A 288,358-nucleotide genomic window follows, 5' to 3' on the forward strand; every position below is an offset into this window, starting at 1 on the left:
TCCTCAAAGAGAACACTGCTGCTAGTCAAGGTCCAGCTGTAAGGGTGTCTGACTGGAGGTGTATCAAGTGCGGAGACTGGACACTTTAAAATCAACTGCACTAGACCCCAAAAACACACGGACTCTACGCTTAACTAAACTGGGCCTGTCTTTCTAAGTTGCTGTTTCCAGTGTTTCACAGCCAGTGGACCCACTTTAATTAAAGTGAATGTGTGGGAGAACAACAAGGTTGTCCAGGCAGTCCTGGACTCTGGAAGTGAACTTATACTGGTCTCCAGCTCTGTCCTGGATGGAGCCAAGGTCTTATAGTTGCCCAGAGTTAAAGTGCACTTCCCACATGTAAAAACCAAGAGTTGGTAAAGGCACCTTTTTGACCATTAGACTCAAAGGTCAAACCATAAATGTAGTAGCTGCCATAGCATCTAAGCTGCTGTATTTGCTTATTCTGAGATGAGACTTCCTTTATTTAAAGAGGTCCTCTGTGAGCAAGCCCGACCGGACATATCGGCAACTGATTCAATGGTCGGAAGCCAGTTCTTAAAGGACCTGCCAGAAAAATCAGTGCCTGAACCTTGATCTTTGTCAACCCAGAATGCTGTCCTTGGGGTCCCAGCAGGACTTCCGTTAAAGTGGCACCATTCATGGAAGCCTGAACAGTCTAAATCAGCATTGGATGGTAATGGATTAGCCCTCCCAGCCTATTGTTGAGGCTATAGACTGGCCTGATTATCCAGAACTGTTGCATGTGCCAAACTTTGTCCATGACCAGAGAAATTATGTGACTTTACAGCATGTCCTTAATTTGCCTAGTAATGTTGGAGAATTTGCGAGAACTGTCAACTCGGCAGGCCCAGAGTCTACTTAGCTGTAAAAAGGTTCTGTAGGGCTTGTTCTTTATGCCAGAAAACCTATGCCACTGTCACAGAACAGCCACAATTAGAAAGGGCTCATAAGCGTCTTTTTACATAAATAAGTGGGTTTGAGTAGAGAGAGAGGAGATGCTTTTTCAGAACAGTGTTCTCAAGTTGCAAAAAAAACAAAATTCCCATTCATACGCTGTTACGCGAGGTTGAGAGGACACTTAGGTGGTAATAGAAGTGGCTAAATATTTGAGATATGTCGTTGGTTTGGTCAAACCTCATTCGAATAGAATGGAACGGGGGATTTTGCACAAAAATGCAGACGCATTGTCATGGACAGTTGCGCTCCTTGCAAAGTCCATGTCATCCTACTTGGTGACACAAGGGAGAGGGACATGTGACAAAGGGAGTGGTTTAAAATAGGCCTGTAAGAGAGGAATAGGTTTTCAGCAGACAGTCTGCAGGTGAAGGCTGCATACAAGGTTAAGTCCTTGCACAGTAAAACTTCTGGAACACACACAGGTGGTCTACTGAGGTAATAAGATCAAAGAGAGGGTTTTTTTGTGTGTATAAACCTGTATTATACATATGCGTAGTGTGACCAAGCCAAGCCAGAGAGTTGGTCTCTGTCTATATAGCATTAGGGTGTGTGGAGCTTTATGATATTAATTACCTTGCCATCCTGGCAATAAAGTAAAGTAATATAAGCAAGAAATTGTTCATGTGTGCATTACCAGAAGGGTGTCTGTGTCACCGAAGGTATTGGCACCGGTAAGACAGCTTGTAGCATGCAATAAGAATTACAGAGCTGCTATCACTGGTTGAACAGCACATGGTGTGTAATGAGGTACACAAATGTGTTGCCACTGTTTGAACAGTGTGTAGTGTGCGATAAGGTACATCGATGTGTTGGAACTGTTGAACAGCGTGTAGCATGCAATAAGGTACATGGAGGTGCTGGCACTGTTTGAACAGCGCGTATCGTGCAATAAGGTACACGGATGTGTTGGCACTGTTTGAACAGTACATAGTGTGCAATAAGTTATACAGATGTGTTGGCACTGTTAAGGCAGTAAACAAATAGACACAACAAAGCATATCGCAGTGACCCTGAAGAACAGAGATAGACAGCAAGTGTAGCGGACTATACACACACAGATGACGATTTCTAGCAGGCAGCATTAGCACAACCAAATACACTGGCACAGAGTTTAAACCCCCCACCAGGCTTCACCAGGGATCCCTGCAATAGGATATGGACTTTGTTCAGTGAGGACCCAGGTCGCGACCCAGTGTAGTTGGTTCCCTCTGTGAAAGCAGTAGAGTACTTAGCTGGTAGGACAACTCTGCCAAAAACACTGCAGATAGAAATGCGGGTATGGATGTGCCGCTCTCGGGTAGACTGGACACAGGAGTTGAAGAAACACGAAGAGCGGCTATACGTCAAAGTTTAGTCCTGGAGGGGGAGTATCAATGTTAGACATAATAATGGAGGTCAGTGATAACACCTGAGAGAGGTGTTATGTCATCTCTAGCCTGAGGCTCAGGCTGAGTCCAGCTGGGTTATCTTAAGTATTCTAGTTGGGAAGGCCAGCAATCAGTGGAGTGCTGAGTTTTGGAGACAGGCCAGTGATGTCTAAGACTAAGGGTACTGACAATACTAAACAGACTACTGCATGTTTCTCACAAATTCCATATACTACTCACAAAATCCCATATAACCTCATATGCTCATATCTATAAATAACATCACAAGTCTCCATATATCCTGATATATTCAGTAAGGGTATTAGGATGTTATGAATGTCTACACTACATAAAATGCATTTTTAAAGTTGCGCCTGATTGCAAACACATGTTCTAACTAGGGATGAGCGCACTCGGATTTCTGAAATCCGAGCCCACCCGAACGTTGCGGATCCGAGTCGGATCCGAGACAGATCCGGGTATTGGCGCCAAATTCAAAAGTGAAACTGAGGCTCTGACTCATAATCCCGTTGTCGGATCTCGCGATACTCGGATCCTATAAATTCCCCGCTAGTCGCCGCCATCTTCACTCGGGCATTGATCAGGGTAGAGGGAGGGTGTGTTAGGTGGTCCTCTGTGCTGTTTAGTTCTGTGCTGTTTAGTTCTGTGCTGTTTAGTTCTGTGCTGTTTAGTTCTGTGCTGTTTAGTGCTGTGCTGTGCTGTGCTGTGCTGTGCTGTGCTGTGCTGTGCTGTGCTGTGTTCTGCAGTATCAGTCCAGTGGTGCTGTGTGCTGTGCTCTGTCCTTCTGAGGTCAGTGGTGCTGCTGGGTCCTGTGCTGTGTCCTGTTCAGTCCAGTGGTGCTGTGTCCTGTGCTCTGTGCTTCTAAGGGCATAGTTATTTCCCCAATATTCCCCTGTGTTTAAAAAAATAAAAAAAAGTTTTTTTAAAAAATACCAAAAACTACTTTAATATTTTTTAATTACCACAAAATTTTCACAACCAATCCTGCAGTATAAGCCCATTGGTACTGCAATATTACCAAGTTCACACATTCAGCAGTAAAAGTCCAGTGGTACTGCAATATTACAAAGTTTACACATTCTGCAGTATCAGTCCAGTGGTGCTGTGTCCTGTGCTCTGTCCTGCTGAGTTCCGTAGTGCTGCTGGGTCCTGTGCCGTGTCCTGTTCAGTCCAGTGGTGCTGTGTCCTGTGCTCTGTGCTTCTAAGGGCATAGTTATTTCCCCATTATTCCCAAGTTTTTAAAAAATAAAAAAAAAGTAAAAAATAATAAAAAATTTAAAAAAAAAAAAATATATAATAATTATAACCAAATTTGCAAAACCAATCCAGCATTATAAGTCCATTGGTACTGCAATATTACCAAGTTCACACATTCTGCAGTATCAGTCCAGTGGTGCTGTGTCCTGTGCTCTGTCCTGCTGAGTTCCGTAGTGCTGCTGGGTCCTGTGCCGTGTCCTGTTCAGTCCAGTGGTGCTGTGTCCTGTGCTCTGTGCTTCTAAGGGCATAGTTATTTCCCCACTATTCCCAAGTTTTTTAAAAATAAAAAAAAAGTAAAAAAAAATAAAAATTTAAAAAAAAAAAAAATATATAATAATTATAACCAAATTTGCAAAACCAATCCAGCAGTATAAGTCCATTGGTACTGCAATATTACCAAGTTCACACATTCTGCAGTATCTTGTGCTACATATAATGGAGACCAAAAATTTGGAGGATAAAGTAGGGAAAGATCAAGACCCACTTCCTCCTAATGCTGAAGCTGCTGCCACTAGTCATGACATAGACGATGAAATGCCATCAACGTCGTCTTCCAAGCCCGATGCCCAATCTCGTAGTACCGGGCATGTAAAATCCAAAAAGCCCAAGTTAAGAAAAAGTAGCAAAAAGAGAAACTTAAAATCATCTGAGGAGAAACGTAAAGTTGCCAATATGCCATTTACGACACGGAGTGGCAAGGAACGGCTTAGGCCCTGGCCCGTGTTCATGACTAGTGGTTCAGCTTCACCCACGGATCTTAGCCCTCCTCCTCCTCCCCCCCCCTACAAAAAATTGAAGAGAGTTATGCTGTCAGCAACAAAACAGCAAACAACTCTGCCTTCTAAAGAGAAATTATCACAAATCCCCAAGGCGAGTCCAAGGGTGTTGGTGGTTGTCAAGCCTGACCTTCCCATCACTGTACGGGAAGAGGTGGCTCGGGAGGAGGCTATTGATGATGTAGCTGGCGCTGTGGAGGAACTTGATGATGAGGATGGTGATGTGGTTATTGTAAATGAGGCACCAGGGGGGGAAACAGCTGATGTCCATGGGATGAAAAAGCCCATCGTCATGCCTGGTCAGAAGACCAAAAAATGCACCTCTTCGGTCTGGAGTTATTTTTATCCAAATCCAGACAACCAATGTATGGCAATATGTAGCTTATGTAAAGCTCAAATAAGCAGGGGTAAGGATCTTGCCCACCTAGGAACATCCTCCCTTATACGTCACCTGAATAACCTTCATAGTTCAGTGGTTAGTTCAGGAACTGGGGCTAGGACCCTCATCGGTACAGGGACACCTAAATCCCGTGGTCCAGTTGGATACACACCAGCAACACCCTCCTCGTCAACTTCCTCCACAATCTCCATCAGATTCAGTCCTGCAGCCCAAGTCAGCAGCCAGACTGAGTCCTCCTCAATACGGGATTCATCCGAGGAATCCTGCAGCGGTACGCCTACTACTGCCACTGCTGCTGTTGCTGCTGTTAGTCGGTCATCTTCCCAGAGGGGAAGTCGTAAGACCGCTAAGTCTTTCACCAAACAATTGACCGTCCAACAGTCGTTTGCCATGACCACCAAATACGATAGTAGTCACCCTATTGCAAAGCGTATAACTGCGGCTGTAACTGCAATGTTGGTGTTAGACGTGCGCCCGGTGTCCGCCATCAGTGGAGTGGGATTTAGAGGGTTGATGGAGGTATTGTGGCCCCGGTATCAAATTGGGTACCGGGGCCACCCCACTATGCAGTCTAGATACTTGTTTGGTGGAATTCCGACACGTGGAGGGTTTTTAAATTATATTGTGGCCTCGGTACCAAATTGTGTACCGGGGCCACCACACTACGCAGTCAAGATACTTGTTTGGTGGAATTCAGACCAGTTGAGGGTTTTATTATTATATTGTGTGGACCACTCTATCTATACCACACTACAACTCTATACCACTCTATTTCCTACTTTAATTCTATTTAATTCTATTTCCTACTTTAATTCTATTACTAATTAATTACCATAAAGAGGAACAAAAAAAACCAATTTTACCAAAAGTATAATATGACTTAGACTTACAAACACTACACTTTAAAGATCGTGCCTTTAAATGAAAAAGTCAGTCTTCATTGCACGACTATGTGCAACAGGGACATTTTTTTGGGTTTACAAAGTCAAACAATAACACTACGACCCTGTCTGTCTGGGGTCTGTCAATGACGAATTGTCTGGAGCATGTTTGGAGGAGGTATTGTGGCCCCGATATCAAATTGGGTACCGGGGCCACCCCACTATGCAGTCCAGATACTTGTTTGGTGGAATTCCGACACGTGGAGGGTTTTTAAATTATATTGTGGCCTCGGTACCAAATTGTGTACCGGGGCCACCACACTACGCAGTCAAGATAGATAGATGCGTATTGCGTATCATAGATAAAGTACATTCAGTGGTGTGGGGCAAATTGAAAAATATTCCAAATGCACTGACATTATCAAAAACAAGAGGTTGTCACACGCTAAAACTCCAACATGTATATGATGGAGAGGATGGAGGAGCAGCCGTATGTGTAGTGTAATGCAGATCTGTTGAAGGTTTTTTATATATTTTATTGTGGTGCCCAGTGCCCACTCCTCTACGCAGTCCAGATACATTTATTGGTGCGAATCATAAAAGTTCAGGGTTTTTAATATATATTGTGGTGACCCACTCCTCTACGCAGTCCAGGTACATTTATTGGTGCGAATCATAAAAGTTCAGGGTTTTTAATATATATTGTGGTGACCCACTCCTCTACGCAGTCCAGGTACATTTATTGGTGCGAATCATAAAAGTTCAGGGTTTTTAATAGATATTGTGGTGACCCACTCCTCTACGCAGTCCAGATACATTTATTGGTGCGAATCATAAAAGTTCAGGGTTTTTAATATATATTGTGGTGACCCACTCCTCTACGCAGTCCAGGTACATTTATTGGTGCGAATCATAAAAGTTCAGGGTTTTTAATATATATTGTGGTGACCCACTCCTCTACGCAGTCCAGGTACATTTATTGGTGCGAATCATAAAAGTTCAGGGTTTTTAATAGATATTGTGGTGACCCACTCCTCTACGCAGTCCAGGTACATTTATTGGTGCGAATCATAAAAGTTCAGGGTTTTTAATATATATTGTGGTGACCCACTCCTCTACGCAGTCCAGGTACATTTATTGGTGCGATTCATAAAAGTTCAGGGTTTTTAATATATATTGTGGTGACCCACTCCTCTACGCAGTCCAGGTACATTTATTGGTGCGAATCATAAAAGTTCAGGGTTTTTAATAGATATTGTGGTGACCCACTCCTCTACGCAGTCCAGGTACAATTATTGGTGCGAATCATAAAAGTTCAGGGTTTTTAAGATATTGTGGTGACCCACTCCTCTACGCAGTCCAGGTACAATTATTGGTGCGAATCATAAAAGTTCAGGGTTTTTAATATATATTGTGGTGACCCACTCCTCTACGCAGTCCAGAAAGATACCTTGTTGCAACGTTTTGGACTAATAACTATATTGTGAGGTGTTCACAATACACTGTAAATTAGTGGAAATGCTTGTTATTGAATGTTATTGAGGTTAATAATAGCCTAGGAGTGAAAATAAGCCCAAAAACTTGATTTTTAAACTTTTTATGTTTTTTTCAAAAAAAATCCGAATCCAATACCTTAAATCCGAACTGAGACCTTTCGTCAAGTGTTTTGCGAGACAAATCCGAACCTCAAAAATAACGAAAATCCGGATCCAAAACACAAAACACGAGACCTCAAAAGTCGCCGGTGCACATCCCTAGTTCTAACTTGCATACTCGACCGTCATCACTATCACTCGGCACTTACACCAGACCTGTAGCTGGTGCAAGTGATACAACAGAAAAACTTGTTCTCTTGAGATGACTAAAGGACATTCATGCATTATGGCCTTCTGACATTCTCAATATGAGTGTATGTTTATGTTAGAATTAGAGGCACTCATAATTGGATGTCAATGATACATATATTTTATTGTGTTTTGTTTGTACCTCATTTGTATAAGCAACATTGTGGTTTATATCCATATGTTCAACTTATCATGCATCAATGTCAGAAGGTGTCAATAGATTGCCAGCAATATTAAATCCGCTATGATTAATGCCAATTCTGCCTATCAACCACAGCTATATAAATGTACTGCTAAAGACCTATGACTATTCTCCCCTGAGGAAATTCGCTAAGCAAATGAAACTCGTTGGGACACACGCCCCTTCATTCTGATGTCATTCCGGAAGTGACGTGCGTTCCACAGTGGAACGCACACCGTCTCTCTCCCGCTGGTCGGCATCACACCACCACTGAGGACTTGCTCCGTGAGCGCGGATAGCGCTGTTCACCTAAACGGGGATACCCGCATCTTGTCACTCTATAGGACTCATTGGACTCCTTCTGCATTGCTGAATACCGTATGAGGTTGGTCAAAGACTGTTTCTATTTGGACCTTATTGCCCCTAACCTTGTTGTCTCAACCTGGTTTGGACTTTATTAAGGAATATCCTTTATTCTCCCAGGGCTCTTATTTAGAAGCCTCTACTATTCCTCTCATTTTGGACATTCGTCTTCTGACATTCTCAATATGAGTGTATCAGATTACCATTTCTATGTATCGACTGTGTATAACAATCTGTATTTTATTGCATTGAAGATGTGTTAAATGTTTGTTTGGTTTTATATTCATTGGTTCATTTTAACATTACTACCCCTCCTCTCTCCTTACCCTTATCCAATTACATTGTATTTAATTATTCAATCATAGGACAATTTGAGCGCTAATACTATACCATAATACTCCAGTTGTCTTAAAGGGACAGGATATTCCCTTTAGTAAAAGCTGCTCTTGTCTTATATAGAGTAGAGCGCTACCTGTATCCATTCCAGGCCCTGACACACCTAATCACCATCATCATCATTTATTTATACAGCGACAACATATTCTTTAGCGCTTTACAATTTGGGATAAACACAGTAAACTAATAAACAAACTGGGTAAAACAGACAAAGAGGTGAGAAGGCCCTGCTCATAAGCTTACAATCTATGGGAGTGAACCAGTGTTTGGGTCCTGTGTCCCAATATTTCCACAATGGAGATAAACATGCCACATATGGGGCTAAAAAGTAACTATTTGTGTCACAGTGTGGGCAGCAAGTGCTCTGTTCCACAGCTTCAGCGTCACAGCTTCAGTGTCAGTCGCGGTGAATTGCATCATTAAGGCTCTCATCCTGCCTACTTCATTAGGAAGTGGGCAAAATACGGGAGAATTGCCTGCTCACCCGGAAGTCAGGGAGACCTACCCGGATTTCGGGAGTCTCCTGGACATTCCAAGAGAGTTGGCAAGTATGAGTAATAATTAGAAAAAAAGTCATCCTAGGTTCCTGAAGAAGAACGTAAGTATCTTGATTTAATAATATAGTAGTAGATTCTAAAGTGTTGTTTCTGTAGAAAAGTATAGGCCTGACCAATATTTTATTTGCTGATTCCAAATGTGCCTAGGCCTAGACAAATGCTGCTGTTATACATGTGTATTAATTAATGATATCTGTTTGCCCTTAGCAACCCCCCCACAACTACAAACTGCAGTCTTCTGACTAGTACTTTGGTAACAATAAGCTGAATTTTAATCGTAAAGTAGCTCCTCCCTACTATGTAGATCTTGAGAAATGTGGGACCAAACTGCACTAATACAGAAACACTGTAATGCAGGGTTTCCTAAACCCAGTCCTCAGGGCTCCCTAACAGTGCAGGTTTTCCATATCTCTTTGCTGGAGCACAGGTGTATTCATTACTGACTGACACATTGTAACAGATCCACAGGTGGTCCTAATTATGTCACATGTGATCCAGAAAACCTGCACTGTTAGGGAGCCCTGAGGACTGGGTTTGGGAAACCCTGCTGTAATGTAAGAGTGGTGTCCACAGCATACACCGGCGAACATCACCTACAGAGCAATTTATATTTCTAACAAGTCAAAATGTTGTGATGTAGTGCTGTTTAAATACAGTATTTCATTTTTTTTCCAACGGAACTACATTAAAAGAGTCAGAGGAAAGCATCCGCCTGCCTTTAATTTTACAAAAAAAATTGAGCAAATCGATAAAAATCTTGAACAACTGAAGAAATATATTAATGATATAGAAAAAATGCTGTTTGATTTGTTTTGCATCATTATGCTCTTGCTATTTTTGTGTTAAGTTTGTCGTAGCTGTTATATTTAAATTCAATTTAATGATCAAAAATTGTGGGTCTGTTTTGTTCATGAAATGCAAATTTGTCGTAGTGAGACATATTTGATAGTATAGGATGTGATAAAGGGGTAATTGTTTGAACAGCGCAGGTGACAGTTGGTAATACAGTGAATGGATTAATATTACTAAATTGTCAGAAAGCAGCATTGTTTTATGACTTATAACTGTAATTAAGTAAATGCACATAGATGCATCCTGATGTGAATTAATTGTAAATATAAATGTGGTTAAAAAAAAAGTGTAATTGCTCAAAAGAACACAACCCTGTAAGCATAACTACGCTTACAGCGGACTTTTGTAAAGTAATTTATTTACTACCATATTTACATCATGACATATCTTAAGAAATGTGCGGAAATATGCACAAGTTCTGTGCTCATTTTAAACAAATAGACTATGGGCAAGTTGAGTTCTGATTTGAATCAGGCCCACACTCCTCATCTTAAGCTGGTACACACAATGGAACTTGTGCATTCGCCATATCACATGGGGAGGAGAAAAAGTGGGACAATGAGAAGGACGGGGAGGATGGGGGAGCTGTCTACCCCTTCACACAGAGAGAAAGGGACGTTTAAAGTACAAAAGGAAAATAAATCTATAAAGAGTTGTGGTCAGTGCAAGAGTGTGGTGCTGGGTCTACTAGGAATGTACCACGACTATGAAAGAGAACACTCAGATGTACCAAGTTCTGCATGAAAGATTATTGTGATATTTGAAGGAAATACAAATGCTTCAAAAAAGAAATGTGTGGTTTTAAATAAAAGATTGTTGAAGAGAAAACAGTAAAAGAACAAACTATTGATACATTACAAAGCGAACAGACTTTCTTAAAAATGTCACATGGACAAAAGAGAGAATTGAGAGAGATTGAAATATATACATTAAAAGACTGTCTCTAGAACAAAGAGACTGTGAAAGTAAAGCCCTTAAAAAGTTAGTTCTGCACCACCCTGCATTTATGACATGCCGATATTAATGTTCATGAAATAGACAGGGGCGCTTCCATGTGCATTACCTATTATCAAATTTATTCAATAAAAACAGAGATATACACATAGCAAAAATCATAAAAATATAAGCATGTCTTAGTCACTTGGCCAATCACTCCTGTAGTGTCCATGAATGGAGCAGACCTCACAAGCAATAGTCCTCTTCCAGTCCCTCATCGCTCTATTAACGTGTGTATAGAAAAAGGTTGAAGGTAAGGCATTGGCTCATGGGATCATTTTATAGCCAATATATTGAGTATGGTCCTGCCAGTATGCGGGCTGTTAATGCTCTCATCTATTTTCATCAAAATGGCAAAAGTAAACATATGTTCAATTATTTGTCGGGATATCTCTTGAAGGCAGATGTAATTTGGCCTTCGCAAATCTTTTTTGCTTTAATACATAGTGCCTCATGCACTTCTAGACGATGCTGGTGTGGGAACAAGCACTGTAGTCTGACAGCCCAAATTAGCTTCCAAGTCGATCCTGGGCCATCCTCCTGTACAAGTTACAGCCCTAATTCTAGCTGGAGGAAGCCTGTCCTGGAGAAAGCATAGCATACTGGGTAAAATTTCTTCCCAGTGAACTGGATTCCAGGGTAGCCCCATTTTATATTGCTATATAGTGCACAAGTAATTAAGTGTCAGGTTTGCTTTAAGGATTAACTGCTTTTTTGAACGTTGCAAAATATAGCTATAAACTCCTATGAAAGCCTTTCCAAGTGTGCCCCCAAAGTTTTAGAAGTTTTGTTACAACCTAAGGAAAAATGAGTGTAGTAAAATCTACCATGTGTATTACAATTAGGTTTAGAACTTTGATATGTATATGGTTGTATAGAAAAATGTGCTAGAAGACAGTATAACTTTCATTCCACACTTAAACCCTATTAAATAATATAACATGTCTGTAAGACAGGCTGGATAGGGAATCTAGGAGCGCATAGTACTGGCCTCATTAAAAGTCAAAGCAGAGGCCAAGGGCAGCAATTCAAGAGGGAGTTGTCCACTTGTGGTTTTAAAACCACCAGTTTAGAATTCTGCTTTATCCCATAACCAGCACCCTTTATAGACTGAGGTATATTCGTGAATTATTTAGACTGGTGAAACCTTGTTGGCTGACTGTTTTTGTATTTGAGACCTATTTTGCACTCTCAGGATTAATATTACATAGTATTAAGATGTCTCTTGGTAACTCCTTTTGTTGTTAATGGAAATTACTGTGCAGAGCAGATAATTCATGTTTCTCAATGCAATATTTTAATAAAAGCATGCATAACCACAAGATCAGTGTATTCTTTGATATGATTATTATTTTAAAAGAATTAGACCATCAAATATACACTATTTTTCCTTTCAGATGTTGACTGGCACTGAGTGTCAGACTAATAAGTAGCATGAATGGGGAGTGATTATCTGGCTTTTTTTGGAAATACATTTGTAACTGACTTACATCAGCATTATATTGATCTTGGGAGCTCTGCACTGCTAAACAGCTACTCATGTTATAAGACGGGGCTTGATCACAAGGCAGAGACACCTCTCACACTATACAGGACGGTTTCTCTTTGTTTCTCCTTTGTGTGCCATATATTTTAACCTGCCTCTTGTGATGACCTCTCCCTCCCACATGCTTGATTTACTATAAATTATTGCCAAAGGCAGTAAAGACAAGTTAGTGCTGTGTGAGTGATAGCAACAGGGCAAAAGAAGCTCTGAGAATACATATTTAGCAAATGAGCGCAAATACAGAACACCCACAGCATTTCCATGCAGCAATCTGATAATAATAGATTTTAGTTTTTGCCCTTATAATCATTAAAAGAATATTTATTTTAGGATAACATGCATTTAACAAAAACATATGGCTACAACCAAAGCTAAAACCCAATTGATAATTAATTTATTTTAATGATCGACTTGAGGACCAGGTACTTACAAGTGTTGACATTCTAATAATGGGAGGTAAGTATTTGCATACAGTGCAAACTGGCTGCTTTATGACCTTTCTGTTGTATTAATAAGCCATGTCTGTGCACACAATATTTCTTTTCTTATCAGAGTGTATAGAAATAATTCCACAGATGAGTCTTTCCATTAAAGCTTTAAGTTCCAGTGCAAGCCAACGGTTTTAAAAGACCTACCCTGTATATTATGTTACCATATGGTCTCAGAGAAAAACTGGCAGTGTAAAATTAACACCCTGCATTTTTTGTGGTTCTCTATGCTCACTAAAAATGTCAATAACCAATCAATCCCTCTTGATATAAGGTACACACGTTTTTACAATGTATAAAAAAAATGCAACACAGAGGCTGAATTCAATTTAGTCACACATCGCTAGCACGACACATTCCCAGCATCATTTTTTTTGACAAATCCTTTTCAATAATCAAGCAGAGAAAAAAGCACTAATTAGCAAATGCATCAGCATCTCTATAAATCAAAACCACTGTGACCAGACAGGATTTTCTGACTGCCTATTGTGTTCGGAACTGGCAACATCCTATCTAATTCCCAGATGGGTTCTGCTTTAGTAATCCATTTACATACTTGTTCATTGCCTCTCTTTGGTTACTGAATACACATTTTCAGCACTAATTTGACATTCAGTTATCCTTAGAAACCAAACCTTAGGCTTTACAGCACATTCATGTATCTAGAAATAATGCATAAGGACAAAGAATTGGAGGACAAACTATGTTGGAGTTGTGCAATCTCATGTTAAACTATAACTCCCATTATAATCAAACGTTTATTTAATGTAGATTGGCTTATAGACCAACAGCAGCTTGAAGAGTAACACAAATAGTTAGCTATGATTTACAATAAAACATGCACAGATCTGTGAAAAGACCACAAAGGCCCACACGTAGGGCGGCAGATTGCAGAGGCAACAGGCTGTCCTTTCTTTCATAATCCTACCACATTTTTATCTAATGTATGTTTTCCAGTATAAATACAGTATAAACAAATATACACCGTCAAATCTTAATTATTTGTGCAATTCAATTTTTCATTATATATAGATGGGATGGGGTGGAAATTTCACACATAGGGCCCGAGTCATTAAGGAATGTAAGGCAAAAAAAAGGAGAAAATCTTCTTCAGGATAAACCAAGTTACAATGAGTTTATTATTTTGCACATAAGTTAAATGCTGGCTGTTTTTTCATCTAGCACACAAATACATGATAGCTTTATTTTTACACTGAAACTCAAAGTTGATCTAGGATATGCCCTATCCCTACTATTAATCTGTCCCAACATTTTATATTTATCTCCCCCTCCAATGCAACATGGTTTTGCCCAGGTGCAAAGTTACTCCTTTTTTATGCTTTGCTCTCCTTAATGACTCAGGCCCATGGAGCTCTATGGAGGAGGGGGAGAAGGGATAAAGAAAAAGTGACCTCGTGGCTAGGGAGTGTTTAGTCATCCAGAAATAAAGCCCTCCTTATCCCTCATAGGGAAAAGAAGGACTGGCTACTACCAATATTTCTATATGAGTACATTTAGCATTGCAAAATATGCACTGCCTACAATACGTCCAAACACCCCTCCCCCCAACAAACACCTAATTTGGGGTGGAACTCCTCCCACTTTAGTGTAAGCCCTGTCCCTTCTGAGGTCCAGAGTGGGTGGGACTGTCACACCAAAATTGGAACAGTTGTGAGGTATGCTTCACTTGAGTGTAATATTGCAATTTTTAAGGATTATGTGATCTACCAAGTTAAAGACCACTCATTTAGACTCCTGCACCAAGAGAAATTAGCAAACATTTATTTTTACCGATCTTTCCAACCTAAAGCTGGTGAATCACAGTTCCAGAGCATAAAGATGCAATACCGAGACTATACTGTTTTAGAAATGTGTTTAGTGTACATAACAATTCAATATGACACATTGGTGATTACACAAACATAAACAGGTTGATTATTATTGATGGTCAAACAATATTAAACAGTATTGATGTGAGTGTTCAACCAAACAGTTAATGGTCAGCTGATCAATTTTTAAAACACTTCTAATCATAGATTTATACCATTACCAAAATATGAGGAGCATGGCACCTATTTCCATTTACCATTTTCATTTCAACACAATTTCTTTGTATTTGAATCAAACGGAGAACTGAACAGTCACCTCCCTGACTACATTGCTGCTATACATCACATTGACACTCACTGACCTTGTACATTGTAATAACTTGGAGGTCATTTACAAAGTTCAAAACAACCTCTCTACAGTACAAGAGCACAATTGGACCTGCCATAAACCTCAATTGGTGTAAGAGTACTTACATTTCCACCAGGATGCATAGGTTTCCAAAGTGAGAATAGCAGTAGAGCATCAGTTTGCATAGACAAGGCCGCCAGCAGAAATCGTGGGGCCCAGTACAAATGAAGCAGACAGGGACCCCTAATGACCCCCCCCCCTCCTGATGAACCAGGGCCGTCTTTCCGACTAGGCACGATGGGCAGGTGCCCGGGAGTCCAGAGGGAAAGGGGGCCCAAGGCAATGAGAAAAAAATCATGTAGAAAAAAAACGACAGAACAACAAACAAACAAGAACTTACCTTTTGTGGTCACGATCCGGCTACCTCCCTGGTCCCCTCTTCCGCGAGGGGGATCGGACTTAGACGATTGAAAGGTAAGTTAAGGGGGCCCCTAATTTTATATATATATATATATATATATATATATAAATATTGGCATTGGCATTGTCCTTACTAGAATCCCAACATTTCCCAGACTCTCCTGCTCTCTCCTACCTGTTCTTCTCACTTTCACCACCTGTGGCTGCAGGTTTCTTTAGGTGCGGCTTCTCTGGATCCTGGAATGTTGGGGGTCCTATTTGGGAAAAAAAATGGGTACATTTAGAAAATTACAGTCAGCCCCGGCGTTAAATCAATAGCACCCACGATTAATAATTAGGCCTTCCTCCAACCCCAACATTAAAATAATAGTATTCACATTTAATAATCCTATTTCGCTCCCTACAAACAGCCCCAGCAATAAATTAAGAGTATTTACATTTCAGAAATATACCTATCACTGACATTAAATAATTCATAGTAGCATTTAATAAAAGAGACCTCATTCTCCCCCACATTCAGTAGCCCCAAACCACCCCATCTTAAATTAATAGTCCGCACTATAAAATTGCCCAACCATTACCCCACAAACAAACTTGCACCCATTAATTAGCCACCACCTACCTCACATTACATTGCCACAAGCCCCCTGTACCATCACACACACACATTACTGTGCCCTTTCATCACCATGTTGTGCCCCCTTATGATCACACTGTGCCCTCCATGCTGATTTTCCCCCATCACCTGGCCCCCCGTTATCACACTGTACCATCCTGTGCCCCCCCTCTCTATTACTGTGCCATCCTGCCCCCCCCACTCCATCATTCGGTGACTTTCTGCTGCCCCCCTTTTTCCTCATTCTGTGCTTCTCTCCCCAATTTTTTCTCACAGTGTGCCTCTCCCCTCCTTTTTCCTCATACCGTGCCTCTCTCTCCACCCTTTTTCCTCATACTGTGCCTCTCCCCCCTTTTTCTTCATACTGTCTGTGCCTCTCACCCCCTATTTCTTCATACTGTCTGTGCCTCTCCCCCCCTTTTTCCTCATACTGTCTGTGCCTCTCCCCCCTTTTTCCTCATACTGTCTGTGCCTCTCCCCCCCTTTTTCCTCATACTGTCTGTGCCTCTCCCCCCCCTTTTTCCTCATACTGTCTGTGCCTCTCCACCCCCTTTTTTCTCATACTGTCTGTGCCTCTCCCCCCCCTTTTTCCTCATACTGTCTGTGCCTCTTCCCCCCCTTTTTTCTCATACTGTCTGTGCCTCCCCCCCCCTGTTTCTTCATACTGTCTGTGCCTCTCCCCCCCCCCTATTTCTTCATACTGTCTGTGCCTCTCCCCCCCCCTATTTCTTCATACTGTCTGTGCCTCTCCCCCCCTTTTTCCTCATACTGTCTGTGCCTCTCCCCCCCCCCTTTTTCCTCATACTGTCTGTGCCTCTCCCCCCTACTTTTTCCTCATGGTGTGCCTTTCTCCCTCTTTTTTACTTACCTTTGTATTAACTTTTTTCCTCTCTTCTCTTCTCTTTTCTGAGCAGTGAGGGCCCGTGGGCAGTGAGGGCCCTGGCCTGGTTAATTAGTACCCACCCCCCCCCCCTTACCAGGGGGCCTTGCTGTCGGGCCCCCTGGTGAGCCCGGGCCCGGTACAAGAGTACCCCCTGTATCCCCATGATGGCGGCCATGTGCATAGACACAGAAGAGGAGTAAGATGTAGTTGAGTAGGAGTGAAGTGCGGCCTAGGCACATCAGTGCACCTCATTTTGTGGAGCAGTGTAGAAATGAGCTTTCAGTTTACAGAGTAAGATTATTAAAATGAGATAATGGGAAGAAGAGGGCACAGTTTCATGGACATTTCTTGAAGAACAGAAGGGTGAGCAGCTATGTCCCTGCAAAACAAGTTGAATTTTGCACCATTTCAGAGCTAGTGGAGAAAGGGACTAAACCTATACATTTTATTGGATCCACTGTGCTTCTCCATGTTGCATTTCATTGGAGAAACACGACAAGAAGCATTCCTGCAATGTGAAAAAGAGCTCCATACACAAAATTGCCACCTGTAATAAAAAATAATAATAAAGTCCCCATGTTCCCATACTTTCATGATTAATGTAAGCCATATATGATGTTAAATTGAGCATTATTTTAGGAGAAAAAGTGTTAAGTTTATCTTATTGAAACAAGATGTGGTAAAAAGGTATGAGGTGGAACTTTGAAGGTAGGTTTGGCCTAGTTTCCCACTGTAGTTCAAATGTCATGTCTGACTTGCATTTTTAACATAAATGCAATGCATGCAAACATATGTAAAAATGAAACTCATTCTATTTTATGTGTCCATACCCACCTGCATTCTAAAATATCTGCATGGTTGTGCATTGCAGTGCGGTTACAATAAGCAGTTTCTTCTATTTCAGAGCATTCAAAGCATGTCAATGCACTCAAAAAAGTCTATTCATCTCTATGTGAGCATATTGTATACATACAAACTAGGGATTAACATAAACAATGTATCCAGCATTGTGATATATTGTTACCATTGATTTCTAAGGTCCAATTATTTCAAAATGCATCATAGGTTTTTTTTCTATATTAGAAACGCCATTGTAATAATAGAGTATTGAAATGAATGGGCAATAGACATGAAGGGAACACAGCATCAATAACAATTTTTCCTCATTTTAAATAGACATGAGTAGTTTTGAGGTCTTGTTCACCACATATTGTCAATACTGAACCTTGTTGTCATCTTCTGGATTCCTTTCTGTACATATTTTATATATCTGACTCGTAACACCTGCCAGGATCATAAATAAACCGCTAACCGGTATTGACGCTACTGAACAAGGAGGTGCAGAGTCTAACACAGCCCTGGTATCTACCAGGGACCTCCGCAAGGAGGTATGGATTTGGCTGCAGTGGGTGTGCAGGTCGCGGTCCTCCAGGACAGTTACCAGTGTAGTGTTGGAGAAGAGTAGTCAGGACGGTCTGGGTCCAGCCAAATCGAGTGATAATCCAAGGAGCAGTCAGACTAGCAGAGGTCACAACAGGTAATCAATATGCAGACACTATCCAGAAGAGCAGTCAAGGAGAAAGCCAGGTCAAACCAAAATAGCAACAAGGAACAAATAATAAGAGCGCTGGAGACAGGAGACCTGATACTTTGGCGCCCTATTAGTACCAGAGATTAATTAAAATAAAGGAAGTTTGGCTCCGAAAGGCTGGAGCACCAAGGGGCGGTCAGAATTATCACTGACCGCCAAATACAAGAAGAGTGTCCCGTTTCCTAGCAACGGGATGTGCTGCTGTGCATGCCCCTAACGGCGCAAAGACGGCCGGGTATGCAGCATCCGTGTTGCCTAGCAACAAGACGCACATGGCCGGAGCTGACAGACGGCTGTCCCCGCTTCACGGAAGTAATGTGTGGACGGCGCCTGACAACATGTCATTAGAAAATCGCTATGTATATTTTTTTTATTTATTATTGTCACTTCAAGGTATACTTTGGAATACTTGAATCTTAGGTCATCACATGTCATTCGGTATACATTGTAACAATTCTGTTACTGTCCTTACAACTATGACTAAAGATTCTCCAAAGGCTTTACCTGCTTATCCAGGAGTTTCATATGTCCAAAAAGCTTCTTTGTATGAATGTAGGTATTATAGCCTAAAATTCCAACTGCTTGGTGCATTCTGATAAATTGTGGCACTCTTCTTTTGTGCCTATGGTCCTTTTATCAAACATTCCTCACGTGCGCCATGGAATGCTGCACATTCACTGCAAGCACAGCGCAGAGGAGGGGACCAGGGAGGGAGCCGGATTGTCACCTGACGTGACCGCGTGACCGCACAGTAAGATTTGGGGGGGGGGGATTTTTCAGGATTTATTTTTGTTCATTAAGAGCCTTGCCCGCTGGGCCCCTGGGCACCTGCCCATCGTGCCCAGTCGAAAAGATGGCCCTAGCCCATTGTTCTGCTAACTTTTTTTTCTATTCCAGAAATGCCACATATTGCCCATAACTTATTTTTCTGTATATTGGAAGTGTCCGCAATCAGAACAGGAATCTTGCAAAATAGAATAGATTTGGATTTTTCCTCACTAGAAAGAACAATATTTGTGCAATTGGTAAAGAATGCTGTAGTTATATTCACTTTTTAAGAAATATTTGATCATGTCAAAAATATTGGATACAAAGATAACGTAAACCTGAGTGAATCATGGAGTTTTACTGGTTGAGAGCAGTGGGAATTCAATTATTCTATGGGGTATTTATATTTATTTGTGTTTTATATATGTGTTTGTAGTATTTGTCAATTGTTTTATGACCTGACGGCAGAAGATATAACTGCACTTAAACCATATCAGCAACAGCCAGTTACATTTATACCACCCCTTTATAACTCCACCCTTTGATATTGCACATTTCTAGGCACACTTTGCTACTCTGCAGGTACATCTAAACATGTCAGAAACAATAAGATCTAGACAGATTTTAATACACTAATACCCCATTATAGGTCCACTAACTGATTAGAATACCATTGTTAGTATTGTAAATATAAATGCCAGGGAATAAGAAAAGATCATGGACATATCAGTTTATATCCAGAAAAAGAAATTATATTCTGTATTTGGTCATTCTTGAAAAAAAAATATTTTCAGTGACAGCAATTTATAGGGAAAGTCCTGAAAACCTGGGACTGTCCCTGTAAATTAGGGACAGTTGACTACTATACCCTCAGTTATCACTCAGTTATTTTCAGCAAAGTACATTTAAGTACATTACTTCCATTATCTGTCACCCTCACTATAATACCAACTTAGGCCTTTTATCTAAACTGCTATTACAAAGAGAGCACAAAAGTTTTATCATTATCTAAAAAAAATAATATAAGCATCATTAGTCAACTGCTTGATTAATTTAGATCATTTAGGCATCCAAACTGGAATCCAATCTGCAGCTTGAAATCTGAATCCATTACCTTTTCTGTTTTTATTGAGAAAATAAAACATATAACTGAAAAATCTATTTTAACAAAATGCTTAGGAGTACGCATGGTTCTGCAATGTATCCATGTATTGTTTTATTCTGTGTTATTTGATATTTACATATTATGGCGTGTCCAATGTTCTATTACTTAAAGAGAGGGTGTGGTAAAAAAAATAAGCTTACCATATTTGATGCCATATGCACACCAGTCTTTCTGTGAATTAGTGTGAATTATTGTGGACTATGTCAAGCTCCAATTCTGACTATAACTGTTTCTTAAGTTTGGTTTGGTTAATTATTAATGTCATTGTGAAAACCAAATTTGAGAAAGAAATGATTAATACATTTCCCATGGCGTAATCATTGATTTGCACTACCACAGATAGGCTTTCCACCATATGAGATTAATAAACTACCAGAAGAGTATTATATTAGATACAATAATAAATGCATCACTACATTATAATCAGCAGAATGTAACATTATAAATTGAGACCCACAAAACATTAGTAGAGTTCATGCAAGCATTTTATAATTGCATTAGATTATGAATAGAATACAAGGAGCTAAGAACTAATTTTAAACTTCTAAAAGTTGTTTAAAAAGTACAAACATTGTAAATCACATAGTGAACAATGTAATGGGAATTTATGAATTTATGCTGTCTAATTCATTGAAACAAATTAACACACTTAGGGGTATATTTACTAAACTGCGTGTTTGAAAAAGTGGAGATGTTGCCTATAGCAGCCAGTCAGAATCTAGCTGTCATTTTGTAGAATGCACTAAGTAAATGAAAGCTAGAATGTGATTGGTTGCTATATACCCCTTAATCTAGAGCAACAATGGTATGGACATGCCTAGCTTTAGGTTGCCTTGGGACATTCATGTGGAAATAGAGAGACAGTTGGTTACATGCGATAGTAGAGAAAGGAGGTGTTCAGAGAGGAAAAGTAGATGTTAATAGTATAGAGCTGGTACTGGACACCAAATAACATGGTGCTCGGGCACTGAGTAGCAACAGAAACTGGCATCTGCCTGTTTTAGCTCCTGATTAAATATAAAATACATCAGCAGTTGTGTGCTCGAATTCACACTCCACATCATGAAATGCCCCCAGTCTTGTGCTACCAGAAAAGGAGCTAAAATCCACATGGACCGAGGGACACATAAAAGCTGCCAGGTGCGGATGAGAATAATGCTAATCTGAAGAGACACAGCCCAGTTGCTGCACATTGCTGAAGTTTGCAACTCATTGTTAAGGTGGGTAGACATCTTTGAGCAACTTCCATGTCTGTATTGTATTTTTCAATCAATTTATAGATTCACAGCAGGTGCTTGAAAGGGTGGGGCTATCCAGAAAGGGAAAAATACAGAGCAAAATCCCACAGCAACACTGCCGCAAGACAATAAACGTGCTGCCTTTCTAGTTGTACATAGAGATGCAGAAGTCTCAGTTACACATATTTGCAAATGCATGATAAGCCACCCACCACTTCATGGCGCTTCTGCTACTAGGGTGGTCCTAACTCTAAACAATGCACGTCCCTATATACTGGGTCATACATTCATGTGTTTTTGAATTGAGAGCTAATTTGCCAAGCGATACCCCAGAAGCCTCCAAATCGCAACACTCCCTTTGGCATCTTCCATTTCTGTTTGGATTTTCTCTGAGGACACTGGTTGCTCAAAATTACCTTCATATGTCTGTCCTGATGAACCTATGCAGGTGGGTTCAACCAGCTTGTCTTTGAAAAATGAAGATGTTGTTCCTTGGAACTTTGTCTGAACTGTAGTGGGAATTGTGATCTGGTCTAAAACAGTTCTAAGAAAGTATGAAAATTTCAGCATCTGAGTAAGATCAGAGATACTTTCTCGCTCAGACTTACTCATTTTATTATTTTTTTTCTTCATCAGTGTTTTTTATTTACTTTTGTCGCTAAATTAATCTTTCAATCAATGGATTTTATGGCTAAGTTTAGGAAAAAATGAAAGAGACATTCTGGACCAGGTAAATGTCTCCCTGATGAAATGGATCATATTGGCATGTCTGCATACAATAGAATTGCTAGTGTGAAAGTAGGTCTTAACCACTAATAATTGCAGAGTTTTGTGTGGGGAGTCACACTTTATCAACCACTGAGCACACCAGTCTGCCCAAATCTTTTTGCCCGCAAACCTGCTTTGGTTAGCTACCACCATCTTTAGCTGCTCTTGCTGCCTTTTCCACAGTCCCTGGAGATCCTGTACATGTTTGTCTGCCAAAGGAACCCCAGAAGTTGGCATGTGAAGACGAAATGACCATCGGATGGAACCCGTGGTTGACAAAGAAGGGGGTTACCCTATGGAGTCATGCACCAAGCTGTTGCATGTATGCAATTGGAACCAGTCATACTGGGAACCGAGACATAGCACCGCAAGAACTGTTCAGGGGATTGGTTGCCATGCTCTGTCTGGCCGTTTGACTGAGAGTGGTACGTGGATAAGAAGCAGAGAAAAAACCCTAGCCCTTTGCAGAAGCTGGGAATGTCAGTGATGAAATCCATGAACACTTGGGTCTATCGCATCTGTGGTATGGACAGGGGCATCAAGAACCCAGGAGATAGTGTTGATGGTTCCTTGGTGCATTCCCTAGTAGTACACAATTGGATGTAGGAGGTGACACATTTCCTTACAGAGGGCCACCAGAATTCTCAGAGGACCAAATCATTAGTCTTACTAATACCAGGATGCCTTGCCACTTGTGAGTCATGACCCCATTGCAGTAACTGCAGCTTGCTGAAACATACATCTTTCCTTCCAGTTCCTCTGGCACCTTGGAGAGCACTGCTGTTGTGGACTGGATCCTGTAAAGCAGCTCCAATGAAGTCCTCTAGAACTTCACTAGAAGGTGCCTCCACTCGGTAAGAGCCAGGATAATGGCCAGCAGTTCACAGGTTCCCACATCATAGTTGAACTCAGCACAGGTGAACCTTAAGAAAAGAAAGTGCAGTGGTGTAAATTGTCCTTGTGTCCTTGTCCCCGCTCTTGGAGATCATGGCTCCACTCTCTGACGTATTCACTTCAACAGTATAGGCCCAACTATTGGATACTACTGTAGGATGTGTGCTGAGATGAAGAGGTTTTTTTCAGGTGTCAAAAAACTGTTGTGCCTGGGGAGTCCATGTGTCCTTGGGAGTCCCTTGTTTAGTCAAGGCTGTTATTAAGCTAACTACTCTTGATAAGTTTCCAATGAAATGTCTTTTTATAGTTGTTAAACCCCACCAACCCCACCAACCTCTGGATGGCCTTGATCCCTCAGGGCACGGACCAACTGAGCACAGCAGAGAGCTTCTTCAGTTCTATTCTTATGCCCTCTACTGAGATAATGTGTCCCACGAAGTTCAGACTGGACTGGCTAAAGGAACACTTCTCTGTTTTGGCAAGTAATTGATTGTCCAGGAGCCTTTGCAGTAACTCTCTCACAAGGTTGCGATGTTCCTAGAGTATGCTAGAGAAGATAAGTATATCATCCAGATCGATGAAGACTATTGTCTCCATTCAGTCCCTAAAGAGGGAATTTACATAGGCTTGTTAGTCGGCTGAGTCATTATACAAGACAAAATACAACACACAGTATTTGTAGTGCCCAACCTTAGTGTTAATTGCCATCTTCCATTCGACTCCCTCTTGGACAAGGATCAGGTTGTCGGCTCTTTGCAGGTCCAGTTTGGTGAAGACCATGGCCTGAAGGAGCCTCTCTAAAAGTTCAAAGATCAGTGGGAGGGGGTAACAATTTTTGTTTGTGATTTCATTGAGCCCCCTATAATCGATGCAGTCTCTTATGGAACCATCCTCCTTTACTACAAAAAAGAAGCCTGCACTGGCAGGAGATCTGTATTCCCATGATAAGTACTCGTTCTAAGTTATGCTGTGTACAGGAGGTCATTGCCCTTGTTTCACATTCAGACAGGTGCCAGGCAGCAGGACGATCAGACAGTCCTATTCTCTGTGGAGTGGAAGTGCCTCTGCCTGCTCCTCGTTGAAGATCCTGATGAGTCCTTGGTACTCCTGAGGCAGTACCTTTGTTCCAGACTTAGTCCCCTCATCTTGGGTAGGTATACATACCATTGTCATTCTTGCTGCTTGTAGGCAAGTGTTCTGGTATGAGTCACACACCCTTGTATCTGTTTAGTCTTACATTTGATCACTGAATTGTGAAAGTAGAACCAGGGATAACCCAGGATAATTGGGCTCATGGGGGTGTGGATGGCTCTGAACAAGATCAGTTTCCGGTGACTGGAACCAATACACATAAGCACCAAATGGTCTCATGAGTTATTGAATCTAGGGTTATCAATCATTCATCCACAGCTTCAACAGCCATTGGCCTGATTTTAAGAGCCAAAGGCACTTCCATTTTTTGTGTGAAGTCTATTTATCCATTGCACCAGTATCCAAGAAGGCCTCAGTGTCAACCAAGCAGACCCACCCAGGAGAGGGCATTTGATAGCTGTAATTGTAAAAAATTGTAAAATGGAAAGTGGAGGGAAAATGGCACTAATGCTCACTGGACTTGTCTGCTCTTCCAGTGAGCAACTCCATTTCCCAACGGCGCAAATCTTCTTCATTTTGGATACATTTTCCTCCAATGACCTTGGTGCCCACAAGAAAGACATCTGTCCCTCGCTAGGTGGAATTTTCTCATGTCCATGTGCAACGAAGCCCTCCTGAGCTTCATGGGCTCCTCAAAGCTCTCATATGGCACAGCACTGATTATCAGTGTCTGGTGAGTTGACAGGATTTAGTGAGTAGCTATCTTTCCTCTGAAGCTGATGCTTCTGAATGCAGGTGAAGCAGAATGCACATGATGATGAGTCACTCCAGGGAGTTGGAAAGGTCCCAGAAAATGCGCTCATCTTTAAATGGGTCTGCCAATCCTTTCTTGAAGGAGACTAGCAGTGCTGCATCCCTCCATATAGTCTCTGCTGTGATGGTTCAGAATTCAATTGCATACAGGGCAACTGAGCCAACATGTTGCTCAGTCCGGGCATGTCTTGCAAAAGCATTGGCGATACCACCAAGAGAGCCAATGATCAGTCTCAATGTGGCCAAAAAGTCTTTACTGTTACCAATAAACAGTACCTTTGGAGTGGTGTGGCTCAGGCCAAAGCCTGGCCAGTCAGCAGGGAGATGATATATTCTACTTGGATCCACCCTGTTGGGAACAAGGCTGTTTGTAGTTCACACTCTTATTCAAATCTGGGTCAGGAATCCCCAACACTCTTTAAGGTTGCCATCAATTCAAGGGGTGTGACAAACTGTGACCAGATACTTGAGTTGGTGGACAAACCTTTTATAATTGGAATCAGCTGTGTGGACTGCTTGCTTCAGATTGCCAATCTTCTTTTCATGTATCTGTGAGTGGTCACAATGCAATTCTACCCCAGTGTGGTCCATGTTTGACAGGAGTAAAATTTCACAGTGCAGGCAGCTCCCAGGAAAGAACCACTTAGTTTTGGTAGCAATCAGAGAAACACTACCTCCAGCCAAACCACTTAACCCTGAGAGGACTGATAGTGAGGTACAAGCTGAAGTCAAAGAATTTTAGCAGATAAAATAGTGATGGATGAAGCCAAAGTCAAGGAACTGAGACTGCAGAATAGTGGGGGTCAATGCGAGGTTGAAGGATTGGCGAAGGTAGAACTTTAAGGAATTTTTAATGGCTGCAAACTGGTGAGATAAAGCTTTCTGATTGCCTTGACCTTTTCATTGAAAGGCTGATTGCAGAGTAAGATGAGAAGACTAACTAGATTACTGTTCTTAGTGCTGATTACAGGAATTGAGAGAAGGTGTTTGTATCTGTCATTGTGAACTGTTTTATGACAGCTGTCATCTGTAGCTAGTGTTAAATCATCACAAGAAAGAACTAAATGACATTATTTTTCCAGCAGGTTCATTCTTGTCTAGAATTTAAATGATTTGTTGATTTGCCGTTAGCCTCACAATCTTTGGAAACTTGGAAAACTGTTTCTATGCATTTACTTTCCTGTCTTGCTCAGCAGGACCACAAGATTTCTAGAAGAAAACTTCACCTCTGTTTACCTAAAATGCACTATTTAAAGCATGACATTTCAGCAGGGGTCAGCCATTCTCAAGATCCCAAGACCTACCACTGCCTCTAAAATGAGAACATTTATAGGCTGCTCCACCAATTGTCACCTGTGGATTCTGGGTTATACTCAATTTTTAATGGCAAACATGGTATTTTGTTAAGTAAATAATGATAAAGTAACATCTGTTATGTGCAATTTGTCACAAGATTATAGTTATCACATTATAGGACTTGTTATGGACTAGATGATTATGTCCTTATATATAAAAACACAGGGGGTTTCCTTTTCACCTAACTGTAGTAGTCTAAGACATTAATCTTAGATACCTTCGGCCTGATTTAAAATGTTATGCGTGTTTTTTTTGAAAAAAATACATACATACAACACATACATTGAATATACACACCCCATATTCAACAAGGAGCGGATCTGAAGATACGTCTGTTGATGATTACGGGTTTACGGATTTATGTCTGCTCTGTTCTAAGAGACAGTACACTGCAGAATACATCCAATACATATGTGGAATATAAAGTCACAAAAGAACATACAGAAATTTTTTTATAATTTCAATTAATGTTACCTATTAATAATATAGGTATTAATGACAAAAAATGTTAAAAAAAAGTTCATCTCCTGATATGAGAGGAATGTGTACTTATAAGAAAATTGATTGATTGCTCAGCTAAATCTTTGTCACAATAGCAAAACTGGAGCGGCCGCTGGCTGGTATTAGCGCAACTAAACAGGGAGGCGTGGAATCTATCGCACCTCCGGTGTTCACCAGGGACCCCCACAAGGAGGTTTGGACTTCACTGCGTGAGTTGCGCAGATCGTGATTCTCCCATTTAGTCACCAGCGCAGTGGTGTAATGAACAGGAATAGTCAAACAGTCCGGGTCAAAGCCAAGCAGTAGCGCAGTACACAGGGATGATCAGAAGGACAAATCAGGAACAAGCCAAAGGACCAGATCCAAAATAGACTCGACAGTAACAAGACGAGATCCAGAAGAGAAGTCCAAAGAACAAGTCAAAAGTCAGGAGCTAAATACAGGTAACAGGATAACATAAACAGAAATGCTTGAAAACGTGTGAACCAATATTCTGGCACCCTATGGTGCCAGAGTGGTCCTTATATGAGAGGAAGTGATTGGGGAAGACCGATTCAGCACAACGCATACAGCAGAGAAAGACAGGCGGCTGTCCCCTGTACCTAGGGGAAGGCGGAGACAGTGCTTGACAATCCTACTGAGTACTGTGCATGTACCATATGTAAAACAGTTTTTCTCATTCTTTCAAACATGTGTCATTCCAAAGGAGGGAGAGAGTAATTTGCAAAGTGAATTAATGCTAATTTGAATGTTAAGTACCCAATCTCTAAATAAATTGTCACTTTATAGAACCCACAAGATCTTGATTTCTTCATTGCTACTAATTCCTCTTAAAGAGAATAAATATATGTTAAAATGCCTCCCTTCCCTAGACTAATACTTTGATAGGGGTTCCTGACCTGTGACCTGCACCATTTGTTCCCCTAAGCAGGTTCCGACATTTACATATAGACAGAACTTCAGACACACAATGTCGGCACCCATTGGGTGCATTTGGAGCAGAAGAGACTGTAAATGAAAGCTGACTGCTGAATAGGCATTTCTTCATTATCAACAAATGGTGAAAGTCCCAGGGAAAGGGAAAAGTTAGAAACCCCTTTAAAAACGAATAAAATTATAGTTCCATTTCTGCAGATTAATTTGTTGAATTATTTCATTTGATTTTGTTCTGACCATATATTATATAAACTTTTTTTCAAATAAACTCTAGTTTTTTCTTTTTGAAAAAAATAAAATGAATCAAATAATTGAATAGATTAACATAGTTTCGGTATCACAAAATATTTGTTACCTTATAATGGCAAAATATGTTGGCATTTTATAAACAAAGTAAATAACAATGAAGAAATAACTGTATTTAAATTTTAACTTAATCATTAAATATGTCTCAGAATTTAAAACAATTGCATATTTAACCCCAGTGAAGTGAGCACCTGCAGGAGTTATAATGGGTTTATTTTATCTTGACAAAGCTCTGGTTTCAGATGAACAAATCAATGTATGCTGCTGGAAAACCCTTTAATTAAGTACACACTTACAAAGGTCTTTACCAGACTGTACTTTTTCTGCTTCGTGCTTCTAAAGAAATGAAAATCAATACACTGCCAATTCCATGTATCTCCAAACAAACAATGACAAGATTTAGTAACTTAAATACAAAAGAAAGAAAATGACCCTCCCACATTAATAGTGTTTGTGTGTGTTAATTGCATGGAGTGCTTTTATTACTTGTTCAGCCATCTATTTATCCCTCTTTTTTTGGTAAATGGACTCACTTTTGATGCCCATTATTGAAATGTTATTATTTACAAATTGTATTTGTCAACTTCTGACACCTTTTGGCATGTGTTCTGCAGTGAGTGTTACACTAATTTCTAGGTCCTTTGAAAGAGCGTTGAACAATTAAGAATGCGCAACGTAATTTCCTGTGCTCATTATCTAGATCCAGGCTGATAACACAAGTTAATGAGTTGGAATAGTCATACTTTATATAACCTCCATGCTGTTAGTTTTGTCAGGTAAAAAGATTTATGGAACTGAATGTAAGGTCAAAAGGTTTTATTGTATAATGGGTCTGCAGTGCACAGTTACATTTGCAAATGTTAGTTTCTCATACCTTAGCAAACAGCATAACCCATACATAGAAGACCTAGTCAGCATATTATATTAAACTGGCAAAACCATTATTTAATAATCCATTTGTATTACCATGAAAAGTGTACATTTTTGGATTTATATAATAATTTTAATCTGGTTTGAATTGAGTGGGAATTGAGTAATTGAAAAAAATCTTGGTGGGGTTCACTATATAAAGATAAGTACAGAATTTTATCTGTACAACGTAAACTCAATTTAAATGTGAATTTTAAATTTGGTGTGGAGTTTTTCACATACTATGGGAAAATTATGGATATTGATATACATTTTAAAGGGTTATTTTTTTTATATTGATATTATTATTATTATTATTATTATTATTATTATTATTATTATTTGTTTTATAAATATAGTGGCTATTAAAATTTATTTTCTGTAAAAAGATTTGGTAATTGATATCACTGATCAACACAAAATACTCTAATGTTAAATAAAAACAACTCTAAGAAGTTTTTCTTAATGGCAAATAAAAAAGACTATTGAATAAATATCCACCGACTTGTTTTAAAACTTTGTGAAGTTTATAGCTGCAATTATAGCTGTGAGCAAATTTGAGTCACAAATACTTTGAACATCTGAAGATTGGGGGCCGGATTCATTAAAAAGCACATAATTCAGACATACGCGCGTTCAATTGCATGCGGATCTGAGGAAAAGTCTCTTGTAGAAAACGGCTCTAGGTGTGCTCTGTTGTGACAGACACAATACGCTGCAGGAAAAGTCCAATATATATGTGAAATATAAAGGGTCATCTATTTTGACAACTTTCCAGTCACTGAAACAAAGAACAATCCACATAGCATTATGCCTCCACCACCACAATTCACAGAAGGAATAGTGTTCTTGTGTCTTTAGATGCTATTTACAAGCACTTTACTAGCTTTTATACACTAGTAAAATACATGTAAATTGTTTAGACCCCAGAAATCATTGTTTTTAGCCTCTCCATACTCTCTACTGCCGTTACTAGCAGCAGATCTACGTTTGTGTTTCATTCTTCACAACACATCTTGTTCTATCAACATGCATTTACCACAAGTAAACACATTTTGGAATCCTAAAGTGAGCTCCAAATGCTAGTAAAAACGCTTGTAACAAATTCATGTTGAACATAGCGCCTTATATTGATGTCAAAAGGTGCACTCTTGGTGGGTAAATGTATTAAACTGCAGTTTCGTTTTCTCCCAAATTTTAATGGCCATATTGAAAACAGCAATTTTATTAAAGGCAAAACCCAGCGATGTCCAGCGGCACCTCGCGGCTAATTGAAATGATCCTTTGAGGGTTTATTTATTTAACATAACAGAATGGTTTGAGCTGATATTTGAAAATAATGAATATACATGTCGTAATAGATACTGTCAATGGGGCAATAAACTTGGTCCAACGAGCCATGACTTTACTACTCAATGGGGAAGATTAAATTAGCCGCAAAGTGTCTCCCAGAGACACTTCGCGGCACAAATTTTTACAGAAATATCCGCTCAAAACAAGCAGATATTGTTACCGTAGTAACGGTAAAAATGTGCAGCCACAATATTCTCAAGAACATCAGGGCTAATTGAATCTCTCCCATCGACTCAATAAAACATGAGCAAGCACACAACGGAGAAGATAGCCAGTGCCTTTTCCATGTATACTATTTAAAACTATATAACCTTGACCGCCATTCACAACTGGTAAACTAATCTATCAATAGTTCACATAGAAAGGACCTTAACCTAATTGAATTCCCTAAATTATCACTAAAGACCACTCTTGCATTAGTTCAACCCTTCACCCTCCATGAATTAGAATTAGCTTTATCCTCCACACCAAATGGTAAACCGATTCTCTATCACATATTATAGGACATATAAAAAGAAACTAGCCTTCTTCCTCTTACAGGCCTTCAATGATATTTCGGACATCTCTTTCTTTTCTGCACAATCCCTTGAGGCTCAAGAGATCAGGCAAAGGAGGATAAAGGCTGAGGCGAAGAAGGATAAAGACTGCTAAATGTTGGAAACTTTTCACTAAACTCATTGCAAACCGTATTAAAGACATACTCCCGGACATTATCCACTCTGACAATCAATTTATAGGATCACAGCAGGTGTATGAAACGGTGAAGTTATCCAAAAAGTCACAGAGAAAAAAAATCCCCTAACACTGCTGTTAGCCAGTAAAAGAGTTGTTATTCTACTCATAGGCAAATGCAGAAGCTTCAGTTACACACATTTGAAAATGTATGATAAGCTACCAGCCCTGTCAAGGCACTTCTACTAATAGGGTGATCCAAACCCTAAACAATGAGATTCCCTATATTGGGTCATACATTCATGTGTTTTTAAATTTGAGACCTAACTTACCAAGAGGTACCCCAGGAACCTCCTAATGGCAATAGAGGATTAGCACTCCCCATCAGCTACAGATACCAAACATGCCTCTCGAACAACACTACAGAAAGGGAAGTTGATCAGTCAACTTATAGGTTCACAGAAAATGCTTGAACAGGTGGGGTTACCCAAAAAGGCACAAATACAGAAGACATACCCCAGCACACTGCTGTGAACCAGTAAAAGAGCTGCTTCTTCTTGTACGCAAAATGCAGAAACCTCAGTTACACACATTTGCAAATGTATGATAAGCTACCCACTCTGTCAAGGCGCTTCTTGTTATATGCATGGAGGTGCTTGCTAGGGCCATACAAGGGAGCCCAGACATCAATGGCATAGTTGCTGAAGACACTGAGTATAAAGTTAGCTTTATTTGCGGACAACCTCCTAGCACTAGTATCAAACAAACTTATTTCTTTCCCAACCTAATAAAAAAATTAGAATTTGGCAAATTAACAAATTTTAAAATTAAATACTCAAAATATATTTTCCTAAATATCATGGCGTCTGACCCCAAGATAGATGGGTTGAAACAAGCCCTTCCATTTTCATGACAGCTATCCCATATAAAGTACCCGGGAAACACCCTAACCAAAATCAATTCAAGCTTGTATAAGTCAAACTTAACCCTTATATCTATTCAAGATCAAACTGGACCTTAAGAGTTGGTTGACCCAAAAATGTTCCTGGCTAAGTGGCATCAATATTATAAAGATATCCTTCCTAGAGTACTTTACGTGCTCCAACTATACCCACCCTAATACCGAATCCAATTTTTTTATAGAACTTCAGAAAACTGTCAGAGAGATTGTTTGGGTGGAAGAGAGCATGTTTCAAAAACGACCTTTTGCACAGATGTAGGACCCAAAGGGCCCTGGTTCTCAGGTTTCTAGGTACTAGCATTCAACTATTTTAAACAGAGTCATGGAATGAACCATAAATACTAATCCCAAATAGTGCGCAGATGTTGAAAATTGCCTATTTACCACACCAATAACTGTAGCACCTTGGAAACAAAACATCCCACTTAAACCACCCCCGACTATTGAACCAACCATGCAGATTTGGAAAAAGCTCAGAGACACTCACATTGATATCCTCCATTGTTTATCCACTAACTTTCAAGCAGTCTGAAGTGCTTAAAGCCTGGTGTTCTGGGGATTCTCTCAGGGTCAGTCAGCTAGAAATGCAATTCTGCCATTGGCACCCATTACATATATGGTGGGAGTGCCCCTCATATAGCAACATTTTGGCAAAAGATCTTTTGGCTTTCTACGCTAATACTTGTCGCCAATATTCCATTAGACCTAGGCTTGTGGTTTCTTCTACACACCACATTCCCCATTTTCATCTATAAAAAAAAATGACTGTTGAAGCATTTAAATAATGCAGCAAAAGCTATAATTCCGGTACAATAGAAATTTGACAGATTCCATCTCGGAGTTGTTCAGCAGAATAGACTTTTATATGGACATAGAGGACTTGATCTCCTCAACTCAGGACAAGTTTATTGAATTTGGGTAAGCTGTCGGATGTTTAAAGAAATTGGTCCCTACCACTCTCATCTAGGCTCTGCCTCAATCAAAACCCCATTCATTCTCAACAATAGAGAGTTAATAAAAATTGTATTAATGTTTAATACAGTCTCCTTCTAGGGACATGTCTCTATTTAAATATCCTTCCCTCTACCCTCACCTTCTTTTATACCATATCTCTCCTCCCTGTATATATAGTTATTAAATACTTTTCTTTGCTATATTATGTATGCAGTTGTTAATTCACAGATATGCACATATAAGTCTTTGTGGAATTGTAAGTGCATAATTAATATAAGACAAGCAATAAATAAAGAATACATAAAAAAAAAAAAGAATAATGAATATATCCATTTTGATTTCATGACGTAAGAAAATAAACTGAAAAATGCCATAGGGGCAAATCATTTTAGCAGCCAATGTAAGTACAAAGAACCCTTGTAGTGGACAAAATAAATCTATATTACTACATTTTTTATGTGAGTATTATTTATCATTTCTACAATTTGAAACAAACTTCAATTAAAAAGGTAAAAAAAAAATAGTAATAATAGAACATGTAATTTTTCTCCCTGGATAGAACGTAATCACCCATTTTTCCTGTTATTTTCTAACCACAGTAACCTGGGCTGAATTAAGTAATCAACATTACAAAATAAAAATTAATAACCCACAAGGGAGGTTTAAACAAATACATTTTTTACTGAATACATTAACTTTATCTTTTTGGATTTCTTCTCTGTCCTTCACCAATGCATTTTTATCAGTTATGCAAAGTTTATTTACATTGCCTATGGCACAAAACACACAGAGTATAGCTGTTCTGTGCCAAATCCAAGGGCAACAGAGATACACAACAATGCATGGATGATATAACATTTTATTTTTTTGTTGTTTTTATTAAATGGGGAAAAAAGCAAGAAAGATAAAGTAGTATGGGATAATTACTCACAATGCTGGAAAACACAAATCTGCACTAAAGTTACAGCAACCAATCAGACATTTGCATAGCTGATTGTTGATGTCTTGCTTTGATTGTACTGCAGATTTCACCAATGTAGTAAATATCACCATAGAGCCCTAGTAAAAGAGGTTATGTTCAAAACAGGTAATTCGAATTTGAAGGTGAAAATACCCTCTAACACCACTTCCATGACAACCACCCCCACCCTCATCCTAACCAACACCCTAATCTTTGCTTTATTTCAGTTCCTTCCTATATCATTTGTTTAAATGCTGTTAATTGACCAAAATGTGGGTCTTGTGGACCTACTTTATTTTGTCTGTACCTTGATTGTATTTCTCACCAGTGTCTGCTTAAAATAAAAAGTCTAAAAAAATGTTTTTAAAAAAAACTCTAACAAATTTTAATATAGCATTGGTCACTGAAAATTAAAAGCACTGGATGGTTTTACTGAGGCTTAACACAAAACTCCCAAATGAACTATGGTAAATAAAGGATTCATTTTAAATTCTTCAAATACACTTTGTTTATGTAACAAACAAAGACAAGTACAAGACGAGTATAATTTATTACCTATGACATGAATAAAGTAATACTGCAACTCATTGTGTTGCTTCATTTAATGTTAGTTTTTATGTTTCCCCTTATAATGTACTGGAAGACTTTTGGCCCCTAGTTCTGTGTGTATGTACATCATACTAGCAGTGTCGGACTGGGACATGAAGGGCCCACCGGGGGAAATGCAGCGGTAGGGGCCCACTACAATGGGGTGTGGCCAACTGTAAGAGGGGTTGTGGTCAGTCATTAAAGGGGATGGGGTCAGGCCATGGAGGACAACGTATAGCACCTTAGTATGGTCCATAAAGAAAAAGAGGACATTTGCAGTGAGGAGCCGCGAAGGAAAAGACAGAAGAGAAGAAAGAAGTCAATAGGAAAGTAAGTGAAGGGGAGCAAATGCAGCATGGAGGGCACTGTGTGAAACAGGGGAGACAGGGAAAGGGGAGGGATGAATTGAATACAATCAATCATCATCAGCTATTTGTGTGCTGTCCATTCTTTGTGGTTAGTGTTCTCTCCCCTCATAGTGTACACAGAAAACAAATGCTATACTACAGTACTAGAGATCAACCATTCATCATATGAAAACCACAATATAAGGGTATAGACTAAAAATTAATATATCCATGAAGCACTATGGAGACCACAAAATTATTAGCATAAAAATATATGCACATTTAAAATATTACATAAATCTAATTACACTCTAGACACTGGCAAATAAAAACAGGACTCTAAAAAATGATCTACCCACAAAATGTACACTCAATAATAATCCAATGCCACTACAAAGGACAAAAGCAAAACATTAATATTAAAGCATATAGCAGATGCAATCCTATAAGGACCTAACTGTCTGAATGTGTTTTATTCTGATTAAGATATGCTTCTATAGGGAATAGAGTCCCACAATTGATTGAAAACAAATAAACATGGAACATGATATAAACAGTGAATTTGGTTACTAGTTTATTAGGAATCCATTCATTGGTCAGCTGCAATAGGATCCTTTTATAGAGGCACTGAAGACGTATATTGCAATGAAGCCATTCTAATTTATCTCCCTCCCTCCGAGGTCACACAGTGGAGAGCTCTAGAGAAGTTTGCACGATTTATTACTTACTGATTACACGGACTCACACTGCAGTTAGGATGGCAACTTTATGACTACAGGACGCCTGCAACTACAGCAGAAGGAGTAATCTGAGATCTGTGTCACTGTGAAGCATTTCTGCCTCTCTCTGTCTCAGGAGCAGGAAGTGTTCTCACGTGCTGGCTGTAGGCAGGGATTAGTTTGACAGTCTCCGTTTCATATGTAGACTGACCGCAACTCGGTAATTCTCTGCTCTGCCTCACCAACAAAGAGGGCGGGGTTATCAGGCAACAGGGCCTCCCGGGGGATACCCCGGCTCCCCGGCAGGCCAGTCCGACACTGCATACTAGCCATCTTCTGCAATTTGTCTTCCGGTAGATCCAGGGGGCAGCTGGACGTTTGTGGGTGGGGCTTGGTGAATCGTGTAATTTGGCCACTCCCTTAAACTGCCATCACCATTTTGCTGGCCTATTACAGGAGGGGGTGGGGCCACAAAGACGCATGAATTTCGGCCTAAGCCCCGCCCCCACCACTTAACTAACTAAGTGGAAAGGAGGAGTCCGGGAGGACTTCCAGAAATACGATAGTCTCCCGGACATTCCAGGAGAGTAGGCAAATATGATGTGCATGCGTGTGCGTGTGTTGGGAGGAAAAATTATACTTTTCACCTTCAACAAATAAGTCTACTAAGAACACATCTAACCTACCACTATATTGACACCATATTACATATGAATGATTATATATAGATTAAAGGATTTTACCACTTTAACCAACCACCCTGCCTTGCCTATAAGAATACTTTGCTGAGAATCTCTCTGAAAATGGACAATCATTGATCATGGCCTAGGGAAAGACTGAGACATCATTAGTACTCATACACATGGGCAATTCCCTGTCTAACGTCCATTCCCTTCATCTGGCAATGAACTGAAATGTATCCAGGATGCTCCTGAGATTCACATAACTAACTTTACTGTGTGCCTTTCACTTGTACTCTCAGCAGCAACGCTGCACAGTCCAAGGTCCAGCTGAGGTGCACTTTTGCCCTAACTCCAAATTATTGGAACAGTTCAAACAAAAGGGAAAGACAGTGGATCACTCATCTATGTTAGGGCACCAATGTGGTAGCCAAAATCATTATGTTAACACATGGATATTCTGGCAAATATCAGTCAAACAGACGGGTTACTATGCAAGTTATTGCATGCCAACCCAACGCTTCAATGAGAAATCATCTAACAGCAGCGCACATGTAAGCACCATTATTAGTTACCTCCCTCACACATTAGTATAGTAGGAATTTCTACAAAGCTAGAGAAATAATTTAACCTAGATGCATTCAAAGAGATTATTGTATATGTGTCCTGTGGTTACTGTGGACCAAGTACCACTACCATCATAAACATTAAAACTACAGACATGAAAGACATTTTACCGGGTTGCACTGAATTTGTTCCGACGGCTGCAATTGTTGTTATATAGAGATGCATAAGTGGCAAATGAGCTACCCTAGTACTAGGTTTTAGAAAGATACAGAATCCACACATAAAATAAATAATAAAAATAACTGCACTATAATTAAAAAGATTATATCTTGCTTTGTATAGTATGCAAATAAATTCTTCCTAAATAATATAGTTCACATAAGACTTCAGTTCCAATAAGGTATCTTATATCTTATTGAGCCGATAGTTAGTCAGTCAGTGTTAGAGATTACATAGAATTACTTTGTACACTATAGTGAGTCTCTATCACAGCGTGACATCTGCATCTTCGGGAGAATGGAGACGTGAATGGTAAAGGTAAAAGAGTGTGATCCTGTGTGACCCTGTGGTCTCTCACTTGGAGCCAAAATTAGTCACTCTTTAGGTCATTAGAGGTGAATTAGCTTAACCATACAGAACTGCAGTGGTTTTTTCACCGCAATATTCCATTATAAAATTGTTGTGCACCTCTCATAGGCATGGGCTACTAGTACTGAAATATTTATGGTTACTTAAGAAGCAATCATACACAGAGTTTCTACAAACGCCCCCAACTCCCTCCCCAGTTATTATCTTGTTCCTCCTGCAGGCTGGCTCTTTCTTAGATAACTAAATGTCCCTCCCTTCCCCCCCCCCAACACCTCCTATAGAGACACTCTTCCAAAAAAACGCCTTTCTACTAATTTCCCTCTATCAATTCACATGAGTTGTACTGCCCCTAACTACTAATAAACTACCTTAACTGTTATATAACTTGTGGTGTGTGCTCTTTTAGGTAAAATGTAATGAAATTCCTCTAGCAGTCTTTCAGTGGTTCTATTTGGTAGCTACAGGGTTATGGCAATGAATGTCTCTGAATAATATATGCTTAAGCCAGTCAGATATGTAACAAACAGCAGTATTAGGATTCAGCACATTAATTTACATTCTCTTCCTGTGGTTCATAGCCAAACACAGCACAAGTGCATTTACCGTCTCTTTCTGTAAATATACAAGTTGACAGCAAAGTCAGAATTACTTAGTACACTCCTTTAATTTATTCTATCGGCCATAAAATAGTTCTTGGTTTCAATACACTATTTAAAGAGATTATCGTATACATTATTTTTTTCTGTGCAGCTGGAGCCTTGTTTGTTGAAACTAGATATATGCTGTATATGCTATATATTTTGTATTGAGATGTGTTCTTTGGTTGGAACTCTCTGGATAATGGGGCTCATAAAGCTAACCCCAGGCCTGATTCTAGTTAAAGAAAAACTAACTTAAACACAACTTAACTGAGGGCAGGTCCCGGGCCGGTCCCATAGTGGCAGGGCCTCATCAAACATTAGACTGATCAGGCTGCAGCCTGGGGCGCTGAATCTGGGAGGGGGTGCGGTGACGCTGGAATATCATTTTTTGTTTGTTTACATCCCCATATATTTTTTTAATATAACTGCCGGATACTCCCGGGGCTGGTTGCGATCATCTGGACCACCCCTGGTCTAAAGGGGACAGCAAAGGCAGATAATATTACAGACAAGCAGCCTAATGCTGTCGGCTGCATGTCGGTGCGGCCGCGGTTCTTATTCTGGTCTCGCAAGGTTACCACATCTCACATGACTGGATTAAGAACTGTCCGCATTGAAAGACAACTGCCAGCTAGCAGCGGTCGGATTTGCTGCCTGTCCCTGAAGAAGATTTCTGCAGCATCGGAGCCCAGGAGAGAGGAGGGAGGATCAGAGACATTAAATTGCTGCTGCAGAGGAAGGTAAATTATATTTGCTCTTGGTAGGGGAGGTGTTAAAATGGTGTAAGGAGTGAAGACTGATGAAGGATGATGAATTGTCTGGGGCAGGGAGTAGGTGATGAATTGGCTGGGAGGAGGGGGTGATGAATTGTCTTTGGGGGTAGGTGATGAATTAGCTGGGGGAGTGGGTGATGAAATGACTGGAGGTATGGTGATGAAATGGTTGGTGGGGGGCATGATCTCTGTATTGTGTGGTGTTCATGAGGATGCGCTCTAACGAGCCTAATTATTCAGAGTTTGTTAACATTTTAAATTATAATTCAATTTTTCCACATTTTTAAAACAGGACCCCAACTTTCCAGAAGACAGCTAAATGACAACAAAGCTGCAAGAACGAGCAAGAAAGAACAGCAAGAACAGGTAAGAGAATCTATCTAAATTTGTTTAATCCTTATTTATGGGTACACTAACAGAATGCTCATGATTAGACATCCCACTGTTGGATGGACTCTCCACAGAGATTGGTGTCATTTGTGAATCAGAGCAAACATTATCCTCTAATGCCTTACTATTATCTTGCAGCTCGGCTTTGACGTGTAACAGTAGTTGTGCACCAATTGTAGGCTCGGTAACTTTTTAGGATCTGCCACTAATAGAGAAAGGTGAAGGCCTCATTCTCTCTTTGCCACTGTGTGTGTAGAATGGCATCTTGGCAATTTTTTTTTTATCGGCACTTAACTTTTCTTCAGTTACACTTCTTTTTCGCTTCAACACAGTAAAAAATTTTGGGTGTGTGTTTTTTGGACTGATTTCGAAACACTGTGTAGTTTGACATCGCCTTGCCCAGATGACATACTGGAAAGACTACCATCAGGACTGGTGACAGAACCTGGTTGCTCATTCTGCTCATATGTGGACTGCTTTGAATCCATTCTGAGCCCAAAGCACTTGTAGTGCTACAAATTGTTGTAGATACTGCTGACAAATATGACTTTGGACAGCCAGAAATATTTATGCACAATTATGAGGGACACCCCAAAAGCACTTGGGAGTGCTAAAAATTATTTGGTAGATACTGCTGACAAATATGACTTTTGACAGCCAGAAATATTTATGCACAATTATGGGGACACCCCAAAAGCACTTGGGAGTGCTAAAAATTATTTGGTAGATACTGCTGACAAATATGACTTTTGACAGCCAAAAATATTTATGCACAATTATGGGGGACACCCCAAAAGCACTTGGGAGTGCTAAAAATTATTTGGTAGATACTGCTGACAAATATGTCTTTTGACAGCCAGAAATATTTATGCACAATTATGGGGGACACCCCAAAAGCACTTGGGAGTGCTAAAAATTATTTGGTAGATGCTGCTGACAAATATGACTTTTGAGTTTTGACAGCCAGAAATATTTATGCACAATTATGGGGGACACCCCAAAAGCACTGGGGAGTGCTAAAAATTATTTGGTAAATCTGCTGACAGATAGTAATTTTGACAGCCAGAAATATTTAGGCAAAATAATGGGGGACACCCAAAAAGCACTTTGAGTGCCAAATATTGAAAAAAAAAAAACCCTCTATCCTCCTCTCTTCTCTAGCAATTTTGTTTTAGCACAATTGGAATCAGAATATTGTATTCTCTGTCCCTGCTCCAATCAGCCTGTGACTACACCCTGCTCTCTCCCTCTGTCAAATGGCGATGGATTGCTGTGGAGGCGTGTATTTATAATCTTCAAGTATCGCGAGAACCGAGCCCTGACATCCGACGACGTCACGGCTCGGTACTCGGATACCCAAAGTTTGGGTGGGTTCGGTTCTCGGGCAACCGAGCCCGCCCATCTCTAGGTAAGATCAACAGAGAAAAGTTCTTTTAGACAGTAGCTACAATGAGTGTTCTTGGGACAACCTATCCATGCAACCTTTCAAAAAAGAAAGCAAAAATAGAATGTGTTTTACAGCAAAGTCATCATTCTAACAGCATATGGTGAGAAGTAAGCCACCTCCTGTGAATGCCGTGGGCAGTTTGGGCTCAGAGGTATCAATGGAATTGACTTGCTTAATTGTTTTCTTACTATAATCAGTACAAAATTTACAATATATTTGATTTGTGACTTTATCTGTAGAGCTATGCAAAAAATTCATTAGTGATGCTATTTTTATACATAGTTATGATATTTATATTTTTACTTTATTCGCTTTATTTTCATATATTCACCCTTTTTTCACACTTTAATGTGTTACATTATGTAATGAAATTAGATTTATTCAGGAATTCTTAGCACTAAACAAGATGAAACACTCTGTAATGTCAATTAAAAAAGGTAACTCTTGTTCTTAATTAGTTACAATGTTGGGGAGGTGATGATAATAGTGGATCAGGTTAGCTTGAAATTTTGCAACGTTTTGTCCCCAGTTGTTATTAGGCTAATACACATCCTCCCCCATTCACCCAGAGCAGCATATAGTTGCTGGCACACCAAATCTGATCTCACTTTAACTGTTCATATACAACACTGAACATGTTACGTAAACCTCAGGCTTGGAAGAAATCAGCATTGCACAAGTAGAAACAGAGGTCTCCACCAAATGGAATAACACTTTTATTATGATTGTGCAGCTTGATGAGCAACAAAAAGCAATCGAAGATTATGTCACGATCGTGGACCATTCCAGGTCACTAGATGGAGCCTACTAACATCTGCAATGCAAATAAAGGGTAACCTATGTGAGCTGCTTGAATGATGGTGATCTCAGTCTTAAGCATAGTTGCCTACTCTCCCGAAATGTCCGGAAGACTCCTGAATTTCGGGGAGCCCCCCCAGACTCCCGGGAGAGCAGGCAAACTTCCCAGTTCCTGGCTGACCATTAGTTTACTGCTGTAATTGACTAAAACTGTGTGATGTAATTTAGGGGGTAGGGCCAATGATGCGATTCCCGGGCGCCCCCCACTCCCCACGTCCACCTCTCCCCCCCGCCCCCATCTCCTGGATGTCAGCTTGCCCAACTTGGTAAGTATGGACTTAAGAATGTGTTGTAGCTCTCAAGGCTACACAAACAGGGATGCCCAGGCTTGAGCAATCTCTGCTCAGGTCAAATAAACTCTAAGATTGCCAATTTAGTTCTGATTTGTCACCAAAGCTTTGACCTCCACAGAGACCTTTTTGTTTTTTGACTCCTGTTTGTATTTGCAAATTGATTCTCTTTCTGGAGAGGCCTCCTGTTCCATGCCCGCACCATCACTCTGTCTCAATAACAGGTATCAACATGTCAGATTACATAATTGTATCAGGCACATTTACCAGCATCACAGTAAATTCACCTATCCAAGTTTGCCTTGCCAGTTCCTCATTCTGCGTTGCTGTTATTTTCTCCAAAGCAGAGCAACTTCCAGATGCAGCATCTACTGCAAAAGGTGGAACTGCCCCAAAAGATCTTCTCTCAGCACGTCTCTTATTTTGGGGTGGTTCTCTCTCTAGACCTCTTCTCGCCGCTCCTTTTCCCACTTTTTCATTCTACATTTCACCCTCCTTTTAACTAACATTGTATCTGTGTCTGTTTCTGTCTGAATCCGCTGCCTACTCGCAGCAGCACTTAGCGTGACTAAGCCTTTTCTTACATGTGAATACGAAAAAAATGAAATACATAATGATAGAGGGAATTCCATGAATTCCAAAAAGAAACAGAATTTGCAGCCGATGAAAACAACTTAAATAGTTTTTTTTACGTATTGTAAATTCTACAAATCTGGAATGAGGTGAATATTACACAAATTACTTCTGAACATTTTGCTCATCTTTATTTTCAATCCTTTCATTAATCACTTTACAATCACATGATGGTTGAATCTTTATAAGTTTGTGTTATCCTTCACAAAATGTGCAAATGTATGGTGAGTGATGGGTAGTTTGGTGCACTGCATTTACATAACAACTTTACTGCACTAATTAATATGATTTAGTACTAATATTGCTAAAGGAAAGGCTTTGGTATGCGTGCAACATAAGTAAATGTGCTACATGTGTCTACTATATAAACTGTTTGCACAGTTCATCACAAGCAATGCACTTAAAATAACAAAATTCACAAATATACCATTTTATCTAAGGCACGCATCTATGCATATATACATATCTATATACATTATAAAGTATATAGTTTACATATGTAATGACAATTATACATTTGATACAACCAAACTTGTATATAGTACTATGAACAAAGACTGGAGACACAGGGGGAAGACAATATGAACTTTAAAGGCAACTGGTAACTTGAATAATATTGTGAAACTGTAACTTGGACTTGCACATTCCTTCCTATTCATTGACATTGCGTATACTCGCCATGGTAACGCCTCAATCACATGATACATTGGCCATTTATGCAGCACAAAGGACCTACTGAATAGACCATGATCCACCATGTCATGTGAACTTTTAAGTGTTTTACAATACTGAGCCCAACTTATCAATTGGATCAAGTAATCATTGTTGGGACAGAGAGCATAAAATTATGCTTCTGTACTTACTGTTTCAGGGAATTCATCATGGACATCTGTTTCTTTAATCCACTGTTGGGTTCAACCTCTTTAAAAATCACTTCACATATTATAATTTCTATTTTGGGCAGACTAACATAGAAAGCACCTGCCTTTGGTAAAAAAAAAAAAAAGGGGGTTAATATGATGTCTTCCTTAACATGTGCATAAAACCATAATTACAGTAGTAATCGTCAAGAATTGTTGGGTTTAAACTGTTATGAATAAGAAAAAAAATAGCTCATAAATGTCAACAGAAAACATTTTTTAAAATCTATGTGAATATCAAAAAAGATACAGAATTTGCAGCTGATGAAAACAACTTAAATAGATTTTTTTTTACGTAATGTAAATTCTAAAAACAATCTCAAGAACCTCCATTTGTTCTTGCAATTAAAAATTGCAACTAAAGTACAGCTCATTCTACTAGCAAGTAGAACCCTGGTTCAAATTGTATTGTTGACTGATTACAAAATAGGACAAGTTACCTTACATCACTTTCTCAGAACCAAGTATTAAATTGCAAGTTCTATAGTGAAGAAGCTGGACACAAGGGTGCATGCAGGTAGTGGGCACAAAAGGCCACAACACCTCCCCTAGATGAAAATAGAGTGGCCCATGATGGTTCTGCTACCCCTGTCAAAGTGCAAAAAGAACTGAAATATGCCACACACACACCAAAAATGAGTAGCATAAAAAAACAAGTAAAAAGTGAATAAATTACAAAAATTGGTGCCTAAAAGGAATTCAGTGCAGGACAGGAGCTTATCAGCTAATATTAGTAACAGATGACAGAAGCTCCGACGCTTCGCTCACCAAGAACAATTGTATTCAGTGCATCTGTGACCACTGGCTACATTCACCAGATTAATATCTGTATTTTGTACTAGCCACAAGATTGGGGCAGCTTTTAATACCAGACTGGGTGGAGCTTTGTACACTAGCAACCATATCGGTGCTTGGACTGCATACTAGCTAATAGACTCCACTGAATTTGTACACTAGCCATCTAGTATGGGCAGCACGGAAGGGTATGCTGGGAATTGTAGTTTCACAACACCTGGAGTGTCACAGGTTAGCCAACACTGCACTATATAGTCAGAAAAAAAAAAAGTTCATGGGCAGCATGGTGGCTTAGTGGTTAGCACTTCTGCCTCTCAGCACTGGGGTCATGAGTTCAATTCCCGACCATGGCCTTATCTGTGTGGTTTGTGTGGAGTTTGTATGCTCTCCCCGTGTTTGCGTGGGTTTCCTCCGGGTGCTCCGGTTTCCTCCCACACTCCAAAAAAACAAACTGGTAGGTTAATTGGCTGTTAACAAATTGACCCTAGTCCATCTGTCTGTGTTTGTGATAGGGAATTTAGACTGTAAGCTCCAATGGGGCAGGGACTGATGTTGGTGTGTTCTCTGTACAGTGCTGCGGAATTAGTAGCGCTATATAAATAAATGGTGATGATGATGATAGTCCCAAAATTCTAGCCAGGAGCTATGGGTCACTAATTAATACTGTTAATACTTCCCTACTGAGCCCTCTTACACTGTACTTGAAAAAACTCAACAAATACTCTATAAATAGGAAATGTAAGGATCATTGATCCCTATTTATAACAGTAGTGTAATACACAAATAATTATTATGAATGGAGGATGGATCATGGATGCAACATTCACTATTTTGTACATCCCAAATACATTATATGTTCACAGTATATGCTTGTGTATTTTGTGTGACTCTTTTCCACTGGGATAAATTATACCTCTCACATTCACTGTTAATGCAATGTTTGCTATGGCTGGAAGTAAGCCATCAATGCATCCTTACCCTTGCTATGACAAAATCCAGTATATTTTTTATGTGCAAATTGTTTAAAATAATTGCAAAAATAATTGGAAGACAAAAAAAACCCATAATCCACATTTTCTAATATTTCAATAACTGTTATTTTACTAGGTGGCAATAGGCTTTTCGTATAACCTGATAACAGTGAACTATTGTGCTGCTGCTTTTATTTCAAGCAAGAATTACATTAACCGCTTATCAGCTTGTGCAATAATTTGTATTAGGCTCAATAGGCAGCAGGTGAAAGTTGAAAGAAAAAGGAAAATATTGAAGCAGGGCAGCACTAACCGACTGCCAGCCACTCGGGGAGCGGAAATTAGAACCATTGTTGAGGAGTGCCTGTAGGAGTGGCTGAAATGGGACAGTTACATGCACAGGTAGTGATTGGTAGCACTGGTTAACTGCCTGACCCACTGCCTAATATTATTATCTTCAATCTTTCTTCGGTATCACACACTTCATCATGACATTTGACCTTGGCTCCCTTCACACTCTTAGATCTGCTTTTGAACTAATCTCTGATAACCATCTCTCAATCCTGCCCCCAAGACTTCTCCCATGCTGCTCCCACGTATGGAATTTCCTACACCATCTGACAAGACTCTTTATCAATCGTCACTATTTCAAGTGCAGTTTTAACACCCACCTCTTCACTATAGCCTATCCCAAACTGTGCGCCGCGGCTCCCAGGGGTGATGCGGTGCTGTCACCGGGTGCCGTGGCCAAGAAAAAAAGGAAAAAAAAAAAAAAAAAAACCTTAGCAATCCGGCGGCGCCCGGGACCCAGCAACCTCCTTCCTCCTCGCTTCTCACTGAATGTCGGGCGTGACATCATCTTGCCCAACATATTCAGTGAGAAGCAGAAGGAGAAGAGGATGCTGGGTCCCGGGCGCTGCCGGATTTGTAAGTTTTTCTTTTTTTTTTCTTTTTCTTTTTCTTCCTGTCCACGGCGGGATACAGAGGGGGCAGAGCGAGGGGGCACAGCGCGGATGCAGAGGGGGCATAAATGATACAGAGGGGGCAAAGCGAGGTGGCACAGCGCGGATGCAGAGGGGGCAGAAAGGATGCAGAGGGGGCAGAGCGAGGGGGCACAGCGCGGATGCAGAGGGGGCAGAAAGGATGCAGAGGGGGCAGAGCAAGCGGGCAGAGCGCGGATGCAGAGGGGGCAAAAAGGATGCAGAGGGGGCACAGCGAGGGGGCACAGCACAGATGCAGAGGGGGCAGAAAGGATGCAGAGGGGGCAGAGCGAGGGGGCAGAGCGCGGATGCAGAGGGGGCACAAAGGATGCAGAGGGGGAAGAGCGCGGATGTAGAGGGGGCTGAAAGGATGCAGAGGGGCACAGAGTGTGTGGATGCAGAGGGGCACATAGTGTGTTGATGTAGAGGGGCACAGAGTGTGTGGATGCAGGGAGCACAGAGTGTGTGGATGAAGGGGGCACAGTGTGTGTGGAGATGATGCAGAGGGGCACAGAGTGAGTTAGCTGTAAATTATTCTTTGACTGAAATATAATTGAAAAAAATATATATAAAAATATTCTTTTCCCTTGGATGTATGTATATTATTTTTGCATACAACTAAATAAGTATCTCTGTCCTGACCTAAATACTTATTACGTTTTTTTGACTACTTATAAAACGGGACTGCTCAATAATTATTTTGGAGGGGTGCCTTGAAAAAATTATGGAGATTCTAAGGGGGGTATTCAATTGTTCCTCCGGGCGCCGCCGGAACGAGCGCGTTAAAACTATTACAGTTTATACGGTAATATTGCGCGTAATTACCGTTCATACGGTAATTTACTCGCTCAATTTCAGCTCGTTCCAGCGGCGCCCGGAAGAACAATTGAATACCCCCCTAAGGGTGCTGCGAACTGCAAAAGTTTGGGAACCACAGGCCTATACCACTCCTACCTGATACTACTCAATCTGACTGTTAGTTAAAACCAATATTCATACTGAGTTCCACTAGTTCCTACTGTCTCAGCTTTGCCCTCTACCTCCAGACTGCAAGCTCCCATGAACATGGCCCTCTCTACTGTCTGCCTCAAGTACACACCTTTTATATACTTTTTATGTAGGATTTGTAATACCAACAGTCTGACTCTGCAGGGAAGCTATTTGCCCCTCTACCCCGAAGATTAACATAATAATGTTTATCCATAATAAATGACACAACAGCAAGCGGTGGAGAGGATATGGTCACAGCCTGTATTTAAATCTCCAACCTTTTAACCTTAAAGGAAGGAGTGTACCAGGCAACCAAGTGCCTCGAAGGGCCACAGATCCAGCGCCTGATAAACAAGTACCAAGGGTCACGCACACTGCGTCTATCCTGGCGTTCTGTCCCAGTGACACCCAATGACCTACTCGGTGGGACAGGAAACACTCCGGGAGTACTGTCCTATCCACTTCCCGCGGTTTCCCCTTAATATATGCGTACAGTCCCACAATTTTCCTGCAACAACCAATAAGCCCCCTCCCCTAAACTACAACACAGGCTGTAACATACATTAATTTCAACAACTTCAAATATCAATATCTCCAACATTTTCAATATATGAATATAGATATGCTTTCAGCCTGAACTGATTATTATTATTTGGAAGAGCAACACAAACACTGTCCTTGTCCCCTGGACATTCCCATATTTACAGAATTGTGCTTTTTTTACATTTCATGATCCAGATTGTACAAATCAGCAAGATTTTTATAACCATAAAACATTGGTTGAAAAAGCATCTGAAATGCCAAAATTCTGATTAATGGCTTGAATTTCCAAGGACTCATTTATCTCTAGTAAATATGTAAGGTCCAACATATATTTGAAGTATATTAAGTTCCGACAAGTTCCCTGAAAAAATGTAAAATGACAGAGAGAGACACAGCAAACGACCGTGAGATACAAACAGAGAGACACACTTACACTCACAGGCAAATCTAGGACTCTCAAACAGAGCAAATTTTATTTCATAAACACAGCTACAATTTATTCTAAACAGTTATTATCTAACAGAATCTGACAACCAAAGACAGAAGATGAGGTAATTAAAAAGAAATCCAGTATCTCAATGTACAATGTTTGCTATTAATTGCCAGAGAGCTTTCAATATCCATTAAAAAGAATGGTGAGCCTAACAGTTTTCAGTCATCAATCATAAAGATTGAAGTCATGAGAATTGTCATTTGTTTATTTTGTTGCATAAAGAAATGTTGCTGCACATTGTACTGTGTACAGTGTATCCCTGTGAAAGATCTGAACAAGATAGCAACGTCTCACAAGTTGTTGCTCAACTATAACGCCAGGTTTTGGCTGGCTGAGAATGCTTAAACCTCAATGCTGTAGGACCTCATCTGTGGCCAAACAAGTAGATCCCATGAGGCCTCATGCAGTGGCTGATGATTACTCACACTTAAGGTCATCACCCAATTTTCCAGGCAGACCAAAGCCTATCAAAATATCGCTAGGTTAGTTGGCTATTTTAGCCTCACAAATGTATTGGTCTCAGAAAAGTTTGGTCAAAAAAAGAATAAAAAGCTTTTATGACTTATCAGATCCAATCAAAAATGTAATTTCACAAATATTTTACAGTGTTTCAGTTTACTCAACCAAACATGTCAGAACTAGACAGGGGCAGAAGTATTGAAAACTTCACATAATTAGCGAGGGGCAGGCATCCATTTTGCTACTGTCTCTTGACATCTGTGGTGATAGCCTTTACTGAGAGTGAGAGCTGGCAATGGTTAGCATGGGTGCCTTGGAGAGTAAGTGCTTCCTGGGACATCATCATCATTATCATAATCATCATTTATTTATATAGCACCAGCAAATGCCGTAGTGCTTTATAATTGGTAGCAAACACAGTAATTAAACAATACTGGGTAATACAGACAAGAGGGCCCTGTTTGCAAGCTTACCAGCCATAGGACAATGGGAGTCTGATGCATGAGGTCAAGTTTCCCACATTGCATATTGGTCCAGCCAGAATGCAGAATTAAAGCATGCCTAGTGGGACATATGATCCAGTTACACAGCAATGTTGGTCAGGGACTCAGAGCATTGTAGCCTTGTGTGAACTGTGTAAAGGGTGGTGATAGGGTAACCTAGGGAGGTTAAGAGGATTGTTGAGGAATATTATAAGCTTGCCTAAAGAGGTGAGGTTTCATAGAACGCTTGAAGGTTTGAAGACTAGAGGAAAGTCTTATTGTACGAGGGAGAGAATTCCATAGAGTGGGTGCAGCCCGAAAAAAGTCCTGTAACCGGGAATGGGAGCATGTAATGAGAGTGTATGAAGGACACAGATCTTGTGCAGAACGGAGGTGTCAAGTTGGGAGATATTTTAAGAAAAGTGGGGAGATGCATGTAGGTGCAGTTTTGTTGATGGCCTTGTATGTTAGTAGAAGTATTTTATATTGGATTCGGTACATTGGTATATGTACCAATGTACCAATGTACCGGTATCACTCCTATAATACTTGTCTTTTTTGACACAAAAGTATTCAACATCACATAAATATTGGATTCGGTAAAAAGCAGGCAACAATGTAGAGACTGACAGAGTGACTTAGCAGAGGAAGAACGATTTGGAAGGAAAATCAATCTAGGCGCTATATGCAAAATAGATTCTAGGGATGAGAGTCTGACTCAGGGAAGACCAGTAAAGAGGGAATTGCAATAGTGAATGTGGGAGATGATGAGTACATGAATATAAGTTTTTGCAGTGTGACATATGTGCATATTCTGGAAATGTTTTTTTATATGTATGCAGCATGATTTAAATGTACAAAGGATAGTTTTGAGTCAAGGATCCCTCCTAGGCAGTGAGCTTGCAGGGCGGGATTATGATCATGTTGTCAAAAGAAATAGAAATGTCAGTTAGGTAACTTCGTCTGTCGGGTGGGAATATTATTAGCTCTGTTTTTGATAGATTGAGTTTGAGTTAGCGAGAGGACATCCAAAACGAAATGGCAGAAAGACAGTCAGTAACGTGGGACATCACAGATGGTGAGAGATCAGGAGAGGACAGATACATTTGTGTATCATCCACATAGAAATTATACTGAAATCCAAAGGAGCGTATTAGTTTTCCAAGATAAATGGTATAGCTCATGAACAGCAAACGACCTGGTACTGAACCTAGATTAAGGAAGCGGAGCAGAGGTGGATCCAGAGAAATTAACAATGAAAGAGCAGTTAGATCAGTAGGATAAGAACCAAGATAGGACAGTGTCTTGAAGACCTAGGGATTGTAGGATTTGTATAAGAAGAGAGTGGTCAACAGTGTCAAATGCAGCAGAGAGATTCAGAAGAATTAGAAGAAAGTAATGACCTTAGTAAATGCAGTCTCTGTGGAGTGTTACAAACAAAAGCCTGACTGAAGAGGATCATCATCATTTATATAGCGCCACTAATTCCACAGCGCTGTACAGAGAACACACACACATTAGTCCCTGCCCCAATAGAGCTTACAGTCTAAATTCCCTAACACACACACACACACACACACAGACTATGGTTAATTTGAAAGCAGACAATTAACCTACTAGCATGTTTTTGAACTGTGGGAGGAAGCCGGAGTGCCCGGAGGAAGTCCATCTGAACGCAGTGAGAACATACAAACTCCACACAGATAAAGCCGTGGTCGGGAATTGAAATCATAACCCCAGGGCTGTGAGGTAGAAGTGCTGACCACTAAGCCACCATGTTGCCCAGGATCCAAAAGGTTGTTTATAGAATTAAAGTGTGTGAGGCAATTCCCTCTAGAAGCTTGGAGGGGCAGGGGAGCTAAAAGGTAATTTGAGATAGAGTTTTGGTCAGAATTTTCTGATTTACGAGAATGTTTTTGAAGATTTCATGTTACTTTAGTGTGCCATGGCTGACATCGAAGTGGACGCGGAGTATGAAGAATCGATGGAGCCACTTGAACAAAGGCTGTGAGGTAAGATTTCTGCGGGTATGAGGAGGCTTGGTAGAGTTTGACAACAGAGAGGTTAAAGTACTGGGGGTTGAGCATGATAAGGTGATGTTCCAAAAGGGGGAAAGGAGTATTAATGAAATCAGAAACTGAGTATAGTCTAGAGAAAACAAGATCAAGGCAATGGTCATCCTGATGAGTACAGAATTCAACTTACTGAGAGAGGCAGAGGTAGCAAGTTAGACAGTGTCGTTTAGAAGCAGCATAGGAACGTGAATTAACAATGGAGATGTTGAAATCACCCATGATGATGGTGGGGATATCTAAAGATAAGAAGTTCAAGAAATTGTTGGTGTGGTCCAGGGGGGTGATAGACCACAGTAACATGCATAGAGAAAGGATTAAAAATCCGAATAGCATATACTTCAAAAGATGTGAACATGAGTGATGGGACATTTGGTATAACTGTGAATATGCATTGTGGGGAAAGAAGTAGTCCAACCCCTCCTCTTTGTCTGCCTCCAAATCTGGTGATGTGGGTGAAATGAAGGCCACCATGTGATAGGGCTGCAGGTGAGGCAGTACCTGATTGTGTGAACCATTTTTCTGTTATTGTCTGAAGGTTGAGGTTGTTTGAGAGAAAGAGGTAGTGCATATAGCTAAGTTTGTTACAAACAGAGCGTGCATTCCAAAGGGCACATTTAAAGTACTTTGGAAGAGAGGGGAGGCAGCTGATGTATTTGAGGTTTGCTGGATTCGGATAGTGTTTGGAAATGCATGTATGGGAGAAGTTAGGAGGACTTGTATTAGGCGATATATCACCAATTATTAGAAGCAGAGAGGCAAAAAGATAAGTAAGATGATTTTAAGATGTGTGACTTTTTAATTTCTGGTGATAGGATAAGGCTGTTCCAGTTAGTGAATATAAATAGGAAAAAAAATCATGAGTGTTAAATAGAGGTAAGTTGAGTGATGAAGGGGCAGTGTGAACAAAAGTATATGTTGCAGGAAGGGTGAAGGGATGATAGTAAGTAATACATTATTTCTGACAGGATCATCATTATCATTTATTTATATAGCGGCAGTAATTCCACAGCGCTGTACAGAGAACTCACATCAGTCCGTGCCCCAATAGAGATTAGAGTCTAAATTCCTTAACACACACATATAGACTAGGGTCAATTTAATAGCAGCCAATTAACCTACTAGAATGTAGGAGGAAACCGTAGCGCCTGGAGGAAATCCACGCAAACACAGGGAGAACATACAAACTCCACACAGATAAGTCCATGGTCGGGAATCAAACTCATTACCCGGTGCTGTGAGGCAGAAGTGCTAACCACTAAGCCACAGTGCTGCCCAAGGATGAAGGAAGAATACTATGAGTACTTGTTAATAGTGCTTGCATTCTTGCATGTATGTATGTTCTGGCAGTATTTTATTATCTGAACTTTTATTTCTCTACATACAGTATTTTTATAGAGATCGGGGAACGACGATGCCAATTGACGAATTAGTTAAAAAAATGTTCTATAACTATTTCCCTTTATTCTGCTGACAGACAGTACATTAGCTGTTATATAGACTAATGTTCTTATCAGCGCTGTGCCATGATAATGTTATGACTATGAGACCAGTGTGTTCTGTTACTACTTGAGTAGTAAATTACTGGAAGATAGATGTTGCTCATGGCCCTGTTATCATTGTAACATTTTCAGAGTAAAATAAATTACAAGGGAAGGCATAAGAACTGTCTCTGAAAGTTCAACTCAGTATTACTGTTAAAGACACCGTTTGCCAGTTACAGATAAAAAATAAAATACAAATACACAGCTGTTCTTCTGAATTTCTCACCCCCACATAAAAGCTTGTCTAATCTAATGGCTATTCACCTTTGGGGAAATAATGGATGATTTTTGGAACATTTTTTTCACAAAAGGATTATTAGAACTGGTTTTTTTTTTCAGTACTGTTATGTATATAGGATCTATCAGTATATTTTTAGTTTATGCTGAACCAATGCAATGAGATGCAATGAGACAAAAATTATCTGCAATCATTTTTAGCTTTCAAAAATTCATAGCTCAACATCCTCATACTTTTACCCAAATCGTTACCGCAAAATAATAATAATAAAAGAAAAGATTTTTGATGAGTGCAAATTGTTGAGCACTCCTTCCCCTTCTGTTTCTCACAGTGGCATAGGTAATTCGTCACTTATCTGTCTGTTTAACACTGGGTTAGGGAGGCCTTGATCCCTACTTCAGTCACAACTATTCTGAAAAGACTTATCAATACCATATGACAGTCATTTCTATTTATCAGAACAAGACTCCCCTGATTTGAAGACTTTACAGTGTGGTGCGTGAATCTAGGTATCATTTCCCTGTACTTTCACTGCCATGGGAGTCGTCAACAGGAGTTGATAAGGTCCCTTGTATCTGGGTTCAAAACTTCTCTTGACATGCTTTTTCTCGACCATCCAGTCCCCAGGTTGCAGTCTGTTGGTACCTGTATCAAAATTAGGGCCTGGAATGGAAGAGAATACTTGACCATGTATTTTAGTGCAGGGCCATAGGTAAACATGAGATCCATGGCAGGCCTGTTTCAGCCATTATTTTCTGCATTTTCAATTTCAGAGTACCATTAAGGCGCTCCACACATCCCAAACTTTGGGGTATGTAGGGGTGTGAAGGGCAGATATGATTCCCATGTCTTTTAATAGTTCCTGGAATCCTTGCCCCATAAAGTGTGTCCCTCTTTCATTTTCAATGACCTCTGGTACCCCATATCTGTAGACTACCTCACTCATAATTTTCTTGGCTACAGTTTTAGCATTTGCTTTCCTATACGTCCATGCCACCAGCCAGTGACTAAAGAGGTCAACACAGTCGAGCACATTCTCAAAGCCTGAGCATTTGGGAAGTTATATAAAGTCTATCTGTATCCTCTTATAGGGATACTGTGTCTGGGCTGTGCTTTTCCATGGAGTTGGATAGACTAACCGGGTTATTCTGCGCACAGATTATGCATCCTGCCACTAAAGCCTGTGCTGCTTGGGCAAACCCTGGTGCTATACATAGCCTGCTAGTGAGTACAACCATACCATCTTTCCCCATATGCACTTTCCTGTCTGCTATATTGGCCATAATGGGATAAAGTGCTTTTGGCAAACACAAACGCTGACCTATACACTACTCTCCTTGCACTTCTAGTGCTCCATGTTTAGCCCAAACCCTTTTCTCATTCTCTGTTGCTTGTCTCTGCATAATTTGGAGTGTGGTTCGGTCAAACTTGGGGTCAGGGGTTACCACGTAAATAGATAGACTCCCCTTGGGGTACTGGGGCTATGGCGACTTCTCGTGCGGCCTGGTCTACCAGTCTATTTCCCTTAGTTTCAGGGGGTAGTGTCTCTGTGTGTGACTTCACCTTCATCACTGACAGTTTGGAGGGCACCTGGAATGCGGGTGAACAGTGCCCTGGTATGTTCAGCATGTTGACTGGTTTGCTTGCTGAACCCATAAGTCTCTACTTTTCTATATGGGGCCATAATCCTGTGCAATTCCAAATGCATACCTTGAATCAGTGTAAATGATTACTCTTTATCCTTCTGCATATATGCATGCAAGTGTCAGGGCCTTTAGTTCAGCTTCTTGTGCTGACATGTGACTCGGTAGAGTCTGTTGAATTACTATTTCTGTATATATGGCTACAGCACATCCTGTATGAGGAAGACCATCTATTTAATAGTGTGAACCATCTACAAAAAGAGTGATGTCTGCATCTAAAAATGGTTTATCTTTAATATCAGATAAAACCAGAGAGTCTTGTCTCATTAGTTCTATGCAATCATGTTCACAAAATGTTCAGAAAAATTTTGCGTTTGTGTTTTTTCTTCTTGGTCAAAATGTGATTACCCCAAATCCCTTGGGGAACCCTGATGTATCCTCCCATCTTTTGATACATGCAAAAATAGTATAGTCGAATTCATCTTTGTGCACCGTTTAGGTGTAACATTACTGGGAGTTAGTAGTGCTACTTCATAAGGATAGGCTTCAGTAAGGAGCATGTGGAATTCAAGGAAAAGGTTTTTGGTTTCTGCACTGATCACAGTTGGCAGTAGTACTGAGGCTTCCTTTTTGTCTCCCAACTATGAATTTCATGGGTAAGGAAAAAAAAAAAAGGGAGGGAGAAAATATACAGTGCGCTCGGCAAGTGTTATATGACACTTATTTCGCAATAGGGGAGATTATCCATTGTGCTGTATATCTTCATATTTAGTAAGTTTGGCCAGTGACAAATGTTTTGTTTGTGCTTGATTTAAAATTTCTGTTACTGCATGTGGCACCATTAGGGTTACTAGGTGTCATCGCACTATACCTATACTCTTTTCAAGCACTACAGCAGCTGGAGCTACTGCTTTTATGCAGGTGGGTGCTGCTCATATAACTGGGTTTAACTGTGTAGAGTAATATGCAAGTGACCTCTGTTTGCGACCATGTATCTGTGTCAGTACCCCTTCTGCATGTGCATTGACTTCATGACAAAATAATGTGAAAGGCTTGTCATAATCTGGCAAAGATAGTACTGGCGCTAAAGTTACTTCAACTTTAAATTGTTAAACATTTGGTGCTGCTCAGAGGAGAGTGTATATGGCTTGATATCATCCAGAAGTGCTAATGCAGGAGCACAGATAATAGCTCATAAAGTCTGAAATCTTCTTTCATTTATGTACAAACATTGAATTCCCAATAATGCATTACCATACCCAAGATACAAAGAAGTATTTACAGTACATGACGATTACAGTACAGCAAATAAGGGCAGTGAATGTGTTTACAGCACTTGACTGACTCAAAACTATTATGAGGATAAAAACCTTTTGCTATCTACCACAGTTTGACATTACATTGCATTACTTTCTTTCAAAGCATCTAATATAAGATTTGGTTAAAAAAACAAAAAAAACAAACCAAAACACCATTTCATATTCAACTATGTTAGTCCTTTTCTCCTTTTCTTTTCAAAAACATACCTTACGACATACAGGAAAACCACCTAGTTCATGCATTTGCTATGCAAATAGCCCATAAAGGCTAATATCTCTTTCCAAAACACAGTAGTCATTACTCAGCAATGTCTACGTTATTTAATTCCTTCTTTAATGTCTACTAATTTTTGTTGTGGCTGTGGACCAAAACATATTGCAAACTTCTATTCATTGGGAGTTGGATAAATTCAATCTGGATTTCCTAAAGGGTTTTTCTCTGTAGCTGGAGACCTTCTGTGAAGAGAAAAAAACTTTTGCATAGTGATTAACATTTATTCACTAGGAATTACAGTAACTGTAATATGCTTGTCAGTATCAGTACACCATTATCACTTAACCAGCAAACATTTTTTGTGCAGTGAACAGCTGCTAATCAGACACTTGTTTAAATCTTTCTCTGTGTAGCTTAACTGTGACACAATGCGTTCCATGTTATAAAAATATGGTTTCCACAAAGGGGCAGTCCCCAATATCACAAACAGGGTATGTCAAAGTGAAGTGACCTGGGTGAGTTTTCAAAGCCACTCCTTTCTCCCCATCACCTAGTACAGCACCCTTGAATGACTCTGATGTGTTTTCTGGGTTTAATATTGAGTAACAAATAGTCCTCTCTAAAGGTTCCAGGCATTCAGCCATTTTGAAAGCAACACTGCTCACTCAGCATTTTCTCAACAGAATCTCCTGTCACGAAATATCCACACATATTTCCAGATTCTGTGATTTCCGTGTCGAAAGAACAAATATATTCACTTAAACAAGTCTCGCTCACAGACGGCATTTTATCTCGTAACATTTCTTATGGGCATAACAAACCCTCCTGATTTCTGAGAACATTCATCAGCACCATTTTCACACAGATTAAAACTGCTTGTAATATCTGCATGTAAAAGCTCACTTCCACAATTCTCAACTTCATTAAAGAGAAAGCTATTTTTCTCAACTTCAGAAGCAAAATTATTTTGTTCAAATATAGAAATGGCTTGTTGAAGGTCACTGTTTTTTTCTGACACTATCTGTACATTATTTACAGTTTTGTCCGTCCACTGATTCGTGCAGTGACTGACCAAATATTTCAAAACTTGTTTTGCATCTCTTCAAAAGCTTACAATTAAGCAATTCAGCCATTAAATTTACAAATGTACAACTTTTCAACCTTGAAACATGCCTCTTGTAAAAACAAACAAGACAGACAAACAGTGTGATTTAAACTAAATCACACCTCTTCCTTACAGAGCGCTAAGACAGAGAACAAACAGCATGAACTTATCACAGATCTCCCTCACACACAGTAAGACGGAGAACAAAAACTCACTTATAGAGGAAGAAAGTTAATTGTTATCTTCCAGCCTACATCTGTGGAACTACAAGTCCCAGCATTAAATTAAATACAAGTCAGCTTTAATATGCTATTACCACTCAGCACTCCGGACACATTTTAGTTACTCTTGAATTATTGAAGCATACTCGAAGAACCTTTTTATCAATTTTACATACATTGTCATATAACAAAAAACAGAGTCCTTCTTGAAGATTTCCTTCACACTGTACGGATAGGGGGAGAGAGATTTGTAGCTACTTGATTCATTATTTTAGTCATTATATCATTTCATTTGGATCAGTTTTTGAACAGTTGATTCATCATTCATCATTCAGCTTCTGATGCATCTAGCATATCCACATATATTGCGACTTTCCAGATCTCTTAACTTTCCTGTGCCACCTCAAACAATCTCTTGGTGTTTGGTCTCAATACCCCTTTTGTTCTTGTCACATTACCACTTGTAACACCCTCGTTTCTCCATCCACACATATCAATTCCTTCTTTGGCTATCCCTCCTTTCTTGAAAAATTCCCTGGAGACCTTCTACTCCCCCATTTCCTAAAATATTTGTGCATCATATCTATGGGGAAGCTACTGACATTTATCTGTTTACTATCTTTATTTCCTATATTGACAGTATTCTGTTGAGTCCAAATCAGGACTCTTATGTAGTTTATGTGGGTTGTCCTTGTAGTGGACTCCTTGCACTGGATCTCTGTGCAAAATAGCTTCTTTGACAGTATCTGTGGTGAAGGTCTTTGGAATTCTTCTAAACTTTGTGCAGATTACATAATCTCCCTTCTTTGATATATCTCTGGGGATGGTGTCCAAAATGTTCATCCAATGTTCAAAACTGTAACTCTCTTAATTCCCTCTATTCCACTATGTGCTTCTTTGATCAAGGTCTTATGTTACTTTTATCCTTTATACATAATATAATAGGCACAAACACATGCACTCAAAATTCACTCCTCTTTCAAAAATCTAATTAACAATACAATCACAGTAAACAAATTGGGTTAGTACTGTATTATTTTAATCAGATGATACTTGAGATTCACAAATTTGCGTGTCAGCTGCCTCAGACAGACATGAGGTGACCCAGAATAGGAAGACCAACAAGTAGAAAATCTACTGACCGCGGATGTTGGTGTTCAATGTCCTGGGAAACCTCTGTTGTCTATCTTGTAGTCTGCTGGACAGCAAATCTCGGTGGGACCTCCAAGTTGTTAGATCTGAGTTTGTCTTATGGTGTCAAGTATATCTGGAAGATCTTCAATCAGCTGGAGAGAATAGACACAGACCAAGTTCTGTGTACAAGGAATATTCTCTGTCTATTTATATCAAGATACAAGTCTCTATATAGCCTTCTGAATATATGAATCATAAGCATACAATAGTCTGTGGGATTCGCTGCGTATTAACTATCTCACGTATTAATGAGGTGGTTACCTTTCTCCCCCTTCTCAGTACAGATGTGCCAATTATTCTTATCCCAAGGGGAGCTGGAGGTTTATCTCCTGTCTGCCATATCCAAAGTCATAGGCACAACTCCCACACTACAAGCTGAAAATGAAAACACCTATTGTTCACAAATCTTGCTACATTCTTACAGGAGTTCTCTATGTCAGCTTAACCTCAAGGCCGTGGTCTTACATCTTGCAAAACTGCATTTCTGTAGAAAAATGAATAACCTCTTTTAGCAAATAATATATCTATGCGAGTTAAAATGGCTGAACAAAGGCCTTATGAGGCCTTAACAAAAAATCATATTTAACACACATTATATGAATGAAATGAGTAGTTCCCATTTATTGAAAAGTATCAGCCTCCGTTTTTAGGTGAATCTCTTATTTGTAATGTGCATGGATCAGTTCAGCAGTGCTCTGAGCTAAGTGTCTGTGCCCCTCTTATACTAACACCATGTCACGCAACACCAATCCTCTAATTTACTCTGCACAATAAATGTCTTCAGAGCATATCAGTAACCGAACAGCTCAGCCTACAACTAATGTCCAAAGCATAGAGGTTTTCCTCTAGGGTTGGACACAGTGGTTTAAACAAGAGACATTTCCAGATTGGATAAGAACCACAGCCAACCATTAACAATCCTTGTCTCACTTTAACCACTGTGTCACAGCTGGAGGCATTATGTAACCTCTCCTAGAGCAGTCTCATTGCAAGTAAGATTTGGGTGACAGCTGCACCACACAAAAGAAATATGGAACCTAACCAATGTGGTAGTCTGAGGGGAGTAGTAAGTGCAAAGTCTCCCTATATGTGAAAAAAATCCAGGTTGTAACCCAATTCCTCACTTAGGAAGGAATTTGTCATTCATCCTTAATAAAATTGGAAATGTTTTTAACGATTTTATTTGCATTGTTGTGAATCAACAAAATATGGATTAACAGTTCTACTACAAGGGCTTTATATACATTTCCAACCTAATAACTATGTAAAAATCAAAAGATGACTAGTTAAACTTAATTATATGTAAAATACATGTGGAGCATTTTTTAAATTTGGACCAGTCCCAGATTTATTCTATCACAATATTTTAGAATAATGCTAGGTGACGTCAGATTTACCCTCATTTTTATGGTAGAACCCCATTGAATGAAGTATCCCAGACAATTTAAGCTGAGCACATTACACATAATATATGCCAAACCAGCTAAGCCTTGGCTCTAACTTAAAAAAAAGAAACTTAATCATAAAATTAAGTGAACACATCAGTTTACTTTAGTCTAAAGATTACACATGTGGAGAACCATAGCCTGTTTCTCACTAATTACGTTCTGCCCACCCCATCATACGTGTAAAATCTCAGACACACAGAAGTTTCTTTGTGACTGACAATTTTTAGCAATGATAAATTTAAACACATCATTAGAAGCAATGGTTTTCAGTCATGCCTACATGATCTTGTGCAGTGTTTTGGGGTTGTTAGATGCACATCCGAATGACAATACATTTAGTAGAATGCATGCTTTTGTGATTTATGCTTCCCAATGCAGTTCAGATGTTTTATGTTTGAATGTCTGTGTGCATTCTAAGCCTTTCCCTGAAAGGCAACATGATCACATGACCATGATTTAAACTTGCTGAAAGGAGTCAATTTCTTCTCCAACTCAGTACACATTATCGCCAACAATGAGCGCAGGCAAAATTTTCACACAGCATAGGCAGACATTTTACCAATGGTTGCCTAGTGAGAAGTCATTAATCAAAGAGGAGTTACTCTGCATTTTGATGTCAGAATCATTAGGAAGAGGTCTGAAGGGGTACATTACTTTTGGTCAAGAGGACTACTAGTAAACTCGCTTTTGAACATATGTTTTCCCTATGTTGCCTACTGGCCAACACTGTAGATAGGTAGTAGGTGCTACTAAGCAATCACAATAATTACACAATAATTATTTGGAGGTGAGTACAATAGCTGTCTAATACAAACAGCCACTGTATCTACTAAAATTGGCAACACAGGACGACTTTCCAGCTCAACATGAAAATCATGCAATTTAATCTTAGCTAAATTTGGCAAAATATGTGTCACCAAATCAAATAGAAATTGACTGTTTTGGTCTCGCACTGATCGACCAGATTATTTCAGGTTTTATTGTGGTTTGCTGTGGTCGGAAGATGACCACACCCATACAGACAGAGTATAGTCATCTTCCAATCACATTTAACACCATGCCCAAGGATGATTCTCTCCATTTCTATAGGATGATTATATTGCATCCGGGTTGTTTTGGGACTCACACAAGATATGAAATTTAGCCAATTGATGATAACAGCTGCAAGTTTTGCTGCACTAGTGGCCATTTTTAGTGTACTTTTTTGGATTCATTATCTAGGTCCTTAAAGCCTATATACTGCTTGTTGCTTCCAAAAGTTTTGTATAGCTTACATGTTCAACGATAAGTATATTATAATCATATTCTCTTTATGTATCACTGTATGTTTCAGTGCTTCATGATATGCGTAACTATCAAATCACTGTGGAACCAATGACGAAGAGAGAAGCTAGTTCCACGCTTGTGCCTTTTATTGTCAGAAGTATAGAAACGCACAGCAGCATGAGGGGCACGACAATAGGCGCAAAATAAACACAGATACAGCAGCAAATACATTAATAGGCATCTGGCTGTTCAGGCTTAGCTAACAACTTTACAGAACTTCACAAAAACAGTTTCTCACAAATAGACCAATTCAGACTGGGCTATCATGCCTTATAGTATAACCTCACATAACATCTGTGAGGGAGCGGTGGTACCTACAGACTTAATGAGAACTTAACTATATACAGTGGTTGAAGTGGAATTTTAGAAGTGTCACTATGGAAAATGGGAGGAGTGATGATATGGAATACCACCGTATACCTGCCTACTTTGACCACTGTGTATATATATATATATATATATATATATATATATATATATATTGTAACAAAAGGAGGCATTTAGCTGGCAATATACAGAGAAAGCAGGGAAGTAGAGTAAAACATTTGTGCAGTAATGCACCTAGATTAAATGTAAAGACTTATGTATGAAAAGCAATAGTTTAAGTTTGGTTAAACTTACATGATTTGAAATCCTTCCTCTCAGCAAACAGACAGGGTGTGTCTGTTAGTGCAAACAGAGCCAGGGATGGGCGTTTCCTTTTAAAGAGAAGGTGGGTGTGTCACCTGTCCATCAAGCTAAGGCTGGGGGAGGAGTATCAGGTATAAAAGCTTGTTTATATCATTTGTGCACTGAGACCAATGCTGGAGAAGCTGGCTGGTCTTGAGAGAGCTGAGCTATGTCTAGCTAGCGATTAGGGTCTCAAAGAATTGCTGTGAAATCTGTACGGTGTCAAAACATTTACCATCCTGACAATAAAACTACATAAAAAGGAAGAAGTTGTTCGCGTGTGCTTCAGCAGTAGCGGGCTCTTGCCACAAGTGGTGTCAGTAGTGGGATACTCTGGGAAGCAAGATTCCGCTACCCAACCCGCGCAGACGTCAACATGGAGGAAGTACTGAGAACCCTCATGAATGTGGCCACTGCGCAGCAACAGCAGCAAGCTCAGATGCTACGAGTTGCCGAGGCACAGGTGGAAAACACAAGGCTCTTAAGGGAAGAGTTAAGCCAGGTGAGGCATGACAGAAATGAACCACCTGGTCCTGTTCTCCAGAAAATGTTGCCAGGTGATGACATAGAAGCATATCTGGTGTCCTTTGAGAGACTTGCAAAAAGGGCAAAATGGCCTCCTAAAGATTGGGCTGAGAGACTGGCGCCATATCTGACTGGTGAAGCTCAGCGAGCTTATATGGATCTAGATGAGGAACGGGCCTCTGATTATTTGTGCCTAAAGTCTGAGATATTGGCTCGCATTGGAGTTTCCGGGCCAGGCCGAGCCCAGCGCTATCACCAATGGCACTATGATAAAGAAAAACCGGTCAGAGCGCAAGTGGCTGAGCTTTCTAAAATTTTAAAGAAATGGCTGCAGGGTGAGGAGAATTCGCCTTCTCGGATTATTGAAGTTCTGGTGATAGATCACTGCATCCGGGGGCTGAACCGTGATTTGCAAAGGTGGGTTCTGCAATCAGACCCACAAACTTATGAAGAGATTGCCACCGTGGTAGAAAGGTTTTGTGCACTACAGCAAATGACTAAAGAACCTGCATTTGTGCCAAAGCTGCTGCCATGCCAAAAGCCAGGTTTGACAATCCTTGCTACAGGGCCCAATGGCAAAACTGCTACGGACAGAGGGCCAGGTGCAAAGCTGTCTAATCTGAAGTGTTTTAAATGTGGTGAGCCAGACCACTTTAAGGCAGAGTGTCCTAAACTACAGGAACCCATGGACTGTTCCCTGGCACATATTGGGCCTGCATTTCCAAGCTGTTTTACCATGAGTCCCACATCAGGAAGTCCTTGTTTGTTCCGGGTGACTGTGCTAATCAACCAAAACCTTGTTCTGGCCTTGGTTGACTCGGGGAGTGAACTCTCATTGGTTTCCAACTCTGCCTTACCCGAAACCATAACTTCTCGGTTGCCCAAGGTGAAGGTTCTTTGCGTACATGGCACAACAGAGGAGTATGAAAGAACAATATTACTAGTCACACTCAAAGACAAAACTGTTATGGTGGTAGCTGCCATAGCACCTAATATCCACTCATTTTGGGGCGAGACTTCCCACTGTTTAATGATGTCCTCGGTGAGCGGATCCGGCCGGACATGCCGGAAACTGATGCAACGGTCGGAAGCCCGGTCCTAAAGGAACCGCCTAAGAATCCACAACATCTGGACATCGATCTTTGGGAACCGCCAAACTGGAGTGCCATCCTGGGAGTCACAGCAGGAGTTCCACAAAAGCATCCACCTGCCGGGAAACATGGACAGTCCAAACTAGCATTGGTCGGTGATGTCGCAGATGAGCCCACCCCGCCCGTCAGTGAGGATACCAATTTTGTTCCCTCTGCAGGACTTTGCTCAAGACCAACTTAATGATGCCACTTTGGAACATGCCTTTAAAAGTGTGACTGAGGTAAATGGGGTAGCGAAAGCCGCCCAGCCTGCAGAAGGTATACCATATTTTATTGTTAAAAATAATTTCCTGTATAGAGTTGCTAATGTACAGGGGGAAAAAGTAGAACAATTAATGGTACCTCAGGTCCATGTATCCCTAGTGTTAAAAGCAGCACACACACATGTCTGTGGGGGACACCTAGGGGAGGATAAAACACGGGAACGAGTTCTGCTTAGGTTTTACTGGCCCGATGTACACATGGCAGTGAAAAAGTATTGCCGGTCCTGTCCCATTTGTCAGAGAACCTGTCCCAAACCTATGTACAGGGCACCTCTCATTCCAATATCAATAGTACAAGTTCCCTTTGAACGGATATTATTATTATTATTATTATTAATTTTTATTTATAGGGCGCCACTAGGTATCCGTAGCGCCGTACAGGGACAAACAAGATTACAATACAAAGGTGAGACAGCACGATACAGTAAACAAAACGCACAGTAACTCAGTGAGCTCAAAGCACAGCTAGAGGGGCAGGGGAGGGGAGAGGGGAAGGTCCCGCATACGACGGAGCCCAAGAGGGCATGGATGGCAGGGAAACCCCCAGAGTAGAGAGGAGGGAGCAAGAGGGACCGGGGAGAAGGTCCTAGAGGAGGAGGGCAAGGTAGCTGGAGAGCAGAGTTAAAAGTGGTGAAAACAGGAGGAGAGATGACCCTGCTCAAAGGAGCGAACAATCTAAGGGATAGCTATGGACCTTGTGGTGCTTGACCACGCAACCAGGTATCCAGAGGCAATTCCCCTACGAAACATAAAGTCCAGCACCATAACTTGTATTGATGTTTACACGCTTGGGAATACCCAAAGAAATTCTCACACATCAGGGTACTCCATTCATGTCTAAACTGATGAAGGACATGTGCCAGTTGCTAGGGGTTATGGCGCTTCACACCTCTGTATACCATCCACAAACAGATGGCTTGGTGGAACGCTTTAACCGCACATTAAAGCACATGCTCAGGAAAGCAGTGGCTCAAGAGAAAAAAGATTGGGACACTCTTATTCCCTATTTGATGTTTGCCATCCGTGAGGTACCTCAAGCTTCAACAGGGTTTAGTCCCTTTGAGTTATTGTTTGGGAGACAGCCCAGGGGTATCTTGGATATGTTAAAAGAAGGATGGGAGCAGCAAGGTCCCAGGGAGCCAAATCTGGTACAATTTGTGTCCCAAATGTATGAGAGGCTATGAAAGATAGGGCCCATTGTGCAGCAACATGTAAAAGAGGCTCAGGCATGATGAGGAAACCTCTCCTCAGATAGTGAGTACTGCCATTGAAAAGTCTGAAGTGCCCATAGAGCCGGCTTTGTCCATTCAGCAGAGGCAACAGACTGAAGAAATGATTTGCCGGAACAGGGATGTCTTCTCTTCCATTCCTGGGCGCACTACCTTAATCGAACACGACATTGTCACTGCGCCAGGAGTCATTGCAAAGCAGAAGCCGTATTGTATTCCAGAAGCCAGACGGGTGGACGTGAGAAAGGAGATCGAGAAGATGCTCCAGTTAGATGTGATTGAAGAGTCCACTAGCGAGTGGAATAGTCCCATTGTGCTTGTCCCGAAACCCAATGGGACAATTAGGTTCTGCAATGACTTTAGGCGCCTAAACAGTATGTTGCAGTTTGATGCCTATCCAATGCCACATTAGGATGAACTAGTGGAAAATCTTGCTGGTAGCAATTATTTGACAACCCTTGATCTAACAAAGGGTTATTGGCAAGTTCCCCTGACTTCCACGGCCAAGCCAAAGACTGCATTTTCCACCCCTGATGGTCTCTATCAATATAAAGTCCTACCCTTTGGGTTGCATGGAGCACCTGCCACCTTCCAAAGGGCCATGAATAAATTGCTACGACCTCACACAGCTTATGCAGCCGCTTACTTGGATGATATAGTGATTTATACCCCAGACTGGGGATCACATTTAGCCAAAGTTGAGGCGGTCTTAGCTTCATTAAGGTCAGCAGGGCTAACAGCTAACCCAGAGAAATGTGCCATAGCCATGAGAGAAGCCAAATATTTGGGGTACGTTGTTGGTCGAGGGCATGTAAAACCCCAGCTAGACAAAGTGGAGGCAGTCAAAACTTGGGCAAGACCAGAGAAAAAGTCGCAGTTAAGAACCTTTTTAGGCTTAGTAGGTTACTACAGGCGGTTTGTAAGCCACTTCGCCACTAGAGCTGCTCCACTTACGGACATGTTAAAAAAAAGTTGTCCAGATAGATTAACCTGGTCTGATTTTGCAGAAACCGCCTGGTCTGATCTTCACTTAGCTCTTTGTTCCTCCCCAGTTCTACAAGCACCGGATTTTACCCGGAGGTTCTTCCTCCAAACTGATGCTTCTGGTGTTGGCTTAGGTGCAGTCTTGTCCCAGGAGAAGAATGGAGTAGAAAATCCTGTCCTGTACCTAAGCCGTAAGTTGCTTCCAAGGGAACAAAAATATGCCACTGTGGAGAAAGAATGTCTCGCCATAAAATGGGCTACAGAAGCTCTGCGCTATTATCTCCAAGGCAGAGAGTTCACCTTAATAACAGACCATGCACCATTGAGATGGATGTAGAACAACCGGAGGTAAATGCCAAAGTAACCCGCTGGTTCTTGGCACTGCAACCTTTCAAGTTCTCAGTAGAACATAGACCTGGGATTCTACACAAAAATGCAGATGCATTGTCACGAAAATATGCGCTCCTCGCGAAGTCCGCTTCTCCCTGCTTGGAGACGCTAGGGGGAGGGATATGTAACAAAAGGAGGCATTTAGCTGGCAATATGCAGAGAAAGCAGGGAAGTAGAGTAAAACATTTGTGCAGTAATGCACCTAGATTGAATGCAAAGACTTATGTATGAAAAGCAATAGTTTAAATTTGGTTAAACTTACATGATTTGAAATCCTTCCTCTCAGCAAACAGACAGGGTGTGTCTGTTAGTGCAAACAGAGCCAGGGATGGGCGTTTCCTTTTAAAGAGAAGGTAGGTGTGTCACCTGTCCATCAAGCTAAGGCTGGGGAAGGAGTATCAGGTATAAAAGCTTGTTTATATCATTTGTGCACTGAGACCAACTCTGGGGAAGCTGGCTGGTTTTGAGAGAGCTGAGTTATGTCTAGCTAGCGTTTAGGGTCTCAAAGAATTGCTGTGAAATCTGTACGGTGTCAAAACATTTACCATCCTGACAATACAACTACATAAAAAGGAAGAAGTTGTTTGCGTGTGCTTCAGCAGTAGCGGACTCTTGCCACAATATATATATATATGTATATATATATATATATTTTATATATATATATATATATATATATATATTTGTGTGTGTAAAACTCAAAAATAGCTTTTACTGAGGAGCAAAGTAATAGGAAGTAAGTGCAAGTAAGAAAGTAAGAAACAGTAAGCCACTGCCTCATTTCTAAAACCCTGATTAAAAGTCTAGTGGCTAGGTCCGCAAAAGCCCATTGACTCAGCTCCCTCCTCATTTACTGTCTTTCCCTGTGTCTTAATTAGCAAAACTGATTGATCCCAGCTCTTTCAGAACAGACTGCCTGTCTGCAGCTGAAAATGTCGACCTCATTAATGTGTGAAGTAAAGTATAAGCGTTTTTGGCACTGTGCACCTTGATTGGCGCAGATGCAACAAGATTTCAGTGGCGTAAGGTGGAGGCACTGGCAGAGGTGCAGATGGTATCATAGGCCTGATGGGAGATACCTGGTGGAACAAGGATGCAGGTGCTCAGTTTTATGGAGCAGTGCAAAGAAAACATTTAGTTTTTTGGGAAGAGATGATTAAATTAGATAAATGGATGACAAAGGTACATTTTTAGGGGTGTTTCTTGATGTGTGAAAGGGTGCTCAGCCAAAGAATTTGGATTTCACACCAAGAGGTATATTTACTAAACTGAGGGTTTGAAAAAGTGGAGATGTTGCCTATAGCAACCAATCAGCTTCTAGTTATCATTTATTTAGTACATTCTACAAAATAACAGCTAAAATTTTATTGGTTGCTATAGGTAACATTTACATTTTTCAAACCCGCAGTTTAGCAAATATATACCCCCCCCCCCCCCAGGTCTGAGATTGGGGTTCGCTTTGTATTTTTGATGGGGTACATTTTCTAGCATTTCTAGGCACACATTGTCAAATGTAAAAACAGAAGAGCTTCAAACACACAAAAGTGCCCATGTAATTATGCCACTATTCATGTCCTCTCACCGAGCAGTATTTTAATAAACTAATGAGGCAAAACCGAGCAGTCTTTTAGGAGAAAAAGAACAAAGTTTAATTTAATGGAAAGAATGGTTGGACTTTTGACTTGACATTTACACTTTTGCACAGTGCACCATATTTCCTTAGTATTCTGTAAACGTAGTTGCAGTACTAGCCTATAGAGGTGTCTCTTGAGAGTGGAGAGTAAGAGTACATCTTGACATGTTCTGGGTGGACCATCTGGCAATAGCATGAGGTGTTAGACTGACACAACATAGCATTTGATTTAAGAATTTCACATATGTCAGTAGCTATCAGATAACAAATGTATACAACTAAGATACACTATAAAAATGTATGTATATGGGCATTGAAATATTCTTTATTTATGTAAGTAATATTAAAAAAAATGTTAAAAAAATATTTTAAACTTGAAAATAAATATTTATATAAATAGTTATACTGTTAACAGTTGTTATTTTAATTTTTGATAACATAAAATATTTATGTTTTCTGAAGTACACTTTTATTGTACATATGTACGCGCATATATGGCAGTGTGTTATGTGTGTCTACATAAAGCAAGTACTCTTTAGCAGAGCCGTAACTAGGGCTATGCGATAGGGGCGACCAGGGGGGGGGTGCAATTTATGAATATTTTAGGTTAATTTGAGGGCTAGGAGGGCGGCATTACTGAATCTCGCCCCAGGCGCTAAAATTTGAAGTTACGGCTCTGCTCTTTAGGCAGGGCCTACTTTCAACCAGATTCAAATCGAAACGTATCTTGGATTCGACCGGAACCATGTTCTAGTTGCATGCTCTTTTTAAAAAGCAACTTTCTTGTAAGTTGCGTTACAACATGAATCATCTATAATATAAATGTCTAGTGGCGTGTGTTAGTCTGTCTGTGTGTGGGAAAAAAAAAACCAAGCTGCAGCGCCACCTGCTGGGCAGAGTTATACACTGACCTATATATTTCTTGAAGGAGAAGTGACAGTTGGGAGTGGTTGCCAGGGGGTGACAGTGGGGAGTTTTTAACACCTTAAGTAGCTTGATTTGACTAGAATGCATGAGTATCATGCACGGGTTAACTGACCTACTAAATTCTTAGTGTGTGTGTGGAAAAAAACCCTCAAAAAGGGCTGAAATTTGGTATACTGACATTATTGACGAGTTGAGGGGTCAAACTCATTTTCGTGAGGTAATTTTACATTTCACATGTGTACAGTGGCAGATCCAGGGGGGTGCGATCAGGGCAATCGCCCCCCCCCTAGCAGGGGTTTGCTGCTGACGGCTGCACAGTATGTTTTGTGTTTTAAACACAATCAGAGCAGCCGGGCAGCACACTGTCCCTGCCTGTCACTGCCGAGCGGACCTGCACATACTGTGCAGCCCCCGGCAGCCTCAGAAGTCGGAAAGGGGCGGGGCCTAAATCGCCCCGCCCTAACATCCCCCGTGGAACAAACATTTTCTAGATCCGCCCCTGCATGTGTAGCGGCGTGTGTTAGTGTGTGTGTGTCTGTGGAAAAAACTATTTTCTCAGAAAGGGCTCATCCGAATGACCTGAAATTTGTTATACTGACATTATTTGACAAAAAAATGCATGAGTATCATGCACGGGTTAACTTGTATATATATATATATATATATATATATATATTTTTATATATATATATATATATATATATTTATATATTTAATTTTTTGTATTATTTTTAAGTAGATGTTTTGGTAGTTAAGTAAGCTGGCTTTAGTTTAGTTATTTAGCATACAGCAGTGCATCAAAAGCACAATTATTGGTACTGGGGTTACTTTGCACTGGAGTGTTATCCCTTTAAACAAGTTTATTCTAATACTGCCAAAGGATTAGTGGCTTAGGGTTGCTACTGTGATCTTCAAACTAGGAGCAGTCATGTGGTTAACCATTTACAGTCTAGGGGCTGGTAGCTCATTGCTCTGGATTGTAGTTAAGCCCATGGAGACCTCAGAGCCACTCTGTCCAACACTGGTGTATATACATAAAGGACGATGCACAAAGAGTGGTGCTGTTTTAAAGGTGAAACTAGTTCTGTATTTTTTTGCTTTACAAGCAATGTTTTGAAGCGTTTGCAGTTTAGTAAATGACCTTGGAAAAGTAGTCAAAATAATAGATATTTATCGCTTTGTAATAGACATGAATTTTCTGATGCCCACACTTTGACATTGTAACTTTACCTTCATGTCTACCCAACACAAAGTGAGTTTGCAAGTTCCCTGTTCTCCCTTTCACTCACTTTATGTTATATAGCTATTTAAATCTTACTAGCCAGACAGAACAGACTGCTTTATTTAGTTATCTGATACATAAATCTTGAGGCTTATAATAGACTAGATAGATAGATAGATAGATAGATGGCTATCATGATATTCAGCTAATTTATAATATACTGTTGAATCAGAAAATAGTAATGAGTCATGGTAAATGTCATCAGAATAATAGATATATAGGACACCCTAAGGGGCATATTCAATCAGGTTTCCGGTTCGCAGGAACGCGCCAGAACGGGTCGCGAAGTCAATCCACGGTACCACAATAACGTGGATTTTCGTGCGCACCCCATAGGGTTGCGTAGGAAAATCCGCGTTATTGTTATACCGTATTACTGTCAATAATGCGTAGGTTCCGCGCTAACTCTCGTTACCGCGGACCGGAAACCTAATTGCATATGTCCCTAAATGTATATAAAAATGGGATGTCAGTAGTACCATGCCTATTTTAGCATGCCAATATTAGTATATTACATGATTGCCATTATTTGATGTCTACTCTAATTGTAATGGTGGTGATCAAAACAATATGAAGATAATAGCTGCTCTTGCTAATGACATCGGGGGCAAATGCAGCGGTTGTAGAGGGGGGTTTCCACACCACGCCCCAGTGGGCATGAGGGCGTGGCTATAATTTTAGACAGTGCTTGGCTGCTCTTCAACTCTTCCTATCCCCATAATATACACGGGCAATGCTGCGTGCACTACTGTTAGGTGCACGCAGCTTTCCCTTTTCAAGCAGAGCCGCGTGAAGCAGGAGCAGGGTCCAGCCACCTGAATTATACAGTGCCCCAGGATTGGAGGGGGTTTCCAGGCACTAGGGAACCCCCTCTCGGTTTGCCGATGGACATAGAAGTACAACCAGGCTGGGACAGGCCATCAAATGTTACAGTGGAACTTCCATTGAGCCCCAATCCTATGTCTGCCCCAAGTCTAGTTGAGCCGCCATATATATATAAATTGCTATACACGTTTTGTCGCTATCCAATAACGATTGTCGAATCTCGATTTGTGTTTCCAACGCACAAATATTTATTCTCAAAAAGTAGTAGAATAATTCAAGCGAAATAATAATAAGTACAGCCGTTACTTATCGCAGGCGCTCTGGATCCAGCGAACAGTCATTCAATCCTGAAGTCTGTGGACAAGATATCTGGTCTCTGGATGAAAAGCTCATGCTTATATGCAAACAGAAATACAGTAAAACAATGCAGATGGTGTGGCTTGCTTCTATTGGTCCAAGTTTAAGGAAGGTCCAGGGGATTGTAGATCATAGGCTGGTTTAATCTAAGGAATCCAAAGGTGGGGGTCATCTCTCCAGGTGATGTGCTCTGTTCTTCCCGCCATAACTCCAATTACAACCAGTCCATTAGCATTTTACAATCAGCCTCATATTAAAGGTTTATTCCCTAACATAACTAGAGTATGCAATGTGCGATCTCTTCGCCGAATGCACCGGACAGCTGCTGATGTAAAGGGGATTAATATGATATCAGACATGACACATTTCCTTAAACCTGAACCATATGTATCACTAATATGCATATAACTTATAATATTACACATAAACACTACTATATTTTAACATAAATAACTATGTGGTGCAAATACGACTAATGTGTACTATTTACAAATGTGGGTGTTTGTGCAAATGTATACAAAAGTGTAAAAACTGTTATTGCCACGTGTTGCGGCTGGACACGCCCTTCCACGCCGTAGCGTGCGCTACACATAATTTCAGACAAAGACAATCAAGTTTGCTCTATATTAATTGAAATGACTATCCAATTTGCTGACTTCGACAATATATATATATATATATATATATATATATATATATATATATATAATATACACACAGTGTCTTTATTGCTTTCTGGTATCACAAAACATGCTCATATATTAGATCATTTTGTATTAAATATACTTGCCATATAAAATATATAATATATATTTTTTACTCTATCATACCTGAACTATTTGAACTTCCTGGGACAGACCCAGGATTTTTACATCAGTCCTGGGGCCACAGAGACCCAGGAAATAATCCAGCAGTTTGTTTTCTTTTTAACTTTCTTTACTGCTCTCTGTCTCTCTTCCAACTCACCAGAATGATGTGCAGGGAGAAAAAGAGAGAAGCACTCAGTGCTCAGTATCACAGCCACTTTATATGTCAGTGCTCCTCCTGCCTTCTGATTGACCCTTTAAAAATTGCCTGCATAAGTGTGATAGTGATACAAACGGTAAAGTCCACATTTACAAACATAGTCAGAAAGTTCTTATGTAATGCCCTCACAACCTAGGTCCACCTAAATTATTAGTTTTAGTATTTAAGTAAGCCATATTTAATGAATGATATCAATCCTTATATTATAAACCCCTCCCCTATGATTAAATAATTTATGTAAGTTCCAGTTCCATTTTGTTGTATTGGTCACTGTAGAATTTAAATTGCTGTAGAAATCTATACTGTGCTTGTCAAATCACAAAAGCCACAAAAATGACATCAGTAAAGGATAAGCTAGCTAGAACAGAACATAATAATAATAATACAAAGCATGACAGTCTGTGGAAGTGCATGTGTTAATCTTCCCAAGTGATTATGAAATGCTGTATTCTTCATGACTTGTTACAGGTCTATTGTGCTGTTTTCAGGCACAAAAGGTGTGGTGAGGATGCCTAAAGAAAGGCACTGAATAAATAACTTAAATAAATACTCATGTTTACTGTATGCAAGTGAGGAATATACTTCTCATACTTTAAATGGAGAATGCAGTTAGTAGAGAACACAATTGTTACAATTACATAAATAGTGATGAGTTATCACTTATACATGCAGATTAGCACTATACTTTCTCTAGCCCCAGATCAATAAGCCACTATTTTACTCTACTAGAGTACACCTCACTCTTTCTGATTTTAATTTTTTTCATAATTTTAGTTAATAAAAAAAATGCTTAACTAAGAAAATTGTCACTAAAACCCAAACTCTATAGATTATAAGCTTGCAAGCAGGACGCCCTAACCTCTCTGTCTGTCTGTATTAATGTAAAAGTCTTACTTCATGCTCACTCCAGCGATGTCCTCTACAAGCTGCGCACGGCACTTCCGGGTGGCGGGTCACATGACCACACTGTCTGGCGGTCTTTTTTTAAATGTCTTAACCTATATAACGCTGGTACTGACACTTGTACAGTGTCAGTGCAACTAGTTTGCCGAGTTACTGACTCCCTGTGCTACTCCTTGTGCATCTATCCTGTGGATCTCCTGTGTACCGAACCCTGCCTGTGTCTGACCAAGTATTACTGGATCTCCTGTGTACCGAACCCTGCCTGTGTCTGACCGAGTATTACTGGATCTCCTGTGTACCGAACCCTGCCCATGCCTGACCAAGTATTACTGATTGCTGGTGTACCAAACTCTGCCTGTGTCTGACCGAGTGTTACTGGATCTCCTGTGTACCGAACCCTGCCCATGCCTGACCAAGTATTACTGATTGCTGGTGTACCAAACTCTGCCCGTGTCTGACCTAGTATTGCTGATTGCCTGTGTACCGAACCTAGCCTGTTTTGGACCACGGCTGCTGATCTTCCGTGCACCAGTCCTTGTTTGAGTACATCTCAATGTACCTCTCTTTTTCTTATTTGTTACAACCTGAAGCAGTCCAGAGGGCCGCAACCTGCGGGTTTCCAGCAGCAAAGCCCATCCTGCCTTGTGGCGGTTCATGAAGAAAACCTGGAGACTAATTAGACTCCACACCTGGTCTGCTAGTGCCAACTGGGATTGACATAGTTCTTACTTGATTGTAACAATTAACCAGTATTGTCTATTGCTGTGTTTGTCCCCAATTGTAAAGCACTTGCAGGCACTATATATAAATAAATGTTGATGAAATGATGATGATGATGATTATCAGATGCTCTCCAATCCCAAGTCCTACTTTATGGGCCGCATTCAAAAACCTTGTGCCAGCCTAATTGTACTGTGATCAATGTGAAGTGGAGAATCCATTTGGGTCCACACATAAAGTGGTTTTAGGCCTATTGGTTAAGAAATTACAAAACTAGCTGCCATAAAGGCTCATCTTCACCTGCACAACATGATCAATTTAACAAACAAACAAACACACAATGCTTTATTTTTTCTTTTTCTGTTTCACAAAAATATCCTCTAATGTTATTTATGGGTATAAGCGGACATGGTACTTTTTAGACTTAGCTGGACCACGGTGCACTGCATCCCCGCCATAATATGTTTATAGAACCTGGTTATAATGTAAGGTTTTGCATTATAAAGTCTTATTCAATAAGTATCATCTTATTGTGTCCACAGGCTAGGAACAGATAGCATTTAATATATACAATGAGAAGTTGTACTGTGTAACTGGTCAATATTGAATACAGGGACATCTCCAGGAACAAATCTTTAAACCCAGTACTTAGGTAAAGTTGGGTCATCTTGTATCCCATGCCCATGGAGAGGGAAGAGTAGTTCAAGAACCATGAAATAGCTTTGCTGCTTTACTCATTAACCTTTGTGTCAATAGGTTTTGTCATTTCCAAATGGTTAGGCTTATTGCCTCCTTCAATCAAGAACATAATTATAGGCCTACAATCCATGCTGTGGTCTAGCAGTAAAGGAGAGCCAGGTTATATAGGACTTATAGTTATGGAAACTGTGTCAGACTGGTAAATATGCAATTTGTATGTTGCAATTGTGTGTTGTGTTTGGATGTTTATTGTGAATTATGGTGAAAGATGATACTTCACGAGAAGCTGTAGTATGCAGTAGTTTCGTAGATTTCCAATAAGACGTCTGGTCTCTTTTGTATGTAATACACAATCACCCCTGTACTGAGGATTCCCAGAACTACAGCTATTCAACTCCTTTGTGTGATAATAAGCACATGTACAGCAGGATTCAGCAACACATTCCTAGCAGAGAAAAGAGAAAGCTGGTCACAGACGCCAGGTCTACTGGGGTCGGGGAGATCTTAAAGATGATGTGAAGGTGATGTTTGTAATGTGGGAGAAAGAGCAAGGAGGTTATTGAACACATCAATTAACAAATTGTATTCCAACGGTACGCTTGTAATGCTCCCCATTATGCAGATTGCACCCCCTTTGCCAAAATGGCACTTTACACATGACTTTAGAGAAAAGCATTACTAATTCAGGAGTTGTCACTTTTGAGACTTCTGTGACTGCCCTTTGCATGATAGTATTTTGCTGACTGGTTGTCCTGTCTGAGCAATTGCCCATGTCATGTTTAGAATACCCAGTTGTTTAAGCACTGTCAAAAAAAGGCTCCTGTAATGGAGATAACCCTGTCAATAAAGTTATCATGACAGGTACTGTTTTGAAGATTTTCTTTGTGAGATAATTGCTGGAGTAATCAATGTAATTAGTTCACCTTATGTCCTCAAAACTCAGTTTTTGCTACCTAAAGAGAGTTGAGAAACCCCAACCCTAGTATCTAGTCTTTTTCAGACCCTTAAAAATCTATGGGGGGTATTCAATTGTTCGGCTTGACGGGCGAAAAACTCACGCTCTAAAACTATTACCGTTAATACGGTAAAATTGCGCTTAAAAACCGTTCATACGGTAATTTACTCGCTGAATTTCAGCTTGCAGCATTCAGCGAGTAATTACCGTATTAACGGTAATAGTTTTAGAGCGTGAGTTTTTCGTCCGTCAAGCCGAACAATTAAATACCCCCCTATGGGTCTGATGCAGAGCTGGCTGCTTGTGCTACAAATCACAACTGCAAATTGTGGTCCCTAAAAATGTCAGAAATTCCCGTCATATACAAAGTGGCAAGATAGGTGCAGAAGCAGATGTTAAAGCACATTCACATACGCAATTCTTACAGGCGAAATGATTGTAGATCAAAAACATTTCATTTTGTGTTTATACTATTGATTTACCAGTTATTAGGTAACAATGGGAATCTTGCCCCTTGCATTCGTAAGAAGCAGCCCCAAATACTGAATTCTCCAAGTGTTGATGCCTACAACATCCGTCATGAAGGCTCAAGAGAGCCTGACGGGACTGTACTCTATTGATTGTGCCAAGTCACCCGTCTTACCAGATAGTGATGAATCATTGACAATGGTGGGGATCCAGTGATGAATACTACAGCATTCTGTATTTCCAAAGAAAGGTGGAGAAAGAGTGGGTGCACTTCCCCTAAAACAGAAATACGTTCATTGTCCAATTCACCTGGAAGATCATGTACTTTGACTCTGGGTGACAGGTTCCAAGACCTCTCCTGCTAATACTACATCTGCTTCTGAACTACACTCTCTGTGATAGCTTCTTGGGTGTCATGGGAAATGTATTTCAGTAACATTTTGGGGATTTACGCACAATTAAGGAGAAAACACCTTTAACCCATAGTAACCAGTGCACTTGATTTGACATGTGTACTTTGAACTAGACTGTTGAAAGCTATTGTTGGTGGATTGGTGGACTGCTAAACTGTGCAAGTTTACACCTATTATAGTAAATAAAACCTTGGAGTTAAAATTGAGTTATGTGTCCCACAACCACCCCAACTCCAGATAAAAAAATAATAATTTGAATTATTTACTTAATTGATTATCTGTTATTGCTTTATGTTTAAATGGGACTGTCAACAAAAGATGTATTCACAAATTGGGCCGCCTCATTTGTAAAGCTCCCTAGTTAAATCCATCACTTAGAACAGTTAAGCTGGGTACACACTACACTGTTTTCATCCAATAATCGGCTCAAACAGCCGACATACGACCGCTCGTTCAAAAGTCGGGTCAGTGTGTGCAGAGACACCATGGTCGAAAGTCTGCCCAAATGGACGATTATCGCCTCATTTGGTTGGTCGTACCGTTTAATATTTTCGGTCCAATCTCATTTCCGCTGTGTAGTGTGTATAAACTTCCGACCAATCCACAACAGTGAGTACGAAATTACAGTCATTGCTCACGACAACATGGCTGTAAAAAGTCGCTAAAGGGACGTCCGCTCTTCCCTTTATCGTCCTAAACAAGGCTAGTGTGTATGCAGTCCATGGACCGAGCGATCGGATCATCGATCGCATGTAAAATCACTCTGCATAAAAAGTTGGTCGAAATTTCTGTAGTGTGTACCCTGCATTAGTTCATGACTAGCCAATAAACGTGCTTTAAGTGTACAGTATCATTGTTTTGAAGTTATTGTATTTTTTAAAGTCTTGCAGAGGTCATATTAAAGTGTATGTTTAAATTTAATTGGGGTTAATGTATCCGTATCCATCTCATAAATTATAAATTGTGAAGTGAACATATATTTGCTCTGTCACACGGCCTGTTTGCGCTGTACAGAGCTATTGAACATATTGACATTTTGTAAATAAAAGGTTATTCTTTTTACTAACTATTGTATATGCCTGCTGTAGTATTTATCATAACCGTGATGTTTGTTTATTAGTGACATTTAACATGCTTGCCAAATGTCCCTAATTTACAGGGACTGTGCAAGGTTTTAAGACTTGTGTCTGAAAATTTCTGTCCCTGGAAATGTCTATTGTATTTAATACTTTATTTAAATTTTCAGATTATTTTTTTTAGTGAGTGACAGTGCTTATACAACCATTTGTACATATTAAACAATAGAAAAATTAATAATATATCAGAGTTAACACATATAACACTATTCTAGGTGAAGACCATTACTTGGCTGTTTGTACTTGGGGCCTATTTATTATTGCATTTTGGCGTTAAATTCCCCTGAAAATGGGACCGACGCACATTTAAATAATGTGCACATTTATTAACAGTGCTTTTTTTAAAAAAAAAAAAACATAGCAGTCCCCATAGATGTCTATGGGAATTGCTATATGCCACAATTTAATAAGTTGCGAAAATGCAATTACACATACGGTAATGTTCGCCAGCTCCAGCTGGCGTACATTACCGTATAGGTCATATTTCAGGTCTGCTGTATGGGGAGAGCATTGCGGTAGAGGGATCTTCGGATCCCTCACCGCATCTTACTGCTCTCCCCTCTGGTCACTATTGGTCATTATGGCCACTTTACGATAGTGACCATAGAATAGATAGCATAATTGTATTTGCAGGAACAGCAGTTTTTCGTGACTGCTGTTCCTGTTGAAGTTTTTTTAATAAATACACAAAATTTTTCAATCCTTATCTTTGTGATAAGGATTGAAAGAGATTGTGTTAAAAATGCGGTCTTTAATAAATATGCCCCAATGTATGTAAATATGCTTTGCATAGATTATGAGTTTGCTAAATGAGTGGGAACTAGGGGGGATGGAATATAAGGGTGTGTAGGGGAAATATAGGGATTGAAATTTAGGCTGTATCTGGGGTCCCTGGTGGTCTACTGTCCCCAATTTTATATACTAAACATCTACATAGTACAATTCCTTATTTTCTGCATGTTAAATGTAATTCTTACAAAATAATCCTAGGGGCCTATTTAAGAAGCTCCTAGTCCCCGGATAAGGCGATAAGGAAGGAAAATGATAGTGCCAAAAAAAGTGGCTATTGTTAAATATACCCCTTAGTCTGCAGGCATTATATGTTGACATAGAAGAAGAGTATTTAAAATGTTAAAAAAATATATGTTAAAATCAAATTCAGTGGATTGACATGATGGGGATTGTAGTGCTCCAAGATCCATAGAGACAATCACTAATCATCCCCAACGCAGCATCAGAGTATCCCTGTAAATGATATTAAGTATGATCCTATAAATAAAATACTTGATTATAATACTTTTTATAAAATATTTACTCTCATGTATTTATGTATTTAATTTTAACTAATTAAATGTGTATTATTAGTGGTAGAGTTAATCCATCTATTATAGGTTGTTTATATACAGCAAACATATTTCAGCAAAATTATGTTGCCAACACAAAAGGATGCCTTGACTTGTGATTTTACAATTTACATGCATTATGTTGCTATTCTTTTGTAATTGCTGTCATTGCTAGCGCTGCTCTTATTCTATTATTAATTTATAAATAGTCTACAGTGAGCTGAACGTCTCATGATTCAACACCTAGGAAGGGGGGCTTGGCACAGCAGCCCCCTACTGAAAAAGCCGACTGTCCGTCACGTTCCCACACTAGGATCTAATTGTCAGGAATGAGCAGTGTAAGTGAACGCTTGTTTCCCCTTTAAGATTGAGTGACTCTAGATCTGTCTCCACCTCCCTTGGTGACACAGCAGTTGTAAATGTCCTATCAGTAATTTAAAGCCCAGAGACTCCTCCTTGAAGTGGGGAACTGTGGGCTGATGGAAATGTAGTGAGCAGTCTTAGACAGGCACTGGGTGAATCATTAGCCAACTGCTTCACTGGGATGCTTTTGTCTGGAGTCTAAAAGGGAAATATATACATTTACATATCCATACTGCAATACCTACTATTTTTTTCTGATTGAATATTTTTTTATTTTGGAGTTTTACCAATACACCAAAGTGGATGTAATATCTGGTGGATCTCGAGTCCAAAATGCTGCTGGTTTCCCAGCGCATAGAAGCACCACGTATGGAGCCCTATATACCAGTAAGTAACACAGTAGTGACATACAGAACCGTGCTGTACCTCTCCTTTATCTGAGGATCCCACATGAAAGCCTCAGGGTTTTTTGGGCTCTGAATCGGACCACAAAGTGTCAGCCCTGTTACTTGCAGTCCTGGGGGTGACAATGTGCTGTTGATCTGTGTGTGTGTTACAGTGTTGAATACATCAGCAATGTCATCCAGCATGTAAAAGTCTTATCGGTAAATACAAAGGCATAATGCGCATTTACTGTGTGGTTTGTCTGAATTCAATATATGGAAGAGGAGCGGTTCTATTGAAGTGACACAGATGCTGTATGTATAACCTTTATATAATCGCTATCAGAGAACAAGGACAGCTGCCCTTTGCCTATGGATCGCGGCGTGTTAGCAGCCAGTTTGTGTTTCGCTTCAATGTAAACGTTCTATTTTGCAGGTCCAGGGTTAGTAAAATGCTGTTTGATTTATCCTAGATTAATGGTGACTGCACAGGGGCTAATAGGATTAAAATCTGCCAATAAACTCTGTCTTGAAAGCTGTAATATCCCTGTGTAAACAGAGGCGGGCAGGAAAGGTCTGCGTTATGTCCTAATGATTGGGGAGCTCGTTTAGATTATAGCGAACCCATGCAGCGGGCAGTGCCAGGAGGCGTTGTTTTGCGCCCTGGCACTGGAGGGGTTAAGCTGCTGTGAATATGGGCTGCACTGTACAGCGGTACCGAGTCTCATTCAAAGTCACACACACACACACACACACACACACTTCCCGTGCTTGAATGGGTTGGGAGTGTTACATGCAGTTTATTAATCTCGCAGCTCCCATTACACAGTAATAACCAGAATTACTTAATTTGTTGCTATTCTGTACAGGTCAGAGGTCATTCGGGTGTCACTATGAATGAATAGATCAGCGGAGGCTTTTAACTGCAGTGCAGACCTGCCTGGTTTATCTTCTATTCTTCCTGACATTTTGCAATACTTTGTTTTTTTCTTCTTGGTGTTTATAAGATTCATTTCCTGTGTTTAAATTTTTGGGTTTGATTATTTGGGTTAATTAGGCACTTGCTAATGCATCAAGTAAAGACACTCCTCATCCAGTTATTGTTATCTTTTGTAAGCTAAAGACTTTGATAAATTCAGCCCCCCCTCCCATCCCTCCTTTCCCTTTGGTAAAATGACACCTGCCTTGCAGACTTGTATTGTCAATGAGTGGCAAAGCTGAAGCTGATGTGGTTTTTTGCGTTCACAGCTCAGCCCTCAGGAGCCCTGTCCAGCAGGGGGTGAATGTGTGTTTGTGTGCTGAGCTATCTGGGATTACTGGATGATCATTGTGTGTTTGCACAGAGCCTCCCATTTCCAGGGCTGCAGGTGTTAATTTCGCAACAGCTCCTTTCTTGTATTATTCCTTTCTTCCGCTACTGAACGGGTTAACAGTTGGTACTCCTGCACCGCATTGCACGGACAGAAGAGCTGCAAGGAAAACACCCTCAGAGCCTCCCCAGACACAGTGTGGGAGCTTGGAGCTGGCTCATGTTTTTAAAACTGGTTTATTTCCCCCCCACACCCACTCGCCGATTAACCCATTCACTGCTGCTCTGAGGAGGGGGGAATGATGTGGCCCAGTAAGGGTGTGCATCGGATTCTCCAGCACACAGAGAGTTAAAATAGCGATTCCCATGTCGACTGTCCTCTAGAAGTCAGTGGCAGTTCATGTCAATCTATTGTGTACATTATACCCTCACATGGCAGCAGGTTGTGATGCAGTATTAATAAGCGTTTTCCTTTCTCTGTACAAAGGACTGAGTAATATGTTCTGTTTAAGGAGCATCTTAATTCAATGCTGCAGAAAGCCGTCTTTCTTCATTGAAATGTAATAACAAGCTACATCAAGCAGCAATGGGAGAAAGTGGCTGTCCCCAGAAGCTTACAATCATTATTTTTAAATAAATAAAAAAAATGAAATCCATACTTTTTCTACCTGTTGAATTAAGAGAAGGTTAATAAACCAATGCAACATTTTAACCTTAACAATAATGTTTAACTATTTTTGTAATCACAATATAAAGTTAACATGTTGCCAAACATACCTGGAAATTTTATAAAAGTATGTATTATTATTATTATTATTATTATTATTATTATGATTAATAATAATTTATTTTTATCAACAGATTGTTTACGTCATGTTCATATCTGTAGGATAATTCAGTGATTTTCACTGATTCACACAATTTGTATAAATATAAATTAAATAAGATGATTTGCTGTGAATTCTCACTTCCATAAAATGATTAGTACGCTCCCTCACAATTACCCAGCATGACACCACTGATAGTAAGTCAACATCTTTCCATCTGTTTCTTAAGCTACATCACCCAGCATGTCATGGAATGGTAGCAGGTCCCATCTATGACTTGGGATGACCCCCATCGGACACATCTGGGTCCCCATACCCTTTATCCTTGTGTTGGCCTTATTTATGGCTAATCTTTTACAGTCTTCTAGATAAGACTTGTACAAGTCATCTTGATTAGCAGGTGGGTGTTTTAGGCAGAGGTGGACATGAGGGGGGGATTCAATTGGCCGCAATATTGTAAAAAGTAAAGCGGCCTGCGGTTTATTACTGTTATTACGGCAATAATGCGCTTAAATACCGTTATTACGGTAGTTTCAACGCCGGCTTTTTGCTGCGAGCAGAAAGCCGGGTTAAATTTACCACAGTAACGGTAATAGCATTAGCGTGGCGATACTCTGGGGGGGGGGGGGGGGCAATTGAATTCCCCCAAGGTGAGGGGTAGTAGTGAAATATTAGCAATGTCTACCCTACTGCTGCCCAGCGGTGTAAGCAGGCAGCTGGTTGGCTATTTAAGGAATGATGCTGGTCGTCGACCTCAGTATGCCTAGCACTGCCTAGTTTCTTTTTTAATTTAATGTAGGATGGAAGTATTTATCTTGGCCCTTAATTATGTAGTGTCGTCACCCATTTAATTGGGGGGTAATGATTTATGGCTTATTATTGCTGGGTAGTAGAATGATGTGTTATGCTTGAGTCTTTTGGTTGTTATTTAGTAAAGTTTGTTTATTTACAACTGAAAGTCATTATTTATGTTTTGTTCTACTGATTATTATTGATTTGAAAGCGAATAATAAAGTACCCTGGTCATTAATTGCCACAAAACTGTCGGTGTAAAGTTTATTACCTTTATTTACTGCAATTAATTCTACCTAGGCTTGTGCAGTGGCATAATGCATTGAGAATTGGGGGTGTGCCTTGTGTGAGGTCCCACAATGGTGGTTGTAATTGGAAGGTAACTAGAGAGTTTTAGATCTGCCAGATAATATGTGTAAGTTTTCGGAGATCTACAGACGTTTAAAAAGTTTTGTTAGGTTAGCGATTGAGGGAACTGATAATGTTTTTTTTTAACGTCACCGTTGCCAGCAAAGCAATTTAAGTGCTTTGTAAAATGACCTCTATAGTTTGTCGGGAAGAGCCAAGTAAGTTCTTTTTTGTGTGTGAGTTTAACAGCATACCCGCTGTCCCCTCCCATGTCCCAGCGGTGCCAGGCCCTTGGATCACAGGCTTGGCTTTTGTTAGTGTGGCATCCTGCAGCTAATTCCTCTTGTCTATATCTGGAAAGCAGAGCCAATTTTTATTTACACTCCCATGGAAAATAGGCTGACAGTCATGAAAATGAAATATATCAGTTTTTTCCTCTTTATTGCAGATAACCTCCTGACACCGTATCACAGAGTCTGTTATTGTTTTAATAAGCTATTATTGAAAAGTGCACAGAAAAGGAAGTTAATATGATTTAGCCAGTTTCATCTGTGACCGTTTTTATTGTTTCCATGGCTTTAACTTCAGCCCCACTGCCTTCCTGGGGTAATGTCATTTACTAACAATGTAGAAAAAAAGTGCTGTACAAAGTTTGTTATTGTTACTTTGTGTCTCAGTTACACCACCAGTCCATAGTGAATTGATAGACTGTAGTCTCCTAAATATTGCTTCAACTCACCCAATGACTGCTTCCATTATGTGTCATTGATGGGTTCACCTGTGACAGACTTCAGACTCTCTTATGCTGCAGAAGATCATTTTGTTATGTAAGCATTGGTGCAAAGTAAGACTTCAGGAAAAGTGATCAAAATAAACTCTACTTTGGCATAATACCTAGATATTGTGCTCAGGGCCGTCATCAGGGGGGTACAGGGAGTACCACAGTACTTGTTGCTCTTGATCTGTTGATGCCCAAGAGCAACAAGAGGTCCCAACAGCCCTGGGCCAAAACAGATTTATTAGGGGAAGGGGGGCTCCGCAGTGAATTACGGGATTTACCAGGCTCAACGTCTAGGCAGCAGCAGCTTCAGAGATGTGGGGGGAGGCCTCAGCACTGAATTAAGAGATGTGGCATCATGTCCGCCTCCATTCCCAAGGTGTGGGGGTCCCACGGTTGCTGCCATTTACTGTAGTCTTCACCCCCTAGGTTTGCATCTTCCTGAAAGAGAGGGGCCCGGCTCCTGGACAGAGAGCTGCGACATAGCAGAGAGGCTCTCTGCAGTGTCGCTGACGTGAAGTACTAAATGACGTCACAATGGTTTAAACGGAGAGGAACCGAAAGGAGACAGCAAGAAGAAGTAGATTGTAGAGTGGTAAGCTAACTACTACAGGGATTAGATGGAACTGGGGATGGCAGGGTGACTGTAGGGAATAGGGGGACATGCAAATGTTGGGTAGACAATAATTTTAAAATGGGGGTGGGGTGAGAGAAGGAATGAGGGGGGCTCTGCCTGTTACAATTGTACTGGGCCCTGCAATTTCTGGTGACAGCCCTGATTGTGCTAGATATATTAGTATCTGCCATGGAAATAAAGCTCAAAGCTGCAGTACTACCTACCAGATGTGCTCCTTCTCCTAGCCCGGGCCTGCTACATTTTTCATGGGTCCCTTCGTAATTTTCACAGCCATTGCCAAAAACTGGGATGAATGGGGGGTGTGGTGCGTGTGGGAGGACCACTTAGAAGAAGGATTGGTTCTATCACTCACACACCCCTTCTGGGGTTCAGTCAGGGGGAAGGGGGGGGGCACATTATAGAAAATTTACAGCATGTGGGAGTGCAGCTTAAAAGTTTAATATTTTCAACATATACAATAAAATAAAATCTACTTGCCTCCAAGGATCTCTGGTTATTCAGTTATGATTGTGGTTATGTTAGTAGTTTTGTGACTCAGTGTGCTGCAAATCTTCAGGCATTTACAAACTTCTACTATAAAGAACTAAGGGGGAGATTCAATTAGCAAAAAATATGCATGAAGTGTCTTTGGAACAGGCGCAAAAACACTTTGCACATATTTTTTTTTTTTTGTGAAATATCCGCTGTTTTTTGCTCACACCCCATAGAAGTGTGTGCAAAAATGAGCATACATTACCGTACTACCGGTAAAAATGCGCAGCCACAAAATTTCTCAGCAACATTGCGGCTAATTGAATCTCCCCCTAAATGTGGAAATTACAAGTTTGATATGAAGGATTTTACAACGATAGTAGACCATTCAACTGTTTTCGAGCCCAGTCCCAACACATATTCTGATTATTGACTATACAGATTTTCTAAAATAAATGATATAAAACTAATAAGATTTGTTTTGTTCGGTATGATCGTCATGGTAGTTTATTTGGTAATTTTCAAGCAAACTCAATGACCAGGTTAGCAAGTGTGTCACCAGTTTAAATGTCCACTTTTGTCAGCTCCTGATTGTGAATGTATTAATTGATTTTGGTAACTGTACCAGATTGGTATATATGACTGTGTTGCAGTTTTGGGTATTGTTTTAAAACGCAGTAGATCAAAAAAGGGTTAATGTAACTGACAGTGAAGCGGAACTGGGGATCGTCTTACATTAAAGACATCACTTTGATGTAAATTGGGATTTACCATGTAAATAAAAAAAAAATGTCATGAAACATGAGATCCTGGGGCCCAAAGGTCACTATTTGAATAATTATGGTTTACATAAAATTACATTTTTCTTTAACATAGATAGGGTTAAACTAAATCTCTAACTCAAAACAAAACTTTTTTTGTGCAGTACAAAAGCCATGAACCTGAGAATGTCAGTCTGTGTGAGCTAACCATTATATTTCTGGTACATAAATGGTCAAACCCTGTTAACGGTCAAAAGTTAAACCTTTGTCAGCTAATTTTCTGCATGTCATTGAATAAAACAGAAAGTGTGTTGGATCCTCCTTAAACCGTCTTACTACATGGCTGGGAGGAGCCATAGAGGACAAGTGCCCAAATTATACTCCTGTTTACAAAGTCCTATGACATGGTAAAGATTAGAGTAGACCTGTTTCACAATTCTAAACATCTGACCCTCTTAGGCGAGACATGATGACTGTGTGTTTGGTTTGATGTTACATTGTTAGGACTTGTCTTGCTCCGCAGTGCAGTTAACGGACCTTCAGCCATTAACCCTTCTTCCTTCCAGTCTAATGTCACTGAATGATCTCTAATAATGATCTCTAATGTTTGTCCATATTCTGATTTAAATGTAAACTGTGATCATCTTTGTTTCCATGACACTAGAGAAGTCTTTTGAGATTCCTTTCCCATAACTCTGCCCTCCTCCCTGTGTCTGCATCAGTCAAGCCACCAGCTAAGACTCTGGATTTGCATGAGAAATTGTGCAGGCAAAGAGGAGGGGGGAGTGGGGAGGTCTGGAAATGAGTGTGTGTCCCTGCCCTGCCGCTTGAACAAAGCACAGCAGAGAAGAATATTTCTCAGAAAGAAAAGTCCTAGAGCCCATTAGTTCTATAAAGTTGGGAGGTGCAATAAGAAAGTTAGCACTTTGTAGCACATACACAGATGAATGGAATGCTTTCCCAATGCACACATTTAGCATCAAAAGACGAAAACTGATTAGGATAGACAAGTTTATACAGGAAAAATATGCAATGAGTTGGACCAACTCCTGGCAACAAAAGTTAAAAGAATTTTACTAGGTTGGAGGTTGACAACATCACTTAACTGTGTTGTTTACTGTACACATGCTGGAACAAATCCTGATGAGATTTCGGTGGGTTACAATGTCTCAGAGGGAGAGGGGGTTAAACTGAAAGCTTATGACACATGATCAACTGCATAGGATAGGCTCTTGCCATAAATAGGCTTATTTCCCTACCAGTTTCCTGTTGCTGTGGTCATGTTGCCTTCGTGTGTCCTTTTCATGGCAAATCTCCATATCCGTTACATAAGACTTCTATTGAGAATGCAGGGAGTCACCACCGCAGCCTTGCTGGCTACTTATTAGTTTAGTTAAAATTAGTTGTAATAAATTGTTACCCACGCTATTGACCTTTTCAGCATTTAACAGTGTTCACGTCAGCTTTCCAGCAGCTAAAAATGAAAAAGAATCACAGATTTTCTGTAGAAACTACATGGGCTTCAGTAACGGTTTGCAGACCACTGGTATACTTTAAGGCAGTAATTGTGTACATTAGCCCATGTATAATGCATATAACATGTATAATACATGTATAACTTTAGAGTTCCATTATGCTGTAAAAGTAATTGTACATATAGGACCTCATTTAGAGTTGGACGCAAAGTCTGTCTAAGAAGTGTAGGAGTGGGAGTGTGCCGCAGTTTAGTAGGGTATTATGAGTGGCAAGCAACCCCAGTTGCGTCCCACTCTTAATACCCTATGGAGCTGCGAGCAGTTCCTGCAGCTAGCTAACGCTTGCGCCACCTAATTCCTGCCGCACAGCTTTAGCCCTGTTTTGACGTGTGTTGCGTCTGCGCCTCACTGCGACTAGGATGTATTTACATGGTCACGCCTTCACAATTCCGCGTTCCTCCCATTCTCTCGTAGTGAGTCACAAGCTGTCACAAGTGTTAATTGCGTCCAAGATGCAGGCGGATTTGGTGCTTTCTGCACATGTGTGGTAGTGTTTGTTTGCTGGATGCACCTAAAACAGACTTTGCGTCCGACTCTCAATGAGGTCCATAGTCTATGTGATCTGGAGTATCCTTACAATGTAGGGGGTACATTATCCCCCTATTTTTTAAATCCTGTTACTTGTCACAAAAAATAAAATGCAGAGCTTTAAATCTGTGTCAAGAATAGGTCTATTGTCACTCCAAGTACATGTTGCCAAACTCTCCCATAAAATCATCATGTAGAGGCATTGTAAAGCTTTTTATCAAATCATTGTGTATTTACTGCAACAAATCCATGCATGGTAAAGTAGGCTGCTTTTCTCACTGTAGTATTATTGTTGTTCCTATAAGTATAAGCAAGTGAGAAACAGTGTTTTCAGCTGTGGACTTGGACTCCCAAACATCCCTGACCCCAAAGCAGCTGCCTGTTCTGCCTACCCCCTAGTTCCAACCCTGCTTAGAATAATATTGAAAAGTTCAAATGTGTGGTAAGAATGTCAGGGGTATTCCCTAAATAAACGCCAGAGAATGCTTAGGTTCTTTAGCTGAACAGGGTTTTTTTTTGACTGTGTTATCAATGATGGTTTTAAAGTTTTCATGTACCTGTGACATAGAAAAATCTAATTGGCACATTGTCAACATTGCAATAGTTTTATCCAGTGTCTTACTCCCTTCCATGTTATAGCAGTAGTCACCCAAACATTGACTGTTCCTAACCCACCAAATAATGAAGTACTTCCTCTAACAGTCACCAATCCGCTGCGGCTTTAAACATAACATAAAAAGTTAGTTTGCATGTGTGTATTTTATCAGGATTTGTTAGGGCCGTAGATAAAAGAAAGTCTCTTGCATCTAACACACAGTTCAGATGAATAACGTAGGAGTATAATTGGTATAGTCATTGAAGGTTTGGTGACTAATAACCCTCAAAGTAAATGAAAAACCTTTTCATTAAAAACAATACGATAGTGCTACCATATGGCCTAATTGGTTAGGAATATCATTATACAGTTTGTTCTGTGATGGAAACTGAAGTGTTGGAGTTGAGAACACCTGATCTACATATAGAGATTAACGAAAGTACATGTATTTATGCAGACCCGAAGTTACAATCACCAGTTCCATTCACATCCTTCCGTTCACTACTTCTCTGAGTGAGATTATATAACACCAAAGCTGCTGATGTGCGATGTTTAACATATGGTGCCTCCATGAAAGGGGAGCCGTATTGGCCTTGAACTTGTCGGACTGCCCAGCTGCTTTTTGCCAGCAAGAACAGATAATCAGCTTTATGCTTCAAAAATGAGTCCTCTCCTCAGCAGAATTACTGATTTTTTTTTTCTCCAGACAATATATAATTTTCTGTGTTTTTGGTAGGAGGACATGAACTTGTCTGCAGGTGACTTTTTATGCAGTATGATAGAAAGATAAAAATACTGAGTACTGTGAGCTGTAGAAACCTCTATTGGGAACAATTAGAAACCATAGTCTGTCCGTTACTTACTATAAAGTCATAAAGTCCCAAGGTCAGTATTCTCAAGTATTCTCAAGTGCCACTTTTATATATATATATATATATATATATATATATATATATATATATATTTATATAGCTCGCTATTTCTCTCTTTCTCTCTGTCTTATGCCCAACGATCATTTTAGCATTCTACACTTGAAGAAAGAGTATATAAAGAAATTATATCTATTTTTGTCCCCTGGGACACTGCTGTTGGGCAGATCACCATGCACAGCACTATTAATGTTTAACAATCCCCATCATTATCTACTCAGAAAACTATTTATAATATGTGTTTGTGTATAACATATATTATCTGTAATTTATTTTTATTTTTTAAATACTGCTTGTAATATAATAAGACCTAGAACATAATGCTGGTTACACACGCAGTAATGTTGGGCATTTGGCCCAATATATCCCAAAAGGACAGTGATACCTGATAACTATCTAGTAGGTGCATTATCAGACATGTTGATAATTGGATTTGGGAGATGGTCACTATCGGTGTCTGTGTACCCTCCTCTCCCAGCCACACTAAGCCTTAGCGACACCAGAATATACCTGGTTGCTTGGCCATATAGTCTGGTCTTGGCTCCCCATGTGTGTATAATGGGATTAGACAGCTAACTGTTGTGGAAATGTGCCTCCCAGCATGCCTGACCAGCTTCTAGTTGGTAGGACATGGTGAGATTTGTAGTTCCACAAAAGCTAGAGAACCACATATTACCTAATTGTGTTACATAATGTGACCTAACATTTCTTCAGAGTTTTCTAATTTTCAGGTATAATCTATATCTTGATCCTTCTGTTCATCGATGTTTGCTCCCGTCACTTAACTTTCTAATATTTGGAGATGTCAATCACATCTTTTTATATTTTTGTTCTGTCAATCATGAGTTCCTTTTTAAGATTTAATTCTTTTGGAAAAGAAAGACAAATCTGCCTTTTTTCTGCCATTAAATTGCGATTGGGCTGCTCTTTCTTTTACTTGAAAGACATACTGTAGGCTCCTTAGCTTCTTTTTTTCCCTAGTATGTATTTGAGATAGGACTGTACTGTGCTAAGAGCTGTTGAGTGTGTTTCTGTACACTGTGACTATGGAACGTTAACCTTTTTCAGGTTGATGATGCGTTACAAAGCCAAATGCAGTTCTTGTGGAAAAACACTTATCTTTTTAAAGGGGCATTATTTGGAAAGGCCAGTTTCCAAGATTTCTTTTGTAGAGTTTGTTTTGCTTAATAAAATAAGAATGTTTTGATTCCCATGTCTAAGGGTTATGATTATATCCATTTCTGCTTACAAGTGAGGGGTGTAACTAGGTATTTGTCAGTCCAATAGCAGCATTTCTGCAAGGACCTCAATGTACATCTTGCTCCCTAGTGTGGCGCAGAGACTTTCGGAACCCCAACAGATAGTGGGAGTGGGGGGGGGATGGGGGAGGGTGTGCCAGAGGCTGAGACACTAAAGGAACAGTAGGATAGTTAGGAAGTGAACCAGAGGAGAACTGTTTCATGACTGCCAGTGGCGCAAAGGCTGTGCCGGCGAAAGATGGTTATCAATGTTGTCAAAAGCAGCAGATGAGTGTGGAGAGCTGACACTTAGGGGTAAACTTCACAAGCTGCGAGTTCGCCGAGGGTTTGAAAAGTGGAGATGTTGCCTATAGCAACCAATCAGATTCTAGCTATCATTTATTTAGTACATTGTACAAAATGTCAGATAGAATCTGATTGGTTGCTATAGGCAACATCTCCACTTTTCAAACCTGAGGAAAACTCGCACCTTGATAACATTTACCACTTAGAGTTTGCTGTAAGTAGATTATTGATTGATTTTGTGAGGACAATTATAATAAAATTTTGGGGGGCAGAAAACTGATTCCAGTAAGATGAGAGTGAAAGTTTCAAACAAGCTGTCAAAGTAGTTACTAGGCAAAAGGGAGGAAAGAAATAGGGTGATGGTTTCTTTAGGATTGGTGAGAGAGAAGTGTTTTCACTTTTTTTTTACCCTGGGATACTGCAAAATGTGTTGTAGAGTTGTGCAAACAAAATATTTTTTTTTTCTGATTATATAAATAGTTAAATACAGAATACATAAGTGAAAAGCCCAGAAGGCAGCTGTAAAGATAATGTGACATAATAAAATCTACAGGAAGTTATGTACAAACTGAAGGACAACTTTTCACTTGCTCTTATCAGGGCAAAGTTTATAATGACTCTTGTATCCTCAGGATGCTCTCTGGCTGTTGTCAAATGCACCATTACTATTGGCTACAAATGCACCATTACTATTGGCTACAAATGCACCATTACTATTGGCTACAAATGCACCATTACTATTGGCTACAAATGCTCCATTACTATTGGCTACAAATGCTCCATTACTATTGGCTACAAATGCACCATTACTATTGGCTACAAATGCACCATTACTATTGGCTACAAATGCACCATTACTATTGGCTACAAATACACCATTACTATTGGCTAGCTGGAGGCCTGTCAGTGACTTGTAAAGAATCTTAGAAAGTGTAGCTTAGCACAAGGGCCTGAGCTGTAGCAAACATTAAAGTCAGTAGATAAAAGGCAACACAAGCTGTATGTGTAACAAAGATACAATAGCTGTTCATAAGGAAACAATACCACCTCTTGAGCAATTGCTCACTGTAGTTTGCTTTGACATTGCACCTCTCTATAGCCAGTTACAAGTCATCTGTGTTGTAGATTAAACTCTAGGTCTAGGACAGCCTGCAGAACATGTGTCTCCATCTCCTGGGTCAGTGCAAGTGTTAATAAGTTCAGTGAAATAAGTACTAAAAAGGGCAAGGATATTCCAGACACAGCCGAAGCAGAGTCCTGTTTTCCTGCTGCTGACGTCGATCATGACAAAGATTTGCTGTGTGGGTTGAGACCAGAACGTCAGAGAGTTTTAGCTTAACCAGGAAATGGCCTGTTGCTGAGAGGTGGAAAACAAACAAGGCATCATAAAATACGCGTCTAGCAGCTTGGAGCTTTTCTCCAGCTTTGAGTATTAAATGCTGGTTTTATTCCACAGTATTTCTTCTGAAAAAAATATTGCTTTTTGACCATTTAACTGGGTTACTGAGTTTAATGTGGTAAACAGACTGTAAACATGAAAATACTTGTTTTAGCAACATAAAAGTTACCAGACGGCTGAATAAATAGGTAATTTAGACTGATTTGCATCTGTTCTGAAACCTCTGCTTTTTCTGCTATAATAATGACCCTTAAAGTGGGTAGTGTGGTGCGCTACACTCAGAGGAGAGAAGGTTTTATACTAATATATGGATTTGCTGACATACTGTCATGTGACAAAGACAGTACACCCCTTTTAAAACCTATGTTTACCTATCAGAACATAACTAACAATCCTCTAGTCTACTTAAGTGCAAAATAACACATAAAAGATTTTACTTTCATCATTATGTATTCAACAAAAAATAAGACAACATAAAGAGGCCAATTGTGACTAAGTTAATACATCCCACAATTGCTACTCTTCTATGCAGTTGGTAGAACTCCTGCTGGTCAAATACTGAGTGCAGTAGATTAGCAGCATAGGGTTTAAATTACCTGCTTTAATGATATGGAATCTGTAAGGGGGTACTTACTTTTACTTACGTGGACTTATTTTTTTATTGATTAATGGCAACGTAAAATCTGTTATGTGTTCTTTTTGTAAGAGATTAGACTTTCCAAAGTGTAGGACTTGGTGAGGACCGATTGATTTTTATTTCATAATGTGTAAAAAAATAAAAATAAACAAACCCACAGATTTAAACAATTGTCCACTTATTTTCACAGGACTGTCTGTTAGCAAAGCAGTATGAAAGTTGAACAGGGTTTATGTGTGTGTGTGTGTGTGTGTAATATGTACATATATTAGTGTGTGTTATATTTATTTTTGTGTATAATCTGTGAACAGGTAAGTCTTGGAGACTTACTGTAAAGAGATAATGACCTAGGGAATAAATTGGGTCTCCCAGAGCCTTGGTCGTTGGCTTTGTGTCGTCTTGGTGTAGTGGCAAAATACCAAATATTTATTCTTAGATTGTTTATATTTTACCCTGTAAGTCAATTCTGCTTACCTACTGAGAACAGAGCAATTTTGACATTCAGGGAAATCGAATGTTCCATTATAGTTAAAAAAAACAAAACAAAACATGATCTGTTCATTTTTAACAATTCTCAGTGACTCCTATATTTTGTTTATATTTTATATTTTTTCCAGGTGTTTTTAATTTCTAGTTTTAGGAAAGGGCTGATTTTGATATCACAGATTTGCCCCTGCTCCCCACTGCACTAGCTATTCTGTATGTGACAGACAGGACAGCAAATTGAAGCTGGAATCCATGTGAATTATGCACTAGTGTTAGGCTGTCCAACATACTATTCTCCTGGAAAAGTATGTACCTGGAAAACCTAACCCAATTGTACTAACTTTAATTAACCAGTGTTTGCTGTAATTCGAGGCAGCAAATAGTAAATAGATATTTTGCAGCATACATCTTGCGTTATTTTCTTGGAGGGTATTCAACTCAAACATTTAGTATTCCATAGACGACATAGAAATCTGGCTTCTCCCTAAAGCTCATGAGAGACTTCAGTCTGGCCAAAGGGAGCACATTTCATAATGTTTCTCTATTAATTTTGTTGTATGTTATTTATTTTTCAAGTGATAAGGGATATATATTGTTTTTCCAAGTCTTGCATTGATGAATTGTAATAAGAACAAAACAGATGTTTGCAGGCTGGAGAGTTGGCTCTACATATTTGTCTGTATCTGTGCCAGCCTTTGTAACCAGCCCTTCTGGATCCATATTTGGACATATAAGGAGATATTGACATGTCCCCCTCCCAACAATTTCTCAAAGGTTCATACTGGCGTCTTAAAATGCACTTTACTAATGTCTTAAACACTATTAAAACCTATGTAAACATGTTCGACACTAGAAGCTATTTTTTCTATGGTCCCCATACCCACTGACATTTTTACTCGCGTTGTGATTTTGGAACGCCACTTATATTTTTTTCTTTTGTGTGTGTTCTTACTGGTGGTGAACAAGCACAACAGCTTATCCTTACCAGAACAGATCTTTATATATTGGTACTTGTGTGTGTGCATATATATATATATATATATATATATATATATATATATATATATATTGGTTTCGCTAAAAAAAAACTTACACCAATGAGTGTGGAGCCTTGGTGAGGATTAATCTCTCATTTTAAGAGTGTGTTTTAAATAGGGTTTAAGCATTAATGTACGCAATCTTTATTTACTGCTTATGTGCAATGTCCACCATTTGTGGGTGGGAATAGAACATCCTGTAGCCAATCAGATCATCTACATGTTAATTGTGCTGATCTTGAGGGGCAGTGGCCTGTCCGCCTCTGTGATTGATGATGTTCTATGTAGTAGTGTTTGATAAAGCTTTTAATACAGATCATTGACAAATTCTGAGATTAGGGAGACTAGAGTATAATGATTTTCTCCAGTCTGATGTCTGCCACATAGGAACACAAATCCCTTTCCCCCTATTTAACAGGCAATAATTCTGAATTGTAATCTTGTTTGATATAATCTTGTACTGCATGGCTTGAGGGAGGCTAGGGAGTGCAGTTTATGTGACTCAAGTGTTTAAGTTGTATGTTCCTTCCTGTCTATAGAAAATGACTTAGTTATGGTTATCAAGGCTGTAGTGAGCTGGGTCAGAGGACTCTGCCTTCAGTAAGTGGGAACAAGGTCATAACTGCTGTCCTCAATGTCTCATTTAAAGGTGATGGCAGCAGGTTTATGTCTCCTGGGTATCGGTAACACGGTTAAATAACTTACAATAAGGCATCTCTTGTAAAACTGCTCACAGCAAGCTGGAGTTCATGCAGAACCAACATCATAACAAGGGAATTCCTTTGAGCCCTTTAAGCAAGTCCATCCCGTTACAAAATGATTCTAGTTGCTTTATATCAATATGTATCAGGAATGTATTGTCCTACATTACCTTTGTTCTGCTGTGTTTTGTAGCTTTAGCTAAACCAGAGCTGGGTTTCCAGAGTAATTCATATTAATATTGATTTTTCTTTTTTGAGGGGGCTTATGTTATAAAGAGGGAGCTTTTATTCCCCTGAGCTCTCGGGCAATTATCTTGCTGCCATAAATGTTGATACACACATAATGGATGTAACAAAAAAAATCTCCTTATCCAAGCAGAAAAAGGCAGAGTGTTTGTTGGAGCAGACAGAATGCTGAGAGTGTGAATAGACAGACCCATATGTCACTGGCTCGGGAGATAAATGATGGACACACAGAAGTTGGTTACTATGGATCAGCACAATAAACCAATTCCCATCATACACCTCTCTTAATAATGTACTAGATTTAATGCCATTGAAAGGTAACCTAGGTAGCACCAATCATCTGTAAGTTTCAAGTGTTTCTTTTTATCTGTAAGGCAGACGTTTTGTACTATATATTCAGTTGTAAAAAAATGAGCATGATTGGAAAGAAAAAAAAAATGAAAATGGTTTGTAGTGTATTAATGTGGAAAATATTTAAGTTTTTTTTTTTTTTCAAGCTAGTAGATTAACTATGTCACTATGGCTGGCACGTACAGCTTTAGCAGATGCCAATGCCTGCTTTTGGAATTCCTGTTCTGGCCATATTTCCCCAAAAGTGCAAAATAAAAAGGCAGTGGTCACAACGTATTGGTGTGTCTGCTGGTGCATTAATAACTTTTCGACCCATTGATGCCAAGAGTCACACATAATAAAATACAATGTGCACATGGGCGTGTGTATGTAAAGGGGCAGATATCCGCTTTTGTGAGGGGGGGGGGGTTCTTTTTTTTTTAATGTTTGGAAAAATGCATGTATCCTATGGGCCTGAGTCATTAAGGAGAGCAAAGCATCAAAAAGGAGTAACTTTGCAGCTGGGCAAAACCATGTTGCATTGGAGGAGGAGGTAAATTTAAAATGTTTATAAATACAAGTTTATAGTTGGGGTCGGGCATGTCCTAGATCAACTTTAAATTTCAGTGTAAAAATAAAGCTATCATGTATGTGTTTTCCAAATGACAAAACAGACAATATTTGACTTGTGTGCAAAGTAATAAACTAATTTGCACCACTTGCATTGTAACATGGTTTGTCCAGGAGCAAACTTATTCCTTTTGTTTTTTTATGTGTTTTTTTTTTGCTTTGCTCTCCTGAATGACTCAGGCCCTATATTCGATTAGGATTTGATGTGTCTATTTATTGGTGGGCTGCACGGTGGTTTAGTGGTTAGCACTTCTGCCTCTGGGTCATGAGTTCAATTCCCAAACATGGCCTTATCTGTGTGTGGTTTGTATGTTCTCCCTGTGTTTGCGTGGGTTTCCTCTGTGTGCTCCGGTTCTCTCCCACAATTAAAAAACATACTAGTAGATTAATTGACTGCTATCAAATTACTCCTAGGGGTGTATTTACTAAACTGCGGGTTTGAAATAGTAGAGATGTTGCCTATAGCAACCAGTCAGATTCTAGCTATCATTTTGTAGAATGTACTAAAGAAATGGCAGCTAGAATCTGATTGGTTGCTATAGGTAACATCTCCACTTTTTCAAACCCGCAGTTTAGTAAATATACCCCCTAGTGTGTGTGTGTGTGTGTGTTAGGGAATTTAGACTGTAAACTCCAATGGGGCAGAGACTGATGTGAATGAAAAATATCCTCTGTACAGCGCTGCGGAATTGCGCTATATAAATAAATGATGATTGGTATTTGTAGGTGTTTTTACTAGTGTTTGTATGCAGTGTCTTGAAATGCCTAGAAATGGAACAAGTACCACCTTGAAAAACCTCAACGAAACACAACGCAAGTAAAAATGCCTATGGTATAGAAACACTAAGAGCAATGATTTAGAGTGTCAGATATATGTGTGTTTTAAACATGTGCACTAACTGTGTTTGTTAATCAGGATTAGGGTGAAGAATCACTAGCAGTCTTACTTTTTTTGTTATAAATACTTTGTTAATGCACAGAGAATGTGAATACACGTGACCAATAAAAGTGCTATATAGGTTGCAGGGGGTGGCTGAAGCAGCCTGTTCTGTTTTTTTGTATGTTGCGTGAACAAAAAATGTGCATTACTTGTATAGTTTGAAGCATGTACACAAATGCTAGTGCCTCCTTACCCTTCTTGAATGGCATTGTTGCCAAAAAAGTATCTCCCTTTCCTACCATCATGGTGCTTATACTAATTTTGAACAGCGCTGTACGTGTTTGATTTTTAGTGTTGTGAGCTGACACACTGAATGTCAGCAGTGACACAATGGCTAGAAATGATTGAATGGTGTCAGTCATTATTTCCTGGAGCCTCTCTTTCTTTGTAACAGAGATCTGTGTTGATAACCCCAGCGGTCAGGTGTGTTTCTCTGGCTGATTGATCTGATGTCTGGAGAGAGACCGTTCGTTTAAATATAACGCAAAATGTAGGTTTCATAGCCTGAGGTAAAAAAATGTAATGGGAAAAAAATGGTGTGTGTGTGCGTGTGTAAAATAAATAAATGTATGTGTGTGTGTGTATATTTGTGTGTGTTATTATACATTTCTATATCGGCCTTACAGTACGAGAAAACCCTGAATAAATCTATAAATCAGAATGTGAAACATGTTGGGTATTTGATTTCCTCTTGGTGTATACTTTTTAAAAACATTTTTGAATCCCCAAAAATAATAATTTATTATTTAGGCTAAGTCTCCTGGAGAACCAAATCGAGTTTTGTTTTCTATGTTTGTGTTGTAGCGTTATGCTGATAACATGTTATTCTTTCACAAAGACAAATGCAGTGCTCTTTGTCCTTTTTTCTTCCAAACCAGTTAAACACACCTTTTTAAAACCACTTTTATTTTCTACCACGTAGAGTTTATTATATTTTGACATTATACATGCTTTCATGGAACATTTAATAAATACATTGCTACATTACCTTTCCTTTTTAGGCTTCCTACTATGTATTTTAGCAATGTAATTATGCCAGCAGGCAGAGTTGCTTATTTTCGTGCCCTTGGATATGATGTAAAGTTGATTTCTGGATACAAATGGTTAAATGGTTCCAACTTAGAGAGCACAGCAATGCTGTTGTCTTAGCACAGGGCAACAACAAGGCAATAAATTAAAGCAATATGTAGGTTGGCTTTAATTTTCCCCTAGTTTAAAAAAGGCTAATGTTTTCTTTTCCAATTATCGGCAAATTGCAAAATTGGAGCATAACCCCCATTAGTTTGAAAAGCAATACCCTGTCCTGTCCTATGATTGTTATTTTATTTTTTTAATGTTTTATTTAATACAGTAGGTATACACTGTGCTTTCAATATGCTTGTGGTCTCTTGCATAGAGGTACATTACTGTGCATGCTGTTGCTACAGTGTATCCTACCTAGGGATGTATGATAACTATATTAAGAAATAATATACACAGTGTACACACGTCTTCACTGCCAATGCATGATAGAGCAAGAATGTATAAAGTAGTGGTCATTGCCTTTATGGTTTCCCTTGCTATTAGCAATGAACAGTCTTGTCTCAATAATTCTGAGGCCTGTGCGATATTCAGAGCAGTTTACACACGTTGTGTTCTTTATAGTGATCATCAATCTTTATTTTTATCCATCTTGTTTGGTGGGAACCACCAGAAGGCAGCAAGCCATGGGCACATGCAAAGCAATGCTACCTGCATATCTTTATGATCCAAATATGGACACCATAGATACACTGCAGATTCTGGATAAAACGGTCTCAGTGGTTCCCTCGGTTAGTTAGTGACTCATAGCTTGTAGCTCATTAGCTATGCCAGTTCTCACGTTTTGTGTAGCAGAAGCTAAATTAATACCCCAGAGAATAGTACAGAGGGAAGGAGGTAGTAATTGTAACTCCACCACCTGAGAGGTTGTTTCTAGCAATACTGTATCTGAAGAACGACACTGTTGTAACTTATGGTGGCCATACGTATCCAGATGTCGTAGTTCAAACTGATAGAACAACTAGAACTGCCCGGATGAGGGGCCTGATTCATTAAGGATCTCAAATGAAGAGGATACTCATTTCAGTCTCCTGGACAAAACCATGTTACAATGGAAGGGGTGCAAATAAGTGTTCTGTTTTACACATAAGTTAAATACTGCCTGTTTTTTCATGTAGCACACAAATATTTGATAGCTTATTTGTACACTGAAATTTAAAGTTGATATTTGTGTGTTACATGAAAAAACAGTCAGTAGTTAACTTATGTGTAAAACAGAACACTTATTTACACCCCTTCCATTGTAACATGGTTTTGTCCAGGAGACTGAAATGAGAATCCTCTTCATTTAAGAACCTTAATGAATCAGGCCCGAGGTTATTACCAGTCAGGTCACATGACCGGATCATAGGGCACTCCCAAGAAGCATGGCAGGCTGTTAATGCCACACTTGTCAATATGGTCATCAGCCAATCAGATTGCCAAACAAGCAGAATAACAATACAATTACAATGTGATATTTTCTTTTTCTCCTTAGACAAAAAAATAAATAAAATATTTTGATCACATTGTTTGTCCACAGTCAAGAACAATCATATCAAATCTGCATGTCTGGCTAGCATTGGTTTTGTTTGTAAAGGTAAATATTTTTGTAGCATATAATGGTGTCTAAATATATAAAAGATCTTATGTGTATTTAGATTGTGATGCAGTTTTAAAAGGATGCTAAAGATTACATCTCTTTAAACATATCTTGCCAGAGGACAAATACATCAGAATTTAGACATTTGCAGACAGACAACGTGTTTTCCATTTGTTCTATAGAGCAGTTATGGATTATTGTAGCAGGGAGGCTGTTAGCTGCATTAGAAGTGGTTTTTTTTTTTCTATTCTTTTGTGTCAGTCTATTACACACAGTCTGCTGCAGAAAAAAAGATAGCATTCTATGATAGTCTTTCAGATTTCCTTATAGAACATCTAATTTTGTAGAAAGCTGTAGTTCACTTATTGGATAGTGTTTCATTATAAAGCCTGTAATTAAGTACATATATTAATTTGACCTTGGAAAAGAAAACTGCCTTTTCACTCTAATGGATATCTCTGCTTAGACAACATAATCACAATGACCAATATACTGATATCTGTGTAAATAGATCTATTCCACAGAGTAATCCGAAAAGTACCCGTTTCACAAAATAACCCTAATACAACAACATTTTATATTTTAACTGTAGAACTAATGTACAGATGAGCAAATCAAGTGAAATATCTCCTTTAACATGGCTGAGTATCAACAACAATTTTAATTAAGTAAAAAAAATATATATATTATTACGTATTTTGAGACGCAGATAGGCAGGCCAATTTGCAATAAAAATAATATCGCGTGAGTGAGACCTGTTGAATTGTGTACACAGACAGATAATTTGGGTAAGCAAACACAATTGATAGCTGATGATGTCAACACTTTTTTTTCCATATTTCAGTGCAATGCGTTAAATGCTGTCCAATAAACGGTTGATTGTTATCATAGAAATATCTTATAAAAAGGTTATAAACAAGACATTATATATTTGACTATATCTGTATATACGGTAGTATGCAAACTGATATGTGAATTGAATGTTCAATTACTTAATTGCATTGATTTATAAGCGCGACCTCTGCTCTTTGGTGCGTGCTCCAGTTTTCCACCATCCTTGTGCATATGGCTGTATATCTGATTTGCTTATTGTCATGTTTTGTTCAGAGGACACAGCTGGCCTGTCACCAAGGAATTGATTACCTTAACCTCTAATTAGCACACCTTTCTCTAGTTGCATGCTTATATCTGCTTTTTTTAGGCACCACGTGCAACACCTTTTTACGACCCAGCTTTTTGGGTTTGTTGAGACGAGCAGTTAATGAGCGTTTAGTAAGAATTGTGTCGCTGTGTTCTAGTTGGAACACAACGTGAGTAAACTGCTCTGAATATCGCTCAGGCCTCAGAATTATTGATTCCATTGCATGCATGCCCCTGCCATTGGAAACGTTAGGTCATATGAACAATATTCCAATGTTTGGGGATAACCAACAGATTCTACGCTGTTCATCTGTAGAGTAGAGGCGTTGGGGCACCAGGATAGATGATGATGATACTTCAGTGATTTTCAGAGCAGTTTGTGCTAGACATAGCCTGACATGAGCAATGTGGGTCTAATGCTGAGTTAGGAGCAAATCAAACATAAGGAGTAAATTTGGTCCTGGACAAACCAAGCTACAATGCAAGGGGTGCAAATTAATTTTATTTTTTTGCTTGCAAGGGAAATACTGGCTGCTTTTTCATGTAGCACACAAAGAGTTAATAGCTATATTTTGACACTGAAATTTAAAGTTGATCTAGGACATGCCCTATCCCAGTTATAAATCTGTCCCCACATTTACACTTGCTTCCCCCACCAGTGCAAGATGGTTTTGCCAAGGTGCAAATTTGCTCCTTTTTTGCTTTGCTCCTAGCTCAGCATCAATCCCTGTTTTAGCAAATTCGTACTAAACATTTGTTAACCACTCTATGAGCACTCGAGTACGAGCACTTCAAGTGCAAGATACATTGTGATAAAGTATGTTCAGTAATATCTCATGCTCACATAACACCTGCAAATTTCAGAGGACTGTGTTGATCTCAAAGAGCAATTTCAAGCAGCTCCTAAAAATTTCGCCTTACGATAGGCAAATGTCTTGATGTTCAACCAACGACAAATGCCAGGTTAACAGTGCTCGGTTTCATTCTTATTTATCAGATGCATGAACTAGGTTGTCCGGATTAATTAGTTGATTGTTTAATGTGTATTTAACCCCAATTAGTACAAGCACAATAATTTCAAATGTAACATAAGGTGGTCGAAAGGGAGCAGTCCATTGTATACCATGTTGAATGGGTCATCTTGGAAGATATGGTGTTGCAAGGATGGCTAGTAAAGACCAGACATGTGAAATACACCCGCTACATTTCAGATAGTGACCTGTAGGAGCGAATCGGAGAGGGTCTAAGCAGTAAAAATTACATTTGAATCCAAAGAACCCTGTATGGTAAAAAATAAAAAATCTGAATGTTGTCTTAGATCACATGCCGTATGAATGCTGTAGTTTTTACGATCTCTAACGGAACTTATTAAATTGTATCCATGCAATATGCATATTATATATGTGTCCTGTATTATATAGCTGACTTGACAACATCTGGTATTACATAATAAACACGTGATGAGTAGATCACTGCAAAATAATACAACTGTGTGTTTTATTTTACATTACACTGATCAGTTATAATGTGGCTATAATACACAAGTGATATTAACATGTATAAAGTCCTGTAAATAATATTTGTATAAACAGTGAGCCCTGATATCATTATTATAACTGGTGAGTATCACTTTAGTATTCATTTGGAAAGCTTGTGTAATTATAAGTAATACACCTCCTACTGTAAATTATTATTATTGGATATTATTCTGGATATTAGAAGTCACCTCTGATTTCTCTGACCTGTATAAATCAGCCTTGTGCAATTTATGTGGTCACATAACTTTTCTGTGACTTCCATTATCACTAACTTACTGTATGGAGTATATTATCTCATGTATATAACATAATCAGATGATCTCCTTTAACTAGTAACATCCTGGAAACCATATCAGACTCACCGAGCCACATCAATTGTTTTGTTAACCAAGCAGTAAATATCCAGATATTCCAGGCAACTGACAATGTGACGTGTGTAATGTTTAAGTAAAATTCAGGTGCACCAAATTAAAATTTGGAACACAGTGTCTCATGTTTCAAAGATGACTCTGGTTTCAATGACTTGATAAACTGCATTCTCTGTTTCTTCCCAAATAAAGTCCAACTTGGAGAAGCATAGTGGTGCAGTGGTTAGCATTGCTTACAGCACCGGGGTCATGAGCTCAATTCCTCCAGGTGCTCTTGTGTCTTCCCATAGTCAAAGGCAGAATGGTGGCTTAGTGGTTAGCACTTCTGCCTCTGGATCATGAGTTCAATTCCCAACCATCGCCTTATCTGTGTGGAGTTTGTTTGTTCTCCCCATGTTTGCGTGGGTTTCCTCCGAGTACTCCGGCTTCCTCCCACACTCCAGAAGCATACTGGTAGATTAATTGGCTGCCATCAAATTGACCGTAGTCTCTGTATCTGTGTGTATGTATGTTAGGGAATTTAGACTGTAAGCTCCAATGGGGCAGGGACTGATGTGAGTTCTCTGTACAGCGCTGCGGAATTAGTGGCGATATAAAAATAGCTGATAATGGTGATAGTCCAAAATATAATTTGAAGGGAGGTTGACTTTGCACGGTGCTTTGTAAATTGCTTCCAATGTGAATACATAACAGCGGCACTTTAAGTGGTGGAACTGGCTATTTTCTTTGTATGCTTCCTTTTGCTGTGTAATATAAATGTCATTTTGTGTCAAAGAGTGTTAGTCCTGGCCCTAATTGTCAAAGCCAGAGAAACATAGGTTTGGTCAATGTTTGTAGGTTCTAGAATACTCTGCATTATACTGGTATATACACAGATATAACTACAGCATACTCTTTCTAATAAGATGGATTTTTTGGGCATAACACACCTATATATGAATATCCCCTCATATAAACCACCTGTTTACTTGACCTGTGTGTCAAATCAAATAGCCATGCACATTACATATTGAACCCTGGAACTGTACTGATTCTAAAGCCGTATTTTTCTCCATTAAGCTGAATCTGTTATTCACCAGGTTTAGGTTGGGAAACCCAGTTTAGATCAATATTTTCCAAATGACAGCTAGTTTGCTAATGGTTTCTCAGCAACAAAGCTCTGGAGGCTGAAATACCCTATTGTTTCTTGGTACTTGGTAAAAGTCCAGAATTTGGATGCTTGTTCCCCGTATATGCTGCAACTATTTAGAAGCAGCTGTTCGTAAGGACTTTTTGGAAAGCTGGCTTGCTGAAGCAATTCCATAAAAAATGGTCAAGCTACACCCCTTCTGTTAGTACTGGCAGCCAGTATAAACAAAGCTGAACATTTGTAGGGTAAAAAAAGGAACATTTTCAGATTGCTTATTTTTGCTGCCTTTTCTGTAGTCGATACCTGAAAATAACTTGTGGCTCCCCAATTGCTGTCCAACTACAGTTCCTAGCATAACCTGTCAGTACTGGTAGTCGTATACAACAGATAATCAAGTCAATTTGATTCTCTTAAACACTATTACATAAATAAGGATTTGTTCATACAACGTCTGATGTTTGGGGTAAGCACTACTCAAAATACCCAAGCTGTCAAAACTAACAGACCATTCTTATCTGTGAGGAGTTTGTATGTTCTCCCTGTGTTTGCGTGGGTTTCCTCCGGGTGCTCCGGTTTCCTCCCACACTCCAAAAACATACTACCGTGTTTCCCCGATAATAAGACACTGTCTTATTTTTTTTTGTGGTCAAAAACACACCATAGGGCTTATTTTCAGGGTAGGGCTTATTAAAATTAACATTGACATTGCTTCTTTTATCCCCATCATGCCCCTCAGTGCTGCTTTAACCCCATCATGCCCCCTCAGTGCTGCTTTAACCCCATCATGCACCCTCAGTGCTGCTTTAACCCCATCATGCCCCCTCAGTGCTGCTTTAACCCCATCATGCCCCCTCAGTGCTCCTTTTATCCCCATCATGCCTCCTCAGTGCTCCTTTTATCCCCATCATGCCCCCCCCTCAGTGCTGCATACCTGTTTTTTTCTGTGTCCTGCCTCCTGCCTCGCGTCTCAGCTCTCCTCCGCGGCTCTCAACAATGGCGCTGGCACATCAGGGGGAAGGAAGAGGAGCATGCTCACTGCTGCAGCCTGTGATTGGATGCCGGCGCAAAATCGCGGCATCCATGTCAGGAAAGGTGGGCGAATAGGGTACCAGTGTGTACCGTATCGGAGCGTCGGGAAAATGGCGCTCGTGATAGGGCTTAATTTCGGGGTAGGGCTTGTTTTAGCTGTAGGAAGGGAATTTAGGGTAGGGCTTATAAAGTGACTAGGTCTTATTATCGGGGAAACACGGTAGTAGGTTAATTGGCTGCTATCAAAATTGACCCTAGTCTGTCTGTGTATGTATGTTAGGGAACTTAAACTGTAATCTCCAATGGGGCAGGGACTGATGTGAATGAGTTCTCTGTACAGCGCTGCGGAATCAGTGGTGCTATATAAATAAATGGTGATGATGATGATGATTCTCCTCGTGGTGATGGACCTTGAGGGAAGCAATGAGGCATGACTATTTCTGCACGCCAGGGGACGTTGGACCCCACTCTTATGTTAGCAAGTGTCTGGGGGATATACTATAAAAATAAATCTTGCTGAATGTAGTTCTTTTGTAAAGACTTGCAATCTGAAATCTACTCTGTAAGTAGTGTAATAATCTATCATGTTTTCTGTTTTTGAAAGTGGCGATGATGTAATTTATTATAATTTGTGAGTAGTGAGGTCACTCAGTTATGTACTAGTAAGAGCTTGATTCTTGATTTGTTAACGCACCAAAAACACAACACAAACTAGTAAAGTACACACAGGTTTATCTCTTCTTCTCCTTTGATACACACAAAAATGTCTTTTAATAAACAGCGCATGATGAAGCAAACATTTATTATTGTTGCAATTAAATATATAATCACTTATCTAGGAAATCCAAATAAAATTAAATAATTAAACTTAAAGCAGCAATGCCATGAGAAATGAGACGTGATTTGTTTGTATATTACATAAATCATTGTTGCAGGCTATAAGAATATGCTCGGTAATTACCATTTTTCTTGGATTGTTTCTTCCGTCTGCTATTATTGATATTATTATTCTGCAGTTTGTACAATATCCTGTGACTACCATAGCAACCACAGTCGCATGAACATGTAGGAGGACAGCTAAGAAAAATGATTAGTGGTTTAAAATGTACTTAACTTGCTATTTAAAGAAAAATAACTCTGGTCTTGCTGCTTTTTGGGTTTTCTTAACACAAAGTCATATACATTGACTGCCTTTTCACTAATCTGTACATTCATGAATTGGGGTATGTTGGGTAAATTAAGTGAAATGTAGTATATGTTATAGGGTTTCACAATATTGCCCTGAAAGTGCATTTAAGGACTTATCTATCTGATTCTCTGATAATCACCAGTATAATTGGAACATTTGGATAATTTGCACCTATGAACACCAGAACACATCATGAATCAATTAACTTGTTTTGGTATCACTCAGGGCATAAGGGATTAGAGTATTTGGGGAGCTCTTAGGCATTATCTGTGAAACTCAGCTGGTTTTGTTGTACATCTGGCTTGTATTTTGCTGTTAGTATGTAATGGATTTGCTGATTGGATTAATGTAGAGGTAGAAGGTAAATTGATGTAATTTATTACATTTCGGCTATAATCATAAATTGACAGCGAGTACAAATTGTTCTACGTTTTCAGATTGTGACAATTTAACCCATTAACTGTGGAAATGGATAGTTAAACTCCCAACATTTACTTTCAATACAATATTAGAAGAACCTATCCAGCCTTGATCCTTCCCTGATCATTATTTTGTTTGGTGCCAAAACCTATTATCTAGTAGTTGGCCTTCAAAGCAGTGGGCCTTGAAAATGACTGTGTGATCCGGTACTGCAGTTTGTAAGGTCACAAGATGTTCTTGGAAATTTAACCCTGAAAATGTCTGACGAAAAACAAATTAAGTCACATTACATCTTTAACTGCATAGGATTTATCTAAAACCAAACACCTTTTGTGTCATTGGTTTATAATGTACGGAAACAAGCCTTTGTATAATCTTGCCACTTTAATAGTAAATAAAGTGTAGTCATATAGCTATCATATAACCATCACTGCTGTACATAAATTGTTAATTTCCCTGTGGGTACTACTGTTCCGATGGGAATATGCCCTAGTGGAATATGTGTGAATAGGTGGCGTAATAAAGCAAAAGAAAATGTTTTGAGATTAGAATCCCCTTTAAATCTAATTGAACACTGCTGTTCCTTTCACTGTAAATATATGAATATTTTGGTATTATTTAATACACCACTTTTAAATTCTGTAATCTTACACAATATAAGGGGTTATTCAATTGGCCGTGTTACTGTTAAAAGTAACGTGGCCTGCGCATTATTACTGTTATTACGGTAATAGTGCACATAATTACAGTTATTATGGTAGTTCTAACGACGGCTTTTTGCTCGCTGCTCCCTGAACTGCGAGCAGAAAGCCGGGTTACAACTACCGAAATAACGGTAATAGTTTTAGTGCGGAAGTACTTCGGGGGGAATTTAATTCCCCCCTAAGTATTTTACGTCAGTGTATCTCTCAAGGTCCTGAAAACTATCACTTTCAGCAGGTACAACAATGTATATTCATAAACATAATATAATAACATTTGTTTAGATGACATATTTTATTAATTAGCATCCACTTCTTCGTAGTTATTTTATAATAAATACATAAAGTATGGCACATTTTATATACCATACTGAAGTTTAGTAATGTTCATATGCTCAGGTTCTGCTTTACATACAACCACCTCTGCAATAAAGTAACTTCACCATTTAGCAGAAAGCATTTGAGGGCTACAAAAACAACTACGCACTGTGCAGAGAAAATATGAACATAACAACATTTTAATTCCTGACTAATTGCAAAGTCTGACTATCCATATATAAATAAATGATGATGATGATGATCCAGATAGGAATTTGACCTGCCCATATTACAAGTGCCCGTTCTCTCTTCCATAACATCAGCAAAATGATCTAAGCTGCCTTATTAAGATCCTTTTTCCATGAGCTTAAACTGAAAAGTGCAAAATTGGTTGAAGAGTCTGGGAAGCACTGCTATGCGGGCCACACACACTGCGATATCCGGCAATTGTGTGTGGCCCCAAAACTACCTTAATTCCCGTTTTAACAAACCAACTGAAATCGTTTGGATCATTACTTTTACTTGTACATCTGGTTGGCCGAACATGCCTAAGTTACTCAGGAAATGTTCTGGCTGTTCACTGAAAGGTCTTGTCCAATTTGGCCACATACATATAGGATTGAATTAGACATGATTCTGCCACTTGCATCGTGTGGCTGTATCGACCAGTATTAAGCCATCTTTAACTGTACTAGATTTTCACTATGCTGCCATAAGTCATGGTCAATTAATACGCATTAAAATAACTGTAATCCCTACATGCTCATGCCTCACTTCCAATAACCCTGTGCTTAATACTGCGGGACCACTTACAGGAGCAGTTACAGTTTTTGGTGGGTTTAGATGCTTATGCTAAATACTGAATATAACAGTGAATACTGCCACTTACTTTGGGTCTGACGTTCCCCATGATTCACATAATAACACAAAGTGAGCCTTTTTGAAACCAGCAGCAGTGTCTATGCCCAGGTGGGTAAAATTAAGTATTACATACCTCCCAGCTGTACTAATTTTGGCAGGACAAAAAATATATATATATATATATCTGTGTGTGTGTGTGTGTGTGTGTATATATATATAATATGATATATCTTTGTACTGTCTCCGTGAGTGCTAATACCATAAACTATGACTATGTAGCAATTATAGTTCAGACTGTTAAGGTTGTGAAAAAACTGTAAGATTGTACATAATGATGTTTGTTCGTTGTGTCCCATTGCCCTTATTGGCTGTTTAGCTAAGTGAAGGGAAGGATCGCAGCAGACATTCCAGAGTCTCCACATTCTTGGCCTTGAATTATAAAATATAGCAAGTAAAACATGCAACCTATAGCAACCAAGTGGGTGTTAGCTTTCCTTAGTATGACTGATTGGTTGCTATAGTGCATCCTACATGGAAATTATGGGTAAATGTAAACATATACTGTATGTGTTTGGTTCTTCTGTCTGCTACTTTATGGTAATATTTGCTTTAAATAACTGTACTAAAATGATACATGATCATTACTCGGTAATTTGTGTGATGCTAATAAGAGATCGTTGATTGATTAGTTACCTGTCACTGAAGAAGAGATTAATCAGTTACAATATACTTCTAGTTTGTAATCGTGTTGGATCTGCCTCGACGGCCGTCCAGCTTGAGTATGGAGGATATGTGTTTGGATTGGTTGTATGTGTTGAAAGCTGTAATATTTGGCTGACTGTAATAGTCTGGTTTAAATTATCTGCAAATCAAAACCTGCAGCCAATTGGATTTCAAGTTATTGTAGTGAGTAGATCAGTGTGGTAGATTTCGTGAACCTGCTTGGTGTCAGGGGGGAGGGGGGATACACTTCTACTACTAATTTCATAAATTGATAGCTCCAGGTTGTTGATCTAGCATTGGTGCATAGTTCATTTCCACATAGCCTCTGTTACTGGATCAAGTGCATCCTGTGATGAGTAAACTGACACTGTCAACAGCTAAAATGTATTGGACACTGGATCCAATGAGGCAGATATAAGGCTTGGGTTTTTGTATACAATCTAGTAACTATATTGTCATAAAGCTGAGTGTTTTTGTGTGTGGTGATAGTGCTGGGTCAGTGCAATCTAGTGAAGAAGGACGTTAAGTGAAGCCCGTATTCTGTTATACAATAATGGACTGAATATGTCATGGTCCATATCCAACCATGAGTTTGATATGCTTTCTGTAATGAATTGGAACACGGCAGTTATTTAGTGCTTTTAGGGGCATATTCAATTGTCCGCGTTACTCGCAAAAGTAACACGGCTTGCGCACTATTACCGTTATTTCGGCAGTAGTGTGGGTAATTACCGTTGTTACGGCAGTAGTGCGCGTAATTACCGTTATTACGGTACCTTTAACGCCGGCTTTCAGGGAGCTGCGAGCAGAAATCCGGCTTAGAATTACCATAATACCGGTAATACTTTTAACGCTGTGTTACTTTTGCGAGTAACACAGACAATTGAATATGCCCCTTGCAATGCAGTTTTATGTGGTAAACCCGGACAATGCTGATAGCTGGCACATTAGTTATTGTACCATTTGTATCAAATGATTTCATGAGCTTGCTTTGTAGCAATAAAATGTATGTAAACTTCATAGGGGGATTTGAACCCAGAGAAAGTCACTACATAAAGAAGATAGTGGATGAATGCCTAGAGAGGGCCCCAGAGCTCGTCTTACACAGCCTGTCAGCTGCTGTGGAGTGATTTGATTACTCTGTAGTGTTAAACTAAGAGAATAAATCTCTGTGTCTTGGGAATGGGAAACCAATCCAGCAGTCAGAGGACAGAGCTGATAGACGTGACTTGCTGGTTGTCACCATTCTAAGACTGAAATACTATTACTACCCTTGGACAGTATTTCTAAAACCACTACTAGTGTTCAATGGGAATTCATTTTTACCTCTTTATATAGTTATTGCCAAGACATTTTTTATATATTGTTTGGGGATTTATTTTCCTACTGCTCATAGAATTCCAAAGTCTTTTTTAGTACCAGTTTATCAAATGCAGCATTGTTATGGCTTGTAGAGAATGTAGGAAAGTTACCAATTGTTTCTGGTTTCCAGAAATTGACACAATGTTTACATATTTGACACTGACTATGTCCTTGTTGTTGTTCAATATTGACAAACTGCACAGCACCAGTTCTCTTGTCTCGGATACCAATCGTAGCATCTGTTCATATTTATTCTGTAAATGAATATCTGATAAATGTACATATCTAGATTAAATTTGTCCATTATGGAATTTCATTTTAGGGTTAAGGAAAAAATATGTATAAAGTGGTTAGGGGCCATTATATACTTTGTCCTTACATATTAACTCTAGGATATACACCAATGTTCTGGTGAAGGCAGCGTGAACTGAGCTAAAATAGTCATTCGTGAATCCCTGTGGAGGAACAAGGCTGAGAATAGAAGAAGCAGCATAGGGATCTACATTTGCTATTTTTAGATCCAATGAAGTTGCACAATGCAATGGAACACAGGTGTTTATCAAGGATTCTGTGTGTAAGCCCACTAAAATACACCTCAAGATAGAGAGGAGGTGCTATAGGGTATTTGGCTACAGCATTAGATACACCACTCATAACTCAATACATGTCCATATGTAGACAAGCAGCCTTGCGATCTTGATATTTGTTGTTATCCCCAAATAAGTCAATTTATTGTATGTATACAATGTATGTAAGCATCAAGGACTGGCTTGGCTGGGGAGCAGGAGGGCATCCGCCCGCAGGCTGGTTTCATAGTGGGCTACCTTGAGTCAGTGGCTACCTGCATTTTTTTTTTTTCCTTCATCAGCTCCTAATGGGCTGATGAGTCGAGTCTTACCCACCCAGGCTAAAATTTGCCAGCCCTCCCCTGGTGAGCATAGTAACTTCAGGATAACTATTCATAGTTTTGCAACAGAAAAGTTTGGAACTTTGCCTATCCTTCTTACTTATGATGAATTATTATTTTGTTGAATGCCATATAGTTTATGTTGTTTTTGCTACTTAGGTATGCTTTCATGTCCAGAGATTTCTCTACCATATCTCCAATTGTAACGTGTTATTGATGATGACCATTCCTTACAGTTATGTGGGCTTGTGGCTGCACCAACAGTATTGCACCTATGTTTCACCAGTTATTCAACTTTCTACTGCTGTTTTCTCATTTTTTGTCCAGTTACAGCATCCTGGGCTAAGTTAAATAATTATGTGTGATTGGATCCAATGTTCCATTGTCCTACTCTTGTATATGCGTTTACTAGCATGTATTCTGACACCAGTGCGTAAGAGGACTTGGTCCTATATAGAGGGTTACATGAAAACTAGCGTAGCATAAAATGGCCTATATTTAAACACTGCACTTTTATTTTCTGTTTTTATAGAAATGTTCCCTAACTAGCACATTGTGCTTGTCCTATACCATGGGGTATATTTACTAAACTGCAGGTTTGAAAAAGTGGAGATGTTGCCTATAGCAACCAATCAGATTCTAGCTGTCATTTTGTAGAATGTACTAAATAAATGATAACTAGAATCTGATTGGTTGCTATAGGCAATAACTCCACTTTTTCAAACCTGCAGTTTAGTAAATATACCCCCCGTGTCTGACCTGGATTATTACAAGTGTCATGTTTTGACATGTGGGTAAGCTTGGCCCCTTCATGCACACCCTGTTTCATAGATGGTGAGGCTTTATTAAATTAAATTATTGTGAATTTAATCTATGCGCAAAATAGATCTATAAATTCCCAACGGATCAGTTTCCTGCAGTGAACCTGGCTAATAATATATATTATGGCATAGGTACAACAGAATGAAGGCGCAATGGTGATGTTAACAGATATTACTGAACAAGGTGGGTAAGTAAATAAGCATGTGGATTCAGTACAAATCTCTGGGTTGGTATTCAACAAGATATACAATTCATCCAGTCTTAATCCAAATGTAAGACAGAGTAACCAGTCATATCAAAACATGAATGTGCAGGATTCCACTCTAAAAACAGGGTGGAGTAGAAAAGTTCATGTGCAACTCGTACACACTTGCTAGGCTGCTGTATCACAGCTACAATTCATTGTCATCAGAGGACAGAAATGTGCAAAAGGTGTGTGAAAATTCAGTTCATCAGATAATACAAATCAATAGTTAAAGGCGTACCAGAGAGTAATATAAAACCAGCTTATCTGTAACAGGGTCTACAGGGGGGGATCCCAGCTCCACCTAGTAGATCAGGAACGGACAAACAGGAACCACGAGCGATATTTCTTAGATACGGCAGACGTTCCGAGTGTATACACTGCTCTCAGACTCCAATCAACCAGATAAATAGAGATAAAAGAGCTATATAGTGTAGTAATTTATGTATACCAGATAGATATAGAAAACCCAATAATTGGGAGCGTACCAGAAAATAGTATAAAACTGGCTTATCTGTATCAGGGTCTCCAAGGGGGAATCTCAGCTCCGCCTAATAAGTCAGGAACGGACAATACGGCGACCGCAATAGACGATATTTCTTAACCACGGACCGACGTCTCAATGGAAGTACCGCTCTCAAAAACTGTCCTCTTCTTCAGAAATACATTTCAAGACATAACACGCATAGATAAACCCAGCGAGATGGTCAGTGCCTTTTCCCCCACAGCAGGAGGGCCTGTCTGGAGAAAGACTAATCTTAGTCTTTCTCCAGACAGGCCCTCCTGCTGTGGGGGAAAAGGCACTGACCATCTCGCTGGGTTTATCTATGCGTGTTATGTCTTGAAATGTATTTCTGAAGAAGAGGACAGTTTTTGAGAGCGGTACTTCCATTGAGACGTCGGTCCGTGGTTAAGAAATATCGTCTATTGCGGTCGCCGTATTGTCCGTTCCTGACTTATTAGGCGGAGCTGAGATTCCCCCTTGGAGACCCTGATACAGATAAGCCAGTTTTATACTATTTTCTGGTACGCTCCCAATTATTGGGTTTTCTATATCTATCTGGTATACATAAATTACTACACTATATAGCTCTTTTATCTCTATTTATCTGGTTGATTGGAGTCTGAGAGCAGTGTATACACTCGGAACGTCTGCCGTATCTAAGAAATATCGCTCGTGGTTCCTGTTTGTCCGTTCCTGATCTACTAGGTGGAGCTGGGATCCCCCCCTGTAGACCCTGTTACAGATAAGCTGGTTTTATATTACTCTCTGGTACGCCTTTAACTATTGATTTGTATTATCTGATGAACTGAATTTTCACACACCTTTTGCACATTTCTGTCCTCTGATGACAATGAATTGTAGCTGTGATACAGCAGCCTAGCAAGTGTGTACGAGTTGCACATGAACTTTTCTACTCCACCCTGTTTTTAGAGTGGAATCCTGCACATTCATGTTTTGATATGACTGGTTACTCTGTCTTACATTTGGATTAAGACTGGATGAATTGTATATCTTGTTGAATACCAACCCAGAGATTTGTACTGAATCCACATGCTTATTTACTTACCCACCTTGTTCAGTAATATCTGTTAACATCACCATTGCGCCTTCATTCTGTTGTACCTATGCCATTTTATTTCGGCCTTACCAGCCAGTGTTTTGAAGGAAGGCTGCCTCCTTACATGGAAGAGGTGTATATGTGGGATTGAATTGATTTAGTTGTTTATACAATACTGTGTTGAGCGCCAGTGTTTACATCTTGTCTGCTACATCTAATAATATATATTAATTAAGAATAAAAAGACCTGTGTGTGAAGGTCTTTTCAATATTTTGGCTTTTGTGCATTCAAAAAAGATTATCTTGCAGCTAGAACAGCTGTTAAAATATTGAAATCATTTTCAGTGGAACAACTTCATTTCAAGTTTTTAAACTCATTGTAAATTACAAATGACTGCATAAATGAATTTAATTAGAGAAAGCTGTTACCAGAGTGGATAATCTTTATAGTAGTCTACAGATTTAATTTTTCACTTGTTTTGTTCTTTGCAACAAACGGCCTTTGATATGTAAAATTCTAAGCAAATGCACATTAGTTGTTCCACTGCATGGCAAACGTGAGGACACTGTATGCTGTCTAGGCCCAAGGAAATTCTGTGCATGATCCAATTGAGTTCAGTATAATACATGAATTGTTAATACCTCCATTGTGCTGGCGTTTCATCTTAAGTGCTGATTGCAGGTGACTTTTTGTTTTTCCAATTTATCTAGTTGCGTAAGGAACAATGCTGTTTTTGTGTTCAGTGTATACTGTACCATTGAGGACTCCTAGATCCATTTCTCTGTGTTTTAGAAGGATAATTTTGCTATGTTTTGGGGCAGGAAAACCTTCTTTTTTACCTGGCTATTACTATTCCTGGTAGACAGCCTGAGGTCTGTAACTGAGAGGTGTTCAATTACAAGAAAGGGGATGGGGAGGAGGGGAGCCTGCTTAATGGATTGCAGAACTATGCACTTAAGCTAATTTACAACAGTAGACAGGTTTCCCTAGCACTGAATCCTAGGGTAAAATTGTAAGTGTGAACACATCATTCTGACTTATCTCAGACAGCTTGTGAACATAAAACGGTTTTATATACAACCCTAGTTCTGTTTTAACTCTGAGATGTCTGCAATGTCTAGCATACTAAATACACTGAATTTGTTTTATATTTGTATTGAATTAATTATTTTTTAGTAACCTATGTAACATAGATTATATGTATAGGTTTCTGTTCTCCCAGAATTTTCAGTTTGGTAGAAATGAGCAAAACCAGGGGCAAACGCAGGATTTGTAGAGGGGGGTTTCCACTTCATGCCGCCAGTGGGCGTGACCAGCATGCTTCGGGGAGTGGCTATAATTTTAGCCAGTGCTTGGCTGCTCTCCAACTCTCCATCCCCATAATATACATGGGCAATGCTGTGTGCACTACTGTTAGGTGCACGCAGCTCTCCCTTTTCAAGCAGAGCCGTGTGAAGCAGGGCCAGGGTCCAGCCACCTCAATTATACAGTGCCCCAGGCTTGAAGGGGGGTTTCCAGGCACTAGAAAACCAGCCCGCCCCCCCTCCCCCTGGGTTTGCCTATGAAAACTTGTGAAATTTCAAGCAAAAAATAAAATATCTCCCCAGTATTCTTTTGCAGTCTACAATCTCACATTATGATGTAATCATATTTTTATTTGATACTTTCTGTCCCTTTTCTACCTTCTCTATTTCCAAGTCCATTTTTTTGTATTACTATGCTTTATTCATGTATTTCCAACATATTCCACAGCGCTGTACAAATAACTTCATTTAGGCACACGAGTCTCGGCCAGAAGTACAGCTTGCAGTCTATCTTCCAAGCCCATAACCATACACACAATTTAGTTAAAAGCAAATTAAACAATGACGGAAAAAACTGAATATTGCATAGGTCTCTATGAACATACCACTTGATTTTTGGATCTTAAATTCAGCATAATGACGTAAAGTGATATTTAGGGCCTGATTCATTAAGGATAGTTAAGCAAAAGTAAGGAAAAACCAATGTTGCATTGGAGGGAAGGTAAATTTAAAATGTAATGGCAGATTTATAATTGGGTTAGGGCATGTCCTAGATCAACTTTAAATTTCAGTGTACAAATAAGCTATCAAGTATTTGTGTGATACATGAAAAAACAGACAGTATTTTTCTTATGTGCAAAATAATAAACTCATTTACACCCCTTGTACTGCAACATGGTTCTGTCCAGAGAACTTAAAAGTAAGAAAACTTACTCAATTTTCCTTAATGTATCAGGCCCTTGGTGTTTAGTGATTTTGGCTTTGTAAATAACTTGTCTTATATTCATTGATGATCGTTTTCTGGGTGTGTGCATGAGCTTATGACACGAGCAATACTCAATTTTAATCATAATTGCTACTTGAAATGTTAGAAAAAGTAGTATAAGAAGAGATTTATGACCGTAGAAAATTTGAGGACACTGTTATATATGAAAGACGAAAATGTCATGACAGTCTATTTATTTCAGCACATTATATTAATCCCATTGCTATGGTCTGTACTACACTACAGTAAACTTTCCAATAAACTGTCTTCTAAATCCGTAAAAATAAAATTCCGTTTGGTCAAAGTCCATCAGGGGATTGGTTATAAAATAAATGGGAATCCACTTAAAAAAATTGAAAAATTGATGGAGCAGATCCAATCCTGTATACTAAACATTTATTTAAGCAACTATACATAAAATATTAAGTAAACCAATTTCATTTCCATTAGCCAATAAACTTGGAAGAAACTACACAGAGATGCCCAAATGTTCAGCTTTGGAAATGTTGTAGGTTTGCTCAAGCATATTAACGGCAAATAAGAAGATGTCAAAGTAATTAATTACAGTAAAACAGTGTGGAGAAGATTATTAACATAGTAATTTGTTATAGTTTTGTACACATAAGGATTTCTGCAATATCCTAGCATCCTGAACCCGCTGGCAAGTTGCCTCTCTAGTGTTCTGATATATGCTAATTGTATTGATTTTTTACAAAATCTGTATAAATCAATTTTATATATTGGTACTATGAAAGCCTAACTACTTTCAAGCTTGCACATTATTGTTTTGCTATTATATATGAGATAATAAACTCTCTAATGCACCATAGAAGGAGTTTAGAAGTTAGACTTCTAGTATTGTGTTATTTCAGCAGTGTGTATATTTTTGTATAATGCATAAACTTGAGTTTTGAATAGGAATTGCTGTAGTAGACCAGTAAGGCATATATTTGTATCTATATTGCTGTCCATAGTCTTGTGGTTATGCAAATCCCACTTTTCTGAGAGTATGGGATTTAATAAAGTGGGGAGCAGTTGGGGTGATTGTGGATGTTATCATCATCATCACCATTTATTTATATAGCGTCACTAATTCCGCAGCGCTGTACAGAGAACTCACTCGCATCAGTCCCTGCCCCAATGGAGTTCCCCAATCTGTGTGGAGTTTTTATGTTCTTCCTGTGTTTGTGTGAGTTTCATCAGGGTGCTCCGGTTTCCTCCCACACTCCAAAAACATACTGGTAGGTTAATTGGCTGCTATCAAATTGACCCTGATCTCTTTCCCTCTCTCTCTCTCTGTATGTGTTAAAGAATTTAGACTGTAAGCTCCAATGGGGCAGGGACTGATGTGAGTGAGTTCTCTTTACAGTGCTGCGGAATTAGTGGCGCTATATAAATAGACGATGATGGGATGGGGGAGGGCATGGGGGTCTGAGAACTAACCTGAGGTCCCTGATTGTCAGTGGGTATTAATAAAGGACTCCTCATATAAAGGTGCGGATCATATTAAAGGTGGTTTCTCTTGACTGTACATTAGACTCTAGAAGATTAGACACTAGCAGATTCCAATGTAGAAGATAAAAAAATGACAGTTTTGTAGGTTGTAGTATATTTAACAACTAGGCCAACTAGTCATCTGTCTAATGGTTTGGTTATTACCCAATTTACTGGTAAGTTCTGTGTTAGGCAGTGGCACTGCCTGTCCATTCTTGAGAATACTCCCATTTTTTAATGAGTAAGACTACATCTTGCTCTCAACTGAGAGGTTCCCATGAAAACTGCCAGGGTGTACAAAAAAAGTCAAAAGTCTCTACATTTGTTACAATTAAATAGCCTATTAACATGAAACAGTCCCTTCACACAAACACAGCACTATTTGTTTAAAGGGATAACAATCTGCTACCGTCAGCTAAATGGTTTCTCTGTGATAAATCTAGTGGTTTATTTTTTTTTTTAGACTGTGAGCCATTTGTAAATTGGTTGTAGTTTTATATCAACAATTTTGTATCCATCCTATGATTGCTCTCCTGCGTTGATTTGTACACTAACCAGTAGTTATTGGAGAAAGCTGTCAGATGCACTGAATTAGTCCATGAGAGCCTGTTTACTGTAATCATAGCTTGAGAAATCGGCACAATGTAGGTTAAACATTGTGTAATCTTTATTTTACAAACTCTGGTGTGGTTGGACTTGTCATAATAAATCTGTGTAACTTTCCCAAGAGCAAGGTTTCAGCTTATTAAATCTAGCACAAATCACCTACAGTTAAATAATTTAGTATTAGGAAGTAATATATGTAGTCTATTGTGATCATATTTTGGCATTTTCATCAGCTTAAAGTGCGTGACAAAGATTTGTTTATATATTAGTCCGTGTAACATTAAAAGAGATGTATCACCTGCCATTTTTGTGAGGTAAGGGTTTGTAAGGAAGCCCCCCTCCACTCTCTCCACTATCAGAATAATGGGGGATTGCAGTGGGGCAACACTGTGGTACAGAGATTAGCACTGAGTTTGATTCCCAAACAGGGCCAATCTGTGTTGAATTTGCATATTCTCCCATGTTTCCTCCCACATTCCAGAAGCAGACTGGCAAATTGATTGTCTGCTGACTAAAATGGACCCCAGCGTGTGTGCGCTTGTGTGTTAGGGGACAGGGACTGATGTAAATAACAAATATTCTCTGTACAGCACTGTGTAATATAATAGATGATGATAATAGCAATAATAAGATGAAAGCCTCTGGAATATGATTTTTAAAGGGCTGCTAGAATTCCTCAGTAAGTGGACGCTCGCATTAGACCGATCTTTTATGCTCACTACTCAATGTACAATCCTCTAAGCAGCAAGATAAGAAGAATTCATAGTTCAGTAGTCTGATTTTTGTTAATGATGGGGAATTTCACATGTTGGGTCTCAAACCATTCTTGTAGTTGGAGGATAATAATCAATTAAAAGATTAGTGCAATCAGTGGCGGATCCATGGTGGGGGGCGATCGGGGCAATCGTCCCCCCTAGCAGGGGCTTGCTGCTGGCGGGTGCACACTATGTGCAGGTCCGTTCGGCAGAGACAGGCAGGGAGAGTGTGCTGCCCGGCTGCTCTGATTGTTTTTAAAACGCAATCAGAGCTGCCGAGCAGCACACTCTCCCTGCCTGTCTGTGCAGGCAGCCTTAGGTGTCAAGAAGGAGGCGGGGACTAAACTGCCCCCCCTAAATCGCCCCTCGTAAAATAAAATTCTAGATCCACCCCTGGTGCAAATAGAATTTCAGTCCCATTTAATATAGTCTTGTGTGTGTGTAGTGTGTGTGTGTATGTATATATGTATATACATCATATATATATATATATATATATATATATATATATATATATATATATATATATATATATTATTATTATTTTACTTTTACAGCTAAAATTAATCTCTCTTGTAGTGATATTTTTGCTGTGTACTTTTTCTATATTCCCAAAAGTGCCAGTGACTATATTACTTGTAGTAAGAAACCAGCAATTCTAGAGCCTTGTGAGTAGGACCTGTTAGAGATTAATTGTACAGGATGCTTTGTTGTGGCAATAAACCCTTACCCTATTGAATAATGACAGATGTTCTCTGCCCCTGAGAGATTGCAGGAGGAGTTTTTCTTTCTTTGAGAGGCAAATGGTTATTATTAACCCATTCAAGGACTTGGATGGCTGTGATCATTATTTACACTGTATTAGCTCCTCACTTATTTCATGGAATCACATCCATCAAATCTATAAGGCCATTTGCAATTATATTTCAGTATTTAAAGTAGTCAAGTTATATTCGTCTTGCTTGTAATGTCTGTCAGGTACATGAAAGGAATAGTTTAATATGTTTGCTAAGAAATTCCATTATTCTGTGTCTTTGATTAGAAAGATCCCTTTTCTGTACAATGAATTATTTAGGAGACAATGTTATACTACATTACATTCTAATCCTATTATAACATTTATTTCACTGGGTGTAGTATAATCTCACTGCCTGAAGGAGTGCTGTTTACTATGGTCAATGACCAGCTTCGGCATCTTGTGGCTTCCCTGCTGAAGAGTCACGTCAAGTCCCAGCCTGGCTGCCTGAGAATGCTGGGACTTGTGGTTCTACACTGTGTTGGAACTACCGGTGGTCTTCATCTGGCGTATGCAGTAGCCATGCTCAGGCTACAAGTTTTATTAGTGGACTGCAACCTATATCAGCAAAACAGTCTGAAATATTCGCCATTATGTTTGACTATGTGTCTCCAAGTAACCGTTCTACTGTAAATTTACTGCTGCTTGAACAATGGGAGCTGTAGTTCAATAAATTGAATGTCAAGGGTTGCCATCTCTACCCATACCGGTGGCGCTTCTTGTTAGACGGCCATATGTCATAATGGCCGCTGATTGATACAGCTATAAGCTCATGGCAGCAGCCCAGCCCTGCCTGCGATGCTCAATGTCTAACAAAGAAACGATGTAGTATGTATAGATTGTGTCTCTGGAGTGTACAATACGGAGTGCCTACCTGGCATGACAGAAACAACAAACTGTTTTGCTGAAGTAAGCAGATAATATTGCTGGGTAAGGGCAATTGGTAGATTAGAGTGTGTTTTGCATGTCCTGTGGCTTTACATATTTTCAAGTACGCGCAAGGCCATCTTTTGATAGGATATCTGTCTAGATACGTTCTGTACAATGAATCGCAGTCTGGCAAAGCTATATGTGGGATCATTATAACACACAGAGGATAAATATACTGGTTTTGCTTGAGGCTGTCCTCGGGCTGTTTGTTATGTGCATCTTATACTGTCACTACATCACAGGCTAGCTATTGCCCTACAAGCCTGTCTAATGGGATCCTCCGCTGCTGATTTCAGCTTACCCTGACCTACTTCTTTTCTTGTGTCCCAGCAAGCTGTCACGAGCTATCAGAGCACTGGGAGCTGAAATAAACACTCGCAGAGGAGAAAAAAGCAAGCATGTCTACGGAACATAATTAGCTGTAACTAGCTTGTCTGCCTCCCTGAATTTGCACTATTTTACTACTGTTTTTAGCAGAGATGTTGCGGATGATACTCAATCATTTAAACAGTTTGGTGGTTGTGAAATACAGCATCACCGCTTCTGAAAAATCTTTTGTCTGATTCAAAAATTAATTATCATTATGTTCTCTAGCAATTGAAACATTACAATATTTTGAACATGTATCCATCAACCTCAAACATTCTGTTGTGAAAGGCAGTAGAAAAAAAATATTCCCCTACATCCAGTGGTCCAAGGGAAAATTAAGAAGTGGTGGTATGGAAAACGTAATGGGATGTAAGTGAATGGCATTTGGATAGTTTTACAATTGAAGCACTAGGAGAAGTGGCGGTATAGCACACCACCATATACACCCCTATTTCAACCACTGCCTACATCTATATTAAAGGATTTTGGAATGTAAAGTACATGTTCTCTATATAAAATGACTAGGATTACTATTCACATATAAATAGTACATTCCAGGACTAAATAAATTGGGATTGCTCATGGTATTGAAATTTTTACATATATTTGTAGGTGTTACTTAATATTGGATGAGCTTGTAATATATGGTTAGAGGTCCCCCTACAGAGTTGAGTGTCAGTGTGCAAGATCAATACCAAGGGGTAAATGTATCAATGTACGGATTCTTCAACTCCGGCGAGATCGGCGTCTTCAGCGCCTAAATTTAAAGCGGCGCTGCCTTGTAAAGGGAAACTTCCCTTTACAAGGCAGCGCCGCTTTAAATTTAAGCGCTGAAGACGCCGATCTCGCCGGAGTTGAAGAATCCGTACATTGATACATTTACCCCCAAGTCTATAAATTGATACATAAAACCAGCCTATAGGAAAATGGTAATATTGGCAAGTCAGCCCTACCCCAGCATCCTTTGCTGCACTCAGTTTTGGGAATGTTTTGCACATAATCCTAACTGTATTGTTTGTAGTTCCTCCCACTTTGCCAATAACTTCATCTTCCAGACGCATAATTACCTCCCAACATTGCAAAAGCAAAATCGGGACACAAATGAATCATGGCCTGATCCCCAAACCACACCTAGTTCCCCAGCACCCAAATCATTCCCACATTATTATGAAGCTATGACCATTTCTGTGTCCGTGAATCTCGTCAGTCCCGCCAAACTAGGGAATTTTGTGAGATATGTTTATAACGGACACCGTAAATGCCAGCAACATCTAGTACGTTAAGCTAAACATTGTAAGGCTGATTACTGCCTGGATTTAAAATACATACTTTTACTAGCGTTTTTTAAATAGGTAAGGGAATGGGACCCATGATTCCAGTAACTGCATATTGACTTGTGTCTGTGGTCTGAAGCGGCAACACAGCGTAGTCTTATAAGTGCTGCATGTTCCATTTACTTGCGTTTGTGTTACAAAGTGGACACACGAGATTAGTCTAGTGTCCAAGGGCCAGGGGCAGGCTGGGCCGGGTGGCAGGGGGGCATCGGCCCCCTGGGCCGCTCAGAATCACGGCTGTTAGGGCCGGCCGCCACCCGGAAGTAATATAAATGCGCGGCCGCATCACATGACACGTGATGCGGCCGTATCATTGATGACGCGGCCGCATCACGTGTCATGTGATGCGGCCGTCTGTGCGGCGTGTGCCCCCAGGGCTGACGTCCGTCAGCCTGTGCCTGCCAAGCGCACATACTGCTTGTGAAATGAAATCGCGTTTGGCGGTGTTACTGCATTTCTTAACACCAGTGAGTAACTGGCCTGAGGGTTATAGTTGTGTCACTGCAAAGTAAGGTTCACTTTTATTCCATATCATGTTGAGTTTTGTTAATTTTACTACTTTATTTTACTTTGCAACAATGTAAAGAATTCCAGCCAAAACTAGAAAACACAGAGACGGGATTCACTAAGATAAGCTAAAATAAAGACTTCTACTTACCTTTGACCTGGCATTAACCTGAATACTAGCTAATACATTCCTGCCTATAAACGTTATTAAATCATTGCATTATCTTTGATGTGCTTTTCATCCATGTCTTCATATCATCGGGCAGCTGTTTAATTTTTATGACTCTTCAAAAGTCACAAAGCTACTCTCCTGTAGGAGTGTTAAAGCGCTTCAAATGTGCCACAAATAACAGTGTTCTCTGGATGTTCCCTTAAAGAGGAGATGTCTCCTCCGTTATATTTGAGATTCAATGCTTGACCAGGAGCACCATCAGCTCTGCCTGATGTCTAAACAGCCTCCCGTCACTGTGCAAGTTACTGAGGCTGGTCATGTGATAAGAGTCAGGGCCCAATCATTTTATCTTGGGTAGTGGGGGGCGGGAGGTATTATTCTATACACATATTGTTTCTGTTGTTTGTTTAATGAGGTCTTACAATGCCCAGTTTCAATGTAATTTATTGGAAACGTATTTATAAATCTGTTACTTGGGTTGTATTAGGTTATCTCAGGCAACCTATGTGAACCAGTTTCCTCTACGCCTGCTTGCTATAAAATTAAACACATAACTGCTTAGGGAAGGGAATACCTTAATGCTCACTCACATGTATAAATATATAATAGAACAGAAAGCAATTGTATAATTGTCATACATTTTTCTCTTCATTGTCCGCCTCCAAAGACATCAGTCTTTTCTTGCATTAATATGCGTTCAGTCAAGTTTGCTGTAGATAAATATAGAATTTAAGATTGCACATATTTTCTTCTTTATTGCTACAATACATAATGTCAAATTAGCTTTACTTTGATTTACATTTTAAAGGTGTGTTCAGCATTTGTTACTTCTACGGTCTACTGTTATACCACCACAATTTGATTTGGTAGACAGAGTCTATGACAGGTCAGGCTGAGCTGCATTTATCCACTTGATGACCACAGCTCTTGCCTGATGAGAAATGGAGTAAATTGATACCTATTAGGAAGTACACACTGAACGCTGGGACTGGCAATGACTGCATTTGGTCAGATGCTGTGCTCCATGTGGACTTCCTTGTAGGGAACAATGAACCCAGGTCTGAACTGTAGTAGGCAGGTGGCTGTATGCCTCTTAACATTACCATACCGTAGGCAGTCACCATAGTCTTGTGCACCCAAATTTTTTGTAGCCTGTTTGGACATAAAGGGGGGAATTTAATTCCCCCGCAAGTACTGCCGCATTAACCGTATTACGGTAATATTAACCCGGCTTTCTGCTCGCAGCTAAAACTACCGTAATAATGGGCAGCACGGTGGCTAAGTGGTTAGCACTTCTGCCTTACAGCACTGGGGTCATGAGTTCAATTCCCGACCATGGCCGTATTTGTGTGGAGTTTGTATATTCTCCCCGTGTTTGCGTAGGTTTCCTCCAGGTGCTCCGGTTTCCTCCCACACTCCAAAAACATACCAGTAAGTTAATTGGCTGCTAACAAAAATTGACCCTAGTCTGTGTGTATGTGTGTGTTAGGAATTTAGACTGTAAGCCACAGTGGGGCAGGGACTGATGTGAGTGAGTTCTCTGTACAGCGCTGCGGAATTAGTGGCGCTATATAAATAAATGGTGATGATGATGATGATAATGATAATGGTAATTACGTGCACTATAGTATGCAGGTTGCGTTACTTTTTCAAGTAGCACGGCCAATTGAATTCCCCCCCACATCTTATGGTATGGAGCCACATATTATCTCATGCCTATTCTACACACCAATACAGATTGGTTCCATGAAAATGAAGACGGCCTTGAAGAGCCTTGGCCCCTTCTGGACACCATTAGTAATTGACCCGGTCTCTCCCAGTCGAACACTAGACAACAAGAATCAAACCAAATATGTACCGTATATTCTTGTGTTTGTGAGTGTCATCCTTTGTGAATATATTGGCTTCATATAATGAAATCATCACAATTTTTCCATTTTATTTCTACAGCTTTTAAATGATATTCTGGATTTCCTGGTGCAGCACAGTGTGATTAAAAAATCTGTGCATGAGTTGATTACATTAATTAGCCAATCAAACCTTACTAGAAAGAATTATTCAGCAAGAAATCTTGATTGCAAAAGTCAGAAGTATATTTGTTCTATATGTTAGGGCTCATTCAGACAAGCAGGGTAAAAGGTATTTCTAGCACACTCCTGCGTTCTGGGGAAAACGCAGAAAAGTTTAAACGACAACTTTGGAGGAGCTTTCCTTTATTAAGTATCCACCCCTTTCCAAGTATAGTAAATAGTGGGACACCCCATTTCCCAAAGCCAACTGTTGACTTTTAACATATATAATCAAGTCTGAAAATATATACCATTATTTATAATGACATACGCACACCCACCCATACCCACTCACCATTTTACTAGCATTCCGCTGCGTTTTTCTGAATGCATCTGGCTCTATTCCATTGGGGAAGGCTACGGTGACCTCCCAGTTGCCTCCCAATGCTGATAGCAAATGCATTTCAAATATGCTTCAGGTAATGAGGAGATTTCTGGAGGAGGGGCACCCCCTATTTCCTGTATGTAGGTGGCATATGTAATGTTTTTTATTGATCCCTTGCCTGTCACAAATTGATAGCATGTTAGACGCATCTACATTCTCTATGCAGAAAGGGACGTTTGCAAGTGCTTATAAAACATTTTTTAAATACCTCTCTGCTGAGTGAACCTTTAAACTGACAGCTTCTTTAGCTACATATTTGTGGCATGTATTTTAGTACACCACTTTTGTAGTGATCCATTGTGGTGGATATTATGCTGTTATAACTCCACAAATATTTATTCTGTATTGAATGTGCAATTTTCTACATCTATCTAATATCATATTTTAATGATCTTTCTAACCAGATTCTAATAATTAATCATGAACTGTATATCTCTGTGAACATGTTAATTTAATTTAACAAGGAAAATATGTAGTATTAAACTGTTTCTGTTGGCCCATATATTTATTTTGTGTCACATATATGCCATCTGTCTGCTTGCAGTGCAATTTGTCGCTCATTCTGGAGCTCGTTTGGTTAAAGTCTGCATCTGCATACTATTTACTGAAATATTTAAGGGCCCAATGAGTCATGCCTAATTGCACCAGTACTACATCTTGACTCAGATAGCAGCCAATAGGAGTCTCCCACTGTGCAATTCACAATGAGGACTGTTCAGCCTGCAAGGACATCTATTAACAGTAATGTTCCTATTCGGGATTTAATCAGATGAGATTTGACTTTCAACTTCTAGGTCAAGTGAGTTGATGCAGTGTTAGGCTGTGTCGAGCTTTATGGAGCATTGTTAAACAGCCATTGGCAATAGATAGCCAAATTTTACATAAGAAAAAGCCTAAATGAACTATGAGGTTATTATAGACATTTTTTTTCATTAATACATACTACTTATGACTTTAGAAATGTATAGGAAACATTACATTCGGTATTATAATATGGGGAATTGTAATATGGGAATAGTTTTACATGTATGTGTGTATGTCTTTGGTAATATCTAAATGTGGATATTTTTAATATTATCCATGCAGCCTTCATTAAAGTAGTTTCACCTTCCCCTTATAAGTTACAGCTTTGAAGGGATGGGCATTCAGTGCTGCTTCTAGCAACCAATTTGACACCACTATCTATGGCACAGAATGCCCCTACCCTCTTTTCTTCAGTTTTTTTCTGACTGATCACTGTAAACTAACAATCGTGAATTAATGTAAAGGGAGTATACAAGTTGGTGGGGTAAAACTATGGCTGGCTACACGCTACAGGAAAATTCTACCAACAACAGAGTTAACCAACGACGGGAAAGAAAAAGATCCCGACTAGCATGCCGATTGATGTGTACACACTGTACATGATTACCTTCAGATCTGTGCTCTTCATCTGTCATAACCATCGGCTGCAACTCCTCGGAGGATTCAGGAGTCCAGCAAGGAAAAGTGACAGCTGTCCCGGATATGTCCTCAACTACATTTGCTTAACCCCTTCCTATCTGCATTAGAATTGGTGCCATAAGGTCTGAAAATCATTACACCTCAGAGCTAGTTTACTTAATATTGAGGCATAACAATGCTAAAATACTTGTTTTCCTCAAACACGTTTAAATGACGTGTGGAAGAAGAGGAAGTAAGCACTCAATGTTAAGGCTCTATATATTTTTTTTTTTACCTATATGGAGGTAGGCAACCTACGGATCTCCAGCGTCTGTTCCCAGCAAGCCGTGTGAAGCAGAGATTGCCTGGACTCCAGATGTCGCACCTTTTCCCTGCCAGGACCTGCTTCTTGGTACTGCTGTCAGAGCTCCGGAATCATCCTCAAGCTGAATGAAGAAGGTGCACATTTCCACTGGTACGTGCACCAGCTGTCTCAATTGCCGTACTAGTTCTGCAGAGTGCATACACACAGCAGAATTGGAACAACATCATTCCATTGTTGAACAAGATTTTTAGTTCAGTTTAAAAATCTTGTTTAATGATATTATGTGCTTTGAAACGATAATCGTTCCTCGTTGCAGGCTACACACTACTGTGATATCGGGCCAATCAGTTGTTTATTGTTTGGCCGGACAATCTGCTGAAAACACTGTAGTGTGTACCCAGTGTTTGGAGGCAGTGACCTGTTCACTTTTGCGATTAGTTAGAACAGATTTGCATATGACAGAGACAATGTTTTGATGTGGGGAAAGGAATGGAGAAAAACATGAAGCCACAGTTAGACAGTAAAAAGAGCAAGGTCCCTAACAGCACAAAATAGTCATGTGAGACATCTGTCAAAGCAGGAAGATTGTAGTTTCAAAACACCCCTATATAAAATGTAATACATCTAACTTGTTATATTTTGTGTGCACAAGGAGTCTAAATTCTAGGAAGATTCTATGGTACAGATTTCCATTAGAAAAAATGGGACTGTCCTTGGAAAACGGGGACACATATAAACCCTAATCAAAACAATGAAAACACTGCATTGACAGGATTAGTTTTGTGAGTTATGTCAGCCCATCATTATTGTGGTTCACTTGTTATTTTATTGTATTGCACTTTGTACATTTAGAACCTTCTGGTGCATAAGTAGCAAAATATCCTAACATGATGTTTCCATACAGCTGGAAATGTGAGAATTTATTGGGGATGCTTTTTATTACAACAGGGCAAAGTAAAGCCAGTGTTCTGCATTAGGTTTCCAGCCCCTGCAGTTTAGAATTAGCACCCACACAACGTTAGGTGATCCCACAGCAGATTGTGGTGCACAGTTCCCGGCTCAATGACCCTATTATCCATCACACCACAAAGATAAGCAGATCCCTATTAAATTACATTCAGGTTAATACCTGTTTGGATTGTTTATGCTAAATGGCTCTTCCAAGAGAAAATGATTCCTGGAATCCTTTCAAATCTGTGAAGCGATTCTCTCATTCTCCTTTACAAACAGCTCTCTCATTGTTAGCAACTGTCAGACAGTACAAATACCTTGTAAATTAGATCTCTTACTGCAGCAATTGAGAGAGTAGGTTTAGGTCTAATCAGTAGCTACGAGGTGACTCCTCATTTTTCCTATCAATCCTATGCAAGCTTGGGTACAATTACTACTTTTTTGTTTTGTTTTTTATCAAAAAATGTTTTTTTTTATAAATGTATCCAAAATTTTGAAAGGCTAAAACGGGAGGCTCCTTTTTGGTCTTCTAAGGGAAATTTGATGGTTCCTTAAGGACCTCCACAAGATCTATTCTTTGGCATTGTTATGTGATATGGTACATGTACTACATATTTAGTATATATGTATCCAGAGAGATGCCTAGTAATTCAGCCACTGGAATGGCACCACTGTCTTTGTTTTATGCAGACTACTATAAACACCTAGTGCACGCTACTAAAAACATATGTCACTCTAATCCATTATTAGAAGTACAAGGTAGAAGCAACTAACATACTTTATGACAAGAAAGTTAATTGTTCCAAGCGAGGGGCCTGATTCATCAAGGATCTTAACTTGAGATACTTCTTATTTCAGTCTCCTGGACAAAACCATGTTACAATGCAAGGGGTGCAAATTAGTATTCTGTTTTGCACATAAGTTAAATACTGACTGTTTTTTCATGTAGCACACAAATATCAACTTTAAATTTCAGTGTACAAATAAACTATCAAGTATTTGTGTGCTACATGAAAAAATGGGCAGTATTTAACTTATGTGCAAAACAAAATACTAATTTGCACCCCTTGCATTGTAACATGGTTTTGTCCAGGAGACTGAAATAAGAAGTTTCTCAAGTTAAGATCCTTGATGAATCAGGCCCTAGCTGCCTACATTTTGAAGCCCCCCAATTTCTGCTCCCTGACAGAGCTGCCTCTGTTTACCTCATGATAGCCAAACCCATGTATGTGTCCCTAACAATGCAACTGCTATGGCTGATTTGCACTATACAAATAATGCAATTAATTTGCAAGTTACTAAATGACAGTATTCATATTTCCATGCTCCAAAAAATAGCATTGCTTCACAAAGCAAACAAAAAAAATGTTTTCAATGTTTACTTTAAAGGGGCAATTAAGTTAGTAGCGAGGTGCCGCGATGTGTCTCCGGAACAGTCCGGGTGAGACACACCGCTTTTATGGTCTTCCTCAAATCTCCGCTTATTTTCCCTCACATCCCATAGAGATGGGAGGAGGAAATGAGCAGAGATTCTGTACCGTATTGGCAATCAATGTGTGCACTTGGACATCGAGGCGATGTTCAACAGAACACTAGCAACTAATTGAATCCCCCCCTAAGAATGGAAATGTCCATTTTGACTTACTTTACATCCATAACTACCCTTTAGTAGCACAGATAGCCATTGTGCGGAAATGTATTTCACCATACCATGATTACATAAATCCCTTTATATGATTTAAGCAAAAAAGCAAATCTTAGGCCCACCAACCAGCAGAACAGTAAGGGTCAAGACTGGGCAGACCATCAGCTGTTAGACACTGACACACCTCTGTTGATTGGATTGCTGACATGACAAGAATCATTATAGCTCAGGCTAGGTTTTAGGTAAAGGCTTTGTTTTTAGGTGTAGTGGCCCTTTAAGACATAACCTGTTGGGGATACACAAGGACTAGAATTGAAAAACCCAGCACTAAACTGTCATACAACTTTTAACCACTTAATCACTTACATATATTTTCATTAACAAATCGTTAGGTTTTACAGTGTATTTGTTGGCCAGTACATTGACGTTGATTGCACTGTTCCCTTGGTATGAAGATCCTGTAATAACAGAGTCACAGTTTGGAATTCCATTCTCATATGTTGGCTTTGAACTTTGAACATTCTTGCTGTTTTCTCCTACTAGACACTTAAAGGGAGATTGAAAATAAATGTAACTTGCTAACATTTGCACATAGCCTATTCTAGGTTACGCAACCTTTGGATTTCTGGCTTTTATGGAACTAAAATCCCAGCATTCCCTGCCAGCTTCATGTTTATACCAGTATTTCTGGACCTTCTCCTACCAAGCACCACCTTGTTCCTATAAATGTTTATCAAGCACACCTGTTGTCTGTTAATGTGATCTAACTTCCTCTCTGAAATACAGCTGTAATCTGTCTGAGGGCGACTGTACAGGAGTGTGCCTATAATGAGGCAGCTGTCTAAGGCACTATATTTTGAAGGGCAGCAAAATAAAGGTAATTAAATAAATAAAAAAACAAAATAGTAAAATAGTTTTCTTATTGCAAAAGTCATATCTACTATGGCAGTATATGTAATGATGCTTAAATATGACAATATTTGTATTTAAAAGTGTATATCTGTTTATGAGCGTTTGTAAAAGGGGTGTGAAGGGTACCATTTCATTTGCCATATTACAGTGCCGAATGGCTAGACACACCCCAATACCCATAGGTGCAGATTGAGAACTACAGGTGTACAGTATTGAAAGTCTGTTGCTTTCAATGCATTCATCATCATCATCACCATTTATTTATATAGCGCCACTAATTCCGCAGCGCTGTACAGAGAACTCACTAACATCAGTCCCTGCCCTATTGGGGCTTACTGTCTGAATTCCCTAACACACATAGACTAGGGTTAATTTTTTAGCAGCCAATTAACCTGTTTCTTTTTGGAATGTGGGAGGAAACCGGAGAACCTGGAGAAAACCCACGCAAACACGGGGAGAACATACAAACTCCACAAAGATAAGGCATTGGTTGGGAAATGAACTCATGACCCCAGTGCTGTGAGGCAGAAGTGCTAACCACTACGCCACCGTGCTGCCCACATAATAATAATAATAATAATAAAAAAAATATTTGTAGTTTGAACATTCACTTACTGCCTTGTACACCTCAAACCTTGGTTCCTATGACAAAGTGTGCCCCTGGTAAAATTAGGGGGTATCCCAATGTGGTTGTGCTATATTTTTTGTGTGTGATTATTTTGAGGACCGGTGTATTATGACGTTCTGCTGTGATAGATTATGATGGCACTTACAGTCTAATGTTGAATGATTCTGCCCTTCACTGTAGGTCATTTTTACATTGATTCAGCAAAAGCACTGACCGCAAAACCTCACAGAATTGTGATGCTGGAGAGGACAAGAGCTAAATGAATAAGCAAGGGTTTCTGTCACGCCTGCTGTGATTTATATACTGCACAGAGCATAGGTACAATTCATATCTGGCCACATAATACATTACCTTTTAGCCATGGTGACACACAAGATACTTTCTTTCAGGAGGATGAAAATTGGAGGAGACCTGAATGAAAGAGATATTTATTATTTTACTTGCTGGCTCGCTGCTGTGACAACAGTGAAAGTGTCTTTTGTTTGGTGGTTTTAAAGCTAGTGACTTTTAGTAAACAAGACTTAATGCTTTGCTTCACCCCATTAACTTGGTGTTTTATCAGTGTTGCTTTGTTAATGTTTACTCCTAGTGTCTCTTTTAGGTCTTTCCAATAGTTACTTGGCTGTTGTACAGTTCCTTGCTCCTTCGTTCTTCCTATACAAAGCCAGCTCTTGTTTATACAAAACCCAATGGAGATGAGTGGAGCCTGGAATTTTAGCAAATGATGTTGTAAATGTTTCTACGTTTAAATGGACAAAGTAATGGAAAATGACATATTAAAGAAAAATTGTGTTGCAGAACCTGAGAGTTGCTTTGTTCATATGTTATTACATGGTCAATGGTCATTTGACCGCTTGGTGCTCTATTACATTGGAGTGTAGTTAGGCTGAGCTGTCTGTCTCCGACACCAGGTTTTGGAGGTCTGGAAATGAAATCTATGATTTTCACTGCAGCAGATGTAAGTTAATGGTTTCCACTGTGTTGGTCAATCTGTTAATGATCAAGTTAGCAATATTTTATGTTTATAGTGTATACTACAAATAAACAAATGTTTGTCAGTTTTTGTAAGGGATGAAAAGTGCGCCAGTTCAGATGTCTCTTCTGGAAGCGGAATGGTTAGTTTAAATTAAAATATAATAATTTTTCAGTCTTTTTGTTTTTTGTTTTTTTTAAGTGGTGTAGGAATTGCGTGTGTTTCTTTAATAGTATGTTGTTAGATCAGAAAAGCAGTGAATATTAGACAATGCTTATAGAGGAAGTTGGAGATTTCCTGAATGTTCGGTCATTTTAATAGCTCACGAGAGTTACTGTTTTCAGGAGACCATCTCGATTTTCAGTGGCCAAGGGTGGTGTAGCCTACCGGAAACAAGGAGGGGTGTTCCTGGAAATGGGTGTGGTTTGGTCAGATTGGGGTCATGAGGTATTAATTTACAGCACTAGACACATTCTTAATTTTAACAATAGTTGTGTTTTTACACTGAACTTGTTAGGAGGGGGAATTCAGGATTACCCTAAACAGCAGATTCTTACTATAGTGCTTGTGGGTGATGCTCTTATTAAGATTTTAACTGTTTAATTTCCATGCTACTACGTTTACATGGACTATTTTGAACTGGATTACAAGCCTTATAGATATGGTGTTGGGAATTATAATGGACATACTGTAATCTCACTAGTTTACTGGTGTGACCCTAATCACAATACAATATATTTTGCATTGATAATAATTTCCCTCATCAGCTTTAAATAAATGCATTTGCAGAGTAAGGGGGCTACCCTATGTTACTGCAGCTGGAAACCGAAGGCTATAAAAGACATTATTTGAAGGGACATCTATGATTGTTTATTGTTCTGCTGTTGCCTAATTTTCTCTTAATAGGAGACCCTCTATTAACACATTAAAAAAATCTAAAGTCTAATTTGTTTATTTTATTATCTTGTGGGACGGTTAAATATGAGTGTAGTTTAGTAACGCATCTCTCATCGCCCCTTTAATCTCTGTATATTGATGCCAGTGTCTGTCTTGTAAATCCCAGTATTGTTAGTGTTCTTTTACCATTTTGGTCATGCACCAGATTCATTAAGCTGCCCCACAGCTGTAAATAAGCATGTGACTAAACTTCCGGTCACAGACATGACCCCGGTGATTGCCGGAATACACTGATGCTTTCTGACTCAGAAACTCCATTGTGAGATTCTGGAACAAGAGACGTTTATGACACTTTTGCCCTAGCAACTGTTTTGTTAATCTTATCCTTGGTGTATTTCATTTCTTGACAGTTTTAGTTTCAGGATGGATTAAAGAAAACCTTTCATTAAAAAATATATATATATTTTTTTTTATGTCAGAAGGGCTTGTTACCACCAATCATCTGTAAAAGTTTGTGACTTAAAAAATACAAGGCAGGGGGCTGCTGAACACACTAATAATGCAAATCTTGCTTGCAGATGGAGTGGTTTTTGCATTTCTAAAACCATTTTAATTGTAAGCAGCCGATTAACACAAAACAAGCACTGTATTGTTCTTTGCTGACAGTATGAATAAAGCATTATGGCTCTCAGAAAACAAAACTAAACATTTGTCATCTATTTAAAAGATGTAAAAACATGCCTCTGCTAGGTCATATTAAGAGTGGACAAGGAATCTTGGAAACTTTTCTGGAGAGAAGCCTATCTTTCTGCATTTATTAAAGGCTACTCCCATAGATTTCCATAAATTATCCATAAATGCAAAAATATTGGTTACCTGGGGTCTGGCAATCCACCAAATCAATCTGGTTCTCAGATGCTTTCTACTTTCAGAGGAGGTTGTTCTTGTTCATGCTGTTTAGGAAAAGGCTCCCTCATCACCAACACACTCCCAGCCTCGCCTGTCTGCAGCAAATGTTGGGTACTTGCTGGATTGGGTGGAACACTGGACCCCAGGTGAATAGAGTTCTGCATTTAAATTTGATTTATGGAGTTAACCTTGAAGGTGCGAAAGGAAATTCATAGTTTCAATCAGAACATTGGGCAATTATTAATAAACAGCAGAACCATACATCCCAACATGACAACTTTTGAAGTTTGGACACTGCGAGTAGGGGCCGTAGTCCATAGTTGCCTAATCTTCCAGAATGTTGGGGAGACTCCCAAATTTCTAGGAGTCCTTCCGGACTCCCGGGAGAGCAGGCAATTTTCCCTAATCCTGGCCGGCTGTGTAAACTAAGGGGTGGGGCATAGGGATGTCAAGGGCGCAACTTCGTGGCCCTGCCCCCTATTTTTATTGGTCCAGAGTAGTGATGTCCATTTTGGGGCGGGGCTAATGACACATATCTTCAAGCCCCGCCCCCACACACACCCACCTGCACCCCAGACCTCCCAGGAATCATCTTGCCCATGTTGGCAAGTATGCCGTAGCCCCGTCGCAGTAGGGCGGGCCTGGCTGTGCAATGAGGGGTCTTGCCTCTCACTTCTGACTTAGGCATGACAACATGTTCTTCATTAGGTATGCGGAAAGCATGCTTAATGTCATAAAGTTGTATCTCTCACACTCTAGAGTACCAGCATTTTATTCAGAATGTACAATGTAATTTTGTGTTTTTTTTTAAATTGCCCCACAGCCCTGGGGTCATGAGTTCAATTCCCGGCCATGGCTATGTCTGTGGGGAGTTTGTATGTTCTCTGTGTTTCCTTCCACACTGCAAAAAAACATACTGGTAGATTAATTGGCTGCTATCAAATTGACCCTAGTCTGTGTCTCTCTCTCTCTCTCTCTCTCTCTGTCTGTATGTTAAAGTATTTACACTGTAAGCCCCAATGGGACAGGGACTGATATCATTGTGTTCTCTGTACCTCGCTGCGGAATTAGTGGCATTATAAAAATAGATGATGATGATGATAGGAACAGTGGCATCACTGGGTGCCTCATGATGTCACAAGTTTCTAGAGAATTGATGCGCTCATTATGCCACTAGGCATATCACTTCCTAGTGAATTGATAGGTTGAATATGATTTAGCCCCCGCTGCATGTAGATGTCCGTATTAAAGTCCATCTGCAATGATGCAGGGGCGCCCAAATGTGAGGCCTTTTCTCGGCATCTAAAGACAAGCTGGGAATAGAGGTGCTGTGAGCTGATCAATCACTGTCACTATTTAAACTGTTGTTACAAGGCACTACACCAAATTCATTGTGCGCATCTGGCAATAAATTGGTTATACAGCACTTCAATAATGTCAGTTGTTTGCTCAGTAGCATCTAAATGAAATGTGTTTTACAGAGCACAAAACTCAACAGGGATTGTCCCCTTAACATGAAGTGTGGCCACAATCCTTTTTGACTGGGAAAATTATGTTTGCAAATTGTGTTTTTCCATTCTCCTTCACCAGTGTAATCAGAGCTGTTTTACATCGCACTTTGCTGGAGAAAGAAGCAATTGCTCTTAAAGGTTATTGAATTGTCTGTGCCAGAAAATGATTTATTGTTTCTTAAGCCCGGATATCATTAAATAATTTTGAGAGGCTGATAGGTGCTACATTAATTTATGCTACACGCAGCTTATGATTGCAATAAAATGTGCTTTTTAAGCTCGGGCTGCTGGGATGTGTCTACCTGGTTTCAAGATTTGTTCATTATTTGGGCAATTTGCAGAGGCTAGTATAACATTAGGCTGTTAAATATGTGACTATATTGTGATCACTAGATTGTGACTTGAGACATTGGATCATTTTCATTGAAATAATGGTTGATTTTACAGTGTGTACCCAGTGTTTTGGAGGTCTTTCTTAGACTATATTTATCTTTTATTTCTCCATCCATCCATCTAAATATTAATATCAAACTGGACATCTCACAGGACAATTTTTTAGGTGAAATGTAAGGAAACAGAATGCAAGAAATTAAACTGAATTCCCAAATATCTCACAAAATACTTAAAAATAACTTAAAGGTAGACTGATTCTGTGTCGCTGAGAGCCAGATCTATTGCCAATCTTGCCCCAAAGCTGAATGGCCAAAATAGACAGATTCGTCGGTTATATCTTCAGGCCAACTGGACAGTTTGCCATCAGTAGATTACAGCACACAGGCTGGAAGGCGTCGGACATCACCACTTGTTCGCCCCAATTGACAAATGGATGGATTACTGGATGGACTGTTAGTGATATTGGCAGGTGACAGCATACACAGCCTGGCAGCAGTCATCCACTAACCAGATTTACATGTGTGCCCAAAAAATTATCCAATTGCTTTTTGTTCATTCTTGGGCATCAGGCAAGTTTTGAAAGCACAAACCATTGGCCAGTGTTGTAATGTGTATGATCAGTATTATTCAAGAATGAAGGTATGATAGTTTTATAAGTGGTAAATGTTTACCAGATAGTGGATAGTCTACACGTTTTATTGTAGTATTCTGGGTTTATACTTCACACAGAGCAAAAATTGTAATAATGGCTATATTTATTTATCAGGTATAGGCTAACTGTAACAAAAATATTGTGTGTCTGTATAGTATGTTTAATAATGGCTATACAGAGTTTATCGCTATGTGTATAATATACACGTCTATATGTATATTGGTCTCTGACACTTTTCATCCACTCCTGAAGTCTCTAAGTTCTCCTTTCCCTGTAGTGGTCAGACTGCATTACCTGGTGATTGGCTAATTTTGTTAGTCGTTCCAGTTGGTTGGGAAGTAATCTTTTTGACTTGAGATACTCACGTCATACGGTGAAGACTTGCGTAGGTAATGTAAAGCAGAAGGATTTTCAGGCCTTTACTCAACAAGGTCATGGAAGGTCAGTGACTTCTCCATATCTGTAGAATCTTTGATTTATATGTAGTTTCTAATTTGAAGTATCTCAAAGATCTCTTCCCTAATTAGCTATACTACAGCTCTACAACAAAGCACACCTCCTGCTTGATATCTATAATGTTGTGCTGTATATCGTTTGGAACCTAGCCTTAAAGGATCATTTCATCATAAATAATATTTGTAACCCAATATTTGCTTAAGAAACGTGACCCCAGTATATATACGTCTTGTAGACACTTCTGTGAATTCCAGTAGCAATGTTGTGGTTTTGTATGTTTTCAAACTGCAGTTCTAGTGGAGGAAGAGCAGTCTGCTAAGGTATCTCAGCACTGTATGTGGTGTTAAACTCATACTTGCCAACTCTCCCGGAACGTCCGGGAGACTCCCGCATTTCGCGTGAGTCTCCCGGACTCCCGAGAGAGTGTGGCAATCTCCCTGATCTGCCCACTTCCTAGTGAAGTGGGCAGAATACTGTTCAAACGCCGCGATTCACCGCCCCCACTGTAAAATGACATGATTTGCGTCATTACGTCACGGGGCGGGGCTAAAATGACGCGCTTTTCGGGGCCCCGCCCCCTACACGCCCACCTCCTACTTGCAGCTCCCGGATCAAAAATATGAAATGTTGGCAAGTATGGTTAAACTGCAATTCACACAATTCTTCGCAAATGTGCATCCAATAGCAGCACTGAACAATATCTGCCTCTCCTATGTGACATCATCACCATCATATGTGACATCATCACCAAGTTGGCTGCTGCATGGTGTTAAGTAGTGTTAGAATCCTGCGAGTTAACTCCTACAAAAAAGGTGTACATCCCAACTGTCCAGATTTGAGAGGACTGTCCTGACCTCCCGCAGTCGGCACATATGTCCCGAATCAAGGGAAGATGAGGGGTATGTGCGGCTATTCAAGGGTGTTTTGCTGGGGTTGAGGACAGCCCAGCAGTAGACATTCCCCTAATGTGACATGGTCACACCCTCCCTTTCTGTGAAGGCGTGGCTGTGTGCTGCATTAGAGATTTCAAATGTTGATTTGTATGGAGAATGGAAAGCAAAATGAGTTTGGCGTGGGATGGAGCAGGGCAGAGGAATTGCCAAAGCTGCACAGTAATGTCTGTAATCCCTAGCAACCACACAGTATTACTACACAGTCGGCCAGGATCTTCCAAGCTAATGCTCACAGAGATCTTGTTATATTAGCAAATGTGTGTGTTTGGGCCTAGTATATTTTAAGAAAGTCACTTGTTTGAAAGTAGAAATATTACTTTCAATATGTTTCAACATCATTTTAAACACTCTAGGTTTTTATTTTCACACGTTTCAGTTATGTTTTGATATGAATTACTAAAGTCTGGTACTTTATATTTTTCTTCCGTGGGTTCACCCATGAGAGCGTGCACTCTCTATGCTAAAAGAGTGATTCAGCTTTCTCATTTTAATAGCCCAATTTATAACTGATTTGAAAATGAACAAAAAGAGATTCACATTTTTACCTTGCAGGAATAATTCTCAGAGGTTGTGCCACTTTGGAATAGTATTAAATCCGCTAACACCAGAAAGTCTAAATGGCGTACTACAAGTAAATCAACATAAGAGATTACTGGGCTATATGACTATTATAATACTTAAGAGGCATTATGTATTTCATAAACAGAGTTTTATTGGGGGGAATTCAGGTATCCGCGTAGTGTCTCCGGAATGTCCGTGAGTCACTTCGCTGCGGACATTTCTGTGAAAGACATTTTTCGGTGCAAGGAAAAATGAGCGTAGATTTCTACCATTATTGCTGGCATTGTGCGCGGCGTGATGTCCATGTGCCTCGTCGCCAGCAATTGATTTCCCCCCATTATTTCTAAATGGGAAATTTCTTTCACTCTGTTCAAATTGTTGTATATCTTTTCTATGGCATTACAGTGGCAAACGCAGGATTTTCAGAGGGGGGTTTCCACACCACGCCACCAGTGGGTGTGACCAGCATGCATGGGGGAGTGGCTATAAATTTAGACAGTGCTTGGCTGCTCTCAAACTCTCCCTAGCCCCATAATATACATGGGCAATGCTGCGTGCACTACTGTTAGGTACATGCAGCTCTCCCTTATCGAGCAGAGCCGTGTGAAGCGGGGGCACGATCCAGCCACTTCAATGACACAGGGCCCCAGGCTTGGAGGGGGGTTTCCAGGCACTAGGAAACTCCCGTCAGTTTGCCTATGCATTACGTCTCACCTTAGCGGAATAATATAATTTAAAATAATATTGAAAACCTACTATATGCTTTTCTTCTTGTTCCATATATTATTGAAATGGTAGCTAGAGTGTTATATTTTCCATCTATCACCTGATGAAAGTAAGGTTAGGGAATCCCATAGCAGTCATCTTTTGTGACTAATGGAATTTGCAATGAGTTGATGCTGATTAAATGCAAAAATCTGTTGCTCATTAGGATTGCTAGAAATAAAACGATGTGTAGGACGAGGGTACCAACTGCATCACTGGCATTTTATTAAATTATAAAATGCATCAGTCAGCCCCTTGAGGCCACCAGCCTAGTAGGAAATGTCCCAGTAAGGTATATGGCCAATTGACCCCTGGTAACGCAAGCTGATTTCAATTGAGAGATCAGTTTGGTTATTGTAAGAGTAACTAATTTAGCACCATACTTGCCTACTGTCATGGAATGTTCTTGAGGTTCCCAGATTTGGGATGGTCCTCCCAAACTCCCAGAAAAGCAGGCTCTTTCCTGGACCCTGGGCGGTGATAAGCCCCACCACACAATGCAGATTACATCATCACGCCCCCTCCCACACTTGCCCCAGCTGAACTCCCCTCCGGGGGGAGCCCAAGAGACCACATAAGTTGGCATGTATGCTTAACACTATTTTTGGGATTTTGTTGTTGCTCTTGACGTTTTATCATCTTTAGATAAAAATGTTCACAGTTACAAAGCCATCTCTACTCTAAAAATAATTATGATTCAAGCATAACTCTTGTTAAATTCAATTAAAATAATTGAATCATTTTACTATCAACATTCATTCTTCTTTTACATAAATAAAAGAAAAGAAAAAAAAAAGAAGGTTTATCAGCAGTTTGTTAAATTATGTGTGCATGCCGAGATGATTATGGAGCACATTACTATACTAAACTCTGCTCTCCTTTCTGCTACTTGCACAAAAGCACACTTTAGTAAGGCATATATGGCCACGATGTGTACACAACGGGATGCCGAATGGATTTCTGTGGTACAGTTAATCTTTTCCAAAGAGCACTTTTTAATACATCCTCCAGATCTAGCACCACTTGGGGGGGGGCTTATTTACACATTTGTATTGCTTTTAGAAAAAATATTATGGTGTACTGTTTTTTGTTTTTATGTTGATTTTGTATTATTATTATTTAAATACTGTGTTGATGTTAGTAAATCCAAGTCAGGGAAACACATGGTAAAATTGAACATGTATTTTTTTTTTTTTTTACTTTTTGGTCTGGCCCCTTTTATAACCACTGTGCATGTAAGCTGCACTCGTGTGGCACATGAGTCTGTGTCAGCGTGGTTTTCCCACGTTTTGTTCCAGCCAGAAGGTGAATTGAGAAACTGTTCAGTAAGAGCTCCTCTAAATGACCCCTTATGTGTAAAATTACTCACAACTGTGACGGGTTCTGCAGTGCTCACCTTAACTATTGGTTGGCTGGGTATCATGGGTGATGTACATTAGCTCAGCAATTAGCTTGCACATATCTCCTGTAAGGTAACAGGCCCTGAAAGTCAAGTGAGCATAAGGGCATGGGTGACTGGTAGAATTCCCTGCTTTGCAAAGTTACCTAACTTGGAGTTATCGTTCTGATAAGTTGCAACCCAAGTGGCAATGCTTGTAAAAAACCAACATGATATTGTGCTCACTTGACTATTCATTGACTTGCCACAGGAATGTGGTGTCTGTGAATTGGAGAGCTTTGTGTTCCTGAGAATCAGCCCTTTGTCTACGGGAGAACAGTCATTTTGTCTGCATTCCACAGGAGGTTCATGAGAAGTTTTCTTGTTTGTGCTTGTGCTACCCGTAGTGTATGGTGCTAAGGATCTGTGTGTTTTGACATAAAACCATTTATACCTATTTTAAACACTATGCAGCTTGTGGGCCACATATATACATTTCCTTACTTACCCAATCTTAGATGTAAACCAGCAAACACTGGAGTAAAGTAACTTGCCTCTGGCTCTTTACTTTATCTGTTAGACGAGAGGCTGGTTCATGTTTTCAACTCCGTACAACACAGGATGTGTCAGAAGATTTGATATACTGTGGTAAAGGCCATTACCTTATTAAAGGTCATTGCGTATTTGTTATAGACTGTAGGGAATTTGTTCGACAAAAGGAAAAGATAATAGATTGAAGCAAAGCAACCTATTTGTAGCTGGCAGCTCAGCCAGTCTTTGTCTACTTAATGTAATTGTTACAGACTTGTTAAAGATTTTCATAAAGTAAACTGTAAATCTTACAGTCTAGACCAGGCGCAGGGAAGCTTTGGCAGCAACTCTTTCTCAACTGCACATTGCAGTATTTTCCGTTATATTGCACAGAATTATGGGAAGTTTAAGGTGACCATACGCGCAATGATATCTGGGGAAATTGGCAAATTGACTATAAAACTAGCATGATCCCCAATAATGATCTGATCTTTACTGAGTATGCTGGCAAAACCGGGAAGATGTACTGCACAATGTTAGTCACACAAAGTGCATCAATAAGCCCTGCTCTACTGTGCAATACAGGAAATAGCAAAAAGGGGTGGGGCAAAGGTGGCGCAACGGCACCACCACGCCCCCTCCCATATTTGCCACCTTACCTTCCCCCATGGGGGAAGTGTATGATGTTCTCTTACCCATATACAATAGTGGCTGATCCAGGGCGGGGGGGGGGGGGGGCTGTCTGGGGACACACACTGTGTGCAGATGATCCGTGACAGTGACGGCAGAGACAGGCAGACAGAGAATTCTGCCCAGACGCTCAGATTATGTTAAACACAATCATACTTAAGCATACTCTGGCTGCCTGTCTCTTCCAAACGGACCTCCACACAATGTGTGGCCGCAGGCAGCCTCACCTGTCGAAAAGGGGGGGGGCGAGACTAAGTCACCCCTCCTAAAATAACACTGCCGTTGGTTCAGATACATTTTGCATGCTGTCTTAATTACTTGAATAGGCATGTGTTAGACATGCTGACCCCTGTACAGGCTATGAGAACATCACTGGTAACACCATAGTTGCCTACTCTCCCGGAATGTCTGGGAGACTCCCGAATTTTTGGGAATCCTCCCAGACCCCCGGGAGAGCAGGGCAACCTCCCACATGCAGCAATCTTCCTTAGTTAACATGGTGGGGGCGGGGCTTAGTGACACAATTATCGTGTCATCTTGGCCCCCCAAATGACGCAATTAGGAGAGCCCCGCCCCCACGTGCCAACCTGCCCCATGGGATCTCCCAAAGCACACCAACCAAAAGGTGGTAAGTATGGGTAACACACCCAATGATGTTGTGCCACTCCCCAAGCTACAGTATTGTAATGTGATTTATCATATCTGAATAAGTCTGACATACGGGGGAGGGATATTGAAGTTCTAGGCAGAGAGCTGTAGTGCTGTAGATTATGGGAAGCTCTGCCAGCAGCTTTAGTAATACCTTTTTTAGTAGCTAGAAAAAAAAGTCCAGACATCAGCAGTTTGATATAGAAATTGCCAAATAGCTCAACAGTTTAAATTTATTGGGAGACCGTATGTCCATAAGAACTTTACAGGGACATGCACCATTGCAGTGTGGCTTTTTCTAAGTTAGTCTGGCTTTAAGAACCATACAGGTAATGAATAATAACAAGAGAAAAGGAATATTGACTTAAACATCAACCAGTTCCTCAAAATGCACTTTTTATCTACTGACTTCATTTTGATACACAAACAGCTCACAGCAAATCTCACTTTGATTCCATCATAGAACACAGTCATGAACTTGCAGCTAATTACAGGAACATAATTTGTAATATTAACACTTTCAGAACTCTATTTTCAAAATGATAACTGCTTATATATTGTTTTTCTAAAAGGAGATCACTCTCATGCCAGATAGACGTCCAAATGCTTCTGCTTTTCATCATATAGACCAGAGGTTGGTAACTTGTGGTTCTTTAGTAGGAAGTGCTTGCTGAGAGACTGCAGAGGCAATCTGGGATATATAGTTAAACAACAGCTAAAAAGACACAGATTGTCTATCACTGATATAGTTCCTAGTATCTGCATTGTCTGGAAAAAAATTGGTGTCACTTTCTAAAGCTGGGTACACACTACAGAAATTTCGACCAACTTTTTATGCCGAGTGATTTTACATGCGATCGATGTTCCGATCGCTCGGTCCATGGACTGCATACACACTAGCCTTGTTTAGGATGATAAAGGGAAGAGCGGACCTCCCGGTAGCGACTTTTTACAGCCATGTTGTCGTGAGCAATGACTGTAATTTCATACTCACTGTTGTGGATCGGTCGGAAGTTTATACACACTACACAGCGGAAACGGGATTGGAACGAAAATATTAAACGGTACGACCAACAAAATGAGGCGACAAACGTCCATTTGGGCAGGCTTTCGACCATCGTGTCACTGCACCCACTGACCCGACTTTTGAACGAGCGGTCGTATGTCGGCTGATTTAGCCGATTATTGGTTGAAAACTGTGTAGTGTGTACCCAGCTTAAGCCATACAATGTGAGGCATGGCCAATCCAAAAACAATATCATGGGGAGATACCGACCTCTCAAAACTTGTTTCCAAAATGTAAGTCAATATGATCCTGTATTATGCTTAAATTTGGAAAAGGTTGATTTCAATCTAGAACTATGAATCTAGTTTACTACCTCAGCTTAATCAATTGTAAATACATATCAGAAACTAAGTGAAGTATTATTATTGACATTTTGTATCTACCGCTCCCTTCAATTTCTTGTCTGGCTTGTCATTTTACTTTGTCCACTTATCCATGGTAGTACCATGGTAGGGGCAGATAGGACCAGTGTGATATGTAAAGCAGAGGTAAGGGGCACTTAAGTGTAAGGCAAGGTACATACTATTTTCTCCTGATGCGATTTCGTTAACGATGTTACCAACGACTGAACGTCCCGATCAGCATGTTGATTCATGTGTACACACTATACATGTTTTACACATACATATTGCCTACTTTTTTGTTTTGGGTTCCGGGAGGTCCAGGGGCAGGTGGGGGCGGGGCTCGGAAAATCGCGTTGCTAAGCCTCGTCCCCTAAGCGGTCATAGCCATTTTGCCCTATACCAGCAGGGGGCAGGGCGAGATGACGCATGATTCGCGTCACTAAGCCCCGCCCCTCCATGTAATTTACCAATCTATCCGGGAGGTTGCTCTGCTCTCCCAAGAGTCTGGGAGAATTCCCAGAAATTCGGGAGTCTCCTGGACATTCCGGGAGAGTAGGCAACTATGGTTTTACTAGATTTACCTTCAGATCTGTGCTCTTCATCTGTCATGCAGACTGAAAAGATCATGGGAGCGTACACACTAAGGCAATATCAGATCTAACAGTCGTTTATCGTGTGATTGGCACGATACTTGGGTGAAAAACCTGTTATGTGAGCACAGCGTTATGCAGTGTTTACTGTTCCTCGTTTGGAATGGAGCAGGTCACCAATAAAAGTTTTATAGACTCCAATTACAAATCAACTAAACGATTATTGTAACGGAAGTGCATCCTTGTTTGAGTTGTATTAATAGCTAGGGCAATTGTGCATTGTTGGCTTATACCATATGAACATTTTATGCAGAAAGGTGATATAGGACTCGGCAGTACAACACATTTTAGTTGTTTGGAAGTGGTTTTGTTGGTTCTGCAAAGAATAAATATTTTTTAAAAATTGTTCACAGCCGGACATGGTAATTGTTTCATGAGCTGGAAAACCAGTCCTGGCTGCGGATGTCCATATCTGTTCGGATAAGCTGGCAGTATTTCAAGGCTTTCCATGGAACTGTGTGTATATATGTTTGCCTCTCTGAATCCATCTCAACTCACCCAGAGGCAGCAATGAAAAGTCAACATATATTTATCTTTCTTGGGTATTTGGGACACGGCTCTAGCATTTAATTTCTTTTTCACTCTTTCTCTTTCTCTCTCTCTCTCTCTCTTTCCTCCTCTCAGGAACTGCTGGACATGGACTGAGGAAATATTTTTTTCATTCTGTCAGTGTTTTGAGGTTCACACAATACCACAGCCCACAGTCATATAGCAACAAATGCCTAAATATTTCATAGAAACATAAATGATTTATAGCCCTTTACAGCGCACTTGATGTACACAAAATAGTTATCATTCTACGTATACAACTGTTAGCAGCTAGGGAATCTAGTTATAGTATGGCTCAGCTTCCATAAGTAGCTTAAACACTGTGACAGGACCAATGCTTTAAGCACTAGTACACTTTAAGGGTTCATACACATGTGCTTTTATCTAGTGTCCTTGGTGTGTCAGGCCGGGTGAGCCTCTTGTATTTAGGGGTATGCCTCAAAGATTTGGGGTCATTCACCCCTTTTGGTGATTGTGCCCTCTATATACCCAGACATTCATAGTGAACATTGGGTGGGTGCGAGGCAGTGCTACACTTGGTTTGGTGCATTCACATGTCATACTTACCAACCTTTGGTAAGTTAATTCCGGGAGATTTTTTGTCACGGTGGGCGGGGCCAAAATGACACGACTCACCGCGAATCGCGTCATTTTGAGGAGCAAGATGCCATATGTGGGATATTTGCCTGCTCTCCCGGGAGCCGGGAGACCTACCCGAATTTCGGGAGTCTCCCGGACATTCCGGGAAACTTGGCAAGTATGACATATGTGCTTGAGCGCAGCCTGGTGCAATGCACCAACAATATCTGAAAAGCTCCTGTGTCTACGATGCTTTAGGCACATGGTGGTTTTCATGGAGAGGTAGCATATAAAGGTCTACTAATCTAACATTACATTCTGTTACTTTCTTTTACAGCCTAGAAAGTAAATGTTCACATACTTTGATCTTGACAGTGGACACTGTGCCACATTACCGGCTTCTCCTGGGTACAGTGCTGTCAGGACTTATTGTCCTAATAAAATTAATACCCTGGAGTTAAAATTTGTGGACTCCCCCCCCACCTATTCACGATCTGTATTTTTGGTGGGTCTGTTCTTCTTGGTATTTCTCAGCAGGTAAACTTCTAGCTAAATATCCCCACACACCTTTTTAAATCTCTACAAACCACAATTGAAAATCATGGTCAGGCAGTGACAGTCTGTACACAAATATGTTTGTCACTTTTTTTTTGCGCTACAACTCTTGATACAAATGGGGCCGGGAGATCAATATTAAATTCCTCTCCCCCAGCGGATTAAAGAAATATATATTTTTTTAAAAAAAATGTGGCATCAAGTCTTCTTAAGGGAGTACAAACCAGTATTTACCTCATGGATCCTTCAATGTTTTTATGGCTGCTACACGTAAATACTTTCCCTGTCTCCACGGTACATTTGGTCTGACCTGTGGTCACCTTGGCCACTTGGTGGATGCAGTTTTACTGGCACTGCAAATGGGGTTGTACGACCCTTATGTAAAAAGTGCTGACATTACACACAAGCATTCAGAGCGAATGATGAACGTATTTGAAACGCCTGTGTATCTTGTCACCACTTTCCTCAACGGGTTCAGTACACCCTATTTGCAGTGCCAGTCCAGCTGCGTCCACCAGTACTGCGAGAGGCAAGAGGTGGGACTCAAGACAAAAAACAGAACGTTGAAGTAAGTGGGGTTAAGGGCAGGAATATTTGTAATAACATGAGATTACAGCCCCATTTTAAATATGACACTGATCAAATTAGCACTGGAAAACTGGATGCATTTTTTTTGTGTGGCCCTCTAGCTCCCTTCATCATCCATAAATTTGCATTTTTATCTGGCACTTCCTATGGCATAGGCAAACAGAGGGGGGATTTACTAGTGCCTGGAAACCCCCCTCCAAGCCTGGGGCACAGTATAATTGAGGTGGCTGGACCCTGCTCCCGCTTCACACGGCTCTGCTTGAAAAGGGAGAGCTGCGTGCACCTAACAGTAGTGGATGCAGCATTGCCCATGTATATTATAGGGATAGGAAGAGTTGGAGAGCAGCCAAGCACTGTCTAATACTATAGCTACGCCCCCATGCATGCTGGCCACGCCCACTGGTGGCGTGGTGTTAAAACCCCCCTCTACAAATCCTGCGTTTTCCCCTGTATGGAATATGTAGATTGCACAGTATGAAGTAATCAGTACCCCAAATATTAAAGTAAAGAGCTATTAATACAATAAGAGAGTTATGTATCAGTTGCACACATGAAAACACATGTTTGATTGTTGTAGGCTTTTTTTGTTTTTTTTGCTTTTTCTAGTGTCCTTTTTGTTTGCTAGAGAGTACTGTAGCAAATGAATTACTTAAAATACAGCCACATTGCTTCTACTGAGAAGCAATACAGCAATTAGTACTTTAATCTCCATTTGCAAGGAAAACCTGGAGAAACATTTTTTTTAATAGTCTAAATAGAATTTCTAGTGCAACATTATCCCGCTGACAAGAGCCTAACATCATCAAATTTAGTATTCTGCTTTGTCTCTTATCATTTGTAACCTACATTGCTGAAAGGATTTTGATTGTAGAAACAGCAGTTTTATCAGGCAAATGTGTTCTATCCAATCTAAGAGCTTGTTAAGATTGTACTATCCTTATTAAATCCTTGGCATCTGCAGTGCTAGAGGGACCACTGAATTTTGATACAGATTATTAGATTAATCTGTACTATATTATTTTATTACATAGAATTTTTGTATCATCCATTTTCTTCTTCAAAACTGAAGAATTGAGGAATATTTTTTTTTTTGTTTGTGTTATCAATTGTTAGATGATTTTTAGCCACTTGACAATGGTCTCTATAATTTTATATCAAAACTAGTGGCAAAGTGGGTGGAATTTTTGCAGTGCTGGGCTCTTGTTTTGGGCCTCATTTGGACCAGGGTGCGATCTGCATTGACTTCAAATGTTTTGTCTGGAGTAACCCGGATGTTAAGGGCAACAAACCATATACCAATAATAGAGGCATTCCCCGATAATGGCACAACCACCGCATTATAAGGGCAACCCATGATCGAAGGACAAGGTGTTCTTTTTTTTTTTTTTTTTTTACAGCATTTATATTTTATTTAGTGTCTCTGAAACACATTAACAATGAATGGACAGCTCAATGGAACCCGAGCCTGTAATTGGCAGCCTGTTTAGAAGACTGGTGAAGTGCAGAGGAGAGTACAGCCAACATTTGGACAAGGCTTTTATCGATGGCATTTTAAACCACAGCACAGCAATCAGCATGTAGACTTATGCAGCAGGTGGCAATTAGTTAATCTATGCTTTCTAAATTGCTCTTCTCTGTTATTTGCATTACATATCATTGGCAGGGGTGAGGAATGGTGAACAAATTGGAAGAGTTGGATAAAAAGTAACTACTACTTTTATGATATGGGTTATACATTTTGAACAGTCTGTGTGCTAAATTATTATTATTTTCTGATATTTTTACAGTGCCTACATACTGTATTACACAGCACTTTATATAAAAATATTTAATCATCCACATCAGTCCCTGCACCAGTGGAGCTTGCAATCTATATTCCTTACCAACAACACACACACCAAACACACACACACTGGTTAAATTTGTCAGAAGCCAATTGACCTACCAATATGTCTCTGGGGTGTGGATGAAACTGGAGGAAGCCCATATATATATATACACAAGTTAACCCGTGCATGATACTCATGCATTCTAGTCAAATCAAGCTACTTAAGGTGTTAAAAAGGTTCTTGTCATGCATTTGGGCCATTGCCCAGGCCTCAACCACCAACCACTCCCCACTGTCACCCCCGGCAACCACCAACCACTCCCCACTGTCACCCCCGGCAACCACCAACCACTCCCCACTGTCACCCCCGGCAACCACCAACCACTCCCAACTGTCACTTCTCCTTCAAGAAATATATATATAATTTTTTTAAAATCTTTATAAAAACTTAACAATTTGAGATTAGAACATTCATAGAAAGCAGTAAGGTTTCAGATGCTGCATTCTAATCAAGAATATAGGGCCTGATTCATTAAGGATCTTAACTTAAGAAACTTCTTATTTCAGTCTCCTGGGCAAAACCATGTTACCATGCAAGGGGTGCAAATTAGTATTCTGTTTTGCACATAAGATAAATACTGATTGTTTTTAGACTGAATGAATCAGGCCCAGAGACTTCCTTGGTCCTGGAATGTGGCAGGAAAACTATATGATTAATTGCTTTCTATCCTTTGCTTTGGGATTTATTCAGAGGACAATAAGCTACAGGTGATTATAAAATCATTACATAAAATAAAGCAAATACTTGATGGCCTTTTTTGAAGCTATTATATTCGACCTAAAGACTTTATGAAACCCTAGCTTCATTACGAGTGCTTTTAAAGCTCATTAAACTGATGTTCAAATGCATAGGCCTGATGTTGTCTTTCACTTCTATTTCCACACACCTAAAAGATATGTTTCGCCATTACCTTTTTTTCCATTGAGTTTTGTCACTGTGTAATTAGTCATACAGGTACAATGGTGAATCCCCCAAGGACAACTGAGCTGCTGGCGAAGCAATTTCATTGTAGCTAGTAACAGATGGGCATGTCCCGGGGCCTCAGAATCAGAAACACTTCAAGCGTAAGGCAATAGAGCTCAACATTACACTGCTATATTCATGGGAACAATGTTTTTCGGCATTAAGACGTTCCAATGTGTTGTTTTATTCAAAGGTCTCCATTTGTTGAGGTTGTGATTAGATCGATCATCTAACTGTATGGTTTGCAATGTAAAATATAAAAAAGCTAATTTTATATAATTGTGTTTAATATATTTTTTGGCAATTTAATAGTGTTTTATAATAATAGGAGAAACGCTAAGCTTATATTCAAGGTCTCAGATAGATTTGGCAATAAGGCAAAGAAGTTTGCTCTTGGAGCAACCATATTGCAATGCAATGGGTGCAAATGCATTAATTTATTTACTTATGTTGCATGCAGGGACAATACTGGCTTCTTTTGCATGTAGCACATAAAAACTGAACAGCTTTATTTTACACTGCAATTTAGAGATGAACTAGGGCGTGGCCACTCCCAAACCTAAATCTGTCCACACATTTTACATTTGCTCTGGTGTCAGCTCTGACTGACTATATAATTACTGTTTTTGAACAGTTCAACATCATATTTTCTTTTAATTTGTTCCATTTCTTTGTCGCTGTCTTTTACAACATTGCACTAGCTGCTATTGTGGCCTAGTTACAAAGCTGTGTAAGGTGCTTACAATATGGTCTGTTACAATCACTTTACAGACCAACAGACTCTCTTTTTCATCGCTCACCAGCATTTCCTATAATGTATCTATTGAAGGCATTTTGTCGCTCCGTGTACCTTTTTGTATTGGTTGTAGTGTGTAATGTTACAAATTGCACAGCGCTACGCTTTGTTGGCAGTTTATAAATACTAATTAGTATACGGTACAGTTAGAAAACACTTTAAACTTCAGTTTACACAAACCTATCCTATCATCAACATCATCATCACCATTTATTTATATAGCGCCACTAATTCGCAGCGCTGTACCAGAGAACTCACATCAGTCCCTGCTCCATTGGAGATAACAGTCTAAATTTCCTAACACAAACTCAGAGACAGAGAGACACAAACTAGGGTCAATTTGTTAGCAGCCAATTAACCTACCAGTATATTTTTGGAGTGTGGGAGGAAAGCGGAGCACCCGGAGGAAACCCACGCAAACATGGGGAGAACATACAAACTCCTCCTAGATAAGGCCATGGTTGGGAATTGAACTCAGGAACTCATGACCCTAGTGCTGTAAGGCAGAAGTGCTAACCACTGAGCCACCGTGCTGCCAAGTGGCACCACAAGGATGAAGGGAAATGTTGTGAGATTGTAGCTTTGTAAACCAGACTCATTCAGTTGTATATCTATTTCTATGGCATACTGTGCAGTGTAGATGAGCATTGATTAGAACATAAATATAAAATGTATGTTATCATTGCCACTTTTCATAGGATATCTATGATTTAATAAACTATAGCACGATCCTTCTGCAAACATAGTAGAGTACTTTGTTGGCGATGGTTAGACATCCACCATTGTAAAATAACTATCCTTTCAATTTATTTGTTGAAGGTCTAAATTACTAGGATTAAATTACTAGTCACGTCGGAGTGCCTTCCTGGTATTACAGTAAATAAAACATTGCTGATTTTTGCTGTCACCTCTATGTTTTCACTGCCCCAACATCCCTCGGTGTCCACATCTGAGGCTACAATGAACCATCGGCTGTAATTGATTTCCCCCAATGTGTGGCTTTTGTTGATCACATTGGTCAATTAAACCAAATTGAGCATCCACACAACAGCGTCGGGCCTACCCATACTCTATCAAAATTCTATATGAATGTATTTAATTTAATCAGGTTTGGTGAAAGAAAAGACTGGGCAAGCATTGATCCCCATCTGGAAGTGTAGCTGATGTTTGCATTATAATCAGATTATTTAGCACAGCACCCAAACAATTGGAACTGTGCCATTCAAGCACACACACATACACGTTATTCACTCACCTTGCTGCCTGACAGACCAAATAGCCAGTTCCCTGTTTGTGGAAGCCTTAAAAGTTTCCTTTCTTGTTCAACATACAGTGATATACAGTTATGTCCGGCAGGGCTGCAAAGATCTGGTAGTTTGGTAGTTGTGCATGGTAAAGGATCCACTTATTATGCTCGGCTGGTGACTATAAGACTATAGAAGTGGTCATTGACTGATCAGAGTTTTAGTTCTTCCTGATCAGTCACAATTGGCCAACAATATTCTAGTTGGTCTTTGAGTGTCTCCAAGCTGTGACATAATATAGTCACTAATAAAAGGGTAGTTACTTGGATCTATGGTTCCTCCACATTTAGTTGGTAACTCCGCAAACAGAATGTAAGCACTATCTAATGATATTGAAACCTGATCTAGCCGGCATACGCTTCTTATGGTAATGGTAAGGCAGCTCACAGACTACATCACATACTTCAGAAATAAGTAAATTAGAGGCTTACCTTCCCTTCCCAGTTTAAGAGTCATGACCCATATTTATTATTGCACATGTAAAAGTCTGCATAGGATACCAGGAGTAAAAGAATTTCCCCACGTTAATGAACCCTATTGGAAATGCAACTTAATTTGCATTCACATAGAGGTGAACACAGCTCCTCTCTCCCTCCCCTCCGCGAACGAACGGGCGATAAACATTGCCCCTACACAGCAGCACTGTACTGTACAACAGCCGTGGCGCTGTCAAACAAGCGTCCGTGGCGATGCTGTATTATACTACAATACAGCACTGCAGCGGACGCTTTTTTGACAGCGCCGCGGCTGCTGTACAATTCAGCATCGCCGAAATGGAGCTGCTGCGCATGTGTGGCCGCATGCGCTGCAGCTCTCTCTCTATATATTTTTTTGGGGGGGGGAACCCCTCGCAAAAATCCTGCGTTTGCTCCTGCTTGGGAAGGTTAATCAACCGTTTCCAAGCTTGCCATTTTATTTTCCTTCCTCTGGATCAATACAGACCTTATGTTCCTGTGGTCTTCTCTGTGATGCCTATATCATTACAGACGTCTCAATAGAACTCTCTCTAAGCCTGCCTCATTTTCCCTGCAGTTTTCCAGCCTTGCGTTTTTAGAGCAACAAGGAAAACTCTCATGTAGATTAGCATAACTTGCCCCTTCTGGCCGCTTGAAATCCAATTGCAGTACTGTAGATCTGTACAACCTAGCCTTCCACAATCAGACTGAACATTCAGATCACATAATGTGTGACCACCTTTAAATATGATTTGTTGTTCCACTCTAAGTCCTATATGTAGGACTATTTGGAAGTGTTTAACTCTGAACCATTGACCTCTATCAATTTTTAAAATTATCTAAATGGTTTTGAGATTTGTTGAACTTCGACAAGGGAGTGAACATTTAAACTTGAAACAGGATCTACTATGTCTCTCTAAAGTTTAGAGGTACAGTTTTGTCGTTAACTAAAAATTTTTTGTTGTTGTTGGTGGGGTACTTTACTATATGTCACAATGGAATTTAGAAAGCTCTTCAAAAAGAAATGATTACACTTTTCTTGCAAACGTTTATTAAAACAAATCTGGTAATGTAGCTTGATAAATTAATATTACTAATAACATTTACACAGTGTTATCCCTGTTATTTCTTTTTATATAATATTGTTTTTTAAGTAGCACAGAACAAAGGGGCGAGGTGCACAAGGTCAGATGTGATCAAGGGAAATGAATGGATTGTTAATTACAATGGAAAAAAATCTGTCTTGGTGAAAATAAGAGGAAGCAGCAGAGTTATTCTTCACATAACATCAAATGCAGATTTTTTGCTGCAGGAAAAAAAGAGCTTTATTTCTGCCTTGGTAGATCAGTATGTATGGTAATATATCATTATTATTTTAGATCTTCTGGTCCTCATTTTGAACTAGTTCACTGTGGTCTTATTATTAAAAACTGAAAATAATTCAGGTCTCTGCTTATCCCAGGAGAGTAGAGTACTCCTAAAACTAATACTCCTGACTCGCCTGGATTACTATAGTTATTGGTCATTTTTTTTAATGTGAATAATATAGCCCCTACTATAAAATATAATGCTGACCACTACAAGGCCATCAACAAACCTGCACCAACATACATCTCCTCACTTGTCTCAAAATATCTCCCAACTCGACAACTCTGTTCTGCACAAGATCTGCGTCTCTCATCCACTCTCATTACATCCTCCCATTCCCGGTTACAGGACTTTTTCAAGCTGCACCCACTCTATGGAATTCCCTCCCTCACACAATAAGACTTTCTGCTGGTCTACAAACCTCCAAGCGTTCTCTGAAAACCCACCTCTTCAGGCAAGCTTATAATATTCCTCAACCACTCGCTTAACCTCTCTAGGTTACCCTATTACCACCGTTTACACAATTTACACAAGACAACAACACTCTTACCGCCTGACCAACAATGCTGTGTGACTGGATCATATAGCATACTAATCACTTTTTACCTTTGTAATCTGGATGGACTGAAATGCAGTATATAGACTTAACCACATGTGTCCGACTCCCATTGACCCATAGATTGTAAGCTTGTGAGCAGGGCCCTCTTACCTCTCTGTCTGTCTGTCTTAATCAGTATTGTCTATTACTATGTTTGTCCCCAATTGTAAAGCGCTACGGAATTTGCTAGTGCTATATAAATAAATGATGATATTGATGATGATATACCATGACTAATATTGACTACACTATTGCCTCAATACGGAGGCATATGTGATTTTATGCTAATCAATTGAAACAGATTGTATGTCTATTGAGAGTGATGATATAAAAACTGAATATACTTAATGCAATACAGCAACAAATGCAATTTGCTAATGTTCAGGTCCATTTAAAATAAAATAAAAAGTGTCCCGTTATTAATAGTATTAGCACGCCTGATGGACTCCCAGTATTTAATTGCAGTGTTATTATTATTGTTATCATTTATTTGTTAGGCGCCACAAGGTATCCGCAGCGCCGCACACAGTACTAACAGTAGACTATATAGGGTGAAACCATACAGAACAATGAACAAAAAGTACCAATACTTCAGAAACTCCAGCCAGTCATATGCAGTAAAGACGGAGCGGAAGAACAGGTATGGAGACAGGAGGAGAGGGGGCCCTGTCCATACGAGCTTACATCCTAAGGGAGGGTAAACAGACCAGGCACAAGAGGAGCCAGTTGAGGCAAGAGGAGAGAAGGGAGGAGATGGGGGTTAAGTAGATGGTTGGAAGGCTTTGAGGAGGAGGTGAGTTTTGAGTGCACGTTTGAAGGAGCACAGAGTAGGAGAGAGACGGATGGAACGAGGGAGGTCATTCCAGTGAAGGGGGGCTGCACAGGAGAAGTCTTGGATTCTGGAGTGGGAAGAGGTGATAAGAGTGGAGGAGAGGCGGCGGTCGTTGGCCGAGCGCAGTGTTATAACATATCATTGAGTGTCTTAAATTATGGAGTTGTAAAAAGGTAAATATTGAACACTAGTAGATTACTTTTTACAGAGGCGATAAAGTCCATTTGTACTAAGAAACTGTTTCATTTTCCTTTTTGTTCATGATTATTATTACTGTATTTATTATCTTTTATACTTTTAGCTTAAAAGCTTTTTGTCAGGTGTCTTAAAAATTGTACTAAATTGATTACAATCAAATAATCTGTGTGAGTTATGGCCAGAAAATGACAATAATTTGGACTAGCACTGAAGTTAACTTAGAGTTTAAATAATCTTTATATATGATCATTCAGTTCTTTATTTGTCGTCGTCCCCCGCCCCCTGCCAAAAAAAAAGACTTGTTTTCAAAAAGAGACAAACATAGAAGAAAGTAGAGCTGCTATAAAATTAAAAAAGCTGCACACACGACTTGTTCTCTTAGTAGACCAGATATATTTTGAAACACATGTATTTCCACAAAGATTATAAGATTTTATAGGGTCATGTACATGACCAACTTGCCACAAGTAGATTAATTCTCTTGTATTACCTAATGGAGAAGATTTATTTGCAAGAACTGTTCCTCTTTCTCGGACAAGTCTTGTAGAAAATATAAAATATACTAAATTAAGTTCATTTTAATGGTCAAGGCACAAGGACAAAAGGGCATGTATCGGTGTAGGAAGATCCTCCGGGGGGGGAATACTTTATCATGGCTCTGTATCTCAAATAGAAAAATGAAGATTTAATCACTGCTGACACCTGATGTCTAAGGCTCAAGCCACAAGCCAGGACAAGGCAAAGATTTTGCACAAAATCACAGTTTAGTCGATTGGAACCTCTGAGCATAAGTCCAGTTCTTAGATGGTGAGCTCCAATTAGTAGAACATTTGTCTCCTCAGGTTTCAAGCTCAGCCAATTGGCGACCATTGAGATAGTGGGTCCTTGATAAATGGTGCAAACAGGTAGCGTTGTGTATCATTTGTAGAACATTGATAACCAATAACATGTCGTCTGATTGTCACCCAGAGGTAGCATGTATATCACAAACAACATGGAATAAGATAGAGCCCTGTGGCACCCCCATAGGGTAGGGCAATTTTTGCAGGTAGGTGTACCACTGACGACACTTTGTGACATGCCAGGGAGAAAAGATTTTAACCATCTGAGGACCGTCACACTCGGTTTCCATAAATCCTTCATGCACTCTATTAGATTCCCATGTTCCACTGTATCACAATCTGTAGAGAGGTCAAAGAGGATTAAGACTGAGCATTCATTTCTGTCTCTTTCCACCAGAAGATCACTCAACACACAGACCAGATGAATTGTCGGTATCCCATCCCAGATAGCTGATAACTTCTAAGCAAAGATCACACCGTGATTAGAAGAAAGACAAACCTTTCTACAGTACAGAAGAGCTAATTTGGTCAGTCTGCTGCAATAATCTCACTTGTCAGGAACTCTAACATTGTCACAGTGGTTGTAGATTGGTATTCTGCCACAAGCTTGATTAGCTTTAGCTTGTCCTCTGTCGTACTTGTTCTTCTCCAGTACCAGTCAAGTCTATGGCTGCTCCTTTTTAACTCACTGCTAGTGTTGTCTAACCAAGATCCATGACAGTGGTAAAGGTAGCGTAATTATCAAATGGGGTGATAGTTTATAGTGCAGATTTTTTAAGAGACCCTGGATTTCTGTCGGGTCTGTGGACAATATCTGGTTATCTCCATGAGTGAAGATCTATTCGGGGGAGCTTGATTGAGAAAGTTATGGAATGAGGTCTGACCAAGTGACAGGAGTTATCAACAGGTCAAAGACTTTGGACCCAGTTTGTAAGACCAGATCCAGTGTGTGACCATTTTTAGTGGTAGCAGAGTAAGCTACTTGTGTGAGGTCCAGAATGTTCATTGGCCAAGAAAGTCTTGACAAAGTGAGATCGTTTGTCATCAGACCACAATTGATATCCCTCAAGATGAACTATCTTAGCTGCTCTAGATCTAGATCAGCTACAAAGTCTGCAATGTCTTGTAGAAATATCTTCCCATCTCCAGGGGGTGGTAGATGAGAATGACTGTGATAGATTGATCATTGAAATATCATTTTCACTTTCCCAAATCAATTTCTCCCTCTGTACCGTCATCATAATGCTGACTACGAATAAAATACAGCAGATTTTGCTAATTATTGGGGTATTGTTTTTTTGTTTTTTTTTTAAATTGTCTTAATTGTGTTTCTCTAATATGTATGTATGATGTTATGCTGAAGTCATCTAATTCTTCTGCATTTTACCACCCTTGCCTAATTTCCTGACTAGTTAGGCAATTTATTTGAAATCATTTACTGGCCTAATTACTGACCCAGAAGAGGGAAAAATGTACAAATTGTTGACAATGTTAACAAAAACAGAAAAATTTAGGTCCCGAAAAATTAAGAGCTAAGGGAGACTATTGTCACATTGCATTTTTATTAATCCTAGTTCAGTATCTTCTGCAGTCAACAGAACACATGAAATCATTCAATATTTTTTTAACAATGACACCACTCTAAGTATTGTAAGTCTGGGAGATAGGATGGGAATAGAGAGTCAATAAATCCATATGTATAACATTTACAACATGTTCTACTTAACAGTTATCACTCCATCTTCCATAGTCGTGCAGAAACCAGTCTCCTTAGCCATGCTGCCCGCAGGCCGTTTCTCCCCCTCTAATCACTATATCAAAATGGACCACTGGTGCCCAGAACAATTGATGTCACAGGGAGACATCTGAAATACTTAAGACAGAGCAGGTCATAAAGAGGTTTTTTTTTAATAATTAAAGGGAAGAATTGTTTTTAACTTACATTACTCAGCACATTTCATGCTGTATTATTGTATTATTGTTGAAAGCTCTTGAGGTAGAGGTTTGATTATACAGATGTGATCTATTTTATTTTATTTTGGTGTATTTATAATGCGTTGCTGTTTATAAATGAGACAGCAGAAGTATGATATTAATTCAGTCTATCAGGGTTATAATACCAATCCTAGCATGATTAGCAAAGTATACCTGTCCTTGGCCAAATTGAAAACTGTGGGAGCAGCCTTGTTTTTCTTCTTTTTAATATAACTATCAGGGAAGGAATTAGAGCATGACACTGGGTCAGACTCAGATCAACATCTGCCACCAGGGGGTAAATGTATGAACCTCCGGATTCTTCAGCTCCGGCGAGTTCAGCGTCTTCAGCGCTTAAATTTAAAGCGGCGCTGCCTTGTAAAAGGTGACTTCCCTTTACAAGGCAGCGCTGCTTTAAATTTAAGCGCTGAAGACGCTGAACTCGCCGGAGTTGAAGAATCCGGAGGTTCATACATTTACCCCCAGGTCTGGCAACTATTGCATTTGCTAGAAGAGCTGGTGTTTAAAATGGGTTAATCAATCTCATTTAGAGCTGAAATAAAAATAAATTTAGGCTGTATCTACTGCATTGCTCTGTACTCTGGCCATATCCTCAATATATAGAAAGAGTCGTCAGTGGATTAGGCTGAAAAAAGTTTATTTTGTTACTTTGGGCTCATTCATAATTATGTACTAGTGAGATTTGTACGCTACTGATTAGTCCCAGTGTAGCCTAGATTTTTTTTGTTAGGGTGGTTATTCATTTATAACACGACAACAAGAAGCAAATACCCCTCCAAGGGTCATCACACAGTAGATCAGACCCCCTTCTCTCTCCCAAAACAGCCAAGATACCTTTTAACCACACTTGCCAACTTCGGGGGGCAGGGGGTGGGGACCCGAAAAATGCAGCATTTTGCCCCTCCCCCCTGAAGTTGGCAAGTGTGGTTAAAAGGTATCTTGGCTGTTTTGGGAGGGAGAAGGGGGTCTGATCTACTGTGTGATGACCCTTGGAGGGGTATTTGCTTCTTGTTGTCGTGTTATAAATTAATGTAAAATGACGAGTTTGCATCATTACGTCACGGGGGGCAAATGCCGCGATTCCCGGAGAATTGCGGCATTTTGGACCTAATTCTGCCCACTTCACTAGGAAGTGGGCAGATGCGGGAGATTGCCATACACTCCCGGGAAACCCATCCAGAATCCGGGAGTCTCCTAGACATTTCGGGAGTCTCCTGGACATTCCGGGAGTCTCCTGGACATTCCGGGAGAGTTGGCAAGTATGCTTATAGCTCTCATCCTACTACAATATGAATCCAAATATGAAAGAAATGATATCATCCAGTAATGTGTACGGAACCATCAAGGGGTCACTGCTGCCCACTTGTTGAACAGCCCGGTGTTAGCACATGGTATATGTTGTAGTACAACAAAGATGGGCATGTTTTTTTCCCATCCAGCTGACTATCATGGAAGATATCATTCAGCAACACTGGCACTGCAGAAATGTATGGCGTTATTGACTGTGCCTTGTAGCCTACAAATAGTTTTCAGTTGTAAAATTGGGAAACAAGTCTAGAAGAGAAGGAACCAGCATTTAACATCACTAATACGGTTGTCTTAGTAAAAACTTTAATCTCTAGTGTATATATCCTTTCATATCCTGGGCTCTGCTAAATGTCGAAAAGCCGCAAATCTGTTTATCTTTGTGCTTAGACGTTTCTTTGAATGTCTCAGTGTAAGTGAACAGCCTGTTTCTAGTTTCTTCCTGTGGTTTCTTTTGTTGTATAGGGGAACCATTTGAACGTTGTGTGTTTTGGTGAAGTTGTTAAACCGAAGTATCTTTGTACCAAAAAGAGGGGGGGGGGGGAGTATATTTTGGACAGATATTCCTGCTATACAAATCAAGACTTATGCCAACTTCATACGCCAGACAATGCTAATAACAATTCCAAGCCATCCTCACAACCAGACCAACAAGAGCAATTATGCAATAATTGCAACTTCCTATGAACAAAGGATAAAAGAGTGTGGCACCTAATTGAGGCTTTCAGGTGCCCACCTTCAGATGACTTTAATATTCTGGCATACACATGCACTTCACATGCCTTTCTGTAACTTGTACAGTATGTCTGTATCTTTCTGGCTTCTGTGCATTTCAGTCATATATTTGTGTCATCAGGTAGAGTTGTTTGTTGTAGTTTGCCTGAGATCCAACAACAGTTGTGTTCTCTACAAGAGTATCCAGCGTTCAACTTCATCATACCTCAAGACAATGAAAATTAAACTGATTATTATTATTATTATTATTTATTTATAAGGCGCCACAAGGCGTCCGCAGCGCCGTACAGAGACAAACAAAATTACAATACAATGGGAGACAGCACAGTACAGTAAACACAGCAACTCAGTAAGCTCAATGCACAGCTAGAGAGGGCGGGGAAGGGGGAGGGAGGATCCGCAAACGACGGGGCCCAAGAAGGAGGGCGCGGAAGACAGGGAGACCCCCAGGGGGGAGGAGGGAGCGAGAGTGGACGTGGGGTGGAGGACCCTCGAGGAGGAGGGCTAAGTAGCTGGAGAGCAGAGTTAGAAGTGGTGGAAACAGGAGGAGAGATGGCCCTGCTCAGAGGAGCGTACAATCTAAGGATTATATAGATACATTGTTGAAATTCAGAAAGGGAAGCTACAAAGTGATGCATTTAGTTAAATCTGTAGAAAGGTAAGTAAAGCCAATCCGTTAAAGTCCGCCAGAGGTGAAAAAATGCCTTTTTATCAATTTGCCTCAAGGTAGGTTTGCAAACTGTCAATAAGGAGATACTGAAACCATTTGCATGTGATTTGTAATACAGCTTAATGTGCTGTTTAGGATTTGATCACACACATGCATCAACAGCTATTTATATAGCGCCACTAGTTCCGCAGAGAACTCATATCATATTAAAAATTATATTTTTGGTGTTGTCATTTTGGAACATCATGCTGCATTTCTGAATTTTTTTTAGTTTTTTTTTATTTTGTTGGGTTTTTTTTAAGTTCATATCTTTTAGTTTTGTTTTGTTTGGTCCATAAAGCAATATCTGTTTTAAAGCGATTTTTGGGTGGTGGGTAACATTTTGAGAGTTACCTGTTTTCACTGTTCAAATATTGTTTTTATATTTTAGAAACTTTCTCCATTGTTCAATAAGTGGAAGGCTTTGTTAAATAATGGTAAAGTGACGAGAGAGAGAGAGAGAGAGAACGAGTAATTTCCACCTAAATTTCCCATATCTTTCATAATTATTAGAATTTCCCCAAGTGTGAATCATGCCCCATTTCCTAAGCAAACCGGTTAACAATAATCTATTTTTTGATGAGATTAGAAGTGGACAACAAATAAGAGGACTGTTCAAATAGGTGTGTCTAATAACAAAATTTGTGCAGTTGTTGGAATTGAATTTATTTAGGTGTCATTAGTGTATATATTTTTGCTGTTAGGGTTGATTTTTTTTTCTTTTACAAAATGAGTCACTTGTCCTTCCACTTGGACAAATCCTCCCCCGATTTTATGAGGGTTTTTGGTTTTCTCCTAAATTAGGACGCCTCTTTACATTGCTATCATCCCTGGATCCTGCTTTCTATGAGGCAGCTGGGGACTTCCTATTAGCCGCTGGTGTGCCACAGCAGATGCTTATGAGGTATTCAGTGTTCCTAGAACCCTCTCTGGAGTGAATAGCTAGAGGGATGAAATGAGGAGGAGAACTGTGTATTTACAGTAATAGGAGTGAAAATTAGAGTACGCCAACAGAAATCTTAGTAAATCAGTTTGTCCTTTTTTTTTTTCTTATATAATGATTTAAGGTGAAAGATGCAATAAGCGTTTAAAATTCCCTTATTTCATCAATCCGTATGCTGCTGTGTTTGAACTTCTAATTGAAGCATACTGTTGGCACTTTTTTAATGTCTAGACTATGGCTATGTACCCAGCGACATCTTCAAAAAATGTAAGTTAACAGCATGTAAGCTGTTGTATTAAATGAGACTGTACATATTTGCGTTTTTACATGTGTGTGTGTGTGTGTGTGTGTGTATATGTATGTATATATATATAATATATATATATATCTATAATATAAAAGCCTAGCGGCGTGTGTTAGTCTGTGTGTGAAAAAAAAACAAACAAGCTGCAGCGCCACCTGCTGGGCGGAGGTATACACTGACCTACTAAATTCTTAGCATTATCTAATATATAACAGTAAAAGCCTAGCGGCGTTAGTGTGTGTGTATGTGGAATAGTGAAGTCAGTTAACGTCCATCTTCCCCCCCGTGGGAGGGGTAGTAAAGGCTAAATTTACGAGTTGAGGGCTCGAACTCATTTTCGTGAGGTAATTTTACCTCATGAACACACATGTGTAGCGGCGTGTGTTAGTGTGTGTGTGTGGAAAAAACTATTTTCTCAGAAAGGGCTCATCCAATTGACCTGAAATTTGGTATACTGACATTATTTGACAAAAAAATTAGAATAGTGAAGTCAGTTAACTTCCATCATCTCCCCTTCCCCCCGTGGGAGGGGTAGTAAAGGCTAAATTTACGAGTTGAGGGGTCAAACTCATTTTCGTGAGGTAATTTTACCTCATGAACACACATTAAAAAGGGCGCTTGCGTCGGGAAGTAACGCTCTTCCCCTAAGGAGGCCTGGGCTAGGCCCAAATGCATGACAAGAACCTTTTTAAGACCTTAAGTAGCTTGATTTGACTAGAATGCATGAGTATCATGCACGGGTTAACTTGTAATTTATATGTATCTATGTGTACATAGACAGTGCGGTTGATATAACTTGCGTTACACGCATTTTCAATGTCGTATGGACGTAATCTATTTTACACCGTCTCTTTTAACAAGTTAATGTGGTTATGGCTCAAACTTTCCAATGACCAACTGAAAATAACCGTTATGTAGAAAATTCAAATGAAGGGACACTTTCTTAATTAGCTGACCTGACTAGTGAAATGTTTCTGAAACAATCAAGCTACGGACATCAGAGTAAACCAGCCATTAACAAGCTCCCATTTCTCTTTAACATTCACAGCACATTAGATATTGTGAGCAGTGTAGAAGCTCGCTGCCCTCTAATATGTAAATAAGTGTCTAAAATAGAAACGCTATTAATTGCATTCTGTATTAAGAATCCATGTATGTGATCTGGGCCTGCTGGAGGTGGTGGATTTATATGCAAATTATCCTTGTCGTTTTGATTGGTCACTACCATAACATTCATATGTACCCTGATGAAAGTCAAAATATGCCATATTTCAATTACAGTAATAGTAGTAGTAGTTATTGACAGAAAACCATTGTGCCTCCTTTACATATTTACATGTTTAAAGGTGAAAGGCAGATGTTACTATTTTTTATATTGGTGATAAAAGGCACTGCTTATAGTTTAGCTATCACCTTTATGTAGCATGTTTGTGAAAGTGATATCCTATAGAGAACTACCTACATCATATATGGTGCTTCTGATTTGTAATATATGTGACCAACACTTGTTGCACTGACTTTGTTGCCCTATGCCTCTCATTACTTATTTAGATTGTAAGCAATTTGGGGCAGTGACCTAAATGTTTTTAAGGTGCATTTCATTAGGGTCAGAGCACCTTTGTATTCAATGTACCTGCTGCTTGTCTGGATATATACAGTTCTGAAGTTGACTTGGATACAACAACCTTCGCCCAATCATATCATCAGAACGTTCGCAGCAGCACATTATTTTAGGAGAAGAATGTCTTGTTCTTCTGGAAGCTATTCCCTTTTGTTGGTGAGTGCTGAATGGGAAGGAGGAGTATTAAGATGTAAGGAGGGTAAAAGAGGTAACAAGTGGAAGGAATAGGGTCCTCTAACAGCAGGGAGGTGATGTGAGACACCTGTTTAAACTGCTGCGGAAATACACACCTCAATATAGATAAGGTTGATATATCCAAGTTGTTTATGCTGGGATACAATGGGTGACATTGTTAGAGGGGATCCCAGGATTTATTACAAATTTACATAAATAAAAGTGGGCAGCATGCATAGGCAAACCGAGGGGGGGCGGGGTTCCTAGTACCTGGAAACCCCTCCTACCACTCGCACTTCTGCCTCACAGCACTGGGGTCATGAGTTTGATTCCCGACCAAGCCCTTATCTGTGAGGAGTTTGTATGTTCTCCCCATGATCGCGTGGGTTTCTTCCGGGTGCTCCGGTTTCCTCCCACCTTCCAGAAACATACTAGTAGGTTAATTGGCTGCTATTATATTGACCTTAGTCTCTCTCTGTCTGTGGCTCTTTTGGAGCAGGGACTGAGGTGAGTGTGTTCTCTGTACAGTGCTGTGAAATTAGTAGCGCTATTTAAATAAATGATGATGAAATATATTCCTAAATTCAGGAATAAGATGCTCAGCTACTTATGTGTGCTTGCTTTGTTATTTGTAATGATAAATCTATATGTTTCTATATTATAATTATGTTGTTGTAATTTCAAGTTGTATTCTCAGTCATTCACAGCGCCCGGGACTTGTAGGGAGCCAACCTTGAAATGATCTTGAGCTTCTTTAAATGTAATACAGTATATGTTTATTCTGCCATATGCAGAGCTGTTTTATTTTCATGCCCTGCTGTTAGCAAAGAAGGCTTACCAAGATTAATGCTCTCTACTGATATTAGCCACAAACAAAGGTCAGAAACTCGGCATGTTTCTGGAATAAATCACTGGAAATAAAACTCCTCTTTTTTTTTTACTCACTAGAAGAATATTTAGTTCAAAGGAGGGCGCATTAAATCCTCAGACGTGCAGCAATTAATGCTCTAAACACAATGCGACAACGCTCTGCAACTTGTCATATAATAGAGATCTGTCACAACAAAGTGCAGTAACGGAATTCCTTATATATTCTGGGACTCCAGCTTGTGTTGATCTCAGTGGCACAATAAGGGGTCATCCAGATGTGGTTTCTTGCTTGCGTTTGAATAAAGTAGTGGTGAAATGATGTAGGCTACAGATAAATTGGCCAGATGCTGTGCCAAGTATCGCTGTCCATATGTACAGACATTAAATACACGATAAGGGCAGAGATATGAGAAAGGGTGTATGTCATGTGTTTTGTGTTCTAGTCCATGTGGTTCAGGAACAGTTAGAGTGATGAACAATGTGTTAGATAGTGCTCCACACAGACCCGGGTCTGACAACTGACATTTGCCATAAGGGCTGCTGAGGCCCAGTCTATTATTGGACCAGTATTGGCTATAAAGCTTTGGTTAAAATGGTTACAGTCACAGGTTCACTTATATGCATGTCTGTTGTCAGCAAAAAAATGTGTACTCTACAAGCATGGCATCCTTCACCTAGTAAACCTCGAGGAACCAGGGGAGGGCAAGACTTGACTCAGCAGCCTTTTGTAAAGGAAAAAAATGCAGGTGGTCCAGTGACCCAGCCCAAGGTAGCCCACTATGGGACCGGCCCGGGGGGCAGATGCCCACCGGTCCTGCCTGCCCCTGTACTGAACCCACTAAGGAATCCACCACTCCTGCCTAGTGGACTTACCATTAACATTTTGCAACCTGTTTTTATGACTATAAATGACTATATAAATATAGTCACATGATTATTGATTACTATTTCATTGATATCACTCTTCACACTATGGGGCCTATTTATCAACCAGTGTAATCTCCCCAAAGGACACTTACCATGATTCAGCCGCAATTTGGAGGATCCTTCAAAGTTATGATTGTTGCATCTCAGCAGATATCGTGGATATCTGCTGCTTTGCATTCTATTTAGTTTTTCTGAGCAGTCACCGTAAAATAGTATGGTGACTGCTCCCTAACGCAATCTAACAAGTCCCGAAAAAGAGATCTTTTCGGAAACTTGTTATGGTAATGTATGCCACCTGAAGCTGGCGTACATCATCGTAAATGAAGTCGTCTTTTCACTTTTCATTTATGTGCAGCGCATGTTCGGAGGGATCTTGTGATCCCTCCCTGTCACAAACTAGTCTGCTGTGCTGTCCCGTCTCACTGACTACTGGAGGGTTCCTGTGCGCAGGCCCAAGAATTTCGATTGGCGCATGCGCACAGGCATTGTGAGAAGGAACGAAGAAGGGATGAAGAAATCCAGACACGAGCGCATTACGAAGACGACGGGGTAAGTATTTTTTTTTCCACAGAAACAGCAGTTTATCGGAACTGGTTTTTTTTTTTTCATAAATATGATATATAGTTCAATCCTGTGATAAGGATTGAAAACTCTATTTCATTTAATGCGGTGGTTGTTAAATGTGCCCCTTTATTTCACAACAACTATCACTGTTTGACTTATTGCAGAACTCCTTCATACCACTATTATTTCATTACTGTTTTATTCATTTTTAGTATTCATCTACATTTTTGTTCTATTTTATTTAATTATATCTCATTATATTTTTGTTGCATATTCATTTTAACTGTATACTTTAAAGTACTTTAAAGTATACAGTGTTAAATAATGAATTTTTTGGGGGTCCCACAACAATGGTACACAGGCAGTTGGGGTCCAAGCTAATACGTGTTGATTACCACTGCTGTAGGGCATTCTGGGGTTTAATGGTTGTTTTGCATAAAACACAGTATATGATCAGTTACCCTGTAGTATAAGGCTGAGTACACACTACAGGCTTTCACCCAAATATCATGTCAATCACATAATAAACAACCATTAGGTCCTATATCGCATTAGTGTGTACGCTCCAACGATCATGTTTTATCATTCCAAAGTACATTGTATTTTTTGATTTCATAAAAAGTCTAAAAATCTATATAAACGATGGATCGATGTTGTGCCTATTCTGCAGTGTGTATGCGCTCATGACAAGCAGTGTAGGCAGATCTCCATAGAGTTTACAGAGTTACAATCCTTTCAGCCGATGATTATGACAGATGAAGATCACAGATCTGAAAGCAAATCTTGTAAAACATGTATAGTGTGTACACATGAATAGGCAATGCATGCTGATCGGGACTTTCGATCATTGGTAAAATCGGTAACGATATCGCATCGGGGGAAATTTTCTTTAGTGTGTACCTAGCCTAATGTTATGCATAGATACAATACTTAATAGAGCCCCAAGCACAGTACTGTTTCCAGGTCCTAAATATTTGATTTTTTTCCTACCAGTCCTAATCCCAGTTTGTGTCACCTCTGCATTGCTGGCCTACATACATTACACTGTAGCCAATGCACACATCGATATAGCTAAGACGTTTCCAGCAATACAGTCTGCCTTTGGGCTTATTTTCAGTGTCAGGCCTCAAACTAGATTAATCACTGGAAACTGGCAGTGACCTGTGAAAATTGAGATTATGGGGGATGCTGTAGTGTGGATCCCCATGGCCCTTTCTTTGCCAATTAATTGCGTTCTAGTAGCTGTTTAACTATTGATTAGTTGATTTTGATATTATCTTGTACATATCTTTATTTTCTTGCTGATGTTGAATATGTAAACTACACTACACTAATGTAATTAAAGGAAGTTATGTAGCTTCATAAAACAAATTGAACAATAAGACACAATGTTGATTAACACAGATAATTTGGGTCCATTGGGAAAAAAGGTTTAGAACCTAGTGCCTTGCCCCTTAGTGTTCACAAGGCAGTCACAGTTTCTAGTGGCCAATTAGAGGGTGGCCTGCCTGGGAAGAGGCGTGGCCTCACAGGTAATGGGCATGTTATTGGAGGATTAGGCCATGATGTAGGTGGAGCCAGGGACATGGTCCAGTATATAGCCCAGTTGTTCTTCCTTTCAGGAATGTTGGGGTATATGGTAGTGGACAATATGGGCCTGATTTCAGTGGAAAGTAGAAGACTACATCAGGGCACTAAACATAATCAAGGGTGATATCCCTCCATCTAATGCCGTAACTTATCTCTGACAATAATAATATAGTTTTCATGCGATTATGACAGTATTAATGTTGCACTGTATGATCTAGTCTTTAAGTTATGAATTAAAAGGTTGTAATATTTTGTGTTTTGATATGGGATGTGTTGTTGCTGGTTCAGTTCAGCCATACAGCAGAAATAATAATAATCTGTGCTTAGAATGACTATGTTTGCTAATTAATTGCATATTAAACCCCACTGTTCCTTCTTTTACAATGCTTTTATCAAGGCCACAGTGTGTTATCCAGGCAATGTTCTCCGCACAAAAGCTCTGTTATGAATAAGTAATTCTGATGCCGGGGTGTTTCCTATGAAATTACTCTTTTATTTGTAGTGTTTTTGTTTCAGGCTGTTCCTTTTTTTAGACTCCACGGCATGAGTTCATGGTTTTATTTAGTAAAGAGCAAATAAACTCCGCTTTGTATTCTATATCGGTCTTTTAAAACCCCCTGAAGGAGCAGAGCTTCTGTCATGTGCTCTGCAGTCTCACCATCTGAGTGATTTGTAAAGTCACGAGTTGATGGATATGAACCTTACAGCCTTATAATGTTTCTGACTCATGGATGAAGTGAAATATGACGCTATAATGGTTTTATGGTTTAGAATCATTTAAATAATAAAAAAAAAAAAGTGTTACTGTTTATTGCAATATTTTAACACAGGTAATCACTCCCCGTTCTAGATCATCGTATAAAGCATACAGTACCAATATTTACCTTTTTATAACTGTGATCCTGTGCTGACAGCTAGTGCTGAACACTGAGCATTGCTCGAGCTGTTCTACCTACATCTCTTGATGTTCTGGAGTCCTGGCCTTCCCAGGCTCTTCTTCCACCGATACCATTATAATGGTGTATACTGTGATGTCTCAGATTATAATGTGCTATCATAGAACAACACATAAATCAGTCGTAGGGTGCAGGGGAGGTTGTGGAAGCTGAGGTCCAGGAATTCTGAACTTTACAGCCTGGACTCAGATGTGCAGTGGGTTCAATCTCAAAGGTAAGTTCAGTGTCTCCCACTACTATAAGCTACTCCAGGAAAGTTAGTAAGATAGGAAGAACTTAGAGATGAGTAAAGATGCTGTGAAAGTTCATGCAAATTGAATTTTTGTGGGGGAGCAGAGGTGCAAAGTTATGGTGATTCAGTCTTTGTCTCCTGCTTTAGCTTCGCCATTGCGTGGTTTTGCATTTTACACTGTGGGTGAGATTCAATTTAAAGCAATGTGTCCCCAGAGCAGTCCACGCGGAGACATCTCACCTTGATGTTCAGGATGGAATCTCTGCTCATTTTACCTCGTGTCCAATAGTCGTATGCAGTAAAATGAGCGGAGATTCTTTAGTGTAATATGTATACGCGCATCTGAACATCGAGCCGTTCTTCAGCGGCAGCTCACTTTGAATTGAATCTGCCTCTGCATTTGTAAAGTTGAATTTTATAGAACTTGTATATGTTGTGTGGATGGGGTAGGACTGGGGACACTTAAGGCCAAATTCCGCTGGTAAAACATGCCAAATGCGCCAATTTTCTACAGAAAAGTTTTAAGAATTTTGCTCATCTCTAGAATAACGCCATTATTGCAATTATTTCAATGATAGGTTTCCTAAACAAATTTAAGCACCCCTTGTCGCAAAATGGTTCTTTACATTTTCTGACAGATAATAGTCTTGTTTTTTATCCACACCATATACAGAGCCCTCATTTAGGTACGCTCCGCAAAAACAAATTGAAGCCGACCACAAAAATATCCCCTATTGAGGTCAAGATTTCTCTCTTTTCTTTTTTTCTTTTGCTTCTGAATTGAGGCATATGGGACACGTTGTAAAGGAGGCGATAAGCTATGTAATGCTAAAATAGAACGTCTGCTGAGAATAGACAAAAGAATAACGGTAGGGGGGCTATTAAAATGGATGAGGACCTCATCACTCCTAAGAATTGTAGTCTCTGTGACAGAGAGAGAGGGCTTAGGTATTACTGCGGCTTTGCTTAAAATCTCCTGCCATCGGCATATAGCATGTATATTTACTAAGGAATTGCTAGCTTTTGCCTTCAGAGTGTATACTTTGTAGAGCATCAGTACTTGTACAAAGCTATTGGGATTTACAGAGCCTCAGGGAATATTCTGATCATCTTAGAAACAAAATATGAAGATAACACAACATACTATTATGTAGCAGTGTGTATACAAATGTAGGTCCTGGCAATTCCTTGGTGAATACATTGCACTCTGTTGTGTCATGTTTTCTTTGTTGCTTCCCGAACAGTTCTGAAGGAAGTCAGAGGTGGACAACAGGTGGCCCTTAGGCTAACTTTCTGGTGGTTCTGGCATTGAACACAGGGATTTGCACAACCCGAGCACGGCAATTGATCATTAGATAATGTTCTTTTATGGCCAGCGACTAGAATGACCAGCAAATAATGTTGCTTCGGTAGTGTAACTTGTACTGATTGTGTGTTTTAGCTTCAGAAAGCACTGTGCAATGTTCTTCAGTGACCATGCATATAGAAAATGTCATGTACAGTAGGAAAAATGTATTTCATATAATAAAAAACTTATCTCAGATATCTTAAGATGTAATAGGCTCATGAAATGATTAATTACTTATTTTAGAATGTTGGGCCTGATTCATTAAGGAACTTAAATTAAGAAGTTTCTTAAATAAGTCTCCCGGACAAAACCATGTTACAATGCTAGGGGTGCAAATTAGTTTTCTGTTTTGCACATAAGTTAAATACTAACTGTTTTTTCATGTAGCACACAAATATCAACTTTGAATTTCAGTGTACAAATATGCTATCAAGTATTTGTGTGGTACATGAAAAAACAGTCAGTATTTAACTTATGTGCAAAACAGAAAACTAATTTGCACCCCTTGCATTGTAATATGGTTTTGTCCAGGAGACTTAAATAAGAAACTTCTTAATTTAAAATCCTTAATGAATCCGGCTCGATATCCGTAGCTCTTTCATATATATGCAGTTAGCAAGTCCATTAACTCCATGATATTTAAAACTTTGCACAGTCTCTACAATGTAGTTGCCTAGATCATTGACCTAGAGGGCCATATGTGAAACTCCTGAAAAATAGCATTACCTTCCGCTAGTTTAAATTGCAATGGCTTCTTTCAATCAGGATGGTTCACTTAATGGTGGGATGCAAGTATAGGGTCAGTTATAATAACCTATTCAGAAGAAATATGGGTGTCTGTTAACTCTTTAAACACGGACATGCTTGTTGCATGATTTTAAATATAGGTCACTATGTCATCATCCGTGTTACAGTGTTTTTCTCTCTGGTTTATGGTGTTTGGAAACAGTTTGCGCAGGCCCACCTTATTTCTACAAATAGAACAGAAACGTAACAAGCACCAAAGGACAAGATGTATAGGGTTAGAATAGCAGCCAGGAAGAGATCATCATCATCATCATCTTCTATGTATATAGCGCCACTAATTCCGCAGCGCTGCACAGAGAACGCACTCAGATAAGCCTACAACCTTAATTCTGTGGTTTATGTAGATTAGAAAAATCTTATTCCAGTCTGAAGAAGTAACTTACTTGAAGAAGCAGACAGGGGTCTGCGAAATGTGTCTTATTCGTTTATATGTTTTATATCTGAAATAATTTGATGAAGAATCTGTTGTATTTCTAACTTTTTAAATATATTAAACATTTGGATTTCAGACAATAAAATTAATTTGTATATCAAATTTAAATTTCATCTGTATTTTTCTCTGATAAGTTATTCCCTGTATACAAGTGGAATCACACATACCAAAGGACATCGGTATAATAAATGTCCAAAACCCTTTTTTTTTTTTGCACAAGTGAGTGCAATACCCCTTAGAATTCATATTTCCCTTAATTCTCGCGCATGGTACGGTATGGGTATGTTTTCTTTTTCTTTTGAAACACAAATGATATAACGAAAAGAGACAACCCAAGAGACACTGTGATCCTGGTACCTGACGAATGTCGCACAGAATTCACTGGTTGGACATTGGTGTAAGATTGTCCAAACCACCTCACTTCTACAGCAGCTAGTCTACGTTATGATATTTAGCCTGTCTCAGGCACCTTAGGCCTGATTCATTAAGGATCTTAACTTGAGAAACTTCTTATTTCAGAGTCTCCTGGACAAAACCATGTTACAATGCAAGGGGTGCAAATTAGTATTCTGTTTTGCACATAAGTTACATACTGACTGTTTTTTCATGTAGCACACAAATACTTGATAGCTTATTTGTATACTGAAATTTAAAGTTGATATTTGTGTGCTACATGAAAAAACAGTCAGTATGTAACTTATGTGCAAAACAGAATACTAATTTGCACCCCTTGCATTGTAACATGGTTTTGTCCAGGAGACTGAAATAAGAAGTTTCTCAAGTTAAGATCCTTAATGAATCAGGCCCCTTGTGCTATAGCCAACACAATCAGTTCATGGTGATCACAGTAATTAACTATTGTTTTGTAGAACTGTTGTGACTATAGATCCCATAAAAAAACAAAAATAAGACTTTTTCGTGCCATATTTTAGCCATGCAAAGTAGCTATTGGGTATATGCTTTTAAAGTTTATATCTCTTTAAAACATTAAAATGATATAGAATGGGGTATTTGTTATCTGGTTATCCTTTTTGTATTTAGGAGTTATTTTGCAATTGAATAGCACTTATCACCCACCCTTCTTCCTGTGTAGTCTGTATTACTTGTCAAATCTTGCACATCTTATTGTTTTAACTGCTTTTGTCCTGTTTGTATCTTGTTAACATCTTGATTATTTGGTTTCTTTGTTTGTTGTGCTTCTTGTGGGCTATAAAGATTTTTCCTCATTATGTGAGGCAGTGGTGTTAATGATAGATTAATCAAGTTGACACCTATGTCAGAGCTATTAAACCAGTGGCTGCACACGCTGTAATAACACTTAACATAGATTGGAATTCTATGTTGTGTTCAGTTATATTCCGCTTTGAGCAAACAGGTTTTCTTTTCTTCTTTTAAAACAAAAATGTTATTTGTTTGCTTAATAGAAGTATCGTTAAAGGGGAAGTATCACTCTTACTTTTTATGACAATTCAGATACTTTTTGTATCTTTACACTCTAGGGGATATATTTACTAAAGTGCTGGTTTGAAAAAGTGGAGATGTTGACTATAGCAACCAATCAGATTCTAGTTGTCATTTTGTAGAATGTACTAAATAAATGATAGCGAGATTCTTATTGGTTGCTGTAGGCAACATCTCCACTTTTTCAAACCCGCAGTTTAGTAAATATACCCCTAGGTGTTTTTTTAAATTATTTCCACAGGTCCAGGTGGATGGAAAATGAGACCATTCCCAATTTCCACAACCTGTAGTTGACATTTTCTAAAACAAAACGCTCTTGCATTTTAGCTGGGTTTTTTTAGGCTCCCATTTAAGTGACTGAAGAGGTGTTTTAGGACCATATCTGAAGCATCAAAGTGTCAGTCCGAAGCATAGGAGTTTATATATCATAGTAAATACATAGAACCAAATGAAAGCGGGATGAGCTTTCATTTAACACTGCTTTCCTTGTATGAAGTGATCATTTCAAGTTCAAAGGCTTAGAAGTAATATCAATACTCACAATATTACAATATCAGGGGGTTCAAAGCCTGTAGCAGACATGCAGAATACCAATAGCTGAGACCTCTGTCACTGCATCTTCTTGCAGTCCTGTAAAGAGATATACAGTTTTATAACAGACAGTGGGGCCATCACGGTGTCTTAGTGGTTTTGTTTCACAGCTCTGGGGTCATGAATTCGATTCCTGACCATGGCCTTATCTGTGTGGAGTTTGTATGTTCTTCCCGTGTTTGCGTGGGTTTCCTCCAGGTGCTCCTGTTTCCTCCCACACTCCAAAAACGTACTAGTAGGTTAAGTGGCTGTTGACAAAATTAACCCTAGTCTCTGTGTATGTTAGGGAATTTAGACTGTAATCTCCAATGGGTCAGGGACCTATGTGAATGACAAATATTCTCTGTACAGCGCTGCGGAATTGGTGGCGCTATATAAATGGTGATGATGATGACAGTCTCTTTCATATATTTTAGTGAGTAGGTAACCGTTCCAGTTTGTATATATCATTATGAGAATGACCTATTTTGTATAAATATTTACAATACCTTCCTTGTGTGCTATCTTTTTTTTTTTTAACTGATATTTTGTGTAATGACACTTGCATGTCTTGATTAAGAGATAATAATAGTGTCTATTCTTGTTTTTCAGCTGCAAGGATCCATAAAGAGAAAGGTGGAAGATGACCGTTCCCCTGTGTCTTCTGGCATTAATGACATCATATTTTCAAGTGACAACAAACGACTCTGTCTCGATGATGTTACACTTCCTATGGGCCAAACACAAAGCACGAGCTCCAGTGTATCATGTTCTGATTTGCAGCACTCCCCATTCACAACCAATCACAGCTCTTCATCCTTGGGGGTCGGTGGTCATCAAGTTCTTCTTGAAAATAATCATATGAATGGAAGAGGTATGGCTTCCCCGTTCTCTGTATCGCAGAGTACAGATATGGGTCAGAAGGTACCATATGAAGAAAAAAACAACAATTTACACTCTGTGGACCAAGAACTACAGGACCTCTTGGAAGAGTTAACCAAAATGCCCGATCCTTCTCCAAATGATTTGGATATCATCTTACCTGACATGAATCATTCGCAACCAACCCTAAGTACAACACCCAAACTTTCCCCACCACAATCATCTCACTTGGACAACCATATCTCTAACAAGGATTTCTCTGGTGGTTGCAGTTCTGCCAATGTTGGTTCCCCTCAAATTAGACCCTCGTCTGCTGGAACAAATTATTCTATTACTCCATCAAACAAGCCTGTTCAGTCACCCATTCCCACAGCTCAGAGTAAGAGTCAGTCACAGTCTATGTTACCTGTGTCAATGGCTAGCATGCCTGGTGCAAACTGGCATGCACAACAGCTGAAACAACTGGCTGCAAGCAAACAAGGATCTTCAGGCAAGCAGCAAGTGCCGACACCTAACTGGCCAACAATTTCGCCTACAGGTCTCTCTCCACCCTACAGACCTGGATCCTCTCCTCAGCAGCCTTTTAGTCCACAAAATATCATGGTATCTAATATGAGCACAGGCAGTTTACAGGGAAATACCATTCAAGGCTCACAGAACACTCTGTTATCAAGCATATCTTCTACCAGCAATCCAACCAACAGGCCTTCTCCACCTTATGTGTCAGAGAAGATTGCAAGTCCGGCTCTTAACCAGCAACCTTTCAGTCCTCAGAACTCCATGTTGCAGAATATGACCTCAAGCAACATTCCGGCAAACACCATAAAAAGCCCCCAAAATAACATGGTTCCAAACATGGCACCTGCCAATGCTGGCCCTTCTCCACCCTATCAGCCAGAGAAGCTTTCAAGCCCAGCCTTGCATCAGCAGCCATTTAGTCCCCAGAACACTCTGATGTCCAGCCTCGCTCCGACAGGCAGCCAGCCCAGTCTACAGAATTCACTCTTCAAGTCAATGACCACTAATCAGCCAAAAAACATGAACATGATAATGCAGCAGCCTTCCAATGGTTTGCAGACTGGGATAGTCGGCGACAACCCAGTAGGTCATGATCAGTTTTCTTTTAACAATACCAAGCCACTGTCTCATTTTGCACCTGATTCTTCTGGCCAGAAAATGAACTTGTCGCCTAACCCTGGGTCGTTAATTCATTATCTTCAGCAGCAGCAGCAACAGCAACAGCAACAACAACAACAGCAACAACATCAACCTCCAGCGGTGCAGCAGCCTCAGCAAGTCATCAAAAATCAATTTCTCCAGCAACAGATCAGGCAACTAATGCAACCTTCCCAGATGCAGAGACAAATGCAGTCCAGTGGTTTGCCTGCTCAGTCCAGACAGGTAAGAAAACTTGGTTACTATCTGCATAATGTGTCAATAAAATAAAATAAAATATCCACTGAAATACAGGGAGTGGCTTAAATAAAGCAAAATACTGCTCTTCTAGAGCACACATTGGGAGGCAGAGAGTGCAAAAAAAACGTCTCCTCCGGCTAGACAAAGCACAACTCACAAATGCGCCTTTGTGTTTCTGGGTCTGATAGAATTCTATGTAAGTTATCTTGAAGAATAATACCTAGAAGATGCTTCTCTTGTGTGGTTGTTCAGTTCTCAAAGGCCTCTCTACTCTTGTAAGTCTGCTTTCATAGCAGAGAAATCCCCCCCCACTAAATGAATAGTTTGCACTATGAAAAGCTATCACATTTTTCCAAGTACCTAGCTTATTCTGGATATAACAAAGGTCAGGAAGGAAGCGTATTTTACAGAGAGATAAGTACCAGAATAGCTCTGAAACGGGAGGATTATAGACAAGGAGGAACTGTGAGGAAATGCCATGCTAAAGAAACTGCAATAAAACACCAGACAAACAGATTTGAGAATAATTATGAGTTTTAATAAAATGCATACGCGTGTGTGTGTGTTTATGTATATTTGTGTGCATATAATATATGTGCATGTATATACACATCTAGCTATCTTATCAAGTTTGTAATTGATTGATTAACCTCTTTGCTTTAGGATGAATTACCTATCCCCACACCTATTAAGTTTAGGAATAGTATCTAAAACATAGGGCATTTTCAATGATTACTGGATCAATATTTTGCATACTTACCAAAATGATGCGATTTTTGAAGCCACGCCCACCTCCCATGGCAGGCTCCCGGAAGCCAACTTCAGAAAGTTGTTAAGTATGCAATATATTGACGTAATGCAGCAAAATCATTTTACACTGGGGGCGTGGCCAAATGCTGCGATTCCTGGAGAATTGCGGCATTTTGGACCTAATTCTGCCCACTTCATTAGGAAGTGGGGAGATCCGGGAGATTGCCATACTCTCCCGGGAGTCTGTGAGACTCACCCGAAATGCGGGAGTCTCCCAGACATTCCGGGAGAGTTGGCAAGTATGATATATTGCATATTGGCAAAAAGAGTTGAACGGTGACTTTGATTCAGATTAGAATACTAGCATGCAGGGTGCCAGACGTCTACAAATTATATTTTATTATTATTATTATTATTATTAATAATATTACACAAATACCTTAGTGATTTTTCATGTTTTGCCACAAGAAAGAAAGTATGCCCTGAAATATTTGTATAGCGTTAACATGTTCAGCACATTTGTACATAAGGAAGAAATTGTGATAAAATGACATTGCAAACAGTGACCATATTGATTAGATTGCTGTGGCAAATTCATAAAAAAAAAATACTGCCACAGTGCAGTTGGATTTTTTTATTAACCCTTTAATCTTACGTTTGTTTCTATTGTAATTAGAGGAGTACAGTAAATGCCACTTCACTGTTTTAAAGATGGTACCAAAACTTTGACTTTCAACGTATTTAGCAAGGGCACTAATGGTGGCATCAACAGCCAGATAGCCAGGTCCTCTTATTTTTGTGGTCATTCTATTTCTTACTTATTAAACTGCCCCGATTCTGCACTGTTGAACGGCACACTGTTTGTAATAAAAGGATCTGGTTCAATTTAAGACTGGAACTTAAGCTGCACACATTGTTTCCCCCCCTCCATATAATGGAAAGAGGTGCAGCTTGTGTACTGAAAAGGAATGTGGACGGCTGCCAGTTGGAGTGGGAACACAAAGACATGTAATTTGATCCTCGTAGCAAACAGCAGAGCAGAGAGAAAGACACAGCTGTTGTGACATAAACCAGTAAGAACAGCCTTTTAGGTACTTTATCCTATTGGAAGAAAAGTCTCCAAGAGGCATAAACTATCTATATTCTGTGTAACGCACAGTGGGGAACCTGCATGATAAAGTAGGCATAGGGAATTGGAGAATTTTGTTGGCTCTTTGGTACATTATATTACATCTACATTGGTAAATGGGAAAATCTAATGTTGACATAGGATAGTACTGTTCAAGTAGGCACATGAAGAGGCCGGTTTATGCTTGACTTATGCTCACAGATTGAAATGGACTCTGTTTACTTACATCATACTTGCCAACTCTCCCGGAATGTCCGGGCGACTCCCGCTTTTCGTGGGAGTCTTACGGAATACCGGGAGAGTTTGGCAATCTCCCGGATCTGCCCTAGGAAGTGGGCAGAATTAGGTCCAAAACGGCGCAATTCACCGCCAAAATGTTGCAATTTTTGCAGCCCCGCCCCCTGCACGCCCACCTTCCCCGGCAGGCTCCTGGATCATACTTGCCATAAGTTGGCAAGTATGACTTACATCATTTTATAAGGTTATCGGGGAAGTAGGGGATGAAAAATACATGAAGGTGTGCATTGGGCCAAGAACCTCCCTCACCTAGATCACTAGAATGTGTTAGTAGGACTCTGGTAGGACTTAGGAGCATACTTACCAACTTTCTAAAGTTGGCTTCCGGAAGCCTGCTGTGGGAGGTGGGCGGGGCTCCAAAATCGTGTGATTTTGGACCCGCCCCTGTGACGTAATGACACAAACACAACTTTTTACACTGGGGCCAAATGCCGTAATTCCTGCTGCGTTTTGGACCTAATTTTGCCCACTTCACTAGGAAGTGGGCAGATGCGGGTGATTGTCATACTCTATCGGGAGTCCGGGAGACTCCCGCATTTCGGGTGAGTCTCACGGACTCCCGAAATGCGGGAGTCTCCCGGACATTCTGGGAGAGTTGGCAGGTATGCTTAAGAGACAAGTGAATATCGCACAGTTGGTTTCATAAAAATATTTCTCATTTTTGGGGGAGGAAAAAATAGTTAATTCATCAGTGAATTAATTTTCTCTTTAAAACTATTTGTAAATGTTTTTTTGTTTTTTTTTATATGGTTAAAAAGAAAGTTGTTTTCAAAGTTGTCCAACAGCAAGAGGAGGCCTCATTGTAGACTGAAGTAATTGGCTATAGCCACATGATCAGTTCACTAAGAACTAGAGCTCGTAAGATCTGAGCCGTAACTTCAAATATTAGTACCTGGGGTGAGAAACTAAATTGCCACCATCCTAGCTCTCAATTTTAACCAAATGAACCTAAAATATTCATCAACTGCTCCCCACTTCAGTGTCGCGTCCTGGGCGGTCACCCCTATCGCACAACCCTAGTCATGGCTCTGGGCAAGATTATAAGTCAGACCTCATGAATATTAGTCAGGCAGAGCCCAAGTGATGTCACTGACTCCGAGCGCAATTGGTAGGCTGTATAATGATGCAGACCTCAACATGGAACCACCAACTGTGTTTAGGTGAATAGGTCAACTTGATTGTATTCATTCCATTTTGTTATTTGTTTATACAAATTATTGCTCAGAAACTTGGTTTTAACCGAAACATTTGGCAGTTCAACAGAAATCACCCACTATGAGCAAATGTGCCTCAGTTTGCTGGCAGAAATTGATTTGGAACCTGAACTGATAAAAATCTATGTCAACTTCAATTCATGTCAAATTGTTTTCTTGTTTTACGAATCACGATCATGGGCCATATTGGTTAAGCCAGGCAATGGGGTTTACACATTGCAGCAATGGATAGTACAGCTTTCTCAATTGAATGTGCTCAATAATATTTGTAGAGCCAATTTTTGATTGATTGCAACACTTTAAGGTAAACCACATAGATGGAATTCATAAGCAATTAACAGAATGTGGGACATTATGTCCCATATTCTGTTTTGTGAAAAATAATTAGTATTGCAAGAAACAAAAATCTTCCACGTCTACCATTGTACTTTATTAGAGTGAATCTGTCACATACACATTGCGGAGGCTGCCACTAGGCTGAACCAATATTACGTTTAAGTGTGGGCAGCACGGTGGCCTAGTGGTTAGCACTTCTGCCTCACAGCACAGGGGTCATGAGTTCAATTTCTGACCATGGCCTTATCTGTGTGGAATTTGTATGTTCTCCCTGTGTTTACGTGGGTTTCCTCCGGGTGCTCCAGTTTCCTCCCACACTCCAAAAACATACTGGTAGGTTAATTGGCTGCTATCAAAATTGACCCTAGTCTTTCTGTGTGTGTGTGTGTGTGTGTGTGTATATTGGGGAGTTTACACTGTAAGCTTCAATGGGGCAGGGACTGATGTGAGTGTGTGTACAGCGCTGCGGAATCAGTGGCGCTATTTAAATAAATGGCGATGATGATGAAGTTCACTATAAACAAATTACATTTCTTTGTGTCACATGCATCAGCATAGCTCTCAACCTTGTAGAGATCGGAATAAATTCAGCGTGCCAGAACCAGCATGGTCATGCCTCACTAAAGGTGTGCTAAATCCATAGCCAGTGCTCCCAAAGTGTTACGCAGCCCCTAGCAGTGGCAAACGCAGGAATCCGCGGCAGTGCTGTATTATACTACAATACAGCACTGCCGCGGATGCTTCTTTGACAGCGCCGCGGCTGCTGTACAGTTCCGTTGGTTCGCGGAGGGGAGGGGTTTCTGGAGAACCAGAAACCCCCCCTGCGTGCGCCACTGCCTAGTCCCCTCCCCCCCAATTAAAGACCGTACATATCTTCTAACTTCTCACAGGTCTGAACAAATGTGCTGACAGTGTCACAACAGGACAGTCCCCCACGTATTTCGACTGACCCGCCACAATCGGGACAGACAGGAGGTATGCCGCAGTGATGTCGCATTACTAGTGCATTATAATGAGCATTGGTATAGTTGGCAAAATGGCTGCTTCCACAAAGTGTAGACAACAGTGTAACTCCCTTTGCACCATCTGGTTTATCCTGTTGTCGCCAAGTTCTGAAACATGATCTTATAGCCACCTGCTACCTAAGGATCTATTTACCACTATGCTTAAACTGAGTAAACTAAATATCCAGGTGTAAAATTTAAATATATCACACAAAAAAATAAAATTACAGCAAATGAGCTACCGTTGGCCACAATTTTTATTACCCCTTTCAAAATGTTTTTAATCAAGTGCACAAAATGATTTAATTTCAGTCAATTATAAAAAGCAGCTGTTATGGGAACGAGCGTGACTAAAATTATGATGATTAAAAAAACATTGCTTGGTAAGGAGATGCTGCTATCAGCATCCTAGAAGCAAAAGTATTTTATACATATTAATTACCTATGAATGTCATGTTTTATTTTCATGTGCAACAGAAATCTGAAAACTGAACCAATATTCATGAGCTTACAAATACTGTGATGTGTGACTAGAATCTAGTTACATCTGCCTCCATTATCTGACACGCTGCTAGTGAGTTGATGGGTTATATTCTCAAGGATATAGGTTCAGGGCACACACACTGACTGCCTCCGCTGTGTCTAGGCTGATTGGAGACAATAAGATGGATGTGAAAGATAGAATTATGTGTTTGTGGGAGGGAACAAGCTAACGCAACAGATTCACATAGAAGCTTTATCTTTTCATTAAATAAAAAGTAAAAAGTACTCTTTAAGCATGAATCTGACATTTTTTCTTAGCTGTCCTATAAATCACTATCTCCTTTTTAAAATCTCTCTAGAGGTTGCAAAAAAATATGTCTGCCTGTTACTCAGACAGCTCTCAGCATGTCATGTGAAGGGAGGAAGAGGGGCGAGGAAGGGGAGGATTTTGAAGTGCACAGAGCTCAAAGGGGCATTCCAAAACCTGTCTGCTCAGCATGGAATTACTGCTTTAAGTAGATGGCAAACTCATGAAATAGTTTTTATTTAATGTGTGTATTTTAACTAATTTCCTCCTCTGATTTTATACTGACTTTTCTTTATTTACTGCTAATAGAATAAGCTTATATTTAGATTTAAATTTAGCAGGCCATAGTACCCTTTATATCTGTCTATAGTGGCCCTAGGGGAACATGTAAACAGAATGAGATACCTTGCTGTAGAGGAGGTTGAACTATGTCGCTTTGTCTTTTCATGTCTGCCAAAACAGCTCTATTATTCAGAAAGTAATTAGGTAGTGCTCACTGCATGCTGCCACATTTATGCAAAAGTGCTCCCACTTTTTTCATGTCTTAAGACTTTTTTTTACACAAGTTTTCTGGTAACCTATCCCACTTAGAACAGGACAGAGCAAAGCATTTCCATCTCCTTGTGAAACCTTTGGTAACAATGTTACCTTATCAGGCCCGGCGCTCCCATTAGGCAAGGTAAGGCACTTGCCTAGGGCGCCGGGCTCTGAAAGGCGCCTGGAGGGCGCCACAGAGTTCTAAAATACTTTAAAACTGTGCAGCGACCGCTGACCATACCTGTCACGGCCGCCGCACAGCATTCAGATGGACGGGGAGGGGGGGGGGAAGAGGCTATTTGGTCACCACCGCCGCCTCTCTGCTCCGTCTCCTCCCCTCCACTTACTAGTGTCAGTGAGTGGAGGGGAGGAGACGGAGCAGAGAGGCGGCGGTGGGGAGACAAGGTAAGGAGGGAGGAGGGCGGCGATTTTTGCAGGGGGGGGGGCGCCACTTTTTTAAAAATGCCTAGGGCGCCGTGGATCCTAGCACCAGCCCTGTACCTTATAGCAAGGGATACGTGTGCTAGACAGCCACTTGCACATTATCTCTCCTGACAGGGTTGAAATACCCGCACCTCTTCTGTCTGTCTGTTTTTTTATACCAGAAGGGGGCAGCAGGGATCACAACTGCTACACCTCTGTGATGGAGCCATGCAGTGTATAATGATTGACAGCTGCACACTGACAACTGTGCTTTGTGTATGGCGGTCATTGTACATTGCACAACTCAGTCCTACAGAAGAGTGAGTGTTTCATCCCGTTCCGCCAAAGAGGAACCTCCTGTTGCTAAGATGCAACAGTGTTATCCCATCATAGCTTCCACAGACGCCCTGCACAAAGATGGAGGTAGGTGGAAGAAAGTTATTATTCCTGGGCTTTTAAAGTGTTTGGGATACTTTGTAGTGATTATCAGAACATCTATTTGTACCATTAGGAATACTGTAATATGCATTAATACTTTCTATATGCTACTTTATTTTCATTGTCCCCAATGGCTTTTGATTACATGAAACCGAAATGTCAAAAAATATCTGACTGGAATGTGAAACTATATCCAAGAATATTCTACCTTCTCCTGCAGCTTTTAGATTATGATTATCAAACTTCAATGTTTCCCATCCAGTGCCAGATGCTAATGTATGGGACAATGGAAAAAAACATCTGCATTTAAAATTGCCACTTGTTCTGGAAAAAATAACTGTTCCTATTTCTGTTATGTTCCTGCTGCATTTCATAACATTGGAATCAATTCCCATTTTTACTGGCCAGGTGGCAACCTCATCTGTGTTACAGACCTTACGGATCAAGTAAGGTTTCCCACAATCCCCCCGGCATCATTCCCTGATGGATCTCTGTTGTAAAGTGGAGATGGATTTGGATTGCAGGCCTAATATCTGCCTTCATATCTTCGCATTAAATACACTTTATTTGGTCTGGAAAGCTATTCATAATCACTGCTACTGGCCACACTTTAGTAGTCGTGTATGTCAACACGTCCTTAGTGTGCCACTATAATGCAAGTTTTAGACAAATACATGACAATAAAGGCTATGGTTTGTATAATGTATTAGCTCTTCTGGTTATAGCAAATTCAGTTGCTCCTTTTACACATACTTGCCATTTCTCCCGGAATGTCCGGGAGACTCCCGCATTTCGCGTGAGTCTCACGGACTCCCGGGAGAGTGTGGCAATCTACCGCATCTGCCCACTTCCTAGTGAAGTGGGCAGAATTAGGTCCACCTTGAATCGCGGCGTTTGGCCCCGTCCCCTGCAGTGAAATGACGCGTTTGTGTCATTACGTCACGGGGGCGGGGGTCAAAATTACGCAAATTTTGGAGCCCCGCCCCCCATCACGCCCACCTCCCCCGGCAGGCTCCCGGAAGCCAACTTTAGAAAGTTGGCAAGTATGCTTTTACACAGAGGGAAAGATTATGTAATAATTAATCTCCATGATAGAAAAACACATATTGAACACTTAAAGCACGATTCCACTGGATAAATTCCAAAGTTACATGCAGAATTGCTCAATTTCTTGCATCATTGGTACATGGGTGTTTCAGAAAAGAATAGCTGCTTGTTCAAATGTAATATTGCTGTTTATCCTATGATAGTAAATACAATAGCTTAAATAAATGGGGAAACAAAGATTTTGAACATTTCCACATAATAAACAGTTGGCCAATGAAGATTATGATCAAAGCATTTCCACTCTTTTGTCTGGTTAACTGTTACATGTAATAAATATATCATGCAGCAACATCCTGTATTCACACAACTGTTGTAAGAATTTGCAGGAAGTGAATTTAGAATATCTTATGAAAATAGCCTTTTTATATGAAATAGGAAATGTCTGAACCTGGTCCTTTACTGCCAAACAAGTGTCTACAACCTGCTGCTCTACAGTTGAATTTAGCTGCCTTTGGCTGATTGAGACTTATTCATGACCTGTATGTGTGCGAATGTAACCTAGCAATTTACTACAGGCCAGGGACATTTATGAAAGCGGGCAAGGGGAAAAGATGGTGTGCTCATAGCAACATATACATTTCTATCTATGGGTAACTTTTCAAATGCTGCCCCATACCTTTGCATGGGGAAGCATATTTTGTAAGTACTTGTACTGCCACAAAACCTACTTTGTTATCGCCATCTCAGGATGGCAGGATTAAAATAATTTATTCTTTTGAATAAAGCATTATTAATGAGTGAAGGTTTATAACATTTTTTTTAAAAAAAATATTTTAATAAATTGATACTTTTGTTTAAAACTTTTTGAAAATGTTATTATTACTACATTCGTGGACCTGAAAGCCCAAATCAGGTGAATGCATCTGCAAAGACTGGTCCAGCGAAGCCGTAAGTTAACCCGCTCCAGGCCAGTATCGCCAAGGCAGCTGGATATCGCTATTGTTCTCTTCAGGATCGGGGGTGTATATTGCAGAAGTAAATTATTTTTATTGCCACAATAAAAAATCCTTATCACCAGATAAATAGGCCCCTGGGGGTATATTTACTAAACTGCGGGTTTGATAAAGTGGAGATGTTGCCTATAGCAACCAATCAGATTCTAGCTGTCATTTTGTACAATGTACTAAACAAATGATAACTAGAATCTGATTGGTTGGTATAGGCAACCTTTCCACTTTTTCAAACCCACATTTTAGTAAATATACCCCTTAATTTTAAGGTATTGGTCATATATTGAGTGGGACAAATCGAACATATGTAAGCAACAGCTGACATGACTTTTTCCTCTGTGCTGCACCTGTTGAAAGTGCAGAGCGACAAACAGATTTTTCAAACAACACTATTGGCCAGCAGAGGTGTTTGCGCTACTAATCCCGGCTACTCAAAAGAATGTACATCTGCATTTTTACCTTACATTGCCCATAATAAATTATTAATGGTTTACTTCTTGCACAAAGTTACTGCTGCTTGGTCCTATCTTTCACATATGTGCATCAGCTAAGTTTAGCCTTTTTCTTTTTTGAGCTTTGCAGTTGTTTAACAGACTGTAAAGAATCAATTCTATAATCTCTATAAAATGTAACTGCGCTTTTATTTGTACACAATTATTCAAATGTTGTTCTGCTAGAAAAGAGCAGAATGTTAAGTCTTATTTTATTTTTCAAGTGGGATGACCAAATGGTCAAGTCTCAAAACATTACAAGATAGTCGGCTGCATGGTAGACCTCTCTGGGAGTCAGTTGGTTAAATATTGTAAACTAAACTACATAATGTGTGTAAGAAAACTTAATTAGATTTCACCAGAAGATAAAAAAAAATCATGTTTCAGGATGCAACAACCTTGAGAGATCCCACAAATGTGCTGCAAACCAGCTAAAAGGTTTGCTCAGCAATTAGCATTCTCTGAAAGATATGCACTTCAAACCTCCTTAAGCTCCTTCTACTAAGAAAGCAGCTTTTCACGTTTTTAAACTGCATAATCAGAGATGTGTAGTTCTGCTTAAAGCCAGAGGAAGAATCTGCGGGAGATCCTTTACCCACTGAGCTTTTCTTACATTATTGTGCTTATGTAGTGGGTATTGGATGATGTTACTCATACTTGCCAACTCTCCCTGAATGTCAGGGGGACTCCCTGAAATAGGCGTGATCTCCCTCACTCCCTGAAAAGTCTGGCATTCTCCCTGATGCTGAGCCAGTACAGGACGTGGTTGGCTTCACCATCTGTTGCATGACACAGTTCAGAAATTGTGTCCTATGTCCATGTATTAATGCATATGGAGGTCTCCATTTTCATGGAGACCAAGATTAAATCAAAGACTGACCGGTAAGACAATATGACAGTGGCGCTATATAAATAAATGGTGATGATGATGATGACTTCAGTAATGGAGACAGAAATGTAAAAGACACTTCAGTCTCTAGAGATTCATTAGCTGCTTTTCTTTAACGCATAGTTGCCTACTCCCGCATTTCTGGGACAGCTCCCGGCAGAGCAGGGCAACCTCCCGGTTCTCGCCCCCTCAATAGATAAGTGGCGGGGCTTAATGGCGCAAATATTGTGTCATGTTAGCCCCCACCCCCTGCTGTAATTGGCCAAAATTGTGACAATCGTTTAGGGGGCGGGGCCAAAATTATGCGATTTGACAAACCCTGCCCCCGCACGCCCACCTCCCCCGGAATCTCCCTGAAGCCACTGAGGAAAAGTTGGCAAGTATGATGTTACTTTCCAGGGTCTTCAGAGTAAAGAACCTCTGGCATGTCCTCATGGTCATCCTTCCAATGATGACATTATGGAGTATATACGTGCATAGGCTTCACTGATTGGCATTGTTTAAAACAACCTCCACATTCTCTCCTCGTTTGTTTCTTTCTTTGGCATCACTGTTTCAAATCTGTGAGGTTATCACAATTTTGTTAATACAATCCTATTCACTTTCACAGTTTTTTTGCTTATTTTTTTCACTTTAGAGACACAAACCACTTCCTATTTCTATAGTCATAGGAGAGTACACAGAAAACTGTTACCATGTAAAGTGCAAAGCGGGAATGAGAGAGGTGGGGATTTTGGAGAAACTTTCAATGTGTGGGTGGGGAAACAGCCCAGCTGTAAACAGGAAGCAATGTGTGAGCTACTGACAGATAGAAGCTGGGTTTCATTGCAGCACTGCATACCTCACCCTGTGGAAAATCTGGGATGATTCAAAGTTAATGATTAATTCTATAATAAACAAAATACTGTAAATATATATACCCAGGGGGGTACCTGCTAAAATCTTGGACTACACCAGTTTCCAGGTTTATCATTTCTGTATTATTTTTTCAGGAGTCTCCCACATTTTGACCCCATATCTATTGGTGATTTTCGCGCTCCGTTAACAAGATTTCTTGAGACCGTAAGATCATTTCTTCCCATAGAAAGCTGACAAAACAGCAGCTGTATCGGGAAGCTGTTATAACCACTCTGATTGGTGGATAGTGCTGTTTACTAGAGTCCCGGGATCTGTCTAACAGGGGCAGACTGGCCTGGGGGGCACGGGGGGCATCTGCCCCCTGGGCCGGTCCCATAGTGGGCTACCTTGGGCTGGGTCACTGGGCCGCCTGTTTTCCTTTAACATAGGCTGCTGAGTTGGAGTCTTGCCCCCCGGGCTAAAATTTGCCAGCTCTCCCGTGCTGTCTAATGAGTATGACAGCGTCCCTGCAGTTAACCATACAGAAGAGGGAGCAGAAAGAAACTACAGAGGAGCAGGTAATATGTTGAAACGATGGGGATCTTCGATTTGCATTCTATCAAGCAGTCTGATTTCTGCATTGTATTGGCATCAGTGATTTGGGGCTCTGCATTGCAAACCCATTAGAGATTTAAGGGTTTAATATATGAGCTGTCCACTATATCAATCTCTTTCCTGCAATCAGGGCCGTAACTAGGGCTGTGCGACAGGGGAGACCGCTCAGGGTGCAACGCTGAAGGGGGGCGCAATTTAGGAATATTTTAGGTTAATTTGGTTAAAATTGAGGGCTAGGGGGGGCGGCATTTGTCTTTCTCGCCCAGGGCGCTAGAATTCTAAGTTACGGCTCTGCCTGCAATTTTCCTGTCTAAAGTGTTCTAAATAGCAACTAAAACAGAAAAAAGGAAGCACATATAGCATGTGCAGAAAAAGGTATATTTATTATTTTAAATAATAATTAAATTAATAATAATAATAATAGTTAATATTTATTATTACATTTTAATAATTCAATTTATTATTTTAAAACCTAAGAATAAACATACAAATGCAATAAATAATTGGCACTGATAAAACAAACACAGCATTATAAAACTGAATACCAATGCATGCAAGTATATAAAAACCTCTGAAGTAGGATGTCGGTGTAAATATATTAGCCACTCATACAATAAAAACAGTCTGTATAGTTAAAATGGAGCAATTATGAAGAAAGACTCCAGCTGAAAGGGAGCAGAGTAATTACCCACTAGAGGCTGAACGCAAAATAGTCTCCCGGTGTTAATAGTTGTCAGTTGTTTCCATAAATTTGTCCTTAAGGAACCTTTATATCATTCCTTGCTTGTTATGTAGCTGGAAGTCAATTGGAGCATAGTCACACCTGCACAAAATCCCTCACGTGCTAGTAACGACAGGCATATGACTGTAATACACACTGACCAACAAAAACTACAAGACTGAGCGGCAATTCAAACCTTTAGATCATGCGTATCTATCATTATCATCATCATCACCATTTATTTATATAGCGCCACTAATTCCGCAGCGCTGTACAGAGAACTCATTCACATCAGTCAATGCCCCATAGGAGCTTACAGTCTAAATTCCCTAACACACACACACACACAGACTAGGGTCAATTTTGATAGCAGCCAATTAACCTACTTGTATGTTTTTGGAGTGTGGGAGAAACCAGAGCACCCGGAGGAAACCCACATACAAACTCCACACAGATAAGGCCATGGTCGGGAATTGAACTCATGACCCCAGTGGTGTGAGGCAGAAGTGCTAAGCACTTAGCCACCGTGCTAGGTATCTAGGAAAATACCTCTAACCATTTCCTGCACACTGCTCCCCAAAACTTGGTGCTCCAGTGAACCTACTCCACCCAACTACTCCCATAGTTTGCTGCAATCTTCTGCTTCTCTACAAATACCTTCATGTGCTCTGGCAGAAAACTAGGAGCACGTGTGCAAATTGAGATGCACAGAACCACTAAAGAGGATTGTGTGCTTGGCCACTTTGTGTTCCAAAACTGAGGACTTCTTTGTCTACGGACTGGACACGCATAAATAACCTGTGGCTTTACAGCTATAGGTTATTTATTCATAGTTGAATAAAATGCTGAAGAGGATGCCTACTCTGTTATATTTGCATGATTATACAACAGAGTTTACAGAGAGTCTTTTGCATAAGCAACATTTATTATGTACAGCATAAAGGAAGAATCACTGTTCCAGTTATCAGGAACCCATTTTCTAAAATATAAGAGTGACAGATTTATTGTAAAGTAGTGCTTAAAAAAGCTGCTTATAGATTTATATTCTTTGTAATCAGCATTTTAAAAGCATCCAACAGTAGAGACAGCATGATGTTAAAGGCTAACTGTTCTCCTTTGTTAGGAAAGAGGGAAAAGCAGGAGTCCAATACTCTTATTTTGCCATTCCAGTGCCAGGTGGTACCTCCCATTCTCACACATCAGCGGCTGGACAGAGGAGGCACCTAATGTCATGTGCTGCTTTGACCTCTCCTGTCCTCCACTTATGTTGTGATATCCAAACTAGGGGCTGATTCATTAAGGATCTTAACTTGAGAAACTTCTTATTTCATTCTCTTGGACAAAATCATGTTACAATGCAAGGGGTGCAAATTAGTATTCTGTTTTGCACATAAGTTAAATACTGACTGTTCTTCCATGTAGCACACACATTTTTGATAGCTTATTTGTACACTGAAATTTAAAGTTGATATTTGTGTGCTACATGAAAAAACAGTTCGTATTTAACTTATGTGCAAAGCAGAATACTAATTTGCCCCCCTTGCATTGTAACATGTTTTTTTCCAGGAGACTGAAATAAGAAGTTTCTCAAGTTAAGATCCTTAATGAATCAGGCCCCAGGATAGGTCTCCTGATGTGGTCAGTCCTGCTGACCAATTTACATCTTGACAAGTTACTGACTACACAGGTATCATGATGACTTAATAATTTTCTGCGTTATGCACAGTAAACTACTTGCATCACACAATGGCTCACTGAATGAAGGTAGAAAGAGAGAACCCTGTCTAAAACTGTTGTAGGAAGCATCAGGAGTAATGTTAGAAAATATTATTTTACTGAAATAGCACATTGTTGGCCCAAACTTTGTAGTGGGAATACAAAAGCAAAAGAAATGTAAATGTGCTTCGGATAAATATGGGTCTGCCCTGAGACCAAACCATTGCTAATTGCTGGACAGACTAGGTGGACCATTTGGTCCGTATGTGTTGTCATTAGTATATTTGCAAGATGGCTTCATCCAATGTTTAGAATGTGACAGACACACTTTAAATGCAGCGTCTTACTAGTCACAGGACAGGGAAGAGAACAAAGCAGGAGACATTATTCTACTTTGTAAAGATAGCTCTTTAGCCCACTAGAAGTGTGACAGATCCTTATTCAGCAATGATTTACAGGAGCATACTTGGTCCACCTAAAGGTGGACATTTTATTCCACGGAATGAAGGTGCAGCCGTTTCTCTGAGGAATTGTGTACAAACGGTGCTGGATACATGGGATGGTAGATGTGTTGCAATGTTGCAGGTTACTGCAGTCAGGGAGGATAAAGGAAGATTAAAGGGCAACATATACTGGGCGTTATGCCAGGCAGGAAACAGACTGGCCAACTTGGCCAAATGGTTCATATCAGCAACCTACTTTATGTCTGCATGAAAAATAGACCTGGACAATTTAAAAATGACACTTGGAATGACAACATGCAAAGCAAGACTGGATTTTTGTTAAAGGAAAATGTTGTACTTGTATATCATGATATTCTGGCTCATGCAAATGACAAATGTTTTTATATTTAATTATTGCTATGAAAGCTATGGAAACATTGTAAAAAAAAAACATATTTGTGATGAGGAATGTTGCATTCATATAGTTTGCTAATTTAGCTTTTTCTCTACAATTAGGCTTTTGATATGTTCTTAGAAACTCATAAACAGCAATATGCCCAAATTATTTTAGTTAACATTAGCTAGGCCTAATTCTATAAAATTGTATTACTGTTTTGGAGACCTCACCTTGAGAAGATTAATGATAAAACTAAGAATATCCCAAAAATGTCTGCAAAAATAATATTGTGTCAATCTGCAAACATTACAATGAAATACTGAAAGTTAATATGCATGTTAAACAATGAAGTACATAAATATCTCCCAACATTCTGAACCGGCAATTTAGGTTATGCCACAGATACGTCTAGACCGCGCCAGATTCACCCACACCACACTTATTTATTGCAAGACTACGGTACATATTCTTGGAGGTAGGTCACACCCTTTTTGTCTTCAGAAAACGAGACTATCCAGCAAGATCTGGAGGTAAATTTATCAAGCTGCGGGTTTGAAAAAGTGGAGATGTTGCCTATAGCAACCAATCAGATTCTAGTTATCATTTATTTAGTACATTGTACAAAATGACTACTAGAATCTGATTGGTTGCTATAGGCAACATCTCCACCTTTTCAAACCCGCAGCCTGATAAAATTACCCCCGGACTGTTGCGCAGTTTGCATACTGGCTATCAACAAGCTTCAGGAGGAATAGAACATGTAGTGGGGGTTTTTATCTGCTGTTAAACTCTTCTATGTTTTTATGTTCCTACTTTTTCCCTGGACCTAAACACTTGTCAGAAAGAATTCCCTATGCATTTCTATGTCTGGAATTGCCAGTGGGGCAATTGCAATACAGTGTGTGTGTGTGTGTGGGGGGGGGGGGGGGGGGGGTTACCTTTACCTCCCACTACCACTAGCGATAATTTGCTTTGTATGCTTCACAAAGGATCGGCGATCCCTACTTTGCACGACAACGGACTTCACTTGAGCACTTACGCAGCATCCGCGCTTTTTTTTTTTTTTAATTCACTTTAGCGTCTCAAAACTCAAGTCCTTATCAAGGAGGCATTTGAAATAGGAATATAATTGTACTGCCAAACAGAGAAAATAAGATTGTCAGCTTTGTAGCTAGCAGCTTTATTCTGTATGTGGCCCTGTGGTTGGATCAAAAGAGGTGTAACAATTTATTTCTGCACAGGAACTCCTAGAAAGCACAACAAAACATTTTGACACCTCAATTATTACTGCAATGAATTAATGCTTCTGAATTGTGTCCACTGTTGAATTAGTATTCATAATATGCCTTGAAACATTTCCCAGTACTTAAGATAAAGAAAGAGCACACATATTACAATGTTATCAAACACTGTCGTATATTGTCGTATATTCACTAATTTACCGGCATGGTTACAGTGGCTCACTGAAAGTAGGCAGCTATTTCAGCTGGGGAGCTATGAAATATGTGACAGCCAGTGCAATATAAATTATTGTTGCCACTTTAGCAAATTTCCATTGTGTCCATTTTTTTAAACTATTTTGTTAATTCTGAGAGGTGCATATAACCTGGGAATAGTAGATTCATGAATGTTTGTTTTAATTAGTATTCATTGCGCTTAGACAATTATTAGGGCTCATACACACGATTGTTCATATTATGAACTAAACGGTTGTTCTTAAAACCTGATAAATGTAAGTGGATGGACCTGTGCACACATTTACTAAAAAGCCTTCACTTTGCATCAGTTCAGCATTACCTCTAAGTACAATATAATGAGTTATGCAGGAGTGCACATTGAGGACCTAGTGCATTGTGCTGCAGGGAGGCTTTGAGAACATGCTTCAAACACAGTATAGGGTTTTGTCTATTCTTTTACCATATGTTGTTTTTCAGTGCCCTTGTGCATGAGCCCTTCGTTAATTGCACAGGTTTGCGACCGTTTCATTTCTGAGTTTTGTTAGTGATTAATTTGTGTTAAGTAGTTGAAATTGATGCAAAATGAATGCTGTGTACATGTCCATTCGCTTATTATAGGGGGCAGCGCGGTGGCACAGATGTTAGCATTGCTGCCTCACAGCACTGAAGTAATGAGTTTGATTGCAACCAGGGCCCTATCTGCGTGGAGTTTGTATGTTCTCCGAATGTTTGTGTGGGTTTCCTCTCACACTCTAAAGACATATTGGTAGCTTACTTGGCTTCCGACTAAATTAACCCTAGTGCAGGCTTGGCTAACCTGTGGCACTCCAGGTGTTGTGAAACTACAAGCCCCAGCATGCTCTGCCAATATATAGCAGCTTATTGCTGGAAGGGTATGCTGGGACTTGTAGTTTCACAACACCTTGCGTGCCAAAGGTTAGCCAAGCCTGTCTAATGTATGTCTGTTCATGTTGTGGGAAATATATATTGTAAGCCATACTTGACAACTTTTCCTCATTGGCTTCAGGGAGATCCCGGGGGAGGTGGGTGTGCGGGGGTGGGGCTTGATGAATCGCATCATTTCGCCCCCGCCCCCTGAACAATTGTCACAATTTGGCCAATTACATCAGGGGGCGGGCCTAAGATGACACGATATTTGCGTCATTAAATCCCCCCCACACACACACACACAAACACTTATCTATTGCGTGGACGAGAACCGGGAGGTTGCCCTGCTCTCCTGGGAGCCTGGGAGGTCTCCCAAAAATGCAGGAATCTCCCGGACATTTCGGGAGAGTAGGCAACTATGCGTTAACAAAAAAGCAGCTAATGAATCTCTAGAGACTGAAGTGTCTTTTACATTTCTGTCTCCATTACTGAAGTCATGTTGTCTTACCTGTCAGTCTTTGATTAAATCTTGGTCGCCATGAAAATGGCCACCTCCATAGGCATCAATACATGGACATAGGACACAATTTCTAAACTGTGTCATCATGGCACAGATGGCGAAGCCAACCACGTCTTGTACTGGCTCAGCATCAGGGAGAATGCCAGACTCTTCAGGGAGTGAGGAGATCACCCCTATTTCAGGGAGTCTCCCTGACATTCAGGAAGAGTTGGCAAGTATGTTGTAAGCTCCATTGGGGCAGGGACTGATCTGTATGGTCAAATATTTTCTGTAAAACTTTGTTTAATTTGTAGGCGCTATATAAATAACTGTTAATAATAATTAACTGTTAATGATAGCAGGACGTGTATTGTTGTTACTAATATTAATGATAGTTTATGTGATTGAACCTTATCCCACCCTCTTAATACGTTGACCATGTCAGTGTGCGTTCCACAAGTGAAGCTCACAGAGCAATAACATGTAAATGTGTCCTTTTTATCTTGCTGAAACGAAAAGGTACCCTAAAATATCAAATACAAGTAGTAATGACTCATGATCCCTACGATCTGTGCTATATTGAAATTATTATGAAAAATGTACAGTTCTCCTAAAAATGATAATTCTAGCATGAAAGCATTAAATAGCCCCAAGTTTACTTGCCGCAGAACAACCAACTCTATTTGCTGATTGGCTTTTATGAGTTACAGCACAATGTAAGTTTGAATGTATGTTAGCAAATAACCCCAAGTGCATTACGAAAGTATTTCAGTATATTGACCCTATAATCATAAAACTCATTTATACTCTTGTAGTCAGTGAAAGCCTAATAAAGCATGTATTGGTTAGTTAAAACTGATTTAAATACACACTCCAAAAATGAATCACATTTACAGCAAACATTTAACCCTTTTATAGTCAAATGATAGAAGAGATGAAGATTAAAGAAATTATTCCAAGTGCTGTTCTTGTTCAGGCTCTGGTGCTTTGATCTGTAGCTACAGCCAAGTCCTCCTTCCCTTGGAAGCAGTGGCTGGGAAGGGCCTCTGGCTGCAAGGATGAACTGGGTAGACGGCTCCTTTCCTGAGTCCGGGGCAGACACCAGACGGCTGAAGGAAGAAAGGCACCAAGCTGATTTAGACTGACTGCTCAGGACACTGAGAGGGAGTCACATCTAATTGGATTGCAGCTGTTGTTATTGTTCTGTCCTTTTCCTTCTCCCAGTGTAGCGCCACCTACACCAGATCCAATATTGTTACAGCTACGCGAAACATTGTGCAACACCAGGATGCTAAAGGCTTCTTTGGCCAGTTGTTTGTGACTTTCCCAGTATTTACAATCACAAAAAGAAATGAAGTATGTCATATTCTACATTCAAGTTGTGCAGCTTTAATTCATTGGTGTACTGAATCCTCCCCAGGACAGCTCACAAAGGGAAAAACTGTTCTTTGTTTACTGTTCTCATTGAATAGACTAATTCTGTGTTCATTCTGCAGAATATTTTGCTTTCTTAACATAGTAAAATAGAAACATTTATTTTATAGCAGACATTTGCAAATTGGTTTATCCAGTATTCCTTTTGAATCCATTTCATCTTCAGACTGCCCTCCATATCTAACACATCTCCAGAAAGTCTTTTTCTTCTTCTTTTTTTTTTAAGAAATTAAATTTTTATTGAAATTTTGGGTATGAAAGCAAAATAAGAAACATACATAATAATAAGGGAAGTAGTGACAGGAAAGACTTTTTCTTTTTTTTAATTAATTTATTTTTTTTAAATAAAAAAAAATAGTTTTTTAAAAAAAAAATCGTTTTTGAGGTTTAGAATAGTCCTGGGAATGTTTTGGGGATAAAGGTGTGGCTACATGTAAAATGGGGATTCCGGATAGGGGGCGTGGTGGGAGGAAGGGGGGCAGGGTGCAGTCAATCGGGTCATTTTGGCCCCACCCCGTGACAAATTCAATATTTTGACGCTGGTGGCGGGACCAAAATGTTGCGATACACAGCAAAATGCGTCATTCTGGCTGCTAAATTGCAGGATGCAGGAGACTAGCCTGCTCTCCTGGGAGTCTGGGAGACCCGGAATTCGGGAGTCTCCCGGAATGTGGGCAAGTATGTGGTAAGGTGAATCAGGGAGCAGCCTGGTTAGATAAGGAGAGGGGTCTAAGTTTTGGGAGATGTGGCTGTATTTCTTTTGTGATTGACTTTTGTCTAACAGTGGAGATGCAGTGACAATGAGCACACAACAAAGACTGGAAATCCCATAGATTGTAAGCTTTCGAGCAGGGTTCTCTTACCTCTCTGTCTGTATGTATTACCCAGTATTGTCTTATCAATGTTTGTTCCCAATTGTAAAGCGCTACGGAATTTGCTGGCGCTATATAAATAAATGTTGATGATGATGTTGATGATGAATGTATAAAGTTGGTAGCACGTTATCCAACTGCAGTGTGAAAATCTGTCTTGTCTGATAAGAGATTGAACTGGTGTACACCTACACTAACAGGTGCTATAGCCTCATATTGGGCAGCAGAGTGGCCTAGTGGTTAGCACTTCTGCCTCACAGCACTGTGGGTCATGAGTTTGATTCCCGACCATGGCCTTACCTGTGTGGAGTTTGTATGTTCTCCCTGTGTTGGCGTGGGTTTCCTCCGGTTGCTCCGGTTTCCCACTCACACTCCAAAAACATACTGGTAGGTTAATTGGCTGCTATCAAAATTGACCCTAGTCTCTCCCTCTCTGTCTGTCTGTCTATGTTTGTGTGTGAATGTGTGTCTATATTAGGGAATTTAGACTGTAAGCTCCAATGGGGCAGGGACTGATGTGAATGAGTTCTCTGTACAGCACTGCGGAATTAGTGGCGCTATATAAATAGATGATGATGATGATCTGTCATCAAACTGAACATACATATGGTCATTTGGTTCTCATGACACACAAAAGGATCTGTATGTGTGCAGTCAACTCTAACCCTTGGTAAATAAAATAAAAAACCCACTAAATTATATTCTGCCTCAATCACAAAATATATCTCTATAAGCATGCAACATGTATGAAAAAGTACATTATTGTGTATTTAAGGCAGCTATTCTTATTCATATACTTTTTATACTGTGTCTGTCTTGCATTTAACACATAACCTTTTTCTATCATAAAGGAAGACACAGTGCCTTAGTGGTTAGCACTTCTGCCTTACAGCACTGGGGTCATGAGTTCAATTCCCGACCATGGCCTTATCTGTGTGGAGTTTGTATGTTCTCCCCATGTTTGCGTGGGTTTCCTCCGGGTGCTCCGGTTTCCTCCCACACTCCAAAAATATACTAGTAGGTTAATTGGCTGCTATCAAAATTGATCCTAGTCTCTCTCTGTCTGTGTGTGTATGTTAGGAATTTATACTGTAAGCTCCAATGGGGCAGGGATTGATGTGAATGAGTTCTCTGTACAGCGCTGCAGAATCAGTGGCCCTATATAAATAAATGGTGATGATGATGATCAATGTAGTTTTTAATAGGTGAAGTTTAAAGTACCATATTGCATGTACTGAAACACTAAGCACACTTCATCTGGGCAGTTGGCTATGTAATAAGAATATTTGTGTCTGGTATATATGTGCAAATAGGCTGGCAGTGAGGGGAATATCTTTGGAGATTAAAAGAAAGGGAACTGAAAGACTTAATGCTGTTTTCAAATTATTTAATAGCAATTTATTCGTCATTATGCAGTTCCCTGTAATTACAACAGAATAGCACGTTGACTGCACTTCAGGTCCAATAGTGCAATAGCAGAACCAAATCTACGGTCTTCAACCATGAATATTTTATACCGAAAAAGCAGAGTGTACAGTCTGGGCAATATGCAGAGATTAAGAGATTGGTACAGAACTGTGGGAGGTTCTTTAATGAATCATTCTTAACTTGGAAATGAAGTGAAAATCTCAGACAATGAGTCTGTTAACATATTTCGTGCTTTATTATGCAATTTTAATATTGATTTGGAAGGAAATGTATTTTTGGAAAAGAGATAATAGCAGTAATAGATAAAGTGGAGAGTGTTAGGCCTTGACGAGATAGGAATAGCACTATTTCATCAGGTTATGGGGCCACAGAATAATACAGGATTGGTAACTTTTATTCAGAATGCTTAGGATTTGGAATAATCCAGATCACTTTCGTTTTTGCTCCATTTTGAGTACCCCATACATTTCGAGGAGAGGTCATGTGCCATTCACGATGGGTTAGTGGTTAGCAATTCTGCCTCACAGCACTGGGGCCATGAGTTTGATTCCCAACCATGGTCTTATCTGTGTGAAGTTTGTATATTCTTCATGTGTTTGCGTGAATTTACTCTGGGTGCTCTGGTTTCCTCCCAGAATCCAAAATCATACTAGTAGGCTAATTGGCTGCTATCAAATTAACCCTAGTCTATTGAGGCAAGGACTGATGTGAGTGAGTTCTCTGTACAGCGCTGCAGAATAAGTGGTGCTATATAATTAAAGGATGATGATGATTCACCTAATGTGAGTACATAGGCATTGCTTTTTTTGAAATCGGATAACTTTAGAGCACCATCAAAACTCTTTTCATATATATATAATTTTTACTGATTTCTCCCATTGCCACTTCTATATCAGCTGGTGCCTTTTTATCTTCATTATTAATCTGGTGGGTTCCAGAGACACAATACACAATCTACCTCTTGTAAACTATATTGTAAGTAGAAGAGAGAGAGACACGTAGTGTATAGGTCGATCCTGGAACCTCGATATGAGCAGTTAACCGTTTTAGACTGATATTTTTAATCCTTTCAAAACATAAGGGCATTTGTCAAACATTTGAAATGTTCTACATTACAATGAATGGCTCCTGATGAGGGTATTATTCTGCCAGCACACACAGTTTTAGAGAACAGTGTGAAGTTATGTCTGTGAGACACATAGTTTCATTCACATTGTCTACTCTGTAAACATCTTCACTAAGCTAAAAGGACAAGCATAAGAAAAAGCCTAGTGCAGGAGAAACTTTTATTCTTGGATACTTTGCAAAAATGTGAATGTGGATAGATGATTTATATAAGCAATGATATACATATTCAATTAATACATATATGTATCCAATGAACTTAAAGCAAGTGAATGGATACCGATGATATACATATATAATATATATATATATATATATATATATATATATATATATATATATATATATATATATATGTGTGTGTGTGTGTATATGTATGTATATATATATATATATATATATATATATATATATATATATATATATATATATATATATATAATATTAGTGTGTGATTTCCAAATAAATATTATTTATTGTGAGATTATTACCACTGTCAATTATCTGTCATTGAAGATACTCTTGATACAAATCACAAGAAGCCAAATGAAAGTGACCTTTGGTACGGTGAAATGCGACAGGGCACCTTCATTGGCAGCTATTCTTATTGGGTAATATATTAAATTAGAGGTCTATGCTTGGATGTGTGTAGCACAAAAATACAACTTTCAAACCAACCTCTCTTGTGAAGGTCACACCTGTTGCTGCCTTCTTGGGGTTAATGGGCAGTGCAGAATCTGCATGTAATCCTAACAATGCGTGAATATCAGGCAGCATGTAAACTCATATATTTATTAAACAGGTAAAGTGCATCTAAAACTACCAAATAATTGAAAAATAAAAAACAATTATCATTAAAATGCAGTGTCCAGTAATGTCAATGTTCCTTTACAGCTTTGCAGGATCTACTATGCATATTTGCTATTGTTAGATATATATATCTGCTTAAAGGAAACTTCTCCTAGTAGTCCCAAATAACCTACATTACAGCCATGTAGAGCCACCAAGGGTCCTCAGGCGTTCTGCTAACCATAAGGAGAATCTTAAAAGTAAACAGTAGGTACTAGTAGTGTTATTGATGCAGCCAACGGATGTAGACAGAGCCAGATTTAGACCTCATGGGGCCCTAGGCAAGATACTGGTGTGGGGCCCCCTTCCTGAAAAAATCCATAGCACTATAGTTTTTAGCATAACATATACCTCTATTCAGGGGCTGGTTGGCAGACTTTAGCCTCAGGGGACAAGCATGTAGCACTGGCACATAAGTAAAGGGCCATTTTTAAAGGTTGGTCTCACCGCCGGTCCTGGGAGGGCCCTCTGGGGACCACTGGGCCCTAGGCAATTGCCTAGGTTGCCTAGTGGTAAATCCGGCCCTGTATGTAGATAGTGATGTCTGGAGTGAGGGAGGAGGGCTGCAGGCTTTTTATTGTATAAAATAAAATGTATAATCATTTCAGCATAATAAAGTTTTTTTTACATTAATCTTACAAAGTAAATAAATGGCCTATAAAGCTGGCCACACATGCTAGAATATTTGTTAATGTCAGGAAATTTGTCAATGCAGTGTGATTGGGGGCAGCACGGTGGCTTAGTGGTTAGCACTTCTGCCTCACAGCACTGGGGTCATGAGTTTGATTCCCACCTATGGCCTTGTATGTGTGGAGTTTGTATGTTCTCCCCGTATCTGCGTGGGTCTGCGCGGGTGCTCCGGTTTAATGCCACACTCCAAAAACATACTAGTAGGTTAATTGGTTGCTATTAAAATTGTCCTTAGTCTTTTTTGGTATGTCTGTGTGTGTTAGGGAATTTAGTTCCAGTGGGGCAGGGAGTGACTCACTCAGAGTTCTCTGTGCAGCGTTGCAGAATTAGTGGCGCTAATGATGTTGTGATCCATCCGATCAATATCGGACACACTGTTAAATGCGGTTTGACCACACAAACAGGCCACAGTGGATCCAGAAGAGAAATCCGGCTGTGCAACAAAAATTGACAGATCAAGTCATATTTGGCCACCTGTGTTTGTAGCCAAAATGGACGCTCATGCTGTCACTCACCACTTAAGCTTAGCAGCAGAACCGGACCTTATGTGCTTTACGTAACACTCAATGAAACTTCTGCTTTAATTCTTTTCAGATTGGCTTGAAATCAGAAAGGATTAGAGCAGACTGGATGGGCCACAGGCTGAGTGCTTTGTCTCTGTTATCAAATTCTATATTCAGCAGTCTGTCCCACTATGACTGAGATACAATAATGGTGATAAACCTTCACCGTTCTAATATGGTCTAGTGAATAGGAATATTAACCCTGCCTTATTTCATTGGTATATAACTATTATACTAGCTGTGCTGTTTCTCTGAATGTTTAATGCTAGTTTCACACATGAAATCTGTTATACTTACATGAACCTGAACGAGTTAATTACATTTTTCATGGGTTCCCAATAGTGAGGCAACTGTTTACAGGCAGAGGAATCTTCTTCCAAGATTTCCAGACATAAGCAGGATCAAATTCCTAAAATAGTTTCCAAGTCCACCCTGTGGAAGAGACTTGTACATTTTCTCGTAGCCTATGTCTATAGCTGTGTCTTCCCATAAATATGTGGCAGTGTTTTGCAAAGGATTACTGGTTTTCTCCAAACACCCTGCTGCTTTAGATGTGCTGGGGAGGAGTGTTTTTCAGAGGTTGCTGGGTGAGAACTTGGATCATAATAAACACTTTTTGTTCATAGGTGACATGGAGCTGGCTATAAAGGAAAAGTTGCCTGCAAGGTTTTATATATAAAAACAACACTGCCCTAGGCATGCGCCTCATATTACCCTAGGTACAACCGTGTGTGTTTACGTGTGTCTGTGTAATATATATATATATATATATATATATAGATAGATAGATATACCTAGATATATATATATATATATATATATATATATATATATATATATATATATATATATAAAATGTGTGTATATATAATGTGTGTATATATACTGTGTGTATATACAGTTATACCTAGGCTAATACAAGGCACATGCCTTGGGAAGTATTGTTTTGGGGCAGCAAATAAACTATTTCAGGTTTCATTTCCTTTTAAGGTTTGTTTTGCCAAAGTCAAAGATCACCTAATGTATTTCTCTATTCTGTCTGCCTACTAAATGTACATGAGAAGCAGATCCCTCCTCCTCCCTTAGTTACATTACTTATTGGAATGTAATTGTTTAATAGAAATCGTCAAGGCAACACAGGGCAACTTTCCCTTGCCTGGCCAAAGACATTCCTCTATTCATACTATGGAAAGGGAGAGGCCTCCATAAGGTGCATGTCATTGCCATCCAAATGAACAACTAGCACTTCTGGACGCCCAAAGTTGGCTTCGCTCAGGGACAGTGTACTTAACAATGAAGCCCAACCTAGACTCCTATACCATAACCAACGAATGCCTCTAGCTCCCGGCAAAATGCTCATGCTTCAAGGTGATCCACTCATACCGGGTATATGAAATGTGGAGGTAAAAATAATCCACAAGTATGATACTCACAGCAGTCTGCCAATTAGAAATTTCCAGTGGCAAGAGAGTTGTCAGGCACCGTCTCCGCACTGACATCTTCCAAGCAACCACGTCCTGTTGCATAGCTCACCTGTCTGCAGCCAGCATGTTTTACCGCCAAAATCTCCCTAACCCTATCTGGAGGCACCTTAGGGTATATAAGGCAGCCTCTGACACATGTCTAGTGCCAGAGTATTAGGTCTTCAGCCTTGCTCCAGCGTTTGTTCCTGTGTTGAACCCCCATTTGTCCCGTAGAAATGATATCAGCCTTATACTTGTATCTGTCCGTACCATCAGACACCGGATCACTTTATATCTGTGTTATAATTTAAGTGTATTTGAATTGGAGTGGATTCTTACGGCTGTTTAATATGCCCTACCGTTCAGTACTCACATGGCTTGGCCACACATTGTAATTGTCCTCAGAGGTGAGACAGCAGTAGACGGTCCAACGATAAGAATAAGATCACAGGTGGCCCCATGGTATCGCACTGTAGACTGACGCATTTCATCACTTAAGTTACTTTTGTATCTTAATAGGAACAGTTGTGAGGCATGTTCTAAACTAGTGCATTGCATAGAGCAAGTGCAAAGTTCTTCTTGGTTAATCCAATGTAAATGAAAACATGAAGTAAACACATATGACAGTGTACGACATAAAGACAGCATTACCCTTACCATGAGCCCAGAGAGGAGTGCATTTTGAAAAGTCCTGAAAAGTTCAAAATAAAGAGGTAACGTGCAACTAGGCAGAGCACATTGTGCAATGAGTGTACACAATTACCAGGACAAACCAGTAAATTTAAGACTCCTTACTGGTCTTCCCCAAAACAGACTCAAACCCCTACAATCTATTTTGCATGCTGCTGCAAGATTGATTTTCCTTGCAAATCGTTATTCCTCTGTTGAATCACTCTGTATGTCTCTACACTGGTTGTCTGTTTTTTACCAAATCCAATATAAAATACTTTTACTAACATACAAGGCCATCAACAAAGCTGCACCAACATACATCTCCTCTCTTGTCTCAAAATATCTCCCAACTCAGCAACTCCATTCTGCACAAGATCTGCGTCTCTCATCCACACTCATTACATCCTCCCATTCCCGGTTACAGGACTTTTTTCGGGCTGCACCCACTCTATGAAATTCACTCCCTAGCACAATAAGACTCTCCTCTGGTCTACAAACTTTCAAGCGTTCTCTGAAAACCCAACTCTTCAGACAAGCTTATAATATTCCTCAACCACCATCTTAACCTCACTACCTTACCCTATTACCGCCCGTTACACAATTTCACACAAGACAACTACCCCCTGACCAACATTGTTGTGTGACAGGATCATTTAGCTTATGAGTCACTTTTACCTTTACTGCCTGGCTGGGCCGAAATGTAAAATGTAGACTTGGCCTTAGCCTCATGTGTCAAACTCCCATTGTCCCATAGATTGTAAGCTTGCGAGCAGGGCCTTCTCACCTCTTTGTCTGTTTTACCCAGTTTGTTTATTAGTTTACTATGTTTGTCCCCAATTGTAAAGCGCTACGGAATATGTTGGCGCTACATAAATAAATTATGATGATGATGATGAAATGTATGATTTGTTGGGTATGACCAAGGAACCACATACACAGTTGTGCTAAATGCAATTGCACATTATTAAGGATGATAAAAGTCCTCCAGACTGACCAGCTCCAACTGGTTTTTGTTTTGCATACGGACGTATGTTGTTGTTTCTGTCACGTTGTATCTTTCTGTTACCGAGTATTTAGACTATTATAGGTACGGCATAACACCATCCAGTAATTATTTATGGAATTAATGACATTGTGTGTATGTAATTAGATTATTACAATTAGCATGCTTTAAATATTGAAAGTGTATAAATATCCATGATATATCAGGGTCGATAAATTGGGGTTCTTCATTCTAGTTATTTGTAATTATTGATTGTTGTATGTAATGAAGCTTCACCAGTTTAAATAGTTTATAATTAAATAATATACTATCCATAATTGATAAAGCGCCAACCTATTACACCGCACTGTACTATTAGGTAATATTATTCTGGCCACGTTCATTCCTGTCCCAATTCCTAACAACATGTATATTTACTTAATTACAATGTAACCAATTTACAGTTTGCAGAAATCTAAAATTTGCATTCGTTCTTTATAGGCACAGTTAGTGATTAGATGGAAAAAGTAGCCTAGAAGCTAAGACACTGTGACATTTAAAACAAAAGGGTAGAATTCATTTAATCCAACAAAGCTAGTAACACATGTGATTTTAGATTACCAATCTGCAGAAAGGAAAAAACAAACAACCCTTACCATTTAACTTTTGGCAAATCCTCAGCATTCCATGTCATACATGCCAAGTGTATCAGACCTTCCAGTCAAACAAGCGCTTACCTAATCATATGAGCACTTAGGAAATGTTACTTGTATTATTCTCAACTCCATTGCTTGTTTTATAAGCACATTATTTAGCACAGAGTTCAGACAGTAATTGCTGTCACATTAAATATTGCACTGTCTATATACAATGTTTTATAGGCTTGGAAATGAACCTTGGATTTTGTTGACCTCCTGTTTATTGATGTTTAGCGTATTGCAGATCTTATACATTCTGAACTCCAATTTTCAATTTACCAGACTGAAGTAATAGTTGAATTATTTATAAAACACACAGTGCGCACTGTATAGTGTAACACAATTTATGAACGTCACTAGTAACTTTGTATGTGTGTGTGGGAAGCCCCTTTGTGGGCTCGATAAATATTCGCAAGAATGCAGTTTATGAAGTCATTAGTACGTTGCCTGGTACCTCAGTGATGTCATTATGCCATAGAGACGTGATAGGCTGCTTTCTCTTGAATATTTGTTCAAAATGGCAATGTTGAAATGGTCTTCTCCAACTCTGATTTAATTAGCTAAAGTGTTGGAAATGTAAGCAAAATGAAATGCAAGGAGTGGAAACAAAGGTCATGGGATTATATATTACAAATACGGCTTTGTAGCTGTGACAAGTACAGACTGTGCCCTGGATACTATACTGTATATTAGGCAGTATGCATTGCTTTCTGCTAATACAGAGGGAACATGATGTAAATATTGGGCTAGTTCTACATTTTGCAGGCTACTGATTGGCTAATGATAATGGGTGCTGCCTCTTTTTGTTGCTGCCAAAGAACAAAAAGCCCAGCTCATCTAGAAAATTATTCTCAAATGTGTGCTTAATAATGCTATATAACACATTTGTTAGGTGATAAGCCTACGACAGAGGTTTAAGACGGACTAAGCTTGATGACCTAATTTATTTATTTTTTCTTCAGCTATCAAGCTTACTCATTCTCCTTCCCCTGGGGAAAACCTATTTAAATGCACAGTTCAGCTACCTTTTAAACTGGAAGATTAATTGGATTTTATGTTTCGCAGGGAATAAAATGGATTAGACCGGATGCCAGGCTCTGTATGACATACTGTATGTGCAGCCTTTATCATTTCTTTTTTAAATTTTTAGTTTTAAATTTATTTATTTTTTATTTTTGTTACATTGTAGAGCCATGCCACTGGATTCACAAGACACTGGTGATTTCACAGAGGCATTAAACATTAGTGACTTATATTTCAATGATGTCACTGGTTTCTAGTGAATTGATAGGCTTTGCGCTGTACAGGGAACACTGACAAGTCAATGAATTTGTGCTTCTTGTTCGCTATGCATAAGCTCCTTCTTATGTAAAGTTGAAGAAGTCTGCACATAAGCACATGAATTGTACAACAGAGAAGCATACTTGGCAACATTTCATAGCTCCCCACCGGGATCTCAGAGATCCTGGAGCGGGAGGGGGCTGGGGTAACTGTTCAAATTGAGTTATCACAACCCAGCCTCCCATTGCGTAATACGTCATCACGCAGAGTTGTTGGAGTTAGGGTGACATGATTCGCTGTGAATCATGTCATCAAGTCCCGTCCAACACCCACTTTACTAGTGAAGTGGGCAGGTGGGTGCACTCCTGGGAGTCCGGCAAAAATCCTAGAAATTACTTCGTTTCCTGGACATTCTGGGAAAGAAGGCAACTGTGGAACCAAGTGATTTAACTAATTTCCCTGCCTATTTCACATGTATTCTTATTAATACAATATTCCTATTGCTTATGAATTAAAATCAGTGTTGGAGTGATAGAGCACAGATAATCAAAAAAATAAGCTTAAAGTTCAACAGGAGATGCTGCTTGAGGTCGTTTGGTTAGTCCCTCGACTTGTTTGGTTATGAAAAACAATAGCCAGTAATCCACTTATGTCCTGACTGCTACGTCTGTGTGTGAAGCCTCAAGCTTATTTTGTTATGCAAGCTCTATAATTGAAATACTTATTTTAATTAATATATTGTTTACAATTTTTGAGTTACAAGTTGGCTTCTTGTACAGTGTTGGCAATTTCCCCCCACTTTATACTCAATGTGCAAAATTTAAAGCAGTTGCAGACCATGGGTCTCATTAAGAGATGAACGTCCATTTACAGGACATACAAATGTGACTTGCCACACTACGCATGCGTAAAAAAAGGCTGTATTTGTAGCTACGCATAGAAGCAGTTGTGTCCTATTTCTCCTATAGAGGAGGATCAAGGGTGTGCATGTATAAGTTTAGTACAGTAATGAAGATGCAGATGTACATATAGTATATCCCTTACAGATACATCATATTTGAACAGAATCTTAGGAAGTGTATCTATTAAGCTTTTCTAAGACTAATGTAAAGATAACAGTTGATGCTGCAAAATGACATTGTTTAAAATTGAATGAAAGGGTCAATACCTGCACAGTCAATAAACAAGTAGTTTCCCACACTACAATGGCCTCTTGTGATTGGCTGAACTGGTATTGACTCTCCCAGTTAATTGATAACAATGTCATATCCTGGCGAGGTTCCGTAAGGAGCAGTTATTGTCATCTGATAGGGATTTCTGTCTTTTGTTTTTTTTTACTTGGACAGCGTATTTGATGAATATTTTCTCTTATGGAAATATGTTGGTGTTAATGAATTGGTGAAAGATTGGATTTTTGGGGCGTGTTTCTTTCAAGAAAACATATTTTAAGATTTTAACACTTTTTATGCTTTTTTATGTATTTCAATGGCAGTTCACTTTAGTGGTACTCACACATTTGCCCCCCAACATTGTTGGGAGGCAAATGTGTTTTTTTACTGGCACCGCCAGCGACCGAATACAGTAGGAGTGTCCAGTTTCCATGACATTTACAACACCCAAGCCCTGGGATTGGGCTGCTTAAACAGAATGCTGTTAAGGCCACTTATGTGTAGTGGGTAACAATATATGCCCGAAGCAGTAATGAAAGGAAAGTGCACCTGCCTTGTACACACAGTGGACCTCATTTACATGGCTGGATCCAACAGTGCGCCATTAGCATGGTGGGATGATGGCTGCATACACAGTGGGAGGCGGTCATCCTCCTACCACATTTACCATCCATCAGGATTCAATACCGACACCTCATAAATCCTTATCAGATGTTAATTGGGATTTGCTGTGTTTTTTTTTAGTCTATAATCTCTGTGATATGTGTCCAATTACATGTAAAATGGCCATCAGCATGTATGGGCACCTTTAGTGTATACTGCTTTAATGATTTGTTGACTGCGGGGTTTCCTTGTGATGGAGTCTGTAACAGACAATATACTTACAGAATGATAACCTTGTTAATACTTGCTTGTGGGATCCCATTAATCAATGGAGGTCATTGTTGAACCTGGAAAGAATTACAAGTAGGCTTTGAAGGGTGCAGGATTTGATTAACAACATTCATCTTGTTAGGAAAAGCCATGATGTCACCGGGTGTAACTCATCGGCCTGCCACCAGCATATTCTCTGCTGATCTGTAGCTTGCAGCTCTAGAAACTAATACTTTTAACAACAACTTTCAAAAATACATTGGTGTACATTGGGTATATAAGCTTAGTTGTTAAAACAAACAAACATTACTCATTTGCATATGGGAGGAGTCTCCTGATGCATTTTTGAATTGTGTCAATGAAAGTTAACATTTTAAAAGGTGCACAATAAGTATTTGCACTTATGTTGACATATTGTTTATGATTATATACTGTATATAGGATCATAAACAATATGACCAGAACATGTCCTGGAATATTTTTATTGTAAGTATATTTAATATGTTTTTTTTATTATAGTTACATTTGCATTATTTGTTGGTGTTTTGGAATAGTGGAGAACACATTGACCAGGGCCCAAAGTGGAGTGACAATGCCCCAATGCCCTAATTCGCAGCAAGCCAATATTGTGAGGTTTTTGTGGAAGAGCATAACTTTGGACCAGCTGATGGGAGTGCTTGGATGGAGCGAGATCCTTATTTGCCAAGTACGGCATAGGTGCACCGGTGATCAAGTTGAGGAGCAGTGCAAAATGAAAGTTCATGTTCCTCAGCAGGATTACTGAGATGGTGGGGGGGATTGGCCACATATCTATAGGCGTTTCTTGCTGTGCAGAGGAGCACACAATCCTTTTCACTGAGAGAGCAAAAGGACTTTTTGTGGGATATGATTTGTACCTTCCGGTAGTACTTTTACGTTTTCTTGAAGCTTTGTTTTACATCATGCTTACAAACTTTTAGTTGGTGTGCACTATTAGATCCCGGGGGCAGGTGGGCATGTGTGGGCGGGGCTCGCCAAATTGTGTCACTTGGCCCCACCCCCTAAGCAGGCATCACAATTTTACCTTAGTCCAAAAGGGGCGGGGCCACAATGACACAAGAATTGCGTCACTAAGCCCCGCTCCCACCCTGTTAACTAACTAAGGATGCTGCTTGCGGCAGGTTGCCCTGCTCTCCTACGAGTGCGGGAGGACTCCCAGAAATTCATGAGTCTCCTGGACATTCCGGGAAAGTAGGCGACTATGTTTTACATTAGGCAAAGTTTCTGGTGGCAGTGGGAGTGCACCGTAAATGAGGTGCATTGTGTGCAAATTGGACTAATCTATTAGATCACTGTGCAGTCTGTAAACAATTGTCTGCTGTAGACACTTGGATAAGTGACACACCAGTGTCACACTTGGCATTGCATTCCTAAAGGGTGTTATCATGAAATCTCATGACTATATAACAGACTTGCTGAGGATCCTACTTTGAATCCCAGTGTCATCTCCCTGTGTCCCAAACACCAAAGAACTAAAACTAGATTGGTCAGGAAAAGTAGCTGGAAAATCCTGTGTGCTGGACAGTGAAACTGTATGCAGTATATTAGAGAGTAACTGCTTGCAGTCTCACATTATTTTCCTTTTTTTGAATGCAATAGCAATAGATTTATATTTCTTGTGGATTTATAGATTTATTCTTAAAGGATAAATATTTTGCCTGGTTGCAACAGTAATTCCTGTTTTTGCTCTGTGTATTTCATGCGACGAGTCTTCTGAAGGTCTTTTTATCTGGGCTTGCAAAAATCAATAGACAACCCAGATAGAAGGCAGCCAGGTCCTGCTGAAAATGAAGCTGAAACTCCCATTAACCACTATAAAGCGCAGACATTTGTGAACAACATTCTGGGCGCCTGGTTGCAATGCAGGATAGAATCAGTAAGCCTGCGATAGCCTCTCTAATCAGACCACCCACCGCTTAGTATTGTTACATATGTACATACATACTTCTATTAGAACCCGGTGTTCTGTGGGGGCAGAATCTTCAGCTGGTATTTTTGTGCACTGACTGCAGTTTTTGTTGTGCTTGATGGAATACAGATGACTTTGGAGCATATGTTAATGTGGAAGGGGGTCTTGTTCTGTGACCCATAGCTAATAACAGACCAATCACGTGAAACTACAGAAGATTCCAAAGCTAAAACTTGAAATGCCTCAGTTATCTACAAATAAACACCATTAATTGCTCTGCCAGCCTCTTGCCTAAATACTTCTGCTCCTCGTTAATGTGTTTCTGTATGTGTTTTACCAAAAAGGAAACTGAAGGGGTGAAATTATTTGAAATGAGCGAGCGGATTTACAGGAAGACATAAAGAATTGTCAGTTGTGAGAAGCTTCAGTTTATGTGCATGTCCCAAATGACCTTGCTCCAAGGCTAAAGAGGGAGGCTGATGAAATGAGTCTACAGATGGCAAGTGATCTCAACTCTGCAATAATGAAATGACAGAAGGAAAAAAAATGGGCCAGATACGGTTTGTAAATACAACAAGGACAAGGGACTGCCAGCATCCAAATACTTTAACAGGGTTATTTAAATGCAGAAACAAGACAGCATGCTCAGCGCAACAAGACCTGCCTTGTATTGTTAAGCATTTGGTGGAAAGTGGTTTGAAACAAATTATCTGTCCCGTTTCATTCATACAATATCTGTGTAATATATAACCAAGGTTATATTATTATTATTATTATTATTCATTATTTATACATTTGCATTGTTCTAGCACTTTCTCCATCACTGATTAAGATCGCTTGCAAATTAAAAAAGTACATGGTGTTATTTCTTTGGGTGTTTGTTTTCTCAACTGTACATGGTACATATTTAACCACTATAGTTTTACATGTATAAAATATATTTGTAAATAAGTTTAGTTAAACCAGTACAACAACAGTACAACATAAACACTGTTTTGTTTTCCAATATTGCACTGTAAAACAAAATATAGAACTACTTTTAGTTTTACTTTTCCAACAACTCTCTATAATTGTATGATGGTAATGCCGCAGCTAAATGTTATAATAATAAATTGTAATTTATTATTATAATATATTATAATATAATCTGTTTGGCTACAGACATATGCTCCCACTGTGGACATTGATCTGAGTGCGTAGGATGGGAAGCCAGACAAGTATGGGCACTTGGACTCAGAGAATTTGTAGGACAAGTTCTTTTATTCATAGCTGTTAAAAATGAAACCTACTTTTACTGACATTTCTGCTGCAGGTAATGTTTTTTATCTCTATAATTTCTCTCATACATTATTATTATTATTATTATTATTATTATTATTATTATTTTATTATTTTATAATCATTTACACCCTGCTAAGAGTCTTTCTGCCAGCTCAGCCAAGTTGAATCTTTTTTTCTACACACGAACCTTCATATTAGCTACTCTTGTCATTGTTACTGAGATGTTACAGAGGAATAAAATGTTTTACAGAGGACCCACTAAATCAACCTGTGATTCTAGTTCTTGCAAGGTCATGAAGGCTAGATGGGAATGTTCAGACAAGATACTATAAAGCCTTTATTTCATCTAGTGGTAGAATTAAGTGATTGAGCCTATGGCTTCTACTTCCAGGGCTACGAAACGCACAGCTCTCATTTTAAAGCACTACAAGCTGAACTGTAAAATGTCTGTAGCAAAACAATTATAGTATCATATACGTGCACATTGTACATGTCTGTCTGTTCCATTTTTATTACAGTGTTTACAGTGGGGTAATACTGATCATTGATCGCTATGAAGGAGGTTACAAAGATTATAGTTTGTGTTTTATTTATAAAATATGCCATTAGGGATAAATGATCTCCACTGCGTCACTATGTGGCCTGTATTTAGAATAAAACACTATAAAATGCAACTTTCATGGCTGTAAAATCCCCCTGTGTATGACCTTTCTGCACACTAGTTAGAGACAGATTTTCCATAAGGCTTAGTTGGCTTCTGCCTAGGGGCGGCAGAGTCTGAGAGGCAGTTCTTTTCCTGCTCAATGAGTAGGTTTCGTTTTTCTTTGCTGATGAAAGAAAATACAATTTGGGTTAAAAAAAACAAAATCAATGGATGTACTAGGTTTACCTGTGGTGGGGGAATATTGTACCAACAGGGTGGGGTGACATACCTCAGGGACATGATTTAACCGAGCAGAGGATGATAGTGCTGGGCTTCTGGCAATATATCTCTGACAGGACTGGTGAAAAAAGTGGCTAGGTGATGGTGTGTGCTTAGGGTGCAAAGTTTGTGCGTCTACAGATTCCAGTTATGTCAAACTAGCCCTGAAACTTATATTTGGAAAGTAGAGATAATTGACATTTTTAGCATTTTTGTAGCCATGCTTTCTCAAAAACAAAGCTTTGGTATGTTGTAACATTTGCATGAGACTGCTTACAGGAATAGGAATAACTACATTCATCTGTAACTACTGTACGTACTGTTAGAAAAAGTGCTGAACTAGTTCTCATCCTCTGGTTACTGATGAAATCTCCATTATTACAAGCCCTTTTCAATCAAATATCAACAATCAATGCTTTACAGCTCTCTCTTTAGAGATACAGCCAGAAATACTGGTGTGCTTCCTATAGTTATTGCTTGGTAATACAAGCATTGCCATTTCTACTGATATTCTTGCAGGAATTGGCACTGTTCTGTGTCTATAAATGACAGTTTATGTTACATGAAAACAGGATACAGTATATTTAATAAATGTAAATATGCAGACAAGTAAGTCTCTCTGAGCAGAATATCTTCTGTCCATGTGTTTAGCATTTATATGTAGGATAACAAAGTACACCTAAACCTCGCTCTAATGTTTGAAGGGATTGAATGCTCTTTTTTTAATCACTATCCGGAGCTGTATGAAATCCATCTAAGCAAGTGCATCATGCTCTGATACATACCCATGTCATATTGTAGGATTCCATTGTATGTTTAGCCCAAGCTTCATGCTACATTATGTAGTATAGGGATCATTGATATGAACGTTGAGGTATGTTGGACACTACACTCTTCCTACAGCTGTTTGACAGAAGCTTCATATAACCACTATATAACTTTCAACCTGTGGCTTCTAATTTGTCTCCATTACCCCCTAAAATACTTATTATTATTATCATCCTTAATATAGCTCCAACATATTCTGCAATGCTGTACAGCCAGAAATACTCTGTGCTGCTGTGAACTTTCTGATGATGTGATTGGCTACAGGGTGTTCTATCCTGACACGCTTCAAAACTGGGGACATCCGGATAAGCAGGAGCAGGAGATGGAGATTGATGACAAAAAGGTACCCTGAGCCTAATCAAATGCACCTTAAAAACAGATGGCAAACATAGTCACAGCTTTCACTACAAACATTTTAACATCTGTGTGCATTGACTTGTTATTTTGCACACAGGGGCAGTGATGACTATCCCTAGCCTAGCGAGCATCGTGTTCAGTGTGCCATAAAGGCTTGGACAAGGACAACCCTTGGCCTTTACTTATCATTAGTTGAGAAAAGCTTAAGGCATAACAAGGCCACTCTCACATGTCACTCTTGGCTCTGCTTTGCAGTAGATATCTGACTAACTGCACGATTTTGTTTAGCGGTTAGAACTTTCCCTGCCAGGTGTGAGAATCTTCTCATGGCTCCCATCAAAGACTTTATGCTTTGTTGTGTGCAGTTGGATGTGCCAAGCGCCACAAGGACAGAATAAAGACAAACTTAAAAGAACTTCTTCACAATAGCACCTACTCATGGATCACTTACAGCCTTCAAACAAAGCCTCACGTAACTGACAGCCCCCGAGATAAACTCAGAAACCTGAGCTTGATACTATTTTCACATAGTTGTATATCAAGAAAAAGGAGGAAAGATGGAATAAATCTAAGTCTATATTATGGCTCCTTTTATCAGTGTTCGTAAATCAGGATTAGAAGGAACAGAAAAACACAGGATGAGTCGCTACCAAACGCAAATAAATTGGTTTCAGACCAAAGGCTTAAATTAGACAGGATTCAGGTCTATTGCATTGAAAATAAATTCAGATAAGTGCACTGTAGTGATATGAAGCAGATCCTTTTTGTTTTTTAATAAATACACCATTATCATATGTCAGTAAAGGCTGCAGGACTCCTTTAACAATATAATAACAGCCTGATCCTTGAACAAGCTACTTGGAAGTTAATAAAAAACATTTATATTTTAAGTTTAGTGGTTCTTAATTAAGGTCATACCAGTAGTTCACTGGAACAAATTGGCTAAGAACATTTTGGTTTAATGATGATGAACTGGGGCACACCTGGGCAGAGGTCTTATTTAATCCCTATTTTTAATTTTGGAATGTTAGGAGGTATGCATCTTGACAAATGGGCAATTCTTTGTCCATTGAAAAATGTGTTTACTGTACAAAAGCAGGTCTAACGTGGCTAAAGTAGATGCTGGACTTTCCAGGTAACCCCCCGTTGTCTATACAATATCTTTATTAATATATCCGAGAAGTGAGAGACTGATGAAGACCAAAAAAATGGAGCTAGAACCAGGGTTGTAAGTCATAGGGCAATTGTGACATATGCCCCGAGTTTTGAGGGGGGAGAAGAATATAGCGAATTAACGAATTAAGACATTTACAGCCAAAAAGATTGCCTTGTTTAATTATTTCTGCAGTTTTTCTAATTCTGTTTAAAGTGACACAATTGGTCATTTAAAATGTAAATTGTAATAATAAAAATGTTTGTTGTTTTATGGGCAATTCAAGAGAGATGCTATTTAATTTTTTGCCTAAGGTAGCAAAATGGTTAGTGACATCCGTGGCTGGAGCCAATCAGGAGACTGTATTTAATTAGCACAAGTGATGATGCACCTGACTCATGCTCTCCAGTTTATATTCTCCTCTCTGCATATATATTTCCTCTCTCCCTTACCCTCACCCTTGTAGTACTCCAAGTAAGAACCAAGGGCCTGATTCATTAAGGATCTTAACTGAAGAAACTTCTTATTTCAGTCTCCTGGACAAAACCATGTTACAATGAAAGGGGTGCAAATGAGTATTCTGTTTTGCACATAAGTTAAATACTGACTGTTTTTTCATGTAGCACACAAATACTTGATAGCTTATTTGTACATTGAAATTTAAAGTTGATATTTGTGTGCTACATGAAAAAACAGTCAGTATTTAACTTATGTGCAAAACAGAATACTAATTCACACCCCTTTCATTGTAACATGGTTTTGTCCAGGAGACTGAAATAAGAAGTTTCTTCAGTTAAGATCCTTAATGAATCAGGCCCCAAATATGTAAAGCCCTGTCCATGATGAGTGCTGCCCACCTATTATGGCTGGCAAAGTGATCAGTGCAAGGGGCAGCTTTCCCTTACACATACACTATTGGGTCTATTTAACAAGCGGTGAAGAGCCAAAAGTCTGATGTAAACACCAGCAAAAGGCTCTTTCACCACTTTATCTTATTTATCAAAGGGTTAACGCTGGACAAATCATAGATTTCTCCGGTCCCAGAGACCTCTATACTGAGGCTCCCAGAGCAGCCCAGCATAGTAAATTGCAGCTGTACTACAGTGCTGGGGTTATAAATAGACCCCTATGTACTTCTACTAACCACATTAATACCCCAGCTCATTCTACACAATCTCCCATATTACACAGAACATATTACATTAAGCCCTCTATATACAACACTAAACACTCACTTGTTAGACTGTCAACAGCTTTCTGCACCAATATCGCTACACACAGTTATGTCAGGCAAACATTACACTAAATCCCTCCTATAGTTTACTACAAGCCCTTGTTTTCATCCACAAAATTATCAGTATTGCCTCAAACACAACACAGATCTCATCCACAATCCGTTCAGCTGTCATGATCGGTCACTGTCCATATTCTCATCCTCCTTCTCACATGCTTCTCTATGCCATGTTACATTCCGCTATGCTCCCTCACTCCCACTCTCATACACTTATAAAACTAGGTTTGCCCATCAAAACAACGCAACGGGCAATCACTGAGTCACTTTACCTAGTAACAAATAAATCAAATCATAGTTTCCATAGTATTTAAACTCATTTTTTTTCTACATGACATGGAAAGGGGTTAATTTGATTGTGTTTTTAACTTTTTTTCTTTTTTTTAGTTCTTATATATTTATTTTTATATGCTATTTAGTAGATTGCCTATTTTAAGGCAAGGAAAATGTGTGCAGTTCCAGATGTGCGGTACAATTTAGAGATGTATACGACATCCATACTTGGATATAAAAGCTTATGTTTACATTGGCATATTTGTCTTTACACAGATGTAGGGAACTTTAGTTTTGGCCTCTCACCCACTTCACAGATTTGTATGCACTTTTACAGCAGTATATGTGGTAGCATGAGCTGGGTGCACAGTAATGTACTAGATCATGGATATGTAACCTGTGGCTCGTTAATAAACTACAACTCTCAAGATCCTTTAGCTGGTGACTGGCCATGAACCAGCCTCACTAAACACCACAAGAGCGGAGTAGTTACAGCTTGAGACATGCAGCTGCTAGGTTGTACTTCATCGACTGGAACATCACCTTACATTTGCACATTCGCTGGCACTCCCTGCTTTAGGCTTGGCGTATGGTACTCTGTTGTAGCCACCTTATCTGACAAAAATTAAAAGTAATATATGGAAGTTTGTGTTGGGGTGACTCAAACTAAAAATAAATAATACATGTATGCATTTAACTTGGGGCTATTACATAACTCCCAATTGGTCATCTTTTGTACCTAAATCCCTTAATTGGATCTAAGCGCTATAGACAACAGCTCTACCATGCCTCCTGGATTTCTTATTTAATTCATCCTGTAGTTGGTATGCTAGTGTCTGCTTTATTTAGTGTTTGTAGCAATTTATAACATGCTGTATTTGATAAGATAATTGGGGATCTAGGGGCCTGATTTATTAAGGATCTTAACTTGAGAAACTTCTTATTTCAGTCTCCTGGACAAAACCATGTTACAATGCAAGGGGTGCAAATTAGTATTCTGTTTTGCACGTAAGTTAAATACTGACTGTTTTTTCATGCAGCAGTCAAATACTTGATAGCTTATTTGTACACTGAAATTTAAACTTGATATTTGTGTGCTACATGAAAAAATAGTCAGTATTTAACTTATGTGCAAAACAGAACACTCATTTGCACCCCTTGCATTGTAACATGGTTTTGTCCAGGAGACTTAAGTAATACGTTTCTCAAGTTAAGATCCTTAATGAATCAGGCCCCTATTTATTAAAGTGCGATCAGCCATTAAAACAGAGAAAACAGCAGTTTTCTCAGTAACATGGCTATCGCACAATTAATAAAGGGTTTATGGCAGGAGAAATCAAGGATTTCTCCTGCCATAACCTATTTAAAGTTTTTTTAAAGCAGTCCTCATATATAAATATGGGGACTGTGACGTTCTGCAATTCTTGCTTTGTGCTGCAAAAACAATGCCATCTCAGGATAGTGGTACCTGTAATTTTCAATGGAATCCAGCTGAAGTCTCTCCGGCTTCGCTCATGACTCACTGTGAACGTAGCATTGCACTTCCTCCATTCACCGGAAGCGTTAGGCTGACAATAAATAATAAAAACAGTTTGTGCAGCTCACAAAGCAGCCCCGAGATGGTAAATTGCAGCAGGACTTCATTATGCATGGCTGCGATTTGCATCCATGCATAATGATTGTCATTGCACTGTTTGAGTAAATAGACTCCCACCCCCACCCCCACTCGGTATCTGAAAGTCTGCTGTGCGAGCCAGTGATTGCAGCAAAAACTGCACCCCAAAAATGTTTGCTTTGCAGGCACAGTTATCCAGATACACCAAGGTTCCTCATTATACTTACCGCTTGGCGTTTTTCAACATGCTAAGCAGGTGCCAATGCAAGTGGGCAGTTCGAGTGGGCATCAACATTCTCATGGCCTGCTTTAAACGCGCTGAGTGGTAAGTGTAGAGAGCAGTGCAGTGTCAGACCATTACATTGCGTGAGACCATTACAGCCATCACAGATACCGTTTCACTCCTTCTTCTCCATGCAAAACTTTTATTTATAGTATAATTTTGTATCCTTTAAATGTCCTAGGTTGGCCATTTATATGTAAAAGGCATGCTATTACAAGGATGTGCATTCTATGGGAAGACCAGGCGGATCAGTTAGTTATTTTCTGCTGTTTTCTTATACGTTTTACATACCAGATGTAAATGAATAATGGCTCAGTAACTGTAGCTGGATTTTGTGGATGTCTGAGAACTACCTGTCCCACTTTGTAATGATAGGAGCTGTCATTTTGGGATTGTTAGAAATATGTTCCACTCACTCCTCACTGTCTGATGCAGCCTTGGAATTAAACATTTCCTATTTAAAATACCTCTTTACCTATCAAATGTAAATGCTCAGACACTCTTTAAAACCTAATTCACAATGCTGATTGTAAGCCCGTTAACTAGAAACGTATTTTTATGTCACAGTGGGAGGCAGAGTAAATATAAAATGGCAATTTAGTAATTCCATCTATGTAAAAAAAAAGTTTCTGATTAAAAACAAGGAAACCATACAAGCTGTCATATAGAATTGCTGTCAGACCTATGCAATCCGGCTGTGCCCTGACCACCCACGAAGACAGTTTTGAAGTTTTTCTAAATTCCAGCTAATAATCTTCCAGTAACAATAACAACTCACTATTTTAATGGGTAGCATCTGAATTGCCCTTTAAAGTGACAAACCAATTTATTCCTTGGAAAATTTTAAGAAAATGCCGCAGGGTTCACAAACCTCTTATAGTTTGATAGCAAAGATGTATTTCCGTCCCTAACCTGTTCGTTAGCAACTTGAGACCCAGCACTTCCCACTAGTGGTGACACAAATCTCTACACATATGCTGCTTCCTTTGCTCACATTCTTACATGTCATGAAATGAGGGCATCATGTTTAAAATAAATATGTGCTGAAGGGCATAATCTTGTGGGAGTTGACAAATACCCATCTAAATGCATCAGTCAACGAAAGGACTACAGACCGGCTTGCTCAGCTGCCAACATTAACCAGGAAGGAGAATGTGGTGGACATTACTGCTACATAGCCCATTATTGTAACTTGTAATGAAATAGCCATAAGCAAAACATCAAAATGATTCTTAGTATGTTTCCTTCAATAAAAAGCAGGCTGTCCGCACGCAACAAGCTGCGTCTAGGGAAGGAACTGCCAGGCAGTAAGGAGTTTGGTGGTAGGAGCATTGCAGCCTCTTTCATGTGCAAAGTATACAAACCGGATCCATCCTTTTTCAAATATTCCCCTAGAGGCGTTCTGTATTATTCAAAGCTTAACAGTGTCTGCGGAATAATAAATAGTATGTGACATAGAGGCAGCAAGCCAGCTGGATATAGGCCGTGGTACAATGTTTGCATTAAGTGCCATATATTTTAAGGTGCCATGTTAAACAACACAGGAGGGGAGCTGAATTCACCTAGTGACATATTAGTAAATAAAGAAAGTGATTTGAGCAGTTCCAAGTACCTGGCAGAGAATTCTGTCTTTCTGAGGTACATATAAAAGAGTCATTTTTCAACGACGGCATTCGAGTACCTCTGACAGGCAGTGCTTTGAGGCTATTATACTTAGTAGATTGTGAGAGCCAATATTTATACAGAAAATATCGCTTCTTTTAAGATGTATATGTAACAAAAAATATATTACCATTGCTTAAGGATGCTGTGATGCTTTATTAAAAATATTTTTTTAAAAAGTTTTGCTAAATATTCTTATTTTAGGAAACAGGAGCCAACGTCTACATACCTGCTTATATTTATCCAAGCAAAACTGGCTCAAAATCCATGCCGTTTATTTTAAATAAATCACAACCTAATGTACCAAACAAAACTTATTCTAATGAAGCCCCACCCCTCCTATGTAAGCCACGCCCCTTTGGGATTCTGTACATCTGGACTGTTCCATTGCAATCAGGACAGTTGAGTGGTCTGGTTTTAGCCATCTAGGTGGCTTTCAAACACTCTTACAGTAGAAACCATACAGCACATGAAACAATCTATGATGAGAATTTTTGTTGACCATTGGGAAATAAAGTCCTCTTTATCATTTCTGCTGCTTGACATACACTGAGCGTCTTCCCCAACTCCCTCAGCTATGTGTCATTTACAAATTTGGGATCCCTGGTGTGGCCACTTTGCACCCAGAAGACCCAGTAGGATGGGCAGGCTTCCCAAGAGCATAATACATTTTCCTGTTTTGTCTCTAGTGCCATGAGGGTTTATCAATTCAAACTTCGCTTTTCAATGTGGAATACATATGTTCATCATTGCAGGGAACACATGTATCCTCAGTGCAGTCAAAACATAATTAAAAGCACAAGTTAGAAAGAGACGGAGGTGACAGATATAGCATAATTTTTAAGGTGTAAAGGTTTTTAAAATGGGCCTATATGAAGCTATATAGGTTTATTAAAGCATTAGGTAAATTGTCCGAGTTGTAAAGCCCTACGGAATTTGCTGGTGCTATATAAATAAATGTTCATGGTATTGTATGTTGTTATTAAGGTCATATTAGGACATTTAAGTTGATGAATGCTTGTGACAAGGCAGCATCTTAATGAAATATTTCACTAAATCCTCACCTAAAAACACCTCTGGTTCCATTTTCTTTTTTTGTATGATGGAGTCCTGCAGGCTTCCTTCCTGTCCCTAAAGTCTTGTAGAGCTTCCTGTTTCCCACAGGGCAGACCAATTGAATTCAGCACAAATCAGAAGTTTACTGGCTTTCTTACAGTTCATCTGTTAATTGTATAATCAAGCTGAAACAAAGGATGCCAGCCCCATATTTAGAAACCAGGGACACACAGTTTTCTTGACACCTCATTTATATTTCGGAAAAACGTTGGGCTGACAGCAATAGACATCTACTCATAGATCAACTGCTGGCTCTTGCTATTGTCGTGCCATTGTGCCGCTTTAGCAGTAGAACTTCAGCAACTTGCATTGTCTTGGGTATTACAAAACAGTCTAAAATTCACGCCTTTTCTAAGTTACAAGTCTCCTCAAACTATGGGAAATACACTAATATTTTGTTCTTTAACATAAGGAACTGGGTAAGAAACTAGACTAAAAAGAACATTAAATGATATGACCACTGCAAAATATGGTGAAATTACAGTTTAGTAATTGTTCTCATCTGATTTATTGTCCCCCCCCTCTTCTCTGTTGGCAGGATCCGAATGCTGGAATCGTTCCCAGAATGCAAGAACCAGGCTCCATACCAAACGCAGGCCCCGGGCCTACTCCTCTCACTGCTAACGGCTACATACGCAATGCAATCTTGAAGGAGCAAATAATGAGGCGGCAGCAGCAGGTTTGTAAAACAATTTTCTTATCACATCACCTGGATAATACTTGTTTATGAAACGTGTACCCAAATTCAACTGAAATAACAATCTATGAAACAGTAGCATTAATGCACAAAAATATAAAAAAAAAAAAATAGGTAGGACCCAGTGTTTTAGAGGATAGCTGCTGACATCACCATTTATTAAGTTGATTGCTAAAATTATTCATTCCTAAGCCTCATTGATCTGTACAGTAGTATACTATAAAGTATTGATTAAAATTAAAAGACAATAGATTAGCTACAGACATGATCTGAGATAATGTCTTGTTGTGCATCTGTCTATGAACTTCCAAGGTTTATCTGTGTCCCTAGCTTGTTTATGAACCTCTAACTTGATTTGAGCTTGTTCTGTTTATGATCACATCGTGGACAGCGCTGTGTGTTCTCACGCCAAAAATAATAATGTTATTTTAGTAATTACTATCATTAGTGCAATATCTCTTCCTTTCCTATGAGAGACGACACAGCACTTTTTTTTTTTAAGATGATCAAGCCAAAACAAATTGGAGGTCACATAAAAAGTACACACAATGCAAACCACCTTGGTTGCGTACTGCTGCCCACCGGCTCTCCACTCTCGAGGGACGCCGCAGTGCTCTACAAGTGCGCCTCAGTGCGCAGAGAGTGTAAGCGTGCGTACTTGCATAAAGCAAAGTGTACTGTGATTTTACACTGCACCTCTATTTGCACGTCACAGGTGTGATTCAGCCCCCAACCAGGTCTTTTTAGACTTAACTGGCCACAAATTGCAGCATGTATCAGACCAAACCGGAATCATTCAGATGTCTGTCGGGATGGCCAAAAAAATCAGATCTCAAGAGTAAAATTTAGTCACTGAATAATGCATTTTGCATTTTTATGCTTCATATGTGAAAAAAATTTTTTGCATATAGTTGTCAACAAACATAAAAGTCATGGTAGATTCATTTTCCCCCGAGCTGTATGTTAATGATCTTCCTCTCCTACTCTTAGGAGTATCAGCTTGAATGTTCTTCTCTCTCCCATTCAATACTGAAATCTTGCAGGGTTAGAAGCAGAATAGGACATGGCATCTTCACTGTATTTACTAACAGTCAGCAAACCTAAGATATTGAGGAGCGCCTCTCGGCTGATCCTCCACTTGGAAGATAGTTCTTCGTTTGGATGAAACTTCTTACTTCTATGTTGTTTTTGACATTGAGCTGATCAGTGTTTTGGTAAATTAGAAGTTTATGTTTTAGTAGATAGACATATTAAGAAAATATCTATTCCTAAGAAGGTTTCTTAGGATACACCCGGCCCCTGCCCAATGTAGAGACATTCATTCATTTGTGACCTGAACCATTATTCAGCCTATTAATTTCCAAGTGCATTAGTAGACTGCATTCTCATATATATTGGGACAGACTGCAAAATGTCGTTGTACATTTTATGTAGATAGTTGCACTATAACATTATGGGACTGAAAGATCTTCTTTAACGACAATCATTTAGACCAGTGGCGGGCAACAGTCGGGCCCCTGAGCCTTCAGTTGCGGCCCTCCAGCTGGCTGCTCCTGATCTGTTTGTTTTAAAGCGGGGAATAAGTCGGAGCAGCTGACCTTGGTGTCATGTACTTTCCTCTACATACTGGAGGAGGGAGTGCAGTGTTAGGGCCGGTAAGAGGCATTTCGGGCCCTGGTACAGCAACATTTTGGGGCCACTTCCATAGCTGCCATAAGGGGACATGGCAACAGCAGCTTGGTGGTTCTTCCCACTACACACGCAGGCTAGGTCACCCAGGCAGGACCTAGCCCCTGTACCGACTCACCTCACATCTTGGCACCCCTCTGCGCTGCCCCTTGGATGGTTGAAGGGCCAAACATGTGGCCCTCGAGGTAAACCAGTTTGCCCATCACTGATCTAGACTAATTTGTGTTTTAAAGACATGAGTGGGTTTTTATGTGGGTTGTCAGATCCATTTTCTCTCTACTTTTCAATAATTTAATAAAGGCTGATGTATATCACTTCCTAGGCACGTAGCCTAGCAGAGTATCCCTGAAAGGTATAGAGGAGAGAAATGTTGCTGCAGTCTATGCAAAGTCTCTAGTATCCAAGCAGTTATGTGTGATGCATTCTAATGGACAGAGAGAGAGAGGAGAGAGGGGAAAAGATATATATATATATATATATATATATATATATATATATTTAATTTAATCTGTTTTTTCATTTCAGGTGAAACCCAGACCAAATATGATGCCCATGACATCTGAACAACGCAGTGCATTTGTGGCACAGCAGATGAACCAGTTTCAAAGTAAGCAGGGACAAAAATATAATTTATTTACAACAGAAAATCCTCTCAGATACCACTTATTGTAATTTCAGTTATGTTAAAAATTGTGTCTATTTATTCAACCGTATAACATGAATCAATAGGATGCGCGGGTGAATCTAAGTCATCACATATAGAGAATACTAAAGAACACTGAGGGCTAGATTTACTAAGCTGCGGGTTTGAAAAAGTGGGGATGTTGCCTATAGCAACCAAGCAGATTCTAGCTTTCATTTATTATGTACTTTCTACAAAATGACAGCTAGAATCTGATTGGTTGCTATAGGCAACATCCCCACTTTTTCAAACCCGCAGCTTAGTAAATCTAACCCTGAATGTTTATTCTGTAACAGTTTCTACTTCTTCGTAATGGCTCCAGAAATGGTTGCTTGTGATTACAAACAGATAGGTGTAGATGGCCATTGTGAATAAGAAGGTTCCACATAAGTATGTCTTTGTCCCACACATTGAGAACTTGCAGTTTACCTTTATGGTTGTAAGTGGACACATGGGTGACTGGTAACTAAACAAAACATAGATAAATATAGGAAAGTAATATAAAAAACATTTTTATTGTCATCTGTCCGTTTAGAATCTTGTACTTAAAGGTCCAAGCCACCTGCAATGAAAGAACACATGCCTGACTATGTATTTGGTGTATTACTGCGCTTTTTAAGTGAAGTCTAGTTCATTAATTTTATTATTAATTTTCTAATTTAAAATTAGCTAACAATATACATGAACACCAAGTAATACTTTAGAAATAGTCTACTCCTAATGCAACTGAAAATTGCATTCTCCCCAAATGTCCTTTTATTTCCACTGGACACCATATTTTCCCCTTTCTTTGTAATTTGAGGGTGTTGCATGGGCGAACCAGGGCAAAGGCTCAATAGATTGGGTTCTTGAATTAAGATATTCTGTTTTTCAAAACTGGAATGTTGGGAGATATGCAGTGTGGCCTATGAAGGTAAATTATTGCTCCCAGTTCAGTTTATGGCAAGTCCCAGTGTTTTTCAACTCTTCTGTAACATGATGATATATTGTAATTGTATTCAACTACCTGAATGTGTATTTTCAACTTCCTAATTTTTGTTCACTGCAGCTCTTCCACAGACTCTCCGTACAGACTGTGTCCAGCCCATGCCAACACCTCCCCAGAGCCATCGTATGATTGCTTCATCACAAGGGATGATTCAAACCAGTATGGGCACTGGAATAACCCCAACAACAATGAATCAAAATAGTGGAACAATGGTAATGATCCCACACAACACTGGAAAACAGCAAGGAATATTTCCAGCATCTTCAGATTTCAACATGCCACTTAGACAGAACCAGAATGCACTGAGTATGACTTCCGGTTGCCAAACCGTGCACAGCCAATCCACAGTCCGACCTGGAATGACATTGTCTGGATATACGTCAAGCTCTTTAATAAATCATTCTGCAGCTCAGCAACATTTGCGGCAGTCCAACATATCAAGAATTCCAAATGTCTACGCCAACCCTTCTACTCAGATGTGGACTCAAGCTGGAGTTTCAAGAATACCAGGTCAAAACCAAATGGATCCCAGCATGCAGCAATTTCCTAACAACCCTATATTCACCAAACAAAATGTCAGACCAAATATGACAAGCCAGCAATTTCCTCATCAGGGATTGGTTCCTCCAAACCAGATAGCTCCTGGAGTTCAAATAAGACAAATGCAAAAACTTGGTCTATCCCAGGCAAATCAAGGTGTAGGGTCCCTAAACAGCCCTAACATTGGCAACAATTTGTCCCGAGGGCAACTAGCAGCTCTCAATGCAATGAAAGCAATGCCACAAGGTGTCTCCACATTTAACCAAATGAACCCTGGTCAACTTGGTCCACCTTCTTATGGACCAACATCAGTCCAAACACCTGAAACCTTTGACAGGATAAGTTGTGGGGCCGATCTACACCAATATGACTTTGTTACGACACAGAACAGTTCTGTCTTGTCCGCTAACTGTAATGAAGCAGACTTCATTGACTGTCTAATGAAGGGTGGCAGCAGCACCAGTACTGACGAAGACTGGCTAAACAATTTGACAATTCTTGATGATATTTTGGGGCAGCACAGTCAAAACCCTGGACCTGTGTAGCCCTCAGCTGAACAGACATATCGAAATTCAGACACATGAATTGAAATCACTTGTTTCAATGCTGAGGTTAGCCGGTTGCTAGTTGTTTTCTGATGCCTGTAAATATTTTTTTAAATTATGTTTTTTTTTCCAACAATAAATAGAAGTATTGCTACTTCTGTGAGTGACTGTATATAAAATTATAGCATAATGTTTTGTTACATTATAGGATTTTCATTTATAATACCTTGTTTTAAATATGCAAATATTATCATTAGTTTCAGTAATACTATGTATTACAGTTTAAAATAATTGTTATGTTTTTTGACATAACAAAAATGTAGAGGTGTCAAAGCAAACTGAATACAATACATGCCAACATATTTAATGATCCATCAATAATAATGTCCGTATATAAGTCTGGCTATTAGAGTCCAGGGTTGCCAGCTGTCAGTAAATTTACTGATAGAACATAGATCTAAAGTTATATTTGAATCCATCAGTAAAAAGATAAAATAAACTACAGTAAAAATTTGACCTCTTCTTAACACTACTATGCTGACTTGTCCAGTACTCAATGATATTGAAATACTGCAGACTTGTATATCTATCCTGATGCACTGTCTCCTATAGATGCTGATGCTTTATGGAGAGGTTTTCAGATACTATAGCAATATGTCAGCAAAAAAATGCTGTCTGTTAATTGTGTATCCAATTGACAATATTAAATATTTATAAGGTGGGGCAACCCTGCCAGATTGTGGCCTCATAAGTGAAATGGATGAAAGTCATGGAGTCCCAGGTCTGTTAGCTTCCTGTGAATAGATGAACCCCTGCCTATTAATAACTGCAGCCCTGTTTGGTGTCAATCTTAATAAAGCTGGAAAAAAAAACTTCAAAGTGGCAATAATAAAAAAAATGCAATTTAATACACCTACGTGTAAAATGAAATTGACCAAAATCCATCTCAGTTGTCCACTTGTGTAAAATCTGATTACAAAATATCATTGTTGGTTTGCACACCTCTGTATATATTTGTAGTATAAAGGTGACTGGTTCCTGGTTTCAAGGCTTTTTCCCAATTATGTTTTACTGAAAAAAACATTGTTTGAAAGGAAAAGCCTAGACATGAATTTTGTCAATTTTGTCTATGATGTTTTCTGTCGGCTAATATTGTCCTATGTATATTTAAGAGTCTGTTTATAAAAAAAATTCCACTGTACTGTAAACCTTTAAATGTTCATACTTTTGTGTAATCATATTTTAATAGTCACACCATATTTCTGTAATACATTTGTAATATAATGTCTGCATCAAGCACAGAATCAATGATGTTTTTCTTCATACCATAATAAAGAGCCAGGGAAAAATGTGTGTTGTTGTGTAGTTTAATGCTGTGGATGGTTTTGTAAGGAATCTCTAAGGACTACGTGTAAAAAAATAAATAAAAAAATATGCTTTTCTAAAGTAAACAATTAAAATAACCCATGGCTGAACAAGTCCTTGACATCATGGTGACGATAAAATGCATCCTGGTGAAAAAAGAAAATCCCTTTTCTGTGAGCTCAGTCTTTACACTAAAGGTGGACTCTGAACAGCAGCCATATATCTGGCACATTAGAACTATGTGTGTGAGCAATAAATGCTGGGAACTGACTCTAATGGTTTCAACATTTAGCGTTTACAGATACAGAGCTCCGCGCTGCGAACTACTATTTTTATTACCGCAGTCAAAGTCTTGGCACTCTGGGTTTCCTAGAGGAGCAAACTTGGTTTTGTCCACTATAATTGTAATAGTGGTTTACAAATGCTCAATGCTATGTTTGGAAGTGCTAAGATGCAAAAAATGCAGGCTGTTGTTTTATTTGTACTGTTTTTTGTGGGGACACAGGTGGCTGTAATCAGAACACAGGGTAGTTTGTCATTATTTTGTGGGGGTACAGATTGGCATTTAATCTCTATCAATTTCTATGGCTTTGTCTAAGAATTTCTGTATGGCTAATATAACCACAAAAAAAGACTAGACGCTAGACAGACATCGCTATACCCGTAGCTCAATAATAATAATAACTGCCATCTATACAGTGTTAGGGCTTGAGTCATTAAATAAAGTAAAGCTTAAAAAAAGAAGTAACTTTGCACCTGGCCAAAACCATGTTGCATTGGAGGGGGAGGTAAATTTAAAATGAGGAGACATATTTATAGTTGGGGTAGGGCATGTTCTAGATCAACTTTAAAATTCTGTGTAAATAGCTAGAATATCAAATATGTGTGTGCTAGATGAAAAACAGCCAGTATTTAACTTATGTGCAAAATAATAAACTTATTTACACCCCTTGCATTGTAACATGGTTTGTCCAGGAGAAGACTTATTCCTTTTTTTTGCTTTGCTCTCCTTAATGACTCAGGCCCGTAGAGTTCAGCCATAGGGCTTTTTGCCACAAAGGTTAATTTACCAAAGGTCAGGACATCATTAACTAATTAAACCCACCGTTGCTTTGATGTAAAGCATCATTCGTATTATAAGCAGTTTATATTATATAGGTACTAGGTCTGAATCTGTTCCTGAAGGTCATGTAAGCACACCTCTGTTAGCATGAGTTTATGGAACAAAGAACAGCAAGACATTTTACACTGTCCAATGGGAGGAGTTGTGTGGAGTAAAGGCTTTTTTTGCTAAGTACGGAGTAGGAGGGCTAGATTTACTAAACTGCGGGTTTGAAAAAGTGGGGATGTTGCCTATAGCAACCAATCAGATTCTATCTGTCATTTCGTAGAAGGTACTAAATAAATGAAAGCTAGAATCTGATTGGTTGCTATAGGCAACATACCCACTTTTTCAAACCCGCAGCTTAGTAAATCTAGCCCGGAGAGTCTTGTGTAACAGTACAACAATTAGTAGTTTTGTTTTTTTTTGCAGAGAGTAATTGTTGAAGAGATAAAGGAGTAGAGATGACATATTTTGAAGGGCATTCATTGCTCACAAAGCCACTTTCACTATCATTTTGCACCCCTAATCATTATTAAAATGTGGCTCTTATGGCAAAAGGCTAGACCTTAATGTGACATCTAGTATGTGGAAGAGTTTCCAAAGATACAAAAGTAGGCATGTAGCTTAAAGTGCCAGATAGGTGCCTTAGTGTAAAAGCAAACTTATTTACAGTGTATGTTGAAAAATAGGTCCCATTTTGGTGATTTAACACCACAGAATCTCACCAACGCAGTTGTAGTAAGAGCAACATTTTGGGATTGGAAGTATAATTTCATAGCAGCAGATCAGATTTCTGCAGTATTAGTAAATGGAACGCAACAGAGATCTGTAAGGGGAAAGAGATTGTGTTCTAAAACAGATATGGCTTTTACAAAATCACAATTTTTATTTTTTAATAAAGTACAGCTGCCTCATTTACACACATATATATCTAGAATACAGGATTTTTTGTAGTTACAGTCTGGGTTGAAATTAAAACAACATATACCTCAAAAATCAGGGTTTTCTTGGGAAGCTTTTTATTTCCTGTGGGCAAAGGGGTGTGGCATGTTGGGGCGGTATGGATGAAGTAGGCCCAGAGTAAAAGGCCAGTTAGACATCCCAACATTCAGGTTGCTACCAATTTTTATAAAAATTATTCCTAACTAAAGGCTGAACAATATTTTATTGGAATATGGTAAAATCTTGGTCTTTCTCTTGCCCCGCTTGCACTACTAATTTTGGATAATGAACCATGGAAAAAAAGTCTATTTACAGGCCAAGAACCCTGAAATCTTTCATGTGAGTGGTGTTTTTTAGGCTAGGCACACACTACAGTGTTTTCAGCTGATTATCGGGTCAATCGGACGATAAACGTCTGATTGGACCGATATCACAGTGATCAACTGACTTGAAAATCTAATTCCGCAATGGAACAATGTCATTCCAATCCTGCAGTGTGTATGCGCTCGTGATCAGGATCTCCATAGAGTTTATAGAGTCATGATCTTTTCAGTCGATGGTTATGACAAATGAAGAGCACAGATCTGAAGGTAAATCTTGTAAACGTGTATAGTGTGTACACATGAATCGGCTGCCGATCGAGTCTTTTTGTTTTTATCAGTCATTGGTAAAATTGTTATAGATAACACTTAAGGAAAAAATGTATTTAGTGTGTAACCTAGCCTTAGTGTCTGGAGTAATTCAATGCAGAATCAACATCTTTTAGAAAGCTGGCCAATTTGGGCAAGTCCAATCATTCAACACAATTGCTGAATGACTTGATCTGTTCAGTTTGGTATACAATTGATGGATCTAATCTCAGAAATCTGGTCATTTTTTAGTTGAGATAAGTGACTTTAATGGCAGTCAGACCCTGCAGTGTTATCAGTCTATGGGGCATATTTACTAAATCTTCCAAAACCAAAAGTGGAGATGTTGTCTATTGCAACCAATCAGATTCTAGCTATCATGTACTAGATAATTGATAGCTGGAATCTGATTGGTTGCTATGGGCAACATCTCCACTTTTGTTTTTAGAAGCTTTAGTAAATCTGGCTATGACTTCACCTGGGCAATTCAGCCATTAGCTGAGGACATTTTCCAGCCCTGCTGATCACAGTCCAATCAGCCCAATTGGATTTTGACTGGTAAAATCCATAACTAATCCAACACACAGGTATATTAGTCAAATTTGCAGAACATATAACAACCAATTTGAGACACAAATGGTTTTCTTTTATTTGAAACCAACGATTATTTGTTTGAGTTCCATTTTAAACTGCCCAACATACAATATGTGTTGTCTTTGTTATCTACTGAATATCGAGTTGCTCCCCTACTTGCCCACAAATGCGTGATCTAGCGACTGGGGAGGACCCTGCAAAGAGCTTAAACCATATTTCACTTTCCAGTTGTGTTTGTAAGCCTTTCTCCAGAAGGCGGTGCATCTGGAAATGATATTCATATATCCAGTGTAATTATTTTGCAAACTAAAGCATATTTATGGTTTTCCTTCTGTAGATGGTGATGGTAGGTTGACATCAGTGATTGTGGAGGCAGGGGGAATAAGTATACAATAAGGTTTGATACAGATTAATCTAAAATGCAAATGAGGCCACAAAATTCCAGGTAATAGTCTCAGTTCATGTGCATTTTACAATAGTGTCATTTGTATTGGTTTGCCCTCCAGCAGCGATGTGGTTAAAGTTCACCCTTATAAATAATTTAATTTGAAGTATCCATTACTTTGTGTTATTTTTGCACCTGTAATAAAGTTCTGCCTGCTAACCTCTGAGGTTATGGTTCTGGCAGCAATATAAAAGCAGTATTTAATCTTGCTGATAATGCTCCTTTGTTTGAATGAGCAAGTAATACTGTACTGTAATTACAATAAGGCTTTTCGTGTTTATATTTAAATAAAAGAGACAGTTATTTCCGCATACTTTAAAGGTCCACATAACCTAAACGCTGAATGAGTTATATAAAAGAACAAGTTATATATTTGAGATATTTCATATTAGGGGTTAATTATAAGTTTTATTTTCTATCTCAGACTTCCTGACAGAAAAGCCACTTATTGAAACTTGTGATCTTTATTCCATAACATGGCTGATGACTGAGGACTGTGACAGAGAATAGAATTGTATACATTGTCAAATACCCTTACTTCTAGCATTGTATATGAATATTTATATAAATGTATGTGAATGTTATATTATACCTTTACATATTGGATCATTTTGCTCAGGATTGTCACTGTTATGGATTGTCTTGGTGTTTGAAGTGGGGATTAGGTTATGGTTTTACAACCATGAAATATTGATAATAATAAAAATAATAACAGACACAAAGTTACATGCTAGCTTATAGTTACAAGCAAGAAATCCCCATCCAGCAATCTAATGATGCACCCAAAAATTCAAGACATTTTTGTAGAAGATATACCAGGTCACTTGCTACTTGAAAGTCAACTAGTTATACTTCTGTCTAGCCCACATTATATACAGGAATTGGACCACATCAGTACATGGCAGCATCATTCTACCTCAGAATACAATATGTGACTATTATATATAACATCTAAACTCACAAAAAGCCCATTTAGAACATACTTTCTCATAAAACCAAAACCAAATAACAGGTGTTTTAATCGTGTCCTATCCTGGCATGCAGGGGCTTACAGTTGTTTTCTTAAACATTTCTCCAGAACCTTACAAACACAGTTAATGTTTAAAAATAATAAAATATAATCAGTAATGCGTGATATGTATATGTGTACATAATATACTTATAAAAACAGGGCCACATGGGCTGCTTTTAGTAGATAGACACATAGGCCAGCTGATCCTTCCACCCTGGGCAGCTACAAGGTGTCGGAATACAGTAGACGACTGCTGAATCTAAAATGTGAGCCTCTTTTGAGATTTTTCAATACTTCACATGCCAACAGCCAGAGGCTCCAACCAGACACCACAGTCGAGCAAACTGAATCACCCGACTTAACTCCTGTCACCAAAAGAGACATTCTGACTTTACAAGGTCTTATAACAGGTCTTAATTAAGTATGCTGTATTAATTTAAAGAATAGGCACATACCTCATTTGCGCAGGATAACCTTGAATCATATCTAAACTGCTTATTTGCCACACATGTTCCTGATACTCTGGCATCCCCTGACTCATTTGCAAGGGCACAAGGAGCCTTCACCCAAATCCTAAGAGGGTTGAACCAAATCTACAATGTAATCATCCACTTTCCAAGCGTCAAGGCAAAGGCGAGTCTCATGGAAGCCAACTTTGGCCTTTCACATGTTACCTTTCATGATACCAAGCTCCAATTCATCCAAGACACAGCGCCAGTAATTCTAGCCAAAAGGTGAGATCTATGGGAAGTGACTTCCACCCTTTGTGAATGGGGCATAAGGACTCCCTTTTAGACTAACTGTAGACCTGGATAGTAAATATGTCACCATCCAAGTTCCTAGCAATGGAAAAGACTTCCTAAACTTTTTTCAGGAAGCCCGCTCCTCATAGAAAACTCCTGCCTCCCAGAGGAGCATAAGATCACTGACAACAAAAGATGGTGCCTTAGAAGTTGTTCTGTGTCTTCAGAAGAAATTAAACTGAAATCAAGTCTTTGAAACTCGGGACAGCATCAATGGAAATCTCCACCTGTCAGACCATCCCTAAACCTTCATTTCCTTCTGGCAGATTGATCAAATACAAATGTGCAAACATGTTTCGTAATAGTTAAACTCATTAACAAAGTGAGATATGTTTCTATGCAGGGAATATTGGAAGGATGTGTTAGTAGGCAACTAAACAAGTTTGAGCACAGAGGCATAAACCAGTCGCAAATCATCCAAAAGGATTCATGTCTTTTTAAAGCATATGACTGGCAGCTTTTCCCGTGCATTGTTTTACAGATGACCCACTCTGTCTTAAGTCATCACATCCAGGTTTTCCTAAATGTTACTGCAACCAATCTGGCCAGATTGCACGCAATTGGAAGAAAGTAAATATAACCAGTTGGTTCTCAACTGCATCTGGTTCATGTCCATATATTACAAACTTAAGAAAATGCACTAAAGAAATTCCAAAAGACCCGGTAACCATGGTCTTCCTATCAATTAAAGTCCTTACCAGAAAATTTTTAGATACATATGATTTTCCTGGCTCCTCTTGGCTCCCTTCTTTCGTCCCTACACAAACTTTTCTCCCTGGTTATCCCCTACACCCACCTTAATTCACAAAAAATCATACAATTATATAATAATATAATATATACCTGCAGTGAATGTTTTAGCTATTGTGGCTATAGATGGCAGCTGACAATTAATCACAGGTGTGTGTAGGGGCACATATTTATATAAATAAACATGTCTGGTTAGACCATCATCTACAGACATGCCATTTCCAAGTATACAATTTTCAGCCATATCTTCTGCAAAGTATATTACACTGAGCCGTATTTGCTGCAACTCTGTAAGCGCAGGGCTTTGCTTTGAAGTCATTTGCATCTCACTCTAGGTTACAGAGTAACCCAATTTATACATGGACTCATTTGATATACAGTATTTACAATGCCGTCCCTTATGATTATGCTTTATTCACCACAGTTATGTTACGTTAAATCCTTATAACTGTAATTTCTCCATTTTCGCTACACAGCCATTATGGGAATTTAACCATTATTCATGAATATGCAGCCCTAGAATTAGTGATAATAGTAATCTTACATAGCATTTTTCAGATGAATATTGGTTAAGCCCAGAAAACAGCTTTGTCAATGTCAAAGGACTTGCAGAGCCTTCATTTCTCTCTGTACTCTCCCAGACAACAGCAGCAGGCTGAGCATCCTAGCTTCAAACAATTACACTGTATTGGTCGACTAGAATCAGATGACATGATGGGCAGGTGCGGGCTGGGAGGTATAAGCCCGGGGGGCACACAGGCGGCCGCATCGCGTGTCACGTGATGCGGCCGCCTGTGCGCTGACGCTGCCGCATCGGATGCGGCCCCCTGCCCCCGGTACAGCCCGCCCCTGATGATGGGTAATAAGTTTATCTAATTAAGTATTTAGATGTATCTTTCAACTTATATTTACTAGCAGAATAAAAATATGATCACTATGTTTTTGTGGAAGGGAGATATTTGCAGGCCCAGCGCTCCCATTAGGCAACGTTAGGCAGTTGCCTAGGGCGCCGGGCTCTGAAGGGCGCCACAGGATTAAGAAGCAGGTATACATTATACTGTAAAACTGTGCGGCAACCGCGGGAATACCTTCCACGGCCGCCGCACAGCTATGGATCACCATCGCCGCAACGGCGCCCTACAACAGCTGATGGGGCGGGCGCACCTCCGTCTCCTCCACTCCCCCTCCCCTCACTGACTGTCGGGCGTGACATCATCATCAGGGCCCGACAGTGTCAGTGAGGGACGGGACCCTGCAGAGAGGGGCAGCGTTATGGAGTGTAAGGTAAGGAAAGTCCTGGGGGCGGTTATTTTGGAGGGGGGGGTTGGCGGAATTTTTTTTTTGGGGGGGGAGGATATTTTGGGGGTGGGTGGCGGATTTATTTTGGGGGGGGGCGGATTTCAAAATTGCGCCTAGGGCGCCGGGGATCCTAGCACCGGCCCTGGATATTTGAGTTAGTTTGCGCTGCGGAATCAGTGGCGCTATATAAATAGATGGTAATGATGATGATGTATTAACAATTTAAAACATTTTTCTTTTGTTTGAACCATTTGGATGTCATTTCTATTGTTGTCTATGTATTTTATTTTATTTTGTTCATTATGCAATATATAGAGCATTTATACTCTTCATTATACATTATAATGACTTTTTATTAATTCTCATAAATGTGAGTAGAAAAACCCATTTCTGTGACAGATTAACACCCACTCCCAGGTAAGGGGGGTTACTACAGTTAAACTTTGCTAATTAAACCGCATGCAACTGGCTGGAGTTTTCTGGCTGGAGTTTTTATTTATAGTTTGCCCTCTGAAGAAGTTGTTTGTGTACTACAAAACACGTTAGGTATTTTAACGTTGTAGTGACTACTTTTGTGAAATTGTCGCTCTGAGCGTTACAAGGTCATAGTGCCCCGGTTATATCACTAGCGACTTTGGATTGGGCATCTTCTCCCACTTGGAAGTTTTACCAACACAGCTACAGACTGGAACAAAGGCGATCTCACAAATGAAAGTGCTGTTCTTTGCTAAAAGCCTAAGTCCTAATTGGAGTGTTAGCGTTTAAAGTGGATCTTGATTTTTTTTCTTAGTCTTGTAGTTCCACAATATTTGGAGAACGAATTATGACCTGCTTATTCCAACAACCTGGATTGATTAACTGTGGCATTTATTAGTTTTACAGTGGGTTCTTTTAAGGGACGTTTTGTTCTATATGCTTCCATGGGGTAAATGTATTAACTAGCGATTCTAGCAAATATTTGTCGACTTTGCCGTCATAATTTAAAACATTCCAGCAAAGTTGCAGAATATCGGCGATTTTCTAGAATCGCTAGTTAATACATTTACCCATATGAGTTAAAACATCGCTTTTATTTATTTTCTGGCACACAGAGACTGTTTGTGCATTTACTACACCCAAGCTAGTCATTTTTATATTCTATGCTGGCATATGTTTTTTTTTTGTAATTAACACTGCAGTGTTTTATGGTTAATGTGGTATTGCTACTTACATAAATGTTATTAAATTAAAAGTCTTACTCACAGACATGGATTTTTAGCATATCAGATTTTTTTTCATCAAGTTAGCGATTGGACACCTACAGCGCTGTCTAGTTATTATTGATTGTTGTTGTGCGTCCTAGCTGGGAGGCTCCCGATTGAGCCTGGGACATTATAGTAAATGGTTATATGTGACTTCAATGATGTGCAGTCTACCTTTTTGGCTTGATTATCTTGTATGGCTTTATAAGATAAGGCTTAATGTGATGGACAGAAAGAAGTCTGGGGCAAACTACTTTTCCCCTTCAAAATGTTGCAACAAAAGTCAAAACAAAAACTATTTATTAATTTTTTACGTTTTCAAAATTTCAAATGTGTAGAAACAATCATTGTTATCTTCAAATGATTACAATAGCCTAATAATATCAGACTATAATGATGTAACCAGACTGTGAAAATCAGAGCACATTCATGCAGGGACTCCCAAGAGTCAATATCAAGATATACCACTATGTGTATTTCTAATTATATTAGAAAGTATTAACACTGTTTTGATCTTAACAGGAGTCTGTCACACTTGCCAAGGAAAATGGTGGATGGAGGCTGTCTACCAGTGGCTGACACTACTGAACAGAAAGGCGCGGAGTCTAACACGTCCCCGGGGTAAGCCAGGGACCTCCACGGTTTCTGCTTTGCTGCGTGGGACGTGTAGGTCGCGGTTCTCTAAGTCAGTCACTAGTCAAACAGATGAAGAGCGTGGCAGGAGCGTAGTAGATAATCGGAATGCAGGAGAATGGCCAGGAAGCCTAAAGTTAGGGGCCGGTTTAATAGTGCAGACAAAATCAGGATCCAGAAGGAGAGGTCAAAAGCCAAGCCGAGGTTACGACAGGAAAGCTAGCCAAGAAGGAACAGGTAAGTATGCTGGAGCTAGGTTGGACCTATTAATCTTGCACCCAAGAGGTGCCAGAGACTTCTATTTATATGGGCCTGATGGGCCTGACTGGGGGCCTGGCGGTCAGTGGCATTACTGATCGCCGAAATCGGCAGTAGAAGAGTCCCAGGGCAAGTGTGAGGAAGGTGCCTGACAGAGTCTTTCCAGGAAATATAGGAATAGGAAAATAAGTCAGCCATTTACCTAGAGTCATTCCAAAGCAGAATTCTACATTGACCAATCATGGAATGAGGTGCCTGATTATCTAAGCTAGTCAATTGTAACCGGAAAACTCTTACATGCTTTGTTTATACATTGTGAGTCGCTGATATAAACAATTCTTGCCGATTCAGTGTCAGTGTCAATAGTTCATAACAATTTAAGTGTTTACTGGCTCGTTTCTTTATTACAATAATGATTTAATCAAAGGAATAATAAAAAAAATATTTTTCCTAAAAAATATCTGTTTGTTTTTTGGCTTGCATTCTGTTGGTTCAAAGATCATATCAAAGATGGAAAAAGGTGAAACAAGACCTAAAATACAAGTCGCCCTGTAAATAAAAAAACTATTGCTGCAATGGGAAAGGATAAGGGCCTTCTCCAAGTCTATTCAGGGTTTATAGGAGACAGGCAAGTGTCACGATTCTTAAAAGTAATACTAGCCTCAACAGCCCGAATCTTACCTGAGCCGCTGAGCTGCTGCAGCAGCTTATACTTACATCCCGGCGGTTGCCTAGGCAGCCAGGATGCCACTTCCTCCCCTCTACGTCCCGGCTGTTGCCTAGGCAGCCAGGATGCCACTTCCTCCCCTCTGCGATCCGGCTGTTGCCTAGGCAGCCAGGACGCCACTTCCTCCCCTCTACGTCCCGGCTGTTGCCTAGACCGCCTGGACGCTTCTGTATTCCCCCGCCTCTGCTATTTACAGGCAGCCAAGGCATCTGATTGAGACTGCAGTCTCCTGTAATATTCTGGGGGTGTAACCTCTTCTGATTGGTCCTCCATTGTTTAAAAGGCAGGAAGGGCTTAGACTTCCTGAAGATTATAGTGCTTTTTTTCTGCAATTGCTGTGCCTGCTGAGTCTGATATCCTACTGTTTGACTACCTGTTACATGATCACTTTGACTTTATTTTCTGGACCACTATTGTCTGCTGCCTGCCTTTGACCCTTTGGCTTTGTGCCTGGACTACTCGTGCTCACTGCCTGCACCCGACCTTCTGGCCTGAATTCTGAACTCATTTTCAACCTTAGGCCTGACTCCAGTTACTCCACGCACTCACCTCTAGAGTTGCGCTCCTACTCTTCACTGCTCGTTCCTTCAGTATAAGCTTTTACTACTCTGAATGTAAGTTCTGGGAGCATCTGAGTACCTGTGAGAATATCTATCTCTATGGGAGAGACGGCTGCTGTAGATGAAGAACTCTGCTCCTGTTCTAAAAGCTTATGCAGGGTTCGGGGGAGCCCTAACATTATAATCACCCACATATTGGAGGATCCTGTTCTGAGACTGGACAGCAGAACCCATCCCAAATACTGGCCAGCCAAATCTATACCTTCTCTCAAGTCGATCAAGAACTCTCGCTCCACTTATATACTCTAAATACACTCAGGCTACCCAAGCCCCTGTGTCATCATCATCATCACCATTTATTTATATAGCGCCACTGATTCCGCAGCACTGTACAGAGAACCCACATCAGTCCTTGCCCCATTGGAGCTTACAGTCTAAATTCCCTAACATACACACACAGACAGACAGACAGAGAGAGACAGACTAGGGTGAATTTTGATAGCAGCCAATTAACCTACTAGTATGTTTTTGGAGTGTGGGAGGAAACCGGAGAACCTGGAGGAAACCCATGCAAATACGGGGAGAACATACAAACTCCACACAGAAAAAGCATGCCTGAGGATCTGTTTGTACCTGGGCTGGGTGGTGTCTCTGGAGCGGAATTGGTGACTATGTGCAAATAGGTGGGTGGCTTAATTAGTTTCTTTTGCACAAAAGGGAAATGACTGCTACTGATGGTGGTTGCTGTGAGTTCAGTAAATTAGAGCATATGAATGGCACTGGAGACTGGCAAGTAGTGAAGAATAGAAAGAGGGTGGTTAGATTTAGCAAAGAGACCAGACTGGAACAGGAATGCTGGACCGGACTGGCACCATAATGCTTTACTGAATTGCTGGACCGGATTTGAACCGAATTGCTGAACCTAAATGAAACCGGAATACTGAACCGGACTGGAATCGGATTGCAGACTGCACTGTCTGAAGAAGACTGCAGACTGTTGGGAATGAAGTTGGCGTCTGAAGAATCAACGTTGCACTGGCAACAGGTTAAAGCTCCAGGAAATTCTTTTATACTAACTGTTGTCACTTCATTGGAGACTGCAGTCAGCTGGTCTGAATCAGCACTCTGACTGACTGAGAGGGAACAGGTGACTAGATCCAAGATGGTAGTGCCCATGAACTGGTTTTGGAGGGAACCCTGGAGTGGAGACTGCTATACCCTGATTGGAAGCTGCAGTCAACTGAGCTGAAGCAGTACTCTGATTGGCTGAGGGATATCAGGTGACTGAAACCAAGATGGTAGCACCCATATACTGGTTTTGGAGGGATCTCTGGAGTAGAGACAGACTGGACAGCATCCTGCAAAGAAATCTGAGACCAGCAAAGCCTGCGGACCGCAGGGACAGTTTAGAAAGACAGCGAAGGGGTAAGTAACAGCCTGGAACGTGACACCCTGTTACTGAACCTCCAGATCATTTTTTTGTGTATAGGAAATTATTTTCTAACTTTAAGGAGAGCTGCAAGTTATATTTCCGACTGTGACCTCAATCCTCTGGTTTCAAACAACAGAAGGCGGAGATGGTGATCTCTCTTCTTCAAGGAGACCCACATACTTTGGACTTTGGCTTAAGTCCAATAACCCAGTGCTTCTTACAGTGGATGCCTTCTTTAGCACCTTTGGGTTGTTTTTTGCCAACCTTGACCATGTAGCCTCCACTGAATCCCAACTACTGTCTCTTAAAAAGGGGAGCTGGACAGCAGAGGAAAATTGGTAGTCCACTGATATTAAATGGGATGATCCTGCCACCTGTAGTCAATTTCGTCTCTGACTGTCCGAACAGATTAAGGAATCTCTCGTTTAGTACCCTATACCGGATTCTTTGGAGAGGCTTATGTAGCTCACCATCAAGATTGACAGTCGTATTAAAGAAAAAAAGGTGGAAAGGGAATCCTACTTTTCAAGCCCACCTGTAGTACCTGTCTCTGTTCTTGTGGACTCTTAAGAAACCATGCAGCTTGGGGCTTACAAACTCTCCTCTGAGGAAAAATCCAGGAGACATTCCTTAGGCCTTTGTTTGCACTGCGGAAATAAAGGTCACATGGTTCATTCTTGCCCTAACAAATTGTGAAAAGACCAAACCTAGTGCATGAGGAGGGGGTCCAACTAGGCTTACAATTGATCTAGTCTAAAAACACTCCCCTTGTTCCTGCCCAGATGTCCTTCAATGACCATTCTGATAATGTCTCTGCTTTTGTGGATAGTGGTGCAACTTGGACATGAAGTTTGCTGAATCCTTGGGTATTCCTCCCCTGAAGATGCATCCAGTCATCATAGTGTCAGGAGCCGCGGCGGCCACAGGCACCACTATTGCATGCGCAGTTACATAGCAAAATCCCACTTTTGTGTGCCAACTTAAGTCGGCACGTACACACTGGGGAGAAACATCCACATGTGTGTGGTGAATCATCACACACACACACGCTGCTGCTGGGGAGGCTGGGAGTTTCCGGGTCTGGACTATTAAAGCCAGACCCGGGACTCACCCTCTCTCTGCCTGCCCCTGGAAAACGAGCACTGTCCTACACTACACTAGGGACCCACTACACTACAGATACACTACACTACAGACACACTACACTACAGAAATTATATATTATACCACACCACACTACACTACAGAAAATATATATTATACTACACTACACTACAGAAAATATATATTATATAGGGATACACTGCACTACAGAAAATACACTATAGTACAGAAAAACCTACACTAAGCTACAGGAAAGGATTCTATACTACAGGAATGTTCCCTACATTGCAGATATAGTATTGGATCCAGGATACAAGGATTTGATAAGTATCGCTGATAATATATGTATATATAAATATATATATATATATATATATATATATATATATATATAGATAGCTATATGTGTTTGTAATGTGGATTTAACTATTTATATACATATAACTGTGTAGCTATTGTCTGATATCTGTGATAGTTAAATCAATATTATAAATACTAATTCGTATTAAGGATACATATGTAAAGCAAGAATAGTGTAAGGCGGCGGTTCCCAAAGTGTGCGCCGTGGCTCCCAGGGGTGCCGCGGCGCTGTCACTGGGGTGCCGCGAGCCAGCCATAGGAAAAAACAAAGAGCACATAAATTTACCAATCCGCGCGGCGCCGGGACCCAGCAGACTCCTCTCTCCCGCAGCTGTCGCTGACGTCGATATTCAGTGACAGCTGCGGGAGAGAGGAGTCTGCTGGGTCCCGGCGCCGCGCGGATTGGTAAGTTTATGTGATCTTTGTTTTTTCCTATGGCTGGCTCGAGGCAGATGAGTGAGAGGGAGCGTGACAGCAGGGCAGACAGCGGGCAGACAGAGGGGCTGACAGCGGGGCAGACAGCGGGCAGACAGAGGGGCTGACAGCGGGGCAGACAGTGGGCAGACAGAGGGGCAGACAGAGGGGCAGACAGTGGGCAGACAGAGGGGCAGACAGTGGGGCTGACAGAGGGGCACAGCGGGGCTGACAGAGGGGCACAGCGGGCAGACAGAGGGGCAGACAGCGGGGCAGACAGAGGGGCACAGCGGGCCGACAGGGGGGCAGACAGAGGGGCAGACAGAGGGGCACAGCGGGGCAGACAGCGGGCAGACAGAGGGGCAGACAGCGGGGCAGAGGAGTGTGACAGAGGGGCAGACAGAGGGGCAGAGGAGTGTGACAGAGGGGCAGAGGAGGGTGACAGCGGGGCAGAGGAGGGGGACATCGTGAGAGGGGCAGTGGAGGGGGACACAGCTTGAGAGGGGCAGAGGAGGGGGACACAGCGTGAGAGGGGCAGAGGAGGGGGACACAGCATGAGAGGGGCAGAGGAGGGGGACACAGCGTGAGAGGGGCAGTGGAGGGGGACACAGCGTGAGAGGGGCAGTGGAGGGGGACACAGCGTGAGAGGGGCAGTGGAGGGGAACACAGCGTGAGAGGGGCAGAGGAGGGCGACAGCGTGACAGAGGGCAGAGGGGGGGGACAGCATGACAGAGGGCAGAGCAGGGGACAGCGTGACAAAGGGCAGAGGAGGGGACAGCGTGACAGGGCCGAGGAGGGGGGTGACATCGTGAGAGAGGGCAGTGGAGGGGGGACATCGTGAGAGAGGGCAGTGGAGGGGGGACATCGTGAGAGAGGGCAGAGGAGGGGGACATCGTGAGTGAGGGCAGAGGAGGGGGGACAGCGTGACAGAGAGCAGAGGAGGGGGGACAGCGTGACAGAGGGCAGTGGTGACAGTGTGAGAGAGGGCAGTGTGTCTGGATGCAGAGGGGGCAGTGTGTCTGGATGCAGAGGGGGCAGTGTGTCTGGATGCAGAGGGGGCAGAGTGCCTGAGGGCAGAGTGTCTGGATGCAGAGGGGGCATTTTTGCATACAACTAAATAAGTATTTCTGTCCTCACCTAAATACTTATTACAATTTTTAGACCCAACTAAAACAGGACTGCTCAATAATTATTTTGGAGGGGTGCCTTGAAAAAATTTGGAGACTCTAAGGGTGCTGCGAACTGCAAAAGTTTGGGAACCACTGGTGTAAGGAATAAAGGAATAAATAATTTTATATTGATATACTATGTTATGTTGAACAACGTTATGATATATGTGTGAGCTGTGAATACAAGCTTTTCTGTGTTAACAGTAAAATACTTTGATGTTAATACATACATATGTTGTGAGTATTGGTGATTTATAACGCACATATACTGTGAAGTACTGCTGAGATACAGTGGTTATTGGATAAATAATTCTGTAAAGCTTAAGTGTTATTTAGTGTGGTCAAAAGACTGAGTAAGGCAACATTGTGTAAGGAAAAGTGCATAAAGTGTGAGTTTTATAACGAGTGTATCTGAGAACAGAATAAGAGGATAGTGTGCACATGTGAGGCGCTACCACAGGTCCTTTTACACTAACATAACTTTGGAAGCAGTGAAAAGGATGATTTAAAGGACATCTAAATCCAAAACATAATTTTTCAGAAGCTTGAATACCTTCCTTTTCCATGCGTGTGAAAAAATAAAAAGTCCACTGCAGCTTTGTTAATAAGTAAATGGTGAAATTAATTGAAAGTTTTATTATTAAATTATTGTATAATCAGGAAATTGTAGCAGCGAATATTATTTTTCAGTGAACTTTGAGTATAGGCAGCTTTGTGCAGTATCTAAATGGTGTGATAAAGTGCGTGAAAGTAGTTTAGTACAGTGTGCATGGATTGTATTAAGCTGGCCCACATATGGACTAATCTTGCAGCTCAGCCGGAGTGCAGCCGACCGGATCACTTTCTAATTTGGTCACAAATGTCAAATTGAAAATGTTTGTCCATTCAGTAGTATGGATGAGTGGTTGGTTTACATGGGAGTTTATTATTGTGGTTGGAATATGAATCTTTGTATTCAAACTGATTTTAAGGCAAACATACAGCAATATTAGGCGAATTTGCTAATACCACTGAGGAAATTGATGTGTCTATGGGCAGCATTAGAGTGTGTGAATGTGGTTTGCTGCGGAATCTAGAGGTCTTGTTATATATTTAATTAAGTGGCGAAAAGGAGTAAATGTTCTCCAGGGCAAACCATGTCTCAATGCAAGGGATGCAAATTAGTTTATTATTGTGCACATACACTAAACACATCTGTAACTCTATTCTTAAACATACCTTCAATTTCTTTTTACCTTTCCAGATGCGTTTAATATATTTTTGTCATACAATGCTGTCCTATGCATCATGAGCTACAGTCAGACAGAGGTTTGCAGAAAGGATTTGGATCTTGATTGAGTAAAGCTGGGTATACACCTATGCAATCATACTTCAGATATGCACCAACAATTGAAAGTCCCAATGAGCATGTCGATTCATGTGTACACATCTGCACAATTTACCTTCAGCTCTGTGATCTTCATCTTTCATAACCGTCTGCTGAAAAGATTCTGACTCCATATATACTCTACAGACTATGCTGCTGCACTTTGTTGGAGACACTGGGCCTGAGTCATTAAGGCAAAAAAGGAGTAAATGTTCTCTGGGACAAACCATGTGACCATGCAAAATTAGTTTATTATTTTGCACATAAGTTAAATACTGGCTGTTTTTTCATCTAGCACACAAATACTTGATAGCTTTATTATTACACTGCAATTTAAAGTTGATCTAGGACATGTCCTACCCCAACTATAAATCTGTCCCCACAATTTAAATTTACCTCCCCCTCCAATGCAACATGGTTTTGCCCAGGTGCAAATGTTACTCCTTTTTTCTGCTTTGCTCTCCTTAATGACTCAGGCCCACTATCTGCAGAAGTGTTGGACAGATGGTCGTGAGTGCGTACACACTTCCACATTTACCGATCAATCATAAGTTTTAAGTTTATAAAGCCAAATAAACCAATGCAATGTGTTTTGGTACGATAAAACATGATCATAGGAGCGTACACACTCTTGCAATATTTGACCAAACGGTAGTGAATCATGTGATCTACATGATAATTGCATAGGTGTGTACCCAACATAATAGTGTAGCAGCTTCCCAATACACACTGGACTGCAGGTTTGGGGCTGATAGCTTAAGTTAGACTAGGTACACACACTGCAAAAACTTTCGACCAATTTGTTATCACTATCGATTTGATTTTACATACGACTAAAGTTCTTTACCACAATGTCTTTATAAATTTCATTAGCTTCTGTGACTGAAATTAAATATTCAGTCTCAGAACGAACTGACGACTATATCCACCTACAGCACTCTCTACATTTAACAACACAGACAAAGCAACAGGTTTCTACTCTGTCTCTGGGCAGACAGCCGTGTGAGTGCATACACACTACAGGATCAGAAACAGGTTGCTAATCATTTGATTGACAGTTGATTTGTACCCTGGCATATCTAACACTGATATAGAGATGATTCCAGTTGTTTAGTTAAAACTCAGACGAGCAGGATTCAAATTTGCTTTTCTTTTATCGTTTTCTGCAAAGTGAAAAGCAACTTGTATACAATAGTTTTTTTTGCCTGTAGCAAAATAATAAACCGCATAAGGCCTCAGTCATTAAAGAGAGCAAGGAAGAAAAAGGAGTAAATGTGACCCTGGACTAACCATGTTACAATGCAAGGGTTGCAAAGTAGTTTATTATTTTGCATGTAGGAAAATACTGGCTGCATTTTCATGTAGCAGACAAATACTTGCTAGCTTGAGTTTTACACTGAAATTTAAAGTTGATAAACCAAAACTATAAATTTGTTCCCCTCAAATGCAACATGGTTTAGCCAAGGTGAAAAATTACTCTTTTTTTTGCTTTTTTCTCCCTGATGACTCAGACCCATACAGATTTCTGTAATATGGTTGTAAGGACAACTGAAAGTGACTGGCAGATGCGCTCACAGCAGCGCATTTTTCAGATGTGAAAATGCTTGTAATGGTTAGGCATTACGCATTACGTCCAGGACACACACTGTGCGGTGATCATGGTAGGTCCTATTACGTTCCTGGGTGCACTGTTAATTGTTGTTCTTCTGTTGTTTTGCCATTGCTTGACTTTGCCTCTTGTCTGCCTGGCCTGACCTTGGCTTTGAATTTAGACTATTCTGTATACTGACATTCCACTTACCTTCTGTGTCTCTGAATTTGAATCATGCTTTGTCCCTGTGGTTTCCTATGTCACATAACCTGTATCCGTTGACAATAGATACCACAGACTCCTGCAATACTGTATACGTTTACTGAAAACCTGATTTTTTTATTGACTTATCATTTGCCACAGAAAACCTTGTAAATATTGAAAGCACTTGAAATAAAGAATGTGGGACATTTTATGTGTAATTTAGCACTTTAAATAAGCTGTTGTCCCAATTTCTAAGCCAGTCCTGCTTTCCTAATGGCAAAAAGGGGTATGGCCTAGGAGATTGGAGATGACCACAAATAGTATTTTGCAGGGGAGCGCTTCTATGTATTACGTCTAGTGTATTTTTTTTTTTACTGAAGAGCAAACATTTTGAAGACATTGTAGCAACACTAGAAATAGTTTATTCAGTAAACCAAAAAAAATAAAAAATTGAATTCCTATTTTGCAGTACTCTGTTGTTGCTACAGTATCTTTATATTATAATATGAATATATTTCATACAGTCACTTTGTGTTGAACATATTAGTACTATATATATATATACTCAGATAACACATTAATAATATATGTAATTATTACCAGATGTAGAGTAATATATAGATATAGTACACTTTTTACAGTGTACGGGGAATCTCATTTGAGGAAATTCTTGCTTTTAGATTCCAAAAAAAGAATAATCTGCCATATAATAATATATAAAATTACATTTAAAAGCAACACAACTTTGACTGCAATAATGAAAATTGCAGACTTTGAAGGAGATATTTTTGCAACATTTTCTCCCTCATTTCAATTGCCAAAACCATTTTTACTGTCAGAGTTCTGCTTTCCAGCTCTCATGCAGATTAACGAGTCATGTGATAATTTGGCTCTTTAGAAAAATATCATTTCAAATTGCAAAGTGCTGTCAGCGTTTAATTCTCATTGCGGATGCATGAAAAGCCATTTTCGTTACTAAGGTGTCTGCATAATTTGTATTCAGCAGTAATTCTGTCTGCCGCTGGCACTAAGTGAAGTTGGTATAGGTACTAATAAGAGTCTAGTGTTAATGAAATTGTCAAGAATTATCCACAGCAGTTTAAAGGAAATCTTGACTTAATTGGAGCATTTATTGGCTATTCGGTATCCTTATATAAGCGGGAAAATGTCATAGCCAGGTTTTTTCTTACTGCACATGGAAGAGGTTTCAGATGATCCCTTTTACAGCTGTAGTCATTCTTGTTAAAGCCATGTTAACTTCTAGCTAATGTTTGCATCTTATTTCCACATTTATAAAACTGATTATGTTGCAATAGTAACCAGGCTTTCAATAGCGAAAATGCTGCAAAGAATATTTCAGCTCTGAGAAGATGGAAACCAAACACAAATTCCAGTATGAAGCTTATCAACTCTCCATGAATTTCTGGGAGTCACTTGAATTTGACCTCCTGTCTCCTGGAATTAGAATTTTTACACCCAATCTTCTGTCTTTTGAGACTACTACAGCTTCAGTATCCTATGCAGAGTGTACACTGCACCAGGGCCGGTGCTAGGGTCCATGGCGCCCTAGGCACTTTGTCAAAATCGGCAACCCCCCCCCCCCCATCCGCCGCAGTAACACTTTGAAAATTGGCTCCCTCCTCCCTCCTCCCCCTCCCCATGTCTTTCCTTACCTTGCCTCAACACCGCCGCCTCTCTGCTCTGTCTGCTCCCCTCCGCTCACTAACACTGTCGGGCCGTGATGATGATGTCACGGCCCGACAGTCAGTGAGTGGAGGGGAGGAGACAGAGCAGAGAGGTGGCGGTGGTGAGCAATAGCCTCTTCCCCCCTCTCCGTGGATGTATCTAAATGCTGTGCGGCGGCCGTGGAAGGTCACCAGTGGCCGCACAGTTTTAAAGTAATTTTCATTCTGTGGCGCCCTCCAGAGCCCGGCGCCCTAGGCAAGTGCCTAACCTTGCCTAATAGGAGCGCCGGGCCTGCACTGCACACATTTGCAATGATCAAATTAGGACACAATTGAGGATCTGATCATGTCTTGCCCTGATATGCACTTTCCTGTGATACCATTTTTTCTGGTAGGCTACATAACTTTTGACCTCTAAAAATCAACACTGTCCCCCTAAAGTTGTCACTGGTGGGGTTCAGTCCTAAGGAAGAAATTTAGAACAGTAAAGTAGTGACCAGTCTGTACCTAACCTCTATTGATGATTTAAACAATGATTGACACACATCACTAGAGGAAGTCCCAGTGGCTAAAATAACAACCAGTGCACACAGCTCCCAACTCTCTAATTGACTTATTGCAATTGCGGCGGCTTGTAGCATGAACTCCAGCAGTCAATCCAGGGTTGATGTTATCATACAAGATAAAACCAGGTCCTTTTAGAAATTACCTGTAAAACTGGACTTTCAATAATCTTTTGAGTGTTCTGTTAAACTGATACAAAGGGACCAGGGGGACAGCATATAAACAGCTGAGGTCTGCATGGTATACAAGTAATCACAAACTGTACTATCTACGAGCCACCAAACATAGGGTCTGCATATTATAGTTCCCACCAGAGATAGAGGTTTGTATGTTATTATTATTATTGTCCACCAGCCTGGGGGGCTGCATGGCATACAAGTCATTACAAACTGTGGTATGTACTATCTACGAGCCACCAAACATTGGGTCTGCATATTATAATTCCCACCAGAGATAGAGGTCTGTATGTAATTGTTATTGTCCACCAGCCACTTGGGATTGGGTCTGCATTGTGTAGAAGCCGAATACAGAATATGATCTGTATTTTATAGTAGTCTCTAGATGGGGGTCTATATGTGAGATATAACTTAGATCTATGTTCCCTGCTAAGTCAAGCCTGCACACTTAATTCTTCTTCTTTGGTGCAATTGATTTCTACAATCAAAGGTAATGTACAGACACATACAGACATCATAAGAGGCACTGCTGAGGATACTTTCCCAGTCACTGCCACTGTATTAACCATTCATTCTGCTCCATAGTACATCAAGCTCTCTCCCAAACTGAAAAACTGGATTTGATGTGGGAGTTACAGGCAGGGAGCAAGTAGTGGCATTGATTGGGGAAGAGAAGAGTGCAGCTCTTATTCTGCCTATTGGTTTATACTCGATCTAGGACAAGCAGCATAGCAAACAATGGCACCAGGTAGTAAAGTGAATGGCAGACCTGGGTGCATATAATAAAATCTATGCATTCTGGAGACATGTGTGGGACATTGTGGTGTGAGAACACAGGAATCACAACACCAGGTATCCTCTGCAGCTATGTCCATCCTGCACAGCAATAAGTCACCATATGTGTATGCATCAGGAACACAGCCAGTACGGAGATTTTTCCCCTTTCATTTCAAGAGCCCATTCACTTCAATGGGGTTTCCAACTTGTGCGTTACATGTAGAAACCCAGGGAAACAAATGGGAAAGGACCTGCAATACACAATTAAAAAATCAAGCAGCATACCCCCACATTGCCCAACCAGTCCGAGCACTAGATAGCCTGAGCTGGTTCCCATTAAAACAGGGACACCACAAAACCATAAATTTGTACTTTACATAGTACAAGCACCATAGAAAACAATGAGGCCAGGTAGTAAGGTGAACAGCTGACTTGGGTGGATATTACAAGAACTAAATACTAAACAGCCTGGACTGATTCAAACTATTAACAAAAAACACAAATATGGGTCCCTCTGTCATAGTGGAAACCAACCTCATGCTGATCAGCACAGATCTGGATCCTCTATGGAGGGCCCACAAAAAACAACTCCTAGGGCTAGATTTACTAAGCTGCGGGTTTGAAAAAGTGGGGATGTTGCCTATAGCAACCAATCAGATTCTAGCTGTCATTTTGTAGAAGGTACTAAATAAAAGAAAGCTAGAATCTGATTGGTTGCTATAGGCAACATCCCCACTTTTTGAAACCCGCAGCTTAGTAAATCTAGCCCCTAGAGATTGCTAGCCCCTTGCGGAAAAGGCCAGGGTAATGAGCAAGATTGGGATCTTTTTAATGGCAACTTTGCCACCTCAATGACCCCAGTATAATGGTATGGGATACTTAAGGTCCAAGCCAGTGGTTGAAGTGGGGGTGTATACAGTGTAATGCCATACCACCACTTCTCCTACTACCTTCATTGTTAAATTACATTTTATTGAAAGAGATTGTTTCCCAAATACCCTCACCACTTTATTAATATGCAAAATAAAAACTTTGTAATCAACATGATCTTGATCTGCATTTGTATTCCATGGGATTCTAATCTGCATTTGCAAGTCTTCTTCAATAGAAATGTATATGAAGTATTCTTAAATTGTAATCCACCAGGAAGGAAAATAGAAAAGCAAAACATACTCCGCAAAATGCTCACTAGGATCTCATCCTTAAAGGGTGTTTTTTGGTACAATATATTGATATATATAAAAAGAGGCTATTTTAGTGTTGCTTAATCCAAATATATATTTTTATGCCCAGGTCCAGAGCTGGATTAAGGCTCTGGGGGGCCTGGGCACTTTAGACAGGATAACACCCTATGATGTAGCATGGTTATCCATTTAGACAAATACACAGGCAATACTGTGAGCACTACTATTAGGTGCACACAGTTCTGCTTTCACAAGCAGTACACGGTGAAGCGGGTCATACCTCCCAAATGTCCTACGCGAAACAGTCATCCAAGTTCGGGACTGTCCCACCAGATTCAGGACAGTTGGTAGACTGTCTTGCTCTCTCCTACCTGTTCTTGTCACTGTCACCACTTGTGGCTGCAGATTTCTTTAGCTCATTTGCTGGTTGTCTGGATCCAGGAATATTGGAGGCCCTATTTGGAGAAAAAATGGGTACATAAAATTTAGAAAACTCCAACCAGTCCCAGTTTAAATCAATAGAACCCACGTTTTATAATTAGGCCTCCCTCCAGCCACAATCCCAGGCATTAAATAATTCATAATCATATTTAATAAAGAGACCTCATTCTCCCTAAACAACCCTACAATCAATAGCTCACCACTCCAGCATTAAAGGTCCAATTACTCCATCTTAAAATCATAGGACCCACTATTAAATTAAATTGCCCCACCATCACCCCACAAATAAAATAGCACCCAATAATTAGCCCCCACCTGCACTCCTCGATTAAATTAACAGCCTACCTCTCACACACAATACGTTCATATACTGGCCCCCTCTCACACACACAATACATTCATATAGTGGCCCCCTCACACACACAATACATTCATATAGTGCCCCCTCACACACACACAATACATTCTTATATTGGCCCCCTCACACACACAATACATTTATATAGTGGCCCTCTCACACACACAATACATTCATATAGTGGCCCCCTCACACACACAAAATACATTCATACACTGGCCCCTTCTCACACATACATACATACATATACTGCCTCCCAAACATACACACATTAATTTATTATTCTGACACAAACATACACTCACCTGGTTCATCGGCGCGCTGTGCAGTTCTTCATCTGTTCGCCCATGGGACGGCACCTATGACGTGGTGCGCGTCCCATGTGTCATTAGGAGGAGGTCAAAGTTAAAGGGATCTGCGCCGCGGACAATTAGAGAAGGTGGCTGGCCCGGGGGAGGGGCCAGTCACTATTACAGACACCCAGCCCGAATTTATCTTTTTTGGCCCGGCCCGGGGGACAGGTGCCCCCCTGCCCCCCGGGCCAGCCCACCCCTGCATACTAGCCACTTATGATTAGATATGCTCAGGCTCGGTTCCCCGAGAACCGAGCCCACTCGAACATAGCAGATCTGAGCAGATCTGAAATAATAGGGCTGAGTATTGTTCTAAACGTGCAGTCACATTGTACTGTGTTATATAGCTAACACGCAGACAGGAGAGCTCCATTGCAAATTGTCATTGCTGAAATAGAAATAAAAGGGCTGGCAGTTTTGTTCTAACTCTGCAGTCACATTGTACTGTGTTGCACAGCTAACACACAAACAGTACAGCTCCATTGCTTCATTGCTAATTGTCATTGTTGGAATAGAAATAATAGGGCTGGCAGTGTTCTTCAAAATCTGCAGTCACATTCTACTGTGTTATATAGCTAACAGAAAAACAGGAAAGCTCCTTTGCTTCATTGCTAATTGTCATTGCTGAAATAGAAATAATAGGGCTGGCAGTGTTCTTCAAAATCAGCAGTCACATTGTACTGTACAATAGCTCACCCAGAAAATGGAGAGGTGTCAATGTTTATTGCTGAAATTCAAATAATAGGGCTGGCAGTGTTATTAAACATCTCCAGTGACAGTCTACTGCTCCATAGCTCATACAAAAACAGGAGTGATGCAGTGTTCTTGTCACTCTCCAGTCTTCAGTCACATTGTTCTGTCACTCTCTTCGGTCTCAGTCATGATGATACTTATCCCTCTACCTCATGTGTTAAAGCCTATGTTCAAGTGCATAGTGGCTTTAAGTCAGGGAAACAAAAATGTAAATAAAAAACTTGTACAAATTTAAAGAAAAAAACCCCCTCTCTATTAAAGGTGAACGTTTACTGTAGAAAAACATAAAATTGTTAACATGCCATTCTACCGAAAATATTACCAAGCATACCAGCATCAGCTAGCTCCTTCTCTCAGCTACATCTCAGCACCTGCAATCTACACTATCATCATATTCACCCTCATCAGTGTGTATATCATCCGCAAACAATCTTTATTCATCCCCGCTAGAATCCACCATCACAGAAGTCTGTGTACTTTGATGTAATTGCCGGTAATGGCCTTCCTCATGGAATTTGTAATTCATTTTACAGTAGAGCTGTCACGATTCTTGGGCAATTCTTTAAGACCTGACCAAATGTCAAAATGTTGTGCTGACTCATCTGCATCACCACTGGGTGCCTTGGGAAAGATAAGTTTTTTCCTAGCAGCAGTTTCCATATAAACTGAAAGAGGAGATGTTGAAGTGTGATGCACCACTTGAGCTGTCAGCTTGCTGACCAGGAACTCATTACATCTCTTGAGATATGGGTCAGTTGGAAAGAAAGAGTAGGACCTAGGATTAGCACAGTTGCCAAAATGTAATGATCCGGTTTCAAGATGTTGATAACTCTTGGATCCTGGCGAAGCAAATAAAGTACTTAATCTACAAGTCCAAGATAGTTTGCCGAATTGCTTTGTTTCATTTCCTCCTTCAATTTCTCTAGCTGCTTTTCTAAAAGTCTAATTAGGGGAATCACTTGCCTCAAGCTAACAGTGTCTGCACTCTCTTCACAGGTGACTACTTTCAGTGGTTTCAGCACTTTGCACATAACGGAAAGTATTCTCCACTGCACTGGACTAAAGTACATTTCCCCTAAATTCTATTCTTCTTGCAGCTGCTGCATTCTCCTACATGCTGTTGCAGAATGACGAAAATGACCCTAAATATTTTGGGACACAGAAAGAATCCCCTGCATGTCACTGTCATTTTTTAAAACGTTCTGTACCACCAAGTTGATTGTGTGAGCAAAACAAAGAATGTGATGGAATTCCCCCGCTGTAATGCTCTAACAATATTGGTGGCGTTACCAGAAATTACATATCCTCAAAAGAGTCCAAGCAGGATAAGCCATGTTGCAATGACATCCCTTAGTTTTTCAAACAGGTTGTCAGTGTTATCAGGGCCGGATTTACCGCTAGGCAACCTAGGCAACTGCCTAGGGCCCAGCGGTACCCTGAGGGCCCTGCCAGAGCTGACGGTGAGCGGGGAAGGCAAGGCAGAGGGGCGCTCCCCTCCGCCTGCCATCCCCCTCTGGCCGCCAGCATAACGCTAATAAAGGATTTAAGGGAAAAGAAAAAAAGAAGGAAAAAAAAGTCAGCTGACCGTCGGGAACCGGCAGTCTCTTCTCCTTCTCTGCCACTGAAAATGACGTCGGGCGTGATGATGTCATCACGCCCGACGTCATTTTCAGTGGCAGAGAAGGAGAGGAGCACTGCCGGAGCAGAGAGGAGGAGCAGTGGCAGCACGCCATAGAAAAAAAGAAGTAAACAAGGAGAACAGAACAGAGAAAAGGAAAAGGAAATTAAAAGGTAAGTTAACTAACGGAGGGCCCATGAAAGAGGAATTTGGAACAGGCATTAAGGGAGGGGGCATGATGACAGAAATGTGGGGCATGAGGGGCATAATGATAGAAATATGAAGCAGAGGGGCTGGAGAGGCAAAATTATAGAATATGGAGCAGAGGGGCATGAGGGGCATAATGATAGAATATGGAGCAGAGGGGCAAGAGGGGCATAATGATATAATATGGAGCAGAGGGGCATGAGGGGCATAATGATAGAATATGGAGCAGAGGGGCATGAGGGGCATAATGATATAATTTGGAGCAGAGGGGCATGAGGGGCATAATGATATAATATGGAGCAGAGGGGCATGAGGGGCATAATGAGATAATATGGAGCAGAGGGGCATGAGGGGCATAATGATATAATATGGAGCAGAGGGGCTAGAGGGGCATAATGATATAATATGGAGCAGAGGGGCATGAGGGGCATAATGATATAATATGGAGCAGAGGGGCATGAGGGGCATAATGATATAATATGGAGCAGAGGGGCATGAGGGGCAAAATTATATAATTTGGAGCAGAGGGGCATGAGGGGCATAATGATATAATTTGGAGCAGAGGGGCATGAGGGGCATAATGATATAATATGGAGCAGAGGGGCATGAGGGGCATAATGATATAATTTGGAGCAGAGGGGCATGAGGGGCATAATGATATAATATGGAGCAGAGGGGCTAGAGGGGCATAATGATATAATATGGAGCAGAGGGGCATGAGGGGCATAATGATATAATTTGGAGCAGAGGGGCATGAGGGGCATAATGATATAATATGGAGCAGAGGGGCTAGAGGGGCATAATGATATAATATGGAGCAGAGGGGCTAGAGGGGCATAATGATATAATTTGGAGCAGAGGGGCATGAGGGGCATAATGATATAATTTGGAGCAGAGGGGCATGAGGGGCATAATGATATAATATGGAGCAGAGGGGCTAGAGGGGCATAATGATATAATATGGAGCAGAGGGGCATGAGGGGCATAATGATATAATTTGGAGCAGAGGGGCATGAGGGGCATAATGATATAATATGGAGCAGAGGGGCTAGAGGGGCATAATGATATAATATGGAGCAGAGGGGCTAGAGGGGCATAATGATATAATTTGGAGCAGAGGGGCATGAGGGGCATAATGATATAATTTGGAGCAGAGGGGCATGAGGGGCATAATGATATAATATGGAGCAGAGGGGCATGAGGGGCATAATGATATAATTTGGAGCAGAGGGGCATGAGGGGCATAATGATATAATATGGAGCAGAGGGGCATGAGGGGCATAATGATATAATATGGAGCAGAGGGGCATGAGGGGCATAATGATATAATTTGGAGCAGAGGGGCATGAGGGGCATAATGATATAATATGGAGCAGAGGGGCTAGAGGGGCATAATGATATAATATGGAGCAGAGGGGCTAGAGGGGCATAATGATATAATTTGGAGCAGAGGGGCATGAGGGGCATAATGATATAATTTGGAGCAGAGGGGCATGAGGGGCATAATGATATAATTTGGAGCAGAGGGGCATGATGACAGAAATGTGGAACAGGCCGTGTGAGGGGAAATAAACAAGGGTAGTAAATATATGGAGGGCACAGTGTGATGGTGAAGGGTGCACAGTGTGATGATAAAAGGGCAAAAGCATGATGGAGGGCACAGTGTGATGATGAAGGGAGTAGAGTGTAGTAAACGGGAAACTGTGAAGGAGGAGCAAAAGTGATAAAAGTGATGAAGTTGGGGACATTTTTTTCTCTTCTGTACTTCAACTTATTTGCCCAAAAACATTTTTTGTAGGAGGGAGCTGTGAGAGCTTACACAGGCTCAGTGTGCCTGGACTGGGCGTGCAGGGACTGAAGTGACATCATACGGAGGATCGAGGTACACTGTGCAGAGTTGGACCAATAATATCAACCGTCTGGGACTGAAATTACCTTTCTTTTCATCAGCAAACGTGAGTAATGAAAAGTAATCATTATAACAGATTATTGAAAAAACTCCTATTATTTAAATGTACTTAATTATAGCTATGTATAACATTATTTGTGCTCTGTTTTATGTAAGGATTTAATTAAAAGTTAATATTTATTGGTATATCATTGTCTGCACTAGTAGGTATTAACAGTTAATATAATCTATGCTTTAAAAAAATAATTAAAAAAATGCATTGCTATGGATTGTTTCACTGGGGAGGGGGGGGATTAAAGGCGCTCGGAGTGGGAGGCGGGGTGGGGGGGCCCAAACCAGTATCTTGCCTAGGGCCCTATGAGGTCTAAATCCGGCTCTGAGTGTTATGCCTCTTAGTGAAGCAGATGATACACAGAGTAGGCTGCATCTGAAAGATCTGGCGTTGTTTGTTTGCTGCTGCTTCTGTTCCTGCTGCTGAAGGCGATTTACCAACCCAGTGGGCTGTCACAGTCATATAATCTTTATTTTTCCCAGTTCCTCTTGTCCCCAGATCTGTGGTTAAGTGTACAGTGGGTAGAATGGCATTTTGTAGACCAATAATTTTCTTTTTTGTAACCTCCTGGTACAGATGAAGAATTGCTTGTCTAGTAAAATGGTGTTGAGATGTAATTTGGTAACGGGGACACAGGACCTCAATTAACTGTCTTATTCCTGCTGCATTAATAGTGGATATTGGATGCAGATCTAATACTAGTATAGTCGCCTTGGTGCCTGTGATCCGCTGTGCGGCTGGTTGACAGTTGCCATACTTGCTTCCTCTTGCAAAGAAATATTTAACAGTCAATTGTTGTAAACTACTAGTAGTCTTCTTCTTGGGCTGCTTCTGGGTTGAAGATCCACCCCCAGCAGCAGGAGCAGCAGCAGTGGGCCTAACGCTCGAGTATTCTTTGGGGACCTGGATGGGGGAGGAGTCAACACGCCTTAGCAACTTGGATGCAGGACTAACTCTGATCACTTGTGAGGATATTGATGATGAAGGTGTTGGGGGTGTAGATTGCAGGTGCTGGGATTTAGCTGAAAGAAGGGAGGTAGCTGATGCTGAACTGCTTGTTGTTATTTTTTAGCATAAGTTTCTGATTTTCCCAACAACTGGCCATGAACTCGCTTCAAATGGCTTAACATGGATGAGGTTTCTAGATGGTTTAGGTCCTTACCTATACTGACTGTGGCTTTACAATGCTACAAAAGACTAGACAACTGTTGTCAGGATTTGGGTAAAAATAATTGGACACATAAGAGGTGGATTTTTTGGTCTTATACCCAGGCATGACAATGCCCTTCTTCTTATCACTGGCAAGAACTGTTTCCACTGGTGCATGAATTGCCACAGTAGAGTTCAGTAACAGCACTGTTTGCTTAGGTGCCTTAAGCCCATTGTTAGCTTGTTTTGTGGGGGCCCTAACAAACCAAGCACTTCAGCCATAAAATTTGCACTCCTTGTCGCTGGAGCACTTGCTTTGTTAAACTGTACATGTCTTTTTCAATATCTTACATAAGTGTGGGTGGGAGGGCTAAGGACAATTCCATCTTGCGCCACTTTTCTTTTCTGCCACTGCTGTGTGGTAATGTTTCCTAGATGTGCTATGAACTGCCGTGTGTTTGTGTCATTGCTCTTTCGCTTAGCATCCAGCCAGCTCGCTGAAGTCTATGTCTGAGAGTGGATGAAAATAATATTGTAACCTGTGAGGTGGTCAAAATTGACTGGACATTAGTGTTATTGAGGTTAATAGTAATGTAGGAACAAAATAAGAGCAAAATTCTGTTATTTTAGCATATTTTAGCTGTTTTTTCCTTAAAATGCAGATCCAAAACCAAAACACGCAAGGGCGGTTTTGCCAAAACCAAAACATGTAGTTAATTCAGATCCAAAACCAAAACCAAAACACAGGGGAAAGTGAACATCTCTACTTATGATTGACTTTAAGGGGGGGTACTAGTAACTCCTTGCTTTGATCACAAATCAATAAAGACTAATAGAATCTCTATTAGTCTGAGGGAAAAGCAACTAACAATGAAAAAACAATTAACAATGCTGTGGAGCTCCATTCATATTAATTTCCCATTCATTTCAATTAACTATACATTTCAATGGGGTTTCTATTAGGGATGTGCACCGGCGACTTTTGGAGTCTCGTGTTTTGTGTTTTGGATTCGGATTTGCTTGAGGTTTTGGGTTCGGATTTGTTTCACTAAACACCTGCCGAAAGGTTTTGGTTCGGATTTAAGGTTTTGGATTCGGATTTTTTTTTAAAAAAGCATAAAAAGTTCAAAAATCAAGTTTTTGGGCTTATTTTCACTCCTACGCTATTATTAACCTCAATAACATTCAATAACAATCATTTCCACAAATTTACAGTGTATTCTGAACACCTCACAATATTGTTATTAGTCCAAAACTTTGCATCGAGGTATCTTTCTGGACTGCGTAGTGCAGTGGTCCCCACAATATAATTTAAAAACCCTCAACTGGTCTGAATCCCACCAAAAATTGTACCTGGACTGCGTAGAGGAGTGGTCACCACAATATAATTTAAAAACCCTCAACTGGTCTGAATCCCACCAAAAATTGTACCTGGACTGCGTAGAGGAGTGGTCCCTACAATATAATAAGAAAACCGGCATCAACTGGTCTTAATTACACCAAAAATTGTATCTGGACTACGTAGAGGAGTGGTCACCACAATATAATTTAAAAACCCTCAAATGGTCTGAATCCCACCAAAAATTGTACCTGGACTGCGTAGAGGAGTGGTCACCACAATATAATAAGAAAACCGGCATCAACTGGTCTTAATTACACCAAAAATTGTACCTGGACTGCGTAGAGGAGTGGTCACCACAATATAATTTAAAAAACCTCAACTGGTCTGAATCCCACCAAAAATTGTACCTGGACTGCGTAGAGGAGTGGTCACCACAATATAATTTAAAAACCCTCAAATGGTCTGAATCCCACCAAAAATTGTACCTGGACTGCGTAGAGGAGTGGTCCCTACAATATAATAAGAAAACCGGCATCAACTGGTCTTAATTACACCAAAAATTGTATCTGGACTGCGTAGAGGAGTGATCCCTACAATATAATAAGAAAACCGGCATCAACTGGTCTTAATTACACCAAAAATTGTATCTGGACTGCGTAGAGGAGTGGTCCCTACAATATAATAAGAAAACAGGCATCAACTGGTCTTAATTACACCCAAAATTGTACCTGGACTGCGTAGAGTGGTCACCACAATATAATTTAAAAACCCTCAAATGGTCTGAATCCCACCAAAAATTGTACCTGGACTGCGTAGAGGAGTGGTCCCCACAATATAATAAGAAAACCGACATCAACTGGTCTTAATTACACCAAAAATTGTACCTGGACTGCGTATAGGAGTGGTCACCACAATATAATTTAAAAACCCTCAAATGGTCTGAATCCCACCAAAAATTGTACCTGGACTGCGTAGAGGAGTGGTCCCCACAATATAGTAAGAAAACCGACATCAACTGGTCTTAATTACACTAAAAATTGTATCTGGACTACGTAGAGGAGTGGTCCCTACAATATAATAAGAAAACCGGCATCAACTGGTCTTAATTACACCAAAAATTGTATCTGGACTGCGTAGAGGAGTGGTCCCTACAATATAATAAGAAAACCGGCATCAACTGGTCTTAATTACACCAAAAAATGTACCTGGACTGCGTAGAGGAGTGGTCACCACAATATAATTTAAAAACCCTCAACTGGTCTGAATCCCACCAAAAATTGTACCTGGACTGCGTAGAGGAGTGGTCCCCACAATATAATAAGAAAACCGGCACCAACTGGTCTTAATTACACCAAAATTTGCACCTGGACTGCGTAGAGGAGTGGTCCCCACAATATAGTAAGAAAACCGACATCAACTGGTCTTAATTACACTAAAAATTGTATCTGGACTACGTAGAGGAGTGGTCCCTACAATATAATAAGAAAACCGGCATCAACTGGTCTTAATTACACCAAAAATTGTATCTGGACTGCGTAGAGGAGTGGTCCCTACAATATAATAAGAAAACCGGCATCAACTGGTCTTAATTACACCAAAAAATGTACCTGGACTGCGTAGAGGAGTGGTCACCACAATATAATTTAAAAACCCTCAACTGGTCTGAATCCCACCAAAAATTGTACCTGGACTGCGTAGAGGAGTGGTCCCCACAATATAATAAGAAAACCGGCACCAACTGGTCTTAATTACACCAAAATTTGCACCTGGACTGCGTAGAGGAGTGGTCCCTACAATATAATAAGAAAACCGGCATCAACTGGTCTTAATTACACCCAAAATTGTACCTGGACTGCGTAGAGTGGTCACCAAAATATAATTTAAAAACCCTCAAATGGTCTGAATCCCACCAAAAATTGTACCTGGACTGCGTAGAGGAGTGGTCTCCACAATATAATAAGAAAACCGACATCAACTGGTCTTAATTACACCAAAAATTGTACCTGCACTGCGTATAGGAGTGGTCACCACAATATAATTTAAAAACCCTCAAATGGTCTGAATCCCACCAAAAATTGTACCTGGACTGCGTAGAGGAGTGGTCCCCACAATATAGTAAGAAAACCGACATCAACTGGTCTTAATTACACTAAAAATTGTATCTGGACTACGTAGAGGAGTGGTCCCTACAATATAATAAGAAAACCGGCATCAACTGGTCTTAATTACACCAAAAATTGTATCTGGACTACGTAGAGGAGTGGTCACCACAATATAATTTAAAAACCCTCAAATGGTCTGAATCCCACCAAAAATTGTACCTGGACTGCGTAGAGGAGTGGTCACCACAATATAATAAGAAAACCGGCATCAACTGGTCTTAATTACACCAAAAATTGTACCTGGACTGCGTAGAGGAGTGGTCACCACAATATAATTTAAAAAACCTCAACTGGTCTGAATCCCACCAAAAATTGTACCTGGACTGCGTAGAGGAGTGGTCACCACAATATAATTTAAAAACCCTCAAATGGTCTGAATCCCACCAAAAATTGTACCTGGACTGCGTAGAGGAGTGGTCCCTACAATATAATAAGAAAACCGGCATCAACTGGTCTTAATTACACCAAAAATTGTATCTGGACTGCGTAGAGGAGTGATCCCTACAATATAATAAGAAAACCGGCATCAACTGGTCTTAATTACACCAAAAATTGTACCTGGACTGCGTAGAGGAGTGGTCCCCACAATATAATAAGAAAACCGGCACCAACTGGTCTTAATTACACCAAAATTTGCACCTGGACTGCGTAGAGGAGTGGTCCCTACAATATAATAAGAAAACCGGCATCAACTGGTCTTAATTACACCCAAAATTGTACCTGGACTGCGTAGAGTGGTCACCAAAATATAATTTAAAAACCCTCAAATGGTCTGAATCCCACCAAAAATTGTACCTGGACTGCGTAGAGGAGTGGTCTCCACAATATAATAAGAAAACCGACATCAACTGGTCTTAATTACACCAAAAATTGTACCTGCACTGCGTATAGGAGTGGTCACCACAATATAATTTAAAAACCCTCAAATGGTCTGAATCCCACCAAAAATTGTACCTGGACTGCGTAGAGGAGTGGTCCCCACAATATAGTAAGAAAACCGACATCAACTGGTCTTAATTACACTAAAAATTGTATCTGGACTACGTAGAGGAGTGGTCCCTACAATATAATAAGAAAACCGGCATCAACTGGTCTTAATTACACCAAAAATTGTATCTGGACTACGTAGAGGAGTGGTCACCACAATATAATTTAAAAACCCTCAAATGGTCTGAATCCCACCAAAAATTGTACCTGGACTGCGTAGAGGAGTGGTCACCACAATATAATAAGAAAACCGGCATCAACTGGTCTTAATTACACCAAAAATTGTACCTGGACTGCGTAGAGGAGTGGTCACCACAATATAATTTAAAAAACCTCAACTGGTCTGAATCCCACCAAAAATTGTACCTGGACTGCGTAGAGGAGTGGTCACCACAATATAATTTAAAAACCCTCAAATGGTCTGAATCCCACCAAAAATTGTACCTGGACTGCGTAGAGGAGTGGTCCCTACAATATAATAAGAAAACCGGCATCAACTGGTCTTAATTACACCAAAAATTGTATCTGGACTGCGTAGAGGAGTGATCCCTACAATATAATAAGAAAACCGGCATCAACTGGTCTTAATTACACCAAAAATTGTATCTGGACTGCGTAGAGGAGTGGTCCCTACAATATAATAAGAAAACAGGCATCAACTGGTCTTAATTACACCCAAAATTGTACCTGGACTGCGTAGAGTGGTCACCACAATATAATTTAAAAACCCTCAAATGGTCTGAATCCCACCAAAAATTGTACCTGGACTGCGTAGAGGAGTGGTCCCCACAATATAATAAGAAAACCGACATCAACTGGTCTTAATTACACCAAAAATTGTACCTGGACTGCGTATAGGAGTGGTCACCACAATATAATTTAAAAACCCTCAAATGGTCTGAATCCCACCAAAAATTGTACCTGGACTGCGTAGAGGAGTGGTCCCCACAATATAGTAAGAAAACCGACATCAACTGGTCTTAATTACACTAAAAATTGTATCTGGACTGCGTAGAGGAGTGGTCCCTACAATATAATAAGAAAACCGGCATCAACTGGTCTTAATTACACCAAAAAATGTACATGGACTGCGTAGAGGAGTGGTCACCACAATATAATTTAAAAACCCTCAACTGGTCTGAATCCCACCAAAAATTGTACCTGGACTGCGTAGAGGAGTGGTCCCCACAATATAATAAGAAAACCGGCACCAACTGGTCTTAATTACACCAAAATTTGCACCTGGACTGCGTAGAGGAGTGGTCCCTACAATATAATAAGAAAACCGGCATCAACTGGTCTTAATTACACCCAAAATTGTACCTGGACTGCGTAGAGTGGTCACCAAAATATAATTTAAAAACCCTCAAATGGTCTGAATCCCACCAAAAATTGTACCTGGACTGCGTAGAGGAGTGGTCTCCACAATATAATAAGAAAACCGACATCAACTGGTCTTAATTACACCAAAAATTGTACCTGCACTGCGTATAGGAGTGGTCACCACAATATAATTTAAGAACCCTCAAATGGTCTGAATCCCACCAAAAATTGTACCTGGACTGCGTAGAGCAGTGGTCCCCACAATATAATAAGAAAACCGGCATCAACTGGTCTTAATTACACTAAAAATTGTATCTGGACTACGTAGAGGAGTGGTCCCTACAATATAATAAGAAAACCGGCATCAACTGGTCTTAATTACACCAAAAATTGTATCTGGACTGCGTAGAGGAGTGGTCCCTACAATATAATAAGAAAACCGGCATCAACTGGTCTTAATTACACCAAAAATTGTACCTGCACTGCGTATAGGAGTGGTCACCACAATATAATTTAAAAACCCTCAAATGGTCTGAATCCCACCAAAAATTGTACCTGGACTGCGTAGAGCAGTGGTCCCCACAATATAATAAGAAAACCGGCACCAACTGGTCTTAATTACACCAAAATTTGCACCTGGACTGCGTAGAGGAGTGGTCCCTACAATATAATAAGAAAACCGGCATCAACTGGTCTTAATTACACCAAAAATTGTATCTGGACTGCGTAGAGGAGTGGTCCCTACAATATAATAAGAAAACCGGCATCAACTGGTCTTAATTACACCCAAAATTGTACCTGGACTGCGTAGAATGGTCACCACAATATAATTTAAAAACCCTCAAATGGTCTGAATCCCACCAAAAATTGTACCTGGTCTGCGTAGAGGAGTGGTCACCACAATATAATTAAAAAACCCTCCACGGGTCTGAATTCCCCAAAAAACGTTTCTTGACTGCGTAGTGGGGTGGCCCCGGTACACAATTTTTTACCGGGGCCACAATATAATAAAAAAAACCTCCCCGGGTCTGAATTCCGCCAAAAAAGTTTATGGACTGCATAGTGTAGTGTTCCCCACAATATTATTTAAAAAATTTGCTAATGACAGGGCATTTTACTTTTGGTTTAATTTTTTGAATTTGTTGACATTTTGTTTTACTTTTTGAACATGGCAAACGACTGTTGAATGGTCACATAATGCCAAAAAAAGAGTTTCAATGGAATTGTCCTTGGGCCCTCCCACCCACCCTTATGTTGTTGAAATAGGACATGCACACTATAACAAACCAATCATTTCAGCGACAGGGCCTACCAAACAACTGTGGCTGAAATGATTGGTTTGTTTGGGCCCCCACACCAAAAAAACAATTCATCTCTCCCTGTACAAACTAAACAGGCTCTACTGAGGAAAGATGTCGTCCTCATCCTCTACCTCTGATTCCTCTCCCCCTACAGTGTGTACTTCCTCCTCATCACACATTATCAATTCGTCCCCGCTGGACTCCACAACCACAGGTCCCTCTGTACTATCTGGAGGACAGTGCTGTACTTCATTGAGGAATTGATTATTCATTTTTATAAACATCATTTTTTCAACGTTGTGAGGAAGCAACCTCCTTTGCCGCTCACTGACCAGGTTCCCCACTGCACTAAAAACTCTTTCCGAGTACACACTGGAGGGGGGACAACTTAGGTAAAATAGAGCCAGTTTGTACAGGGGCTTCCAAACTGCCTTTTCTCCCTGCCAGTAACAATATGGACTGTCTGACATGTCTATTTGGATGGTGTCAGCAAAATAATCCTCCACCATTTTTTCAATTGTGACAGCATCCAATGCAGCGACAGTAGACATGTCTGCAATGGTTGGCAGGTCCTTCAGTCCGGACCAGATGTTATTGTGGTGGTCGAGTACAGATGGGATTTCCTTCCCTTACCTTGTCCTCCAGACACGATTCAGGTTCTTTTGTATTCGGACATCCGGTGGTCAGGAGATAAATACTTCAATGAGAGGGACAAGGATTGGTCAAATATCTTGGGTTTATTAATAATGCGGTAAAGATAATTTTGGTTATTTGGTTATTTGGCCACTGCGCCACTGACCCCTTCAACTCAATGGTAATGAAAAAATATTTATTTGATCAACATAGAGCACAATAGCATTTAACATATAATAATAATAAATTAATTTTCAGGTAAATCACTTAACATTAATATTCCACAAAAACATTTGGTAACGTTACCATATTTACACTCAGTCCTGGGTTGAATTGTGCACAGGAATTTAGTAGAAGTGCTGCACGTGGTTGGGGCCCATAAATTACTTTTTCACGCCAAATAAGCTGATGATCTTTTGTATTACACAGTCTCATTTGTGTGTATTCACAGACCTCTCTATTTTCTCTCCTCTCACACTGTTCTCAGTACATAGCTCAGTCTGTTTAGTGTGATGTCACAGATCTCTATACTGCTTATTTGTTTTCAGTACTTTCCTTTTTACTCACACCTCTCTTTGGCTCACTTCTTATCTTCTCTTCTTACACTTACTTCACTTTAATCTGCTTATAGATCACTTTGTCCGATTTTCATTCTGTCCCTATTTTTCTATCTCAGTCTATGCAGACACAGGGATCTCTCTTTCCTCTCCCCCTGCCTTCTGGGAGTTCACAGTTATTACCAAAGTTAGTGGACTTGTTGCTATGCCACACACTCCTCCTTCCTGTTACTCCCGGCAACCACCAACCACTCCCAACTGTCACTTCTCCCTAAAGAAAATATTTTTTATTTTTTTTTAAATCTTTATAAACACTTTTAACAATTAACAAATTAAATTAATAAATTAAAAACATATAGATACACCCCAGGGTACTCAGATTTTGGGGCACCACATTATCAGCATCCCCGCCAGCGTCTCTTTTAGGAAAACTGAGCTTTTTCCTAGCAGCCAAAGATGTGGAAGAAAATGAGGGTGGAGCTGTTGGCATGTCACGGTCCTCTTCAGAGGACAATCTCCTGACCAGCAGGTCTTTGCACCGCTGTAGACTTGTGTCCGCTGGAAACAGAGACACAACATACGCTTTAAACCGAGGATCGAGCACGGTGGCCAGAATGTATTCCTCTGACTTTAAAAGAGTGACCACCCTCGGATCCTGGCAAAGCGTACGAAGGGCTACATCCACAAGAGCTACATGCTTGGTGGAATCGCAATGGTTTACCAGCTCCTCCCTCACTTTCTCCAGCTGCTTCTGCAACAGCCTGATCAGGGGAATGACCTGACTCAAGCTGGCAGTGTCGGAACTGACTTCTCATGTGGCAAGTTCAAACGGCTGGAGAACCTTGCACAACACAGAAATCAGTCTCCACTGCGCTTGACTCAGGCGCATCCCCACTCCTTTGCCTATGTCGTAGGTGGCTGTGTAGGCCTGAATGGCCTTTTGCTGCTCCTCCATCCTCTGCAGCATATAGAGGGTGGAGTTCCAGTACGTCACAACCTCTTGTTTGAGGTGATGGCAGGGCAGGTTCATTGTTTTTTTATGTGCCTCTAGTCTGCGGTAGGCACTGGCTGAATGCCGAAAGTGTCCAGCAATTTTGCGCGCCACCGCAAGCATCTCCTGCACACCCCTGTCACTCTTGAGGTAATGCTGCACCACCAAATTAATGGTGTGGGCAAAACATGGGACGTACTGGAAATTGCCCATATTTAATGCCCGCACAATGTTACTGGCATTGTCTGACACCACAAATCCCCATGAGAGTCTAAGTGGGGTAAGCCACTGGGAGATAATTTCCCTCAGTTTCTCTAATATGTTGTCAGTGTTGTGCCTCTTATTAAAGCCTGTAATACACAATGTTGCCTGCCTTTGCACGAGCAGCCATTTTGTAGATGATGCTACTGATGCAGCTGTTGCTGTTGCTGCGGAAGGGGATGCATCTACCCAGTCGGCTGTCACAGTCATATAGTCCTTCGTTTGCCCAGAACCACTTGTCCACATGTCCATGGTTAAGTGGACAGTGGGTACAACCGCATTTTTTAGAGCACTGAGGACACTTGATCATACTTCTCTGTACATTTTTGGTATCGCCTGCCTAGTGAAGTGGAATCTCGACGGGATTTGGTATCGGGGACACAATACCTCCATCAACCCTCTAAATCCCACTCCACTGATGGCGGATACCGGGCGCACGTCTAACACCAACATAGCAGTAACAGCCGCAGTTATACGCTTTGCAATAGGGTGACTACTATCGTATTTTGTGGTCATGGCAAACAACTGTTGGACGGTCAATTGTTTTGTGAAAGACTTAGCGGTCTTACGACTTCCCCTCTGGGAAGATGACCGACTAACAGCAGCAACAGCAGCAGTGGCAGTAGTAGGCGTACCGCTGCAGGATTCCTCGGATGAATCCCGTATTGAAGAGGACTCAGTCTGGCTGCTGACTTGGGCTGCAGGACTGAATCTGATGGAGATCGTGGAGGAAGTTGACGAGGAGGGTGTTGCTGGTGTGTATCCAACTGGACCACGGGATTTAGGTGTCCCTGTACCAATGACGGTCCTAGCCCCAGTTCCTGAACTAACCACTGAACTATGAAGGTTATTCAGGTGACGTATAAGGGAGGATGTCCCTAGGTGGGCAAGATCCTTACCCCTGCTTATTTGAGCTTTATATAAGCTACATATGGCAATACAATTGTTGTCCGGATTGGGATAAAAATAACTCCAGACCGAAGAGGTGCATTTTTTGGTCTTCTGACCCGGCATGACAATGGGCTTTTTAATCCCATGGACATCAGCTGTTTCCCCCACTGCTGCCTCATTTACAATAACCACATCAGCATCATCATCATCAAGTTCCTCCACACCGCCAGCTACATCAATAGCCTCCTCCCGAGCCACCTCTTCCCATACAGTGATGGGAAGGTCAGGCTTGACAACCACCAACACCCTTGGACTCGCCTTGGGGATTTGTGATAATGTCTCTTTAGAAGGCAGAGTTGTTTGCTGTGTTGTTGCTGACAGCATAACTCTCTTCAATTTTTTGTAGGGAGGGGGGGGAGGAGGGCTTAGTTCCTTGGGTGAAGCTGAACCACTAGTCATGAACAGGGGCTAATCCGTTCCTTGCCACTGCGTGTCTTAAATGGCTTATTGGCAACTTTACGTTTCTCCGCAGATGATTTTAAGTTTCTCTTTTTGCTACTTTTACTTAACTTGGGCTTTTTGGATTTTACATGCCCTGTACTAGGAGATTGGGCATCGGGCTTGGAAGACGACGTTGATGGCATTTCATCGTCTATGTCATGACTAGTGGCAGCAGCTTCAGCATTAGGAGGAAGTGGGTCTTGATCTTTCCCTACTTTATCCTCCAAATTTTTGGTCTCCATTATATGTAGCACAAGATACTGCAGAATGTGAGAACTTGGTAATATTGCAGTACCAATGGACTTATACTGCTGGATTGGTTTTGCAAATTTTGTTATAATTACTTTTTTTTATCATTTTTTTTTGTATTTTTTTTTTATAAGTTTTATTTTATTTTTTAAAAACTTGGGAATAATGGGGAAATAACTATGCCCTTAGAAGCACAGAGCACAGCACACAGCACCACTGGACTGAACAGGACACAGCACAGGACCCAGCAGCACCACTGAACTCAGAAGGACAGAGCACAGGACACAGCACCACTGGACTGATACTGCAGAATGTGTGAACTTTGTAATATTGCAGTACCACTGGACTTTTACTGCTGAATGTGTGAACTTGGTAATATTGCAGTACCAATGGACTTATACTACAGGATTGGTTTTGCAAATTTTGTTGTAATTAATTTTTTTTTTAATTATTTTTTTGTATTTTTTTTTATAACTTTTTTTTTATTTTTTTGAAAATGGGGAATAATGGGGAAATAACTATGCCCTTAGAAGGACAGAGCACAGGACACAGCACCACTGGACTGAACAGGACACAGCACAGGACCCAGCAGCACCACTGAACTCAAAATTGACAGAGCACAGCACACAGCACCACTGGACTGATACTGCAGAACACAGCACAGCACAGAACTAAACGGCACAGGACGAGATCTACCAGGACAGAGGACCACCTAACACACCCTCCCTCTACCCTGATCAATGCCCGAGTGAAGATGGCGGCGACTAGCGGGGAATTTATAGGATCCGAGTATTGCGAGATCCGACAGCGGGATTATGACTCCGAGCCTCGGTTTCAGGTTTTCATTTGGCGCCAATACCCGGATCTGTCTCGGATCCGACTCGGATCAGAAACGTTCGGGTGGGCTCGGATTCACGAAATCCGAGTGCGCTCATCTCTAGTTTCTATGTGTAGTGCACAGCCTTAGAATGAAATGACTGGACCATTGATATGAATAGGAATAAAACGGCACAAGGCTGTAACCACTTTTGTAAACCACTAGAAAGTTTGCACACAATTAGTTCTGATAAAGATAAAGGTCACATGCTTTGAACAAACAGCATCCAGAAAACTGGGCCACATTGCAACCATAATTATGAACTCAAATATGTATGGACAAGCAGAATAGAATGGATTTTATTATAACAACACAAGTCAGACAAAATGTTTTAAAGCCAGTGGGTAAGAATTCTAAATAAAAATTGCACCACTCCCATATTATCAGTACAGTGAATTTCATGCCAGGGAAATTATGTTTCTCCCTGCGCCAACAAGTTTTAACAGTTCAAATCCAAATAACATTATATTAGATTCAAACATACACTATATGGACAAAAGTATTTGGCCATACATTTTAATTATTGAATTGAGGTGTTTCAATCAGACCCATTGCCAGAGATGTATAAAATCAAGCACCTAGCCATGCAGTCTCCATTTGCAAACATTTGTGATACAAAATGGGTCGTTCAGAAGAGCTCACTGACTTCCAGCCTGGTACTGTGATAGGATTCCACCTTTGCAATAAGACGGTTCGTGAAATTTCAACCTTGCTGGATATTCCAGGGTCAACTGTAAGTGATATTATTAGAAAGTGGAAGCATCTAGGAACAACAGCAACTCAGCCACGAGGCGGAAGACTACGTTAAATCACAGAGCAGTGTCAATGAGTGCTAAGGCGCATGGTGCGTGAAAGTTGCCAACACTCTGCTGAATCCATAGCTGAAGAGATCCGAACTTCCACTGGGCATTAGAGTAAGCATAAAAGCTGCGTGGTGGGAGATTAATGGAATCGGTTTCCATGGCTGAGCAGCTGCCAGGAGAACGTTACCTGCCTGACTGCATTATGCCAACTATGAAGATGGTGGGGGAGGGATAATGCTATGGGGCTGTTTTCCAAGGATTGGGCTAGGCCCTTATCTCCAGTGAATGGCAATCTTAATGCTTCAGCATACCAAGTCATTTTGGGCAATGCTATGCTTCTAACTTTGTGGCAACAGTTGGGGGAAGGCATTTTTCAATTCCAACATGACTATATCCCAGTGCACAAAGCAAGGACTACAAAGACATGGTTTGATGAGTTCGGTGTGGAGGAACTTGACTGTCCTTGCACAGACCCCTGACCTCAACCCCATCGAACACCTATGGGATGAACTGGAACAGAGATTGCGAGCCAAGCCTTCTCGTTCAACATCAGTGCCTGACCTCATAAATGCTGTACAAAATGAATGGACACAAATTCCCATGGCAACACTCCAACATCTTGTGGAAAGCCTTCCAAGAAGTGTGTTAGCTGTTATCGCTGCAAAAGGGGAACCAACTCCATATTAAAGTATATGTATTTGAAAACAATGTCATTACAGTCCCTGTTGGTGTAATGGTCAAGCGTCCAAATACTTTGTCCATATAGTGTAGGTGATTATTAGACAGATAAATTGGAAGTTTACAGGGGTGGGGCATCATCACCGGCTGGCTCGTTTCAAACAGGTCAAGCAGAAAGAGGAGACTAAAGTTTATTTTGTGACCATAATATTCATTGAACCTTGCACAGAGTACAGAGTCTAAATTGGAGTTTATTTTAGCAAATGGGGAGTCCATGGGCAAGGGGCATCTGCACACACTGGGCTTGTTTCATATAGTTTGAGCAGTAAGACCTCAGAAGATCTAGTCAATGGAGTGTGAATGGTAAGTATACATGTGTTTTGTTACTTAGATGAATGGGACATTTATGGGGGAGATGCTCTAACATAAAAAGGAGAGTGGAGGGCAGAGTGAGACCATTAGAGTGTAAAGTAAATAAACTACTTTTTTTTACATTTTTTCTTGTGCTATCTTTGAGTAATGAGCTAAATAAGTTTTCTACAATTAGTTTAAAAGTGAGGAGATTGTGCTGGTAGGAGCATACAGTTTATTTTGCATGTCTTATGGCTGAAACAAGAGGGAGCTTAAAAACCATATACACAGCGCTGGAGAGTTTATCGATCTGGTCTACCACTCTGATTGCCATATGACATAATACAGTCACATGATCTAATTACATGACATGACATTTTAATTATTGGTGTCTGTTTTTCTCTTTCTGCACTTCCTTTGAATTTTCTAGAACTGAAGATGTTTAGTTCAGCGGAGAAAAGCAACTTTTCCCTTGTCAAACAGATCTTCTCATTAATTTTAGTACTCAAAACTACTGTCTGTACTCGGCGTACTATAATGACTATTCATATTACCAAATATCTAACATTCTGTTATCATAGGCGAGTATTATATACTTATTTGTGATTGTTACTGGGCCATATGTTAATGAAAAGTGAGGCCCCTTAGTCGAACGCACTTAAAGGGCGATAGTGTTTGCAACAGAACTTACACTTACCTTTAAGGGTTAACATCAGTCTGGCCTGACCAATGATAGATGTTGTGGGAGGGTCCTGGTTTCATATAGGTGGCTGCACTTCCTGGTTTTCTTCACTGTTCATCACGAGATCCCGACCACCCCCTCCTAGTTTAAGGTGTTAGTTGTTGATGTTTTAACCAATTTTTGTGGTAGGAAGGCACTGCATTCAGCGGCTGATTAGTCAAGCGCTAGTTTTTGTTTGGGCGTAGGTCACTGTACCCTTAGAGGCACCAGTAATTTTTTGGTCCTTCGGTGAGGAGGGTCCCTTGTCCAGTTCGGTGAGGGGGGGCATTGTGATTTTAGAGGGGGTACAGTCACTCTGACGCCAATTTATTGCCTGTTAGTGGATGTACGGCGGTTTCACCAGTTCCCACATTTAATTGCCCTGTTAGTGGATGTACGGCGGTTTCGCCAGTTCCCACATTTATTTGGTTGTATCAGCTTGATAGCTGTCCCGCAGTGCCCTTTCTCCGCCACCAAAGGTTATTTAAAAGGTTACTTAAAGTAATAAACTCTGTCCTCCATTTTTGCCAACCTTATACATGACTCTGTGTTTTTATTTTAGTTAAGTTGGTAAGCTATAAAGGTTTTTTGTGAAATTGGGGGGACACAGTGAGCCATTTATTTAAGCTTGATGATCCTATACTAGCACTGATAACGATTGTGGAGCATAGGTTTGTGATTATAGATTGTGGACAGTTTTGGACGTAACTGAATCTATCCATTTATGCTGCTCGATCCCAGGTGTGAGCAGTGCTTATGTTATATTTAAGATCTTTGGATTATCGGTACAAGTCCATCCACACTTTATGTTTTATGTGAATGTATCAATAAATCTGTTACAGAATTATATCTGAGGATATTATGCTATGTGTGATTTCCTTTCTTCCCATTTACACGTGACCGCGGTTTAATCCAATGAGAGGGTACCCGTACTGAGCAGAGACAGCAGCAAGAGTATTTGACATCTGGACGCTGACTGCACGGTGGGGATAAAGGTTTCCCGTATAACTTACATAAAAGGTGGAAAGGAGGAATCGTTTCTTGTTTGATTCAATCTGGTCTGCAGAAGTTCGTCTTCTAGTAAGTACAACTACATGAGATCGGGACTAGAAGAATTTTGTTATATGAAGAATTTGTTATAGACTGTTTTATACAGATATAAGATTTGTATCCCTATGGTGGTATTCGAAGCGCTTGTCAGTCCCTCTTTACTTCTATACTACTGATAACATGTGTTATATATAGTCAAGTCTAAGTAAAAATTAGCAATACAGTGACTGATATGTAATAAAGAGTAAGAAGACTGAAAACCTGAGAAACACATTTTATTCATATGTCATATTTTTAACATGATCATTTTAGATTATTTATTTCATTCCATTTTTTTTTGGTCCATTTCTGGCCCATTAGTGGGTGTGGCTGATGAAAAGGATGCTGATGCTGCGTTCTCAAAGCACCTGCAGCTTGGGCAGTCATGGTAGAAAGGACTACGCTGATGGAAAGATTGGGCCATAGACATGACAGATGCTGCAACCATCATATTCATTGAAAACCAGGAGTAAAAAAATGACAGCAAGTTATCCAAATTGGCCTGCACGTCACCTAAATCTGGATTCATGTTTGGAAATGCTGGTGTGGGTGGTATCATATGAGATGGTGAAGCAGAAGAAGTGGTAGTCGTAAAGTTTAATCCGTGACTGGTATTATGGCCCATTGCACAGTATTCTGATGGTGTTGTTGTTGCTGATGATAGAGTGCAGCTACCACTGATGGGTGGTGTTGGCTTAAAGGGTCGACGTCTTTTTCGCATTTCAGGAACAGACTTTGGTGCGTTGTCTCCTGAGGTCACAATCTCTTCTCTATTCTCAACAGGACACTTTTGTAGATTTGTATCCTGTCCTTTCAATTCATGTTCTGATGAGGACATAGCTGAACGAGCTTTCTTTATACCCACTCTTCTCTTTATTTGTCTTACTAAGTCAGGATAACCTCTCTGAAAATATGGATTTTGGTACAGCTGTAACTGGAACACAAGGACACAATTTTAATATAGATTTTCAAATACATTTCAATCTCATAGTAAATGTGAAATAAGAATACAGTGGACAATGCAGGTTACTATAACCACTAAATATGTTCTATATTTGCGTTTGGTTATGGAATGGTAGCAGCATGAATGCACTTGAAGGTTTACAATTTATAGAAATGTAAGTGACCCTATTGTAACCTGCAGAGATCTCCCTACAATATATCTTTTGATGTACATGATATTTTGCTTGTAAGTATGGTAACTAACCCATGATCAGAACATGTTGGTAAAATCCACTTATAGATAGAATAGAGGGTATATTTATCAAATGACGCTTCATAAAAAACACTAATTCTTGGCAGTTTTCCATCATTTTTGATAACAGCAATATTATGAAAGATAAAGGCCATTGGGATTTTGACTAAAATTGCTGTTTTAAAAATATATGTTTTTTTCGGAACCACCGCACAATAAATATACCCCTAGCTATGTTTATACTTAAAGGGGAATTACCCTGTGACATTTTTTCTCTAGCTGTCACAGTATTTCAGGTGGGATCTGACTCTACCCTGTGCTGATCTGTCAAGAGTGCCCCAGTGACTACCAGAGACAACTCTGTTCTGATGAGGCATCTATTTGGGGCTACATTGTCAGCCATCAATCTCCACTAGACACTGTAATGTGGGGATCAATTCACACTTAGGCAGATATATGCTTTTTTAATAATGAACCAAGGTGTCATCCCACTTTTGTAGAGAAATACTGGTGCAAAAACCTACAGGCTGGGACTGAAAGTGCCAGTAGCTTCCTGATTGATTGTGCTGCCCTTCTCCATGATGCTAACCCAATGGGAGCCATAATCCCCAATCATTACTATCCTGAACCCCCTTGTTATTCTCCTCTAGTTCAATGCAGGTGGCCCCTGAGTATACGTAGCAGTTAGCCTCATGAACAGAAGGTTGTTGGTTCTGCTTATCTGGAAGGGCTGGCACAGGTAGAAGTACCTCCTATCCTATGTAACCCATTAAAATTCCCCCCCCCATTTAATCCCTTTACAGCGAACCTCTATTATGTAGTCTCTGGGACTAGAATGTCTCCAACGTGGCTCTATCTTGTTCTACCTGAGCCATCAGCCACTGAGTAGGAAAATACTAGTGACTATAACACCTTCTAGGATACAGGTTCAGGAATACAACATTACACATTACACCGCCGAGTTTACAATCAGAGGCCAGTGTTCAACGTCACACATTTCTGCTACAAACCATATATACAGTATAGAATATGAAAGGAGGCACATTATTATTAGCTGTAAGTATCTCATGAAAGATAATGTAGCACTGCTATAAAATAAATAAAATAATCAAGTTTGTTTTTACATTTAATTAGTAGAATGGCTGGATCTTTCAATATAAATGAGAATGTAATGGACAATTGTACATACTTTTTTATGCATAAAAAAGATGAATTGAACTAGTAATGTAAATTTACCCCCTGACACTTTTCACTACAGATGTTTCAGATATTCTATATTTTCAATACATAAAATAATGCAGTAAATTAAATAAATAAATAAGCATTATATAACAGCTTACCTTACTAAATTCTGCAGCAGTTTCCTCCTCAGCTAGGAATTCTGTGAGTGAGGCGGATCTTTGAAATTTAGTTCGAACTATGACGAATCCATAAAGATTCAGTTGCCGCATAAAACTTTTCATACAATCACTTTTGAAAATTCTGAAAGGACCTCTTCTCTCTAGAACTTCAGATTTAAACAGCTCCTTATTAATCAGGACGCAGCTGCCATCGTGGGCCCATTGAATAGAATTAAAATGGTCACTTTCTACAATCTTCCACAGTTTACTAGGAAAATTAAGGGATGAAAAATCTCCCAGGACTGAGTCCTCATTTAAAAGGAACCGTGGCTTTTTCACAAATGGCTCATCAGCCAGAACTTGTGTTGTCTTCTTTTCCATTTCGGACTGGATATTTGGGATTTCATCAACTGCCTGATCATCTACTGGAGATACTGACGGCATTATGGATTGCTGAGAAACCTCTTTGGAGTTGGTCATCATTATTTGATCTCCAGCACATGCTGATTCTTCTGCAGAAGGATCCATCTCTAATCTTGAATACGGAGAACCCTGATCATGTGCAGTCATCAGATATAGCTCTCATACATCTATAGCATTAAGATGCTGGGAGATCAATGAGGAATTCTAGAACACCCCAGTAAGTATCACACATACATATTACATCACAAAGGACTTTAGTTGCTAGGAGGTTACTGGCCTTTCAATTAGGTCTTCTTAAAGGCAAAGACTACTATTATTGCACCTCTCTGTATGCATAATGAATACTACTATATCACTACTAAAAATAATTTTTCAATGTTTATTCACCATTAATCTTAATTTAAACCAATCTGCCAATAATGAAAAGTGATAAACATAAGTTCTCATGGCTTCACATAAACTGAAATTCTACTGTGTTTAAATTGTATTTGATCAAACATGCACTGTTTTTTAAACCAGAGTTTTAACCATCTTTGGCTGTAGCTCAAGCTCAGTGACAGCCAAATTCCTCTGGGTCTCCAGTGTAAAATAAGAACAGCTCTATGTATGTTTAAGTATGTGTACATTTGTAGGTACTATTGTTTTGTTTAAACCTTTAGATATGTAATATTGTGCTCTGTTTTGTGTTGTATTGTCACGGTTCCAGAATTTGGATCCTGGGCTTGCCTAGATTAGCACTACTCCAGTAAGGTGTGGAGTCTAACGAAGAGACGGTTTTCACCAGGAACCGCTGCAAGGTGGTTTGGTCTTAGCTGCGTCTATCTCGCAGCCCTCACTAAGAGTACAGGCAAGTAACATAGGAACGTTGATACAACTGAGAGATGTTAAGCCTGCATTCTGCAGGGTTACCACTGAATTGTGGGCAATACACATAGGTATACAGTTGCAGTCCTCTGGTAGCACAGGACCGCTGATACAGCTAGGAGAGATTAAGTCTGTGGAGTGCAGATTTACCATCAGGATGGTGGAGAAAACACTGAGGTATACAGTCGCAGTCCTCTGGTAGCACAGGAACGCTGATATAGTTGGGAGTGATTTAGTCTGCAGACTGCACAGTTACCACTTGGGCGGTGAAGAATACACAGAGGTATACAGTCGTAGTCCTCTGGTAGCACAGGAACGCTGATACAGCTAGGAGAGATTAAGTCTGCGGACTGCAGATTTACCACCGGGATGGTGGAGAATACACGGAGGTATGTTAGGGAATTTAGACTATAAGCTCCAATGGGGCAGGGACTGATGTGAGTGAGTTCTCTGTACAGCGCTGCCGAATCAGTGGCGCTATATAAATAAATGGTGATGATGATGATGATGATACAGTCGAAGATGGCGGTGGGCCGGGAAGGAACGAGCTGTCAGCGGGGACCAGGTAAGTGTGCCATGCATTGGGTGCGCAGCCCGACTGCCCGGCGTGTGACATCTAGTGAGTTTTCTATTAATTGTACAATTTAAAAGGAAAGAGCAAGTAAATTTTTTGGGGAAAAACCTCAATACATTTGAGTAACATTATTCAAAATTTTAATGGGAAATCACTTTATGGGGCCATTTATCAACCACGACTAGTTATCTCGCAACTTGAAAGAAACCTGTCAACCTGAGAAAATAAATAAAATGTTGATAGAGTAAGTTAACAATGCTGCCAGAAGCTGTGGGTAATTATTCTCACCTACCACGAACTGTAATATAAATAGATAATTTAGAAAATTCCTTTTTGAATACTTTCTTTTATATAGTCATCCATAGCTTTAGATTCAGAGTCAGCCAAAGAGTATAAACACAATCAATTGATATACAATGGAGCTCAAACGCTACAACCACTACAATTGCAGAATGTGGGATATGGCTACAGGGATGTACAGAATGTCAAAGGAATGAATGTCAATAAGTGACTCAAAAAGTCACAGTAGCACTTGTGTGCCCAGTGAGTGTCTGTCAGGTGGTCTTGCTCCTTGAGGTGTATGTCCCACGCTGTATGCTGGCAGTGTCCTTCCAGGTGGTGTATTATATGGCCTTGTGGTACATATGTGAAGACCTAAATGCAAAGGAAAAACCACATGGTGATGTACGTACAGGTATGAAAATGTAAAAGAACTCACATTTAGGTGTCCTTGGGTTGGTTGGATGCTATAATCCTGATGTGTTCTTCCATGCTGGAAGGTCGGGGTTCCTCAAGTTGACGGGGATGAGACATTTCGTGGATGACATGTGGAAGACAGGGGGAGAAAGATGCAGCAATGGTGAAGAATGTCATTCAAGGTTGTATTATGCAAGATACCAAATGTGTGCACTCACAATGGTTTTAATTGATGTCATCATGGTTGGTGATAACGGTATTTGTGATATAAGCTTGATATTGAAGGGGTCCCTCTTAAACAGACTGCTTCCGTGTCCTCACTATGGTTGATTAAAATCTTCCTTATATGTGCTCAGTAGTGATATTGGTGGGATGAGTCCCACATCACATATATAAAAGGAGGGATAACAATAGTGAAGTACATCACACTTATTAATTAAAATAACAGAGTTTGCACTCACAAAAATAATGTGGAAGCTCAGCATAGGAGACTGTTCAGCATGGGAGAAAGTGTGTAATAATTCACTCTGTGTCATGTTTTATATACAATGGATTAGTGAGGCATAAGTGCGGTAGGTCGCAGTGTCTGTCATGCAGCCACACTGTGAGTCGTACGGCTCCTGGGCAGGTGCTGAGCTGCAGTCACTGTTAGTTCTCCGGGTTCCTTATGGGGCTCGGCGCTCAGGTTTTGCTAGTCCCAGGATAGAAGTCCTCCTCTGTGTGTCTGTACGTGGTGAATCTGGGCACTGTCAGGTGCGTGTGTCCTAATGTGTTTTGTCAAGCTCACGTGACTTCTTCAGGGGAGTGTGTTTTGTGGGGATCTCCCTACACGCTGTCTGCTTGTATTCAGGCTGTTTGGGTGGGGACATGAGCACAGTCTACTTATATTGTGATTCTATTACTTATACATAGTAATACACATATATGAGTAGTACAGTGCACTAAGTGTTGTGAACCAATAAACAGAGGTCATGAAGTTTCCTCAAATTCGTAGGTATATCAGGGGCAAACGCATGATTTGTAGAGGGGGGTTTCCACACCACACCGCCAGTGGACGTGACCAGCAAGCTTTGGGGCGTGGTATAATATTAGACAGTGCTTGGCTGCTCTCCAACTCTTCCTATCCCTATAATATACATGGGCAATGCTGCCTGGACTACTGTTAGGTGCACGAGACTCTCCCTTTTCAAGCAGAGCTGTGTGAAGCGAGGCCAGCCACCTCAATTATACAGTGCCCCATGCTTTGAGGGGGGTTTCCAGGTACTGGGAAACCCCCTCTCGGTTTGCCTATGTATATGGGATGATCAATCTGTTTCTATATACTCTAATCTGGGTTTATATGTGGACAATATAGAATGTGATACTTTCTGATGGGGATACAAGATCAGTGAAATACATGTTTACATGTGATTTGACTTTGTATATGTACTGAATATACAAGGGGAAATGTATGGCTAATACTCATTAATACACGTTTGTGTGTAGTACAGTACACTGAGTCTTATGAATCAATAAATGGAGAGTAAAGAGTTCCTCATATTTTGTGGGTATAGGGGATGATCAAACTCTATCTGACTACTGTAATCTGTGTGTGTATGCGGACAGTATAGGATATAATACTTTCTGATAGGAATATATGAGATTAGTGAATACAAGTTTTCTTGCAGCAAAGTTGTGACTGGACTGGGTATAGGTACTGGTTAGACAAGGAGATAAGGCGCTTTGTACTTATTGTATGAGGGCTTGAATTTCAAAATCAGCATTAAGTCCGTTTGGTGAAAGTGTTTTGAGGTGATAAATCCATTTGGGTTCTGCCAAGTTGGCTTTTTTAAGGTAGTCCCCTCCTCTCTTTTTGCTGACTTGCCATTGTATTGGGTAATGAAGTATATTTTTTCTTTATTGATGTTTTCTTTTTTTTTTAAGTGAAATTTTTTATTAGGTTTTGCAAGTTTCAAAAGGGTACAGAAATAAAGAAGAGTAGGGAAAGGATGTGAGATACGGAGGAAGGGAAGGAGGGGTACATTGTGGCGAAGGAACACAACAGTGGATCCTAAAAAAAATTGAACACAGACCTGAGAGTACTGAGACAATTCTGGAGATAAATCGTTACGCTTGCATACTTCAAACCTTCTAGATTGACGACGTAAAATTAGCAATACAATATTAACAATCAATTACGAAGAGTCAACAGTAGCAACCTGTCCAGAAGCCCAAGGAGGAGCGCTCGCCTTCTCTGTTGCATGTACATGCCGACTCTGCCATTTCACCAGCGGAAAAGCAGCCATGGAATAGGGCACCCCCAAAGACTCCATTTCAAAACTATAGTTCACTTTTGAAATAATCATGATCATCATCATCATCATTTATTTATACGCCACTAATTCCGCTGTACAGAGAACTCAGCGCTGTACAGAGAACTAATTCACATCAGTCCCTGCCCAATTGGAGCTTACAGTCTAAACTTCCTAACACACACAAACAGACAGACATAGAGACTAGGGTCAATATGATGGTAGCCAGAGTGTGGGAGAAAACCGGAGCACCCGGAGGAAACCCACGCAAACACGGGGAGAACATGCAAACTCCACACAGATAAGGCCATGGTCGGGAATTGAACTCATGACCCCAGTGCTGTGAAGCAGAAGTGTTAACCACTTGTCAGTGGCGGAGGTAATGGTTGCTTCCGTGCTTGTGCCATGGCCGCCCTGGTGGCTATAAGGACATGTCCATTATTGCTGTTTTCAAATTGAGTATAACAGTCTTTATATTCAAGTAATTGTTCCCTCTCAAGAGTTCTAACCTCCTGGAATGCTTTCTCTAAAAGGTCTTTTGGTGTCCTTTGGTCGTAAATTGTTCTTGTAGGAGTCTTCCTTGTGTGTCATAGTAGCTAATGTTGGAGCAATTATGTCTATCCCGATTTAATTGTCCCATAGGTATATTGGCAAGACAATTGGGGTGGTGATTACTGGTAGCAATAATATAGCTGTTAAAGTCTACTGTCTTATTAAAGGTTTTGGTGACTATGTTCCTGTTTTCTATTCTGATCTCTAGTTCCAAAAATTCTACTTGTTGCTGGCTGTGCTTTGTGGTAAATATCAGATTTCTATTGTTTGTATTGATTTGTTTGAGAATGGAATTACGGTGTCACGGGCACTAGGAGTCTTTACCCAGGTATCACCAGATGATGGACTTACCAGAGCAGTATAGTTGGTAATATGGTACTCTGGTAGCGAGACGACCACGGAAAAGTCTATGACTAGCAGCACTGGTAATATATAGATAATTATACACGAGGAACTAGATGGACAAGGAAACGTGAGGGTAGTCAGTGGTCTGCGGATAGCAAGTTGTACCACTGCTATAGTGAGTAGGAATGTCCAGGAGTAACGAGGAGGTGGTGAGAGTCAGCGGTCTGCGTATAGCAAGTTGTACCGCTGTCTAAGTGAAGGAATGGAATCCAGGTGAGGGTATCAGGGGAGTCAGTGGTCTGCGTTAGCAAGTTGTACCACTGCTAAGTGAGGATACTTGAAACTGGTGTCACAGGGAACAGGAGTCAGTGGTCTGCATCTAGCAAGTTGTACCACTGCAATATATATGTGAGGAGGGGCACGAGGAGATGAATGCAATGCAGAGTATACACGGGCACACAGAACTTGATCCCACGATGATATGCACAATATAATAATAACTGAGCAGCACTGCACAAATATACAGAGTCACAATAACTATCCAGGCAAATAGGAAACACAGTCAAATGATAGCAATAGTCTCAGTGGATAGGAACTCCGGAGGAGAACAAACTCAGTCCAGCTAGATATGCAATACACAAGCACAGTCAATGAGAAGTATGCATACCGCGATTCAGGAGAGCAGGCTGTCAGAGAGACGTGCAGGGATACCTGAGCGGCTGAAGGCCGGCAGGAGGAGAGACCACTGGAAGATGGAAGTGGTAACCAAGTTGGTGCAGCGCACGGTAGGTAGACCAGCAGGAACAAGGCAATACTCAGGAAGCAGTAGAATATGGAACTGGACACCTGGAGAACACGGGAGAGTTGAGGCGGTCTGATAACCAGTAGCTGAGATGAAAGCAGCGGAGCACTGACCCGATGAAGACAGGCGAGTTGAAATGAGCAGGAACACTGTAGAAGCACGGAGACAGCGGATAGGAATCAGCTGGCTGCAGACACGATGAACACTGGAGAGTTGAGGTGAGCAGGACTCTGTAGAAGCACGGAGGCAGCGGATAGGAATCAGCTGGTGCAGCCACGATGAACACAGGAGAGTTGAAGTGAACAGGATACTGTAGAAGCACGGAGGCAGCGGATAGGAATCAGCTGGTGCAGTCACGATGAACCCAGGAGAGTTGAAGCGAGCAGGATACTGTAGAAGCACGGAGGCAGCGGATAGGAATCAGCTGGTGCAGTCACGATGAACACAGGAGAGTTGAAGTGAGCAGGATACTGTAGAAGCACGGAGGCAGCGGAGAGGAATCAGCTGGTGCAGTCACGATGAACACAGGAGAGTTGAAGTGAGCAGGATACTGTAGAAGCACGGAGGCAGCGGATAGGAATCAGCTGGTGCAGTCACGATGAACACAGGAGAGTTGAAGTGAACAGGATACTGTAGAAGCACGGAGGCAGCGGATAGGAATCAGCTGGTGCAGTCACGATGAACACAGGAGAATTGAAGTGAGCAGGATACTGTAGAAGCACGGAGGCAGCGGATAGGAATCAGCTGGTGCAGTCACGATGAACACAGGAGAGTAGAAGTGAACAGGATACTGTAGAAGCACGGAGGCAGCGGATAGGAATCAGCTGGTGCAGTCACGATGAACACAGGAGAGTTGAAGTGGTCTGGAAACCACAAACGAACAACAGGAATCAGCAAGAGCTGAATACACGAGGAAACACAAGAACACCTTCAGAGGCTTATGAGGAATGAGACTCCAAGATCAGGCAACGAGGTATTGACCACAGGTGCTTTAAATAGGGAGTGTTGCCTGATCAGCCAATTAACTAAAAGCAACAGGTACTGAAGGTTTGAAAGGGCTGCACATGCGCAGACCCTCAGGATAGTGGACGGCCACGGTTCCTAAACACACGAGAAGCGGCACTCACAGTCCGGTGAGTGACATACGGGAATCTTCTGTGTCCTTCCAACTGAAGAGCACATCATCAAAATATCTCTGCCATAGGACAAGGCTTGTCCCAAGCTCGCTGTGGGACCAAATGGTGTCCTGCTCCCACTTACTCATAAAGAGGTTGGCGTAACTTGGGGAAAATCTGGTCCCCATCGCAGTGTCAGTGCGCTGTAGGTAGTAGTTGTCATTGTACCAAAAGCCCACATTCAGCGATTGCAGTGATTGTAGCACTTGAGCTCCATTGTATATCAAATACAATTAATTGCATTTGTACTATAAGGGTCTGGATAGCCCTTACCTCCAGCTGCTCTCTCTAATTACCTGCCCCAGTCATAAGGTATTGAGCACGGTTACACCCCCTCCATCAAAGACTATAACTGATCCTTGGTAAACGGAACCCATGAAACTAGGTTGGTGGCACAATCGTAGCATCTGTGTGGAGATAGGACATCAGCAGGTCTTATATCAGAATCATTTGAAAAAGATGAGTGAGGTATTGGAAGCTATAATGATTCGGATTCCTTTTTGCAAGACAAAGAGAGATGCATAGACAGGACTGATCACTCCAATGAATGATTTCCCCAGTCTTCCAATTGAACTCTGGGTTATGTTGAGTCAAACATGGAAATCAAAGAATTAGTGGAAATGCAGGAGAATTATTGAGAAACAATGTAATTTGCTCTTGGTGAAACATACCAATGGTGACAGTGACAGGGGGAGTGACTTAATTGATAAATATAAGAAAATGGTATAACCTGGCACAAAAGAGAAGTAAATAAAAACAAATGTATAAAAATACAACAAAAATTTAATATAGTGATAGAATATCACAAATGGTCCAGACCAACAGTAAACAGGTATAACTACACATATAAATACATGAACAAGAGAGAACTTGTTTCTAAGAATATAAACAAGAGAGTATAAAAACTCCTATAGGTACAAAAACATATAGTTGTAAGTTGGTCCACCTGAAAAATGTCTACACTTGGGGGTAAATGTATCAACTGCCGATTTTTTTCAACTCGCCGCTAATCGGCGAGTTTTCAGTGACAATTTAAAACGGCAATGCCTTTAAAGACATTGTTTTGCCTTTAAAGCCATTGCCGCTTTAACTTTTCACTGAAGACTCGCCGATTAGCGGCGAGTTGAAAAAATCGGCAGTTGATACATTTACCACCCGGTGTTCTCCTCTAGGAGATGAATGGGTGGATTAAAATGATAAAAAAAAGTCACTCAGGTATCCTAGTGAAAGTCCCGCTAAACTGTCTCCGGGTAATTCCTCTGCGAGACACCACGAGTCCCTGTCTCCGAAGTTTTACTGCACAGTTCCCGATATCCTCTTCAGTGTACACCGATGTTCGGACTGCTGAGTGTTATATTATCCAGAAGAGAAAGAAAGTTGCAGCTGGCCAGCTGGTACTTCCTGCCCCACGGTCCACGCAGGCGCTGTAGGCAGGTGGAAGTAAAACGCTGGAACCGCCAGGCGTGTAATATAATAGAAGAAAGTAAATTGTAATAACCTACGCGTTTCGCTCATGACGAGCTTCCTCAGGGATGTTAATGGTAGAGAATTTCCTGCCTTTTAAGGAGGTATTTGTTCCATCATTGGTTACACTAACTCAATGGCCTTTATTTGTTTTTCACATATTAAAACACAGTTATACTAAAGGCCCACATGGAATAGTCATAATATGTCTGTCTTAGGGGCCATATTGTTGAAGTACAAAGTGCAGATACATATATATGAAAAACGATCTGGGTATAGAAAAAAATTAATAAGAAATGTTGCTTTACATATCCTGAAGGGGGTGATTGATGAGCCAATGAATGGGAGGAGGAATTTATAAAAGAAATCGGATCTGCGCATGTTCACTCGAAACCCAAATGCCGGCCAGCAGTGGGGAATCGCAGATCAACACTGAGGAGGAAAACAGCGGAGAGCAGATAAAAGTGTTGGAAACAATCGCGGGTCTGGCGTGTGACATACTCATATCTTAAGCAAGCGGGGCGTTTCAAGAACTTGCCTGCAATTTCCCAGTATCTAGTTCTCAGCAATTGCCTGCATCTTGCTACCATCTGCATAGTAAGTGTCCTTTGTTTCTGCAATTACCTATAATCAAGTATATGTTCAGAGTCTATTTCTTTCTCCAGATACACCTGGATTGTGTTTCTGTTAGGCTAACGACCACCAAGATGAGCTTTTACAATGGTAGAAGCGAGGTCTTCACCTTTAGCAGCTGCCTTTCCCGTAGAGCTTTATGTGCTCAGAGGTACTTGGATGCCCCCATGTCAAAAGCTTGGTGTAGTAAAAGCTTATCTAAGGTGTCCAAAGAACAGGTGGAACAATAGGCCGAAGCCCAGGCTGGAGCGGGTGATCTGAGACATGCCGGGGTCAGAGGTGTGTAGCAGACAGGGAAGTCAGGATAAAGACAAGGGGTCAGGGCCGGCAGCAAGCAAGTAAGTCCAATTTCCAAGCAGAGGTCAGGGCTACAAGCAAATTAGCGGAATCTAGAGTTCAGGCAAAGGTCAGGCTAACAGGCAATCAGGCAAGGTCCAGGGTACAGGCAAGGGTCACAACAGACGACCAAACAGGGTCAGGATACCAACAGCAGGTCAGTAAACAATACAGATGGTGAACTCTATAACCTGCAGGGAGGCTAAGCCCTTCCTGCCTTATTTACTAAATGCAGCCAATCAGAGACAAGGACTGGCCTCACATGATTAGCCCCCAGGGGTTGCCTAATAAATATAATTAACCCAAATTAGCCCGAAGACTTATGCACCTAATGCGCAGGCGCTCGGCTGCCCTGTGTTGACAAAATACACAGTCAGTGAATCATGATCACCAGAGTTAATGAAGCAGTCCCAATATCCTAGCAGGGTGGTTGTCAGGCGCCGCTCGGCGGCCGCCCGCCCGTCTGCATAGCGCGTCTGGTTGCTAGGCAACCAGACGCGTCACTTCCCCTTCCGCCGGCCGGCCAGCTACTGACTTGGAAGCGTTCCCGTTGCTAGGCAACGGGACGCTGCATGAAGATAGCGCTAAAGAATGACTAGCGCTACGGCGCTGGAGTATGACAGCACTACTAGTGCTGAGGGCATTGGCTAGCAGCACTATTTAAGCCTCTCTGACCCCACTTCCTGTGCCAGAGTTTCAGGTCCTTTCCTGTCCTCCAGCGTTCCAGTGTTCCTGTGATTATCTGTTTCCTGACCCTTTCCTTCCTCCAGTTTATTGCCGTTTGCCTGTGACCATTGTGACCCGGATTGCCTTTACTACCCTTTTGGATCTCCCTTTTGTACCTCGCTGTCAGAACGTTATCGACCCGGCTTGACTCACTACCCCTTCGGATTCTCCTTATGTACCTGCATTGCCCGCACCGTTGCCGACCCGGCCTGTCTGACATTTCTCTCGTACTTCGCTATCTGACTCGTGGAAGGACCGCGACCTGCGTGTTTCCTGCAGCTAAGCCCATACCTCCTTGCGGGGGTCCCTGGTGAACACCAGGGGCACGTTAGACTCCGCACCTTCCTCCGAGTAGTGCCAACGATAGCAGGTACGCTATTCTAGTCGTGACAGTGGTTGTTTTATTCTATCGTCAATGCTCTACATGTGGGGTGCAAGGTAGGAGGGGTGGCATGTGTGTATTTGTAGTTAGGTGGAAGGTTAGAGACATAAAAATTGGGGTATCTAGGTAGGAAAATGATGATGTATAGGGGAGGGATGACATTTTTTGGTCTGTAGGGCAAACAATTGTAACCCACCCCTGTCTTGTATACACTGAAGTGGCTGGTTGGGCTCATATAGTGGGATTGACATTGGTGGGTGGTAGCTTGGTCTCATGTACTAGGGTGGTTGGGAGGAGAATATGCATCATGGTGGCTGACTAGGTAGGTGGGCTTATATGCATTGGCATAGATTGCTGGCTCATATCCATTGGGTGATGGGTGAAGTTGGGTTTATATGTGATAAGATAGATTGCTGGCAGAGTGGATTTATATGCAATAGTGCATGTGAGTGGGCTCATCTGCAATGGGGTCCCTGGAAGAATGGCATTATATGAAGTAGTATTTTTAAGTTGTAATCTCAAACCATTGTTTCAAATATATCAAGTGTGCAAGAAAACAAAACTAATTGTGGCTATTGGCCTCGGGACAAGCTGGAAGCAATGAAGCATGGTTGT

The 288,358-nt window shown here is 40.1% G+C and overlaps 2 protein-coding genes and 1 long non-coding RNA gene across 4 annotated transcripts; 1 reads left to right on the forward strand and 2 right to left on the reverse strand.

Moving 5' to 3' along the window:
- Nucleotides 1-80,075: 80,075 nt before the first annotated feature.
- MAMLD1 (mastermind like domain containing 1) lies at nucleotides 80,076-228,350 on the forward strand. Of its 2 annotated transcripts, XM_075184246.1 has the most exons (6): nucleotides 80,076-80,346; nucleotides 175,417-177,087; nucleotides 214,293-214,451; nucleotides 222,397-222,537; nucleotides 224,770-224,851; nucleotides 225,975-228,350. In XM_075184246.1, exons 1-6 carry the CDS (start codon nucleotides 80,293-80,295, stop codon nucleotides 226,997-226,999), a joined length of 3,132 nt encoding a protein of 1,043 aa, XP_075040347.1. In that variant the 5' UTR covers nucleotides 80,076-80,292; the 3' UTR covers nucleotides 227,000-228,350. The 2 variants fall into 2 exon arrangements, with proteins under 2 accessions (XP_075040347.1, XP_075040348.1); XM_075184247.1 differs by lacking the exon at nucleotides 214,293-214,451.
- LOC142101573 (uncharacterized) lies at nucleotides 124,390-135,315 on the reverse strand. The gene is made up of 3 exons (XR_012679046.1): nucleotides 135,114-135,315; nucleotides 132,719-132,778; nucleotides 124,390-124,740 (listed from the first exon to the last, which is right to left on the reverse strand). It is a non-coding gene; the product is annotated as an uncharacterized LOC142101573 (long non-coding RNA).
- A 45,878-nt stretch (nucleotides 228,351-274,228) lies between the features above and the next one.
- Nucleotides 274,229-277,008, reverse strand: LOC142101824 (uncharacterized). The gene is made up of 2 exons (XM_075186265.1): nucleotides 276,481-277,008; nucleotides 274,229-274,879 (listed from the first exon to the last, which is right to left on the reverse strand). Exons 1-2 carry the CDS (start codon nucleotides 277,006-277,008, stop codon nucleotides 274,229-274,231), a joined length of 1,179 nt encoding a protein of 392 aa, XP_075042366.1.
- Nucleotides 277,009-288,358: the final 11,350 nt, after the last annotated feature.

The sequence above is a fragment of the Mixophyes fleayi genome, chromosome 9, assembly GCF_038048845.1.
Source record: "Mixophyes fleayi isolate aMixFle1 chromosome 9, aMixFle1.hap1, whole genome shotgun sequence".
Classification (NCBI taxonomy): domain Eukaryota; kingdom Metazoa; phylum Chordata; class Amphibia; order Anura; family Limnodynastidae; genus Mixophyes; species Mixophyes fleayi.

Coding starts and splice junctions, on each gene's coding strand:
- MAMLD1 (XM_075184246.1), top strand. CDS start 80,293: ATGCTGCTGGTTTCCCAGCGCATAGAAGCACCACGTATGGAGCCCTAT. Junction 80,347..175,416: donor GTATGGAGCCCTATATACCA/GTAAGTAACACA, acceptor CTTGTTTTTCAG/CTGCAAGGATCCATAAAGAG. Junction 214,452..222,396: donor TGGAGATTGATGACAAAAAG/GTACCCTGAGCC, acceptor CTCTGTTGGCAG/GATCCGAATGCTGGAATCGT.
- LOC142101824 (XM_075186265.1), bottom strand. CDS start 277,008: ATGGATCCTTCTGCAGAAGAATCAGCATGTGCTGGAGATCAAATAATG. Junction 274,880..276,480: donor CTGCTGCAGAATTTAGTAAG/GTAAGCTGTTAT, acceptor CTTGTGTTCCAG/TTACAGCTGTACCAAAATCC.